The sequence below is a fragment of the Phacochoerus africanus genome, chromosome 1 (assembly GCF_016906955.1).
Source record: "Phacochoerus africanus isolate WHEZ1 chromosome 1, ROS_Pafr_v1, whole genome shotgun sequence".
Classification (NCBI taxonomy): Eukaryota; Metazoa; Chordata; class Mammalia; order Artiodactyla; family Suidae; genus Phacochoerus; species Phacochoerus africanus.
Window position 1 is genome coordinate 92,248,482 of NC_062544.1, and position 288,358 is coordinate 92,536,839.

The following is a 288,358-nucleotide window of genomic DNA, read 5'->3' on the forward strand; positions in this document are numbered from 1 at the left end:
TAACTACCCCATAGATTAGGTTGTTAGAAAGAACTTAAATCTGATGATGCTTTTGGTGGTGTTTTTCTACCCTCTCTTGCCCCCAAGAAAAACATGTTTTCAAAGAGTAGCTCTTTAAATTCCTCAACTTCGGTAAGAGATTAGAAGGTAGTCAGGAAAGTGATCCCATACAGGTAGGTCTTCCTTCTTTCAGGAGAGCTTGACCATGACTATCTGAAGTGACAGCACACATAAGGTAGTTATTCTTTGCTTAACACAGAGGGTTTTCCCCTCAGGTATTTACTTCTACTTACAGGCAGCCCTCCAGGGACACAGCAAATGTATGAAGTCTTTGTTCTTAAGTGAGAGATCACCTATAGTAGTAAATACAGAAATGTAGTTAACACATGTCTCTTAACTCATGGGCAGAGTAAAAAAAAAATACTTTAAGGAAAAATTTACACATTAATTTCTTTCTAGAACAGCAAGGTTGAAATGAAACAAAATACTAAAAATATATAGGAGTTTCCTTATGGCCCAGTGGGTTAAAGATCCAGCTTCGTCACTGCAGTGACTCAGGTTACTGCTGTAGCGTGGGTTCAGTCCCTGGCCTGGAAACTTCTGCATGCCATAGGTGCAGCCAGAAAGAAAGAAAGAAAGAGAGAGAGAGAGAGAGAGAGAAAGAAAGAAAGAAAGAGAAAGAAAGAAAGAAAAGGATGTATTTTTTAAAAAATGTATATATACATATAACTGAGTCACTTTTCTGTACAGCAGAAATAAACATTGTAAATCAAATATATTTCAATTAAAAATAAAAATAAAAGATAAAAAATACTATACTAGAAATATTTACAAAAAGTGACTTTCTACCTATGTCTGTCACACTTAATGGACAGTAATATGCCAGGAATTCCTTACATCAAAATAAGATCACATATTTTAAAGTAAAATGATTCACAGTCTGGGTCTGTTCTGTCATGGAGATTGGTCTTTATTATTTTTTTAATTTTAAAAATTAAAGTATAGTTGATTTACAGTTTTGTGCCAATTTCTGCTTTATAGCAAAGCCACTCAGTTATACACACACACACGCACATATATGTTCTTTTCCACCATGTTCTATCACAAGAGATTGGATATAGTTTACTATGCTATACAATAGGACCTTGTTGTTTATCCATTCTAGATGTAATAGTTTGCATCTACTAACCCCCAAATCCCACTTTATCCTTCTGGCTTCCCTCTGTCCCCCTTGGCAACCACAAGTCTGTCCTCTGTGTCTATGAGTCTTTCCTGTTTTGTAGATTGTTTCATTTGTGCTGTATTTTGGATTCCACATATAAGTGATATCACATAGTATTTGTCTTTCTCTATATGACTTACTTTACTTAGTATGAGAATCTCTAATTGCATCCAGGTTACTGGGAATGGCATTATTTTGTTCTTTTTTATGGCTGAGTACTGTGTGGACATTGGTCTTTATAGTACCATATTTTCAACTTTTTTTGATAAGTATCGAGATGAATTTTAATGATGGGATTAATAGTTATAAGTTTATGAATAAGAAGTAACATAAGAAAATATTGGATGTCTAGCCTAAAACAATACTTAAGCTCTGCCCACTAATATTCTGGGTTTACTATGTCTTGACAACAGAATCATTTATTTTGGAAATAACAAGCTCTATAAAGCTCTTTGGAAAGCCAGCCAGGAGTTCCCATTGTGGCTTAGCAGTAATGAACCCGACTAGTATCCATGAGGATGCAGGTTCAATCCCTGGCCATGCTCAGTGGGTTAAGGATCCCGTGTTGCCATGAGCTGTGATATAGGTCATAGACATGGCTTGGATCCCACATTGCTGTGGCTGTGGTGTGGGCCAGCAGCTGTGGCTCCAATTCAACTCCTATCCTGGGAATTTGTGACACAGTGTGGCCCTAAAAAGAAAAAAAAAAAAAAAGGCAAGCCGGCTAGTCTACTTGTGTGGATATAGGCACTAGTCGGTCAGATATAGAAGGTATCTACAGCCATAGGGAGAAGATGGGCATGGCCAATGCAGTGCCTACCAAACATGGAATTGTGGCCTGCAGGACACTAGTTACTTAGTATGAGAAAGAGAGGGATCAGAGATTCCATCTTCCCAAGTCCTGTACCACTTTGCCCTTTCTTTGCCCCAGCCCACACATTCAGAGGCAGGGAATGTGTGAATGATCTAGCATCCCTTAGTAGCACAGGAAGGATGCATACATGTGCATGTCTCTTGAGCAGTAACATTTTCCAGGGTTTTCCTGCAGCATCTCAATGATGACAGGGTCTTGGATTCCTGGGATATTGCCACTCAGTGAAGTTTCACAGCTTTCCAAAGTGGGAGGTGATGCTGCAGGACTAGTGGAGGCAGGACAGGATGGGTAGTGTGCCTTCTCAGATGAGCCTCACTCTGCTGGTAAAAAGAAGCAAGTAAACCTCTGGATTTGGTACATGTGACATCACATACTGATTGTGTTTATAATTCAGTGGTCAGAAAGATGTGGCCATCTTGGTACTAATAGAGATGCTATTGGCTGCTCTGTTTCTGTGATACTTTAGAATTCTTGTTCTGCCTATGAAAGTGGATATGGATATAGTACCTTGGTTTTGCATGGGAGACCCAGTTACCATGTGTAGCACTAGAGAAATCCACACTGTTTGTCTTTAAAAAGTGGATTTGAAAGAGAGCAGTGTCCGGAGTTCCCATCGTGTCTCAGTGGTTTGCAAATCTGACTAGGAACCATGAGTTTACGAGTTCGATCCTTGGCCTTACTCAGTGGACTAACGATCTGGCATTGCTGTGAGCTGTGGTATAGGTTGCAGATGTGATCCCATGTTGCTGTGGCTCTGGCATAGGCTGGTGGCTTCAGCTCCGATTCGACCCCTAGCCTGGGAACCTCCATGTGCCACGGGAGCAGTCCAGGAAATGGCAAAAAGACAAAAAAATAAAAAATAAAAAAAGAGAGCAGTGTCCATTTACAACTTAGTTGAGGGGGAAAAACTTTCTGTCAAAAACATTTCTGAAGCATTTATTCTGCTGATTTTTTTTTTAGGTGGGAAATGTTAAAGTTGAAGTAAATAAGAACAAACTGTTTTGAAAGGAAGATCTTCCTTTAGAATACTCTAGATCCGTATTTTCTGGTGAAGATAGATGCATGTCAAGTACACTACTTTAAGTTTAAGTTTCCTAATAGTTATGTTAAGAAAAGTAGATACAGGTGGGTGAAATTGTAATCATTAAAATTAAATGATTACAATATAGTAAAATTAAGTATATCTAAAAAGATTTCAGTGTGCAAAACTATTTAAAATAATCAGCCTATTTTACTGTTGTTGTACTGTCTTTAACATCAGTGTGCATTTGTACTTATAGCACATCTTCATAGCACATGTGGCTGGTGATTGTCATGGTAAATAGGACAGCTTTAGACTGAAGTCCATGCTCCTCGATTGCTGGGAAATCACACTGATCCACTGGTGAAATTTCTGACAGAATAAATGCCCAAGTTTTGTTTCATGAAAGAGCTTCTTAAGCCCCTCAGATAGGGAAGAAAAAAAAAAACATTTTCAGGCATTATGCATGTATTTGCCATGCAGCTTTGTCTGTGTGACATGTGACTTTGGATCTGCTCCAGCTGACATGAGATAAGGTGACTTTCTCAGCCACAGTGACTCACCAAACAGTATTCTTCTGGATATGTAATCAGTTGAGCCAGGGTCTGTACAAATGCAGGCAAGGAAGTAAAGCTTTAAAAGGTATGACCAATCTGCAGGGATATCATAAACTAGGAGGAAAGGGGTTTATGAAGTCAGGAGGTGAAGTGCTGATGAAGCTGGAAAAGGAAGCCCTAGTGCCTTGATGAAGACGCTGAAGAAAGCAGGCTCACAAGAGGGGTAAGGAGACGATAGCTTTGTGCTGGGAAGCAGTGTTGCACTCACTGCAGGGGTAGACAGCATTCAGAGCTCGAAGGAGGTTTGTTGGGTAATGGATGTGGAGAAGTGATTAAAAACCAGCCTGTCAATATCCATTTACATCTGTGTAATGAGAGCACAAGTGTTTATGTCTAAGGAATGAGGGTGGGAAGGAGGGAAGGAAGGGAGGGAGGGAGGAAGGGGAAGGGAAGAAGAAAGAACACAAATGAGAACAAGAAGAATGTGAATTCTGGAGAAGCAGTAGGACACAGTGAAGAGAGAGAGCCACCTTCATGATTTGGAGAAAAGTGTAGCCTCCTCCATACAGTCATAAATGTGAAGAAGACAAAAAGGAAAGTTGGAAAGAATCATAGAGACCACCAGCCTTGTTTCTCTTCTACTCCTGATTTCCCTAAGGTAGGAAACCAAGACTAGCATGGTCTCCTGTCCCTTGATCAGTGATGTTTTTACTGCAGAACTTTTTCTGCTCCATCTTAGTGTTCCTTTGAACACCTGAGGTGGTCCTGGTCTCCTCTATTTGCAAAACAAAAGCCTACACTGGTTAAGTTGTTCACTCCTTCTAGAAATATTATAGAACTATTCTTTTACCCTATGTGACACCATGATGTCTGATATTCTAGAGAGTGATATTCTAGAGAGTAATATTCCCTCCTGGAGAGTAGTGTTTCCCAGAAGTTATGTTGGTGGCAATGTAGAGCAATGAATTGGAATTCTCCTTTGTTCCTAGTGGGAGTATAAAATGGTACAACCACTTTGGGAAAAAGTCTTACATTTTCTCATAAAATTAAATACCCATCTATTGTATGACCCACTGGTCTCATTCATAAGTGTCTGCTGTGCAAAAAACAAACAAACAAACAAAAAAACTTATATAAGAAGATACATATCACGATTTTTATACTGCTCCAGAATGAGAGACAGCCCTGGTGTCCATCAACAGGAGAAGCAAATTTCAGGGCACTCAATCAGTGGAACAATCAACAGCAACATGCATGACTCTAAGAAATACTACACTGAGTGAAAAAACATTACACAAAAGAATAGACACTATATAATTCCATTCGAATGAAGTTTTTATGAGATGCAAGAAGAGATAGAACTCATTTATGAGAATAGACAACAATCTTCAGAGCATCTCCACCAGGAGCAGCTTCCATGTCAAAAAACCACTTTCTTTGTTCATCCATAGAAGGATTTCCTCATCCATTCAAGTTTAATCATGAGATGGCAGCAATTAGGTGACATCTCCAGGGTCCACTTCTAATTCTAGTTCTCTTGCTATTTCCACCACATGTGCAGTGACTTCCTCCATTCAAGTCTTAAACCTCTCAAAGTCATTCATGAAGGTTAGAATCAACTTCTTCCAAGCTCCTGTTGATGTTGGTATTTTTATCTCTTCCCATGAATCACAAATGTTTTTAATGGCATCTAGAACAGGGAATCCTTTCCAGAAGGTTTACAGCTTACTTTACTCAGATCCATCGGAGGAATCACTATATATCTATGGCAGTTGTAGCTTTATGAAATGCATTTCTTAAATAAAACTTTAAAGTTGAAATGACTCCTTAATCCTTGGACTGTAGAATGGATGTTGTATCAGCAGTCATGAAAACAACATTCATCTAATTGTACATCTCCCTCAGAGCTCTTGGGTGACCAGGTGCGTTGTCAAGGAGCAGTCACAACTTGAAAGGAGTTTCTTTTTATCTGAGCAGTAGTCCTCAAGAGTGCACTTAATATATTCAGTAAAACATGTTGTCAATGGATGTGCTGTCTTCCAGGTGCTCTTTTTCCATTTCTAGAGCACAGGCAGGGTGGAGTTGCATCATTCTTAAGGGCCCTAGGATTTTCAGATGGTAAATGAGCATTGGCTTCAACTTAAGGTCAGCAGATGCATTAACCCCTAACAAGAGAGTCAGGCTGTCCTTTGAAGCCTTGAAGCCAGGCATTGACTTCTCTCTAACTCTGAAAGTCCTGGATGACATCTTTCTTTTTTTTTAACTTAATGATTTTTAATTTTTCCATTATGATTGGTTGACAGTGTTCTGTCAATTTCTATTGTACAGCAAAGTGACCCAGTCACACACACACACACATATATATATATCCATTCTTTTTCTCACATTATCTATCCTCCATTATGTTCCATCATAAGTGACTAGATATAGTTCCCTGTGCTATACAGCAGGATCTCATTGCTTATCCACTCCAAATGTAATAGTTTGCATCTATTAATCCCAGACTCCCAGTCCATCCAACTCCCCCCCACCCCCCTCAGCAACCACAATTGTGTTCTCCATGTTCATGAGTTTCTTTTCTGTGGAAAGGTTCATTTGCACCACATATTAGATTACAGATATAAGCGATATCACATGGTACTTGTCTTTATCTTTTTGTCTTCACTTAGTATAAGAATCTCTAGTTCCATCCATGTTGCTGCAAATGGCATTATTTCATTCTTTTTATGGCTGAGTAGTATTCCATTGTGTATATATACCTCATCTTCTTAATCCATTCATCTGTCGATGGACATTTAAGTTATGTCCATGTCTTTGCTATTGTGAATAGTGCTGCAATGAACATATCGGTGCATGTATCTTTTTCAAGGAAAGTTTTGTCCAGGTATGTGCCCAAGGGTACGATTGCTAGATCATCTGGTAGTTCTATATTTAGTTTTCTGAGGTACTGCCATACTGTTTTCCATAGTGGTTGTACCAATTTACATCCCTACCAATGGTGTAGGAGGGTACCCTTTTCTCCACACCCTCTCCACATTTGTCATTTGTTGACTTGTTAATGATGGCCATTCTGACTGTGTGAGGTGGTACCTCATAGTAGTTTTGATTTTCATTTCTCTAGTAATTAGTGATGTTGAACATTTTTTCATATGCCTGTTGGCCATCTGTATATCTTCTTTGGAGGATTATCTATTCAGGTCTTTTGCCCATTTATCAATTGGGTTGTTGGTTTTTTTGTGGTTGAGTTGTATAAGTTGTTTGTGTATTTTAGAGATTAAGCCTTTGTCAGTTGCATTGTTTGAAACTATTTTGTCCCATTCCATAGGTCATCTTTTTTTTTAATGGCCTTTTCTGTGCAAAAGCTTATCAGTTTGATTAGATCCCATTGGTTTATTTTTCCTTTTATTTCTGTTGCCTTGGGAGTCTGACCTAAGAAAACATTTGTATGGTTGATGTCACAGAATGTTTTGGCTATGTTCTCTTCAAGGAGTTTTATGGTGTATTGTCTTATGTTTAAGTCTTTAAGCCATTTTGAATTTAAGGCTATTTCCTCTACATGTTTTGTATAACCACCTTAAATGAATTATGTTCGGTATATCATCTGGATAACTTGTACAGCTTCTATATCAGCACTTGATACTTCACCTTATGCTTTTATGTTATAGAGATGACTTTCTTTAAAGTTCATAAAACCACCTCTGCTAGATTCAAACTTTTCTTCTGCAGCTTTCTCACCTCTCTCAGCCTTCACAGAATTGAAATGAGTTAGGCCTTGCTCTGGATTAGGCTTTGGCTTAAGAGAGTGTTGTGGCTGGTTTGATCTATTTAAATTTTCTTCCAGAACTTTACCTTTGCATTCACAATTTGGCTACTTGTTTGATGCAACAGACCTAGCTTTTAGCCCGTTATGGCTTTCATTAAGCCTTCCTCACTAAGCTTAATTATTTCTCACTTTTAAAGTGAGATATGTGTGACTCTTCCTTTTCCTGGAACACTTGGAGGTCATTGTAGAATTATTAATTGACATTTCATTAATGGAAAAGTTTGAAATATTGTGAGAATTACCAAATTGTGACACAAAGACATAAAATGAACAAATGCTGTTGGAAAAATGGTGCAAACAGACTTGCTGGTTGGTCAGTTGCCGCAAAGCCTCAATTTGCTAAGAACATAATGACTGCTAGGTGCAATGAAGTGAAGGAAAATAAAACAAGCTATTGGAGTTCCTGTCTTGGCTCAGTGGTTAACGAACCCGACTAGTATCCATTAGGACGTGGGTTAGATCCCTGGCCTTGCTCAGTGGGTTGAGAATCCGGCGTTGCCATAAGCTGTGGTGTAGGTCACAGACAGGGCTCGGATCCCAAGTTGCTGTGACTGTGGTGTAGGCCGGCAGCTACAGCTCCTATTTGATCTTTAGCCTGGGAACCTCCATATGCTGTGGGTGTGGCCCTAAAAAGGCAAAAAACAAAAAAAATTAAAAAGCTGATTGTAAAGACTTAAAAGGGGATTTCAGAGTGCCTTGATTCATAGCAGCAAAAACTAGAAATAATCCAAAAGTCCAGTTGGTGAAGGGCTAAACAAAATGTGGTACATTCATACAATGGAATGTTTTTTCAGCAATGAAAAGAAACAAACTACTAATGCATGCCATGACCTGGTTGAAGCTTATAAACATTTTACCAAGTGAACGAGGCCAGTTACCCAAAGACCTCATACTCCAGGTTTTCATTCCTACTCAATGTCCAGAAAAAGGTAAATCTATAGAGACAAATAGGCAAAGGATTGCCTAGGAAGAAACAGGGATAAACAAGAGGGGTGCTTTAGGATTGATGGAAATGTGCTTTTCATTTTCTCATTTCAGTGAAAACTTTTTATTGGCCTTTTAGATGGAAACAGGAATTTATTTGCCAGGAAGGATGATCCCATCATATTTCTCCTGGAACCAGCGCATGGTCTCCTCTTTGCTGTTTCTTTTTTTCTTTTTTCTTTTTTTTGTCTTTTTAGCTATTTCTTGGGCCGCTCCCGCGGCATATGGAGGTTCCCAGGCTAGGGGTTGAATTGGAGCTGTAGCTACCGGCCTACACCAGAGCCACAGCAACGCGGGATCCGAGCCGAGTCTGCAACCTTCACCACAGCTCACAGCAACACTGGATCCTTAACCCACTGAGCAAGGGCAGGGACCGAACCTGCAACCTCATGGTTCCTAGTCGGCTTCGTTAACCACTGCGCCACGATGGGAACTCCCTCTTTGCTGTTTCTGTGTTTGGCCCCAGTGCAGCCTTCCCTGCACTTCTTGTCTGCAATGCTGAAACGTGGCATACCCAGCACCACATAGAAGTCCAGGCTGTAGATACCAATGCTTGGGTCATATTTGATCCCCAGATCGCTGTGTTTTCTTGGATCCCAAAACCAAAGTTTCCAGTATCTGAGAAGTTATTTTTTCTTAACCTATACTCTTGCACCTTTAGACCTTTCTTAAGTATTTCTTCTGCCTTGGCCCCACAGACTGTGCAGTGGATGGCAGTCTTTTCATTTCTCCTGGTGCCAAAGGATCTGATGGTGTATCTAGCTTTGGAGAACACAGGGCTCTGGCCTGTCAGCTTGCTCCTGCACCTTGGCTGCCTGGTCAGTCTGTCCCCACTCTCCCCATGCAGATGTTGAGGCAGAGCTGAAACTGACAGTATTAACAGCCTGAACCCAGCCTAAAGCCAGATTGGGACTTGAACCCACATGTCAGGACTCGAACCTGGCCTAAACCCAGATTGGGACTGAAACCCATGGTTTTAAATTAGAATCACTCACCCTGTGTCTGGACTCACTGAGGTTCAGGTTTTTCATGTCTTCTTGCAGAAGGAATTCGGTGAGAGACAAAGTGATAGGCAAGAAATAGATTTATTAAGGTAGGACGCTTGTGAGCGATGCAAGTGGGCAGGCAAAGAAGCTCTGCCCTGAGGATCCTGTGGGCTACAGTTTTATCATCCAAAGGGAGTGGGGTTGGAAAAGACTGCCTCTTCCTTTCTGGGAGTAGTAGCTCCTCCTTGGTATCAGGTAAGGTGTGCATTCAAATCAGCAGAAGGGTGGTCCTCAAACTCCTGCCCTTGGTCTGAATCTGAAGGCAGGCCTCATCCCATCCCCCATCCAATGATCTGAGGCAATTCTCGCACTTACACTAGTCAAGCAAGGCTGCCTTGTTCTGATGGCTTTTTTGAGCAATTTATTTACCTGCAGTGATCTCCCAGTGTGCCCTAAGTTTCCCCCCTTATCCGTGGTCCTTTATCGGGACCTCTAAAACTACCTGTGCCTACCCCATCCCCATCAGGGATTGTGGATGCGAAGTTCCCACGTGGGGTTCTCCTTCTCACCTTGGTCCTGTGCCATGATGGAAAACAGGAAGAGAGCAAAATGTTCTAAAGCTAGATTGTTTCCGTGGTTGCACACTTCTATAAATTCACTGAAAATCACTGAATTTTGCACTTAAAATGGGGAAGAGTATGTAAGTATCTCAAATCTATTAAGAATAGCTATGAAATAGAAAGCCTGGTAGAACTCAAATTGGGTTCTCTCAGAGTTTTGTGGCTATGAGAATGGAATCTGGTACATGATTTCCTTCATCCTTACTGTGTGAATTCTAGAAACTAACCTCTCTATGACTTATTTTACACCTCTATACAACAGGAATAATATAGTATCTACCCCTTACTAATGGTAAGAAAACTAATGAGATAAATAGTACTTTAGCACAGCATGTAGCACACCGAGAGCTTAATGAATGTTGACTCTTATTACCATGATGATGCTGATGTAGGGAAATTGGCCACATTTTCTCTGTTTCTTTTGACTCAAAGATCTTTGTCTTAAATGAAAGTATTTGCTCCCAAGATTGGTATTGGTTTCATGGCTCTCCTTCCTGAAAGAGCCTAAGTGGTATATACTTTTCTAGTTTCTTATCTGACTTCTAATTTTGCTCTATCTCCCTCTTGGCCATGCGGCCTTTAATTTCTTCTCATCAGACTTTTCAGAGTGCTAACTCTAGCAGCTTCTTGTTCCTCCTCATTTGCAGCTTCCTGTGGTGCTGATGAACTCTGATCAGCCTTGATATAAGAAGAGAAGTCCAGCATAGTTCAAGGAAGGTCTGAGGTCTTTGCCTATAAAGTAAAATGTGTGCACTTTAATACATGCATTTTATGAAGATTTTGTTTGACACTAGTAGGCTTATTTTTTATAATGCAAGTTTTGGTAGACATTTTTTAAAATTTATTTTATTGGAGTTAGTTGACTTACAATGTTGTGTTAGTTTCTACTGTACAGCAAAGTTATACATCTATATACATTTTTTTTTTTTTTTTGCTATTTATTGGGCCGCTCCCGCGGCATATGGAGGTTCCCAGGCTAGGGGTCGAATCAGAGCTGTAGCCACCGGCCTACGCCAGAGCCACAGCAACACAGGATCCGAGCCGCGTCTGCGACCTACACCACAGCTCACGGCAATGCCGGATCGTTAACCCACTGAGCAAGGGCAGGGACCGAACCCGCAACCTCATGGTTCCTAGTCGGATTCGTTAACCACTGCTCCACGACGGGAACTCCCATCTATATACATTTTTTTTCATGTTCTTTTCTACTGTGGTTTGTCACAAGATAGTGAATATAGTTCCCTCTGCTATACAGTAGGACCTTGTCATTTATCCATTACATATATATGTCTAATTGTTTACATCTGCTAATCCCCAAATCCCACCCCATCCCTCCATCACCCCTCTTCTCCTTGGCAACCACAAGTCTTTTCTCAATGTCTGTGAGTCTGTTTGTGTTTCATGGGTAAGTCCATTTGTGTGGTAGACACCATTTGAGGGCTAACCCTCAGCTCAGAAAAACAGGATATTGTTAAGGTTTGCTGGGGATTGGTGGGTGTTGGAGAGAGAATAAGAGCTAAATTTGCCCAGAAGTTGGGCAAATGCCAGTCATATAGACTTAAGAGACTGAATTTAAGATTATTTGAAAACAAAAAGCAGTTTTATTACTTTTCAAGAACACTAACAATGTAAAGTAGCTGTTAACCAAGTGTTTCCATGAAGAGGTCCTGCTGGGGTTTCTTTCAATTTGACAATTAGCAGCATCATTTACATACAAATTAACAATGTGCAGAGGTCCTTAAACTATCTCCCCCACCCCAAATTAAGGTCACAGTCCAAAAGAAATCTTATTAATCCTATTAATTTGTGGAGCAAAAATTTTCTACATATACAATAGAAAACTTTATAACCAGTTTTGGAAGGAAAATCAGAAGTTTAAAACTGGAAAACCTGGAGTTTCTGTCATGGCTTAGCGGAAATGAATCTGACCAGCATCCACGAGGATGCAGGTTCGATCTCTGTTCTTGGCCTTGCTTCAGTGGGTTAAGGATCCAGCATTGCTGTGAGTTGTGGTGTAGGTTATAGACATGGCTTGAGCCCCGAGTTGCTGTGGCTGTGGTGTAGGCCAGAAGCTACAGCTCCCATTCGATCCCTAGCCTGAGAACCTCCATGTGCCTTGGGTGTAGCCCTAAAGAGACAAAAAATAAAGAAAAAATAATAATAATACTGGAAAACTTGAAATCAACAAATCTAAATATTGTGTCAAAATCAGCAGTCTCTCCCCTCTACCCACTGTCACTCTGATTTTTCAGGCCTCTCAAATATTTTAGCTTCAGCTGTTTGTTTCCATAACTTTATGAAATTAAGTCAAGAACTAAAGCCTGATGATGCAGCCATGGCCAGGGTTACAGCACTTATTGGCCGCTGCTCTGGACAGGAACTCTTCTTTCCTGACTCCCGATTCCATTTTCTGTCCAATCTATTGTGTTGAATTCTATTTCAGGTTATGCCACAACCTATTTCCATCCTGTCTTCAACTCCAGGGGTCATAAGTTCCTCCTGGGAACCAACCATCTGCCTGTGGCTCAGTGTTTATCAGTGACCATTAGTCTTGCTCACCTTTGCCCAATCATCTGTTAACTGGGTGCTTCATTTGATAACACATGCCCAGCAGGACCAGAGGGAGACAGTCAGTCCTGCTTAGGTAATATGATTTGAGTGGCAAATCAAAGCCCCTTTCACTGCCAGTTCGCTCTCTTAAGCCTTTTAAGGCATCACTTTTTCTCCTGTGGTCTGTAATTCCCACTAGTATAGCTATGCCTTTAGGTCAAAGTTTGCTAGTACAAATACCTACAAAAAACAAGCAGGTGGAAAGAGGTCAAGAGGGCACCTGCCTGTTCTATAGGGAGCAGTTACTTCTCAGCTCCAGCTAAGTGCTACCTGCCCATGTTGCCAGATGGCTGTTTTTAAAAAGAAATGGTAAATCCAGGTTTCTAAATAAAATCTTCCAACTCATAAGTACTGGTAGATAATTCCCAATTTTTAAAATACTAACTAGTCCTAGCAGTTTGTGAATATAGCCCATGAGCCTATCAGTTCTTTAGGTTCATTATTTCCTTCATACAGATAATGAGATTCTGTTGCATGTCCAGCTCTGTGATACATACCTTTATTCTATAGCCAGGGAAAAGCTAATGGAAAAATCCTGGTTTCCCTGGTGTAATGAACTTTCTTACAACCCTCTGCTCTCTAAAGCAGAGAGTCTGTTGAACTCTTTCCTATATTTTTCCGACTTCACTGAAGTTAAGCCCAGCCCCACATTCTGGAGCATATTTTCCCTTTGCTTAGATGAACATGTAACATTCCTGTGACTTGCGTTTAGGTGACTTTGCATCAACACTGCCATTCTCCAGTCCTGTTGACCATGTGCCTGTAGTTTACCAATCACTTCCCTACCTTTGTCTTTAGCTCAACCTTTGTACCTCCTAGCACTCAGTCATTGTGGAGTCCCCTGCAGCTGTCATTCAAATCCCTGACTAGCCTCATCCCCTCCTCTCCCTTTTCCATATAGACTAGCACAGACTGTATCATCTTTTCCCAAAGAAACACACCAGTCTTCTTGTCTTCAGTGATGCCACCCCCCACCCCTAGTTCATCCTCACACCCTACCACTCTGATCTCACTAAGAGGACTACCACGAATATTTGTGAAAGGATTTTAAACATGGGCTACTATGATTTATGAGTTTGGTGTTAACTAACCTTGATTTTTCCTGATGCTGAGACTTACTGAAATATTTCTGAACTTAGACCAAGAAGTAAAAAGAACAGGGACAGAATTAATTTGTGAAGAATAACTCTGCAATTAGTGAGCCAATGCACCAATTCTTAGTGCAACTGGGCTAAGAAATGATACATTTCAGATGCCGTGATTCTGGTATTGATTCATGCATTTGCTGACTTGGTGATTTCAAATCTGATGTAGTCTTCTGTTACCTGCCCAGCATTGCTTCTTTCCTCATAGATCTATTATCATAAGGTATGTATCCCTGGGATCAGGAGATGCAGTTGAATCCCTAGTTCTGCATGCTGTGCTCCTATGAACTAAGGTAAGACAATTTTTGCTAAGGTGGTGTTTCCTCATGTGAAAGGAAGACACAACCATCCTCTTCATTATGGGAAACTGTTTTCTAAAAGAACTTTGGTGTCAAAGATTAGGAATGTAGGTGCTAGAGTTCAATCACTTTGGTTCCAATCCTGCTTTTGCCATTGCTGCCCGTGTAAGCCTAGGACATGAAGCTACACATGGTTAAATGAACAGTTGGCTAAGTGCTTAATATGGTACTTGCTATTAGGGGAGATGACTGCTGATGATGTTGACAATGTTGGGTTTTTGCTGCTAACTGTAGCCTTCATCTGCAGGGAATAGATAGTAATGAAAGCTAACTTGAAGTGTACTGTGCCAAGTGTTATTAAACCTTTCAGTCGTTACAACACTTTATGCTGTAGGTATTTATAGGAGGTATTTATCATTCCCATTTCGCAGATGAGGAAACTGAGTTTGATGGAAGGTAAGTATGTTGCTAAAAATCACACATGGCTTGGGAGAGTGGAGACATACAGGCATGGTGTGTACCTCCAGTCTCCCCTCTTAACCACTGCATTAGGCAGCCTTGTGGTTGGTGGCAAAGGATGTATAGATGGTGGGTCAGATTTGAAATCCAGGGCCTTTCCTTCAGAATAGAAAGGATGAATGCTTATTACTACAGCTGGCTGCTTCCAGCTCCCCTGAGAATCTCCCCCTGAAAGGGGGTGGGGAGGAGGGGTCTCAGGGTATAAACCCTTAGGGTCTCCCCGGTCAGCGTGGCTGGAGTTAACCAAATCCTGGGACAACTGGAAAAGGCTAAATGTATCAGAAACATAATTGAGTAATTATAAATTAAAAATTTAACTGACAAAGAGACTGTATCTTTTCTTTGTTCTTGGATTCTTTATTTATACCCTGCCGCCTTACAAAATGATGACTTGTGGCAGGTTGCAACAAAAGACACACAAACAATAGAAATGTTCAGGCAAGGGTAAAAGGTCAAGAGACTGAGTATTTGAGCTATTCATTTAGCACATTATTTTCCCAGCTGGGAAATCTATTGCAAAACTGAACTAAGATCAGAAGGGTGCTTCATAAATATATAGGTTCATCTAGCGATATAGTTGAAGTGCTTTCGATAGCAAACCTCTCCCTATTTCACTATAATGGCCCAGCTTAATTTGTCATCTTTTTTTTCCTCCTTTTAAAGCATTGCTGAGACTTTAAGATACTCATTGTGAATTAATTTGGGATTTGGCATAATAACATTAATCATGCTAAAAGAATTCATTTGACAGTAATGCAGTATAATTAGTGATGTACTAAATCCATTGAGATCTACCAATAATTATAGAATCGTTATTTTAAAACCTTATATAGGCAGTCATTTTTTCTTTCTTTTTTTTTTTTTTCCTGTTTTGAATCTGTAGCATGTAGAGGCAAAGTCTTAGTTCTGACAATTTTCTGTTTGAAATATTGGGCAAAGGTATCAACCCTGGTAGACTTAGAATTACCTTAAAGGAGACGACTTGATCCTGAAGACAGCTAGCCACAGCACATGGAATTATTGAGAAGGCTTGAGAAAACAAAGAGGACTGAACAGACCCAGAATTCACTAGCTGACAAAGCTTAAAACCTGGTGAAGTGTGAGGGGATAACTAGAAATTCCTATTCCTAGGCTGTGGTGAATGTTTAATCTTTCTTAAGAGACTTGTAGTCCATTTGGAGTGGGAAGGGGTGAGGAGAGTGGTTTCTGTGTTTGTAAATTTTTAAAAATTTCAACAGAATGAGATCTTAGAAATCAACATGCCAAATGGTATCACTTAACATAATAAACACTGAAGCCCATTGAGGTTCTATGGCTTGTTTAAGTGCAAAATGTGGTCCAGGCTCCAGCTGTCAGCACTCCAATAACCGCAGTCTTCTGGTCCTAAGCTTTCCATTTTTGTAGGAGTTTAACAGGAGTCCCTGGAAAGAAGTGAGCCCCAAGGTGCTAAGACAGCTCCTGCATCTAGAATGGTAGTGGCCTTATACCACCTTTGAGAAAATGGTGGAAATAGTGATTCGGATGAATTTCTGCATTCTGTGGCTCAGCTGAGGAACCATGTTGAGAAAGCCTCAGACTCTAGAATGGGATAGTCCAGGAGAACTTTCCGTGGTAACAGAAATGATCTATATATCTGCACTATCCGGTACACTGGCCATTATGTGGCAACTGAACACTAGAAATGTGACCAGTGCGACTGAATTTTTTATTTAATTTTCATTTGAGACGTGTGGGACCGGGGGATATGGTATTGGGCAGCATAGCTCTAAATATTTTTGCTTGGTCAATATATGAAGCTACATAATAACCCTGTGTTGTCAAGATATTGTACTAGTGCATTTGAATGGGTCACTGGTTAGTTCCAGTCCTGTATTTTGGGAAGAGCATAGCCTTGTGCTGTACAGGACATGGTCTGCAGAGCCTGGATTCAGAACCTTGCTTTAGCAGCTGGGTGTGACTTAGGCCAGTGTCTTAACTTCCTGCAGAGTAAGTTCTTTACCCCAGGAGTGGAGGTGAAGAGTAAAGGAGTTAATAGCCTAAACTATTTAGAACAGTGCCTGACACATGCAAAGTGCTGCTGGTGGTGAATACTCCCTATGCAAGATCCATGCTGGGAGAGGCTACTCCTTGTTTCAACCACCTCAGATATGGCTTTTTGAGTATGTAGAAAAGAACTGTGGCCTTTAATTGCATAGACCAATCAAGTACTGAGGAGAGGAGGTAGTGGCAAGGAAGATTTTATTACTGAAATTGTTTTGAACCGCTGAATCACAGAGATAAATAAAATACAGACAAGCCTTTTTTGTAGTCTTTTAAAAACTCTCTACAGACAGTGCAACCCTTTCTCCTCTGTTCTTGGGCCCAATAATAGCACCCTCCCCCACACCTCTGCCCCAATATCCTTTTGGCACAGACAAGTACATAGTAACAAGGGTCTAATCTTGTTATTCTTACCTTTTTTCCCCAACTCTCTGATATACATCAATTAATGAAACAAAAATTATATCCCTACAACCCGAACACTCTACCTGGCATACCTAAATGCATTCAAACACTTGCTAAATACAATAATATATTATTATCAGAGTTCCCTGGTGGCTCAGTGGGCTAAGGATCCAGTGTTGTCACTGCTGTGGTTCTGGTTATTGCTGTGGCATGCTTGGGTTTGATTCCCCACCCCAGGAATTTCCCATGCATAGCCAAAAAAAGAATATATTCTTACTCATTTTTAATCTACTTTTAATTGTAAAATACTAGTACCCATATAAAAACACAGAAAACATGACAGATTCCACTTACCCACATCTAGGTTTACAGATTATTAATATTCTGCCATATTTTGTTTTTGATAACTCCTTGTGGAGGAAATCTCATGATGGTATGTAGTTTTAAAACCCCCTTCACTCTGCTGAGAAGGCAGCAGATTATCAATGAGAACTTGGCATTTCATGTACCAGAGGATCCCAATTATGTTGATTCTTTAAACAAAGAAAATGAGGCAGAAGCAAAAGGACATTAGGATATTAGGAATTAGGGGAAGAGGAGGATAATAGTATTGTTGACCCAGATTTCAGTGAGGAGCATGTTCAACTGAAGCCCATTTAGGGGTATAGTTACCCTAAGTGGTAGGAACCTAAGCATTGTTTCACAGCCACTCCTTGCTCCATTCTGCTATGCTTTGAATGTAAATGTCCCAGTCCTTCCCCCAATACAGGTTCAACTGGAGAAATAACACTGACCCAAAATATATCTGAATTGAGAAAAGGAACAGGATCTGTGGATGGTGCTAAAGTGTCACTGGAAATATAAGCAAGTCACCAGAACAGGAAGGATGAGTTAATGATGGCTTTAAAAAGTGTTTCAGCCTGATTGAGAAAATGGGATTGCCAAGGAAAGAGAGATGAAGAGCTATTCTTGTGGTAAGAATAAGGAGTTTGTTTTTGGATCTATCAGAAAGGAGAAGACGACAGGGCAAGCACACGTAAGTGTAGAGTGTGCTTTTGAAAACCAAAGCCCCTGGGTGCTATATTCTAGGCTGCTGTAAGAACAAATTATACTGTTCAAATAGTTTATGGTAAGATCAGGATAAATTACCCAAATGAGGCTTAATATGATACTCCCGTCACTGCCCTATTCTCAAGCCAAATGTGCTTGGCTTAAGAAATTAAGTGAAAGGGACAGTCTTAATGTTTTCTTGCCATAACTCAGCTGAACTTCCAAATAAGAACCAATAAGGGTTGAGTCCATTAGTTTACAGAGTAACACAAGACCCTTAAAGATGAGAAGAATGCACTCCTGTCTTCCTCTCGTCATGACAGCAATAGGATAGATTGATCCAGTAATGTTCTTACCCTAACTGCCCCCATCTTCCAATTACACTTTTCTTGTAAAGCCATTTTTCTCCTTAAGGTCCCAAATCAAACACTTTATTCAATGACTCTAATATTAACTAGACACTTGTAAACTGGAAATTTCCATGAAGGAGCTTAATTGTCATTAAATCTATATTTATTGTTATGTAGGAATCACTTGTTTTGAGTCTCCCAGTTCTGAGTCCCCAGATAAGTTGTGTACTGCATTGTGCCTAAAAGTTTAATTTTTAACATGTAGACAACGAGGCAGTCTTGCCGTCCCACATAGCGATGGGATACAGTGGCTGTGATCTTTGTCTTTGGTTGGAGATGTATCAGGCTGAAGGCTCTGTATATACTTATTTATATACTTATACTTATTTATCAGGTCTCTAATACTTATTTGAGTGTCTGTGATAGTTCTGATGAATTGAAGATGTATGGCCAGAGCCCACAAAAATGCAGAGGAATCTGGCTTTGAAAGCATTGCTTATACAGTGTTATACATGAAAAGATTAGGAGTTCCCATTGTGGCTCAGCCAGAACTGGCTGAGGGTTCGATCCCTGGCCTCACTCAGTGGGTTAAAGATCCAGCATTACTGCAAGCTGTGGTGTAAGTTGCAGATGGGTCTTGGATCCCATGTTGCTGTGGCTGTGGCACAGGCCAAGAGCTGCAGCTCTGATTCGACTCCTAGCCCAGAAACTGCCATATGCTGCAGGTTTGTGGTGTAAGTTGCAGATGGGGCTTGGATCCCATGTTGCTGTGGCTGTGGCACAGGCCAAGAGCTGCAGCTCTGATTCGACTCCTAGCCCAGAAATTGCCATATGCTGCCGGTGTGGCAATAAATAAATAGATACATAAATATAATTTGTAAAAAAATAAATGAAGGGGTTAATTAATTCCTTACAGAAATATCCCTGGTCTTAGTGGACAGGATTTGAAAGATCAGATGCTTTGTGTACTTAAAGTATGATCCATCTATTTATTACATACCAAGAGTACAACCCATGCTTGTACCAAAGTCTAACCTGTGTATTAAGTAACTACATTTTATTATTATTATTATTTTATATAATGATTTTTATTTTTCCCCATTATAGCTGGTTTACAGTGTTCTGTCAATTTTCTGCTGTATAGCATGGTGACCCAGTTACACATACATATATAAAAACATTCCGTGTACCATTCAATATAAAGATGAAAAGACCTGAGGGCAACAGAGAGTCCTTGACTCTTGAGTTTTTATTCTACTCAAAAGATTTGTTTTTCAATTTGAAAAGATTTTTCTTTCATCAAAGTGTTCCTTCTCTTAGTCTTAATCATTTTTAATTTAGACTCAATCATTGAACGTTCTTGTTTTGTGGCACTGAGTTTTCATTGTTGTTTCTTTCTAAGCAAAAAAAAAAAAAAGTGTTTTCTCATTATCTCACTGTCTGCTGATGCATTCAGTGGTCTTTTTAGACACTAAGGTCTTCCTGTTCCTCCACAAATAGATGCTTGTGGGTTCATTCACTTTCTCAGCCTTCAAATTCCCACCCAGTTTCCCTCCAATCGTAGGAGAATTTTTCTCCCATTTAGAGTTTCTCTTTTTATTTCTTAGACCACATGTAGTGCCTCTAAATACTCTAGTATAACAAATCACCCTTATTTTGCATTAGTAATTCCTAGAAATTGCTTTTTTTTTTTTTAAGCTATGTACTCAGATTCAGAAAACCCCGAAACAGGAAAAGGAATCTCAGTACCCAGAAATGATCACAATTTGTATATTGATCCTGTTCTCTCCTGTTCTTTATTGTACACAGTGAAATGCCTCTTTTGTTTAGAAAATGGGCTTTAAAGAAGACATGGTGTAAAAGCCATGATACGAATGTTTTCCCAACTATTATTATGTCCAATTTACACTATTATTTAAAAATAAGATGTTGAATTTAATTAACACATTTATAAATAGAAAGTATTTTCAAATAGTTCAAGGGAAAACAGAGTGAGGACAACAAGTTATTAATGGAAGCCCTTACGAGATGAAGCTGGGTACCAGCCTTACTTAATACTTTAATAAATGATTTGGAAGTTAAAGTGCATAGTGAAATCTCTGCGTTTGCACATTACACTAGCTATTCTTATGGATAAATTATAGGAAGAGCTCACCATGCTCTGAGAGTAAGCAGAAAAGTGACTGATGAAATTCAATAAAAATGCATTTTAAGGGGAAAAATGTCTTGAGCTGTAGTTGATAATATGATGGTTTGGAACTATCACTTATGAAAGAGCAAAGAAGAGCAGTTTTATTTTGCTGCTTGAAAATATGGTTTTAGGCAACAAAGTCAACAAAACACCGGTCATTATTCATTCATTATACAAATAATTGTTGAATTCCCCTTACATAATTATAAACATCATGCCAGATTCTAAAGATGTAGTTAAAAAAGCACAATCATTTCTGGCTCATTTCTAGCAGCTAGATTGCAAAACTCTCCTTTCTCTCTCTTTCTATTCCATCTCTCATCTCTGTTCCTCAGCACTTCTAGAAGAACCAAAACTTCCACACTCTACCTGATGCCATTATTCATGTAATCAGCATGGCCCACCTAGAATGCCTGGGCAGTGCTGCCACAGGGGCCAGTGCTTCTGCTTAGGGTTCATTCCTTAAAAAATATTTTCTTAATAATTATTAAGATGTAACTATGCAGAGTGCTTCTGAATAATTATGAAGTAAAGTGCATATCTCATTCTACCCCTTTTAATGTGCTGTCCTCATTTTTTTTTGCATTTCTCATTTTTAGTAATAATCTTGCACAGTATGCTATCTTGGTAAGTTACACTTCTAGATATTTTTTGAAGGGATATTGACAGCATTTTGAAATCTATTTTTGATAAATAATATTTTAATTTGAATTAAAAAAAAACTGACAAGTTTTTACATAGGCCCTACTGTCAAAGAACTTTCTAACACACTGAAAACAGAAACAAGTCTATTAAAACACAATTAATGACAGGAAGAAGCATAAAGCAAAATTACAACACAACAGCTGTCTGCATTTAGGCAGAGAGCTCTCCTGTGAGGGCCATGTGCTGAGGGTCTTACCCTTTGATGGTTCTGAATGAAAGGGGAGGTGGGACGCATCCAGGGGCAGAAACTTTACAAACCATTAGCTTTGTGTCTATGAGTCCTGCTGGAATTGCAAAATATGGTTGTACTTACAGTCTTAAAATTCTCAACAAAATTCCCCAAACCAAGGTAATTTTAATTCACAACCATTAAAGAAAACCAATGAAAGCCATTTGATGGGGCCTTGAATGTTGCTTTGCTATAAATTCCATCAGAGAGGGTGGTTCTTTGTCTTTTTTATTCTTACATCCCCAGTGGCTGGTCCATGATAGCAGTTCAGTTAATACTTGTTTATTTCTCATATCCTTACATGCTGCCAACTCTGTGCCAGACATTGTTCTAAATGCCTTTCAGATATTAACTACTTCATCCTGAAAGCGACCCTTTGAGATATGTATTCCCATAAAGGTGAAGACAAATACCAACCACTTAAGTAATTTCTTCAAGATCACATAACTTGTAAATTAGAGGAGATGGGATTCTAACCCAGGCAGCCCAACTCAGTAGTCTGTGCTTTTGTTACTTGATTGTGCTTTATTGAATTGAAAATAATTCAGAGAGAACCACTGATTCATATACACCTCCAGTCTTCATGCCTGTGTTTTTGAGCATATACCCAATTATTTCTCTTTTATCATACCTGAAATCTCCCTCACCTTCTAACCAGATAAGAAAAAACCTTATACTTCTTGGTATGTTATGTAATACTTTTCTTAATTTGGCTTTTTTGATTTTCCACCTTATTTCTTTGGACTTCCCATAGGGGTAGAATACAAGAAAACATAAAGTATTCTAAGGGCCCAAATAGGGGTTTTATATCACAGTGATCTTGACTTCCCTTTGCCCAACCCCAGTTTTACAGATCAATCAAGATCAGTTTAAATGTCATTTGTTCTATGAAGATTGCAGGGAGTTGTCTAGTTTGTGTACATAATCCAGGGCCTAGCAATGTGTCACGTACAGAGGATGGGTATGGTCACAGAAGCATGCACTGAAGAGCCCCTGCAGACTCCTCACTTGCCTTCGCAGGCATCTTCATATACATCTGTCTATGACATTCCCATAGTCTGCTAGGTCAATAGTGGCCCCCGGATTTGAGCAGTGCACACTGGCACAACCGTCCAAGACAGCCCTCTGGTAAATGGCAGGGGCTCAGTAAGGGTTTCTTGACTGAGGTAGGCATTTCCTTCCCATTGTGAAGCCAGAAAATGTTCGGTCTGGCTCTGTCTTTCCATTGCTATTTGGAGAGCTTTGGCTCTTCAGTTGTTGAACCTATATTTCGAAATCTCTATTTCCTTCCACGTAACTACTTGGTATAAGAATTGAGGTGATTCCAACTGAATGCCACACTGTATCTTTGGATAACTTTGATTTCCACAAGAAACAAAAATCCCTAAGTTTCGGAGGCAGCTTGAAAGAAAAAAAAAAAAATTTTTTTTTTTAACGTATTTCATGTACCATATGCTCTGAGAAGAAGCGATGCACCCTAGAGTTTGGTTTTCTCACCCAAGGGGATAAAGGCACTTCTTTTTCTACAAGACACTCAGAGGAAAAGGAAAGAAAGGCAGTAACTCTCAGCAGCCCTCAAAGTCAAGTCTAAAACAGGTCCAGCCTCTCTCTCACTCCCAAAGCCCCAGCACCAAAATGAGGGCACTGAAGCCTTTCCCTGCCCTGTGCATGAGTCTCATTGTATAGTGAGCTCTATATACTGGAATTATTGATGGGTTTTATATAGGTTTTCTTTTATCATTTTAATTGACATTAAGTTCATATTCAATAGCAACTCTAAAGAGCTCATTAAACGTGCACTTTAATGTTCTAAGTATATACACATGCACACATTTTTTATACATATTCATAGATATGTCTATATATTGAATATTTCCGTTGTAATTTTCCAGCAACTTCAAAGTCTTCTATATGTTTATCATGAGCTAAGTTTATTGGATTTATCTACTTTGATATTTATAATAATTAAAAAATAACATGGGGCAAATAGTATTGAACAAGTTAGGATGTTTTCTAGACATTTTGATATGTGGCCAGAAAAATATAATTTACTAATTAAGCAAGAAACATCCAGGAGGATTAAACCATACTTAATTGCTACTTCTGTTGAGAAAAATACCACTGACTGACAGAACTCACAGCATGTTTTTGATCTCTCTTCCACTTTTATTTTTCTCCCTGCTCAGAGAAAGTAATTAACCATTGTGGAAAGAGGAAGCCTATATGATTCATTTAATAATAAAATATCCTTAAATAAGAGAACTAGAAGATTCATTTAAGTAGGGGAAGAAATCAATCTTATTTCATAAAATTTAAATAAAATATAATTCAGACTGGTGACATTTGCATGTGAAGCTATAATGTAATAAATAAGTGAAACATAATTTTTAGGAAGAAAGAAGTTATGTAACTGAACAGATAAACCATTTAAGGTTATTTCCCCTCTGTATAAACTTTTTTTTTGTTTTTTTTTCAAAGCAAGGATAAAACATGTAAATCCTGTCCAAAAAAAGGGGGTAAAATGTGTACTTTTTTTGAGTTTCTTAAAGTAGAACTTTGGACTTTTGATTGAGAAAAAGACCAACAACTACAGTATTTCACTTCAAATTTTCTTTACAAATCTTCAGGAAAATAATGTTTTAAACAGGAGTGTATTGGCGTTCCTGCTGTGGCACAGTGGGTTAAGAATCCGACTGCAGCGGCTCTGGTCGCTGAGAAGGAGCAAGTTTGATCCCAGACCCGGTGCAGCTGGTTAAAATGATCCACCCTTAGCACAGCTGTGGCTCAGAATTCAATGCCTGGCCCAGGAACTTCCATATGCTGCAGGTGCACCATAAAAAATAAATAAAATAAAATATGGGTGTATTAGGAAGGAATATTTTACATTGTTTTTCTCAGCTTAAAAAAAAAAAATTCCCTAAATGTTGTTTTGAACACTGATAAGGAATTTTTCAAGAAGCCCAATCAAATAAAATTGAGTATTCAAACTTGGTAGTTTTGTGAGGTTTTTAGTGATTCTGTCCTGCAACAGCCTTGTCATTGAGCTGGGTTTTACCTGTTTAAAGCATGACCTCTTCCAGTGGAGAGCGGCAGTGTGGACTGGTGGTTAGAGTGTATTAGGACCACAGCCGACATGTGAATCCACAGCTGAGCTTGCCAAGAGCAGAATGGTTTTAGAACACTGAGAGACACAAATGCTCCAGAAGACCAGAAGCCCACTTTTTGTATACAATGTCCAGTTTTACAAATCTTAAAACAATTTATTTGAAAAATAAAACAAAGTATCAATAAATTGGTTTTTTATGATCACTTTTTTCATAAACCCTTTGTGTTGTATATAAAGACATAATCTAGTAAGAAAGCATCAGACAAAACATTACAAAAAATCGGCATTATAAACTCAAGCGCATATAAACATGTATATGCACATTTCTATTTCTTTGTATTTTCAAATAAGGTGATAAGCTACATATATTCTAAAACGAGAATAGAAAACTTTTTTAATATCCTCAGAACCCTCAGAGAACGACATTTTTGTTTTGTTAAGCAGACTTCCCAGCTTCTCTGTGAAGTTCCCTTTGAAGGACATAATGATAAATAATGGAGCGATTTCAATTGTTATTTTGCCAAAAGGTATTGTCTGTGTTTTGTGTTCATCGTGACTTGTGAAATTCAGCTGTGTCCTTGGTGGGTCCTCGTTAGCCAGAGCAGGGAAAAGGCAAAGCCATTCCATTGTGGCTCTCCCTAGAGTGAAAAATCAGATACCATACATTAATGGTTATTAGTTTGATGGCTGCTTGCCTACTGTTCTGACTGAGGGGTGGAAAAGTTACCGTCGCATTTAAGCCTGAATCAATGTGAGCCAGAGATAATTTGGAAGCTCTTTCTGGTAAGAGTAGCTCTTTTTAATGTATCATTTGGGTGAATTTGGATGATTTAAACTGCTTTTGTCTTTCTTACTTACATGTCTGCTGAGGGATCAACCCATACACTCTGAATTTCTTACTTTTATTAATTTGGATTTGGTCTTGGTCTAGAAACTGTAGATGAATAAATAACCCTGAAGTCTCTGTTGATAGAAACTTCTGTCCCTTTAGAGTCTAATGCATGAAACTAATAATTTCACACCTCTTATGCTGGAGCTATACTGAGTTTTATTAAGTGTTTTGCTTGCTTCCACATTCAAAATATGAATAATTTTTCCTGCCATAAGAAATTATATCCATTTCAGTGTTAAAAAAGAAAATGCCTCGCTGTATTCCTGTATTGTTAGGACCAAATATCATTTCATTTCCAAGTTTTTTATTGAGGAATTTGCTGCACTGGAAAAAGTTTTTGAGTGAGCTATCATAAAGCATAAAATGAATTTAGAGCCTGTGAATGACAAATAAGATTTATCAAGCAGCAAAAAGCAAATTGGTACATTTAAAAGTTAATGGTATTTTGGAGTACCAAATTACAGTGGGGAGATGACAGAAATATTTTGCAATTCCAAAAAGCACCCTAAAGACTTGAAGTGTTTAACGAACCATATCATGTGGTATTATAATATTGGTTTACATTCCTTTTGGACTCTGATTGCATTAACTTATGTTTTCCAGAGGTGGGTGTTTTTGAAAGGCGGCTGTTTATTAATGTTTTGTCATTTTCTTCATAAAGCTCAGTAATGGGCTGTAGCTGGCTAATTTAATCCATAAGGCACTTTCATCCTCTGTTGCAGGTTTTAAGCAGAAGTCAAATTGCTTTGTTACATTTAGGTATAGAACAAAGGCATTATGTCATGTCATTCTATATGTATACATCCCACTGAGCTCCAATAGTTACAAAAAGAAAACCGCACTTTATTCCTTTCCCTCTCTGGAAAGCAATAGGTATAGGAACTCCAAAGCAAACAAATACAATTAGCATGTCTTAAAGAAAGAAAAAACAAAAAAACCTATGGCAGCAGGAAAGTTTTGGAATCGACCCTATTCAAGCTCTGTGCCCTCTCTCAGCTTGCTTTATTTTAAGCACTGCAGCCTAAAACTACAGTCTGCTCTGATTTCATGGACGTGAGCTTACTTGTAAATATCTGTTGTTAATGTTCGAAAACATCTACCTCTCTAACTCTATAGGCAGAAATTGCAAAACGAGGTTTGTGCTGATTTTTCATAATCCCCAGGATGTGGACTGCTGCTGTCTTTAGGGTCAGAAGACTGATGATAGGAGATGGGTGGGGTCTTGGCAGGGTGAGGGGTCTTGTTTAGATGCAGAAATTGGATTGTTTTCACTTTTTTATGACACTAACACAGCCCCATCCTAACTGAGCCACGACAGCCTGGCAGTCTGCTGGCTGATTTTTATTGCAAGCCCATTGGCAGAGAGCTCTGTCTGATTGTTCATTGTTTCTACTCAGTGTTCATCTTTTCTTGATTTCACCGCTGATGAATTGGCAGAGAGAGGTGAATTTTGTTCACGACATTTTAGGAGAATATACAAATTGAATAATTATTTGAGAAAATCTGGATGTCTTCTGGAGCTTAACTGTTTGGAAACAGGATAGTTGCTAAAGAGCCAAAAATGTACCATTTTAAAAATTGCTTTTAGAAAGAATTCAAAAAAAAGAATGTGTGTACACATATATACATGTAGGCACAACCGAGTCACTTTGCTGTATGGCAGAAATTTGCACAACATTGTAAATCAACTATACTTTAATAAAAAAATTCTCTTAGGATCTCAGAATTATATTCTGGAATCACTCTTCTAAATCTGTTTCCATTTTGTAATTGTATCACCCTGTCCATGTTTGTACAGGATATAGAATAGTGCAAATGCTTTCTATTTAGCATCATAATTTTGAGGCGAGCGATGGTGGTTAAAGTACAGAATTATTCCTGAGATTCTATTTGTTTTATAGACTAATCTATTGAATGAAGACACTTCTGAATATTATGTGTTGGAACCTCAAGTCACACAAAAAATAAAAATATCTCACGACTATAATCTATAACATTATACTTTCTCAGGATACTCAACTTCAGTTAATCTCACTTAAAAGGTCTGGAAGTACTATAAAGAACTGAGGTCCAGAGAGGCATTTTTCACATCAGCTTAACCAGGACTCTTATCTGAGGCAGCTAACAATCAACCCAAATGACTAATTTGATTTGCTACTTCTCTTCCTTTCCTTAATCAGAATTCTGATAGGGGGATTAATTAGCAATAAAGCAACATGAGGAAGAGGGAAAGAAAATGAGGACATAGATAATCCACAAACTATATATAATCATCCCTGCGTAATCAGAAGTTAACTATCATTAACATGACATTTGCTTTTAAAGCCAGGCAGAAAATTATGATTTTTGGCACTAACCTAATCTTTAATTATAGCACAGTACCATTCTTTCCCTGTGTTAGTTCAGATAGCTATAAATTATATTAGTCTAGGGCTTTTGTGTCATTTCCTTTCCTTTTCCATGATTTATATAGTCAGAATACTGACCTATAATTAAGTGTACTTGAGAATGGTCTCCGGTTAATTAAATGCTGTAGAGTGTGGAGGGTGTTCTTTGCCAAAATTCCAAGGGAAAAGGCCATCGCTGGGTTAAATATCTACAAGGAGTCTGGGTAAATCTTGAGTGCTGGCCTTCTGTGACTGTTGAAGCTGTCATGAGAAGTAAAAATAAATCTTTCTTGACTATTGTCTATAAAAGAATGTAAGATTCATCTTTTAGTATAATTTAAGGATATCACTTCAAAAAGTAATTGTCTCATTTGAGGCCTGCCCTGGTTTTCAATAATGAGTAAAGCAGATACATCATATGGAAATGAAAAATATACTCTTGTCTTCCTCCCTCTCTTTATTTTTGTCCTTTTATCTTTCTCCATAACAATTCTCCATTCTCTGCCAGAAACAATTCGTTGCCATTCAATCTGATTCCATGTGTGGATGCGAATTCGCTTCTGTGTGCAGTGCAGTAAGCTGGAGAGAGCCTAGCTACACAAGCAAGTCACCCAAAGAGCCTACCCAATTGCCATCACTTGGCCTAACTCCCAGAGTGAGTGAAGACTGTGTTCCTCTTTATCTCATTTTCCATCCTTACTACCCATTCCCAGCAATGCCTCCTCACCCGAATGTGGGTATGCTCCTGATGATATGGACTTTGTTTCCATTCCAAGAACCCAAGGCGAATCTTAGGGCTTACATCAACTAAAGGGAGGGAAGGAGGGGTAGTGTGGAAGATGGGAAAGGCTCTCCTTCCTCTGTGGGTTCATGCAGAATGGAAATTCTCAATGTACTCAGGGGCTGGCTGCACCAAAACATTTGTTCAGGCAATTGCTCCCTGCACTTGGGTCATTGGTATACAGCAAAGGAGGTACAGTGGCAGCTGGGTGGAGGGAGGCCTGGATGTTTTATTTGGCATGCACGGTGTTTTAAAATTTGAGCCAATGTTTTAAAAATTAAGAGATTTCAACCCCAATTCAGATTTCTGGCTTCTTTTGGAAAATAAGAAGATTGGCAACTCTCCGTCTATATCCTCCAAATGTAATCTTAGCTGATAGGAGGGGACAGGTTGGCCATACATTTTGATGATCTATGGGATCTGTGACATTACTGCCTGGCTCCATGTAGATGGAGTTGACAACCTCGTCTCTCACCTTCCCTGTACCCACAAGGTACACAGTTGGTGATGTGCAGGTCAGAGGTTAGTTTTTGGAGGGAGAGGTAGAGGGCTTGAGAGGTGATCAGATCAACCTTGGCTGAGCCAATATTAGGATGAGGGTAGGGAGACAAGCAAGGTACCCTTCCAGGTTTAATTTTGACTTTAAGAAATTGACTTTTTTTTTTTTAGTTCAGAAGCATCAAATATTGGCACTTTTCTACCATCTACCCTCCCCCTCCTTTTAAAAATTTCTCCTGTATCCCTAGAGTTTTCATTGTTGTATGGGATTTATTAGAAAATAGAATATTTTCCTTTTAGATCTTTAGGAGTTCAGTGTTCCATGCTTGGATTTTAGGGAACAACTCTCCTCTTCATTACCCCATAGATTTTTTTTTTTTTTAATTTTCAGCCCAGTAGATAACTCTGTTTCTCTCCAATTAAGAAAAGTGATAATTTGTAGACAGAATCACTGTTAAATAGCTTCAATAACTCCAAAACCCAGAAAGACTATTTTATATTATATATACATATATATTGTGATGAAATACATATGGCACATTAATTTTACCATTTTAACCATTTTTAGGTATACTATTTGATAACTTTAAGTATATTCAAAATATTTTGCAACAATCACCACTATCCATTTCCCGAACTTTTCTATCATCCCAAATAAATTCTGTGCTGATTAAATAATAACTCCTCATTCATCTTTCCCCAGTTCAATGTAACCTCCATCCTACTTTCTTTATAAATTTGCCTGCTCTAGGTTCTGCATACATGTGGAATCACACAAATATCTTTCCTTCTGTGTCTGTGTATTTCATTCAACATAGTATTTTCAAGGCTTGCTCTTGTTGTACCATGTGTCAGAATTTCATTCCTTTTTCAAGACTGCATAGTATTCCTGTGTTTGTGCGCGCACATGTGTGTGTGTGTGTGTGTGTGTGCGTGCGCGCGCACCCACACATATGACATTGTTTACCCATTTATCTGTTGATAGCCATTTGGTTTGTTTCCATGTTTTGGCTATTATAAATAATGCTCAGTGGACATCGATGTTCAAGTATATGTTTGAATCCCTGATTTCAATTCTTTTGACTATATTCCTAGACACAAAATTGCCATGTCACATGTTAATTCTATGTTTAACTTTTTGAGAGATGATGAATGCAAATTGCCTTAAATGTTCCATTTAAATCCAGATCCTCACTCCCATTTATATTACAATAAAGCCAGACTTTTTTTTTTTCTTTTGCCATAGAAAATATTTATTGGGTCAGAGAAAAGGCAAATTCTTCATTGATATTCTAATCAAAAATTTTTTCATCAGGGTCCAGTTTTGATGAATACCTTTTCTTTTCAAGCCCATATGCAGCACTTTTTAGTATCAGATTAACTGTTTTGATAATTTTTAACATTTAAATTCTTCTATGAGACCATCACAGCTGATGAGCCTGTTCTCTGCAAGACTAGCAAAACCAGATGACTAACTCTGGGTTCCCATTCTTCTATCCCCTAAAGTGAATTTGTTAACACATTATAAAACATATGACACAAAAATCTTTATGTAATCATATATGAACACATGTGGTTTGAGAATGATACTAACATACATGCCCATACGCACTGAGGAATAAATTCCACACAGCACAATCTATACCCACCAATAGCTTTGTGCCATGCTTTTCCTTATAAGCAAATGTCGCTCATTTTAGATAAATTTTACGATTCTCATCAAAACAATTTTCTCACTCACTTAAGCACACTTTAATTTTATTGTATAAATGAGCTTTAGGTATGGCTTGTAGAGTTAAAATCAGCTCTGAAACCCTTTACCGCTGACTTTGGTATAAAAGAAAACCTTCATTGACAGTAATCTAAACATGTCTCCTTTAAATGGTGGCCATGGTCTGTGTCTGCAGTCAAAGGCATAGTGTGTAGGGTTCATGTTGTCATTGTACGAAGGAATTTCATTTGAAAATTTTATACCAAGTTGTCCTTTCTATTCATTCATGGAAATAATGGGAGCAGTTCTGTGGGTGGAAATTGCTTCATTGCCTCAAAAAACTCTCAGGACTAAGTCCAGGTCTGTGATGTTGACAATGTGGAGAGGAGATTCAGGGTGGAAACGATGGACCTATGTCTTTTGTTTAAAGATCTCAATTAATCCCATTTCCTCTTACATGTTATAGTGGGATAAGGGGATTGGAAGGATTTTATATCACTTTAGTTTTCAATATCGTCATTCAAGTGAAATACCTGGCTAAGTAATGACTCAGATTTCTTCCATATCCAATGCCTTTCCTACTTTTTTTACGCTTGTCTTGCACCTCTCACAGGGCACACTCCTTTAGCTGGACCAAATTGAATTTCTGCCAATGTGCATTCCTAGTTTAACCAGCTAGTCTCACTTACCACATGCTGGGGGAAAGGCATGAACTCCAGGTTTCATTCTGCAACTTGACAGTGGTGGGACTCAGGGAAAGCTGTGTCTGTGACTTGGGGTCTGATTCTCTTCCTTACTGATTTGTCAACTCCACCCAGTCCATTAACCTTTTGGAGCACTACGTTATCTCATCTGATGTTTTCTGTGAGAAATGCAGGAATTTAGGGAGAAAATGAGGATTGGAATGAGGGAGGAAAGAAGGACAGCAAGGAGTTTTTATCTGAGGTATAGTTGCCCAAGAGACTTTTAAGAGTAAAGCTGGGCAACATTAAATTTTAAGTTGCTCATCATCCAATGCTGTCATGCAACCCCCTTCTGTTACTAACACCTTGTAAAATATATACACATACACAATTTTTATTGCTGACACTTTGGAATAGGGATGAGTTCAAAGGCGTTTGACTTCTGAGCTAAGAGTCTGCAGAGAGAAAACAATACTCTTAGGTGAGATATATATAATAGATTGGGAACTCATCATAAATAGAAAAATAATTTAAGTAGTTATTAGGGGAAATGGAGCCCTCCTCAGCATTCCTGCAGATACTGTACTAATTTTGGATTGCCAATTTTTTTTTATCATGTCAAAGGATATTTTCAAAGATATCATTTTCTTCAATGATTTCATAATTATTTTCTTTCAATGATTTTAATCATAAAACAAAATTCCTTTATACTGAGTACAGGTATCCTTATGTAAATTTTACTATATTGTTCTCATCTTTGCCTCATTTCCCCATGGACTGTTGAACATTTCATTCCTAGACAAGCATGTGAGAATGTTGAATCTAGATTCCAACTCCTTTGAAAGCTAAGGAGTCTGGTGTTTAAAGAAAGTAGCTTGCCCAGTTTACCTGGTTAGGAGTAACTTTGTCTTTGTGTCTCATCGAATATTTCCAGGAGGAGGAAGTGTTACTAATCAGGATCCCAGGCTGAATATCATAATTGTTTTCCCAGAGGCAAGACAAGGGTTTCACAGTACAGGAATGATGTGGTCATATTGATGTGGAAACTTTCTTAGAGTTTTTGGTCCTATAACCTAATTTTGCAGATGTTTTCATTTAAGTTTGGAAGCATTAAGTGATTTATTCAAGCTCACACAGCTGTTTTGTAGTAAAAGGGAGATTGAACCCAGGTTTCATGATTCCTGGTTCATCTAGACATTCACCCGTTTTGACACCTCCTGGGTGCCTTTACTGGAAGAGGTGCTGAGAAATAATAAACCACACAGTACTGTAGCCGTATTCACAATTGTTGGGTTTAGAAAGCAATAAATAGATGCATCAAACCTTAGCTTTGAAATGGAACTTAGAGTTTATTTACTCTAATTTGTAATTGAGATAATGAGGCCCTAATCTAATGAGGTAACTTGGGATGAACAGACAGATTTGAGTAATTCTGGTGTTAAGAGTCAACACAACTTGATGGCTAATTGACCATGGAGTCTGAAAGATAGAAAAGTCAAAGATATACAAGGAATTAAGAACTTGGGAGCAGAACAGTGTAGTTATTAAAAACTTGGACTGTGGAGTTCTCTGCCATTACTATTTGAGGGACCTTAGATCAGATGATCTCAGTTCACTCATCTGTGAAATCAAGGTCATTTCAATTTTAGGGGTTTTGTGAGGATCGGGGGGGTATTATATTTGTTGCATTATATTGCCTGGCACATAGTAAGTATTATTATCAAGAACATTAGAGGTATTGATTTATGAGAAGAAGTGAGGTGTGTTGGTTTTGGGGAATTCTTTCTCCATTAACTATGGATTCAATTTTTCGATTTATGAAGCATCTAGCACCTGACTACATCAATTAGCCATGCTTTGTATTGTGTCCTCCATTGTCTCAGAGTTTTTTAACTGTTAAAAACAAATTAAAGGATTGAGAGTAGATTTGGGCTTCCAAGTTTTGGAACAAGAATTCAGTGAAACATGAGTAAGAAGACCATCCAGGGCAATCCAGGGAAAGAGTGATCACTGTCCATGCTACACTGTTGACTATGAACCCTTATTAGACAATGCAAAGCAAGTATCTTGACTCAGTTACCTAAAGTAGACTGTGCAAGGGAGAATTCTGTTGAAGTAATCTTAGTTGGTAGTCTGGTTTATAAAACACTTCTGAGTTTAGGGGGAGACATTGTAACCAAAAGCATCACATAAAACAAACTTCTATTTCCTTTTATTGCACTTGGTGAAGGTTATTAAGAATGTAATTCTTTCTGCTTGCTATGTGATTAGCAGCCAAACCTTTTGGGGGTAAATTTTCATTGCTGTGCTCTTGTTATCGCAAATGGAATTTGCATGCCTAATTCTCTTCCCTCCATATTGAATCCATACCCCTTTAGGTCTAACGGCATGCTAAAAATGATTCCAAATCTCCAATGTTGATTGTGGGCCATATGTTAGCACTAATTATATAAATGAGACTTGGTGGCAATGTGACATGCTAAACATTCTGAGCTTAAGGAATTACCTAAATGAATTCTAGCTTGAGTTAGTGGGAGCAGAGGCAAGGAAATGCGGGCGCAGGTTTTGAGCAGATGTTAACAGGTCTGCAAGGCTCTTCATTGCCTTTATTTGTCTAACTATAAGGACTGCTGATGGAACATTGTGTCAGAATATTTTAAGGTGCAATTTTCCTGAAAATTGCATTTTGCACCTACAGATGGATCCATTTTCTGAATAAGCAGAGTGGAATGACAGAATATCAAAGATTAAAATCTGCAGTCTTGCCATGAGTTTGAAATCAGCATTTATTGGGGCCAGTTGTTATGATCATTATATCATTGAAGCTAGAGACTTTCTAGCAGGACATTTCATTTAAATATCCAATGTTCTTGAATTTTAATTTTCAAAATAAAAATAAGTGAGGAAAAGGATGGTTCTGACTCAAAGCAAAAATGAGTAACTGTGGGAGTTCCCTGGTGGCCTAGTAGTTAAGGACTTGGTCTGGGAACTTCTGCATGCTGCAAGCATGGCCAAAAATAAAAGAAATAAATGTTTTAAAAACAAAACAAAAAACTGAAAAAATTGAATAACAATGTTGTAACTAACATTTTCTCCATGTGTATAATGACTAAGGAAGCTAGTTCCATGGTGTGTGTTGATTGCAGAGGTCTGGGGAGCTTTGGAATCATAAATCATGCTGGGATGGGACTCTAACTTACCCCTGACCCTGGAAATCATGAAGTCTCAAATGTGTCGATGAGAAATTTGTCTGTTTCAGTGCCTGTGGTAAACCTCACTTATATCCTTCTTTCTCTCCCTCACAGACTTTGTGATTGGGTGGCATTGTTTAAAACTGGCTGGAAAGCAGCTGATTGGCACTCAATCCCGTCAATAAACATAATTAGAGCATCTCATTAGCATGGCACTTATGTTCCATTGTCCTGTCTTCTCATGTGTGTTTTTCACAGATCCCCTTAGGGATGTAAGCTCGGCCTTTTCATTCTGGGACTCCAGAATAAAGTTCAGTGCTTGGCACACAACAAATATTTTGGCTGAATGAATGATACTGAAATCATAGAAATAGCTAACATTTGTTGAGGGCTTCCTATATTAAATATTTGACCAGCATCCTCTCATTTAATCCATACTGCAGTGTTCTAGATGGGTGCTGCTGGTGGCTTTGCAGATGAGGAAGGTGAGCCTTAAAGATTAAGCAGCTTGCCTGAAAAGCTCAACAATAAAAGCAATAGAGAAGGAATTTGAATCTAGAAATATCCAAACATGTTGTTGCTCACTCTTATCAGGTATTGATTCCATCTTTTAGAAACCTATGTCCTAAATTCATTATCCTCAAATCTACATTTCTGGGCATATTTTTGAGGGTTGTTGAGTTTTCTTGAGTGAGATGTTTTGTGTTCTGTTTGTTTTTATTGCAGTGGTAATCTAAGTAGGATGGATCTGAGTGTATTTTGTGATCATCTGGATGACCATATTGTGATGGTGTTTACTGTGAAAGCACCAACTAGTATTGCTTTAATTGTAGAACATTATTCAGGGAGAGACAGAGGCAGACTAAATATGGAGATAACAGTGTATTTGTGCCAACAAAGCTTCCATAACATTAAGGGTTATAGAGTGGTTTAGACATTCTTGTGGAGAACAGGGATGGGATTTCAAAAAAACTATTATAGATTATATATACTGAAGAGATGTGATTATTAATTTCTTTTATAATCTTATTATTTGTTTTTCTTTATAACCTTATTTTGGTTTTATGGCTCTAGAGCACCTCAGGCATAAGGAGTTTACAATTTCATGTCTGTGTGTGTTTATGTAATAATAAATTGAATCTGTCCAGATTGGGGTTATGGTTGTTGTTGGTTTTTCTCCCAGTGGCGTTACTTCTCTCTGAAGTCATGAGGCCTCCATGGGTCTTAGGGATGGTGAGCAATGGTACCAGTTCATGGTGGTTAATATTATGCTTTCAAATGGATACTAAATTCATTTCATCTGTGAAAGTTTATTTGCCACTGTTCTCCTTGTAATCTCAGACTGTACTGTCTTGAGCCATCCTGAGAATCTCAAAATGTTTTTTTTAAAACATATTTGTAATTCGGTGGTTGTGTAGGTAGTGGACAGTATTTTTATGAGTTCAGCATTACTAAAAGTCAGCCAGTTCAGAGTAGTAATTGCATAATCAAATCTTTTGCCTTTAGAAGCTAGGAGGGGTGGGAAGTTGGGGACAGGCAGCACATAGTCAAGAGCCCCATGCATTCTTTGCAGAATGTTGTTGCAAATGAGGTTACTGAGCTAACTACAACTCATATATTTCTGCTGTAATACAGCATATACATTCTTAGAAAAACCTGGAATTCTGAGAAATGACACTTAATAACAGCAAGGCTCATAGGAAAGTAGTGGTAGAACAAACAAATGAGAAGATACGCAACTTTGAAATCTCAGCATGGATACACCTAATTAAAAATTATGGGTTCCATTGAAAAGACATACTTAATTCCTCATAAAGGAGTGTTTTATCATATGACAAAAGTTAGAGTAACTTGATGGTAGGGCTCAGGCTCCTTGAGTTATGGAGCTCAGATTAAATGGGGAGAATCATAGTATTAGTCTTTATGAGGCAAGGCATGAGGTCAAATTGAGCCAAGAGTAAGAACATGGTTGAATTGTGTATAACACAGCTTTATTCTACAGCTTTCTGTGCTAGAGTATATGCTGGGGAAAGTCATACAAGCCTATAGAACTTCTTTCTTATGATGACATCATTCCTCTATTTACCAATCCCACAGTGCTAATTTGTGTTATAGATGCACATGTAGCAAAAAATAAAAAGACCGAGTATATTGGTATATTGGAAGGATAATTCATTTGATTGGATCTTGGACATTTTATGTTTGAAGAGGAGTGTTGCTTCATATGAGAAATAGAACACCTGTAAATCATGAAGTCAGTCTAAGGGAGCCTCAGGCTATAGACTGTCATCTCCTCTACTCCATGGAAACATGTACATTTTCTTTATGGTATTTTTATGGCTGCAGGGAAGGCTCTCATATACAGATAACCTTTGGTCCATTTAGGCTGGTGGGGTTAGAGTAGCATGGTTGGTTTCATTACCCTAATAAAGCATGTCCTTAACCATAGCGGTAAGGTGATGTATAATTTTTTCAAAAGGTGGCTCTGTAAGTCACATACATGTAAATCTCTTTCTTCATATAAAACGACAAGGACCTGCTTGCCGATTTGTTTACCATAGTCCAAATAAAACCCTGTGCCTCTTTTAGATCACGGCTCAAAGTTCATCTCTCAGGCCAGCCAGTCTGGGGAGTTTTGCTCAGATTATCAGAGATGGTTGAAAAAGCCTTTGAGAAGGAAACTCTGGCACTCTGGGACTTAAAAATCTTGATGTGCCCAGAGGAGTAGCACCAGTTAAAGAGGCAAACATCTCTGTCTACAGTGAGAGAAAGCCTGGGCTGAAGAAGAGTCAGTGGGAGATGGAGACAGAAAGGCAGCTAATACCAGAATTCTGGGTTCAGCTTCTAGCTCCTCTATGTAGCAGGGCAGCACTGGGTCCTTCACCTGAAAGATGTGCAAAATCAATCACCTGGAGTGTGGATGAGATGAAGCTGAAAGGATATTTCTTATCCCCATCTTTTCCACTGTGTCCCTTTACCTTAGGCTAGGAAAACTCTAGGGCTCTTTTCTATTTGCTTCATCAAGGCTAAAAGAAATTTAAGAGGAAAAAGTTCTCTCATACCGTGACCCAGTGTTATATAATGTTCCATATAAAGTCTTTTGTCTTTTTAGGGCTGCACCTGCAGCATATGGAGGTTCCCAGGCTAGGGGCCTAATTGGAGCTGTTGCCACCGGCCTACGCCACAGCCACAGCAATGCCAGATCCGAGCCGAATCTGCAACCTACACCATAGCTCACGGCAATGCTGGATCCTTAACCCACTGAGTGAGGCCAGGGATCGAACCCACAACCTCATGGTTCCTAGTCAGATTTGTTTCTGCTGCGCCATGACGGGAGCTTCATGTTCCATCCATATAATCTCTATCTATAATCATCGCCTTTACCTGTTCCCAGTTAGAAAACACTCTTAGCTGCCCTCAGTTTGTAGAGCAAGGTCATGAAATATGCCCTGATCATGTTAAGGTTTGGGGGCCTTGCCAGCCCTGGTTACCATGTCATCAGCTTCCTACCAACTTGGGAAGCCTTCCCGCACTTCCCCCACCTTGTCTCAGATCCATCTATAGTTCTCCAGTGTCAAAGCAACAGAGTAACTCCCACTGTAGCTGCTGTTGACCTCAGGGGCTCCCTCTCTGAGAGGGGGCAAGCATCATTCTCTCAAAGCCATGCCACAAGAGGGTACCACAGAAGGGAGGTGTCATAGAGCACACCCAAAGAACTTCCTCTAGGATAGTGGAGAAATCTAATTCTCTTTCTCCCCCAGAACAGATTGTACAAATAGGAGGACCTCTGATTCATGTACTCAGAAGATGGTGTGCAATATAATTAAAGATCAAATTGGATGAAAGGCAAATTCACATATTTTTATGTTATATGAGGACACATTTTACATTAAAAAATTAAAAGCAAAATAGTACCATTAAATTTTAAAATGAGAATATGTGCTTCTCAAATCTTTCCATTTGATGTAAAATTTATTTTGATCTTTGTAAGCATTGCTGGGAATAGGCTATGTCGGATGTTACACTAGAGTCTCTGGGATGCAGTAAAGGACTCTTCAATTCCAAAAGCTGGCTTATAAATTGGATGCATTCTGAATGGATTGGATACAAGATGAATTTGATTTGTGCCTTTAATTTTTCTACCAAGATCCCACAACTGCCTAGGAAATACTAAGATAGATTGGCACAGCCGTAGATGCAAGATTCACCAGCCGGCCATATCCTAGTCCTTTTGGGGAAGCACCCAAGATCAGAGGGTCAAGAGATGAGGCAGATTACAGCAGTGGCAACAGTGTGTAACAAAAGTATTGTGCCATTGAAATGCTAATGTGGGTGAGCTTCACTTCGTAAGACTCACATTGTTAAAAGGCAGCCTCACCACTTGAATCACATAGACTGATTTTTATGGGAGATCTCTTATTTTATTCTTTGTATATTTCATTTTCATCCCATATTTTCTTTGGAATTAATAGAGCCTCTTGAAAATGGCTGTCTATAAATTTTCTCTCCTACATATGTCTCGAAACAGTTTCATTTCTTCATTTAAAACATTACAGCCATTTTGAAATGCCCTATTTTGTGTTTAATTTCACCATTTCCTATAAAATACATGTTCTTCACATAATTATGTAAAAATGGGTTTGCGAATGCCCTAGAGATCCATATGATGGGTACATTATAGGATTCTAAGTAATAGTAATCTCCTGTTTACATGAAACCTGATTTTCATGCTGATTTTTACACTTTAATATATCCAGAACACAGCTTTGCTCAAATATGCCAGTTTATTCTGGTCCATGAAATACATTTGAAATATCACAGATTAGTTGACCTGGAAGAGTGCACAACTACATCTGATGTTTTAGAGATGAACAGAATGGAGCCAGAGATGGGAACCATTGTCCCATTGGCTCCCAGCAGAGCTCAACAAAGCCGGGCAGGGTTACTGGAAAACCTAAAGCATAGGCAGGAGAGGAGAAAGCTGAAAAAGGAAGATCCAAATTGGAAAAAAAGTAGGCAATTAGGCAAAGGGGGGAAAAAAGAAAGAAAGAAAAGGGATTGTATTATATAAACAAGAGCTTGAGCACACCACACTCAACTGATAGAAAGATAGCACAGTGGTTTTCACATGTGGTCCCTGGACAAGCATCATCAGCATCTCTTGGAAACTTGTTAGAAATACAAATACTCGTGTCCTACGATATCCCCACCCTGAGTCAGTCCATGGGGATGGGGCCCAAGAAGCTGAATAAGCCTTCCAGGTGATTCTGATGTACACTTCAGTTTGAGAACTTCCAGTCTCCTGGAAGGTTCCAACAGCTTCAGTACAGTATTTGAGAGGCTATGCATCTGTGTGGAGGGATGACAAGCCCAGGTGCAGAACATGAGGATGAAGAGCAGAGCCCAGCTCATGGAAATAGATAGGGTAGTCCTTCTCTCCACAGCAAATGTTTTGAAAGCACCACCTTTTCAGTGGTGTCTAAGGTGACAGTGTCATGACAGAGTTAAGATAGTTGGAGGAACTATGTGAAAGCCACAGAGAGAAATCTGTACAAGGGTGGGGCTGTGTGCTCACTCTACCCTCCTGAAACAGCTCTGCCCAGGCTCAAGGTCACGGTGTAGGCCACACCTTCAGGAAGGGCAGCAGAAAGGAAGGATCCAGACAGAAGACATAGCCCATGCAGAGCAGAAAAACATTGTGCCCTGGAGGACTGGGTAGGAGTCAGGGCATCTAGAGCATGAACAGGTGGTGGTGGAGGGGAAGGCCAGAGACCAGGCCATGTGTGCCAGGCTTAAGAGTCACTGGGCACCCAAGATAGAAAACACAGTTATTTGCTTGTGAGAAATAAATGAAATAAAACACTTGTGGAAGTTCTGTGACATTAGTGCTCCCAAAGGCAAAGTTTGAGGCCCCATGGTAAATGGGATCACTAGTTTCTTACAGTCACCTGCTAGAGGCCCATCTCGGGTACACTTACTCTGGAACTCTGACTTTGATGTACCCCCAAAGGACTTGCCTCTGAGTATTTGAGAGAATGAAAATTACCCAGTCATTAGGAAACAAATGCCAATGTCCCCTCAAAGAAGCTGAAGATACAAGAGGAGATATCCCATTCCTTAAGAGTATTCCCTCCTCTTTTTCACCTTCACAAAAATTAGTCAGGACAATTTCTCAATTAACCTTAGAGAAAAAGTCAAGAGGGAATTGACTCATGTCTGGTTTCCTATAGAAAATAAATTGTGCAAAATTTGGAATATGGGAAGCATGGTGACATTCATTTGCTTAGGCAGTGTGTTACAATTAACCCTGTATTTAGGAGTTATTATCAAAATATTTTTCCGTCTGTTTAGCTAGACAGAAACAACTAATTCAGGCTTGCCCCTAACCTCCCTTTTCGAAGGTATCATTTTCTTTTCTTGGTAGTTTAAATAATGATTAGGGAAATGCAAGTACTGTTTTCATGATATATTAATTCAGTAAATTCCCCCCAACTTGAGAGAATTAAATGCACACATATTTCTGGAGATTTTAAACTTGTCATTGAACCTCTCTAGAATGCTTTTCTAGGCTTTCCTTTTCCTTTCCTGTATCCTCCACCACCACCCAGTCCTAACCACATACTACCACCATGCCTTTGAGTACAAATGACCTCCACTCCAAGTCCTGTAAGGACAAGATTGTGTGCACTTGGCTTACCCTGGGTCTCTAGTCCAGGGCTTGGCATAGTAGGTGCTCAATAAACATTAATTAAACCAATGAACTGCTATCTAAGATGGCTCTCTATACCTGCTTCTGAAGCTTTTCTCTCTCCCATTATCTCTTCTTGCCCTCTTTCTTCCCCCTCTCCCTGATGGATTCATTACAGAGACATTAAACCCAGTCCTTAATTTCTCTAGATTGTTTATGCAACTCATTAAATTATGTTAAAAGGTAACAAAGGCCCATAGTAAACCTAATTATTATTATTATTATTATTTTGCATCAGAAGCTGTATAATTTAGGGATATAACAGCTCCCAGTGCACATTAATTATGAAAAACACACAATATGGAAACTAAGAATTGTGGCCCTCCAAAATCTTTTTGATTGTTTAGTGTCAAATGGACTCTATTTAGGTATAGCCCCTTCCAGGGAGAGGCTAATAGAAAGGGTAAATGGGGGTTTGAGAGTATAGACAAAAAGGTTCATGGGCAGAGTTTCATGAAATTTGAATGTGAAGTGGTGTTATGCATCTCTTTCATTTAAATACCCTAAAATGAGTAATTCACTCCCCAGAACATTTGATAAAAATCCTTGGAAGTTTGCCAGCAGGCACGGTGGGAGGAAGAAATGCATATTCAAAAGGAGAAGAGAAAAAAGAGAGAAAATGAGGAAGCCAAACCTGAAAAAGCAATCTCTACCTGATTTATTTTCTAAAATTAATTGAAACATCTCAGTAACAATGGCTTCAAAGGGACAGGGCCTCACTTTACAATGCTAAACCATGCATTCTTCAGGAAACACTACTTTTGAAACGCCAGTACATTTAAGAAAAGGACCCCAGAATACTTCCTTTGCCTTGTGTTCACCTCAGGCAACAGATCCCTGCACTGGAAGCTTGGTTCTGGGGTGTCAAAACACCTCAGTGCTGTGGTGATTGTTGCCATAGAGATAACTGGGTGATGGATGGCTAGATGATAGATAGTAGATAAATGATCTCATGTGTCAGAAGAGGCCTTTGTGCCTGGGAAATTACAGATTTTTTTTTTTCAAAAACAATTCTTCTGTCAAAATCAAAAATAGAACTCTCTTTGCTTTACTCCCACTCTCTATGCATTCCACTACTCTTCCAAAGCTTTTTTCTTATTATCACATTTGTGATGTGTTCCGCCCATTCAATTCTTGCTTGACTTCTAGTCAAGGAGATTAACTTTCTTCAGAGGTTAAATGTACTCTCAGTGCTAGGAGGCAAGGGCATAGACAGCTGACCACTCAGTTTTCTTTATTTTACAATAAATTAGTGCTTCATTTTTCTCCTATTGGCCTTCTTTTGCACTCACACCAGTTTTTTCCCCTTTTCCTCTTTACTTCCTCCTTATTTTTCCCTCCATTTCTTTATTTATCCTTAATCCCCATCTTTCGTTTCCCTCTCTGTGTTCCCCCAACTTTCCTGCCTCACTGTTTTCTGTCCCTGCTCTTTTTTTAGGTACCTCTGTGTGTTTTTATTTTATTTGTTTTTTTCTAATTCTGGATATTCTTACACATTGAGTGCACTTGATTCTTAAAATGACAATGGGCAATGCCAGCAGACAGATCTGCACACATTATAGAATGATAATGAGATGGGACTTTGAAAACTTCCCTTAAAATGTGGCATGTGCCCACCAGTCTCGATCCTAGAAAGGACTTTGTAGAATAAACAGGTATGAATGTGGGCTCAGACCTATTATTGCCTCTGCTGGGTAACCTCTGACAGCCTGAAAAATCAGACCCCATTTTATGGGCCATTAAACAGCAACTGAGTCCTAAATTGTGCTAGAAACCACAGGAAATCATGAAGAAATCAGGCGTCAAGATGTGTTCCTTGGGGCAGCTTTACAAAATCATAGAACAAATTCATTTCCTTCATTTTACAGATTAAAAAATGGGGTGGAGAGGTTGTGATTTGTTCCAAGTTTTATAACTAGACAACTCTTAAGAATCTAGAATGTAGGAATGCTGTCAGGTTATCAAGTAACTTTTCTGGCTCACCCAGTTTACAGAAAAGCTGTGTGACTGCTAATGGAGCAGAATTTGGGGCTTTTTTTTTTCCCCCAAATAAGGAGAAAGTAGAGAAAGGAAATAATTTTAAGATAAATAAGAGAGACTTGTTTCTTCTGAAGAAGATGAGGGAAGGGGGGCAATGATGATAATAATCAGAAAAATCTCTGGATCTCAACTTTCTCATTTGTCAAATGGAGGTAATATTTTCATTTTGAGTCTATTGTCATGATTTAATGAGAAAAATATAGAGAGCTTGATATACAGAAGGCACTCTAATAGTTACTTTTGGCATTTTGGATTTGTGACTGAACATTTTTTTTTTTAACCACCCTAGTATGAAGCATAGCACTCATGTCTTAATGGTCTGGAGTTCCTGAGGCTGGATTTAAACAAGTTGAAGTTTGTTGAAATGCACGCTAATTCCCTCTGACTCTGAAACCAGAACCTGAAAACCTGGCCCCAAGCTGTTTGGTTCTTTTTATTGTAATCTCAGCCACAATTGGTTGGTTGCAACCATGCCCAGGGAAGGTGCCATACAGACAGGACAAGTGTTTGTCAACAATTATTAACTGGTGCCACATGCATGAAAATATCCATAACTTGGTCTCGATTCTGATGAAGGCTAATATACTATATCTTCTTGAAGTGTTAATTATAGTGACTGGTCATGGTCATAGGTCCACTTCACTGTGGAAACAGGCTATCAGCTGGAAATTGATTGGAAAGTGTCCTTGGGATCTATACCTGTGAGAGAATGAGAAAATCTGGATCAGGTGGGAAAAGGAATTTAATACATTTGCAACACCTGATATGATTCTCAGCCAAACCCCAAAGGGCCATGGCTTGGGATGGTTCTCTTGAATTATCCAGAATTGAGGCAGAGGTGCTGGATCTTTGTTCTCCACACCAGTAGGCTGCCCTGTGAAGAGAGGTTCCCAGAGAGGCCTCAGATGAGCCAGCAGCAGCCAACATTTCAGGCAGCAGGGGTGTGAGGGTCCCTCCAGAAGTGGGGTCTAGACAGGTCATTACAGAACCCAGCACAGAAGCCATGCATCTCCTACATAGAGTAAAGCCTCAATGGCAGTGTTTGCTTGTATTCTAGGGAAACTTGAGTTACAGGAAGGGGATCCAAGGCCCTGGGAACCCAAATAAATATGTTTTTTTAAGAAGTCTAAAATCAGACCTCCTTCCAATTAAAAAAAAAAAAAAACCATTGTTTCATAAACATTGTAGAGGAATCTTTGGTTGAAAATAGGCCCATCAAAGTTGTCAGTCTATGGAACCAGAAAGAACATTTCAAATGCCCTCCCAGTTTGCTTTAGCAAAAAGGAAGGTGCAAGAAGAAAGAGGCTGGTTCAGAGGAAAGCTATGATTATTCACAGAATGGGAAAAATCAAAATTGTTATCTAGATATTAGGAGGCTAGAAGCTAACCTCATACCTTGATGATTTGGCGGTTTCAAGCAAAGCTCTTTGCTAGCTGTTAGAGTTTTCCAGATAATTTATTCAAATTTGGCCCCATTTTGTACATAGAAGTGTAAGACCATTGCTTTAGTTTTCTAGCGCTAAACGAAGCCATATTCTTCTCACATATTCACCAAGAGTACATATCCTCCTTTGTGTGAAGTCTCCACTTCTTTGTGTGAGCAATTTTCTTGTCAGTTTTATGGTCTTGGCTCAACTCATTCACCCATCCTGCGGGGAAAATGAAATCAAGGTAAAGCCTTTGGTATGGATGAGTTAAAGGATGAGTTAAAGGATGTATAAACGGATGCACTGATCACCAAAGACAGTTTAGATAATTCAACCTTAACCCTGCTCTTTCGACCAAATGTTCTTATTATAAATATTATTAATAATCCACATTTTTTCCCATGGGTGACTGGTTTGCCCAAAGCCACTCTTTTAGGAAAGGAAACTGAACAAGGATGAAACAGAGCTAAGCTCCTCCTTCCTAGCTTCCTGTCTGCTCATCTTCTCCTGCTGATGCCTGTGCCTGTCAATAAACATTTGCTGAAACCATTATTAAACCCCATCTCTCAGAAAATAGCCCCATCTTTCACTCAGTTGCCTAAGATAGAAATGTAGGAATCGTTTTAAACTTAATCTTTTCCTGTACCTTATATGTTTAATATGTCACCAAATACCGCTGGTTCTATCTGCTAAATGCCTCATCTGAGTCTTCATAATTTCTGCTTCCACTGGTTTCCTCTGGATCCTGTTATCTCTTACCTGGTTACAATTATAGGGAAATCCCTAAACTTGGCTTGACCCTTTCCATCTTCCATACCACCAGCCTAAGGATGATCTCAGATAAGTCCTTCATTCTTTCTCTTGTAACACCCTAGGATAAATTTTAGATCCCTGTGAATGTCAGAGAAGGCTCTTCCTGATCTGACCCTTACCTGCTTCATTAGATTTTTCCCTCATGGACTCTGTTCCACTCATCCCAAACTGTTTCTCGTATCCCACAACACTTTTCAGGGCCAAACATGCCCTACATAGCCACAGCTACCTATTGCACAGGGTTTAGCCTCATAATCACCTCCTCTGTGAAGTGTTCCTCTGGGGTTCCCCAGCCCACATCCTCTCCCTGCCAGACTGCAGACCCCCACCCCACGCTTTCATATATCGGTCCAGACATTTGAACTTTTTCAGAACTAGGATAGTCTGTATACATGGCTTTAGGTCCAATTAGAAGGGAAATAACTGAAAGGACAGAATTATCCTTTACCGGGTTTTGCACTTACTAGATGTCCAGAAATTGTTGGAAGTGTAGCTTTTTAGTGGACAAGAATGTTATATGTAATACTTTTAACAACAGAGACAGTTGGCTCTTAATTATAAAGCAATAATATTAATTCTTGAGTCAAATGAAACATAAGATAAAAATTATTTTTCTTGGTCAGATTAAGTGCTCGGAGTTCTCAGAGCTATGGATGCAAGTTATTTTTTCCTTCTGTGCCCCATGGAAAGAATAATCTATCAAAATAATTCCGTATTTGGTTCATTCTAGAAGGTAATATAAAAATGTACTCTCTGGATGATCTGTTAAGTCTGTTTCCCCCCACCCTGAAGTCTTTAAAATCCCCACTTCAATTGTATATGATTGTATGAAAAGGAAGGCCACTCAAGGTCTCTCAGATAAAGGATATTTAATCACAGTAGTGTGTGTGGGGGTAGGGGAACAGGGACCCCAGAATAAGAACCACTGTGCGTTGCAGATGCAGGAAGTATAAGGCAACAGACAATGCTTGGTCAAGGCAGTTCCAGGAATCTGTCACATTGTGCCACTAGCATGACTCAGGGCAGTGGGCCACAATGATTGGCAGTCGTAGGTCACAGGCCCACCTAAAATCCAGTCAGCTATATCAGGGGGAGGGTCCAATCACAAGGAGACAAGCTTTGCTACTTAGGCCACCCACAATGTGCCCTTAGAAAAGTGAGAGCAAGTGGGAAAAAAGGGAGTCATGTCTGCAGCATAACCATGGGAGTTCTTATTCCATCATATAAGTTCACACCATAGAATTAAAATAGATGTAAATAAACCCAAGAATAGTAAAATGCAACCAAAACATTAGCGAAAGAGGAGTTCTGAGAATTTGTTACCTTTGTCTTAATATAATCATATTGTAAGTTTATATAATTGTTGGTGGTGCTTATTGCCAACTAAAAATTGACACTTGCCACCTGCCTCTTCAAAGAGTAAATCACAAGCTGCAACCACTGATCCTCAATACCTTCTGAAAGAGTTCAGAAGTGGTGGAGATGGTGGAGATCAGGAGTGAGGGACCCTGTACTCTGGGAAAACTGGCAAGAATTGGTCATCAGATAGTTATATATTTTCAGAAGAAGATTTTATGAGCCTGAATTTTACATCTCCTTATATCTAGAAAAGCACTAAACTCCTTCATGGTGATGTCTGTCTACTCCTCGTGACTAGCAATGATCTTCACGAGACCAGCAGTGACTGTCTGCCAAATGTGTGCTTGATTGCATAGACCACCATCCCCGCCTCACCAAAAGTCACACTCATTCAGACTTTCCCCCCTACCTCTTTAGAGTGGTTCCTCAGAGCTATCTGAAATGCTCCCTCCTGGGTTATAGTTCTCATTTTGCCCCCAATACAATTTAATGCACAACTCTCATGTTATGCATTTTTTTTTCAGTTGACATTGTGTTTAACAACTGACTCACCAAAATAGCTGAAAATGTCATGCCTGGCCCTCCTGAGCAGGGAAGGCCAGCTTCAGCATGCCACCAGCAGCACCAAGGCAGTTCTGATTCAGTTGCTTTTTTCTTTTTTTTTTTTTCTTTTTCTTTTATTTTTTAATTACTCAATGAATTTTATTACATTTATAGTTGTACAACAATCATCACAACCCAATTTTATAGCATTTCCATCCCAAACCCCCAGTACATCCCCCCACCCCCCCACCTGTCTCATTTGGAAAACATAAGTTTTTGATTTTCAGATTTTTTTACCTCTGTCATTCACAGTAAAGGGTATGGGGTGTTGGACTTGTGAAAAACACAGAATGGGAGGAGAAATTGGCTTTCCCCACCAGTTAGAAAATGTCTGTGGCCCTCAGGAAGTACCCAGTCAACTTGAGAATTAATAATTTACTCAAAATGCATTCTATTTATGTACCCTCTCATAAAGACTCTTTCCAATCTCATAGTTATCTGGTTCCCAGATGTCTGCCAAAATGACCATAAAGGCAATTTAATTAAACAAAAAACAAAGAGTCATTAAAATTTTCTCACACCCCAATTTTTAGAAATGCAGGCTGCTCCCCTTAGGTTTTGCCTTTTTTCTTTTTCATTGGTCGAAAGTTTTTCTGGTGTTTCTTCTAGAATGTCCTAGTCAGGGCTATATGTGTGACACAGTGAGGGGTTAACCTCATGGAGACTGCCAGTCTGCAGAGACACTAAGCATATGTATATGTCAAGGGAATTTCCAGAGATGTGTTCATAAGGTGTTTCTTGATACCTGGTGGGATAAGGTCTTTTAGCCTGATACCCTGCATAGTCACTCCCTTGGATTCATGCAAGGATTTACATTTAAGATTTGACATGTCCGGAGTTCCCGTCGTGGTGCAGTGGTTAACGAATCTGACTAGGAACCATGAGATTGCGGGGTCGATCCCTGCCCTTGCTCAGTGGGTTAACGATCCAGCGTTGCTGTGAGCTGTAGTGTGGGTCACAGACGCAGCTGGGATCCCACATTGCTGTGGCTCTGGCGTAGGCCAGTGGCTACAGCTCCAATTTGACCCCCAGCCTGGGAACCTCCATGTGCCGTGGGAGCGGCCCAAGAAATGGCAAAAAGACAAAAAAAAAAAAAGAAAAGAAAAAAAAAGAAAGAAAGAAAAAAATTTGACATGTCCTTCCTAGGAGTATTTTTAAGACAAAAAAAATGACTGAGATTAAAAAGAAAAACAGAATGATTTGACAGTGAAGTCTTTGGTTTATACCCCTCAGAAAAAGGAAGGCCAGGAGTGCCCGCATGGCTCAGCAGGTTAAGAATCTGGCATTGTCACTGCTGTGGTGTGGTCCAATCCGTGGCCCAGAAACTTTCATGTGCCATGGGTGCAGGCCAAAAAAAAGTAAAAGGGAGGCAAGAAGCAAGGAGCAAGGGGACCAAGGCAGAGAGACTATGTCCCAAACCCTTTATTTACATTTGTCTATTTCGCATCCAAAAAATCCTGTAAAGTCAGCACCATTATCTTTACTTTCATAGTTGAAAAATGGATGTTCAGAGAAGTTAGGAGACATGCAAGATCTGGCAGTGGATCACTGGATTTGGGATTTGAGTCATAGTCTATCCAGAGACCCTAAGACAGTGGCTGAACCTCAAAAGCCGTGGCACCCACACTGAGTGGTGCATGGGTCACAGGAGAGAAACTGGTACCAAGCGCAGGGAGACCATTTTCTCTAATTCATCTTCTGCTGTTTCCCCCTTGCAGGTTCTTCTACACCCGGATACCTCTTGGTAGTTACAATGGCATTAGGGCTTCCTATTTTGAAGGGAAAAAGTCATATAATACTTAAACTGGAATTTTTATTGCACAGATTTTGAATGTCTTCAAAGTTTTATTTAGATGCCTCTTATGAAATTGATCTATTCTAGGAATATATCAGTGTAGTACAATCTACCAAGGTAAGTTATGTGTCACAGTAGCTTTTATAAATATTGAGATGTGTTCCTGGGAAAAATAATTTGATTTTCACACACAAAAATTCCACTGAAAAGGTTTTCTCCCAATCTATGAAGAGTTTCATTCTTTGTATCCAGTTGACCAGACTCCCAGCAGATTGAACCTGTGCTCACGTGTGTGTGTGTGTATGTGTGTGTGTGTGTGTAGGTGATGTGAACTCATATGTTTTTAATACACATTCTTGGGCTCAGGTGCAGAGCAAGTCAGAGGAGGGGGCTTTAGCACAAGATGACACAGGAGAGAGAAAATTGTGGCAGCTTTTCTGGGATGCTAAATTTGAATATACAACCTATTGCTCCTTATTAAAACCCCAAAAAAATGCTGTGGATGAAGTAACCTAATATTTGACGACACAGCTTTAACCAGAGACTGTAGAAAGGAATAGAACATTGCAACTTCCTAATGGGAATCAGGGCTTTGGATTTTTTTTTTCCCATTTTGGCATGTCATGTAACACTTCTCAATTCTACATATTTGTTGGTGAATAGTATAAAATTCTTATTCTGATGCCCCTCTTCTTTTTTTTCTTAAAACTTGAAATAAAATATATGGTTATGGGAAGAGTGTTCGTGCCATAGACATAGAATATGTTGTTGGGATTGGGAACAATGAACAGAAAAGGCAGAATGGGAAAGAGAGTGGGTTCTGGGGATCACAGTAGCCCTGGAGGGGGCAGGAGGCGGGTGAGTCTCAGCTTCTCTCACCTCTGTTTCCTTATTTGTCAAATTTAGTCAGTGCAGTATGTCTTATTAAAACTATTAAATGAGGGGAAAACTGAGAAATCATTTTAGAAAACTGCAGAGCAGTAGTATATGTTTGTAAGCTACTCTGCTATTGTAAGTATTAACGACAAATAGGAACCTAGGTTTGCTCTTCAATAAATAAATATTTATTGAGTATCTACTGTTCCAGCCCTCCCCCCAAGCTGGGATAGTTATATAACAGCTCTAACTTCCTCTTCCTTTTCCAGACCAAAACCGAATATTTTACAACAAATAACTTAAAAATAACACATTCACTGCTCTCATGGAAATCATCCTATCAAGGCTAAAGGCTTCATTGCTCAGCTTTTTGGGTATTAACTGATGATCGAATTGATAAATCACGTTACAATTGGCCATTTTCTGTATCAGAGAGCTTTTCTAAATGCGAAATTAATTTTTTTAGGTCAAGCAGCCCTCCACTAATAAAGGTAATAACTCATAGTTTCTGTGGGATGAATCATCCGAGACTTTTCAGGTCATTTGGAGAGATGGATTTGGTGAAGCGTGCCACACTGTGTGAAGGGGGTGAGGGCACAGAGTTCTGATGATGCTCCAGGTGCCTTGGAGATTTGGAAAGAGGGACCACTGCAGAACATGGGATAATGAGGGTGGTCAGGAAACCGGGACTCCCAGAGGCATTTGACCACCAGCAAAGTACACAACTGACCCCTAAAATTAAAGTTACCTAATCTAGGCCTCAGTCTAATAATGTCTACAAAAACAAAACATTTGGTGTTCTAAAAGTCAAGTGTGTGTGTGGGAGGGAGGAAGAGAGAGAGAGACCTTTAATGGAGTTTGTGTTCCATGTAGAGTCTTTTTACAGTTTTTAAATTTTTTTATTGAAGTATAGTTGATTTGCCCTGTTACCATGTATCAAGTGTACAGCAAAGTGATTCAGTTATACACACACATACACACACACACACACACACACACATATACACACACATAATCTTTTTCAGATTCTTTTCCATTATAGGCTATTACAAGATACTGAATATAGTTCCCTGTGCTGTACAGTAGTCCTTGTTTATCTTATATATGGTAGTGTAGTGTGTATCTGTTAATCCCAAATTCCAAATGTATCCTTTCACCCTCCTTTCCTCTTTAGCAACTATACTTTGTTTTCTATGTCGATAAGTCTATTTCTCTTTTGTAAATAAGTTCATTTGTATCTTTTTTAGATTCCACATGTAAGTGATATTATGTATTTGCCTCTGTCTGACTTCACTTAGTGTGATCATCTCTGGATCCATCCATGTTACTGCAAATGGCATTATTTCATGTGTAGAGTAGTATATACCCTTAGGTCAGGGTTTCCTGGCCTTGGCACCATTTATATTTGGAGCCAGATACCTCTGTATTGTCAGAGGGCTGCCCTGTGCATTGTAGGATATTTAACAACATCCTGGTCTCTACCCACTAGATGCCAGTAGCACCCCCAGTCATGATAACCAAAAATGTCTCTAGACATTGCCAAGTACCTGCTAGGGACAAAATCATTCCTGGCTAAAAACCAGTACCTTAGTTGGTACTAAATGATATAAATGATTACTATCATGTGTCAGGTACCCTTGTGAGCCCTTTTTATCTGCTAACTCATTAATTATCACAGCTGCTTTATAAAGTGCTTGTATTATCATCCCCACTTCCAGATGAGAAACTGATACATAGAAGGTTAAGTAAACTTGCAAAGACCCCCCTCTTCCCCCCCACCCCAGTTCTAAATTACCCCTCAGTCTGACTGCAGAGCTCAACAACCTTAACTATCCTTTCTTGTTCTGCTTAATTCATTTTTTGCCTACTAATGAATCATGCATTTTACACACTTTGTATCTCTTCTAGATACATTAAAGTTTGTATTTTCTGTTGTTCTTATTTTTTGTGTCTTGTTCTATAGGGCCTGGTGGCTCTCTCCATGACCCCTTGGCCCTTTGAAGTAGAGTCAGCTTTAGGCAAGTTCCTTTACAACATTAAGCAAAGAAGCACGTTAATATAAATGCCAGGGAATTAATTAAGAAGGCTCTCACAGGGGCGAAAATGCAGGGAACTCATCTATTTTTGTCTTTGGTCAGCTGTGCTGTAGCCAAAGCATGAGGGCCAAATGGCTTCCCCTCCTCATTGTCACATTCATGGCTTCTTGATCTCGTTTGCCTTCTCGTGCCTGCTTTGGCCTGACTTTAGCCTCCTCTGAGAATGAGATTATTTTCCATTACACTATGACTATTATTTGCTTAATGAACCAAATTCAGGAAGCAGATAACTTTTAGAACTAAACCTTGCAAATCCTGAAAAATGTGGTTAGTTGCCTTGGAGAATTTAAGAAACGTGGTCAAAGCCTACTAGTCACGAGGATGAGAAAAAATTCTTAACACCAAGTGAAGACTGAGCTGGTCCTTGTGGGTGGGGGCCCTACCGGAGTATCATTTGTGTTCTCAATTGCAGAAATGTACCTATCCACATTAAGACCTAGAAGAGACCACTCTTCTCTTCAGAAAACAGCTTACTGAAGTTCAATCAATATTTAATTAATCTTTAAAAGAGATTTTGGAGACAAGTCCAGTTGCAATTCTGGAAAAAAATAATCCTTACTTTCTCCTTATAAAGTCTTTTCCAGAGTTCTAGTGAGTTGCCTTGTGTACAGTCTTGACCAGCAGAGGGCTTCAATACCTGACAAATGATGCCTAAACAGAACAAAAGAGACCAGGAAAATTTCTTATAATATTTTAACATTCTTTTTTTTGTTTTCTTTCTCCCACTTTTAGCACCAAAGTCCTGACAAACTGAGTTTCTATTCAACCACAAAATGGTAATTTTTCCCCTCTGTTTATGTTGTATAGGGTACAATCAGGTTTTGTTTGTTTTGTTTTGTTTTTTACAAACAAAGTAAGCTTAGGATTGTGGGAATGTTTTCTGCTTATTTGGTTAGATAAAGGCCTAGAGTGGGTGATATTTTAAGGAAATTTAAAAATCAGATAGAATCCAAAGAATCTTTTCATTGCTAACTGTCATTAAAAGAAATATCCTCTTTTTTTTTTCTGCATACATCACATGAAATGTGAGCTTTGGAATACCGTCAGTATTTGTCTCTGGCAACTGTTCTTAAACCTTCCTTTTGGTGCCTGGCTGCCAGAGAACCTCTTTTATCAGACCATTGCTCTCTGATCCCCATTGTATGTCCTAGTCATTTTTAACATTTAGAAACTTTAGATTCTGAAAGCACACCCAAGACTCAGAAGGGCTGGTGCATGATTATTCTGAACAGGTGAAAGGGAGCAGACGTGGATGGCATATAGGCGTATTGACGCGAGTGTGTGCTCTCCCCACGACATGGTACCCACAGTCTGGTGAAGCTGGGAAAGATCATTGGCTAATCTGGTGATTCTGCACAAATGCAGAGATGTATAGAAGGGAACCCTAGCAGTCTTCTCTCTGTCAGACATTCTGCACGTCGTCATGCAAATCTTCAAAGATAAAGCCCTCTCCTGGAGTTCAGGAGAGTTCTGTAATAGCGAATCCCTCACCTCGAGTACCTTAGCCTGGTGGGGAAGCTGTGAGCAGCTTCCTTGTGAACAGAGCACAGGAAGGTACCCATTTGTACTGGCCTCACTCCTGAGCTGTTCATAGTAATAGGGAATATTGCAAGGAAAGGTATTGTGAAGGTAAAGACCTGAATCCTAAAGACAGAAGTGAAACTGAGTTCTGGATTTATAGAAACTATGTCTCCTGTGATGCGTTTTTCTCCTTTCCGTGTTGTTTATGGCCACAATGACTAGACTCATCTCTAGTGAAGGGACAGGTCACACAACACCAATTTGTGTGCTCCCTTCATTTTTTCCACTTTCCTCTTTCTTTTATTAAGTGTATTTTTATCAGTTATATTCATCTTTCATAGAGCCCAGGAGAGTATGAAATAAACATAAAAATCCCAGATCCTGAAGTATGCTTTTGGCCATGCCAAAGCATAATAAAATTTTCATATTTGAAGCCAGAAATACTTTCACTTGAGTTATTTTGAAGAAGGCTAATGACCTATCTTCTCTTAATCTATGGAAAAAGTAGTAGGTTATGTCTTTCAGGTTTGTGAGTGAAACAATTGGGGCAGAATTTAAAACATAACAGAGTTGGAATCAGGAGATCAGAGTTTGCCTTGTGGAGAGGCAATATTATATGGCCTGAGGAGTGTGGGCTCTGGGTCAAATGGTTCACGTGAATTCCAGCACCACCCCAAAAGGTCACTGCTTAACCTTGACTAGTTATTTTACTTCTCTGTACCTCAGTTTTGTCAAATGTAAAAAACAGGAAAATTTAGTCCCTGCCTCACTGGGTTGTAAAGATTAATTGAAATAATACTTGTCAAATGCTTAGAAGGTGCCTGCTACATAGTAAAACCTCAATACATTCTTTTGTTACTGTGACAGTTATCTGGTTCTGTCACTTTTACTGGAGTTGTCATTCCTGTTGAGTCCCAGCTTCCTCACTCTCCCCCCACCAATAATAATAATACCACCTTACAATCCTCTTGTGAAGTTTAAGGGAGATAACTATGAAAGCATCTGTAGTTGCAGAGCTTTGAAGAAAAGTACTGTGGTATTAATATTACCTTCTTAGTGCTTGTCTTAGTTTTGTATTAGAAAAAACATGCAGCTTAACATTGAAACACTTAGGGGTGGTTGGCTTCTTCACAGTGGGTAAGTTGGGAGACTTGTTCAGAGGGGTGAGAAAGGCAGCTAAAGTGACACCTATCCTTTGAATACTTTGTTATTTGATGATGTCACTGAAGTATTTTCCTTTGGCATTGATTTATGGCATGTTTCATACTAAACTGCAGAGAATGGATATCCATCTATGATCAAATTGGGGCATGTCATAGGGAGGAGGAGAGATTCTGTTAGGACTGCTGAGAGTGAGAGTGAAGATGACTGAGATGGGGAGGTGGGGCGAGTGGAACCTAACGCTCAGAAGAAGCAGTTTTAGAAAATGACAGAAGTGTGGTGGGTGTTGGTTAAAGACTCAGGGATTTCTATCCTTGCATGTCTCTTACTGTCACTGGTACAGTATCAGCAGGTGGCTTACATTTCTAACCAACCTCGCTCTGTCCTTTCCCTGGTGATATGTTATGGTTTCCACACCTCAGTGTGTGTTTTTCTTAGCACACTCCTTGGTCTGATTAAGTACAGGAATGTCAGGGGTCACTTTACCATCCTCTGGGTCTGACCTTGGTTTACACTCGTCATCTCTTCTCTCTCTGAAGTCCTAACAAAAACCAGAGCAGGAAAGATACCGGGCAGATGTTTAACAGACCAGGGATGTCTAAAGTAATAACGGACTCACTTTAAAGAACAATCACAACAAAATTCAAACTTAGTTTTTACTTTTTTTGGTCATAAATGCTTAAACTATTCCATAGATACCCTTAATGTGTTAATATAGATCAGATGGTTGTTGCACACGTTAATTTATTGGACCCTGCACCCTTCAGTTGTAATGAGCCACCCTCTTGCTTGAATTCACCATACTTTTTCATTCTTTTATGCTTTGCATGAATGCTTTCTATCATAGACTAGACAAACTAGTTGCCTGTCTTCAAGAGTAAACCCACTGAGGTGGTATATTTCCTTTGTATAATTTTAAAAATTAGAGTTAGTTGCAAATACTTCAACAGTAAATTATTTCACCATTGACAAGGTATAAACCCTCAAGGTGGTCATCATGGCTGCCCCCACTCCCATCTGCTTTCCTTGCTCTTGGCTGGATTCATTCCCCTAAAGTAGCTGTTACTCTCCTGTGAAGTCTGAGCATGAGACTTTGGAGCAGAGGTTGGGTCATCCCTCAGTACTTTCTGGGTTGGCTCAAGCCCCAGTGTTTCCTTTTGCAAATTAGAGTAATGTTGGATTTCTTCTTGCTTTGCATTTTGAGTAGTTGCTTTGTAAATTTTCCTCCTCAACTCACATAGTCCCTTCCCATTTAACTCTGACTGCTCCAAATACATTTCCCCCACATATGTGTGCCTTTCGGTGTATTTTTCTGGGTAGAGAATGAACCGGCTGAGTGATAGTAGGAGCCTAGAAATGAGTTATTACCCTTTCACTGGCATTTATGTGCTCCTCTGCAGTCATGTAATTAAGAAGACATTCACAGTTTGCTTTATAGCACTATCAAAGTTTCCAAAATGAATAAAATAGCATCATCATTAATAATTTCAGTTCATCATCTTTGACCCAAAGGCATCCCACACTAGAGACTGCAAATATTATTTTAAGCAGTTTAATGGATTACTGGTCGAGTAACTAATGGATTAACAGGTCAAATAAATTAATGGGTAAATTGATGTGAACATGTGGTTGAACGACTTTCCAATTGTAATTGTAACTGTAAAAGGCAGACACCCTGAGGGGGAATTAAGCAGTAGCAACAAACACTATTATCATTAGAGTTTCCGGAAGCAAGCATAACAGACAGGATGTTTTCTAATGAAACTGTAAAACAATTAGAATAGCTCTTTGGAGCATTGGTGGCTTTTTTTGTTTGGTTTGGTTTTTTTCCTAGTGTCTCCAGAGGAAGAAGCTGGGTTTGTTCAGAGTGTCAGCCAGTCAAAGTATCACGATTATTATAAATAACCATCTATTTGAGAGGCAGAAGATGGACAACAGGATAGACAAACATGTGCTACATAAACATGCATAAATCCAATACCATCTGCCACATTGTCCAATTTGACTAGTTGTCTTTATATACCTACCACATAAATCAGATTAAAAGGGTTCCCTGAAGCAATGTTTCTTGAAATGACTGGGTAAAAGATCTTAATTCTTTTGCTAAGACTATAGTTATCATGTTTCTCATGAAAATGTGTGTGTGTGTGTGTGTGTGTATACACACTTTCCTTTGGTGGATAAAGAATCAGTTAACTTTGCCATATAATAAACCAATTCAAGACTTTTTTTAATCACATCTGTAGTTGTATAATGATCATCACAATCCAATTTCACAGGATTTCCATCCCACAACCCAAGCACATCCCCCCACCCCCCAAACTGTCTCCTCCAGAGACCATAAGTTTTTCAATGTCTGTGAGTCAGCATCTGTTCTGCAAAGAAGTTCAGTCTGTCCTTTTTTCAAATTCTACATGTCAGTGAAAGCATTTGATGTTGGTGTCCCATTGTATGGCTGACTTCACTTAGCATGATAATTTCTAGGTCCATCCATGTTGCTAAAAATTATGGTATTTCATTCCTTTTAATGGCTGAGTAATATTCCATTGTGTATATGTACCACATCTTCTGGATCCACTCCTCTGTCGATGGACATTTAGGTTGTTTCCTTGTCTTGGCTATTGAAAAGAGTGCTGCAATGAACATTGGAGTACATGTGTCTTTGGAGTCATGGTTTTCTCTTGATAGATGCCCAGGAGTGGGATTGCTGGATCAAATGGTAGTTCTATATTTAGTTTTCTGAGGAATCTCCATACTGCTTTCCACAGTGGTTGCACCAATTTACAATCCCACCAACAGTGTACTAGGGTTCCTTTTTCTCCACGACCTCTCCAGCACTTATTGTTTGTAGATTTTTGGATGATGGCCATTCTGGCTGGTGTAAGGTGGTACCTCATCGTGGTTTTGATTTGCATTTCTCTAATAATGAGTGATATTGAACATCTTTTCATGTGTTTCTCGGCCATCTGTATGTCTTCTTTGGAGAATTGTCTGTTTAGATCTTCTGCCCATTTTTGGATGGGGTTGTTTGTTTTTTTGGTATGGAGCTGCAGAAGTTGTTTATAAATTTTGGAGATTAATCCCTTGTCAGTCGATTCATTTGCAAAGATTTTCTCCCACTCTGTGGGTTGCCTTTTCATTTTGTTTAGGGTTTCCTTTGCTGTACAGAAACTTTTCAGTTTGATTAGGTCCCGTTTGTTTATTCTTGTTTTTATTGTCAATATTCTAAGAGGTGGATCTGAGAAGATGTTGCTATCGTTTATGTCGGAGAGTGTTTGGCCGCTGTATTCCTCCAAGAATTTTATAGTGCCTGGTCTTATATCTAGGTCGTTCATCCATTTGGAGTTTATTTTTGTGTATGGTGTTAGGGAGTGTTCTAATTTAACTAACAACATGCATGTAGCCCACGATTCCGCTGGACTGGGTCTTCCGAGCTGCGTTGGAATTTGGCTGACTGTAGATGGGCTGCCCCCTTCTATGGTCAGCTGACAGATGGAGTGTGGTGGATAGAGCTGGCTAATTCCCTCTGCCCTCACTCATATATGCAGCGATTAGCTAGCCGTTGGTTTGAGCATGAGTTGCATATTTTCCATCCACCCTCAGGCTAGGCTGGGCTTATTAATATGGGGTTCTAAGAAAAGCAAGAAAGGGCTGGTGCCAGTGCACAAAACACATTTTAAGTTCTGCCTCACAATGAACAATTGGCCAAAGCAAGTTTGGAGTTATTTGAAATATATTTGGCTATCTTTTTTTTTTAAATCAGATTTCCTATAATCAATAAAGTACTTGTTTAGGCACAAAGAAAGAAAAAGTGATTGTAATGTTGATACAATATTCATTTTGAATGATATATAAAATAATGTATAAATGATAAGACCTTTGAAGTTGTGTAAATCTATGTATTTTTGTGCATATGAATATTATACAAGTATAGGACTATTTGTCACTTTTTTACATGTTTATTTCCCTCTCATCCTCAATTTCTCATTTATAAAAAGAATACGCAGAAAGTACCTATCCCACAGAGCTGCTGTGAAGATTAAATTAAAAGCTTCCTATAGCGCCCAACACATGGTAAGCACTCTCTAAACGTTGTCTTTGAGGGGCAGTATGGAAAAACCACAGGGTCTCTGCTGGGTCATTACTGTTACACAGTAAGAATATTGTTGATTACAACATCTTCCCCAAGAAGTGAGCTTCTCACCATCCAAAAGCCACAAATCTATCTGGACCAGTCATTGTTTTTCTGTAACATCTCCATCTTTCAGACATGACACTCAATCTTTGCATCACTATGCATACGTTTTCTCTGGCTCTCTTATATTATATGCCATTTTATTTCACCACACCAGAGCATAAATACTCATTATGTCTATCTCAATCCATCAAATTCCCAACTAATTTTGTTTAAAGAAGAAGAAGAGAGATAGAAAGTGCGTTGAATTTCAATTACTGTTTTCTCACTAAGCCCTCCGTGTAATTCCTGATGACTATGATGAGGCACAAAGTTCTGCTTCAGAGCTTTGGATAATAGGAGATGTGGAGAAGATGTTTCCTCAGAGAGCGGTGTGTCCATTTAGAGCATTATAGTTTCATCGTTAAATATAGTTTTAGCAATGCATTTTCTTCCCAACCAAACCTTATTCATAGCTGAAGAGCTCTGTCTACCACACAATGTTCAAAGCTTTCAGTAAATCTCACATTGGACAGGACATTATATACTATGACCTAATTTGAAAGGAAGCGATAAAACTGTTACCCAAACAGAAGATAGTAAACTTTTTCTGCAAAGAGTCAGATAGTAAATATTCTAAGCTTTGTAGGGTGTAAGTTCTCTGTTACAACTACTCCAATCTGCTTTTGTAGCAAAAACAGCCACAGACAATAGCTAAGTGGGTGTAGCTATATTTCAATAAAACTTTATTTACCAGACCAACAGTGAGCCACGTTTGGCCTGATCTCATAGTTAGCTGACCTTTGACCTAGGAGGAATTCTAAATCTTTTAAGCGATAAACAGGGAGAAGAAAACATCTGTTATCTTTCTAAGTTTCAGACAATTGTTTGTGGTGGTGAGAACTACAACTACCACCAATATTTCTGCTTCCTTTGGGAGTGCTATGTCATCCATCAGCATTTAAGATAACCAAGTAAGGAGATGTTTTCTTTATAGTGATTCCATTTTGGGAGGTTGTCCATGTATGCCTTTTACATTTGGAGATGGATCTTGATAATGATGTATTTAATTGGAGTTTTGAATTTCACAGGCCAGTAAATAAAAGTGTGGAAGCAACATAGTTTCTGATTAAAATAAATTCTAGTAAAGTCTTTTAAACAGACATCGACAATTTCTTTGTCACCATCTACTTGAACACCATCTACTAGAATACAGAGGCTTAAACGATAGTCCTTTGAGTTAGAAAAGCAGACTGGTATGTAAAACACTATTCGTATTTTCCTCATTGCTTATGACTACTTTGTCAGGGAGCAATTCACATTTACAAGTTTATATTTCAGGTGGTTCCATCAAGACTGCCATTTTACCAACCCTATTTTCAAGTCAGCATAGGAACACTTCTCAGAAGCTTTGTGACTTTAATGTCAACTGAATCATTTTTCAGTGGATACCCAAACCATTTATTCTAATGATCCACCTCTCTGTTTATAGACATTCATGAGAACTGCCCTTCTTTCCCCCAACTGCTAGCTATTTTCTTGAGAATGGTGATTGAATTTTCTTAAAAATCTTGTGAACTAGTCATTCATTAGCCTAACTGATACAGGAGGAAACTGAGGATCAGAGCCTCTGAAGAATTTGCCCAATGTTTTGCTTTATGTGACTCATCAGTCTAAGCTGGGATTTGAACCTACACCTTTGACACAAAGTGGGTTTCTTTGGCTACTGCTGCTTTCATTCCAGTGGCCCACAAGTATGATGTCCCCCTCAAGGTGAGATTCTGCTCAGTGAGACACCTTCTGTTGCCAGTTCTTAACCTCTGCATTCCTGTGCTCAATTCGAATACTTTTTTTTTCTTGTCTGATTACTGTGGCTAGGACTTCCAATATTATGTGGCAGAGAAGTGATGAGAGTGGGCATCTGTGTCTTGTTCCAGATTTTAGCAGGAAGGCTTTCAGCTTTTCACCATTATATTGGCTATGGGTTTGTCATAGATAGCTTTTATTATGTTGAGATATGTTCCTTCTACATCCACTTTGATAAGGATTTTTTTATCATGAATGGATATTGAATTTTATCAAATGCTTAGTTCTAGTGTACACTGGACTCTAGTTTCTGCATGTGCCCAGTGCCAAGGAGACCTGGATATATATTCCAGGATGACAACAGAACCTAACAGATGATATCATACAAATGACAGCACTTCTAGCATCTCTTGAGAACTTGTGATATGCTAGGTACCATGCCAGCCGACTAAATCATGATGTCATTTATTTTCCACAACAAATCTGTAAGGGGGATCAATTATTACTCTAATTCAACAAATGAAGAGACTGAAGTTAGGTCAGTCATTTAATCTTTAACTATTTGAGGTGGGGAGCTTATTGTTTGGACTGTAACTTGCCTTTATTTGAAAACAAAAGGTGAGAAGCTAAATCTTGTTTTAGATGATAATCCTTATTTTTGGAACACATATATGACCCTGATAATAGATTTGGAATAACATTAGTGTTTTAAATCAGAGCTATACCAATTTAGCAATTCCTTATGCATCAGATATTATAGAGTATTTCTTGCAAGTGATATTTATAGATAATTAAAACTTAAGTGCCAAAACTTAAATTTAAAAAAAAAGTGCTGTTTCAGAAAGCTGTCTTTGAAAATTGGTAGCATATACCTATCTAGGGTGGTGTTTATGAAGGAGGTGGATATCAGATTAGTTGCTTTCGTATGTGGGGATGGACAGTAATCTTCTGACTTTCAATGAACTTTCGAAAAATGGCATAAGTTGGGCTTGGTACCTTTGACTATTTGGTGTACAGAATACATTACTTTACCCCACAAATTTTCTAAATCCACAGGATCAAAATTTCTTTTGTGATTTCATTTCAAACATTGATGTATTTCTAAAATCATATAAAAAATACTAACTTTTAGAAGTCCTGCCTTTTAAGAGAAGCCCGCAGGGAGAGTAAGAGTTTAGCACAGTGGCTGTTCCGCGCATTTATTCATCACATTATCTCCTTGTGCCCAGTTTTGTGGATGTCACAATATATGATGGAGTGACCTGACCTAAGAGCACAGCACAGATGAAGAATTACTTTTCTTTTATTCACCATCACTTTAATTATCCCTCTTAAATAGTGTTCCTTCCCAATAAGGCTGTCTATGGAGTCCTTAGGTTCCTGATTTGGGAAAGTTCATATATGCATAAAGAACTGTACAATATTCCAGAGTCTTCATGTAGAAAGAAATTCATAAGAAATTGCAAATGAGCATCAGCAAATGTAAAACTTGAAGCTTTTCTCAGGCATTGGAAGATTAAGAGGAACACTTTTCTCAGTCATCAATATATTGAAGAGGAAGAAGCTTTGGAGAGGTCCTTAGAAAAAGCTAGAACCTATGTTTACACTTTAATCCCATAGAGGTTTTTGCAGTAATGAAATGATCTTTAATGTATGATTATAGCCTGGAGCTCACTGCCTAGTATGGGAGCTACAGGTCATATATGGCTATTGAATGGTTACTTAATGTGTGGCTGGTGTGACTGAGAAAGTGATTTTTATTTCACTTAATATTAATGAATCACTTAAACCGAATAAATTTCTGAAATGAATTAAGGATGCATTGTACTCCATTCATAATGAATTACTTAAGGATTTGGGGTTAGAATCTGATGATCTAATGAATAGCAGGTGAACTATTAAAGTTAAAACCTGGCTTTCTGGATTTCCCATCGTGGAACAGCAGAAACAAATCTGACTAGTATCCATGAGGATGCAGGTTCAATCCCTGGCCTCGCTCAGTGGGTTAAGGATCTGTTGTTGCCATGAACTGTGGTGTAGGTCGCAGAACGCAGCTCACATTTTCTGTTGCTGTGGCTGTGGTATAGGTCAGCAGCTGTTGCTCCAATTTAACCCCTAGCCTGGGAACCTCCAAATACTGCTGGTGCAGCCCTAAAACGACAAAAAATAATAAATGAAAAAATAAAACCTGGCTTTTATGGTGAGAGGTAGCATGGGTTGATTTTTTTCCAATTCAATACCCTTAATGTTAATTGCTCTATAAATGATAGTTGCTATTATTATAATTATTAATATTGTTATTATTAAAGTTAACATTTATTCAATAATTTTTGAGCACCTACTACCTACCATGCTTTGTTCTTGGTATTGGGGATGCAACAGAGAAGTCAGATTAAATCCCTCCCTCCATGGAGATAAAGTTCTAGTAAATATTAAATTAAATTCTAAGTAGATGATTTATTGAGCTGTAAGTTTGTTGATGCTGTGTTGAGATGTATGAAGAGAATGTATATGTTTAATTTTTCTATTGTTTTAACTTATGTTCCCCTGTCTTACAGGATAGGGAAAAGAAAGGATTTAAATACTGAACTTGATTGTAATCACCAGTTTTATCTTAGTCCAATGCCATAGTTGAGGGTTTATGTGAAGGAGAAGATAACTTGAACTGAATGTCTTTAGATAAGAATGTTGAGAGATGTTGTATTTTTGTCCTTTTGCTCCTAAATTCTCTGAGATGGTATCTAACTGTCTGGAGAGTAGTTTGGCTAGTGTGACCTTGAGCTGCTAGGAGTGATAGGGAATCTTGGCTATCTTGGCTGTGCGTTCAGCATCTCCTTCTGTTCTCTGGCCCTACCTGGCCTTTGTGCAGTGGTGTCTCATGTCTGTCTAGTCACTGCATACCCTGTTGGCATGTGTGGCCAGATGACATCTACAGCTGTGGGACTGGTGGCCCAGGCTCTCTCCCAGCCTTGTCAGTGCCCAGCCACTTTGCTAATTTGGCTCCACTTCTGCTCTCCCAGTTTTATAACTTCCTTGAAATGAGCTGAGATTCTTGACTTACCACAACACAGCCACTTTGTCCTCTTTATGGTCACTCCTTCCAGCCTAATTCCTATCCAAATTCTTGGCCAATCTGTACATCCTTCTCAGGCTCCTTCCCAAACCATAGAGGAACCAAGGCTGGTTGGGAAAGCCAAACTCACTCTCCTTTTGCTTGTCCACACTGAAATGCTCATTAGCTTCTGCCCCATCGTTGTCTGGGTGGGGTTGGGAAGGACATGATGGTCTGAGAGCCCATCCACTTTCACAGTCCTCAATCCACTGGGTCCCTCTATCCTTGTCTTTCTTTTCTATTTATGTAATACTTTATCCTCTGGTCAAAAAAGAATAGAAGAGAAATCAGAGCACAAAACATCTTAACCCTCCACCCTTTTCTCTTCTTCCCATAGTTCCCTGGAGTGGCAGTGAGTACTGTTGTTTTAAAACTCTCCCCCTCTACCCAATCCAAGTTTCTTCTTTGCCAGTGGCTTTTAATAATAGTTACACCATCACCTGGGATGAGGGGTGGTTAGAAATATGTCAGGGTATTTTGTGGTTGAAGCATCATTATGGTTGGGGGAACTCTAGGGCATTTAGATCAGGGATGCTGAATATCCTTCAAAGAATGAGATTCCCATCCAGCCGTATATACATCCTGTGTTTGTATGACCTTCAAATGACCTTCCAGAAATTGTCATAAGAAGCCTGTTTCAAATGATCTGAGTCTACGTTATAACTCTTCTTTACACACACACACACACACACACACACACACACACACTATCTATATATATTGAATTTTCCAAGAATGTAACAAGCAAACAGATTGAAAGAGTTTTACTTTGTTTGTAAATCTGCACACATCAGGATGGTAATGCCACTACCGGCATTTAAGTTGCCAATAAACTCACAGGTGCTGGTCAGAATTTGTAGCTGTCACGTTCCTAATGATATTGCATATTGGTGTACACATCTGCCAACCTCATTATGTCTTCTAGTGTAATTATATCTGAACACATATGAAAATATGTATTACATCTTTATCATTTATTCTCCTTTTGTTTATCCTTTTTCTTATGGTTAGAAATCTATTATAGGTTTTTAAATTTATGTCTGTAGATTATATTTTCTATGAATTTCACTTCAGGATGTTTTATAAATGTTAAGAAAAATGTGTACCTTCACTCTCTCCTACTTCTCCACTATGACCTCAGGCTCATGGCTAAAGCATAATGTGTAGAAGAAAGTGATTATCTTATAAATGTGGGAGGGGAAGGTCTTCACCCAAGTCTTAATGTGAGATACTAAAGAACATGAAATATAACTCAAAACAGAATAAATGCAATTACAAAAAAAGATATGTAGACATAGACAATGCAATAAAATAAACCAAATGAAAAGCACAAGTAATTGCCAATTAATTTCTATTTAGTTTTCATTTTTCATGATTCTCACTAACTCCAATTTAGTTTGTGATGGAATTGTACTGCTACAACTCTGTAAGTATCATTATAGATTAATAAAATTATTTGGGAAAGCAATTTGCCTGTATAATCCAGAGTCATTACAGTGTGCATTCCTATTGATCTGGTAATCTTTCCTGAAAATTTAAGCTAAGCCAAGCAAAAGAGAAGAAATAAACCAAACAAATGAAGGTGGTCATTGCAGTGTAAAACTAGCCTAAATAGCAAAGAACAGGTGGAAATGTTAATGAATACAAAGCAATAACAACCTGGAAACAAGAATAACACAATTATATATAGTATAGAAATATGTTTGTGACAATTTTCTCATTTGTTCAGTCAGTATTTATTTAGTACATACTAGTGAGTAACATTGTATGAGGTGATGGGAATATTACAGGGAAAATATAGAAAAAAGGAAAGAAAATACCATGTGTGGTGGGGAGTGATAGATTTTTAAAAATTCACATAGCATCTTCAGCTCGGTAAAATGTAAATTCACAAAGCATAACCTATAACCTGCTCTAACCTGAACTCTTCTGCTAACCCCCTGGGTAGGGTACTTCTCCCATCTCAGGCTATGTTTTCATCTGTGAAGTAGGGAGTTTGACTTTCAGAGTTCACGGAGTCATCTCACTCACTGATCCTGCAAAGTCCGTGAATATATGCTTGATTCTTCCTTCTCCATCATATTATAGATGGTCATATCCAGTTAATCACCAGTACTGCTAGTGTGAAAATGGTGAAGTTTTTTGTTTTCTGTTTTCAAAATATTAGTAGTTAATATGGCTTTTACCTGCTCACAATCTAACACAGTGTTTACCATAGATTATTGCATGTTTATCAGATTTGGCCTCACCTTGGAATTTAATGGGGCATTTAGATTGCATATGAACATCTTGAAACCTTAAAAGCCACAGCTGGGCTACCCTATTTCCTTCACTGCCATCTTATTTTGCTGGTGGTTATTTTTGATGGATATTTCCCAGCTGTATAATACTGTATTTGGGTTAAGCTAAGGAGATAGTTTATGTGACTTCTCTGTTAAATCTCAAAGGATAAATGAACAAACAACAGACTAACCCTTGGTCCAACAGCTTAGTTGGTGGGTAATTTTTACAAAGAGCAATTTTACCTTACAAGTCTTCCTTATGTGAAAAATGTAAATGAGGCTCATGATTCAAAAAATACAATATACACGTCAAGTGTCTGTTGTCTAGACTGGCAAAATATAAAGAGTTAATGCTTGCTTTTTGAAAAACGGAAGATGTGGGGCCTTTTGTTTCCAGAAATTTTGTGCATTTTTTTCCCATTTTACAAGACATGCCTTTCCCAGAGCAGTTCCACCCTTTTGTACTTCGCACAGTGGCTACAACAGCTGTGTTAATTAAATAGATATGTCACAGCACTGAGGCCAGTGCCTGCTGCCACGCTGGCAGCCAGGAGCCTCCACACATGGCAGCCATGCACGGATGGAAAGGAGAGGACAGATGCAAAAAGAACGATAATAAACGAAGAACAGAGACTTAGCGCTCATCTGTATCCTTATTAAATATACCATAAAATATTTATGGGATTAAATATGAGCACACTTTTCTCCCCAGCCTTGGAATATTTGAATATAATTCTTAAAACCATGGGTAGTATCACCTAGAGTGGTGACAAGCTGATTTTTAAGCGCTAAACTATAAATTGTTTGATTTTGAACACTGTGAGGTACAGTTCATTGACTCAGGAAATATTTACTGAGTGTCTGGCTGTTCCTGCCCCATGTTGGGGCTGGAAATACAGAGGTGAATAAGGTAGAACTTTATAATTAGACAGAACCTGTTCAATCCTAATGTGTATTTCCAGTGTAGTAAAAAAGCCATATATATTGTATGTGTGTGTAATGACTCACTATAGCTAACTGTATGTCCAACTTCTACCTCCTCTCCATCAAAAGAAAATATTTATCATGCAGATCAAAATCAAAGATCTAGAATATAAACATTAGTTTTGAAATATTAAAAAAGTTCCTGTCCTGCAGTTAATTTTTTCCTTTTTTTTTGGCCTTGGCATTTGAACCTGGACCGCAGTGATGAAAACGCCAAGTCCTAACCACTAGACCACCAGGGAACTCCCCTGCAGTTAATTCTTGCCAGAGTTTTGCTTTTTTCCAAAATGAGTCTTGGCTATTTGTTGATTACTTTGGAATTAATGTCCAAATGGTTTTTGAGGGTTTAGTTAAAGAAATATTAATAGTAGTTAATGTAGTGTCGCTGAAATTTAATTTGTCTTCTCTGGATTCTGCTTGTATAATGCTATTTTTTGTTCTAATTGATTCATAAAGATCATTAAGCAAGAGAATAATAACAATTTGCAGTTAATTTCTGGAAGATTGCAGCATGTGTGTTTTATGGTTCAGATGACAGATGTTATTTCAGAGAGAGCTAAGCAGTACTGAAACTTCACTGGAAATCAGCATAGTGATTCACATGCCAGCCCTCTCTTGGTATCCTCTGATAGCTGTGCGGTGAACTTCTGCCCCTCTGCCAAACGAGTAGAAAAGCAGACCTCGACAGTTTTACCTCTCTGCGGGGCTTTATGCTTTAGCCTGGCTAAAGAAACCAAAAGTAGCCTATCAAAGCCTCATGACTTAAGAACACTCAGAATTCAACCGGGGGCCATCTTTCCATTTTCAGAAATCTGATACTCATTCAGAAAAATGCGAGTTTGTGTCTCTCTCAAGAAAATTCTAATTTAACCACTCATTGTCTAGCGCTGTAATTCTTACCAGCCTTGAGGAAGTTACTTGACAAAATCTTCAGGCGATGGGTGGAATATATATTCATAGCACAAAATTCAGATATTAAAAGATAACCCTGGCATTCCTATTGTGGCACAGCAGAAATGAATTCGACTAGTAACCATGAGGTTGTGGGTTCGATCCCTGGCCTTGTTCAGTGGGTTAAGGATCCGGCATTGCCATGAGCTGTGATGTAGTTTGTAGCTGTGACTTGGATTGAGCGTTGCTGTAGCTCTGGCATAGGCTGGAGGCTACAGCTCCGATTGGACCCCTAGCCTGGGAACCTCCACATGCCGAGGGTGTGGTCCTAGGAAAAAAGACTAAAACACACACACACACACACACACACACACACACACACAAAGATAACCCTTAGCAATACATTTCTATTTCTGTTGTGCTTCAGCCTGTATCTCAAAATCATTAACTGTTCCTTTTGTTCCCTTCACTTGTTTATGAAACCATTTCAAGGTAAAGGCTCACACCAACTAAAGTGATAGGAAGGTGAACTGGATGGAAGTCTAACAGTAAAGCCACCTAGAGCCTAAGAAAAGGAGACCAGACAAGAAGAAAAGCCCTCAGAAGGAGAAAAGATGAAGTGTGAAAAATGATGATCCCAGAGGGCAGGTGCAATCTTCATCTTAAATTCACTCTGCAGGGGGTCAGAAGAAGGAGGAGAGGGTTTCTCTGATGCAAAACTATTATACTCTTCACTTGCCTTGGGGCCACATGAGAAATATATTCCATTTTTAAGACAAGAGACTTATATCTGTCCTGGGGGAATGTACGGTACAGCTTAAGGCCAGGTTTTGATAGAAAATATATGGAGAGATTATTGACATCTGGTGAAAAATGAGAAAGAATTTTCACATTTGACTTCACATACTTTTAAATGGGTATGTTGAAAGCAAGGTAATAGATTTGAGTTTTAGCCACACAGCTCTCATATACCCCCAGTCTGATCCCTTCTGCCCTCAGAACATATACGGACCCAAAGGTTTCCAGCACACACATGCGCACACACAAAACCAAAGCAAATAACACCACCAAAAGAACATGGCTCTGACTTCTCTCCTTTTGACATGAAGAACTTTTGGGAGGTCCTGTGTTGGCACAGTGGAAACGAGACTGACTAGTATCTGTGAGGACATGGATTCTGTCCCTGGCATCACTCAGTGGGGTAAGGATCTGGCAGTGCCATGAGCTATAGTGTAGGTCACAGATACAACTTGGGTCCCACGTTGCTGTGGCTGTGTTGTAGGCCAGCAGCCGAAGCTCCGATTTGACCCCTAGCTCAGGAACTTCCACATACTGCAAGCGCGGCCCTAAAAAGCAAAAAATTTCCCCTGTAGTTACCACTATTAGTCATGATTGGAACATTTTATAATAAATATTAGAAAACTTGTCTCTATTTTGGAATGAACCTAGTTGAGATGTTGGATGTAATTGTTCCATTGGAAATCTTTAACCAAGACCTTTAAATGGGGTACTAATTTCGGGATCATTCATGCCATGGTATTGTGTGTGGTTACTATGTACTATCTGTCTTTTGCAGTATGTTAAGACAGCATTAAGTAATTAATATGATCCTACTGGATCGCCATTTGGAAAGACTGCATTTGAAGCCAGTCATCTTTGAGCTCAGGAGGTCTGAGTAGGTGTGGACAGTGAGGCCCTGAAGTAGATCTCTTTCATCCAGTGAAAAAATTGCATTGGGTCTTTATCTTTTTTTCCTTTTTTTTTAAGTTTACCATGTTTGTTCAATTATAGAATATTTCAAATATACTGTAAAATATTGATAACATTTATTTTTATGATTTTTAAATTTTTTTTAAAATTTCCCCAATACATTTTTTTTCTACTGTACAGCATGGTGACCCAGTTACACATACATGTATACATTCTATTTCCTCACATTATCATGCTCCATCATAAGTGACCAGACATAGTTCTCAGTGCTACACAGCAGGATCTCATTGCTATACCATTCCAAAGCCAATAATCTGCATCTATTAATCCCAAGATCCCAATCCATCCCACTCTCTCCCCCACTCCCTCCCCCTCACCCTTGGCAACCACAAGTCAATTCTCCAAGTCCATGATTTTCTTTTCTATGGAAAGGTTCATTCGTGCCGTATATTAGATTCCATATATAAGTGATATCATGTGGTATTTCTTTTTCTTTCTGTAGGAGAGCCTCTTGTTCCATCTATGTTGCTGCAAATGGCATTATTTCATTCTTTTTTATGGCTTAGTAGTATTCCATTGTGTATATATACCACATCTTCCTAATCCAGTCATCTGTCAATGGACATTTGGGTTGTTTCCATGTCTTGGCTATGGTGAATACTGCTGCAAAAAACATGCGGGTGCATACGTTTTTTCTAAGGAAAGTTTTGTCTGGATATGTGCCCAAGAGTGGGATTACTAGGTCATATGGTAGTTCTATGTATAGTTTTCTAAGGTACCTCTATACTGTTCTCCATAGTAGTTGTACCATCTTACATTCCCACCAACAGTGTAGGAAGGTTCCCTTTTCTCCACACCCCCTCCAGCATTTGTTATTTGTGGACTTATTAATGATGGCCATTCTGACTGGTGTGAAGTGGTATCTCATGGTAGTTTTGATTTGCATTTCTCTAATAATCAGTGATGTTGAGCATTTTTTCCTGTGTTTGTTGGCCATCTGTATATCTTCCTTGGAAAAATGCCTATTCAGGTCTTTTGCCCATTTTTGCATTGGGTTGTTGGCTTTTTTGCTGTTGAGTTGTATAAATTGTTTGTATATTTTTGAGATTAAGCCCTTGTCAGATGCATAATTTGACACCATTTTCTCCCATTCTGTAAGTTGTCTTTTTGTTTTCTTTTTATTTTCCTTTGCAGTGCAAAAGCTTGTCAGTTTGATTAGGTCCCATTGGTTTATTTTTGCTTTTATTTCTGTTGCTTTGGGAGACTGACCTGAGAAAACATTTGTAAATTGATGTCAGAGAATGTTTTTTCTATGTTCTCTTCCAGGAGTTTTATGGTGTCTTATCTTACATTTAAGTCTTTCAGCCATTTGAGTTTATTTTTGTGCATGGTGTGAAGGTGTGTCCTAGTTTCATTGCTTTGCATGCAGCTGTCCAGGTATCCCAGCAATACTTGCTTAAAAGACTGTCTTTTTCCCATTTTATGTTCTTGCCTCCTTTGTCAAAGATTAATTGACCATGGGTGTCTGGCTTTATTTCTGGGTTCTCTGTTCTGCTCCATTGGTCTGTCTGTCTGTTTTGGTACCAGTACCAGACTGTCTTGATTAATGTGGCTTTGTAATATTGCCTGAAGTCTGGGAGAGTGATGCCTCCTGCTTGGTTTTTGTTTCTCAGGATTGCTTTAGCAATTCTGGGTCTTTTGTGGTTCCATATAAATGTTTGGATTGTTTGTTCTAGTTCTGTGAAAAACGTCATGGGTAATTTGATAGGGATTGCGTTGAATCTGTAGATTGCTTTGGGTAGTATGGCCATTTTTATAATATTAATTTTTCCAACCCAGGAACATGGAATATCTTTCCATTTCTTTACATCTTCTTTAATTTCCTTGATTAATGTTTTATAGTTCTCAGCATGTAAGTCTTTTACCTCCTTTGTCAGTGTATTCCCAGGCATTTGATTTTTGGGGGTAGAATTTTAAAAGGTATCGTATTTTTGTATTCCTTTTCTAGTATTTCATTGTTAGTATACGGAAATGTGACTGAATTCTGTATATTAAACTTATATCCTGCTACTTTGCTGAATTTGTTGATCAGTTCAAGTAGTTTTTGGGTTGAGTCCTTAGGGTTTTCTAGAAAAGCGTTAATTATAAGGGAACTTCCATAAGGTATCAGCTCATTTCTCTACAGAAGCACTACAGGCCAGAAGGGAGTGGCAAGATATATTTAAAGTGCTGAAAGGAGGTGTTCCCCTCTTGGCGCAGTGGTTAACAATTCCACCTAGGAACCATGAGGTTGCAGGTTCAATCCCTGGCCTCACTCAGTGGGTTAATGATCCAGTATTGCCATGAGCTGTGGTGTAGTTTGCATATGTGGCTCACATCCCACACTGCTATGGCTGTGGTGTAGGCTGGTGGATATAGCTCTGATTAGACCCCTAGCCTGGGAATCTCCATGTGCTGCAGGTGCAGCCCTAGAAAAGACAAAAAGACAAAAAAATAAATAAATAAAGAGCTAAAAGGAAAAAATTTGCAACCTAGAATACTCTATCTAGCAAGAATGTCATTTAAAATAGAAGGGGAAATAAAGAATTTCTCCAACAAACAAAAGGTAAAAGAGTACAGAAATACTAAACCCATTCCAAAAGAAATTCTGAAAGGACTTCTCTAAGTTAAAAAAAAAAAAGAAGAAGAAGAAGAAGAATTAGGATGGAGGAAACCACAATTGGAAAGCAACCAGTTAAATAAGTCAGCATACAGATCTAAACATGAAGATGTTTAAAAAAAAAGACATCAAAATCATAAAATATGGGAAGGAAAGTAAGAAAATATATATTCTTTTTTAATTTTAATGATGTGTTTGAGCATATATGACTATCAGGCTAAAGCAAGTGGATATAGAAAGCGGTCAACATATCTAAAAAACAGGGCAACTAGAAATCAAAAATGAAGATTACACTCACAAAAACTGAAAAGAAAAGTACTCAATCATAAAATAAATGGAAACCACCCAACCCAAAAAACAAAAGAAGAAAAGAGAAACATAGAATCAACTGGAAAACAAGGTTTAAAATGGCAATAAATACATATAGATCAATAATCACCTTAAATGTCAATGGACTGAATGTCCAATCAAAAGACACAGTGGCAGATTAGATAAAACAGCAACAACCTTCAATCTTCTGTCTACAAGAAACTCATCTTAGGGCAAAGGACATATACAGATTGAAAGTGAGGGGATGGGAGAAGATATTTCATGCCAATGGACAAGACAGTAAAGCAGGAGTTGCAATACTCATATCAGACAAAATAGACTTTAAAACAAAGGCTATAAAGAAAGACAAAGAAGAACACTATTTAATGGTTAAAGGATCCATTCAATAAGAGGATATTACAATCATCAATATATATGCACCTACTATAGGAGCACCCAGATACCTCCAACAAATACTAACAGATATAAAAGGAGAACTGATGGGAATACAACCATAGTAGGAGACTCTAACACCCCAGTCACATCAATGAACAAATCCTCTAGATATAAAATCAACAAGGCAACAGAGATCCTAAAGGACGCAATAGAAGAGTTAGACTTAATTGACATTTTCAGGACCTTACATCCAAAAAAATCAGAATATACATTCTTCTCAAGTGCAGATGGAACATTCTCAAGAATTTATCACAAAGCTAACCTCAACAAATTTAAGATTATAGAAATTATTTCAAGTATCTTCTCTGACCACAATGGCATGAAACTAGAAATCTACTGCAGGAAAAGAAATGAGAAAAAACTGACTATATGGAGACTAAACAACATGCTACTTAAAAACCAATGGGTCAAGGATGAAATCAAGAAGGAAATTAAAAAATACCTCGAGACAAATGATAATGAAGACACAACCACTCAAAATCTATGGGATGCCACAAAAGCAGTTTTCAGAGGGACATTCATAGCAATACAGGCCTTCCTCAAAAAAGAAGAAAAATCTCAAATCGACAACTTAACCCACCACCTAAATGAATCAGAAAAGGAAGAAAAAACAAAACCTAAATTCAGCCGAAGGAAGGAAATCATAAGGATCAGAGAGGAAATCAATAAAACAGAGATTAAAAAATAATAGGAAAAATAAATAAAACCAAGATCTGGTTCTTTGAAAAGGTATACAGAATTGACAAACCTCTGGCTAGACTCACCAAGGAGAGGAGAGAAAAAAAAAACAAACAAAAATAAGAAATGAAAAAAGAGAAGTCACAATGGATACTACAAAAATACAAAAAACCTGAGAGAATTCTATGAACAATTATATGCTAAAAAATTGGACAACTAGAAGAAATAGACAACTTTCTGGAGACTTACAGCCTGCCAAAACTGAATCAAGAAGAAATAGATCAACTGAACCTACCGATCACTAGAAATTAAATTGGAGATGTCATAAAAACACTCCTTGCAAATAAAAGTCCAGGACCAGATGGCTTCACAGGTGAATTCTACCAAACATACAAAAAGGAACTTATACCCATCCTCCTTGAACTTTTTCAAAAGGTTCAAGAAAAAGGAACACTTCAAAAGACATTCTATGATGCCATCATCACTCTAATTCCAAAACCAGACAAAGACACCACCAAAAAAGAAAACTATTGGCCAGTATCTTTAAGGAATGTAGACTCAAAATTCTCAACAAAATTTCAGTCAACTAAATCCAACAACATGTAAAAAAGATCATATACCACAACCAGGTGGGATTCATCCCAGGTGCACAAAGATGGTTCACCATATGCAAATCAATCAATGTCATATACCACATTAACAAAAGAAAAGTCAAAAACCACATGATCATCTCAATAGATGCAGAAAAAGCATTTGACAAAGTCCAACATCCACTCATGATAAAAACTCTTACCAAAGTCGGTATAGAGGAAACATACCTTAACATAATCAAAGCCATTTATGACAAACCCACAGCAAATATAATACTCAATGGAGAAAAGCTGAAATCCTTCCCACTAAAATCTGGAACAAGACAAGAATGTCCACTCTCACCACTGTTACTCGACATGGTATTGCAAGTCCTAGCCACAGCAATCAGACAAAAGAAATAAAAGGCATCCAAATAGGAAGAGAAGAGTAAAAGTGAGAACAATTTCATATGTTCTTTTCTATCAGACTTTGTTCATTAAAACATTGAAATAGAGACTCTTGCTCTGAGTGAAAAGAGTCAGAAAGACAAAGACAAATAACATATGATATCACTTATAACTGGAGTCTAATATACAGCACAAATGAACATCTCCACAGAAAAGAAAATCATGGACTTGGAGAATAGACTTGTGGCTGCCCTATGGGAGAGGGAGGAAGTGGGAGGGATTGGGAGCTTGGGGTTATCAGATACAACTTGGAATAGATTTACAAGTAGATCTTGCTGAGTAGCATTGAGAACTATGTCTAGATACTCATAATGCAACAGAACAAAGGATGGGGGAAAAAAATGTATACATGTAAGAGTAACTTGACCCCAGGCTGTACAGCGGGAAAACAAACAAACAAACAAACATACATTGAAATTAAATATTTTATGTGTAGTTGAATTTGTATTCAACCTCATTTCCTTCCTTTGTTCCTCGGGCAGATAATCACAACTCCGAAATGAGCAAGGATATTCTAGGTCAAATATACATTTGTTTATACTTTGATAATATATGCTTGTTTCTGTAAATGATATACATTTTTGGTCTTTCTGTTTGGGCAATTACCTTCATATTCTCACACTGTACTTGCTTTGACAACTTGATTTTTTAAAATTTTGTGCTGTGTACTTACTATCAAATTATTATTCGATGTCCATCTTGTCAGCTTAACTGCTCTATAATAGTGATAGAACATGTAATATGTAAAATATGTAACAATATGAACAGCTTGAGTGCCAGTGCATCTGGATGGGGAACTGAAAAACGGGGGTAGATGCTGAGTCAGATGTGCAGCTAAACCATAGCCCTGGGTCTAGAGTTCCTCCCAGGTAAATATTTAAAAGCATGAATGATGGTGTTGGAGGGAAACACTCGCATAATCATTTAGAATTTTCTTTCCAAAGTTGTAGTTTCAATATTCTCCTACTAACAATATATTAGAGTTGCCACTTACCTACAGCCTCAAGCAGTTCTTGATACTGCAAGATATATTAATGGTTCCTTGATGCTGGGTTTGAAATAGCATTTTTCCCTAATGTTTAATAGATATTTTTCTGATGATCAGTGTGGTTGATCATAATTTCATATATCATTAACCATTCAGGTTGTCCCACCAATGAATCACTTATGCATATTATTTGTTCTTTTTCTATTCAAGCATTAGGTTATTTTATTAATAATAATGTTAATAATGTTAGCTCTTTAGGAATTATATGCAAAGCAAATAGAGCTGTGTAATCCACAGTTCAATTACCAACTTTTATTGTGTTGCTTATTGTCATATTATGAGTTTTGTATTTCAGTATAATTGAATTTTTGTACCTTATTTAAAAAAAAGGTCTTACTTAATCCAACATCATAACTGTACTTAGTTACATTTCTAAAATTTTAAACTTGTTTTTATAATTTTGTTAATCTGTTGGAATTTTCAAATATGATCATCAGATAGGGATCTGATTTGCTATGTTTATGCAAATATAAGCTAAATTTAAATACATATATGCAGGGATTCTCTACCCCCTATATTTGGATCTATTTCATCTATTTGTCTTGCTTTATATGAGCACCATCTTGGCTTATTTATCATTGATCTGACATTGCATTTTGGTTTTTGCTCAGTTTAGTGATGCTTCGCCAGTAACTCTTTCTTTTAGTTGAAGTGTAGTTGATTTACAAATTGTGTTAGCAACCTCACTGTTAACTATTATTCAAAATGTTCTTACTTTATCTTTTCTTTCTTTCTTCCTTCCTCTTTCTTGATCCATCCATCCTTCCTTCCTTCTTTCTTGTCTTTTTAGAACCACACTTGTGGCATATGGAAGTTCCCAGACTAGGGGTAGAATCGGAGCTGCAGCTGCCAGCGTATGCCACAGCCACAACACCAGATCCAAACTGTAAATGTGACCTATACCAGAGCTCATGGCAATGCCAGATCCTTAATCTACTGAATGGAGCCAGGGATAGAACCCGCATCCTCATGGATACTAGTGGGATTCATTTCTGCTGAGCCATGATGGTTCTTACTTTTCCTTGATGCTTAATTCTTCTATACAAATTTCAAATTAGATGAGCATGAAAGAAATTGCTGATAGGATTTTAGTTTGGGCCCACACTGAATTATAGACCAATTAACATCTTAAAATATCAAATCCTTTCACCTATAACGTAGTATGTCTTTCCATTTATTAAGGATATTTTTAATGTCATTCAGCAAAGTTTTAAAATTTGCTCTGTATAAGTCTTAACTATTTTGTTAGACTGAGACCTTAATAATTCATGGTTCTTGTTGCTATGGTTATTTTAAAATTTACATTTTCTAATTGGAAGTTTCTACTGTATAGTAATGTTATTTTTTTTTATGTTGGTCTTGTAAATAGCAGTCTTGCTGAATTGTCTTATTTCTAATAGCCTGCCTGCAAATTTTCTTGATTTACCAAATTGACAGTTCTCTTGTTATGGACTAAATGTTTGTGCCTCTTCCAAATTTATGTGGTTGAAACCTTAGCCCTCAACATGAAAGTATTAGGAAGTGGGGCCTTTGAAAGCCAGTCAGTCATGAAGGTGGAACTCTCACAAATGGGATTAGTTCCTTTATGCAAGCAACAGCAGAGAGTGTTGTCTTGCTCACCTTTAATCCTATTTTTCTATTAATTTCTGCTTATGTCTTTATATCTTTGCATTTACTTTCTTTGGTTTATTCTGTTATTTCTTTCCCCTAAATTTGTGAATTGAAAAACAATCTCATTGACTTTCAAGTGTTTCTTATTTCCATTATATACATTTAAAGCTATAAATTTGCCTCTGAATAACCTGTGAATTATTACATGTAGAATTTTCATTCCTACTTAGGCAAAATTTCCAGTATGATGCATTGTTTGTTTTATAAAATTTAACTCTATCTTAACATACTTAAACATGAGAATTTTTTTTTGCTCTTTTTGTTATTTATTTCCAGTGACATTGCATTTGAATTAAATTGAATTGAGAACTAAATTTATTGGACTATATATCCTTCATATATGATTATTGGTATGAACATATTTGTAACCTATTCAGCATAAATTTTTCAGATGGTTTGTGTACAGATGTAAAATGTAGACTTTCTAAGTATTGGAATAGTGTTCTTCATCCATGCATGACATCTAACTTTTTGATTGAGTAGTTAAAATCCTCTTCATTCTCACTCTGAGTTTATGCTAATAAATATATATATATATAAGTCTACATTATTTTAATCCTATCGGTGAATGATTTCTTTCATTATTATGTAATAATCTTTTTATCATCAATACTTTTAACTTCACAGTATATTTTGTCCAACATCGGTAGTTACCTAAACATTCCTTTGGTTTTCATGTACCCTTTAATTCTAGAAATTTTACTTTCTTTTCAAACTGATATATTCTCTTTTCCTAGTTACCTGTTCTTTGAGAATGGTTCTCAATCTTCATTTTCAGACTTTCAAGAATTATAGACATTCTTTTTTTTTTTTTTTAATTTCAAAGTCCGGGTGGATTATTTAATTACCATCAGGTATTTATACACCAGAGGACTACACCAGTATTAAGGTGGGCCATCTACTCAGCTGTGCCTCTTTATTTTTTTTATAATTTTTTTAAATTTTCCCACTGTACAGCAAGGGGGTCAGGTTATCCTTACATGTATACATTACAATTACATTTTTCCCCCACCCTTTCTTCTGTTGCAACATGAGTACCTCGACAAAGTTCTCAATGCTATTCAGCAGGATCTCCTTGTAAATCTATTCTTTTTTTTTTTTTTTTTTTGTCTTTTTGCTATTTCTAGGGCCGCTCCCTCGGCATGTGGAGGTTCCCAGGCTAGGGATCTGATCCCAGCTGTAGCCGCTGGCCCACGCCGGCATGTGGAGGTTCCCAGGCTAGGGGTCTGATCGGAACTGTAGCCGCTGGCCCACGCCAGAGCCACAGCAACGCGGGATCCGAGCCGCGTCTGCAACCTACACCACAGCTCACGGCAACGCCGGATCCTTAACCCACTGAGCAAGGGCAGGGACCGAACCCGCAACCTCATGGTTCCTAGTCGGATTCGTTAACCACTGCGCTACGACGGGAACTCCAGTAAATCTATTCTAAGTTGTGTCTGATAAGCCCAAGCTCCCGATCCCTCCCACTCCCTCCCCTCCCATCAGGCAGCCACAAGTCATTCTTATAGATGCTTGTAGATTACTTTAACTTATTGGGTACTCTTTCTCCTATGGTTGTCCTCTTTCTCATAGGAGTTCATTTTCTTTTTTTGAAGCCCTGTGTACACCAGGGCGCTAGGAATTTGAGTTATAGAAAAGTTCTTATGTTTATTTTGTTAATGTGAGATTTTATATCACAAGCCCCACATTCATGTGGCACCATTAAAGTGTTTTATTTTTCATGGAAGATTTTATTTTTCTGTCTGTCACCACTGAAATCCTAGACTGAAAGTAACTTTACTTGCTGCATTTAAAGATGGAGTTTTTATAGTACTCCTTTTTGTGTTCATGACAACACAAATGTGCTCTTTATCTTCTCCTTGGCTTTTATCCTAAGGAGTTATATCTAGTTCAATATCTGTTGTTTCTATAGTCTTCTGGGGATGACCACTCTATTTTTACATTTCTTCTTGATTTCTGTCTTTGAGGGGATCCCTCTTTTTAAATTTTTTATTATAGTTAGATTACAATGTGCTGTCGATTTCTGCTGTACAGCAAAGTGACACACACACACACACATTATTTTTCTCATATTATCTTCCATCATGTTCTATCCCCAGAGATTGGATATAGCTCCCTCTGCTATACAGTAAGATCTCATTGCTTATCCACTCTAAATACAATAGTTGCATCTACAAACCCAAACTCCCAGGCCATCCCACTCCCTCCTCCTCTGCCTTGGTAACCACAAGTCTGTTCTCTATGTCCCTGAGTTTTTCTCTATTCTATAAATAGGTTCATCTGTGCTGTATTTTAGATTCCACATATAAATGATATCATATGGTACTTGTCTTTCTGTCTTCATTTATTATGAGAATCTCTAGTTCCATCCATGTTGCTGCAAATGGCATTAGTTTATTTTTTATGGCTGACTAGTATTCCATTTTGTATATTTACATCTTCTCAATCCATTCATCTGTCAGTGGACATTTAGGTGTTTCCTTGTTTTGGCTATTTTGAATAGTGCTGCATTGAATATCAGAGTGCATATATCTTTTTGAATGAAAGTTTCTTCAGGCTATATGCCCAGGAGTGGAATTCCTGGATCATATGGTAGGTCCATATTTAGTTTTCTGAGGTACCTCCATACTGGTTTCCATAGTGGTTGTACCAATTTACATTCCCATCAACAATGTAGGAAGCTTCCCTTTTCTCCACACCCTCTCCAGCTTTTGTTATTTGTAGACTTATTGATGATAGCTATTCTGACCGGTGTGAAGTGGTACCTCATTGTAATTTTGATTTGCATTGCTCTAATAGTTAGTAATGTTGAGCATTTTTTCATATGCCTAGTGGCCATCCATAAGTCTTCTTTGGAGAAATGTCTCAGGTAGTCTGCCTGTTTTTTGTTTGGGTTGTTTGTTTGTCTGCTGTTGAGTTGTATGATTTCTTCGTATATTTTAGAGATAAAGCCCCTTTTGTTGCATCATTTGCAACTATTTTCTCCCATTCTGTAGGTTGTCTTTTTGGGGTTTTACAATTTGTTTGTTGTGGAAAAGCTTTTATGTTTGATTAGGTTCCACTGGTTTATTTTTGTTTTTATTTCTATTGCCTTGGGGACTGAGCTAAAAAAAGAAAGTTTGTATGGTTGATGTCAGAGAATGTTTTGCCTATGTTCTCTTCCAGGAGTTTTATGGTGTCCTGTCTTTGTTGAAGTTTTTAAGCCACTTTGAGTTTATCTTAGTGGATGGTGTGAGGGTGTTTATTTAGTGGATGGTGTGAGGGTAATTTCATAGATTACATGCAGCTGTCCAGTTTTTCAAGCACCACTTGCTAAAGAAACTTTTTCCCATTTTATATTCTTGTCTCCTTTGTTGAAGATTAATTGATCATAGACATCTGGTTTTATTTATGGGTTCTCTGTTCTGTTCCATTGGTCTGTATGTCTGTTTTTGTACCAGTACCACACTGTCTTGATTACTGTAGCTTTGTAATATTGTCTGAAGTCTGGGAGAGTTATACCTCCTGCTTGGTTTTTCCCCCTCAGGATTGCTTTGGTAATTCTGGGTCTTTTATGGTTCCATATAACTTCTTAGATTGTTTGTTCTAGTTCTGTGAAAAATGTCATGGGTAATTTGATAGGGATTACATTCAATCTGGGATCCCTCTTTTTATACATCTTAGAAACTCAATTAGTTTTGACATATCCACTTAACTTGCTTAAATCCTAACACTCTTTATAAAAATTCAGATTCCTGCAAATATGGTGACAATTTTTCTAAAAAATTGTTTGGCATCAATTCCACACCATATTCTTGAAAAGCAATGGTTAAACATATCTACTACATGATGGAGAGCCTGCTCAGCACTACCATGTTTCTGATTTTGTTGTATTCTAGAGGTCACCTGTGAAGGATTATCTTTACCCTATAAGTGCAAAACTTAGATTCAAAAAGATTAAACTGTTTGTGTGTAACCTCAGAGCCCTAACAATCCCAGGAGGAATGGGATCTCTCAGATAAACTCAAATGTTCCACGTACTTTCCTACATGACATTTCTCTATATCCTCTTTTTCTATTATATTGATAAATCAACAAGCCCTAAATTGATTGAGAATGTTATACTACATTAGAGATATGTCCTTTTAATTATTGCTGACTATTCATCTCATGATGTCCAATTAGATATATCTTGCGCATTTAACATCCATCAACATACAGATATTGTATGACCTGTAGTATACAGCCAGTATGCTATACAAATTCACCACATGTAACATGCATAAATAAATGTCTCCCAAAGCTTTTATGCCCTATACTTTTGTACAAAAGTCATCTATTCCCATGAGGTATCAGATTCTGCTGGTGTGTGTGTGTCAGGTTGGAGGAGAATTCTTCAAGTGACTTGAGACAGCAGTGAAGGCAGCTTCTTATTGCCTGTAGCCCGCAGCTCCTGAGCATTGTGTTATGAGGCAGATCCAGTTAAGGAATCAAAGCCTACAGATGTGTATTTTTGTGCATAGCTATTTAAACTTGTTTAAAGTCAGTAGTTGATGACATCAAGTGGTCAAACACAGGCAGAGAAGAAAGAGACATGGGTATTTCCTGGATTATAGTGTGCAAATTAAGGACCAATGAGATGACAAGACGAGGTCGCTAGTACTCAAGACTCTTGATTGTAGGAACTCACAATACAGCTTGGATTTGCTTAAGCACAAAGGACTTTCTTAACTCCTAGTTACATTTTATAAGAGGTAGATTGGGCTTGGGTCATGGCACTGTGTTTCTCTCATTCCATCTCTTGCCTCTGTTGTGTGAATTTTAATTTCAGGGAGATTCTCTTGTCAAGTAGCAAAGGCAGCCTTAGAGAGCTCCAGGATTACTTCTCCTTTATAGCCTTTGATGCAAGAAAAAGAGAGGGGAAGGCAAAGGGAGACAGACCTTCTCTTTCCTCCCTCAAGAGCCACTTTAATCCAAGAAAATATTTTGACTAGCTCTGCTCTGCTTGAATCTTGAACTCACTCCTGAGATGTGTAACTATGAAAAAGGGCTCCATTGGCTAGTCAAGGTCCTACACCCAGTTCGGTGGAGATGGAGATCTGGCTTCAAACACTCGAATGATAGATGGACAATTTATACAAGGAAAATGGGGTTATATTTCCTGAGGAAATACAGGATGTTGGGAAGTCAAAACAACAGATGTCAACCACAAAATTTCTACTTTCACATGGGTGTGCTAAGTTAAGGATCCTGGTAGTTTCATAAATTTAAGATACTGGTGCTTTACTTATTTCTAGAATGTAAATTTTAGATTTGTCCCATCTAATCTCAATACAGAGTAATACAATTATTTTATAGATGTTGTAAATTCAGGGGAAAATAAGAAAGAGTCAAGTTCAGTCATACCATGGGCACTATTTTCAGAAAAATTTATGTACTCAATTATGGACCATGATTATTTTGGCTCACTTCTTACTTATTTAAAGAGAGAAATTCACTTTTTTGCTGTTTCTTTTATCTGGATCAGGGTTTATTCCCTTAATGGAAATCTTAAATTTTCTCGTGACCTACAAGGCTTATTTTTAAAATGTTTTCCCCTGGCTTGTTAAAAAAAATCTTCCTTTTTCAATTGGTTAATGTGATTTATTCTGTACCCTCTGAATTTTATTAAAAGCCTCTGCTTTGGGAGAGATATCAAAAGAATGAAAAGACAAGCCACAAACTGGGAGAAAACATTTGTAAAAGACACAACTAATAAAGGATTGTTATTCAAAATATATTAAAAAAACACTCATAACTCAAAAAAAAAGAAAAGAAATAACTTAAAAATTGGCTACATTCACTAAAAAAGATACTGAGATGGCAAGCAAGCATTTGAAAAATGCTACACATCCTGTATCATCAGGAAATGCAAAGTAAAACAATAATGAGATACTATAGACCTATTAGAATGTTGAAAATCCAAAAAACTAACGATGCTAGATGCTAGTGAGGATGTGAGATAACAGGAGCTTTTCCCACTGCTGTTGGGAATCAAAACTCTATTCTCAGAAATACTAGTGTTTGCACCACTTTATAAAACTATACCAAGGCTATATAGTCTATATACAGCTGACTCATGAACAACACAGATTTGAACTGTGTGGGTCCACTTATACACTACTTATTTCAGTAGTAAATGCTCTAGTGCTCCATTGTCTCTGGTTGGTTGAATCTGTGGATATAGAGCCATGGATAAAGAAGTACTGAGGATACTGGGGGCCAACTGTAAATTACATGCAGAATTTCCACTGAGGGGAGGGTCAGCTCCCCTAACCTCTGCCTTGTTCAAGAGTCAAGTTATATGTGTTTGCTAAAAATATTTAGCAGCATTAAATTTTTTTCAGCAGGGAGAAATTATTTCTGTTACATGTTAGTTTTCATGTTGAAGCTGATAGACTTGATTATGAAGTGAGAATTTTGTAGAATAGCTCCCCCGCAAACAAGGTCTTAAGACATTAGTGTAAAAAATAGATGTATGCACACACTTTCCAAATTTTTAATAACAGTGCTATTTAATGTTTTGTCTAATTTAGAAACTTTGTGAGAACAGGGAGGAAAGGAGGTGATTAAAGGGCACTTTAATCATCTTAAGTAAATGACAGTTTTTCTACTAACACTACTAAAAATTAACAAATAAATCCAAGTCTTAAAATTTTTCTAACATAATTCAAAACCATCCATGGTTTTATTTCTAAAGAAAAACACTTGCCAAGCACTAGAACTTTTTAGCAGTGGGCCATGTTTCAAGAATGTGAAGACATCCCCCCTTGGCTTCTCCTTTGTTCAAATGAACAAATGTCTTTCATGAAAGGTTCTGATATGTTCTCAAACCGCTCAGCAGAAGAGTAATGTGGATATTTTGACATTTATTCTCAACTGCCCCCTCTCGCTCTGGTGAAAGAGAAATAAGAGGGGTGGAAGAGATCTCTTTCACATATTGATGACATGATGGCAAATACCTCCATGACTGACAGCAGGCCTGACCTCCTCAGATTTAAGCAGAAAGATCAGCTATTAGCCTCAAGTCTCCACTTATCTAGACTCCAACTCACTTGTTCTACAGATAAAAAAAAAAAATCAATTCAGAAGGTGTTACCTGAGAAACATTTATAAATAAATATTTCTCCATCTCATCTGTTTTAAATGCAGCTAATTTGAACAATTTTTTATGGCCACACCCACAGCATATGGAAATTCCCAAACTAGGGGATTGAGTCTGAGCTATAACTATGACGCCACAGCTGCAACAACGATAGATACTTTAACTCACTGCACCAGGCCAGGGATCAAACCCATGCCTTCTCAGTGACCTGAGCTGCTGAAGTCAGATTTTTAACTCACTGTGCCACAGCTAGAACTCCATAATTTGAATATTTTTTTTTTCCTATTTCAGATTCCCTTTTTACTTGTGGCTCTTTTGATCACAAAGTGTGTTCCTTGAATCCTGTGACTCCCATCCACATGTGAGATTCCAGGGCAGTAAATTTAGGGAGGGAATTTTGGTTTAAGCTCTGACTTCTCAAGTTGAAATGTAGACTCTGCTTTGCACATCACAGTCTTCATTCACCATTTATTGGCTGCCCGCTCCCGCCAGTAATTGTGGCAGGGTGGGATAATCTGGATCTCACTCATGAACCTTGCCATCATGAAATGTTTACACACCTCCTCCCCTGCTCTTAGAGTGGTACCTAATACAAAGGAGGTTCTTGTGAAGAAAGGAAAGAATCAACTAGACAGTCCTGCAATCACACACTGAGCATCACTCAGACCGGGCTGCTGTGTAGACTGTTATTGTCTAGGTCTAGAGTGTGTCCACCACTTTATTTTTAGGTTAAAACTTGTTTTTTAGAGTATAAAGCTTACCACAGAAAATATAATATTTTTTAAATATAAAAAAAGCTAAAGTTCACTTAATACTTTGGCATATTTCCTATCAGTTTTTCTGTGCTACACATATATTTGCAAGTGCATGTAAATATAAACATGTACATTTGTGCACATACAAAGTATCTATGCATATATACAGCATGTACCATATATACACATCAGGGACAAAATTACACTGTGTTGTGTGTGATACATAGATAAATGGAGAAGTCGAGAATGTGTATTCCGCATTTCTGTTTTGCACACTGGCTCCACTCCACAATTTATCAACCTACCATAGGACAAGTAACTCAACTTCTTAATGCTTTAGTTTCATCAGTAATGTGGGGAAAATGAGAATATCTGTTTCAGAGCTGTTGGAAAGCTCGATTGAGCTGATATATATCTAATGTATATAATCATAGGGAGTACATATATAATATTAACCAGTTACCAGGTGATTTCCTAAGCATTTTATATATCATAAATACATAAATATGTTATATTATATATATTATATATAATTAATAAATATATTGGAGTTCCCGTCGTGGCACAGTGGTTAACGAATCCGACTAGGAACCATGAGGTTGCGGGTTCGGTCCCTGCCCTTGCTCAGTTAACGATCCGGCGTTGCCATGAGCTGTGGTGTAGGTCGCAGACGCGGCTCGGATCCTGCGTTGCTGTGGCTCTGGCGTAGGCCGGCGGCTACAGCTCTGATTGGACCCCTAGCCTGGGAACCTCCATATGCCGCAGGAGCGGCCCAAGAAATAGCAAAAAGACAAAATATATATATATTGAATGTAGTATATACAATTATATGTAATTATTTATAGGTTTATAAATATACATTTATAGTATTATAAATATATAATACAATTGTTTATAATACATAAATATATTTAAATATAATTATGATAAATAATATATATTAATATATTAAAAATGATATAATCATGCATATCTCATGCAATATATAATGTATTATATATTATATAATTAAATATACTTGTATATTATATGCACAAATATATATTATATATATTATATGTACATATAGATAATGCTTAGGAAAGCATCTGGTAACTCCCTATGATTACACTGTGATCACTGTAGAGCAGTTAAAGATCCTTGCACGTAAAGTTACTGGCTTTGCAGTAACTCTGAAATGATGTAATGTAATTTAACTATTCACTTGTTAGACATTCAGTCATTTCTGATTTTTCCATATGTATAATGCTGTGGTGGCCATCCTTGATCTCACTCCTCGCAGCTTCTGCTTAGCTTTGTTCCTAATTGTTTTATAACTCTGCTTGAGTTATAAGACTGTAATACAAGAAGAATAAAAACATGCTATTGAAATCATTACAGGGTATTTCATCTAGGAAGGAAGACTGGAACAAACATGAGATATAGTCAGACCAGCATGGCACAGAAAGCTCAGCACATCAGGGCAAACCCAAGACCAAAGGCAAGTTTTTGTTCTGACACTGAAATTACAAAATAAAGTTTATCTTTAAATCAAAAACAACACTGGGAATAATGAGATGGTCTTCCCTCTTGTTTCTACTTTTGTTAGGTATTTATTAGCACTGGTATACTTTTTTTTGGTCAGTTCCATAGATCATATTGTATGACAGAAATAATACAGCTAAATGTTGTAATTGATAAAAATACAAATACTCATTCATATGTCCCACATTTATTGGAACTCTCGGTGTGTTAGGCACTCAAAGAAGCAGAAAATGAAAACAAAACCATACCTTTAGGAAACTCATATTTAGTTACAATAAAATATGATCTTTGCTAGAATAAGAGTATTTTCCAAAGTTTATGGGATAAGGGAACAAGGAAACATTCCTTGTCTGGAGAGAGATACGGAAGGATAGAAGGTAGAAGTCAAAGAAAAGGCTCACGAAAGCTACCTTCCATTTTCATTAATGGGATCTACATTCCTGCAACCATATAGTTTATAGTGTTTAGTTTAGCTGAAGCTTCAGGCTACCTTTCGCCACAAAATTAACCTGAGAAATCTGATTGGCTTCATCAGAGCCTGGCAATCATGTCTGGTCACATAGGATCTATTTTGCTGTCATGACAGATAACCCCCAAATTTCAGTAGCTGAGCCTTTAAAAAGGTCTCTTTCTCACACAGAGTTCATGTTCCTCCTCTTGAAGCTTCAGGGATGCAAGCTTCCTCTGTCTGAAATGCTACCATTTCAGCACATCACAGCAGTAAGGGATGAAGCTCTCATATGATGGTTTTAGGTTCAGGGCCCTGTGGGGACTGCATTCTTCACAATCATGTCTTATTGGCCAGAATGCCGTCCCTTGCCCCAACCTAATAGACCCTGGGAATACACTCTTTCCATATACCCCCAAACCAAAAAATTAAATCAAATTTAGTGAAAACACAGTATTGTCATTCCACAGCATGACATTTAGATCATGGACCAGCCTCCACTGACTCCCAACAGTTAGCCTTTCCCAAATTTTGATGGGTAAGGGATGAGACAACTGAAAAGCTGAAGTTTGTTTAAGTTCCAGTTTTATTATTATATCTATTAGATGTGAAAATCAACTCTTAAGTAGTAATTTTTAATGTTTTATAAAATAGAATTCTATCACTGTGACTCTAAGAACAGTGAGGGGACAATTCTGTATACTTGATTATTTTGAATTCTCATTTTCTACTCCTGTTCTTTTTGGCAGTTTTCCCTGTTCATCCAGTGGGAATTCTACTCTGCTAGTCATGCAAGATCAAAATCTTGGAAGTATCCATGATTCCTTACTTTTTTTTCTCATACCCTGTATCAAATCTCTAAGAAAATTCTGTTGGCCCTACTTTCGTAATCTGTTCAGCATGAACCACTTCTCCCTGCCTCTGCTGCTTACAGTTAGTTCAGAACACTGGGTCTCTTGCCTCATGGAAATAGTTTCCCTTGATTCCCTGATTCCATCCTTGCCCTCACTGTTTCTCCCCTAGCCTGAATCAGTTATCTGCTACTGTGTAACAAATTACCCCTAAATTTAGTGCTTTAAAACAACCATTTATCCTCCCACTACCTCTGTGGGCCAGAAATTGGGGAGCAGCTAAGTTGGTGGCTCTCCCTAGAATATCTCTTGAGGCCACAGTCAAGTTGTGAACCAGGATTGTAGGGCTTAACTGGGGCTGGAGAATCAGCTTGCAAGGCAACTCACTTAAGTTAGTCCTTGCTGAGAAAGTTCCTGCTTACGTAAGCCTCTCTGAAGGGCTACGGATCCTCACCTCATTGTCACTGGTTTCCCCAGAGTGAGTGATCCAAAAGAGAGTAGGATGGAAGACACCATGGTGTCTTTTATGACCCCGACTTGGAAGTCACATGCTGTCATGTCCATAATATCCTATTGTTTACATGGCTCAGCCCACTTCTCTGTCTGAGGGGAGTACAAAGAGCCTGAAATGGTTGTCCCTGAGTATCCACTGGTGGAATTGGTTCCAGGAACCCTTCCCCATAACAAAATCCACAAGTGCTCAAGTCTCTCACATAAAATGGCAGAGTACCCTTGGCTCTCCATTTGTTCTGTGTTGGTTGAATCCCCAGATGTGGAACCCATGGATGTGGAAGGAAGGCTCTGTGTACTTGAGGCAGAAAACATTAGTTCATCTTGGAGGCTGGCCATTATGCTGCCCATGGTCTTCTCCACCTCACAGTCAAAGTAGACTTTTGAAATATGTAAATTAGATTGTGCCATTTCTCTGTTAAAAATTTTTAATGGTTTCCCATTTCTTTCAGCATAAAAGTCAAGGTTCTAGAAGGCCCCATAATATGTGCCCTGTTACCACCTCCCTGACTTCACCTTTCAGTCTTTTCCCTTTTCTCATATACTGTAGCTGTACTGGCTTCCTAGTTCTCGGAGCAGGAAAATGGCAGTCCCACCCTGGGGCTTTTGCCCTCTTTGTCCCCTCACCTGAAATGGTCTTTCTCCAGAAACCTGGAGCGTTCACTCCCTCATTTCCATTTGCTCTCATCTTCACTGTCATTGTCAGAAAAGCCTTTCCTTACTGCTTTATGCCCGGGACTTCCTCTGGCATACACTTTCTCCCCTTACCCTGCTCATTTGTATTCATAGCGCTTAAAAGCACTGATATTTCAGTTGGTCTAGCTACCTAATGTCAACCATGCTTTATAAAAAGAGACATTTTATCCATTCTGTTCCTACCCTATCTCAGTACTTGTAAATATGTCTGGTATATTGTGGTTTGAATCGTAATAAATGGCCATAAATGTTTCATCTTATATTAGTTTATGCACATGAAATCTTGACTTTAGGCTCTCAAATAAGGAAAGCCATACATTTTGTAATAATTGGTTATGGAACTCAAACTTTGTTAATGATGTTTAAAAATCAAAAACAAGTGTCTTTTTTGGATTGTCTTCTGGTCTCTAGTTTGGAAACACTAGAGTTTGTTGGGCACAAGTTTTTGGAATTTGTATATTCGGAGGTAAATTTTATGCTTTGTTTCTGCTTTTAGAGGTACAAGGTTAATATTAAAAAGTCATTGGAGTTTTCTTGTGGTGCAGCAGGTTAATGATTCGGAGTTGTCACTGATGTGGTGCAGGTTTGATCCCTGGCTTGGGAACTTCCACATGCCCTGGGTGCAGGCAAAAAAAGTCATTGCTTTTCTATATACCAATAAACAATGAACAAATGGAAATTAAAATTAAAAGCAGAATACATTTTTATTAGCACTCCCCACAAAAAGGAAATAATTAGGTATAAGTCCAACAAAATATGTGCAAGATCAATATGAGGGGAGCTGCAAAACTCTGAATAAAATCAAATAAAACTAAATAAGTTGAGAGAGATTTAATGTTCATGGATAGGAAGACAGTATTGTCAAGATATCAGCTCTTCCCAAGTTGATCTGCAGATTCAGTGCAATCAAGATCCCACCTATTTTGTGGATATTAACTCAGTGATTCTAAAATGTATATGTAGTGGCAAAAGACCAGAATAGCTAATGCAATACTGAAGGAAAAACAAAGTTAGAGGACTACCCACCTTCAAGATCTACTAATCAAGACAATGTGGTATTGGCAAAAAAAAAAAAAAAAAGATACAGATCAATGGGACAGAATAGAGAGCCAAGAAACAGACCTACATAAATATAGTCAACTGATATATGACACAGGAGCAGAGGTGATACAATGGAGCAAAGACAGTCTCTTCAACAAATAGTACTAGAACAACTGGACATCTACATGCAAAAAGATAAATGAATAAAATAAATCCAAACACAAACTGTGTACACGTCACAAAAATTATTTCAAAATAAATTATAGACCTAAACATAAAACACAAAACTGAAAAACTTCTAGCAGGTACTATCAGAGAAAATACTGATGACTTTGGGTATGGCAATGACTTTTTAAAATACAACACTAAAGGCACAATTCATGGAAGAGCTAAATGACAGGCTGGTCTTCATTCATAATAAAACTTAGGCTCTGCCAAAGACAATGTCGAAAGAAAGAAAAGACAAGCCACAAACCGGGAGAACATATTTGTGAAAGCCACATGTGATTATCCATAATACACAAAGAACTCTTAAAACTTATCAGTAAGAAGAAAATCCATTAAAAATGGGCCAAAGCCCTTAACAGACACCCCACCAAGGAAGACATACAGATGGCAAATGAACATATGAAAAGATGCTCCACATCCTATAGGTTCAGGAAAATGCAAATTGAAACAATTAGGTAGCACCTTGCAGCTATGAGAATGGCCAAATCCCAGAACACTGACAACACCAAATGCTGATGAGGATGTGGAGCAACAGGAACTCTCATTCACTGATGGTGGGATTGCACAGATACTTTTTTCTTATGGCAGCATCCGTGGCATATGCAAGTTCTTAGGCCAGGGATTGAATCCGAAGATGTATCTGTGCCAAAGCGCAATCATTTAACCCATAGTGCTGTGCTGGGGATGAAACCTGCACCTCTGCAAGCCACTGCAGTCAGATTCTTAACCCACTGTGCCATAGTGGGAGCTCCTCGCCCAGCAGTCAGATTCTTAACTGCAGTCAGATTCTTAACCCACTGTGCCACAGTGGGAGCTCCTCGCCCAGCAGTCAGATTCTTAACTGCAGTCAGATTCTTAACCCACTGTGCCATAGTGGGAGCTCCTCACCCAGTTACTTTGGAAGACAGCTTGGCAGGTTCTCATAAAACTAAATATGCTTTTATTATATGATCTGGCAAAAGCGCTCCTTGTCTTCTACCCAAAGAAGTTGAAAACTTACATCTTTTCAAAAACCTGTACAGTGAGATTTATAGCAGCTTTATTCATGATTGCCAAAATTTGGAAGCAATAAAAATGTCTTTCAGTAGATGAATCTATAAATTAACTGTGGCACATCCAGACAATGGAATATTATTCAGCACTTAAAGGAGCTATCAAGCATGGGAAAGCATGGAGGAATCTTAAATACTTATTATGTGAAAGAAGCCAATGTGAAAGTGCTGCATACAAACATACTATATGACATTCTGGAAGAGAAAAAAAAAATCAGTAGTAGTTGGCGGGGGGGCAGTGAGAGTGGAGGAGTGATGAAAAGGAGGAACATGCGAGGATTTTTAGGGCAGTGAAAATACTCAGAATAACACTATAGTGATGAATACATATCCTTATTTGTCCAAACAAGTAGAATGTGCAATACCCAGAGTAAACCCTGCTGTAAACTATACATTCTGGGTGATGATGACATGACAGTGCAATTCATCAGGTGTAACAAATGTGACATCTGGTGGGGGCTGCTGGTAGGGGAAGCTGTGCAAGAGTGGGGCAGGTGGTATGCAGGAGATCCCTGTACATTCTTCTCAATTTTTCTGTGAACTTAAAACTGCTCAAAATATTTTTAAAAATGAGAAAACAGAAACAAGTAATCATTCAACAAGGATTCAATGTTTGGTTACATCTGCTTTAATTAAGGACTGTTATAGAAGGCCTGGCGCAGAAGGCCTACTTTCAAGCAATGGGGTGAAAAAAGGACAGGTTTTGTTTGGTTGGTTGGTTGGTGTTTTTTTTTTTTGGTTGGGGGACATAACCATGGCACATGGAGGTTCCCAGCTAGGGGTCAAATCAAAGCTATATCTGCCTACCTACACCACAGCCCCAGCAATGAGGGACCTGAGCCATGTCTGCAACCTACACCACAGTTCACAGCAATGACAGATCCTCTAACCTACTGAGTAAGGCCAGGGATCAAACCTGAGTCCTCATAGACACTAGTTGGGTTCATTACCACTGAGCCATGACAGCAACTCCCAAAAAAGGATGGGTTTTGAACATAGATTTTTATTCTTCTCTGTGTTCTTCAGTTGAGACCATTCTTACTCAAGAGGCAGGCATCACACCTTGGAGTTATGTTTTGAATTTTCCTGTTTGAAGCACTTACTTGATTTATAAATTCACTAGATAGTCAGAACTTCTTTCCAATAAAACCAAATGTTTTTATGTCCTAGAACTCCTTATGTGGAAGGGAAAGGTCAGTGATTTAATATCCTCCAATGTAATATCTAGCAATAATCCATAGTATTTATAGGTTTTGATTTCCTATGTTTTCCGAATAAGAAAGAGGGTGAATAGTGTTAAAGAATCCTGCAAAGAATGTGACTTTCAATCCAGAGTTTGATTTATATTTTAAAATTTTAGTATCTGCCAAGCTCTAAAGATGTAACACAAATGCAATGATGCTTAAGAAAGCTGCAGTAAAGTGAAAGGGCATGGGACCTGAATCTTCTATTACTGCAAATAGGAAGGCAAAGGAAATTGCACCACTTGCCCTTTGATCTTACCCAACCAGTGCAAGTCACTGAGGGGTTCCAATTAATAAAGGATGCTGCTCTAAATGTGGGACTCTGTGCGAGTTACCAAAACCACACTGGTATTTTTCTGAAAGCAGTGGATGCATTTGTCAGAAAACAAAAACTAGAGGAAAAAATAAGACAACTCTGAAAAGTTCCAGTAAGCATTGCTTTTTTAAGACTTAACATGTCCCCTGTACAATAAATACGACTCTCAAAAGTCACATTTTCTCTTTGGTGGAAGGCTCAAAGGTGATTTATCTTTATTTCTGATTCTGACACTTTAGGCTCTGTGATGCTTTGTTATCTCTGTGGTATCTCTGTGGTGGACCATCGTCTGGATGTGGGGTTAGATGATCAGAGTTTGATTCCATGCCCCGCTATAAACCCAGGGTCAAATCAGGGCACGTTCCAGAACCTGAGCAACCATGCCATGCTGGCCATTCTAGGCCTAACTCAGAAGGTTTTCATGGGTTTGTTCAAATAAGTCTATAAACAATAAGTGCTAGAGACGATATGGAGAAAATGGTGGGAATATAATGTTGATGCAGCCACTATGGAGAATAGTATGGAGGTTCCTCAAAAAAGCAAAAACAGAACTACTATATGATCTAGCAATGTCACTCCTGGGCATCTATCCAGAGAAAACCATAATTCAAAAAGATACATGCATCTCATTGTTCATTGTAACCCTGTTTACAATAGCCAAGACATGGAAGCAATGTAAATGTTCATTGACAGAGGAATGGATGAAGATGTGATACATATATGCAAGGGAATATTACTCAGCCATAAAGAAGGACAAAATGATGCTATTTGCAGCAACATGGATGGACCTAGAGATTATCATACTAAGTGAAGTAAGTCAGACGAAGACAAATATCATATGATATGACTTATATGTGGACTTTCATTAAAAATGATACAAAAGAACTTAAAAATAGAAGAAATAAACACAAATTTTGAAATCAAACTTCTGGTTACCATAGGGGAAACCATGGGGGAGGAGGGATAAATTAGTAGAATGGAAATAATGTATTCAAACTGCTGTATATAAAATAGATTATTAACAAGGACCTGCTATATAGAGCAGGAAAATCTCAATATTCTGTAATAACCTATATGGGAAAAGAGAACGGATATATGTATATGTATAACTGATTCACTTTGCTGTACACCTGAAACTTATACAACATTGTAAGTCAACTCTAATTTTTTTTTTAAAGTACATTGGGGGAAAAAAAAAGATAGTATGTATAAGGCCTTAGCATTGCTTTTTATTTATAAAATGCTCTATATTTTCATTTTCATTGAATCTTGAAACCTCATATGCAGAAAAATATTTGTAGCTCTTATAAAAGGTAATCTATACACAGATACCTTGTCCTACAAGCTGAAATATGACTCATAAAAGTTTTATTTGGCTAGTAGAGAGTATTTGAGAAGTATACATTTGAATGCCTTTGGGCAAGCTGTGTGCCTCGCAGAGCTTGCAAAAAATTTTCTCATCCCCTATGACTGTGTTCCTTTTGGGTAGAAGGCTACCTTGAACCTCCTTGACCCTATTCAGTTCCTCCTACCTACAAATTACTACCATTCTGAGGTGTATCACCCTGGCTTCTTTTTGTTCTTTGTTACAGGGGCTTGGTCTCTCACATTCTGGCTGTCTTAGCAGCTCTGAACTCTGCTTCGGGTTTGTGAGAATGGTGAAAACCCTTCTCAAGTTTTGTCTCTGTGTGGCTGCCTTCTTTTCAGCTCCTCAAGGATACTGCTTAAGAGTCTCTGAATGTGTTAAGGGGGAAATTGGTGTAGAATATTGGGCTTGCCCCAGTTTGGTTCTTTTTGGTTCCTCCAGTCCTGGCTGCCTTGGAATTTCTCCAGTTCCTTAAAACAGAGGATGATCACCATCCCCGTCAACTTCACCACCATCCTCACCATCACCATTGACTTCACCACCATCCTCACCATCACCATTGACTTCACCACCATCCTCACCATCACCATTGACTTCACCACCATCCTCGCCATCACCATCAACTTCACCATCATCCTCACCACCATCACCCTCACCATCACCATTTTCATTGCCATCATCATCACCACCACTATCACCGTCACTCTTTGATCCAGCTTTCTGAGACTTTGTTAGGGAAAAAATATGGTTTGCTCTAAGTACGTCTCCCATTTCCAAAAGCAACCCTCTCTATCTTTTCAACCCTGGTCTGATTCACACATTTATTACCAGCCTGCCCCTTAAGGCGTTTGAAACAGACATTCCCTATTTCATGAAGTAAATTGATTATGTGAACAATGACTTTCCTCCATCACATGCTTTTCAAATTTATTTTTATTTATCAATTTCAGATTTTCATTATATTGAACTTTTAATAGTAAAAGAAAATATTTCTGTTGAATCTGAATTATGACAAGTAGGATCCTACTCTTCACTGGTTTTATCTGATATTTCTGGTAGTCTTGAATTTGTTTCAGAGTTAAAAGCAAGGAAATGAAATCTACTTGCCCAAAGAATCAATGTGACTCTTAAGAAGTCTCTGATGGAGGGATCAGGAGACCACATGTAGGCTTTGCTACAATTGATTAGTGTCCTTGAGCAAATCACTTAACTCTGGTTGTATTTGTCTAACTACAAGATAATATCTCTAACATTCTATAATTCTGAAAAAGGCCATGGCTATGGTGATGAGGGATGGAAAGATTGGCATAAGCCATTTATCTACTTGGATTATATTTTTGTGGCTGAATTAATAGAGCACTTTTCTCTTTTGAAATAATCATGTATTTCATTTGTTCACATTGAAAATGGTCCAGTAATTTACAACATCCACAATCCTACATAAAATAATTGCCACCTTTAGACTCTCTTTTTATCTTGCAATCTTCCTCACAAATAAGAATGAGTAATTATCAGCATGAACATTCAAACTCTGGCTCTAGTAAGCAGCTCTAACTTCAGAGAGAGATTTTCACATCTCCAGTGTCAAGTCATCCCTTAGGAATAGGAGTCTCTTCGTTGGCAGAAGGGACATCTCCACACTTTTCGTGGGGTCCTTGCCACAACACCCTAGAACTGTTAGGCACTCTGCAGATCGAGTCTCCAAAGGGCCCTGGCCCCAGCCCCACTGCCACCGACCTTTCCTCAGGTCTCTCTTGCCAGCTCCTGTCACTGTGAGTTGGTTTAGGACACATTTCAGAAGGTTTGGGAGGGTGGTGGTACATATGCTTACTGGCTGTGTTCTGTCTGGGAAGGTCAGAGTGGCGTGACCGTGGTATCAGGGTTAGGGGAAGCCATGGAAGGGAGACAAGCAGGAAGGAAGGGATAATTTAACTGAACCCAATCTGAACCTTTAAGCAGTTCAGTTCAGGGACAGTGCTGACGTCAAAGCTGTTTCTTATTTTAAAAAAGCTAGGCTGCCTGCTTCAAGTAGCCCCTCTTACATTCTGCCAGTCCCAAATGCCAGGTCATGACCCCTTTGCAGATTGTTTTTTATAACCTTAGCTCAGGTAAAGTCTTTCCTAGGTTACTCACATTTTTCTTCCTTTTGTAAGATAAGCTTCCAATACCGAGGGCCAAAGGGCGGAGGAAACCTTAAGATACATCTAATGAGTTTTACATTCTTAACTCCATCAGATTCTGGATCTTAAGTAACAGCCTCTCCAGCAGTTATTCTGTGCCTTCCTCTAACTTAAACATTCTTTTCTCTGCCCTGCTTAAATTAACACAAATATTATGAATTCTTTAATTAATTAAATCTAATTTTTAAAAAGTGCTGTGACAGTCAACTTTATAGCTGTGATTGCACAGGTTATACAGTGAGGCTAGTATATAAGTTTGTCAGCTTTGGAAAGTATAATGGTTTACTTTGCATGCAGTCTTTGAATTATAGAACATAATATTTCTTTATTTTTAAATCTCTGTCCACCATTGTGTTTGGTGCTTCTGTTTTCAGAGCAACAAATCATTGCAGGGAATCAGGTTCAAGTACCATGGCAGAATCTTCCTGTTGGTTGCGCTGATGTGAGCATTTTTGTTGAACCCTCACAGTATCCCTTTGAGAAAGTTTATGATGTTTTCTTTTTCTAGGAGAGTGAAAGGATACTTAGGAGGTTTTGTGATTTGTCCAAAGTCACAGTTCTTCTAGGGCCTTCACGAACCTTCCCTGATCCTTCACTGGTCAGAATTAAATCACTCCTTTAAACGCACACAAAATGCTGCTTGTGGTTCTGCTTGATATCTTTGCAATCTTACCTTTTTTTATTGTCTAACTATCTCTCGGTCAAAGGCAAAGCTTTGTTTTCACAGCTTCCTCAAGGTCCAACATGTCACATTGTTTAAAATTGTGACTGTGTTTCTTGGGTTGAATCAAGTTAATCTATGTCTATTCTGTTGCAGTTTGTTGAGTCTTTCATTCTAGAAATATCTATTGAATGCCTATAATATGCCTGGTTTGGTGCTAAGGATATAGAAATAAGTCTGTCAGAAATTCCTGCCTTCATAGAACTTACCTCCTAATGAAGTGCAAGAAGCAATAAGCACAGTAAAGAAGTTATGTAATAACAGGTGCTATAGAGAAAAATAAGGAAGGTAAGGAGAAAGTTGACAAGAGATTGCAATTTTAAATGGAGTAGTCAGAAAAGATCTCATATTTGTTTATGTTTGAACAAAAGGTGAAGGAGGTGAAGGAGTGGGCTGTGTGCATATACCACTGACATTTAAAAAAATTACTGTGAGTGTAAAACATATTTAACAGTAAAGTGAAGCATGGGGGATTTCTCATTTCAATTTTAGATTCGTTTTGTTAATATTAGACTAGGAAGGGCCTTAGGAATTATATTCTCCTTCCACTTCTTTGTCCATTTTGTAGATGAGGCAACTGAGGCTCAAAGAGATCAAGTGCACAACTTTCTTTATTTGGCCTTAGACTGAGCAATGAAATCACAGCAGTTTACTGAAAGTCCAATGATATTTTAACAATCAGGTCATTCTTCCACCCGATCATCCATTTACTCAGCAAGCTCTCACTTTACATCTATCCTGATTGTGCTACAAGCCTGAAAACCATGTCAAAGAGGCTGGTGTGTCCTTCGTAGACTTTATAAGCCACATTGACCAGTCCCATAGCTAGGAATCAAGTGTGTTTAAGGCAAAATGTGTGAATTCAAATTAAGAATGTAATCACTAAGGCATCAAGTTGGTCAGTGTTGAGACTTGATTTAGTACCAGAGAGAGAAAGAGAGAGAGAGGAGACCATTCTTTCCAAGCAAAGGACACAGGATGCTGCAATGCTAACAGGGCAGGGAGTGCTCACATCATCCCAGCTGCATGGGAAATCCCCCACTGAGGAAGCGTGACAAATAATTCCAGTATAACATTTAAATTTAATGTTGGTGCAGAAAACAGTAATTAAACTTCCTTTAGTTTCCACTCGGGAAGAGTAAATGTCTGCTTGTCTCCAAGGCTCGGATTCAGTTGGCCCAGTTAAACCCGGGACAGGAAATTGAAGGCACTTCAAAAGTGTCTTGATACATAATGTTAAATATTCCAAGCTGATATTAAAATACCAAAAGATTATTAATATGTAGGAAATATACTTTGATTTTTAAAGAAGTTTGTTTCTTATTGATGAGAAAGTAACTCACAAATCTAGCTGACAACTGAGTCACCTGGGAAATGTTTAAAAAGCTATTTCTTGGTCCCACCCAGATGTTTTGATTCTGAGGGTCTTGAGAAGGGCAGCAGAATGAGTATTTTTAACAAACTCCACATGAATTTAGATAATCAGCCAGCTTTAGAAATGCCCTGTATAGAGGATTCGACATTGCATAGGACTCTTAGCTGCTCTCATCCACATGTTAGAAACTTGAATGATATACTGATTTCAATTTTAACTGTCTTATTACACATAAAAGGCCTGAAGAGGAAAATGTCCTATATCATTGCTTCCCCAGGTTGGCATATTTTGACTTTCTAATGAATGACTTCCTAAATATTTTTTGAAGTGATTTAGATTTCTTTTTCCTTAGGTTGTAGGAAAAATGAGATGCTCTATCATATTTCCAGGGGAAAAGTAATCTATACAAATAAAGTGATATACCGAGATCTGTGCTCATGAAATAGAATAATTTGCTTTTTCCATTTTTGGAATGAACAAAAATGTAATGAATAATATGATGGGCACTCCTGAAAAATGGTAATAATGAGGTCAATTCTTTAGATCAAATGAGAATTACCTGATACAGTTTCTGCTACGTAGTTAGGATTCCAAAGTCCTAAGATCTGAGTGGAGAGAGCACATAAAATAATTGGTGTATATAGTAGAAAGACAGGTGTATTGAATGTGTAAGGGGGTCTCAGTAAACCATTTCATCTGCTCAGACCCTTCTACTATTGCAAACCTGATTAGTTCTGCTCACAGCCTAGTCCACTTGGGTCCACATTGCCTTAGGCAGCATGTTACCAACAGTGTTCCCTTGAGGAGATGACCAAGTGGTTATGCCAGATCTGGAGTCAAGTTAGGGTTTAATAAAAACTTTGACATGAAGACCAGAATTTCATTCAGCTTAAGAATTTCAGAATTATCTCAGATCCTTAGGCCAGTGTGGGAACCACTTTTGTCTTTCTGAAATAGCCCAAATGAAATAGTCATTCCATCCTACGTGGTTGCTTTACCCCACCTGGCACATGCCTGGGTTACAACTGCTGCCATTGCATAGGTCTCTAAAATCTGCATTTGGTTTCACTGAATCCATTGTCCTCGTGTGTCCTATTTTCCTCATTGTTCCTGACTGTCTCATCTTCTGACTTTGTGATTCATTTTCCTGTTTTTGTCCTTACCCTGCCATGAAGACTTTCTTACCTGGGGCTGTGTCGTGAGCCCTGACCTCTGACTTGGGCCCTTAGCCACATTTGCTCTCATCTCATTGACAGTATCTGAATCAGCCCCTTGGTCCACAGATGCTCATCTAGTTCTAGGAGGAGAATCAAACACAATACAACCAAGAATCTGAAGGTAGCCTTGCTGAAGGGTGCTGTTGAAGAAGTAAGGGTTGGAAAAAAAGAGAGACCAAATCCTAGTCTGAGAGGTTTCTCTTACTCAGAGCCCCAGGGTTCAGGGGCTAGGGGGTGGAGGCAGCTAAGTCACTTCATCCTCTCTGAACAGACAGATTCATCTGTGTCACTCACAATTGTTTCCATTACAAGTGACAACACCACTAAAACTGACTTAAAGGTAAAGGAGAATTTTTGATTCAAAAAATGAGAATGTCCAGGATAGAGTTTGTTTCCAGAATGGTCTTGTTTAGGTGCTTAAATAATATTGTTGGAATTTTATTGAACTTTCTCCCTCTCTCAGCTCTGGATTCTCTCAGTTCTCAGGCAGGTTCTCTACTTATGTGGCAAGATGGCAGCTAGCAACTCTAGATGTATTTTATAACCTTATGACTAGAGACGGAAAGCAAACACTTTTTTTCTGGTTGCTATGTAACTTATGAAACTTGTCCTTCTATGGCAGGTTTTCCCCTTACTCTTTTGCAATGTAACATTCTATAACAAAATAACAAAATGTGTCTTCCCTCATCAAAAGATGAGGTCTCTTTCTCTACTCTTGGGAACAGTGCTGGTTATTTTTCTTATCGGACCAATAGAGTGTGCCAGAATTGTGCTATATCAGTTCTAGACCCAGTTGTCAAGAGTCATGGAAATTTCTGTTTTCATTCATTTTCTTCCTTGGACCTACATGTCAGGAAATAAAGGTTATTCTCATAGAAAGAGAGGCCGCCTCGAGGGAGAGGCCCTGGATGATGAAAGAATGTGAACAGGACAGTTTCAAGCAAGGGAACTGAGTTTTCCCCCGCTGACAGCCAACACCAAGGGCCCAGTTATGTGAGTGTGTCAAGTTAAGCCCAGATGCCAGCATGCATGAGCCCAGCCAATGACACACAGAGTGGAGATGGTCCAATCCTAGTGAGCCTGCCCAAATTCCAGATCTGCAGACTTGCAAGCATTAAAGTAGTTATCAGTTTAAGCCACTAAGTTGCAAGCTACTTCGTTATTCAGTAAGAGAAGATTGGGATAGTCTTTTTATTTTTATTTTAAAAATTTATTGAGGTTTAATTGAGATATAACAGGTTAGTTTCAGGTGTGCATCATATAATGATTTTGTATTTGTGTACATTGTGACGTGATCTGCACAATAATTCTAGTTACCATTAATCACCAAACATAGTTGCAAACTATTATTTGTATGATGAGAATTTTTAAGATTGATATTCTTAGCAAATTTCAAATGTTCAGTACAGTTTTATTGACCATAGTTACCATGCTGTATGTTACATCTGTTTAATTTATTTATGTTATAACTAGAAGGTTGTACCTTCGGACTCCCTTCACCCATTTAGGTTACCCCTCCCACCACTAGCTTCTGGCAGCCACCAATCTGTTCTCTGAATCTATGAGCTTGGGATTTTTGTTTGTTTTGTTTTGATTGCTTAAGGTTCCACATACAAGTAAGATTGTATGGTATTTGTCTTTCTCTCTCTGACTTATTTCACTAAAATAATGCTCTCAATTTCCATCCATGTTGTCATAAGGGGCAAGATTGTGTTCTTTTAAAATGCTGATTAATAGGCTATTATGTATATGTCTTCTACATATTCTTTATCTGTTCATTCATTAATGGTCAGTTATTTTGCTTCCATATCTTGGCTATTGTAAGTAATGCTGCAGTGAATATAGGGGTGCATATATTTTTTGAATTAGTGTTTTCATTTTCTTCAAATAAATATCCAGTGCTGGATCATATCATAGTTCCATTTTTAATTTTTTGAGGAAGTTTCATACTGGTTCCCATAATGGCTGCACGTATCAACATTATCACCAGCAGTGCACCAGTTTCCCTTTTCTCCATATCTTTGCCTGAACTTATTTCATATCTTTTTGATAATAGGTCTGAAGTGATATCTCATTGTGGTTTTGATTTGATTTCCTGATGATTAGTGATGTTGAATATCTTTTCATGTGTCTATTGGCCATCTGTATGTTTTCTTTGTAAAAATATCTGTTCAAGTCCCCTGCTCATTTTTTAATTGGATTGTATCCTTGCTACTGATTTGTATGAGTTCTTTATATAGTTTCTTATATCAACCCTTTATTGCATATATGATTTGCAAATATTTCCTCCCATTCAGGAGGTTACTTTTTAACCTTGTTGATGAATTCTCTTGATATGCAGAATCTTTTTAGTTTGATATAATCTCCTGTGTTTAATTTTTGCTTTTGTGTCCATTGCTTTTGGAGTCAGATTCAAAAATCTATTGCCAACACCAGTATCAAGAAATTTAGGGCCTATATCTCTTTCTAGAAGTTTCATGGTATCAAATCTTATATTCAAATCTTTAATCCATTTTGAGTTAATTTTTGTGTATGGTATAAGATAGTAGTCTAGTTTCATTCTTCTGCTCTGAAGAAGAGCACCATATTTTGAAGAGATGGGCCTTTCCACATTGTATATGCTTGCCCCCTTTGTCATAGATTTATTGACCATATATGTGTAGATTAGTTTCTGGTATCTCTATTCAATTCCATTGATCTGTGTAGCTATTACCAATACCTTACTGTTTTGACTACTGTAGCTTTATAATATAGTTTGAAATCAGGGCAAATGATACCTCCAGCTCTGTTTTTTCTCAAGATCACTTTGGCTATTCAGGGTCATTTGTGATTCCATGCAAATTTTAGTGTTGTTTGTTCTCTTTCTGTGGAAATTGCCTTTGGAATTTTGATAGGAATTTCACTAAATCTGCAGATAGCTTTGGGCAGTATAGACATTTTGCTAATTCTTCTAATCTTCTAATTCTATAAACATAAGATATCTTTCCATTGATTTGTGTCTTCTTTAATTTCTTTCATCAATATTTTAAAGTTTTTAGTGGAGTGGTCTTTCAACTCCTTGGAAAAATTTATTCCAATCATTTTATTATTTTTGATGTAGCTATAAATGGGATTTTTTTTTCATAATTTCTCTTTCTTATAGTTGTTAGTTTATTGAATACAACAGATTTTTGTGTATTGATTTTTGTATCCTGCAATCTTACTGAATTTGTTATTGGCTCTAATATTTTGGGTAGCCTTTAGGTTTCCTACATGTAAAATCATGTCATCTTCAAATAGATGGTTTTACCTTTTTCTTTCTGATTTGAATAGGTTTTATTACTTTTTCTTGTCTTATTGCTTTGATCAGGACTTCCAATATTATATTTGTTAAAAGTGACAAGAGAGGCATCCTTGTCTTCTTCCTGATCTTTATGGTGAAAAGTGGAAAGATTTTCCTCTGAATAGGATATTAGCCTTGGGCTTGTCATATATAGCCTTTGTTACATTGAGATATGTTCCCTCGAACCTTGTTGAGAGTTTTTGTATACTGAATTTTATCACATGCTTTTTTTGCATCTGTTGAGATCTTACAATTTGTATCTTGAATTTTGTTAATGTGATGTATACATGTTGATTGATTTGAAGATGTTGAATCATCCTTGCATCTCTGAAATAAATTTCACTTGATCCTGATATATGATCATTTTAATGCATTGCTGAATTCAGTTTGCTAATATTTTGTTGAGGGATTTTGCATCTATGTTCATCAGGGACATGATGTAATTGCCTGTACTTTTCTTGTAGTTTCCTTGTCTGCTTTTGGTATCAGGGTAATGCTGGCGTCAGAAAATGAGTTTGGAAGCATTCTCTTCACTTCATTTTTTGGAAAGAAGATTTATTTTAATTCTTTGAATGCTGGGTAGAATTCATCAGTGAAACCATTTGTTGCTATATTATTGTCCTTTTGTTGGGAAGTTTTTGGTTACTTATTTAATCTTCTAATAGTAACTGGTCTATTCAGGTTTTCTTGTCCTAATGATTCAGTCTTCGAAGTTTGTATGTTTCTAGGACTTTATAGATTTCTTTGAGGAGGTCCAATTTGTCTGTGGATAATTGTTCAATTGATCATAAGGATCTCTTATGATCCTTTGTATTTCTGTGGTGTCAGTTGTAACTTCTCCTTTTTCATTGGTGGTTTTATTTGTTTGAGCCTTTCATTTTCCTTGATGAATCCAGTTAAAGGTTCATCAATTCTGTTTATCTTTTCAAAGAAACAGATATTAGTTCCATAAATCTTCCTGGTCTTTTTAGTATATTTCATTTATTTCTGTTCTGATCTTCTACTAACTTTGGACTTCAATTGTTCTTCTCTTTCTAGTTGCTTTAGGTGCAAAGTTAAATTGTTTACTTGAGATTTTTCTTGTTCCTTGATACAGGTCTATATCGCTATGAACTTCCCTCTTAAAACTGCTTTTTCTGTGTCCCATACTTTTTGGTATATTACATTTCCATTTTTGTTTGTCCTAAAGTATTTATTTATTTATTTATTTATTTACTTATCTTATCTAGGGCCATACCCATGGCATATGGAAATTCCCAGGCTAGGGGTTGAATCAGAGCTGTAAGTGCTGGCCCACACTACAGCCACAGCAATGCAGGATCCAAGCCATGTCTATGACCTACACCACAGCTCCCAGCAATGCTGGATCCTGGCCTTCAGTTCAAGGCCAGGAACTGAACCCATGTCCTCATGGATACTAGTCACGTATGTTACCACTGCACTACCACAGGATCGCCTATTTTTTTTTTATTTCTTCATTGACCCATTGCTTGTTTGCAGCACATTGTTTAATACCCACATATTTGTGTTTTTTCCAGGTTTCATGTTGGAATTATTTCTAGTTTCAGGTCATTTTCTTCAGAAAAGAGTGATATGATTCCAGATTTCTAAAATTTATTTAGGCTTTTTTATGGCCTAACATATGATCTATTTTGGAGAATGTTTTATGTGCACTTGAGGAGAATGTGTATTCTCATGCTTTTGGATGGAAGGTTTTATATATATATATATAAAGTTGATATAATATTTCTTTAAGGCAGAGGTTTATAATTTTCTTCTGAATAACCTTTCCATTGATGTAACCGAGGTATTAATGTTCCCTATTATTATTGTGTTGCTATCTCTCTCTCTCCCTTTAGGTCTTTTAGTGTTTGCTTTATATATTTATGTGCTCCAGTGTTGAGTTTGATTGATTGCTTTATCATTATGTAATGCCCTTCGTTGTATTTAGTGCAGTCTTTGTTTTAAAGTTTATTTTGTCTGATATGAGTATTGCTATCTCAGCTTTCTTTCCATTTCTTTTTGCATGGAACATCTTTTTTATCCCTTCACTTTCAGTCTGTGTATCCCTTATATCTAAAGTGAGTCTCTTGTAGTCAACATATAGACAGTCTTGCTTTTTAATCCATTCACTCTGTGCCTTTTGATTGAGGAAATAAGTTCATTTCCATTTTAAGTGATAACTGGAGTACAATGTGTTTCTCACACCTCTCCATGAAACACACTGTACTTACTGTCATTTTAATTGTTTTCTGGTTATTTTGTACTTCCTCTCTACTCCTTTCTTTTTTTTTTTTTTTTCTCTTGTTCTTTTCCTTTGTGGTTTGATGACTTTACTATTGTGTTTAGATTCTTTACTCTTTTTTTTTTTTTGCATGTGTACCATAGATTTTTGCTTTGTGGTTACTATGAAGCTACATTTAAAAATTTATATTTATAATAGTTTTTATGTTGATAACAATTTAAGCTTGAACACATCCTGAAACTCTACATTTTACTGGGCGATAAGGGCACAACCACATTTTATGTTTTTTGAATCAGGCTAGAATAGTCTTTTACACAGTCATGGAGGTGGAGGATGAGATCTACCCTACTAGAAACATATGGAGTGTGAGGAGGGGCTATGTGGCCCAAAGAGAAATTAGAATATTATTATAGGGATAATTGTACAGACAAAACCCTCAGATACTCACCTCTACATCTGCTTTGGTTATTATATCTTCTGACTTTTTCTATGTATATTTATGGAGTACCTAAAGAGTACAACCATTTCTATTTCTGTTTTACAATTCTCTATGAGTGTAACAAATTCTGGGAAAGAGCTTTGTTTATATACAAACAGATTTGAAGTGCTTATAATCAGGACCTTTCCACATTTTGTGTTCTGTTGTCTTGAAAAATTTCTCTTTGAGAGTGTATATATAAGCAGATGGCTTCCTATACATAGCATGTGGAAGAATTGTAGTTCTGCAGCAAAAGAAAGAAAAAAAAAAGAAAAGAAAAGGAAAGGAAAAAAACCCCATACATATGATGATGAGACTTTTCCACAAAAATACCCATTAATGCTGATCACAGTAACTTACATAAAACCAAAAAGCGCAGGAGGGAATGAAAAATGCTTATAGGTTGGAAACTGTTAAATAAGAGCAATTTAATATTCATCTATTTTTAAGTTTATTTTAAATTTCTTATCATTACAGTGTGTTTCATGGAGAGGTGTGAGAAATACATTGTACTCCAGAAACTGAATCTTTCATGGGGAGAGAATATTATCTTTACAACTTGTTAAAGCAACTGTGAAATAAACTGAATCTTTTTGTCTTCAGAGTGGAAGGGCTGGTTAACACCCTCCCTCACTTATTTAAGAGAATTTTTTTCCTGAACCAGGCATATGGAAAATTTCTTAATAAATATGGAAAATTTCTTAATAAAATGTGTCAATAATTCCACTGTTATGAAGAATTGATATACTATGTTTAGACATTGCCAACAAACTGAGCATGTTTCCCATAGCTTCCCTCTTGATGCAGTCTAAAATTTTTTAAAGCTATCTATTCCTCTAAATGCTATAGTTATTCCAGGGAGGGAGATGTTTTCTCTTTCTGGTCATAAATGAAATAGACTTCATGCTTTTAGACTAAATGCGCATGAGTAAGAACTGCAAGGCATCTCAGGAAGTCAGTGGGCCAGCACATAGAATAATAACAAATAGCAGATTATAACTGTTATAAATGTTGACCAGCCCAAGGCTCTCTGACTCTCCCTAAGTAAACTCAGCCCTAGCTTGTTGGCTCCTCCCACCACAGCATAATGGGCCCACAATGGAGTATTCTTTCAGATTTTGCTTTAAACTCTGTTTATAGAAAGGCATTCTACCAAAACTTGGAATGTATTAATTTCTTCAATGATCGCCTCATAAGACCATCAGGTCTTTGTTAGAAAAATAGATGTATAACACAGGGAACTGTATCTAGTCACTTGTGATGGAACGTGATGGAAGATAATGTGAGAAAAGTTACACACATTTTAATTTGTGTAAGAAGAAAATGATTGGGTCGCTTTGCTTATTATCAACTATAATAAAAATTTTAAAAAGGTCTCTACTTAGTAAAAAAAAAAAAGATATGTGTGTGCTGTTTGTTAAGCAAATAAGTGGAGAAGTGTTTGGAGTTGAACAAGGGCAAATTCAGTCTAGGTGAGAGAGGAGTTGCCTTCTTGAAGTTTGTAACAATTTTTGGAAATGTTGTTATTGTTGAGTAATATAGAGAGCACCTGTACTTAAAAATTTGAATGTGAAAGAAAGGAAGCAGTAGTCTGGGATGAAACTATTTCATGGATGTTTTTATTTGTGCACACAAGTCTCTCTTGCATTAAGTTATGTTCAAGGGGTACTATTGGACCATTAGGTTTAGAGGAGTGTTTCTCAACCTCAGTGCTATTGACATTTTAGACTGGATAATTCTTTTTTGTAGGAGGCTCCCCTGAGGATTATAGGAGGTTTAGCAGCATCCCTGACCCTTGACCCTTTCAATGCCAGTAGCACCATCCCCCCCTCCCATTGTGACAACCAATTATATCTTCGGACATTAACCAATTTATTTGGGACAAGGTTGGAGAGAGGAATCATCCCAAGTTGAAAACCATTGGTTTAGAACATTTGTAGATATCATGCTTGAGATTTTTTTCAGTCTCCTGTCATGAAATGCTCTAATTAGAACATCAGCAAAAAGCATCATTTATTCTACCAAGCTAGGCACAAAAAAAAAAAAAAAGGCTGTACTAGGCACAATCAACTGCCCAAAGAGTTAGGTGTGCTGAAAATATGACTTGATTTATGGGGACTTTTATTTAATTTCTGTTGTGGATACCCCCTCTAATCCCATTCTACTAGGGTGGCAAAAATTTAATCATAGTCAGTATAGTATTTCTTTTCTTCAGAGTATGCCAAGCCTCAATAGTGCCTAAGAATCAAGGCTGGGGTTCCAGCATCATTTGCCTATGCTTACATCCTTAAGATGTTTGCTATTCATTCCATCTGGATCTCAGCCATTGCTCCATGTTGGTCAGTGCTAAATCATTCCTCTCCCCTATCCTCACGTTTCCTCAAGATCTGGTAGCTCTTTCTTTTGCTTCTGTGCTCTTCTTAGACACAAGGAAGTCTTTCTGCTGCTCCTACACCATCAGATGAGAAATTCCACAGGCTGTCTAAACAGTTGGGAAGGTTGGATTAAAGGCCCTTAGAGGGCCACAATCAGAGGCCATTTTTGTCTTACTAGAACACTTTGGTTAAACACGGACTAGCATCATACTCTACATGGTTTTTTTCCCCACTGATTTGTGTGTTGTTTTCACTTTGTAATCAGTTTCCTTAGCAAGTGTGTTCAGAGGTTACAATCTGTACTGTCTTGAATGGTGCCTAGTTTAGTGATCCTTAAGTCTTATCTATATGAATACTTTTACCCCAGTCTTTTCCTCTTCCTCTCTCTTTCTTCTCCCCTTTTTCCTCTCCCCTTTCCTCCATCGACTCCCTCATTCCCTTCCCTCCCACTTCTTCTCCTTCTCTACCTCCTTTTCTGGAACTCTCTCTCCCTTTTGATATTTTGTCTATATTCTAAATTTCCTCATTGCAATTCATATTCTTGCCACCCTTACCTTTCTTGATGGCATTTGCATGTAATAAATACTGGTAATGGCTATCCAAGCACTAGTATATTGTTTATATTAGCTCATTATATCCCCTAACATCTCTGGGTTCTGAGAGTGTCCATTTCAATATTCTTAGGCAGAGGTTGCAAGTTCTCCGACCATTGTAGCCACATGGCATCACTTTCATGGCATTGTGTTGGTGGCAAGTGAGTCATTACTGCAGCCACATTATGGAGAACAGACTTAGACCCCACATCTCACTGGGGAGGTGAAAGGGCCACATTGCAGAAGAGCACGTGGCATGATGGACATTGTTGCTGCCATCACTGGGGAATATGATACACCACATCCACGTTTGGCTGCTGGCCCTGTTGTTTACCAGTTAGCTGATTTTTTTTCCCTTTCAACATCTAAGCTCCCAAATTTCAAAGATGGGAGTTAACTTCAGTAATGATTCATTTCTTTTCTGACTATTAAGGAAAAGTTCTTCTTTCCACATAGACCCCACATAACCTAGGCTATGTCTTCCCAAAGTTTAAACAAGTAATTCATTCATCAGGAAAAAAAAAGGAAAGAAAAATTCTGCCATTTTGATAAATCTGCCATCAACATTAATTCAAATATAAAATTTAAAAGGAATCTGAAGGTCAGGGTTCCCCCAGAGCATTGGCTTATCTGGAGCATTTTTTATATAAGAAAGCAGTGCACCTAATACCTCCCTTGACTTCAGCTATTTGATTGATCAAATACCTTTCTGTTTGAAGATGTACATCTATATGACAGGAGATAAGAGAGAAACAGGGAGACAGCTTGTTAATACTGTGTCAACTGTAATTCTTTTTCTGTTAAGGTAGAATAAAGGCACTTTTTGTAAGTACTACTAAACTTGATGCCTCCAAATCAGAGTCAATCATTTCCTTTTAAAATGAAAGATCACAGAGAATAGTCTCAAACCCTTAGTATGTAGGTAGATTTGAAGATTTGGAAAACCTGTTTTCTAATGCCTAACTGGATGCATGGTATAATTAGTATAAGCATAGATGTATTACAGTAGAACAAACATAGTTGCCCAGAGCATAGCAAACACAGTAAAATCAGATTTCCTGAAACTTGAGGCCATCATAGGTAAGTAAGTGTGTTGTTATCAAAAATAAGTATAGTATTTCTTCTCCTTCTGGTCCCCTACAACATGGCATTTCAGTGGTCAAACTGGTTATCATAGACTGGAAACAAATATGGCAGTTGATGGGAAGAAAGACTAGTCAATTTAGAAAGATTATTTTAGAAAATTGTCAAGATTTTTAGTATCTTGACAATATGATTCAAAATCTTCATAATTGAAGGGTATCCCCTTTATCACACTGTTTCTGCCTTTAAAGGCCATCACTGATGACAGGCAATTGTGAAAACATTTGCTTCTTTATCTTGAAACCTAGGGTACGTGAGCAAATCACATTCATTTAAAAAGTCAAGATGATGTTATTCCATGTAGTTATAAAAACCATTGTAGGTGAAGTCAGAAATTTTGGAAAGCCTGTCTTTAAGTCATGACTCACTCACCTGGGTGAGCACCTGTCCCGTCCAGGCTGAAGTTTGCTAATATGCAAAACTCTAGTATTCTTTCCAGCTCCCCAGTTCTCTCTCTATTAAATTGTCCTAAAATAGCAAGTTTTCTTGGTGATTGATGTTATAAGAAGTTTTCACCACTGCTAGAAGTGGGAGCACCTATTTTTAAATTCTTTCATCTCAGCCACTTCCCCTCCTTACCATCCTAGCTCAGGGGTTGATGTGCAAACCCATGTGAAGACCTAAAGACTTCAAATTAAACATGCTCACATTTATTATTGGCATAAAAGTACAGCCGTTGAAACCATGAAGAGAAGGAAAAACAGAACTTCTTCATATACTGAGCTACTTTGAAAATTAAATGGCTTCTTCCAAGAGATGACTCTTGGGAAATCACCTTTTCATTAGAGCCATGGAGTTCCTGGGTCACACTTCATCTGAACATTTCACTGCAGCATCCACAGAACTGTACAGGGCAGAAAGAATTTTATGCCTGGTAATGTTGAATAATTTTTTATTTTTTAAAATGCCCTAGAAATGTTGAATCCAATTTAGGACTGTATTCGAATGTAATAGAAATTCAGGAAATAAAAGTAAGGCAAAAAAAGCCCCCATGATTGTTAGAGATGCCCAATAGAAAGAAAACAGATTGTGCTGTAGTGCACAAAGGATGGCACAGAGGGAACTAAGCCACATAGCCAGGGATGGGCTGGGTGGGGACTGGCATATGAAATCCAGTCTCTATATAGCAAGGTTCCCATGATGCCAAATTCCCTTCCCTTTTTCTTCATAGGTTTATAAGCTTCTAAAAATAATTCTTTGTAGCTCAAGGTTCAGAAAGCTTAATTTGCATTAATACATAATGTGCAGTGAATGTGACTATCAGAGCTTTTATCTGTGCCTCTAAGAGAGAAGCAGAGACAATAACCAAACCTTGTAACTAGCTACAAAGACAGACAGGTAAGGCATTCATTTCCATTCCCCTTTGCTGCAGGCGGGGCAGGTGGAGGAGGCTGAGGCAGAGCATGGTAGTTACCTAGAAAGGTACTCAAGGAGAATGACAGGAGATTTGGGGGGAGCGGCATTATCCAGCTCAAGCCCTCCCACGCTGAATGGTGTGGGCTGCAGTTTGGCACTGAGTCGTGAAGGCTTCCACAGGAACCTTACTTCAGAGGCAGCAGGGCAGAGCTCAGAATTGGAACTTGGAGTTAAAGAGCCTCCAGGTCACTGTAGATTATGAGAAAGCTGCCCCAAAGAAGCTATCTGCCCCATCTCTCAGCCCAATTCTCACCCTCTAAACCCTAAGAGGGGAACAGAGTACTTCCAACCTCCACAGAGCCTGACTGAATGTAAGATGGACATTTAACTCAAAACAAACCCTCAAAATAAAAGACATGAATACCCCCAAGTCTTTATAAAGCATCGCATGTATAAGATGGTATCACATCACTTTATTTAGAACAACCAAGAATCCTGTTTGGAGAAAGCAGGTTAGTGTAACACATCCTCCATCAATGATGGTTTTGAATACCTATAGGGTCCACATGAAAAGAATCACTCCTTTAAAAAGAGACACGTTTAGGGAATTCCTATAGTGGCTCAGTGGTTAACAAACCCTACTAGTACCCATGTTGTGGGTTCGATCCCTGGCCTCGCTCAGTGGGTTAAGGATCCAGAGTTGCCATGAACTGTGGTGTGGGTTGCAGACATGGCTTGGATCCCACGTTGCTGTGGCTGTGGTGTAGGCTGACGGCTACAGCTCTGATTAGACCCCTAGCCTGGGAACCTCCATATGCTGCAGATGCGGCCCTCAAAAGACCAAAAAAAAAAAAAGACACATTTAACATGGGGTAGGATTTCATTAGTTGAAAGGCTTTTGAAGATCTCTTTCAAAAACACCAGGGCAAGGTCTTATGCTGTGGAAATCACAAACATATATAGGATGAATAATGAATTCTAAGGTTGTACAAATGTGTGCTTAAGGCTTGATTTAAATTTTCCAACGGCATCATTTTACATGGACTCAAAAAGTCAGCATCTCAAATGGAAATTCTTAGAAGATGAAACTTTGATGGTGATGACAGATTTAAAAGATGCATGTGGAGTTTTAGTAACATTGTTTGAAACAATGAGGAGTAGTATTTCTGAAAGTAGTATATTATTAGTGTAATATACTTTTATATCCTAAAGTAAGGAATCAAATATTCCCAATTTGTTTTTAATCATTTAATCTCCTCCCCTAAAAGTTTCTATATTCACATCCATCAAGAATTTTTTCTAGACTGGGAAAGTAGAAGATTGACTTATTTATGATCTTGTCATTTAATGGCCATAGTTTATTACCTATTCCTCCAAAAGTGCCCTAAGATGTCTTCTTGGAAGTGAGTTTGTAACCTACCTTGCAAGCTATAAACTCACCAGAACAACCAGATGCCATGGGATCTGGGAAGGAGAGACAAGGAGAATTAGGAAGTGGTTGTGATCTTAAGAGTTTAGAAATGAGCTTTGGTTATTGCAACCAGAATGAGAGAAGTAAAATGGATTGATTCATCTTGTTGCTTTTGTTCACTTGAGGGTATTGTATGATGGAAAGATACTTAATCCAATTTAATGTACATTTGGTCTTCCATTTGCCCAAAAAAATAAAGTATACACACACACACACACACACACACACACACAATGAGAACCTCTCTTGTTCCAAATATTGTATTAAGTGCCAGAGAAACAGTGGTAAGCCAAAAAGAGACAAGTCACTCCTTCCCTCAGTCAAATATGTGCTAGTCTTACAAATTGAATGCTAGTACCCAGATTCTGGGTACCCAATTCCAAGCTTTGGATTACTGAAGCAAGATTATATAATCAAGTAATCAGAGATTTACATCTATTTATGGGAATGTACATCTCTGCATTTGTCCTTTTAAGTTTATCAAATATTTGATAAATGAGTTGATTGCTAATGATTATTAAAACTTATGGAGGAGTTCCCATTGTGGCTCAGCGGTAAAGAACCTTACTAGGATCTGTGAGGATGCGGGTCAGTCCCTGGCCTTGCTCAGTGTGATAAGGATCCAGTGTTGCTGTGAGCTGTGGTGTAGGTTACAGATGTGGCTCAGATCCTGCGTTGCTGTGGCTGTAACATAAGCTGGCAGCCATAGCTCCGATTCGATTCCATTCGACCCTAACCTGCTTCAGGTTCGGCCTTAAAAAGCAAAACAAAACAAAACAAAACAAAACACACCTCATGGAACATCAGTCAAGACTCAAGAGGACAACAGAGGTATTTATCAAGTAATGACACAAATCAAGGGTAGCAATTTGAGAAACAGGTGCTACAAAGAATAAGTATTTGTTATCTCCAAAACCTGGGTTGAGACTTTTTGATATTTTTTATCGTGTGTTATACTCATGGAAAAGTGAACACATTATAGATGGACAGCTCAATGAATTTTCATTAAGAAACAGATTGTGACCAGCATCTCAAAAGCTTCACTTGTATTCTCTTTTGTCATCACTCACCCCAAGAGTAACCGATAGCCTGACTTATGAAGCATGACATATTTCTTCTATTTGTTAACTTTATGTAAAAGAATCACCATTGCTTATTGTTCTTGTTGGGGTTTTTTTCCTATCAACTTACTTTACTCAGCATCATCTTTGTGATATTCATCTATATTGTTGTGTATAAACTTTATGGTATTCCATTCTATGTCTACACTTCATTTAATTAATCCCTTCTGTTAATAATGGTCAATGGGAATAAGTTATAATTTTTGTCTATTATAAACAGTGCTTCTATGAACATTCTAGTCCATGTCTTTTAATGAAAATATGTACAACAATTTTAGTGGATATATAAAATTGGCAGGAATGGAATTATTGGCTCCAAGTGTGTATGTTTATCACTAGTAGATGTTGTCAAGCTATCTTACAAAGTGGCTCTACCATTTTGCACATCCAACAGCAGTGTACCAGAACTCCAGTTCCTCCACATCCTTCCTAGCCCTTATATTGTCAGTCACCTCATTTTAACCATTCCTTTGAGTATATAGTGGTTTCATATTGTAGTTTAAATTGCATTCCAAAAAAGGGAGGTGGCAGGAATGACTCCCCTAAAGAACTGACCATTGAGCTGAGGCTTGAAATAATATGTGCATGGTCAGGAAGAGCCTGGGGAGGGAGCAGGGGTGGCTGGAGCAGAAGGAGGAGGCAATCAGAAAAGGTGAGGATGGCTGTGTCAGGTATAGGCTAATAGGGCAGAACCTTGGAGGTTTATCTTTATCCTCAGGGAAACGGAAAGTCATCATAAGACTCTAAACAGAGGAGATGATCACATTTGCCCAGGTCAACCTAGCTGCTTCATGGAAAACAAATGAGAGGAGCCAGATGGGTGTGGGGTGTGGGGTGGGTATAGAGGTACTACTGTAGTTTCTCAGGAGGACAGCTCCAGGTCTCCAGTCAAAAGGCTTCTTTCTGTGATTTTGTGCTTTGTCTGGGCCTGGAAGTCCACAGACACAACCTTCACCACAACCTTCAGACCTTTTGGGATATATCACCTGTCTTTCAAAACCATGGGGACTAGATTACACTCCACAGTAATATGAGGAAATTCTGGCCGCAGTCTTAGCATTGATCTGGTTAATCAAGAAACTGATGATTTCCAAGCATTTGAGTAGATTGATCAAGGCAATTAAAACGATGTGTTCTGTTGTCTTTTCTTCGTTTATTGAAGATGATGTGAAAGCTAGCCTTGCACCCCCCCCCTTTTATGGCTGCAGCCACAGCATATGGAAGTTCCCAGGCCAGGGATTGACTCCAAGCTGCAGTTGTGACCTATGCAGCAGCTGCAGCAACACTGGATCCTTTAACCCACTGCACCGGGCCAGGGATGGAACCCTTGCCTCTGCAGCAACCTGAGCAGCTGCAGTCAGATTCTTAACCTACTGCACCACAGCAGGAACTCCTGGCTTTGCCTTTTTTTTTTTTTTTTAATTAAATGAGGACCTGGGACTCAGAGCTCGGTATGTGTTTGTGGGCACTCAGAATATACTGATGCAGCCAAGGTTTCCTCCAACATAAAGGAAAAGTACGTGACACGGCTTTTGGGAAAAGTAAGCTTATGCTTCTTGTGTACCAATCAAATTAGAGTTTGGGTTTGCAGGCTCTGGATCACTCTTAGGGACTTGGGATAAATTTTTACCACTGATTAGTTATGAGAGTATGAAATATATAAATATGATACATGGATGTTTATATACAACTGTGAAAGAAGAGAGTGGAAGTCCTTATGTGAGTTTCTCTAGTGAAACCTCAGTAGATTAGACTAGCTATCTAAACAGCCATTAAGATGACAACATAATGATCTGGAAAAATTAATTTGGTGTAAATTAAAATGTAATATGCAGAAATCTCTCTAGATATAGATAGAGAGATTGAGTAATATAAGTGTGACTCTGTGCATGAATATATGTGAGCATGGTGTTATGGACGGAAATTTACTATAATCTCTTTGTAATCAGTTCACTGCCTCTCTGCAGACAATGGTCTCTAGGTCTGTGAAATGAAGGAATCAGCCTTAGATGATCCTGAAGGACTATCAAGCTCTAATATCTGAGTATTTCATTATTAATCAGCCATAATAACATCTGTCCTGTGAGCCCTCCATATGAGCCTAATCCCTTCCTTACTCTCAAATTAGAAAATTAGGATGATTAAAACATAGAATTATATGTGGTTTTTGTAGATTTTTCATTACAAGTCTGAGAAAACCTAGATAGTTTCATCTTTTTTTAAATTAGTTTTTGAGATGGTTGTGTGATTTAGTGGATACCAAAATGCAATTATTTAATTGATAGTATTTATTAACTATTTGTTATAAAAACTATCAGAGGATACTTTGGAAATATTTCTGAGTGTGCACTGTTCTAACTTTGAGACTATGGAGATACACTGTGCTGTATTTTTTAATCCATATAAACAGACATGATTAAAAGTAATAACATTTGAGAGTAATTAGAGATTGTCATAAACATTAATTAAGCAGCAAATTGTGCTTAGAGATCAATTTTTATTTATCTTCTTTGCAGATAAGAAAATTCTCTTAGGCCTCTTTTCGTATCAATATAGCAACATAAAATAGGTCTTAAATATCAGAAATGACCTAATTAACAGGCTAAAAAGCCATTAGACAGTGCTTTCAGCTGCAGCAAGATAAGAAATTAAATGAAATCTTGAAATTAAAGAAAATAAAAATTGGTTAGAGAAAAGCAGATCTGCCAATAAAAGTTCTAAGCATTCATACAAATAAAGGCTTTGCTATCCCCCCTTGGAGGTTGCCTTCTGAAATGAAATATAGTAATTTCAACATTTTCATTTGCATAGTACTTCCAAGATGAACTTTAAGAGACGTTTAATTGTATTCAGATGATAGCAAATACTCATGGGAGTTTTCCGCTCATTATTTCTTTAATAACTTTGGTACCAGTTGGTTTTGGGTCTCAGAGCCTTTCTCCTTCTGACTTACACACATATATGAAGTCATGTTTGTTTCATATCAAACTTCACCCTATAGGGCTGTGCTGAGTCCTGGAGAGCCTAGGATGATCTATCTGGACCCTAGATGATCCATTGTCTCTATGTATTTGACTTCTTGATGAGATGTAAGTCAGCCAAGGAAGTAGAAAGTTCAATTAGGAACCATATGTTTCAGAGTTATCCACACAGATACGCCTAAGACCAGGCAGATATTGCAAATGAGCAACATGACTTCTGCAAGGATCAGGAACCGTCTGGAGAACATGCTCCATTTTGAGGGACTGGTTGTCAGGAGGGACATAGATGCAGTGTTGCCGGACCCTTCATGTGACAAGACCAGGATCAGATCTTAGACACTTGCTCAGTTTACACATGTCAGGAGTTAATTCAAATTGCAAATAAATGTGTGGTGAAACAAACAATATTTGTCTGTGGAGCCTATGAATCCCAGGTTAAGTATAAGAAATCTGCAGGTAGTTCCCAAGCTCCATAGTCATAGTCTATCAGACTGAATTGTAGGACATTTCTCTTTTTATAGTTCAAGAAACTGTCAAACATCAGCAGTTTCCTGTATTCAGCCTAATAGTTTGCAATTTCAAACTACAGATAATGATAGTGTGTATTGTCAGACTTGTATGCAAGTTATATCCACTTCCCCTTCCCTGATTAATTTTTTAAAATCTGTGGACCATCGTAGATACCTGAACTCTTGCATAAAGTTGTGAGATACTGGGAAAAGTGGTTATAAAGCCTAGAATTCCAAGATTTCAAGTTAAGGTCCCATGTGTGAGCAGGTCCAAATGCAGAAGTGTACTAGTTTTTGCTGGGGCTGACATAGTAAATATCAGACTGTGTATTAAACACACATTTTCTTACAGTCTGAGAAGCTAAAAGTCCAAGTTCAAGATATTGGCAGGTTTGGTTTCTCTCTTTGGCTTGCAGATGGCAGCCTTCTTGCTAGGTCCTCATCTGCCCCTTTTTTCCTGTGTGTATATGCCCCTGGTGTCCTTTTATGTATTCAGATTTTCTCTCATAAGGGCATTAAGCAGATTGGATTAGGGCCCACAAATATGTCTTTAAAAAAATCTGAATAACTTCTTTAAAGGCCTATCTCCAAATACAGTCACATTTGGAGGTCCTGGTGATTAGGGCTTCAGTTTGGGGGATGGAAGGAGCAAAATTCAGCCCATAAGTGGTGCACTCAAAAAATTTTAACAAATATATCTTTAGGGAGAAAAATCCTTACTTATAGCTTTTGCCAATTTCTAGGGTGTAAATATTCCCACCATAGCTAATTTAAGTTTGCCAATACGATGTCATGGAACCCAAACTTGAGCTGATATATACAAAAGCACACCATTCCATGGTAGTTCTACCATCTGCACTCAGTAGACATGAATAGCCTCCAGACCTTCAAGAATAGTCAAAGCAATAAAATAATTAGGAAGAGATGTGGTATTAGCCTTTTATTATCTTTGTTGTTAATATCATTGGTTTCTGTAAGTTTACATAATTTAATGGGTTACTAATGGCCAAGTTTGTTTAATGTTTCGCTAGCCAAATTCCTGAAAATTTCAACAATGGTTCATCAAGAGCCAAAACAAACCAGAACCAGCACATCACTGAGTCATGGAGTGCTTAAGTAGAATTCTATCATCAGGCATGGGAAAGTAGGACAGCCTCCTCTGAAAGTATACAGGGAGAAACTCTTGGACACAATGACTGACAGGATGTGGATGAAGATAAGTAGGAAAACCCAGAATGAGTGAATGAGAGAGTTTGCAAGGAGTCTGAAGGGAGAGCTAGGTCAGGGTGAGGATGATGGAAGAGCCAGCCCAGGGGTCCAGTGACCTGAATTCCTTTCCTTGTCCCACCCAAACAAGCCTGTTGATGTGGGGCTTCCCTGAGCCTCAGTTTCCCACCTCTAAAATACATCACCTCTGGATGACTTCTCAGGAGCCTCTCAATTCTAAAACTGCAGGCTCTATCACTTACTGGTGTAATCAGCAAGTCCTCTTATTTCTATGTCTTTACAAGGGCATTAAAAAAAAAATCCAAAGACCAGGTGTGTGTCTGTCCCTTACATATGATACAGTCACCACAGAAGATACATTTATGGAAAGAAAGAACATAATTCTGTTGTTTCTAATAATTAGCATGATTTTTATCTAAAAGATGTTTTTCAAATACTTCTTTTATTTCCTTAGGACCCTCAGAGGCAATTACAAGTAACCCATTTACAGGTTCCTCTGGTTTAGAAGAGCAGGTGTGTGAACTATATCAGAAACGCAGGCAGCCTCAGAGGGGTTTTCCTTTCAGTTCAATAGTTAAGCCTCAGTTTATGCTTTATGTTTTGACTTCATCACAGCAGGGTGCCTTATTGCTGTGCTCTTGAAATGGTCATTTTAAAGAAAAATGGGGATTTTGTGCACTTAAGACCCTTTCTGGAACAAACAAACAAAACAAAACAGAGGTCTTCATTGGCTCATGGATTTTCCAAACTCTCCTGCAAATATACCTTCATAACCATTTCAAAACTGTCTTGTAAATAACTGCATGCTGACTAGAAATGAAAATAATCACCTGAAAATATATTCATCACCCCATGTACTTCATTTTGTGATGGGATCCTTAACCCAGTGCTTCTCAAAGTGAGGTTCCTGGACCAGCAGTATTAATGTCAGCTGGAAACTAGTTAGAAATGCAAATTCCTAGACCTTGCCTCAGATCTAAAGAATGAGGGTCTAGGAGAAAGGCATCCTGCCTTTGTGCTGAAATAAGCCTTCTGAGGACCTGAGGCAGGCTCATGGATGGGATGCTCTCTATAAAACACTGTAGGGAGTTAGGCTTTCTTCCCTTTGTTCATCATATTTTTCATCTCTTTAGGTCAGTGATTCTTAAAGTGAGGTCCTTGAACTAGCAGTGTCAGCATCACTTGGGAACTTGCTAGAAATACAAATTCCTGGACCACACTGAGCCCTATTCCATTCAGAATTTGGGAAGTAGACTTCAGCAAGGGGAGCTTACTGCCAAAGTGAAATTTAAAATAATGGACATGGGTGGCTCCACTGAGACTGGGAAGAGGAAAACCATTAGCTTGGCTAAAACATCAGTTTGGGAGACAGTAGGTTTAGAAAAGGAAGGAGAAGCAGGGAGTTGCTCAGGTGTGTTGGAATCGCAGGTCTGTGGCAGAGTGGAAAGCTGGTTCTTGCCGGAGGGCTGACCCCTCCCTCACTCCACCAGCCCCCACCCTGTACCTCCACCAGTTCTAGACCCTGCCTGTCATTGGCACAGGGGTCCTAGACATGTTCTCGCCACCATCCCAGGGATGGAGTTATTTCTCATTCCATGAAGTAAAGCACAGATAGGCATGTATTTCCACAGGTCTCCCAGCAAAATTCTGGCTGCTGTGTAACATCATCTACCTTCAACTTCACCTTAGGACGTTTTCAATCGGATGGAGCCAGTTTGCGTGCTGACGGATCCTATTCTTATGAAGAGGGCATTTTACAGAAGAGCAAGTCATCTTGGTAAAGACCTGCTCACAATGTGAAAGCTGCGTCTGCATCCCAGGACTTTTCCCAGGAATATCCTCCCGACCCTCATAAATCCCTAGGTTGGTGCTGAGGAACCCAAGAGTCAAAGGACTATACATTTCCTCATCTTAGACAGTAGGTGCCCCTGGCAAAAAAAAAAAAAAAAAAAAAAAGTAAATTCCAAGGGTAAGAAATTAAATGAATTGCTCTTGTGTTTGGCCCAACTCTGATTAGCATAACTGCTTCAAAACTAGTGACCTGGGAGTAAATTCCAAGTGGAAAGTATTTCCAGGTTCTGTTTATGGATAAATGGCCCATGGGAGCCTTTTCCTTGGTCTTCACTGATGAGCCTTCTTAGCTTTTAAAAATGTGTGGCCAGTGGGGAGTTTCTTTTTCTCTCTGCAATTCTGACCCATTTCTCAACCACCTCTCCAACACCCTGAAGCACTGTTTAGCACTCCAGGATACTTTATGTATTAAAAATAATCCTTAGAGAGATCTGGTTCCATAAACCAGTGTAAGCCCCGTGTGGCATAGCATGCTGCTCTTCATCTCAGGAATGGGCTATAAGGGTCCTGCTACTATTTCATCCAAATGGGAAAAGGAGATTAACATGGGACAGAGTAAAAGGCAGAAATCCTTTAGTTGCATTTAGCTGCTGTAGAACACTAGGTCTGAGAAACCATACTAGAATGAAAATTACCTGCTTGATGATGTATGACACAGGGCTTCTGAATTTGGGGACACATAGAATACGGTGTCAGGCAAGACAAATCACATCCTTCAGTTACAGTGCCGCTAGAAAGCCCTTTATTCCTCTGAGAGACAGATCTCATGCCATCAAATTGAACTTTTCAGCGCTAAGAACGGAGTCATATGGGGTGATCAAGTAGATTGTATTGCTGGTCAATACACTTTCTATTATTATGTTACTGGAAAATAATTATTATCTTCGGCTCGAGCCTGAACAAGATTGAGAAAATCGGAAAGAGGAAAAATATTGCATTGTTCAACTTGTACTTTATATTCAGCCCCTTACACACATTAAAGCCAGCGATGCTAGCCGAAGATTACTTTGTATTATTTTCTCAGTCATCACCCTAGAGTAATTTCTTCTGCCTTTTTCTATGACCATTAAGCTAAGTTGGAAATGTGAGTCTGAAATTTATAATCAGAAAAGAGCATTGGATATATCGATGTTTTATTCCATATTCTTCCATAGATTTGGTTTTTGTTAAAAACTTGATATCAGTGGCCTTTTAACCACAGTATCAAAGATATTTAATAAATTTCTGAAGGAGAAAAACAGTCTTAAGAATTAATTTGGTAAACATTTATAATTTGTATTATCTTATATTTCCTTCTGAGCACTACAAAATAAATATACCGGGGGCTAAAGTTGGGGTGTCTAAGGGGACATTTGGTGTTTATCACATGACTTTGAGGAAGTCCTATAGCTTCCTGGAAAAAGCTGTGGCAGAATCAGGCCCACCAAATACCTATTTTTCACTTGTGTCATGTTCTAGAGTTCCCTTAAATCTATCAAGTGTGTCTGTCTGGTCTCTGTTACCCTAAACATAAGTTTTTTTAGAGCAGGGGCCCTGGGGTGTTTTTATCTAGCTTGTCCTCAGTGCATTTTAGATACTCAATTATATGTTGGTTAACTTCAAACAAACAAACAAAAATACCCTCTTTCCCCCCTTCCACAGGGACATGTAGCAGAAAATCAGTCTCTGAATGATCTCATCCTGAGGTTTTTTTGTTTGTTTGTTTGTTTTTATTCTGGAGGTTTTTCCCAGTCTCCTTTCAATACAGGAGTATGAAACCTCTGTTCTGATGGCCTACAGTAGGGTTTCTTGATTCAGCACTATTGATGTTGGACATGCTTATTTCTGCCATGGGGGCTGTCCTTATGCGTTGGAGATGGTTAGCAGAAATCCTGACCTCTACTCACTGGGTACCAGTCACCCCCACCCACCAAATTGGAACAACCAAAATGTGCCCAGATGTTGCCCAGCATCCCCTGGGGGCTAGAATTGCTTTCCCCTCCCCCACCTCCACTTTGAGAACCACTGGACGCAGGCAGCTCTGTCCTCTACCTGAAACTGTCAGGAAACAGAGGCATGAGAGAAGCTCCTGAGGTAGTTTCCTGGTCCTCTTCCTAGCCTGTAGGCTTTTTCTACAGGTTCCCAAAGGAAGAGAGATTGTTGTTATAATGAAAATATACATAATACAGTCATTTTGCTGATATCTGGAGGAGGGAGTTTGCAGTGGGGATCAGGAGGTGGGGCAACACTATGACAGTATAGAGAACACGGTAGAAACTGAATAGGCTCATCAGTACCCCTGCCCCATGGACCTCTAGCTTTCTCTCCTGTCTGCGCTTATTGGGTTGCAAACACCTGGGGTTGAAATCTGGAAAGAAACCAACGCTGGACAGACTTGTTTTCATCAGCCACACCTAAGAATATCCAGCTTTTCATTTCACTCCCATGAGAAGTAAGAACAACCCCCAAAAGCAGTGGGGGGGGGGAGCAGTTGTAAATAATTCCGTGTCTTTATATACCTGTTCCAAGCTCTTAATTCAGTTTTAGGGGATTAATGTCAGTACTAAAATACTAAAAATAATCCAAGAAACCTAAGGCTGGCATGAACAGAATCCCTATCAAGAAAAATACTATAAGAAATGTAACAAATTTGACTCTTCTTAACACTCTATTGTTACAGTTAATAATTTATGATTCCTGGGAGATTTTTTCCTGATTAAATTCATTAGAAGGATTTTTTTTTCTTAAACATCCACACCCATCTACTAACCCTATAATCAAGGCAGACTATCAATTAAGCCAAAATTATTTTCTTTGCTAAAAAAACGACTAATAGGGCCATAATTCACAAATTCACTAATTGTTTTTCTCTGCTACTAATGCTAGCCAAAGTTAGTAACAATAGCCGCCACTGAAGCTGCATTGTAAAAGACATCTGCAATCAGCGAGCTGCCTTATTTATCTTAATTAACCCAAAGTCTGCACAGTGGAGGCTGCCTGTCCACACCTTCCACTTACCTTATACAAGAATGGTAAAACAAAGACAGTAAAAGCTAGTGTCCCTGTGGGCTATGATAATTAGCTGCACCACTTTTTTTTTTCCCCTCAAAGCCAGTTCTAGTCATTAGTTGAAGTGCTACATAAATGCTAAGGATCCCTTATTGCTTTATAAAGTTAATCCCATCTCAGGGTGAGAATGGCTTATTGATTATGTGGCGCTGAAGAGAAGCCACAGTGAGAACTTCAGGCACTGTTGCATATTCAAAAGGAATGTTCACTTTAAACAACATTGAGATGCTGTTATTGCCCGATCAGATCAGCAAAGGTAGAAAAGTTTGATGATACATTGCACTGGTCAGGATGCATGGGAAACAGGCATGTTTATACACTGTTGGTGGAACTATCAATTGACAGAACCTACATAATAGATACGGGTTGTTCAGTAAGGGACAGGCAGGTGGATGCCACGGACAGGAATTACAACCTAGCCCACCTTTCGTTCTAGCAACTTCTGAGAATTTATCCTACAAAGCCTCTCACAAAAGTTCACAAGGATAAAAGGGCAAGGTTATGTTGTGGTTGGATTGTTTATAGTCACACAAAAGAAGACAACTCAATTGTCAATTACAGGAGAATATATTACCTCAGGCAATGAATACAGCATTTTGCAACCCATAGGCAAACAATGAAACCTAGTAAGTTGAATTAAAAAGTCACTCATCGGATCTCTGCTTAACTCATCTTTCTATTCATACTCAAATAATTATTAAATGTCTTCTGGTTGCTAGGTATTCACTTTGGTGTTTGCTACTAATAAAACCTGTGCTTTTCTTTTTAAAAGAGAGATAGTTTGATGGTATTGATCATATTAATGCCTCTACTTTTTTTTGTCAGTTTTTTTTAAGTGGCTATTACTATGAGACTCTGGAGCTTTGAGAAAAGAGGAAGGGGGTCCTGGACCCCAGGAACCTCCAGGTGGTTGGGCAGAGACAAAAGAGCAATCACTCGTCTGCCATAAAATTCTCAGTCAGGGTCCAGTCAGGGAAGCAGAGCCCACCATGAATCTCAGGATAAGGAACTTATCATAGGAATTGGATCTTACTCAACTATGGGAGGAGCTTGGAAGTAAAATTCTGGAAGGGAGACACAAAGAAATCACCATCCAGTAAATCTGGGACACAGGTACCTCCAGACCCCAAAATGGAACTACAGAGAGAATGGGGGGTGGGGAGGTGCTAAAGAAGGAAGCATCTATGCAGATACCACTTGTGGGTGCACTGCCAGGCATCAACCAGGAGCCTAAGGACACTGTTGGGCAGCCAGATCAGCAATCAAAAAGAGCTAGACATGGGCAGGAGAAAGCCCGATTCAGAACTGCATCTAGACCCAAGAATGTGAGAAAGTAATGATCTAGCTTCCAGGTCTTGGGCAAATCACTCTTGACCAACTATAACTTGAACCCATTCAGAGAAGAGGGTTCTGGGAAACAAACTTCAGCTTAGCCAAGTTGGCTCAGTACAAAATACCACAATCAATGTTTGTTAGCTTACGCCTTCTCTCTCACGTTACTGAAAAACTTAGGTTCACGAAAAGTACATGGAGATCCCTCCAGACCTCATCTCATAAGAAAGTGAAGAGGAGACCATTTAAATGTTGGTCAAAATCTATGTCTCCAGATTATAGATTGTTAAAATCTTCAAGTTGTGCCAAGGCTGTGAGATGGCATCACCTCAGCAGAAGGTGTGTTGCCCTGAGGATGTTTCTGGGCCTCTGCTCACTTGCTCACCTTCGGGCCAAAAATGGATGCTGGGATGTGTCTTAAATCTCTAAGGTGTTTCAGGAGGGCTGGAACCTTGTGGAGAGTCGTTCACATAGTAGGTGTAAAATAACTGTTTGAATGGTGTGTGTCGAAATTATATGGACTGTGGTTTCTCCAGAAAGAGGAAGACAGATGCACCTTTCTGTTTGCTGTCACAAAAGTAGATGTGCAAAGAGCAAACCTTTAGTAAAACAGTTTTTTTGGTGGCAGAACAAAGGTCAGCTCCAACATAAACATGGGCTGTCTTCTATGCCAGGCACAAAGCTTCTTCCCCTTTCTTCCTCCTCCTTTCTCTTTTACCGAGCTACACATCAATAATAAAGACACATACAAGACTATAAGTTTTCTTTTTTTTTTTTTGCTTACAGAGTGGTTTTAAACTTTTCTTTCTGTCTGTCCTTTTTTTTTTTTTTTGGTCTTTTAGGGCTGCATCTATGGCATATCAAAGTTCCCAGGCTAGGTGTTGAATCCAAGCTATAGCTGCCGGCCTGCACCGCAGTCATGGCAACAAAGGATCCGAGCTGTATCTGTGACCTACACCACAGCTCATGGCAATGCCGGATCCTTAGCCCACTGAGTGAGGCTAGGGATTGAACCGGCATCCTCATGGATCTTAGTCGGGTTCATTACCACTGAGCCACGAGGGGAACTCCTTAAAAGTTTTTAATCAGTTAATGGCACTTAAAAATGGGAAAGTTTGCATAAGTGTCTCAATCTCCTCTCTCTCTTGGAAGTCCTGGCCTGACACTCATGTGACATATGTGGCCTGAGGTCAGGGGCTGCTGTCCCTTTGAGACAAAGGGTTCTCTTAGTGCCATGGCCCCCTCCCCTCTGAATTGTCCCCACAAGGTTGCTCTCCTTTTCCATGTATCATCCCACATGTGATATGATATGTTTGTAAGTCACAAAATACTATTAGGCAATAATGATGGAGCTGCAACAGTTGATTTAATTCTCAGGTGCCAGGCCCTGTGCCAAGTACTTCGGCACCCAATTTTTTATCAAATTCTTTCAACCATTCAAAGTAGCTATAATTTCCATTTTATGGATGAAAAACTGAGATTAAGAGAGGGAAGGGCCTTCCCTGAGTTAAATCAACAGAAGTGATGCACCAGCACCTAGGTACCAGAAAACAGAATCCAACTTTAGGGCCCAGGTTCATAAACAGAGTCAGTAGAAAAGAGCCAGAGAATAAAAAGTTTAATTTCAGCCTTGTGAATCCTACACTCTTTGTCGCAACAACTCAGCTCCTCCCTGGAGTGTGGAAGTAGCCAGACACGTAAAGGAGTGTGTGTGGATGCTTTAATAGAACATTTTTGCAGAGACAGGCCTGCAGCCTCTGTGACTGCAGTGGCCAAGGGTGATCATCCTTCAGGAACTGCACAGTGGCTAGTGCCTGCTGCCACGTGGTCCTTCGCATGGCCCTGCATTACAAGTGGAACCATGGGAAGGAAGTTCCATGTCATTCACGTAGTTCTACCCAGGTGCTGTGCCAATCTGGATGAAAGTTGACTAGTGTTCATTTCTTTATGAATTCTTTATTATGTCTGGTTCCCAATTTGAATTGTTTCTGGCTCCTTTTTTTTTTCAAACACTTGAAAGATCAGCCATGTGGACAAAAGATAGGAGTGATCCCCAGAGACCCCTAGCATGGAAGGACAAGAGCATCCTTGCGGGACCACAGAAGATGGACTTCCTGCCCTCTCTGCCCTGTGGAGGGAACTGAGGTCCAGAGATGTAATGAAGCATGTACAAAGTGATGCCACTCTTTAGTCCACAGGGTAGAATTGGAAACTGCAGGTCTATGGCCAGAAAACCCACGCTGTTTTCATCTACTGTGTAAATATCTAGAGTTTATATTCTGAACTCACCTATATTAAGTATATCCCTGAAGGGAAACCATTAGACACATAGTTTACATTTCCTCAACATTGTTTATTGGAGACCTACTGTGCAGCAGGCACTGAGGATGTGATGCCAAATAAAGTAGAAATCCCAGAATCACATTTCATGTGGAGAGAGACAGCAACCATTTCTAAGTGACAGATCCCCCAGCTTCCCCCTGGGCCCACAGTGTTGTGCTCACACTGGTACCTGAGCATAGGGCTGACAGCATGAGTTGTCTTTGTATAGAGGCTGCTTTGGAGAACATTGGGCTTCCAAGGATGTCAAAAAGGCATCACCACAGGCCATGCAGCCAAGTGACTTCCAAGTGTGCTTGTGTGTGTTCAGGGTGAGGTGGGGGCATCTGGCCAGATCTTTGGGTTCTTTGGCATCTTGTCCAAGAGCTACATTTTTCTGTCTTATAAAACAGTATTGTCTTCAAACCCGTGGGACTTTCAAGGTCATTTATGAGAGGTGTCAGGTACACTCCATGAAGACGGGGATTTACAAAAGTTTGTGTGGGGGTTTTATTTCCCCCCTTTCAGAATTACTGCTGGCTCTAAAAGAGTCAAGAACTAGAAACTTGCATGAACTCTTCAACACCTCTCCAAATTCAACAAAACTGACATTTATAGCTTTGTTGAAGCGGAGACATGGCGTTTGGCTTCAGATTGTTTGGACTGTAGAGTGTCAGTATAAATAGCTTTGATTGACTTTTGTATCGTGCACATCTGGAAGCAATTTATGGCATTCCAGCTAGATTAAAGCACGTTTTAAAGGAATTTCACCAGCTCTTTTTTTTTTTTTTTCCTGTTGGCCATGGTGAATAAAGTTTCAAAGAAGGTTTAGCTGCTGTTCTTAATGTAGACTGCGGTGAAGTCAAATTCAGGGCAAATGCTGGGTGGGGGGAGAAAGGAAGAGGGAGGTTTGTTTTGCCAAAAGAGCTAAACACAGAAGTGACTTTTCCTTAGTTGTTTTGTTCACACTGAAATGAGAGATAAAACATCAGACACCAGGAAGCTGCTATCAATACACAGAAACTATGAACTAAGTCATTTTTACAAAGAGGAATGGATTGACCTGGGAAAGATGGCAAAGGCTACATATGTGTCATTTGTCTCAACAACAAGAAGCACTGAGATGAAGCATGAGCATTGACTTTCATTTATGAAATATGTATTTTGATGTTCATTCATCAAATAATAACATAGCACCTACTATGGGCTAGGGGACAGAGAGTGTGAGAGCCACCAGGGATGATGATGAACTCGCTGCCTTCACAGAGCTGATAATCTAGTGAAGCAGAATGACATTGCATAGCATATTCCCTACACATGATTGAATTTCTACTGTGACAAAATTACAATGGAGAGCTAAGTATAGGGTGTCCCGAGTGCCTGTGGACCTAAGGTAAGTGGAAGGATCAGCGAAGGCTTCCCTGGGAGATGTGAAACTTGACATAAGGCAGTAAGGGGAAAGCAGGGCCAAGGAGAGAAGAGGAATAACATTCCAGGATGGGGTTGGGGGGAATTTTCATTACAAACCCCTTGAGATGGGAAGGAACAACTCAGCCAGGTAAGTATATTCCCATTTAGACATGGGAAAAATGAGGCTCGGATTAGTTATAAACCTCTCCAGTTTCACTCAGCTATTAATCATCATCCCCACTTTAAAGCATAATCTACCTTAAAGCCATTGACTCCTGTAGCTCTGATAGTTTGCAAGGCTGAAAGCAAGTCACATCCTATCTCTGGGTACCAGGTTCTCCATTTTTGTAGTGAGGGAATTTGATATATGCTCTGTGAGTAGAACCTCCTGGGAGGTGCAGGTATCCATGTAAAATGGAGCTGTGTATAACATATACATTATCTATACAATGAATGCAATGGATACACTGTGTATGACATATACATCCTCTTATACAATGAATGCAATGGCTACAGTGTGTATAGCATATATGTTATCATATACAATGAATGCAATGGATACACTGTGTATGACATATATATCATCTTATACAATGAATGCAGTAGATACACTGTATATCATACATTATCATACACAATGAATGCAATGGAAATGCTACTGTTCACAGCGCTGAAAGATGAAAATTCTCTGATGGACAAAATGGGAGGAATAGTAAAATCCTTGGGGGTAATGGGGATGTACACTCCTGTTTCTCCAACTTAGAAACAAAAATGAAATATCCATTATTAAATGAGACTCATGTGCTGGGAGAATCTGGCCCTGTGCATTGTTAGAGCTCTAATATATGGGTCATTGTGGCCCTCCTTTTTCTTTTTGTTGCAGAAGGAAAGTGATGAATTGGTGCCAAGAAAGTGGCAAATTGCCCTAAAAATCACATAAAAGCGCAATTTAGTGCACACAGTTCTGCTGAAGAAAACCACCTTTGTTTCATTATTAGCTTCCCAGGGATTTCTTTCCTTGCTTGGCATTTAAGTGTGGAAACTTGTCCTTTTATTCTTAACATAATGAGACAGTTCTTATGTTTTAAGAACAATAGAAGAAAGCATGAAGAGTGATCGATACATTACTTGAGATTTATTAACTACCGACTGGAGCCATATTGCCAACCTCTGGGTATGCTTTGGAAAGACAGGGAGGCATAAACCTCTGTTGTTTTAAGTAAAAATAGAAAGAAATCTAATCTCTGAGTCCATGAGATGAAAAATGTTCTATTAGGGATTTGCTCTGCCTTTTTCTCCTGATTTTAGGTTCAGGATTGGACCTGCAGACAAAGAGCAGCTACTTTGCCTGAAAGATTTAGAACTAATAGGAAGGTAAACTCTGAACTTATCTGCTGACATCATTTCTGGCAGTGTTTCCAAGCTTCTGTTTCAATTCTCCTTCCACTTGTCTGTACAGGCTTGACAAAAATACATCAAAATAAAGCTCATGTGCTTGCCTATCAAATTTCATGCACTCTGCACTTGATTAAAGGGATGCATTTGAGACCAAGTAGGGTGAGACACTGAGAGTGTTGAGTCCTGTTGTCATAGCAGGCATGGTTAGACTTGAGACCAAACATCACTGAAAAATGGGCTATGAATTAAATAAGACATTGGTGAAGAGACCCGCAAAGCCTTTTGATTCTTTTGATGAAAAATTATGTTGTTCTGTAAAAGCTTGGTCAGAAGGATTTTGCAATTCAAATGATGTTTAGTGCAGTTCGGTGCTTGGCATAGAGAATGGTATTATTTGCTGAATTTATTGAATAAATGTTTAAAAATGTAAGTGATGGGCAAAAGGATTATTGGATGGTCTGTATTGCTATTAGATATTTAAAAACCATTTGAAAACAAAAGATATCTGGGAGTATTTAAATCTGAGATTGAGATCTGGCTGTTACTAATTGTCTCTGTTACGTATTTTAATTCAATAAGTATGTACTATGTACCCCTGATGAGGAAGGAATTGTATCAGGCAATAGCAACACAACCCTGAAAAGACAAATATGACATTCCATCCTAGGTGGATATGGATATTCAGTAACTAAGCCTCCAGTGGGTTATGCTGTTGCAATTCCTTTATGCGTTACTGAACATTTTGGAATGCTAAGAGACCAATTGGGGATGAAGGCTGAGATCTAAATGTGAAGAAGCTGATTTCTTAGCTTCTGTCCTTATAGTTAATCTGGAGACAGAACTGCAGGCTATAGATTATTTTAGCTTCTTGAGCCTTGTCCCTGGTAGAGGTTCCCTGGTCTGAAGAAGTGTCAAGTTTGGACATAGGGAAGTCTTTGGAGAAAAGCAGGGCAAGTGGAGAATCATGACAGACTTTTTGCACAAAACTAGATGTGGCCACTGGGCAACTTCATTATACATCATTTTTAGATGGATGGAAGACAAAATTGTCTTGTATGTTGGGATAGAAAGTGAAGTAAAGGCAGAAGGGTTTTCCTTGGCTCAGAAAGGAGAAATATGTTAACTGGAGAAATTCAACATAGTGGTGACTTCTCCTGATGTCCTGAAGGTGAGCCCTGCTGGTCAATCTGGGGGCATTTATAAAAAGGGGCTGCATGTACATTTTTATTTTCTGGTTGGAAATATTGCGGAAGCAGTAAAAAACTTCTGTCAACAGAGACAAAATGCAGTGGGAAAAAAATGCTCTTTAGGCAAGCAAATAATTGGATTTGGATGGTCTGTGGTGATGGAATTGAGACATCATAATCAGTTCTCTGCTTGGCCCTTTGAATATAGTCAGTGCAGTCACCATTCTTTCAACAGACTTGCACCAGGTTTGGGTTAAGGTGAAGCCAATGGAAATATTTTGTGGTGCGTAGGAGGATGGAATCAATTACTATGATTTCTTTCACATCATGACTTGCCCAATGAGCCAAATCAGTCATTGACGTATTAGAATATGCAACACAAGTTTATAGAACCCTCTGATGTTGCATTTTCTCTGGCCATTAGGTAGTTACAGTGGTCATAGATGGTAGCTTGGCTGTGGGCCTAAGGCCTGCCTGGCATGCAATAAGCCTGGATTGGGCTCAAAGACAACTCAAGATTGAAATGTGAGCTTCTGAAGGGCAGAAACACATGGCTGTTTGGTTCATGCTGTATGACCAGCACCCAGAACCATGCTTGGCATGGGGAATTAACTCAATATGTATCTGTTCAGTTTATTTAAAAAAAGAAATTAAAGCATAGGGGTGGTGGGCAATGAGGTTATCAGATGTTCAGTATTGCTATTTGATAATTAAAAACAAAAAATAGAGTTCTTGCTGTGGTGCAGTGGGTTAAGGATTTGACTCCAGCATCTTGGGTCACTGCAGAGGTGCAGGTTTGATCCTCGGTCTGGTGCAGTGGGTTAAAGAATCCAATATTTCCATAGCTGTACCATAGGTCGCAACAGTAGCTTGGATTAGATACCTGGTCTGGGAATTTCCATATGTTGTGGGTGTAGCCTTAAAAAAAATCAGAGATATTTAAATCTGAGATTGAGATTTGGGTGTTACTAATTATCTCCAAGACCTGAGAGATGTTATGTACCCAGTAATAAGTTCCCCACCTGTAAAATAAAATGTCTCTTTTCACCCTAACATTCTATACAGGCTTTATTTTTCTGCAAATACATTAACTCCACAAGGTTTGTTGTTTGTTTGTTTGTTTTTTCAAATTGCCACTTAGCATTTCAGTTTTTAAATTCTTTGACACCATCCTTAAAGAGCCTGCATTTGAGAAGTTTGCAGAACAAGGTCCATGGATCTGGCTCTCAAATGCATAGACTGTTCTTTGCCCTCTGGCTTAACTACCCTGCCCATATTTTTAAAGAGGGGGGAAAAGATAAAGAACATATTTGAGAGCGGGGACATATGACAAGATAAAAGCTCTTGCCTTTGTCCTCCTACAAAATGTAGAAGATCAGAATTTATGATCTTACCCACGGCTCTCCAGCTAAGAATTTTTAAATCCCTACTATTGTCAAGTCTAAACTCCTCCTTCAGATTATGGAGTTCTTGAGAAAACAGCAATTGTGCTAAATACATCTATTTGCCCACCCCAACCTCCAAATGAAATAAAACTATAGGTAAGTTTCTATTGAATTAATTCATATATAAATAGTTGAGTTTGGAATTGGAACTGGCACCAAAATGCAGGCATTAATGAGTCAAGGAGTTGAGTAGAGGTAATAATGTAGCATCCATGAAACAGAGGAGGGCAAAATACTGAAAAGCTTGGACTGTCTCAATTAGTGGTGCAGTTAAAGCTTGAGATTCATAAAGCAGCTGCTTCCAAAGGCGGGGCATCTAAAAGTTGGTGAGGCCCCACCTCCCCCTCCCACCAAGGTCTGATGACATCAAGTATGGAAGAGACTATAGTAAGTGGATGGCACATCCCCTTTTAGAGGGAAGCTAAATGCCACTGTGTTCCTGCTGAGTGATGCTAATACATGAATATTGCCAGACCTTATCATTTTTCAAAAAAAAAAAATCTGGACATGTGGTTGTCTATGTAAAATTTGATCTTTACACTTTGGCAGTGATTTCTAATATTTTTAAAATATCGCATGGCCAAAAAAGCCCTCCCAAGCCATGTCTGTTTACCAACAGATCTACTAATTAAAGAGAGATGATACCATAATATTTAGTCAAGGCAATAGGGATTTGGGTTAAGTTCTGAAACTGTTTTCAGACCAAGATGAAGTACTGTCTCACTTGAATATTCTAGATTGGTATCAGCATTCTGACACCCAGGGGTTTTTGACTGCATTGTTCTTTGCTTTGCAGAAGGCTTTAGTGTCTGCTCTTGACTTACCCCTCTGCCACTTGATCTGAACCTAAATATCTGAAGCTCCTACTCATGCTCAGGCTAGAGAAAAGATGTTAAATTAACATGCAGATTTCTGATTGGAGGAGACAGCCTGATAGGGAAATTTGGAAAACTGGTTTGTGCACCTTGAAGACCACCTCATATGACCTGCCATGATTATAACACCACAGCACACTATGTTGGCTGTCCCTCCCCAACTCCCCAGAATGGGAGCTCCAAGGTTGTGTCTGTCTCCTTCTCTGTCATGTCCTGTTACCTGATGCCATTTTCTCAACTCTGATGTCAAGTTTCGTTGCTCTCTATAGACACAGCTTCGGCCATCCTCATCCAATACCCATCCTCAGAGATGGAAATATTGAAAACATAAGTTCAGATTTGTGAATCGGATGTGTCTTCTTACTATAATGATGTGAAGGTAGAGGAGTGGCCGTCAGAGGCCATTGTGCTAGGCTCAATCCTCCACATTCTCTTCCTATGAATCAGGCATTTTCTTTTGTCCTTTTTTTGTTATGGCCTTAACTCACCATGTTTGGACAAAAACTCACACTAACATTATTCAAATCCATTTCTTTCTTTAATGTTGGATTCACAAGCTGTATTTCTATGGCATAATTATTTAGCAGTCACATAAAACGTGTATCTGGTCATTCTTAACAGGCTCATTTATACATGGGCCACATAAAATTTGCATTCTTCCACCGCGACTCATTTATTAATGGTAATAAATACACCCGGCAACAGGCCAAGCACACTTCAGAGGCTTGTAACTTCAGAATGGTCAAAGTAGATGTAAAATGTAATGTGGTTTTTTTTTGATAATTAAAAAAAAAACTTTTATAGATCTTGGAAGTGAAAAGAGAGAGAGAAACAAGGACGTGAAGGAAGGGAGGGAGGGAGGAAAGAAAGAGGGTGACAGAAAGAAAGAGGGGGGAAAGGAAAATTTCTAGGGGTGTATTAATAGATCCAAAAGGTATGTCTTTCCCCAGAAAGAAAGCTTATTCCTACAGTGAAGTTCAGAGAGAGGGAAGGAAAAGTAGGTGTGGCAGATCTTTCCTTTTTTGAAAAAAAGACTTCTATGGTTACATCAACATGATTTCTATCTACATAGCATGTTAGATTTTATGACTGAGGCAGTCTTCAACCTTTTTATGACCACTCAGCATGCTCCCTAAGATACAGAGGTTTGTTCATGGGTCAGAAAAGTATAAAACCTCAAGACCATGGCAGGGGGGTATACATATGCAATAAAAGGCAATCATTACGTGAATATTGGTGAGAATTAATAGCACTTTATTTTGTGGCTCACTGAAATGTGTGGTTGATACTGTTCAGAAGTACTTCTTGGCGGTTTTAATAGAATCCATGTGTGTGTATGTGTCAGGACTTGGAGCACAAGCCATCCTAACCGGGGGCTGAGGCTCTGCAGACCTCTCAGACTTTCCCATGTCTTTTTTTAAAATTAGAGTTTCAGTCCAGTGAAATCCTAAAGCAAATGAAAATGAATCTACAGAAGGGAAATGAGTTCAGGGAAGAATTTAAAGCAAAAAAACCCTTTAAGTTATTTCTTAATAGGCTTTTCCCTCTTCTTTGACCAAGGTTCTTCTGTTAAATGCCTCACAGCTTCAAGGGCTAATGACAGTTCTTATCTCACACATAGAATCCAAAAAAAGTTGAACACAGAACCAGGGAGTAGAACACTGGTTGCCTGGGGATGAGGATAGAGGAGATGGGAGATATTGGTCAAAGGCTCCAAACTTTCCATTGTGAGTAAGTTCTGGGAGCTAATGTTCGGCATGGTGACTATAGTCAATACTGGACTATACACTTGAAAATTTGCTGAGAGGATATATCTTAAATGTTCTCTATACACACAGATGGATAACTATGTGAAACGATGGAGTACATTGATTATGGTCAACATTCTATAATGTATGTTAACCCATCACTTGAGACACCTTAAAATTGCATTGTGCAACCTAAATATATCCAAGTTTAATTTGCCAATCATACCTCAGTAAAGCTGGGGATAAAAGATATACCAAGGATGAATGACAGTTGCAATTTTAGATGCTTGTGTGACTCTTACATTAATATCTTACTCCCTGATGGGGCAAAACTTGAGAAACTGGACTTGTGTCAATTCTTGGAAGTATCAGGCATGAACCATACCTGTGTCTGCCCACTGTGTATCCCGGGGGCTGAGTGCTCTACCAAATATATACAGACTTTTATTAATATACGGTAGAATAGGAGTTCCCATCATGGCTCAGTGGTTAATGAACCTAACTATTATCCATGAGGACACGGGTTTGATCCCTGGCTTTGTTCAGTGGGGTAAGGATCTGGCATTGCCGTGAGCTGTGATGTAGGTTGCAGATGCAGCTCGGATCCTGTGTTGTTGTGGCTGTGGTGTAGGCCAGTGGCTACAGCTCCAATTCAACCCCTAGCCTGGGAACTTCCATATGCTGTGAGTGCAGCCCTAAAATGACAAAAGATAAAATACATATATTGGAATGATGGGAGGGAAGGAAGGAAGAGGGGAGGAAGGGAAGAAGGCTATTTTTTACAGCGTCTAGGGCTCCGAATAGTCCTTGTGTTCTTACTAATCAGGCTCTACAGTAGTCATCAGAGCCTAGAATTGGTACACAGTCCATGTGCTAGTACCCATGGCATGTGGCCAACACATTCCTGGATTATACTTTAAATATATTTGGAGAAGTGAATGAATTATGTCTTTTTAGTTCCCTGTAAATACTGTCTGGAAAACAGTAAGTAGCCAACTTTTTGTAGACTTAACGAGTAATAAATTGAAGGCAGTTTCTTTCAAATATTACTGAAATAATTCTACAGTTACAAAACTTCTTCCCAGTAATAATGAGATCTGCAGAAGGCAGTCGTCAATCGACTCTGTGTGGCCAGTCCTGGAATCTTTGAACCACTGCTTCCCCCAGGCAGCAGCCCCACCTTTATTCATCTCCATCATTCTCTCAGTGAATTCCCTGTTTGCAGTGCACAGTTAGTAGCTCGATGGGGAGTTATCACTCTTACAACCAAAGTCCTCTAAGCATTGTTTTTCTACTTGAAAAATGGACTATACCTCATGACTTCTAGAAGACAAGTTTCAAAACTCTGTAAACTCTGGTTTGGTGGTATCACGAGAGATGAAAAGAGAGGAAGAAAGAAGTTAGGTCTGTTGCTGGGAAATCACTGGTCTAAAAGCTGGAATCAGTTCAGGTAGGGCCTCCTTGCAAAGGTAACATTCCCAGCTGATCGCTAGAGAAGGGACAGTCTTAAACCTCCAAGCTGAGATGAGAGAATGAGATGTACGTTTATAGATATGGCAGTAAGCCTCCTTTACTTCCCTAATTAACAGAGTTGGGGAAGATTGAGGTCCAAGATGGGGGAGAAGGTGTTGATCAGGAGGCCCTTGGCAAAGAGAAGGTGAGGTAACTGGTATCTGAGAGGTTTAAGTTAATGGACAGCCCGTTGGCTCCCTTCCAGACATTCAAAGCCAGGGCTGCTTCCCTCAGGGAAGTGTACTGTTTCTGTGTGTTCATTGTTTCCGGCCTCTGTTTGTGTTCAACTGTCAAAACGACTTCAGTGTTGCTACTTCTACCACAGTGTGCGATTTGGTTTATGTACCAGAATAATCGGACCTGACTGAACAGTTTCTCAGATTTATTTTTTTCTAACATCTATGAAAATTTTTTTTTTAATGGGAGCCGTGAATATAAAATGCATTGTCATAGACTTGGATCAATAATTACTCCAGGAAATTACAAGCATATTACTAGGTTCAGCTGTATTAGTGAAGCTTCAGAAGTTCCTTAGGTTCAATATTTTTATTAGTCCTAAGATAAAATTTAATGTAGCCTTTTTCTTAAAATGTTTTAATGAATATAAACTATAGAGGACAGTTCTAAATACAATTGAATTATGACTGTATTTTACTATGCATTGGGAAATGGTGTGATCAGAGTTAATATTGATTAGACCTAGCTGTTCAATAGCTAGGATAAATATGCATTTCTTTTTATTAGAAATCTATCATACCCAAGGCAGAGGCCAACATGTTGGCTTTGTAAATCACATAGTTCTGTCCAACAGTTTAGATTATAGACCAGAAAGAGTCTGTCATAAGTCCACCATTCCTGGAGTCAGGTGGGAAATTAGGAGAAGAAGAAGGTCAGAAAAAGCATGGAGAGAAGCTTGGTAGTTTCTGAGCATCTCCTGGGAAGTATCCTGGGACAGGCAGAGGTGCTCACAGACTCACATGAGGTTTTTATTTTGGTACTTTCCTTTATAAATGGGAGAAAAGAATTAATACAGTCAGCCTACCAGTCTATTCCCTAAGTGAATAAAGACTTACCAACTAAGGCCAATCATAAACCAATTCCAGAGCATATCAGAAACTTTGGTATACTGGAAGGCAACTTCTTCCAAAACAGGCTTCCACTGGGATATGAAACAGTGTCATAATTTCCATTATTATTTAGGTTGTATCAAAATATTAAGTAAGCTTTGCCAATATTTAATATATGGATCAACCATAGCAGATACGTATAATTTATTAACACACACACACACACACACACACACACACACATATATATATATAAAATGCTTGCTAATTTCTCTCTCTCAATTTTTTTGGGGGGTGGGGCGTGACCTCAGCCTGTGGACATTCCCAGGCCAGATATCAAACCTGAGCCATATGAGTGACCTAAGTTGCTACAGTGAAAACACCAGATCCTTAACCTCCTGTACAACAAGGGAACTCTGCCAATTTCTATTTTAACTGATGAGATGTGCTCTCAGCCACTGCTGTCTGGCTTAGAAACACTTATTTCCTAAAACCCAGCAGGGAGACTCTGCCTCATTAACTCATCCCATGCCCGGAGTCTTAATTTCTTTCCAGAATTATTTGTGGTACATCATCGGACCACCTTGGTCACCAAGAGCTCCAATGCCTAGTGTAGTGAATGATAGTCCTATTCTAAGTTTCCTTCCATTTTTAAAGACTTCTAGAGGGATTTCAGCCTTGAGCTTTACAGATTACTTACTGAAAAGAGCCCTGGAGTTATTGCTATCCATTGGGTAATTAGGTAGTTCCAAGGAAAATAATAAAACTATTTTGTGCCTGGGAGATTAGAATGGCACACGGTGACTCATATTAGTCAGCTGAGTAATTATGTAATTACAGAAGAAGGGGAAGAAAACCCTTCAGATTGTTTTTCCTAAGAGGCTCTTTTGGAAGCGTTCCAGCCCATCAGGTACTTATGTAATTAGGTCGGGGGCACAATCCATAAGGAAAGGCTGGGGAAGGGTGTTCATTAAAAAAATGTTTATGTAGAAGAACCTGGTGGAAGAAGAAGAAAAAAGTGTTTAAAAGATTCACTCAGCCTCTCCACCTACTAGGTGGGACGTCATAGCACGCTTTAGAGAAAGTGGGATTTCATAGTAACCTAAGGCCACGTCCATGGGGAGACTATGATGATGGGCTGTGGCATGTTTAGAATAATCATGAACATTCATTAAGCCTTTGCTGGGGGCTCTCTTCCAATCACTCAGTCCAGTGACTCTTGTGTTTTTCCTATTTTTCCCTATTATTTCTGCAGAGAAATAAATTGAGAGGCTCAAAGTATTCGAACCGAGGTCCTCTGGGTTCCAACACCTGCTCTTCCCACTGCACCGTGTTGCCGACCAACATTTCTGGATTGAATGACACAGGCTATCCTGCTTGCTTAGATTAACAGGATTATGGCTCATTTTTTCTCTTTCTTTTATATAAATCTTGTCTGCACAATGAAAAACACTGGATTGAAAAATCCTTAACTTGGTGATTTGGGCCATTTCACTTACCAGTCTGTCTTGCCTACATGGTTGGTCTGAATAACTCCACCTTGCAGAACAATTTGTACAAAGCAGCCCCATCCCACAATTTATGATACCCTACTTAAATGCATCCAGCTTTCCTACATTAATGCACATCAGTAGAGGCAGAATATTGATATTTTGAAGGGATGTATTATGATGTCAAAGAGCTTATTTCATTGTCCAAGTTTTGCTTATAAATATTCACTAAGGTTAAAAAATGTTTATAATTTTGGAAGTTCCCACTATGGTGCAGCAGAAAGAAATCCAACCAGTATCCATGAGGAAGCAGTTTCAATCCCTGGCCTTGCTTTGTGGGTCCAGGATCTGGTGTTGCTGTGAGCTGTGGTGTAGTTTGCAGACATGGCTCAGATCCTGCATTTCTGTGGCTGTGGTTGTGGCTGGGGCTGGCAGCTGCAGCTCCAATTTGACCCCTAGCCTGGGAACTTTCATAATGCTGCTGGTGCAGCTCCAAAAAGCAAAAAAAAAAGTTTATAATTGTGTCTACATTGCTGAGACATTCTGAATGTGTTGATTTATCTACATGGTGGCAAAAAAAAAAAAAAAAAACTAGAGGATTCTCTGGCCAGAGACACTTACTCTCAGCTATCTTTACTCTTTATCTGATTGTTGTGCTTCATCCAGCAATGCTTTGATAGTTTTCAGGGATGAAAAAGATTTATCTTCAGAAAGAGAAATTAAGGTCACTTCTCTGTTTAGTTCAGCAATGATATAAATGTCCCTGGTAGAGAAGTAAAACCAGGCATAGTTTTCAGCTGATCTGGAGAAGTCTTACAGCTTAGGCAGGTTGAAGTAGCCCAAAATAAGAAACGGGACTCTTCAGAGATGCCTCTGGAAAGGTTGACATTCCAGGAACTGGGAGAAAGAACCAGGTTTAGAGGCTGAGGCTTGTCAGAAACATGTTTCTCTGCCAGTTCTAGACAATTTTGTCCTCTTCCTCTTCATGAAATTAGACTGAGAATTGACAAAGGGCCACCAAACACTGATTTAGAGTTTTAAGAATTTGAGCATTGACTTTGGAATATATGTGATACAGACTAGAAATTTTTCCTTGCTAATTTCCACCATTCTGGCCCTTCTTTTTCCAACTGAGGTACTTGTTCTGAAAAAGTTGGCAGTCTTTCTGGGATAGGCTATGAGGCTCATAAAGGCACGAGGGCATACTCTGTACATTTAGCCCATGACAGCCATCTTATCTGTTGTTGAGAATTAAAGCATATGATTTTAGCTCAGCATCTTCATCTCGGTTGGACTTTTAGATATAAAAGGATGATGGCTCTGGGTTATTTCCTGTAGAATTAATGAACATTTCAGGTGTTTGATCGGAGCTGCCTAATTTGCTGAACTTATTCATTTGATAAATATTTCTGGTACTGTAAATGAATAAGATAAAGTTCCCTCTCTCAAAGACCTCAAAGCCTAGAAAAAGGAAGATCTGTAGAAAGGTAATTGGTTGTGACTAATAGAATCAAGCAAACAGGAAGAAGACACTGTTAACTCTTTGGGGAGAGAAAGCTTCATGGAAGAAGGAATATTTACTCTGGATTTTTAAAAATAATTAAGAGTTTTCTAGGCAGATGAGGAAGGGAATTTCAGAAAGATGGGAAAGCATGTGCCAAGCTTACATAAATGGGTCAAGTTTCTAGACTCATGGAGTTTCACGTAACAGCATTCAGATGGTATGTTGGGATGCTTTGGAAGAATTAAACCTGAAGAGCTCTGCCCTCACCCACTCCAGGCTGGGCATGGGGAAAGCAGACAGCAGGTTCTCCGTCACAGGGTCAACCTTCCTTGAGTGCATGAGATACCTTTCATTACTTTACAGTCAAGGTTATCATGAGATGGTCAGTATTTTACAAAAGGATTGATCCTGAAGATAAGCCTCTTGAACTAATACTTTTTAAATGATGCTTTACTTCTCAAAAGGCACATGATTTAAGAAATAGTAACATTATGGGAGTTCCTTTCGTAGCTCAGTGGTTAACAAATCCAACTAGGAACCAGTGGGTTTCAGGTTCCATCCCTGGCCTCGCTCAGTGGGTTAAGGATCCGGCGTTGCCATGAGCTTTTGTGTAGGTTGCAGACACAGCTCGGATCTCATGTTGCAGGGGCTGTGGTGTAGGTTGGCAGGTACATCTCCCATTAGACTCCTAGCCTGGGAACCACCGTATACTGTGGGTGTGGCCCTAGAAAAGACAAAAAAAAAAAAAGAAAGAGAGAGAGAGAAAGAAAGGAAGAGATATTAACATTATGTCCTGTCACACTTGAGTGAAAAGTTTTCTTTTTTAGAAGGAAAGTATTACATGAGTTTGGTTCAAGAAGTCAAGTAGTTCTACCTGACTCATAAGAAAACAGCAACACCATGCTCCCCCATTTTCCAACAGTGATTCCTGTTCCCTTGAGGCAACTGTTTTCAACTTTTCAGCAATTTTCTTTTTATTCTATTTTAATATTCCTAATTTATCTGTTCATAGTGGGTTTTTTTTGATTATTCAGTTTTAGAAACATTTACTGGCATGCAATTGTAGAAGATAAAGATTTAACTCTTTCATATGCTTTTCAGTTCCCCACCCTTATTTTCCAGTATAGCAATATCACAATTTTAATTCAACTATATTACACATATGATTGTACAAACATTGCTTTTAGATGAAATTGCCATATTCTATGATTAAATTTCCTCCTGTCATATAAATTGGCTTGTTTCTTGTTGACCATCCATTCCTCTTTGACTCAACCTACACTTTAGTGTTTTAATTCCCTTTGGTCTGCTAAGTTTTCTGTATGTTTTCCAGCAAATTTTGTTGAAGTATTTTATCTGCTGTCATCTCCTCTTTCATTCCCTTTAACCTTGTGGATTTATGCCTTTAGGGAGGAGGTAGAGATAAATGTGTGTCTTTGATATACTGTGTTTAACAAGGGTGGAATAAGGCTTTCTATGTGGGACCACAGAAAAGGCAGAAGTAGGATTTTAAGTGAGAATGTTTAATCATCACAGAGGAAAAGCAGGTGTTGAGATAGAGCAGAGTTTAAACTACTTGTCAGGTATATGAGAAACACAGATAAAATACATGTATGGAGGAGGGATAAAAAGGTATACTTGTCGCTGTGAACATTTCTGTTTGTAAATTAAGGAGAGGGGGAGTTTTTGGAGCAATATGACAGGTTTTGGCCCGCGGGTTTTAAAGAAAGAAAAAAGGAAACTTGCAAATACTTTCAAAAAACTATCTAAAGATGCTTTGTTCCTGAAAACCAAAGTAGAGTCCAATCTCTTTGACTCATATGTATGTAAAAATATGAAACTCATGAGAGGAGGGTAAAGGTATTGGCAAATATCAGGTCATAAATCTCTGAATTAGTATAGGAAGATTTATTATTAATAGAGCTTTATTCTGTCACTTCTCTCTTTAAAAATAAGACCATATATTCAATTCAATTGATATTTTTGAGGGGTACTACAATTAATTCATTAGGAACTCTGTGTTCTCAGACGACAGATACTTCAAAGAAATTATAGTTAAGAAAAGATGATAAGACAAAAATACAAATAAAATAATGCAAGGTGAACTAACCTAAGTGGGAGAGAACATGAGAGCACTGAGATTTTGTGCAGATGAGAAACTGCTTTTATGCTTGAAGGAGATAATGTCTTAAAAGGCCCCTGCAATTTAGGATTTTTCAGGCAAAAAGAAATAGTGGAATTCCCATCGTGGCACAGTGGTTAACGAATCCGACTAGGAACCATGAGGTTGTGGGTTTGATCCCTGCCCTTGCTCAGTGGGTTAACTATCCGGTGTTGCAGTGAGCTGTGGTGTAGGTTGCAGATGTGGCTCGGATCCAGCGTTGCTGTGGCTCTGGCGTAGGCCGGTGGCTGCAGCTCCGATTCAGCCCCTAGCCTGGGAACCTCCATATGCTGCCCAAGAAATGGCAAAAAGACAAAAAAAAAAAAAAAGAAAGAAAAGAAATGGCAAGGAACATGTTCTCTGAAGAGACAGAATACATAGTGACATAAGGGCATGGGATGCTCGCTGCCTCAGAAGGACAGCCAACAGTGAATGTGGGCAGAAACCTTCAGACCAATACTTTGAAAGTGTTCATTAAGAGACTTCCGTGATATAAATTGATGCCAATTACACAGGGCTTTTATGAGGGTATTTGAGGCCTTATCCATCTTCCTTCACCTATGGGTTCTGAACATTTTGACATAAAGAAATAGGAATCAGACACGGATCAAATTACCAGCAGAATTGGTAGCACAGGGAGCAGGGTATAGTTGGATCAGGATCTTCATCAGGCTTCCTAACTTTTGCACGTATTTGTCTCCAGAGCATGTAGACAACTACAAGTCTGTAGGTCTAAGGTGTTGTCGGTGGAAGACAGGGGACCAGGGATTGCTCCTAACAAACGATGTCAAAGAAATCAGCCAAAGCTCAGCTATATTCGTGTACACACCCATCTTTACCCCAGTCTCACCAGACTTGACAGAACTGAATGTCTTCTTTGGTGCTCTGTCTTGAAGGAGGGACTACAAGTGATATTCCCCCTGTGGAACTGCAATGGAGACTTAGTGTTGTATGTCTCCACCATCTACCAACAGCCTTGACTGCAGGTGGAAGAATCCTTTTTTTTTTTAAATTTTATGATTTTTATTTTTTTTCATTACAGTTGATTTATAGTGTTCTGTTAATTTCTACTGTATAACAAAGTGAACCAGTCTCACATGTGTGTGTGTGTGTGTGTGTGTTTCTTTTTTCTCACATTATTCTTCATCATATTCCATCACAAGTGACTGGATATAGTTCCCTGTGCTATGAAGAATCTATTTAGGCTTCAGAGGAGCATGGGGAGCCACTAAAAACCTTGGAATAAGATGCTAGGGTAGAGCTACTCTTGAGGAAGAAAAAGTAGGCAAAATATTTTAGAGCAGGGTGGAAATAAAGGTAGGGCAAGCAAGTGGGATAGTGTGATAACAGGAGCAGAAAAAAGAGGAAGGAAAAATCTAAAGCATTTATTGACCATGGGTGTGGAAAGATGGGACAAAGGTGAGGAAAGGGATGCAAAACACATTCTTGGATAGTTTGAAGAGGGGAGCAGAAGGTCCGTGGTTCAAATCTGGGTGGCGGGATTAATGATCATTCCATTCATGCACTGGAGAAGTTATTAGAAGTGGAAACGGGAGAGGGAATAAGTTGTGTGTTGTACATAATGCGTTTGAGTTATCAAACCACAGGAAAATGTTCAAGAGCGTACTGGAAATGTGGATATAACTTGAGAACATCAGGGCCCAAAGAGAATATCTGGCATGAAAATTAGTAAATCACTAAGCTCCCTGTTTAACTCAACTGACCGCTTCCCCCAGATTTACAACTTCATTAACAACAACAACAAAGAGTCTTATGTTGATTTATGCTATGATTCATACTCTCTGCCTCATCAATGGCTATCCATTTAAGTAGCTCCAAAAATGTTACCTTTCTTTTATAAGGGTGACTGTTGATTAACTCTGGTGAGCCACTTCATGTCCTAGTGCCTGACTCCTGATGGATAAAGTGTGGGTAGTAATAGCACTTATCTCAAAGGGGAGTGGGAATTCGATGAGATTATATCTTTAAAGTGCCTAGAACCGTGTCTGGCACGTGGTGAATCCAGTCAAAATGTTACAGCTCTTACAGTGCTTTTGTTTTGCTCTGGTCATGGATAATGTGAGTGTTATCTTGCTGATTTTTGGATTCCTCACAGTGTTATCAAATTTGGTATCCAGCAAGTACTCAGTAAATGCTCACGGTAGGGTAGTGAACCTTAGGTTGAGAGAATCATCACCACCACTCATCTTCTGAGGCTTGACCTGTGGAGCAATTTGCCAGACATCATAAAGCCAACAAGCAGAAAGTTTTTAAGATTTAAGTGTAGGTCTTTGGATTTCAAATTCAACACCCTTTCCCAGAAAAGCTAGATTATACTACAAACCTTGCTAATTTAGTTTCCAAAAATGTATTTGCACTCATGCTACATGGCCAATGTAAGATACTCAGAGGCTCAAACTAAGGGAGGCGTGATCACCAAGGGAGGATAAAGGGAAGGGGTCTCTCCTGCATTTCATTGGCCAAAGCTGATTAACCACACACTCACCTAAACTGGTCAGAGCAGCTAGAATTGAACCTTACACCCTGCACAGAGCAGCATAGGAATATTTGTAAAAACCCTAGGTAATATCACAATTACATGATGGCAACTATTTTATGCCTGATTCTAGAACCCCATCTCGACTATAACATTCAACTTCTTCCCAAATTCTTTTATAAGCTCATTGAAACTCAGTTTTGAGATAAAAGGAAGTATAATTGCCAGATTTAGCAAATAAAAATATGGAAAAACCAAGGAAAATTTGAATTTCAGGTAAATACTTTTCAGTATAAATGTATATCATGCCATATTTGGAACATACTTATATTCAGTTATTTTTCATTTATCTGGAATTCAAGTTTGATTGAATGTTCATCCCTATTTTGTGGCAACCCTACAGAAGAGCCTTACAGATGTAAAACAGGGCTGGAAATATATGAATTTCCTTGGATGGACAGTTGTACGACAGTAGAGAAAAGTTGGTTTGTATTTTCCTGAAGGTTAGCAGGAAATTCTTTCAGGAAAAATAGTGAAGCTGATGGCAAAGGAACAATTATATTTTCTCTTAGCTTTACCCCAAAGCATCCTTTCCTCACCCAGACGTAGTTTCAAACTCTCCACTTAGAACCATATGTATATATAGACTCTTAGGTATGACAAGAGAAGAGAAGTCAGGAGAATTAAGTGTGGACCACAAGTAAGAAGTGAAACAGTCATACTTTTTTAAAGGCAAAGAAGATTGTGGACTTGAAGATGATGAGGGAGAAGACTAGGCAGAAGTAAGAGATTGTCCTGCCTCTAGCTTGTCTGAACGCACCTTTTATTATCTTGTTTATTGCTTATAGTTTGGTTATAGTGACTATAGTTTATAGTCACTACTCAATTGAGCTGTGACTTCAGAGCAGAACATCAAAAGTAATTAATATTGGGAAGTATCCCTAATAAGTATCCCTAATAAGGAAAGGAAAGAACAGGAGCAGGCTGAGGAGAGATATTAGCATTTTTAAGCAAAGGAAGGCACGTAGAACATAGTAACAGCAGCATCTCGGGGCTTATTACAGGATTTTATGATGATAAACCTATTGGGTAGATATTATGGAAGGACCCCCCCCACACACACACACACTTAAAGACAAGGTCACATAACATACTTTTGTGTCTGGCTCCTGGGCATTCCATTGCTTGTAGGGGAAGAGGCCAGACACCTATTGAACTCTTTTTAGCTCTTTGATTGTATAGTAAATTATGAAATTAAACTTGATATCTTCATGTAGAGCATCTTAAGATAACCCTGCTATAATTTTCCCCTCTGTCTTGTTTCAAACTGAGTCATTTACTTGTCTTTTTTCTTCTCAAGATTATAAGCTTTCTGAGGTGAGGATGGAGTGTTTATGTTTACTTCAGACTTAATCCAAACACAGCTTCCTTTGCTTAGTGGGTCTACACAAGTGATGTCTAAAGCAAACTGAATTGAACCCTTGGTGGCAGTCCCTGTGACCCAGAAGCTGAGCATGGTGCCAGCATTCCTGCTGGGGCTCCTTGAAGAAAAGTCAGATGTTCTTTCCTCTAGGAATCTGTGATCTATAGCGGGAAACAATTACAATGTTCTTGAAGACACCTTGCAAACAGAAACAAAGAAATCCTGTGCAATAAATACAGCCCACATGTTCCATAAATGTTGACAGAGGGCTGATAGGTGAATCTGTTTGGAAGTCACCCTGCTTTGGGTGTAAGGTCAAGAGTTTTCAAACCTTCTGTAGAGTACCTAAATCAAAAAGGCACTGGGTCAAGGTCATGGTCTGTGGGTAGAGCTGCTCTCTCTCTCTCCCTCACTGACTAAAATGTGACCTCTCACACAATTGTCCATGAAGTGCCCTGCCTGGAACAATCTTTTGAAATATAAACTTTGGAAAGGAAAGCTGATGAAATCTTAGGGCACCATGACCCCGTTCATCCCACAGAAACAGTTAATCTCCAAGGCTCGGCCTGAACACCATTGTCCTTTACCATGAGGGGTTCTTAGCTAGTGGGGGCTTGGCTGGGGGTCCACAGAAACACAGCCCATAAAACCTGCTCCAGGCTAGGATCTATGGATAAATGATGGCTCAGAGGAAGTTAGTGAATCTTGTGCTGGAGAAACCAGTTCCATGTAGCTAAATAATAGACAAGCCTCTCTTAACTCACTGCCCCTTCATCAATTCACCCATTGGTTTATTTATCTAGTCAGATTGTTTTTGACAAGGAGCATAGCTAAGTGTTAAAGGGAATATGTATATGACTGGCATGTGCTTTGTAGCCTTGAGAAGCTGGTGTCTGGTAGAGGAGAGGGGCATGTGGAAACCTCTAAGCCAGTGTGAGGAGGTGAAAGAGGATGGGAGGGGTGCTGGGGTGTCCAGGTTGGGAGTTGGGGGGGTCTTCTCTTTACCACCCCCCCCCCACCACCACCCTTGGGCGGGTCTTCAGGGGCCCTGCGGAGATGGTGGTCTTTGACTTGCCCTGCCAGCTCATTTTTTGGTGCATCTGGATAGATAGGCAGAGGCACAGGATGAGCAAAGGCGGTGGGTTGGAGATCCCAGGTGTGTGAATCACCTTCTTCTACCACTTGCCCTTGGCAGGAGGAGCAGGGGTGCCAACAGTGGGAGAAGCTGAGAAGCAGGAGAAGTATGGATGCTGAAGGGGCCACAGAGCAAAGGGCCAGCACGTGGAGAGCAAACTGTGTCTCTTTAACTCTTTTGCCAAAAGCCAGCTCTGCTTGGGAATCTGAAAGGAAAACTGAGGTTATTTATGTGCTACCGCCAGCAATACATTGGAGGCCAGGAGGAGTGAGAGTTATTGAGCTGGCTCAAAGCAATCTTGATTATTGAAAATGAATGAAATTGAATTCTGCTTCCTACAGAGTCATTTATTGAGAGACTAAAGCAATTAATATTGAAAATAAAATAATTGTGAACTTCTGAACTAAATTACCATGCAGATGTAATGTACTGTCTCATCAGTCTTTAAATACTGCATGTATTAGAGACTTGTTACACCAGTCTCTGAACCCAGGTTCTCTGCATCATTATCACTTCTTCATTCTGCTTTGGCCTCAAAGCATTTCTCAAGAGTAGCAAATGAAAAGTCAAAGTTTCAGAAAAATGATTCCAAATTTAAAATTCACAACCATATTGAGGTTTGAGATTTCAGTTGATAAATTAATCCTGTCATTTGGTAAATTTTTAAAAAAGAAGAACTGGTAAGTTTCCCTGCAGTTCCTTGTAGCAAGAGGAATTTTTGCATATTATTGCTAATTTGGCATCATCCTGGAGTACCTGTTGCCAAGTACCAGGCATGCATTTGATGAATGATTCTAGCAGCCTCAAGCATCCTTGGGATAATTGATTTATGTACGAGGGCCCTTGAAAATTGAAAGTGCATTGTATATACAGAGGTAGTACATATATTGTAACTCATACAAGTTCCAACTTGAGTCACTTTGTTTTATGGGAACAGTACAGGGTCTCTAGAAGAGTCATTTTCCATTTGGGAAATGAGGTATCTTAAGTAGGTTTCCCGGAAACAGTGCTTGTGATGAGGACTGGGGGAAAGTAAAAGAGAGAGTTGGGGAGGGGTAGGGAGATAAAGAGGAGACTAACAAAGAGGTAGCATGAAGAAAAATGTGCTGGAGAATGACCTAGGTCCTATCCTGTTGTGGACTTCTGGGATTAATGCAGAACACACTCCAGAGTCATTACAGCTAAGAACAACAAGCTACCATATTTATTCCCCCTGTTTCTGATGATCAGCCCCCAAAGTCACAGGTGATGGCTACTGGGGGTGAAGAGAGTTGGGGAGCTGGTGTGTGGAGAGATAGGAAAGGGATCTAGGGGGACATGGGCAGTGCTATGTCTAATATTCCGTGATTATCGTTAAATGCTATGGGAAGCAAGTTTAATCTTACCAGTCCATGGTGACAGTAAATAACTCACTATCACCATCCTGGGAAACATGCCCAACTCTTTCTTGGCACGCTTCTTAATTCAGAGCCCAGGGTGTACGGAGAGGTTTCAAAAGAGCTAGGAGATTAATTTCCTGCTAGCAACAGAGGATTGACACATGCTAAGCACTCTTCTAAGTTAGGAAACAAACCACTAGAGGCGAGGTAGATAGGGTCAGTATGAGAAAGCTTCCAAAGAGCTGATATAAGGCAGAGGAGAAGAGGGAGCCTCTGAAAAGCCAAAGACACAGACCCATTGAAAAGCACTGAAATTCAACCTTAAAAGTATTGGCTCAAAAATATATTTCTGTGCACAGTTTGACCTGTAGCTCAGCAGTTTGCTGCAACACTGAATGTTTTAAATAAATGACCGTAGTATGTGCAAAAATATGGTTTGGACATTGATGGAAAGAAAACTCCATAATATAGAAAGCAGGTATAAAGAATGTTGAACCCTTGGAGTTCCCATTGTGGCTCAGCAGGTCAAGAACCCGATATAGTATCTACAAAGATGCAAGTTCAATCCCTGGCCTTGCTCAGTGAGTTAAGGATCCAGTGTTGCAACAAACAGCAGAAGTCATGGATGCGTCTTTGATCAGGTGTTGCTGTGGCTGTGGTGGAGGCTGGCAGCTCCGATCAACACCTAGCTCTGGCACATCCATATACTGCACGTACAGCCATTTAAAAAAAAAAAAAAAGAAAAAAAAAAGAAGGAAAGAAAGTTGACTCCACTAGATTCTTAGCACCTGTTAAAAAGTTGGTAATCTTTCTTACAGCAATAGATGTTCTTAGTAGCAGGTTATATTGTAATGAAATTTTCAGTGTATGTCTAACCCCTATGGATTTGTTTGATACTTCTGTGCACCTCAGGAATGATAAATTGAACCTTTATTTTGACTGACTGTTTTGCCATCAGCATTTTGGGAGGATAGAATTCTTTTAATTATTCAATAAAATATAACATTGTCTTTAAATGTAAAATAAAATATTGTCTCAGTGTAATTCTTCCTTTGCCTGTCCTCAGAATCCTTGGGGAAGAATCTTATGACCAATAACCTGCTAAAGTCCATGTAAATTGATTGAATGCAGAACAAATGACTAAGCCTTGGAGTAACCATATTGTTAGTATATGACCCTTCGTTATTAGATCTTCACAAAGCTGTATTTCATGGTGGCACTCCCCAGCATTTATCTCAAATGCCGGGACATCTTTACAGTTTCCACAGTGATTCACCATAGATGATCAGGCAGATCACTGAAATGTTAGCTTTTAACCTTAAAGCTTATGGGCTGAGTCTGAGTGGTCCCACTGCAACCTTTAAGCTTTATAAGACTTCTGATGGAAACTTCCATGCTCGTTGCATTCAACATGCAATCCAGGTCTCCTTGGCAGTTAAAAACCAGTAGGGAAGAGACATTTTAGGAATCTTTTGCAATAAGTACTCTTGTGTGCTGATTATGACTTAAAGTAAGTTGTTCCATTGTTAAGTGATTTGCGGTTATCGCCATAATTTTTCAAATTACATTCGAGAATGGAAATTGGGTTTTGATATCCTAGTTACTTTCCCCACTAAAAATTTAAAACAAAAATGCTTACTCTAGAGACTGAATTTTAAATCCCTAATCTCTTGGAAAAATCATAAGCAAAAATTGGTACTAAAATAAAACCTCAATTAATTTAGGTTGGCTTGCCTCACTGACCGAATTTGCCAGATAATCGAGTAACTTTCCATTTCAGTTTTGAAGGCTTGGCAAAGGAAAGACTTACTCATTCATGGATCCTTTGGGATGAGAGCAGCTTCAAAGGAAAAATGAGAATACTTCTTTGTTTGAATTTCGTGGCCTTCAAATTATATTTGTGCTTGCTTTTATATTTTAAGGAGATGACGAACCCTTTTTCATTCAGACTTGCTGGAAGAAGACTACTCCAAACACTGGAGAAAGTACAGCTATCATTTATTTTAAAAGAAATAGAATACTTTTACTAAAGATAATGTGTTCAGATCTTGACAAATAAAGTCTTGTAGAAAAGCTCTCAGTGAAATTGAATTATTGCTTAAATAAACATGATTTTATAGAGTTGTTTGAAAAACATGTTGCTTATACTGTTAATTTGCTTTGGAAGTCTGTTGATAGGTGATGTAAATACAGGTTGCTGCACAATCAGCCTTATATATACATTGATAATTACTAATATATTACACTTTCCTCTCTGGACCAGTGTCTAATCATGTACTTCCATTCCAGTCAATTTGGAACAATTGTCTGTACCATGTGAATTTCCTATCTTTTGACTTTCACCTAAATGGCACTGGGGTGCCATCTAGTTAATTATATTTGGAGTTCAAAGTTTTGATTATCGCTGATTTATCAAATGTCATCCCTTAAAGGCATAAAATTAAATAATGGGCAATGCAGATAACGAAGATGAACTTTTCCTGGACCATCAAGGTTGATGGTCTCAGTTTCCATAAATCCACTGGAGGTTGATACAGTACACTCTGCTTTTGAGTGCTTGGGTTCTCTAAGTGCCAAGGGGTTAAATTCAGGGAACATTTTGCCAGTTTTGGGTCATTATAGATTATAAGAACTGACCAATCAATTTAAAGACTTCTGATTTTAAGATGTTGCGAAGCTTAAGTGGCTTTGTTCTTTTACATAGTTTCATTGAAATATTTAATGAGATCTGTGCTAAATGAAGCAAAAAGATATGATTCCAGCCCTCATGAAGTTTGTAGTTGAATGGGCAGGCAAATCAACTAAGATTTTTACTTGGTTGGCAAATAAGTAGAATTATTACAGTTTATTTTTTAAAAAGCTTGGAATTGAAAGAGCCACTGTCCTATGAAAGAGAATGAAAGTGACATGAAGGAGTAGTTGATCTAATGATCTTATTACCTTCTTTATTGCTGATTTATATTTTTTCCAGGTAAAATGCTTTATTTGTTGTAGTTGTTATCTATTTCTTTGCTGTTTTTTTTTTTTTTTCCCTTTGGCTGCACCTATGGCATGTGTAAGTTCCCAGGCCAGGGACAGAACCCACGCCACAGCAATAACCCAAGCTGCTACAGTGACAGTGCCATGTCCTTAACCCACTGGGCCAAAAGAGAACCCCTGTTATGTATTTCTTAACCACTTAATATGTGTAAACCTGTACTACCATTTTTATTAGGTTCCTATCTTTTTTTGTGAATCAATAATGAAATTTTTTATTGAAGTATAATCACTATATGCATACATATATATATTCTTTTTCAGATTCTTTTCCATTATAGGTTATTAAAATATATTGAATATAGTCCCATATGCTACACAGTAGATCCTTGATGGTTATCTATTTTATATATAGTATTGTGTATCTATTAATCTCAAATTCCCAATTTATCTCTCTCCCCCCATTCCCTTTGTTAACCATATATTTTCTATGTCTATTTCTGTTTTGTAAATAATTTCATTTGTAATCATTTTTTAGATTCCCCATGTAAGTAATATCACACAATATTTGTCTTTGTCTGACTTACTTCACTTAATATGATAATTTCTAGGTCCATCCATATTGCTGTAAATGGCATTATTTCATTCTTTTATGGCTGAGTAATATTCCATTGTATATATGTACCACATCTTCTTTTCCATTCATCTGTTGATGGACATGTAGGTTATTTCCATGTCTTGGCCATTGTAAATAGTGCTGCTCTGAATATTTGGATGCATGTATCTTTTTGAGTTAAAGTTTTCATCTTTACTGGATATTTACTCAGGAGTGGCATTGCTAAATCATGTGGTAACTCTTTTTTTAGTTTTTTAAGGAATTTCCATACTGTTCTCCATAGAGGCTGCACCAATTTACATTCCTACCAAGAGTGTAGGAGGGATCCCTTTTTTCACACATCCTCTCCAGCATTTATTGTATGTAGATATTTTGATGATGTCCAGTCTGACCTCATAGTTTTGATTTTCATTTCTCTCATAATTAGTGATGTTGAGCATCTTTTCATTTGCCTGGTGGCCATCTGTGTGTCGTCTTTGGAGAAATGTCTATTTAGGTTTTTCTGCCCATTTCTTGATTGCAGTATTTGTTTTTTGGATATTGAGCCATATGAACTATTTTATATTTTGGAAACTAAGCCTTTGTCAGTATCATTTGCATGTGTTTTTCCCATTTCATAGGTTTTCTTTTCATTTTGCTTATGGTTTATTTTGCTGTGTATAAGCTTTTAAGTTTAATTAGGTCCCTTTTTTTTTCTTTTAGCTTTTGTTTCCATTACTCTAAGAGACAGACCCCCCAAAATATATTGCTGCAATTTAGGTCAAAAAATGTCTTGCCTATGTTTTCCTCTAGGAGTTTTATAGTATCCTGTCTTACATTTAGGTCTTTAATTAATTTTGAGTTTATTTTTGTGTATAGTATTAGAGGATATTTTAATTCATTCTTTTACATGTAGCTGTACAGTTTTCTTAGCACCACTTATTGAAGAGATTGTCTTTTTCTCCATTGAATATTCTTGCCTCCTTTTGACCATAAGTGCATGTGCTTATTTCTGGCTTCCTATCCTGTCCCATTGATCTATATTTCTGTTTTTATGCCAGTATCATACTGTTTCAATTACTGTAACTTTGTAGTATAGTCTGAAGTCAGTGACCTTGATTCCTCCAGCTCTGATCTTCTTTTTCAAGATTTTTTTGATGGTCCTGGGTCTTTTGTGTTTACATACAAAATTTTAAAAATTTGCTCCAGCTCTCTGAAAAATGCCATTGGTAATTTGATAGAGATTACATTGAATTTATAGATTGCCTTGGGTAGTGTGCTTATCATTACTAATTTTAATTTTATTCAATGCAGTTTAAAAAATCAAAAATTGTGCAGTAGACCCAAAGTATTCACTTAGATTCTACTGAAATAATGTGCTTCCTGGATCATTGAAATGATTGACCCCACAAAGTTCTGATCCTATGGGTAGGAATAATGTAGAGACTTTAAAGTTTTGTGATTGTTTTTGTTTTTTTGTTGTTGTTTTTGAGGGGTACACCTGCAACATATCCAAGTTCCTGGGCCCGGGGTGGAATCCAAGCAACGGTTGACTGTGGCACAGCTGTGGCAACACCAGATCCTTAACCCACTGCGCTGGGCTGGGGATCGAACCTACACCTCCACAGCAACCCAGGCCACTGCAGTCAGATTCTTAACCCACAGTGCTATAGCAGGAACTCCTAAAATTATAAACTATAATTTACCACTCCTAAATAATTCTTATGGTAATATAACATGTGGTCAATGCAGAAAAATTGCAAATTTACCAAAAGATTTCAAAATTTACTATAATTCTTTCATCAAGTGGTAGGCAGTATGACATTTTGGCAGGTATCCCTCCCAGTTGCTTTCTGACATACATATAAATCTTCATATATGTATTTTTCTAAGAAATAAAATCCTACCATATATATTATTTTATAGCAGTTTTCTACTTTTTAGAATATTTCCCCATGATCTTTTACATTCTTTTTGTTATAATTTTAATGCCTCCACATACCTGATTACATTGTTGCATTTCAGTTGCTGTAAGCAAGCCACTGTTTATGTGCATTTTAAGTTCTTTTCTAGTTTTTCATTTTTATAAATAGTGGGATACCTGTCTTTTCCTTATCTTTAATTATTACTTAGGGCACACCTCTAAAAGTGAAATCTTAGTTAAACTCCTCCTGAGGCTTTGGCTAAATGACTGAAAATATACCCCCATAGACCATACAGATGTATGCCTCCACTCGCTGGCTCCATGTTCACTCTCTCCATAGATCACTTTTACTGGGTACTTGTTTTGACTTTTAACTTTTGTCATTTCAGCAGTCACAAAATGACAGCAAACGTGTTCTGTACGGAGTTCCTGCTGTGGTGCAGTGGGTTAAGGATCTGGCCTTGTCTTTTTGTGGCGTAGATTCCATTCCTGGCCTGGGAATTTCCATATGCTGCAGGTGCAGTTGAAAAAGAAGAAAAAAAGTGTTGTATACTTTATATTTGATGAGAAATTGGGATTTATGTTTAATGATGTTTTAGGACTTGTAATGTTGCTTTTAAAATAAAACTAAAAACAAAATCAAATTTAGAGGAAATAGGAACTTTCAGGAAATGAGCATTCTGAGAACAAAGTTCAGCATTATATTCTTTACAAAAATAAGCCAAATCACAAATGCAAACATAAGTCATAGAATGGGAGCTAAAAGATGTTTGTTTAGAGAAAACAAACTTGAAACCAAGGTAGAGAACCTTTGCCCCCAAGAGTCACAGTTGAGTATGATTTCTAATGGGAAATTAATTTTAGATTAAATTAAGGAAATTATGGAAATATCTTAGAATTCCTATGACTATTCTCATGAAAAAGATTCTAGAGAAACAGTCTGATAAGAGTGAGTGGTCTGTGAAGATTACCTCTAATAAAAATGACAAATGGAAAATTTTACATTGTAGGCACCCTTGCAAACATCTTTCCCTATGATTGGTAGTTATCAAAATGAAATGATACTAAGAAATTAAGTGGCTGTGCAATATACAGTGGCAGGGTATTAGAATTAAAAGGAGTTTGAAAGATTGTCTAACCCAGCTGCTTATTTTACAGATCAAATAGAGCCCTGTGGAGATGAAGGGACTTGCCTGAGGACCCATGCCTGGTGAGTAAAGAAATTAAGGAATAAAGAAATTCAAACCATAAGCAAATATTAACATATTAAATACTGAAGTAATTTAAATATCTAAAACATCATGACAGTTTCCTTATATAATCTGATGCCTCAGATATAATTACAGTTTGGCATATGATCTTTGAAAGTATTTTTGTATGTATATACACAGACGCAAAGGTTAACTTTTTTCCAAAAATAGAGCATTACCTCTTTATATATAAATTATTCTATGAATTGTTCTTTTACATATCTCTTGTATAGATAGTCTTATTTTCTCTAAGCTAACATAAAGATGGAATAGAGCAGAGGCTGGGAAACCTTTTCTGGAAAGGGACAAATACTAAATATTTCAGGCTTTGTGGACACAGTGTCTGTCACAACTACTCAGTTTTGCTGTTCTGGTGAAAAAGCACCCCAAGACAGTACATAAACAATTGGGTGTGACTGTGTTCCAATAAAACTATTTATAAAGACAAGCAGCAGGAAACATTTGTGCTACAGATAATAGTTTTCTAACTCCTGAAAGACAGAAAAAGGAAAAAAGTTAAGCTGTTTTAGCAAACCATGATGGTTGATGAGGAAACATCATGAATATCCTGGCTATAGAGAGAAGAGAACTGAATTCCCATTTCCATTATTAGATGTGACCTTTGAGGAGGCAGATAGGCTCATTGGCCTCACAGGTAAAGTGTGGGCACGAAGACCCAGATTGCAGAGTTATTTTGAAAACTAAGTGAAATGATTTATGTAATTCTTGGTTAGTATATGAGAAAATTCTCCTCCCTCAACGATGCAGAATTTTTTGCTCATGTAGCTGAAGCACTTGGGCAAGGAAGAATTGCCCAAATTTATCTCAAGAAGTCCAGGACTCTTATCATGTAAATCCCCTTAAAAGCCCTGTTCTCAAACTGTTGGCAAAGTCTGGGTAAACATGACTATACCAGAAGGACCCTGAGATTTCCTGAGAAAGGATTAACATGCTTTACATGGAATTTTGCAATAAAGGAAACACTATAGTTTAATTCATAGTGATTTAAGAAGATGGAAGATTTTTGAGAGGGGAAATCTAATTATAGAGAAAATAAAATTTCATTTACCAATCATTTCCTTCATTATTCATTATTTTTATTGGGAAGATAAGTATGTACAAGGAAAAGGAAAGAAAAACATATTAAAGTGTACTAGGGAAAAATAAGGAATTGATGTAATGCTACTTACCTATAAATTTCTCATATTATAATCATATTTAACTTGTCTTTAAGTGAACCTTTTGGGTAAGTTCAAGTGGGTATTTTAAAATAGAATTCCTATTGCAGTTCCAAATAACTTCATTGCTTTTTCTAATTCATTTGGAATTTAATGTATTTTTATGACATGATAAATTTGTTTTGTTCTCTGTTTGATGTAGTTTCATCCAGTTGAATACTTTAAGATCGAATGTAACTTTCTTCTGTCTTGTATTGTTATTTTTCTTGTTTTTTCTTAACTCAGAGCTAGCTTTTGTCCAAATTTCAATGTAAATTGGAATAATTCTAGTAATTTATTGTTCCAGTTTATATTCTGGAGAACAAAGCATTTTATACTAATTAAGTGTTACTAATAATGACAATGGCATACGATATAGGGAAAAAATAGTTAAGTAGTTCAAGTTGATATAATATTCATTTGTGAGAATAAGTATGTGGATATAGTCAGGACATTTTTTGTCTTTTTTATTTTATTTATTTATTTTTTTTCGCCATTTTCTTGGGCCGCTCCCGAGGCATATGGAGGTTCCCAGCCTAGGGGTCGAATTAAAGCTGTAGCCACCGGCCTCCGCCAGAGCCACAGCAACGCCAGATCTGACCCGCGTCTGCAACCAACACCACGGCTCACAGCAACGCTGGATCCTTAACCCACTGAGCAAGGCCAGGGACCGAACCTGCAACCTCATGGTTCTTAGTCAGATTCATTAACCACTGAGCTATGACGGGAACTCCAGTCAGGACATTTTTAAAATTGAAGAATTCACAGTTGAGTTTGAAATGTAACACACCCTTTTGTTAGCCGCAGAAGTTTTCCCAGCAATGGGATCTACACCAGTGGTGGTACCAGTAATGATTTAAGTCATTTTAGCTCCTATAATGAGGACATTATTTTATTTTCCTTCTACTCATCCTCCAAAACTTCTGATTCTCTTGGTAAGAATAGCTATGTAGGACTTCCCTTGTGGCTCACAACAAGAATGGCTATGTAATGGTATTGCATCCTCTGCAGCAATTTTAAAAAAGAGATCAGTCTTGAGACTCAGACCTATTCTTAGGTCACAGAATCTAACCAGGAAGCAATTACACTGGCTTTTTTTTTCCCCCATCCTTTTTATTTTTATAGCTTATATTCTATTTGAGGTAAATGAAGCTGATTTATCACTTATAGTTGTGTTATAATTTGTCCATCTTAATTAAACATATTTATTCAGATAAAAAACAAAACAAAAAAGTATGCTGACCTAAATAAAAATAATACATACAGAATAAAAGTTGCTTACCCAAAGGCAAAATTTGTGCCAGTGAAATCTGAATAGCAGAAGTTTAAGAAACAATAGCAAGACTATAGTAGTCATAAAATATTAGAGCTCATAGACAATTATTCCACAAATGAATAAGCTTAGACCCTGAGAGCTTGGGGCCTTGAACAGGGTCATATTCAGGCTCAGCTTCAAGGAAAGAGGAGTGTGCATAAACCTTTTTACTCCACATCACTAAGAGGTCTCAGAGGGTGTGATTTGGGTGAGCTGAACCAGAATTAACAGTTCCTATGTGACTTTGCAAGACTCAACTAGTGGGTAGTTCCCTTGGTATCCATGATACTAGTGGGTTCTATTCCTGGCCTTGCTCAGTGGATTGAGGATCCTGCACTACAGTGAGCTGTGGTATAGGTCACAGACGTGGCTCAGATCCCATGTTGCTGTGGCTGTAGTGTAGGTTGGCAGCTATAGCTCTGATTCAACCCCTAGCCTGGGAACTTCCATGTTCCCTGGGTGCAGCCATAAAAAGACAAAAAAATTTTAAAGACTCATATTAGTGAAAACTGTGATGATCAAATTTCTGGTTGCAGTTGCGTGTTCTTGAACTTTGGCTGTCAAGGACACCATAGAGCTAGAGGGAAGGGATTATGAAAAGGCAGGAGGGAAGAGAAGACCTATCTTGCCTTTTTGTAAATGCCAAAGCTAATTTCAGTGATTGCCTTAGCGATATAACGATAACCAAGATTAAAGCAAGCAGGCATCCACTTTAGGATATGAGTGCTAGAATTTTAGATTTCATTATAAGATTGCCATTTCAACACAATAGTAATATAATGGCAATGGATTTCCATTTTTTCTCCATTTCTGTTGAAATATTATCTCATAAATATACTTTGATACAAAAGAGATCTCTCAATTTCACGAGAGCTCCAGAGCTCTATTTTATTCTTATGCTGACTTATCCCCAAAATATCTTTTTGATGTACAGCTTCAATATTCTTGCCAATGTCCATGACATCAGCAATCAAAAATGGCATTATTTTTAGTGTTTTTTTTTTTTTCCGCATTCGGTGATAGGCTATTTAAGAAAGGGTTCCTACTTTTACTGTTCACTAAATCATGTCTATAATATTATCAAGGGATATTTATGACCCATGTAGCTAATTGTTCCAAGAAGGGAAATATATAGCATCTACTGAAAGGAAAAAACTTTACCCAGTGCTTATCTAAAAGGTACATAAAGCACATGGAAGAGAACTAACACCTTCATACATTTAGTATTTCTTGCACTAGAAGAAAGTGTTGTTTTCCAAAATTCTATTTAAGAAACTGAGGTTCTAAGGCCACACAGCTAGAAAGAGCTCTGCATCACTCTTCCCCACTACACTTACAGGTCCACAAATTGAACTCCAGACCACTTACATATCAGCCTTCCCAGATCTCAGAAATGAAGTATTTTAGTCACTGAGACTCTGAATTACAAAGGTGGTGGGCAAAGGTCAATCAATAATCAATGAGGTTCATGTAGTTGAAGAACATAGGAAAAGCATAAATTGGTTAAGTACACCTGATTGTAGGCACCATTCTAGAACTTTTTTTTCCAGTTTCTGGAGTCACTCCTACATTATTGTGAAGTCTTTTTTAAAAAATTATTTTAGTTATTACAACCCTTGCAGAGAATCTAAGATTCCCCTGGTTTGCATAAAATTTATTTCTCTATCAAATAGTGCTTTAGTGAACCTTGAGCTCTGTAAAATATTGGCATTGAAGAACCAGTTATTGGGTTAATAACTATTCTTTTCACCTAGATGGTCCATTTAAAAGAAAACAAGATATTTTATGTTAACACTGCTGCAATAAAATAAGCAAATCTTTGCAGTACACAAGCAGCTCTGGCTATAACGAGTACCAATAGTTTTAAACAGACTCAAGCATTAGAAGTATTTTCCGTAGATGTGCTACATATTGAACTAAAGTTTTCCATTATACTCATGAACATTTAACAAACATAACCCAAATATAGACCTGAAACATGACTGTTCCACTCAAAGCATGATCAGAATTCATGGCTGCTTTCCTTGCCACCGTGGACAGAGACTAAAAGTTCTTCAAATAAATGTGCAGTTAGGTCATATTTGGTACTATATCTTAGAATCAAGGATGTGAATCTCTTACACTGATGCAGCTCACATGGGCTAAACACAACGAATAACATCAAAGAGGCTGACTCAGGGCTGGAAGCTGTTGGTGACCTTGGCTCTGTCTCAAGAAGGAGGAAGCCTCCTGCTGCCTGTCACACCTCCTTCCTGGTTTTAACACTTGATGGCCCTTGAGATGGCTTTGTAGCCTCACTATTTTTTTTTTTTAACCAACAAAGGGAGAATTTTTTTAAAAAGAAAGAAATATGTACCCCTTTCTTCTACAATCCATTAGCTAGAACAGAAATGTGCTCTTCTCCACTGCCCACACCTGGTCCTCCAGCAGAATGCAAGAAAGGAAGACAGACAGTGCCAGCATACAGAAGAAACAGGGTTTTTCTGAATGACCCAGCGTTCCCTTATTACTATAATGTTTAAAGAAGCTGCTGCCTTTTCATTTTAATGTGAGACATAATTTTCCTGTTGTTTTCCAAGCCTGTCAGATAACAGACAAATTGCCTTTGATAAAAACATGCTTTCAATTTCTCCAATGTAATATTCAATTTTCATTTTCATAAGGGGTTGCTTATTTTGATGGCTTGAATTGCTTGACTAGGATGTCAGTGTCTAGATCTCATCGGTAAAGATTACAGTCTGAGTTATAATTCAGGAGAGCATATGTTAAGATCAAATTTATTATCTACAAATACTTTTCTGTGTTTAATTCTTGAAAATCAGGAGTGACAGGCCATTTGAGTAAATAATTTCTCTTTGTCCTATTTCTGCCTAAAAGTCACTTAGAAACAAAGGCCATTGGATAACTGCTTCTTGAAGAATTTGGGCAATACTTTTATTGAAGAAAAATGTGTTCTAACTCCCAGGATTCCAGCTCCTAGAATTTCTGCTAGAATCCATATTCCTCTTTTTCATTTCACTACCCTGCCTCTGTATGTGTGTGTCTAATACATACAACCTTTTCTCTCTTTTTTGCCCTATGAATACATAAGGCAGACCTCAAAAGAAATTTAATGTTAAAAATCCCCAATTATAAAAGTAGTATGTATACTTTGTAGAAAACTCTGATAATACAAAAAAAGAAAGAAAAAGAAAAAAATCATCTATGTTAACTCCCATGTATTTTTTTTTTTCGGCCTCTTCTTATTTAAGAGATTATCCTGTAAAAAGTTGTTCTGTCAATCAGCTATCTTAGTTCATCTGTCAAGGCAGAGTGACTTAGCACCTCAGTGTGTGGACTGATGCTGTGCCTTCTGCCTCCAAACCCATCCCTCCCCAGTTCCAGTCAACAGTTGAACACATGGTGAACCCTGACTACATGCCAGATGTTATGCCAAACACTGAAGACACAGAGCTGAGTAATACACGGGTCCTAACTGGCAAACATAGATAGACACCTAATTACTGAGGAAGTGCCCAGAAAGAGTGTAGTTAACCCTGAATGCACATCTGGAAAAGGCAAGCATTCCACAAGATTGTAGAGGGAGAAGTCCACCTGCAGTGACCATCTGAGTGTTCTTGGTACTCTAAAGGTAACTACAGGCAGAGGAGAATGATATTGCCTAAGAGAGCATAAAGAAGAGATGTAAGCACAGGATCAAACTAATCACAGTGTTTTATCATTGGCAAGAGGAGATGGTCTTGAACGAGAGATTAAAAAGAAACAGAGAAGTAGATGGAAAACCAAAGTCTGTGGACCCAAGAAGAGAACGTTTCAATATGGAGAAAGTGGTCCATCAGGTCAAGTATTGTTTGTTAATAATAAGGTCTGAAAGATACTCATTGGTTTAGCAACATAAATGGTCTTGGTCACACTGACTTTTCCTCTTCTTTGTTTTTGTGGTAGTTTTTTTGCTCTTGATGTTTTGTGATGTGATATAAGAAAGAAACCAGAAAGGAATGGATGCAGAGGTGTTGGCAACATTTCTAAGTGCCTTTTATCACATTATAACATTTTAATGTAATTATTTGGTTACAGTTCTGATGTTTTCATTACTTAAAATGTGGGTTCCTTATTGCATTGACTGCCTTAGCTCTGATAGCCCTCGTCACAGTGTCTTTATCTACCCTGTAAACTGTTCAGTAAATATTTGAATGATGAATAAGACTTTCGGCTCAAACCTCCTTCTCCTACTATGCTTGCACTGGTCTTTGATTCCTCCCTTTGCCTTGTTCATAATGCCTGATAGGCTACCAGGTGATCTCTGCTTTTCTAGGACATCTTGAATGTCTTGGCTTTTGGCTAGTGACAAATTAACTCCCCTTCCTCCAGGAAATTAAATCTTCAGTTAAACTTAAATGTTAATATTCCTAATATCCTTGCTCCACTCCTCACTACCCTTCCCTCTCCCATCCCCTCCCCCTCCCTGTGAGTGTGTCTCCTTCCTCCCCCTCCACTCCCCATCTGTGCAAGTGTATTTCCCTGTCTTCCTCCCTTTCCCCTCCCCTTCTGTGGGAGTGCATCTCCCTCTCTCCCTCCCCCTTCCCCCTCTGTCTCTCTCTTCCCCCCTCCTTTTCCCCTCCCCCTCTGTAAATATGTCTCTCCCTTCTCCTCCCCCTCCCTTCCCCACTCTGCATATCTCCCCCTCCCCCTCTGTGTGAGTGAGTCTCCCCTTTCCCTTCCCTCCCTGTCCCCCCTCCCCCATGTGAATACCTCCTCCCTCCTTCCCGCTGTCCTTCCCTCTCTCTCTTTTTTAACTCCTCTTTCTCCCTCATCATCTTCTCTCCCATCTTTACCTTTTTCTGAGAAACCCAGTGTCACTTCGACCCAGAACATACAGGTTGTAGAGGCAGAGAAGAATCACCACTACCACACATATCCCATGAAGAGATATTTGAAAGATAGCTTATGGAGAAAAAGCAGATTGACACAAAAACTGAGAACAGATATTAAAGGGGTAAAATCTGATGAAAACTTAGATTAGATGAAAAGGCTTACATTACCGAATGATGAAGACTCTGAGTCTTCCGTGAGTCTCTTGGCTAATGACACCAAGAGAAAATTAACGCAAGTTAGGAAATGGGGTTTTGGCCTTTGCGTCTTCCTCTGGCTGTGATGATCTGTTAATCCTTGGATGCCCATTAACTAAAGCACTCTTCTGGGCTTCTAGTCCTGTGGTGCAGCCCCTCTGCCAGAGCACCGCCCGGGCCACTGAAGGATGAATCTGATTGAGATAAGAAGTGCCATCCATAACGGAGCCCTCATCCATGAGGCAGCAGCCCTTATGTGATGCTCACGGGAGGAGCAGCTTATCTCCAGGATGGCCAATTCTTTACAGTTAGTATCAGAAATGAGCCTATCAATCAGACACAGGAGACTTTTAAAGGGGCACCAGGGCCATAAACTTTATGAAAAAGGCTAGAGACTTCATTCAGCCCTCAAGCAGATACACAATTACCCTAAACCCAGTTCAGGGCAGGGAGACTAAATCTTTAAAAAAAAAGTGAGGATCCCCACACTCAGCACAGCTTTTAGAAGCTAAGAGGTAAGAGCAGTTGTCAGACAAAGCTTTCCTCCATTAGGTATGCAAAGAAAAGAAGAAGAGTAAGGAAGAAAGAAAGAAATGGCTGAAAGAGAGAAGGGAAGCAAGAAATTAAGCTGAAATCAGAAGGGGAGAAAAAGGAGAAACCAGAAAGATTTTTTTAGAGTCTGTAAATACTTGCCTGCTTATGAGATAAAGTCATTGATATTGAGGAGACTTGAAAATACCATTGATTTATTCACTGTAAGCAGAAGTTAGAGAAAAATCTCATTTTCATGAGCCTTCCTTCCTATCACTCAGTTCCCTGGTGACACAAAAAGTAAACCTTTTCTAAGGGCTTTCTCAGACAGTTTGACATTTTGTTGAATTAACTGGCATATATTGTATTGGATTTATATGCTGTATCTTTCCACTGAAGCAAGGAATGTTTTTATATTGAATACATTTCTGAGGGCACTAAGAGAACCCTGGAAACTTCTTGGGGGTAATCTTGCTTCTAATGCCAGCCTTGGAAAACATTCTCCAGTCTCATCACCCTCTTGCCTGGATATAAAAGGTTAGACCATTCTAAATCTCAGCAGGATTGTTCTGTGACATCCTCAATGTGTCCCCAGAGGCTCCCTGAGAATATACTGTCTGGATGTTTTATCTGGTAGATTTTAAGAACATCTGAAATTTGGGGGGAAAAGTATAAGGAGTGAAAGTTAGATGAATAAGGTATCATTATGCTAGGATAACTGAGTCTATTTTGACCTGTTAGAGGCGAGTATTCCACCTATCGATGTTGAGCCACAAAATGAACAGTATGTTCTGTAGTGGCGAAGCTCTTGCCAGCCAACTACCGGTATGAATGACTCGGGGAGGCCGAGGTGTGACCAGAGATTCTTGGGCGGCTGCAACAAAGTTTCACAAACTGGGTGGCATGGAAATTTATCCTCTCACAGTTCTACAGACTAGACCATGGAAATCAAGGTATCGGCAGGGCCTTGCTGAAACCTAGAGGGGATAGCTTGCCTCTTCTTGTTGTTAGCCAGCAGTTTTTGGTGTTGCTTGGCTTGTGGCTGCCTAACTCCAGTCTCTGCCTTGACCATCCCAGGGTTCTCTCACATGGCCATCTTCTTATAAATCACCAGGCATATGGATTAGAGGCCCATCCTAGTCTACTGTGATCTTAACTAATTGCATCTACAAATTTCCAAATGAAGCCACATTCAGAAATTAAGACATCAATAAATATTCTTTTTGGGGGTGAAGTGGGGTGGGGGCGTAATTTAAGCCATAACAGTTGACTACGAGAGATGTTTGTTTGAAATCTTACATGTCTAATTCAATTCAGTATACACTTAACTGGAAATCCATGGTATTGAAGACTATAGGTGGTGTTGAATTACCTGAGATTATTAGACTAAGACACTCCCTTCACCTCCAGGTACCTCAGTACAGCAGTATTCCATTCTTAAAGATCTTTTAGATAGAGATATAATTATATAAAAATTTTAGGATTTAAAATATACAGGACAAGAGGATGCAGCCATGATGAATAATAATAGTAGCACAAAAATATTTGCCAAGCATAATTCTAAGTGTTGTGCATTCATTTAACTTTCACAGCAGTCCTATGCAGTAAGTACACTATAAGGTACCTCTCACATGATTAAAAGTGTAAAAGAAGACTGTAAGATCAAGTGTAAAGAGGGGCATTGCTTAAATTTTTAGCCTAAGGTGATGAAAAATAAAGTATATGTGGAACATTTTGGTTAAAAAAAAAAAAAAAAACTTCAAACTAAAAAAACAAAGAAAAACACCTCAGAGTGCTTAATGTCTCAAATGCTTTTGGAACCTACTATTTTTAAGGAAATCATGCTGAGTAGCATGCATGACTTGGAAAATACAAGCAGGCCCATATAGAACAAGCTGTCTCTTACCTTTGCTGTGAAGATGCTCTTCTCTTGAAAACGTCTTGTTTTTATGTTGATCTTCCCTGCTGAAAGGCCTTGTGATGATGTGTACCAAAAGCACTTGTGGCTTTCTGATCTTTCCCAATGCCCACCATTGCCTCAAAAGTTTGCAAACTAAAATATCTTAACTTTTAAAATTTAGAAAAAAGCTATTTTCAACAACTGTTATGGATGCAAGTTCATGTGTCTTACGCACAGTGAGGCCAAACCAACATGTTGGAGTTTTGGAGTTTGAAGCAGAGAAATGTTTATTGAAGGGCCCAGCTAGGAGATGGGTGGCTTGTGCCCCCCCAAAATCCTGAACTCCTTGAAGGGTTTCAGCAAAGCACTCTTAAAGTCAAAGTGAGCAGCGTGGTTGGTTGCTGCAAATTGCCTGTGGGAATCCTTTGTTCTTACAGGTCATCCTTTGTCCATGTAGGTCAGTTACCATGTTCCTGTAAACTTCCAACAAGACAGATATTATTTTCAGTTCTGCAACTTTTTATCTCTATATGAATGAACCTTAAAGTTCAGAGTCCTAAGAATAGGCTATATTCTTGCCTGTATATTTCAGGCTATAGGAAACATTCTTATACAAAAGGTACAGAGCCAGCAAGACTAAATACAGGCAACAGAAAAGATCTAATATGGTGTCAGATTTGTTCTTTTCTATTACATAACCAAGACATTTAATCACACACTAGGCAGTTTAGCATATCACTACAAAAGAATAAGGAGGATGTTTTTGAAAATGGGAAATAAGGACCCATTTTGGAGAGTCAATAGCTTCCTTTTGAAAGCAGTCTCCTTGCTGTGTAGACCCTTGTGCTCTTCCTTGGTAAATGTGAGAGTTCAATCTAGAACTCCATGGATCAGTAGACTAGCCAGTCATTGGAGCGAGAGCCTAAAAAGATTTGAAATGAAATAAGGAATGACTCCTTTCAGAAGTAAGACTCTATCTCTGAGGAGCACAAGTGAAACACTTCAGAGTTATGTTTTATAACATCTTAAGAAACTCAGATTTGTAGATGCAAAGAATGGAACAAATGCCATTTGGAGGCCCAAGATGCTGATATAGATAAATTCTCATTGTTTCCTTGAAGTTCAGCAGACACAGACATTACTTCCAGTAGCTTAAAAGGGGATTCAACTTATACTGACTTCTCTCTCTCTATCTCTTTTTAATCATTTGAGTACTGGCCTTCCTTTCTCCAGAGGTAGTAGGGAAAGCTGAATGATTAAGATTCCCCAGGACAAGAGTTTCAAAGTCAAATATCTACAGGAAGCAGGGAAGTGATGTAATGCCTGAAATTAAGTCTGGAAGTAATATGAAGGGAATACCAGAGTCATAATGAATCAGAGAAGCTGAAAAGGGGTAGCAGGACTGGTGCTAGGTGAGAACACAGGCTTGGTGTTGCCAGGTGTGCTGATGTTTCTCTCACCTCTCTCTCAGTGTGTGATTACTCTTTGTAAAACACCATGCAGGTCAGTGGACTGTAATCGCTACCTTAAAATCTTGTCCCAGTGTTGCATCTCAAAACACTAGTTCTGAAAGAGTGAAAGCCATCCAGAATAGGTCCCATGGTCATGGCAGTTAGAAAAACACTGGGTTAGCAGAGTTAATTGGGCTTCTTTATGACAGGGCTTCTCAGAAACTTAAGTATGTTACTTACAAAGTGAACCTCCAAGAGTAAGCTTAGGGTACAAAGCATTTCCCAAACTCATTTGACTCTTGGACCTCCTTTCTGTGGATGCTTCATCAAAGTACTTTGGAAAACCATCAGCAATTTACTCTGCAGTAAATAATGTGAGTGTACTTCCTGGAAGTGAAAATCCAAGATGAAAAGTAGATGCTGAAAACAAACAAAGAGCCTGGCTAGAATAAGGATGCCTGTGAGTGACCGTTAATGCAAGTCTCTGAGCCTGACTCACAGTGAGGCCAAACAAACTGAAACATTGGAGTTTGGAGCAGAGAGAGGTTTATTGCAGGGCCATGCAAAGAAATAGGTGGCTTGTGCCCCCCAAATATCATGAACTCCACAAACCAAAATTGCAAAGCATTTTTAAAGGCCAGGTGAGAGAGGGGCGTGCTTAGTTGTTGCAAACTTCCTGGTGTAGAAATCCTTTGTTCTTGTAGCTGCACATAGAGGTCAGGTCACAATGTCCTACAAACCTCCAACAAGACACATGTTATACTTCAGGGAGGATCTAAAGCAGAGGATATGGGGGAAGGGCCAGGGAAGGCCCCATAGTGTCCTGCTCAGTTATGGCTTTGGCAAATTAGAAACCATGATTTCAGTGTGTGGAGTTGGAAACACTTGCAATTTTTTTTTCATCAACTACATTGTGAATTAAACATTCTTATCATTCATGGAGTGTTTGGATTTTCAAGTTTTGAGAGTGAAACGAGATGATAATATCTAGAGATGTCTTATAAAATATTCTATTTCTCAGTATATGACCACATCTTGACTTGATATTTATTCATTCATTTAACAAATATTTTTCACATACCTACTATGTGCCAGGGAATACATCAAGCAGTGAGTATGGGATTAAATCACTAGTCTTAGCTAATACCAGTTCTAACCTGAACCTGGGGATCAAATAAAAAAGTGAGTATTTTCAATTCACAATTAGTCATTATGGAAAGTTGCTAACATAACCCTCTCCATAAGGGTTCTTCTGACATTTCGAACAGGAATTTGTTAATCTGCAGCCATTTGCAGAGTCATATGACCTGACTTGTTTTGCAGTTGCAGAGGTAGCTAGCTACAGACAGCATATGCTTCCCTGTCACATACTGAAAATCAAAACGATGAGCGTGTGTTCATTTCAACCTGGGCAATAATAGCTGCTGACAATTAAGAATATCATTGCTATTTCCTGTTCATCCTAGCAGTTCTCTCTTTGCACTGTTCTTTGTTCCTCCTAGTGCCATTCTCTAGACTTTCATAAATATTAATGACCCATCTCTAAAAAGTTATCTTTGACCCTTCCAACTAGAAGTGACCATCACCCTTTGAAGCCCACTACTTCCACCTGTAACTTTCTTATGGCTTTTACTATTTCTCTCTTAAATAAATATTTTAATTCAATAATTTATTCAGTAAATATATATTTGAGACCTATTATGTGTACTCAACAACTGACAGTTGCAGATGAAGTAGACACTTGTAATGACTTGTAACCTAGTATGTATTTGAATGTCTTCCCTCTGCTTAATTTAAGCTGCAGGATCATTGTGTTCTGTGTCTCATTTTATGTATACGGAGTCAGTGGCTTGTACATATTTGCCAAATAGTTCACTAAACGTGGGTTGATTTTTCTCAGTATTTCTCAATCTTAGTTCTCAATCCTGTCATTTGATGATGCTTCAACAAAGAAGTTTCATTTTTCTGAAAGTAATAGTCCATTCCATTTGGAAACACTGTTGACTTCCTCTCTTTATTGTTCTAATTTCAGTTCTATTTCCAGATAAAACCTTCCTTCCTCCTTAACCATTGGGCACAGAAACCGTGTAACACAGTCTAAGCTGCAGATGTGGGGTTCTTCCAAGAATTCAGCAAGTGCTTGCCACTTGACAAGAAAATTACAACTCAATTAGAGTGTGTCTCCTCGCGTTTTTATCCTTCAGTCGCTAAGCTTGCTTTCCCATGCAGATCCAGCTCTCCTCTCCTCTACCTCATCTTTCTCTGTTAATGAAAATTGTCCTTCAATCTCTGTTTATCCTTTAGCCAACAAACTAGTTTCAGTGGCAGCATTATGGTTGCAGCCTACGGAAACCTTTTCTGTGTAGTAATTTAGCTGTCAGTCTGAAAGTGGTGAAGCAGCAGGAAGATGGATGCTGAGCCTGGGGCATGCCTGAGCAGGTATCCTGCATGTTTCTACTTGGATGTGCACTTATTAAAGTAGATAGAAAAATGTTTTCCCTGATTTCTCTTGGCGATTTACTGCATAATAGCTAGGGAAAAAAATATTTTTACTGGAACTCTGCTAATTACAAAGAACCCTCCTATTGTCCATAGAGAGGATGGAGATAGAAGGTGACGATCATTTAGTGAGAGAATTGTCCTCAAATAAAAACCATAAAAGCAAATGACTATAACATTTGTTAGAGATCCCCTGATACGACGTTATATCAACATGCTGTTTTGGAATGATTTGGCCGTGGAAAGAGTATGAATGTGGGAGCTTCTTGTTGAAGAGCTGGTATGCAAAATAATAACTATTTCAGGCCCATCTGCTGATAGATAACCAGGAGCAATCAACAAATTAATAAATTAGCTCTCTTGACACTGGTTTGTAGACCAATAAGTTGGTTATTTGATCGTGCCTTTAGATGTCTGAAAGAGGGTGCTGGGAAACTCACAGTCAACATCTGGTCATCAAACACAAGTTTTAAAAATTAATCCTGATACAGCTTATTGCTTTGTATTCTCAACAAACTTTATTAGGATGAAACAGTGTATTCAAGGATTTAAGTCCTCAGTTAAATTAGCAAGCTCATAATTTGGACACTCAGTAGTATCCAAAAAAGTAGTTTTGTTTTTCTTTTTCTTTTTCTTTTTTTTTTATTTTGGAAGCACTATATATGCCTTATACATTATATGTGTGTATATATGTATTAGTTTATATATATATTATACATACCTTATATATTATATGTAATGGCAATTACTAGAGTTCTGTAGCTATTTTAGACATGAATTTGCCCACATGTAGTTTTCTCCTCTTAAGCACTCTAGTGAATACCAGACTTTACTCTGTCCTGAAATGCCCCATGTGTGTTCATTGCTGAAGTTTTTAGTGAATCAATGGCTCCATGCTCAAGTAGATTTAACAGATTATCTTAATGTATTCCTGTTAGGAAGAGTCATCCTGAATATTTACATATTAACGTTTCTGAGGAGGTCTTGAAATAAATGAAAACTTTTAAAAGTTTTTTTTTTAATTAAAAAAGAAGTGTTCCACAAACCTACTTAGCCACTGATGTCTTTATCCAAATCAGTTACATGTAGAAAAACAAGAAGTCCTCAATCTACTTTGACAAACGTGGAATTAACTTAGTTACCTTACAAACAAGTGCTTCCCATAAGACAGAGGTCCAGAGGGGGTAATTTCCAAGAAAAATCTGGTCCAGTGTGATGGCAGCTATAAGTGGAATCTTGGTAACCAAGGGCATCAGATCTCTGCTTTTTGCAGTCTTTTAAATCTATGTATGGAAAAAGAGCAACTTCTGTCAGAGACATCTGCTGTATGTCATCTATGGTAAGCCCACTTGGCCTTGGGCCCAAGGAGAAATAAGTTAGTCCTCTTCATATGCTCAAACTCAATATTGATAATTAATATACTCCTCAAACAGAGCGATTTTTTAGCTTTCTTAAACTATTCCTTATAAACCAAATGCTTTGGAGCAACTTTTTTGTACTTCTATTAATCAAGATAAAATGTGTATAATATATCATATTCTTACAAATAGAATTCAGTGAGTTTTGGCACATAAAAAAATGTATGCAAACAATATCACTATCAAGATATATTTCCATTCCTCTAGAAAATTCTCTCAATTTGATCAGTCTCTTTCCCTCCCCAGTCCAAGTTAACCTGTGTTCTAGTTTCTATTGTCATAGGTTAATTTCGTCTGTTATAAAATTTTATGTAAATGACTCTACCATTATTTATAGTGATACCTACCTTAGTATAGTGTTCTTAGATTCCTCCAAGTCATTGTGTTCCAGTAGTTTTTTCCATTTTACTGGTAAGGAGTATTCCATATTATGAATGTGTATTAGTTTGAACATACATGCATAAGCTCATGGTTCTGTTCCACTGATCTTTGTGTCTGTTTTTATTCCAATAAAATACTGTTTTAATTCCTATAGCCTTTAATATAGTTTGCAAGCAGGACGTATGAAGCCTCCAGTTTTGTTCTTCTTTTTCAAGATTGCTTTGGCTATCTGGAGTCTTCGTGGCTCTATATACATTTTGGGGAGGATTATTTGTTCTGTTTCTATGAAAATTGCCATTTGAATATTGATAGGGATCTCAAATTTGTAGATTTCATAGGGTAATATGGACATTTTAACAATTAATGCTTAAATCCATGAGCATGGAATATATTTTCATTTATTTGTATCTTCTTCAGTTTATTTCATCTATTTCAACATATAATAGTTTTAGTTAAGGGTCTTTTATCTCCCTGGTTAAATTTATTCCTAGGTATTTTATTCATTTTGATGCAGTAGTAAGTGGGATTGTTTTATTAATTTTCCTTACTAACAGTACATTATTAGTGTCTAGAAATGTAACTGATTTTTGTATTTTGATTTTGTATCCTGTCACTTCACTGAATTTGCTTATTCTAGAATTTTTCTGATGGAGTCTTTAGGGTTTTCTATATATAATATCATGTCATCTGCAAATAGAGGAAATTTTACTTCTTTGTTTCCAATTTAGTGTCCTTTTATTTGTTTTTCTTACCTAATTGGATAGGACTTTCATTATTATGTTGAATAAAAGTGACAAGAATGAGCATCCTTGTCTTATTCCTAATCTTAGACGAGAAGCTTTCACTTTTTCACTATTGAGTATGATGTTCACTGTGGGTTTCTCATTATGGCTTTTGTTATACTGAGATAAGTTCCCACTATACACATTTTGTCAAGAGTTTTTCTCATAAATGGATATTGAATTTTGTCAAATAACTTTTTTGCATCTGTTAAGATGATCATGTAATTTTTAATGTAAATTTTTGTTAATGTGGTATATCACATTAATTGGCTTGCAGATATTGAACCATCATTACATCTCTGGAATAAATCCCACTTGATTACGGTGTATGATACTTTTAATTCAGTTTGCTTATATTTTTTTTGAGGATTTTGTACTATGTTCATAAGGAATACTGGCCTGTGATTTTCTTCTCTTGTGTCATTCTTGTCTGGTTTTCGTGTGAGAGTAATACTGGATGTCTAAGATGATTTTTGGAAGCATTCCCTCATCTTCTAATTTTTGGAAGCATTTTATGAATTAGTATTACTTCTTCTTTAAATGATTTTATATTTCACCAGTGATACCATCTACTCCTGGACTTTCCTTGGTTAGGTTTTTCATTACAGATTTAATCTTTTTTACCAGTTAATGTTCTGTTTAGATTTCCTATTTTTTCATGATTCAGTTCTGGCAGTTTGTATGGCTCTAGGAATTAATTCATTTCTTCTGGGTTGTTCAGTTTGTTGGCATGTAAGTGTTCCTTGAATTCTCTTATGATCCTTTGTATTTCTGTGGTTCCAATTGTAACATTTCTTTCATTTCTGATTTTATTTTGGTCCCCTCCATTTTGTGGTGAGTGTAGCTAAAGGTTTGTCTGTTTTATTTATTGTTTCAGAAAACCAGCTCTTAGATTTACTGACATTTTCTATTGTCAACCTAAATAAATGAAATAAATAATTTCATTTATTTCTGTTCTAATATTTGTTTCCTTCTTTAGACTAACTTTGGATTTAGTTTATTCCTCTTTTCTTATTCCTTGAGGTGTAAAGTTAAGTTGTTTGAGATCCTTCTTTTTTTTTTTTTTGTCTTTTTGCTATTTCTTGGGCTGCTCCCACGGCATATATAGGTTCCCAGCCTAGGGGTCAAATCGGAGCTGTAGCCTCTGGCCTACGCCAGAGCCACAGCAACGCAGGATCCGAGCCGTGTCTGCAACCTACACCACAGCTCATGGTAATGCCGGATCATTAACCCACTGAGCAAGGGCCGAGACCGAACCCACAACTTCATGGTTCCTAGTCAGATTCATTAACCACTGCGCCACAACGGGAACTCCCTTCTTGTTTCTTAATGTGGGAATTTATAGCTATGCATTTGTTCCAAAGAACTGATTTTGTTGTATCCCATAAGATTTAGTATGCTGTGTTTCCACTTTCATTTATCTCAAGGTATTTTTTAATTTTTTCCTTTGATCCATTAATTGTTTAGTATCATTTGTTTAATCTTCATGTATTTGTGAATTTTCAAGGTTTTTTTTATTTATAGTGGGTTTCTAGTTTCATATCATTGTGTTTGGAAAGGATGCTTGATATGATTTCAGTCTTTTAAAATTAGTTTAGGTTTATCTTTGGCCTAACATATGATCTATCCTGAACAGTGTCCATGTATGCTTGAGAAGAATGTGCATTCTATTGCTTTTGGGTGGAATGTTCGGTAAAATCTAGTAACACCATCTGGCCTAAAGTGTTAATTATATCTAATATTTCCATGTTTTCTGTCTATACGATCTATCTATTACTAAATGTAGACTATCGAGGTACATATTACTGTCTATTTTTCCCTTCTGATCTGTTAATATTTGCTCTCTTTATTTAGGTATTCCTATATTGTGTGCATAAATATTTACAAATGTTAGAGTCTTTTGTTGGATTGAGCACATTATTATTACTTAATTACCTTCTTTGTCTTATATTAGTCTTTGTCTTAACAACTATTTTGTCTGTTATAAGCATTTCTACCCCAGCTTTCTTTTGGTTTCCATTTGTGTGGAGTATCTTTTTTCTATCCTGTCACTTTCAGTCTGTGTGTTTCCTTAAAGCTGAAGAAAGTCTTTTGTGGGCAGTGTATAGTTAGGTCTTGTTTTTTAATCTATTCAGCTACTCTGTCTTTTGATTGGAGAATTTAATCCATTTAACATGTAAAGTAATTATTGATTGGTATGTACTTACTGCCATTTGATAATTTTTTTTTCTATCTGCTTTGGAATTCTTTTGATCATTTCTTTTGCTTTTTTGTGTGTGATTTAATGACTTTCTGGGTGGTATGTTAAAGTTTCTTTCTCATTCTCATTTATGTATTTGTCATAGGCTTTTGCTTTGCAGTTACCATAAGGCTTACATGAAACATCTTATATTTAAAACAGGCTATTTTATGTTGATAATAACTTAAGCTCAAATATACAACTACATTTTAACTCTACCCTTCCATGTTTTACATTTTTGATGTCACAATTTATGTATTTTGTCTTGTGTATCCATTAAAATATTATCATACTTATAGTTATTTTTATTACTTTTATCTTTTAACTTTATACTAGATTTATAAGTATTACCTATCACCACTAGAACATTAAATTATCCTGAATTCAACTATATATTTATTATTACCCATTAAATTTATATGGTCATATGTTTTTCTTTTACTAATTAGGGCCCTTATGTTTTAGTTTACCAAGTCCCTTTAACATTTCTTGTGAGATCAGTCTAGTGGTGCTGAACTCCTTCAGTTTTTGCTTGTCTGGAAAACTCCTTATCTCTCCTTTAATTCTGAGGGACAACTTTGCTGAGTAGAATATTCTTGGTTGGAAATTTTTTTCTTTCAGCCCTTTTAAAATATTGTGCCACTTCTTTATAGCCTGCACAGTTTCTGCTGTAAAACCTGCTTATAGTCTTACTGAGATTCCCTTATAAATAACAAGTTGCTTTTCTCTTGCTTCTTTTAAGACTCTCTCTTTCTGTTTAACTTATGACTGTTTATATAATGTATACTGTTGTAGGTCTCTGTGGATTATCTAATTTGGAACTTTATGTGCTTCTTGTACCTAGAATTTCCTTCTCAAGGTTAGGAAGGTTTCCAGCCATTATTATTTCATGTAAGTTTTCTACCCCCTTTTCTCTCTTTTCCTTCTGAGACAAATATAATGTAAATATTGGTCTACTATATGTTGTCCCATAAGTTCTTTAAACAATCTTTTTTTTTTATTTCTCTGATTGGATTAATTCCCTGTCCTGTCTTTGAGTTGGCTGACCCTTTCTTTCATATCATCCAGTCTGCTATTGAACCCCTTTATTGAACATTTGAATTCAGGTATTGTATTCTTCAGCTCTATGATTCCTGTTTGGTACTTTCTTATATTTTCTATCTTTGTTGAAAAAATTTTCACTTTCTTCATGCATTGTTCTCCTTTCCTTGGGGAGAATCTTTATAACTTTTCTTTTTTTTTTTTCTCTTATCTAGGGCTGCTCCTGAAGCATATGGAAGTTCCCAGGCTAGGGGTCTAATCAGAGCTGTTCCTGCCGGCCTATGCCAGAGCCACAGCAATGCAGGATCTGAGCCACATCTGTGACCTACATCACAGCTCACAGCAATGCCAGATCCTTAAGCCACTGAGCAAGGCCAGGGATCAAACCTGCAACCTCATGGTTCCTAGTTGGATTTGTTAACCCCTGCACCATGACAGGAACTCTGTTTATAACTTATTTTGAATTCTTGATCAGAAAGATCACTTATCTTCATTTTATTAAGGTCTTTTTCTGAGGTTTTATCTTGTTCTTTTGTTTGGAACATATTTATCTGTTCCTCTATTTTTCTTGACTCTCTGTTTGATTTCTGTGCATTAGATGGAAATGCATGGAGATCAAATACCTCTCCATCCTTTAAGGAATAGTCTTATGTAGGAGACAAGACTTCATATTTCAACCCTGCCCGAACTTTTGATTTCTTCTCAAACCTTCATGATTGTTCAAGGAGTTTTCTTTGTTCTTACTGGCTCCTAATAGTTGAGGGTATACAAAGACCTGTCAATGTCCCAAGGCAGGAGATGTCAGTAGCATCTAGATGCAAGTTAATCAGAAGATGCACTCTTAAGCAGCAGCTATAAAAATGTGTAGATACACCTCTTTCAGGGGAAGATTAGGAGATGGGTTTTTATGTCTGCTTCCTCTGCTCTGAGCCCTGTGGGTATTATTAGTTAAAAATTGGTTATTTCTTTGCTGACATCCCATTGAGCCTGTTACCACAAGCCTCACTGGTCACCAGAGCCAGGCTATCAAGGGATGCATTCTCCGGGCATTAGCCACAAAATCTTGAGGACCAGAAATGTGTACAATCTCCTTTCTCAGACACATTGGTATCCTGGAGTGTGGCAGAGGGTAAATGTGAAGATTGTGCCAGCTGGCATCCCCCATCTCTGAAAAGGGTTTCAGTTGACTCCTGGATGTGTGTTAAATTAGAAGCCTGCCTCTCAGGCCACATCTTTTAAGATAAGCAAATAGGCTTTTTTCAGGGAAAGACAACTGGACCTTTCTATCTGCTGTCTACACTGAGTCCCGGAGAAATAGTGGTTAGGAATTCTTTCTCCATTTATTTACAGTTCTTTAGGACCCACAAACATAAGCCCCACCCATAGAGTCCCAGAAGCATATGATCAAGTTGGGGAGGGAGTTCCCTGGATGGCAGCTGCAAAAACTGGAACACCAGACATGTTCACAAGATCCTTTTTGGGAGATATCAGCAACTTGGAGCAAGGCTGAGGGAGAACATGAAGATGGCATCTGCCACTCTCTGCAGTCTGAAGAAGATTGTAATTGGTCCCTAATGTGTTAAATGAGAAACCTACTCCTCAGACCAAAGCTATTAAGATAAACCAATAGACTTTTATCTTTGAAAGCCTGAGTGTGTTTTAGTTTGCAGCCTCTGCACTAGATCCTGAGGGCTTCACCACAATGAGTCCATGCAAGCCTTTTAGGACCCATCTCTTAGTTTACCTGTAGTCTTGCACGGTTTGTGGATGCAAGTCCCATTGGCTTGCAAAACTAGGTGTTTTCAGAGTCTGTCTCTCAGGTGGAAGTCTTAAAATATGAACACCAGATGTCAGGTCCAAACCCTTCATTCTTCAGAGAGAAGCTAGGAGTTTTGTGTCACTGTACCAGGGGTAGAATTTATGGCAAGACTATGTCTTGGGCTCTTCCCTCTATTTCAGTATGAGTTTTTCCTAATTTTCACAATGCACAGGAATCACTCTGTTTCTGAATTTCTATCAGAGGGAATTGTTTTGCTTGTAGCAGTAGGTTTGATGTGCTTTGGGAGTAGGTGAGTTCAAAAGCCTCCTACATCTCAATCTTGGACTAGAATCTTTTATATTACTCTGTATCATTATGAATTATCCCTTTCTGCCCCGAATAATACTCTTTGTCTTAAAGTTTACTTTGCTGATATTTATGTACTTACTCCAACTTTTTTAAGATACCTGTTTCCATGGTGTATTTTTTCAATTAGTTTTTTCTTTTAATCTCTGTTTTTATATTTAAAATGTATCACTGGTTAAGAACATAGAAGTAAGGATAGCTTTTTTTATGGATCCAGTCAGATAATTTATTCTTTTCAATTATTTAGTCCATTTACATTAAATGTAATTTTGATATGATTGGGTTTTTGTATAGCACCTGCTGTTTGTGTTCTACTTCTCCCATTTTGTCTTTATGACTATTTTTCTTCCTCTGTTACCTTTTTTTAGATAATTTGAGGGTTTTTTAAAAAGCATTCTGTTTTATCTCCTCTATATGTTAGTTAGATATACTTCATATAGCTATATTTTTGTACTCATTTTAGAGACTACGTCTTTAACTTCATGTTATAGTTCTCCAAGTATAATGTTAAAAATATTACAATGATATCTTTCTAGTTACTCCCTCTATCTTCCGTGTTACTTTTCTCATATCTTTTTCTACATGAACCTGAAAGAACATTATTTTTTTTCTTTAAGTAATCATTTGTCTTTTTTTTTTTTTATCTTTTTAGGGCCACATCCATGGCATATTGGGGTTGCCAGGTTAGGGGTAAAATCAGAGCTGTAGTTGCTGGCCTATGCCACAATCACAGTAATGCCAGATCTGAGCTGCACCTGTGACCTACACCGTAGCTTACGGCAATGCCTGATACCTAAACCACTGAGTGAGGCCAGGGATTGAACCTGCATCCTCGTGGATACTAGTTGGGTTAATGGGTAAGCCATGACGGAAACTCCAATAATCATTTGTCTTTAGCAAACTAAGAAGAAAGAAAAAACACTATTTATGTTTATTGCATATTCATATTTTTAAGAGCTTTTTATCTTCTTGTAGACTTGAATTTCTCCCTTCTTGTATTTCACTTCAACCTGAAGAACTTTCTGTGACATTTATTATAATACACATCCTCTAGTACTGAAGTTTTGAAATGTTTGTTAATCTGATAATGTTTTTGTACCACCTTTGTTTTTAGAGACTATTTTTGTCAGATATAGAACTCTAGCTTGTAAGGTGTCTAGTTTTGTTTTTTAATTTCACTGCTTTAGAGATGTTGTTTCATTGCCTTCTGGCCTTCATTGTTTATGATAAACAAAGCTGATACCATATTATTATTTCTCTGTATGTGATATGTCTTTTACCCTGTGCTGCTTTTAAGACTTTTCTCTTTATGTTCTATTTTCAGCATTTTAATATGATATTCTTAGGGTTGGTTTTTCCTTATAATTTTTCTGTGTTGGATTCATTAAGCTCCTAGGATCTTCATAGTTAAAAGGTATTTTGGAATAATAACATTGAATATTATTAACCATTTTTCTTAAAATATATTTCTTTTGTCCCACTTTGTTTCTTTTCTTTTGGGGGGGACTCTATTTACATATATGATAAACTATCTTATGTTGTTGCATAGATCACTAATAGTTTTTTTTTCTACTAATTATCTCTGTGCTTCACTTTTTGACAGTTTTTATTGATCTTTCTTGACGTTCACTGATCTTTTCTTTTGCCACTTCCAATTTGCTATTGGTCTCATCCAGTGAAAATATTTTTTTTCCCTTTAGACACTGCGTTTTTCAATTCTGGAATTCCTATTTAGTACTTTTATAATTTGCATTGCTCTGTTGTGATTTTCCTCTTGTTCATTCATTACATCCATCTTTTATTTAAATCACTGCAGATATAATAAATTTTAAAATAACGATTTGCTAATTCTAATATCTGTGTTATATCTGGGTTTATATATTTTATCTCTCATAGTTATTTTTTCCTGCTTCTTTTATTGTCTGTTCATTACTGAGTATATGCTAGTCATGATAAATTCTGTGTTACTGGGAGTCGGGTGTAAATTATCATCCTTTAAAGATGTCTGAGTTTTATTCTAGTGGCTTTGAGGTAACTGGAATTAGGCTTAGGTTTTGTGGGGAAAAAAAAATCTAAGGTAGCTCTTACTATAGGCCTAGGGTTGCCATACTTCTAAGGCACAATGTTAATAAAGTTTCATTGGATACTCTGGATAGTCAACAAAGTCTATCCACTTTGAACAGAACTGAAGTTTCTTCCAGTACTTCTCAACCTTTGGAAGGTTCATTTATCTCCCCACTGTCAGTAGCTATTCTCTACCAGACCTCAGTGAGTTATACCCTCTGGATGAGAATAGCATTTGGCTAATGACGCATTAATTAATCTTCCTATATAAAACAAACTACTTTCAGATTTTTTTTATAACTAGAAAATTATTGGCATTTGGGGAGGGGTTTATGAAATACTATTTTAAATGGGATGCATAGACTATTCTTTTAGAATTCATCTGAAAATGCAAAGGGAACATTTTTGCTATTATTTCTCTGGCTTTAATTATATTGCTCTTATGTTTTCCCTCTTTTTATATTCCATCTGTTTGGGGTTTTTAAACATTAGTTTCCAGATCTTTGGATTTTATTTCTATTTTTAACATGTATATTTATTTTAATCTTAAATTTTAATTAGATTTTAAAGTCAATTTTGAGTACTTTTTTTTTAAAAAAAGCATTTGCTAACTTTAATATTAGACCCGATCATAAATCAGTGTAATCTCCTAAATATTAACATTTTTTCCACCACTTCACAGAATGCTAAAGGACATTTTTATGCAAGAATCATGAGAAACAAGAAGTCATTCGTGTACTATCCTTTAAATATAAAATTACAGAGCTCACAGTGTTTTTAGTTGAATAAGTTACAGATTAATAGGAGCCATTATTTTGAAGATGTCATAAGGAATGCATCATTCCAAAAGCAGAATACCAAAAGGTGATGACTTTATATAGATATGCCACCTAAAGTTCAGACATACTGGATATTTTATCAACTGGAATTTATTCTTTGGCAAGCAACAGAGTCACCTACTTGTAGTTTTAGAGTAAAGCCAAATTTTTTTTTGTCTTTTTGTTTTTTGCTATTTCTTTGGGCCGCTCCCGCGGCATATGGAGGTTACCAGGCTAGGGGTCCAATCGGGGCTGTAGCCGCTGGCCTACGCCAGAGCCACAGCAACGCTGGATCCGAGCCGCGTCTGCAACCTACACCACAGCTCACGGCAACGCCGGATCGTCAACCCACTGAGCAAGGGCAGGGACCGAACCCGCAACCTCATGGTTCCTAGTCGGATTCGTTAACCACTGCGCCACGACGGGAACTCCCAAATTTATTTTTTAAATGTGGCAAAAGTTATAGAAAACAGAATGATAAGGCAGCGTGCCGAAAAGCATGAAATAATCATTCTCAGGTTAACTTGTTTTCAAGGTTTGTTATTTTTTAATAATTAATCTTTTATCCACAATGTCACAAGATGGGAAAAACAATCTCAATAAGAATAAGAATGTTCTAAATTTTGGTAAAAAGTAAGTTGGGGCAGATTATTGGATTTTTTGTTTGTTCATTTTACCACCCTTAAAATTTTGTCTTCTTTCCTTTTCATCTTGTTTCCTATAGATCTTCTTTGATTTAGCCTCTTTTCAGCCCCATGCCAAATTTTCTTTACCTCTCTACTTGTTTAGGTAATATCCTTTATTCTTTCCTGAACACAAAACTGAAGATAAACATTCTCAACTTTAAAAAAATCTAATTTCTTGGTCTTGATCAGGGCCCACTTCCTCCCAAATGATGAAATTAGAAATTCTTGGTTTCATCATCATCTCTCTGTTTTACTTGTTCCTGACTCAGCCCGTCCATAATTGTCCAGATTTGTTCCAACTTCCTTCCCATGATACTCACTTTGGCTAGTCTAATGAAATAATCTAAACTTAAAGTGTAGCTGAATTTGCATTTTTAGTGCATTAATCGGTATAAACTAAACTGCTATAAGAAATAGACTAAAAGATATAATGCTTATACATAATAGAAGTTTATTTCTTGTTTATGTAACAACTTCCTTTGGGTATTTAGGTTGGAGGTAGCTCTCCTCCATGTAATGATTCAGAGTCTCAGGCTCTATCCGTCCCCTGCACCCTCAATGAAGCAGCATGGCCATGACAGATTTATCATCCCCAAGTCTCTTGGTGGAAAAGAAGAGAATTTAACAGAGTTACCCACCTGTTCCTGGTCTGGACACAGAAATGCCTCACATCATACCCTCTCACATTACACTCTTCCTGGATGGGTTCTACATATGCCCATCCCTTGTCCAGCTTCTACCAGAAGAATGTGGAATGGGCTATTTGCAAGAAAAAGTTCTATTATTAAGAAAAGTAACCATGAGCAACATAACTTTAGATGTTTCATTCATCTTTTAAAAGTTCCTTTGCATTTTTGGATATTGTGTCATTTCTTACAACTTGCTAAGGTTAGAAGATGAGTTGGGCAAATAAGACCTCTTTCCTCAGGAAAATGGTTTACTGTATGAAGATTTTGAATTAATTTTGAGTGACTTAAAGAAGATATATTTTTGTTCTTCTCCCAAATGTGAGTTTAAGTGTAGTGGTTAAGATCATGCACTCAAGAAGTCATACTTCCTGGATTCAAAGCCAGGACCACCACATCTTTCCTGTGTTAATAACTTCCTAACTATGCAACCTCAGACCACCTGGCTTCTTGATGCATCAGATTATTCTTCCATAAAATGGCAAGATAATAGTAAATACTTCATAGGTTTGCTCTGGAGAATAAATAAGAAAATACACATAAATTGCTTCGAAGAATACCTGGCATATAGTAAATTCTCAATAAGTGGTAATTATAGTAATAATGGCCATTGTTATTAAAATTATTACTCATCTCTCACCCAAGCACATACATACTTTACAGATGCAAGCAATTTCTGGCTCTAAAAGAGAAAGCTCTTGATAAATGGTAGACCTCAAGAATAAAAAAAAAAAAAAAAAGCACCTAGAAATCCAGAGCATTATTTATTTAATTTCATGCCTTCTGAGCTAGCTTTGCCTCCCGATGGTATGTTTGTTTTCACAAAAGTCAATATTTTCCTGTTTCTCCATCTAAAATAGATTTTTATGAGGGGCATGTAAACAGTATAGGAAACAGTTGAAATTAAATTCTTTTCAAGTGTAGGATCAAAATAGAAAGGAAGGTATGAGCATGCAAACACGGAAAGATTGTAAAGGCCCATGATTTTGCTTCCACAGACACCAAAAATAAGCATGGAAGGAGAAAGTATTGGATAATTAGAGATTTCACAGTAGGGCTCTTAGGCTCTTAGGGGTCAAATTCATATGGACAGACACATCATTTGGCTGAACTTTTTGTGATCAAGCAAGAGCTTCATTTGGTTTTATATCAGTATATGGTGTACAGAAGTATATTCACACTTCTTCTTGCCATTTTTTCAGTCTTTCCTCCAGTGACTTGATACAGCGTGTCTAATTCTTCATAAATCAGCTCAACTTTAGAGTGATATAGACAGTGGCTTTGCCGACTCCATTGTTTTCTGTCAAGAGTTTTATTCGGCTTCAAAACAATTTGCCATGAACGCCCTTGTTTGCTTGCCACACAAGTCTTTGTTTGGGCTGAAAACTTTGATTTATAACTGCATGTAATTGATGGCTGTGGGGTAGAGGGACCATAGCTCATGCTCCTCCTCTTTTAATCTAACTTTGCCTAGAAATCCATGTAGTGGAGCATTCTCAAGGGAACAGGGCTGGGAAATTTTCCATATACCCAATGGGAGACCATTAATCACGGGGAGGAGCGTGTTGGTGAAAGTAAAGAAAACAAAAGTCAGACCACCTCAAGATGGCTTATCAAAAGAAAAGATGTTAAAGCTGATGTATTCATTGGGGGCCACTGATAAAGAAAAACCGAGCTATTGGGTGAACTAGATAGACTTGCTACTCCAGATGTGGATTTGACATTAGTACTTTAAATTCTTAATATTGAAAAGCTTCTTCAAAGTCCCTGACCAGCAGCTCCGTCGTTGACTGGGGAGCAGCTGAAGCTCTTTAAATAACGCAAGTCTTTTTTCTAAAAATGAAAAAGGAAAAAAGTTCAGGTTGTTTGTTTGTTTGTTTGTTTTTGGCAGTCTCATCACATCGTAGCTTGTGGTACCTGTCATTCTAGGACTTGCCAAATTTTAGGCCAGGTTCCCTCCCCACTAGGGTTTTACTAATTCAAAAAGAGTCAGTGACACTTTGTAAGCTGCACATTTCTTTAGGGTGCAAAAATTAATACCAAGTTTCTGAAGTGATTTGAGATTCTTCCAAGAGTTGGAAAGAGGAGAGTGAGCCAGATTTTTTTTCTTTCATATTCATTATGAAGATATCAGACTTTATAATTTATTTTCAGCTTGTTCTTTTATCCATAAAAATTACCTTGCCAGTGAAGGATATTTCAATAACTTACTCAGAAAAAAGTTTACATGCATATTTTTGCAAGTGAATTATAACACCAATGTTAGAGTAATACATCACTAGACACAGTTAATTTTAGATAGTTTATTTACATAAAGTATTTTAGTGATTAAGAATGTTGACCCATCAGGGAAAAATAAAGGAAGTAGCAAAAAAAAAAATGAAAGAGAATTGTCAGCACTGATGGGAACTGGATCATATCCCACAAAAATATCCCAAATTATAACATGATCTATGTTGAAATACTGCTTAATTCACTCTATTGACTAAGTAAACAGCTCTTACCATTGAAGTGGCACTTAAAATGATCTGAGGCAAGTACGTTGTAGTTCATTTCTTCATGTGCCTATTGATATAGGCATTGTTTGAGGTTATTTGTTTTATTTTGTATTATTTTATCTCAGTGAAATTCAGCAATAGCAATCTTCTGCTTGGAAGAGAAGCCAAGAACATTTTCCATCCCTTTCCTCCTACTTAGAGGAGTCTGAAGTGATAAATAGTTCCCTTGTGAATGATGGTAAAGTCAAAATGGAAATAGGCTTTTCATAGATTGTATTCGTTGTTAAATCAGAATCCTTTGAAATTAAGAAAAAGACAGTTCCCAGATGTTGGTACATTAACACTCAGAGTCCCCACTCCATGACGCAAGAATCAATGGGTCTTGGAGAACAATCCTGCAACATTGGCCAGTTGTGGGATGTAACTTCAATCCATGTCTATGGGTGTGACTTATCAGAAAAATATTCATTAACCAAATGACAGAGAGCAGTATTTAAAATTCATAGTTAATCTGAATGAAAGCACCAAGTAATGCAGACACAGGACAACCTTGAAGAACTGAAAAATCCATTTCCTTGAAAGGGGTGAGCAACAATTTCTGAACCAGTTTATCATCAGAAAGAACTTGGCATCTTTGTTTATCATCAGAAAGAACTTCACTCAAGATAACCCCCTATAGAATTGAGAAGCATGCACTATAGTGTTTTTTAGTTCTTTCTTGGGAAAAATAAGTATTTGAGGAAAGCTTATAATAGAGGATATTTTTCAGCCTCACTAAACTCCTGAGCTTTCCAATTCAAGACCAGCATTTGCTTGTTTTGTACAAGTGTTCTAATCTTAAAAACTTTTTCACTATTTATGTTCAACGTGTAACTTCTCTCCATTTAAAAAGAAAATAAAAAAATCCTCTGTCACTTTACTCAAAATCCGCTGTGACCTTAAGAAGTTAAAGCTTCAGAACAAAATATCATTCTGGACATTTTCCATTGAACCACCTCCCTGTTGTCTGATGCTATCATATAATGTAGATTTTTTTGCTTTGGGGGACAAGATTTTTAGACTGTGAGGACATAGCCTCTTAACATAGAGCTGATGAATCTCCTCTAACTTCCTATATAAATAGTTTAATTAGGCAAAAATAAAATATTCATGATATTAAAGAGACAGAACTGCCCCCCCCTAAAGTGTAATGTTTTAACCATAAGCAGAGAAGAATTTTAGAAACAGCCAATATGCACTTAAATGAATTATTGCTCTATGGTATATCATAACAAGCATCTCTTGTTCAAACTCACACTCCATTTTTCATGTGGGGAAAAGAGATGATTTCCTTCAAGAAATGTCTAGAATAATCCATGATCTCAAAAATACAACACGCATATTGTTAACGTATGAAGCCTATTGGCTGTGTTCCAGAAAAGCTGAACAGGGTTAAAGGACATAATGAACAGTCATAGCTTTGCATGCACTTATTTAATTGGGGAATAGATTTTTCTACTACTGTCCCTGGCAGTAGCAGCCATTTGATCCTGAGGCTTGGATTAAATGTTTCATCAGTAGTGCCTATTTAAGGATCTTTATGGAACAACCAGTGGGTCCCCTGGGCAAGCCCATGTCAACTGCAATAAAGAGATCCATACAAGTGAGTGAGAGTAGTTTGTTGCAAGATGTACAGAGCGTTGAGCACACAGTGGTGCTTTCTGGATGTTTTCTAAGTTTTAAGGGCACACAGTCTCCTGATGGCAAAGGTTGGAAGCTAAACTCAGTGTGTCCATGGATTTTATGGTTTCCTTAGGAAAATGAATTCTCAAGCTCCTGCCCTCTTTCCAAACCCAGGTAAGTCTTTGGAGAGTGGGGAAAGGCACAGAAACTATGACATGTCTTTCTTTTCTAGGAAATAGCTGCTACAGAACCAAACCTTAAACTGGACAGCTCGTGGCTTTATGCCTGCTGCAAAATCTACCATCTGCTTCATGTGGGGTAGATATAAATTTTATAGATGTCACAATTATCTTTCAGTTTGTTTCACTTTGGTTAGGTTTGTCGCCATGTACTCTCTGAGCGGTCATAGATGTAATGCCCGTAGCTAAGAATAATTAGGATATTTGGGAAGTGAGCACTAAAAGGCAAGTGTCACATTAAAACAGTTGCATACATTTACAAGCATTCTGGAAATTGAAATCTGAACATCTGTACAAAAAAGGCAACAGATAGAATCTGTTGTTACTACCATCAATAGCCATGTAAAAAGGTTTAATGTGGGCTTTATTTTTCCCTCTGTGATACTGTGATCAGACTGGTGGTGTCTGCATATTCTGCAAGTTATGTCAAAATTGATAAAAATGTGTCCTGCAATGTGGTTGAATCAAAAGATGTTGTGCGGAGATTTATTTTCAGAATCTGGGCATGTGTTTGGGCACACTGTTTCACTCAAATTAAGAAACCAATTGCAGCACCATGTTCTTTTATAGACTTCTAGTATTTGGATAACTGAATGGCCATGCTCTGCCTCACGATAGCTCAAGAGGCATCTCTTTGAGAAGGGAGAAAAGTGGAAACAAGTGCTTTTACAGCTAGGCTCCTAGGAATCTGCTGACTAGGCATTTAGGAGAGAGGAGGCGGTCTTGTCGGTGGCTTAAAGAAGTTCACAAAATCTTTCCCATCTGTTAAGTGGCAGAAAAAAAGTGCCCAACCAAAAAGGTTGTAAACCAAGGTGGTGTTTGAGATCTTTTGAGAACAAGATGACAAAGCAAATACTCCAAATGCTTTTTTCTCTTAGTTTCCTGTAGGATTTTTTGTTGGTTTGTCCAGTTGTTTGCCTAACATCTTTAAAAAAATGAGGCTCCATTCCCAAATAAAGTGTCTCTATTCAGCTAATTTGTAGGCAGGCATTCCTCCAGAATTTAGAGAAAATTAAAGTAAAAACTAGTTGTCCCATCCTGTGCCACTAAAAGCAGGTTGTTTTCTGGAAATCACAATCTTTGACTCAGATAACAGACTTACTCCTTTTTTTTCCCAGAAAAGAATACAAGACAACATTTACAATTGTGCAATAGTTTTGTGAATGTCTTATTTCTGATTAAACACATCTCTGAGAAGTATGTTGTCCTGCTGTGTAATTACTCTTTGTTATCGGGGCATTTTTTTCACGGGATGGATTCCCAGACAATAATGTCACCTGAACATGAGTTCTAGGTTTGGGAGAAGTTGTTTGATACAAAGGTCATTTTTCCTTGTGCCTTTTCTCAGTCTTTAATACTCACTTGCAGAGCAGAAACAGACACACACTTTGGAAAACTTACAGTTACCAAAGGGGACAGGTGAGGAGGAAGGGGGTGGACTGGGGATTTGGGACTGGCATGTGCACAATGAGTTATATGGAATGATTGGCCAACAGAGACCTGCTGTACAGCACAGGGAACTCTACCCAATATTCAGTGTTAATCTATGTGGGAAAAGAATCTAAAAGAGAATGTATGTGTGTACATGTCTAACTGAATCACTTTGTTGTACAGGAGAAATTTACAACCTTGTAAATCAACTCTATTTCAATAAAACTTTTTTTAAATTTTTAAAGAAAGAGGTTAGGGAGAGAAGACTGAGCCTACAGCCCAGAACAACTAAGACATTCCTCAGAGTGTTGCAGAAATAAGGCAGAAAGGGGACTTTAAATGACAGTGTGCAGTTGCTATGTTTGGCTAAATGGCATCCACCTTCAGGGAAGCACAAATGTTGTGCTTAGTGGCAGTGTGTCAGGATCAGTGTCACTTGCAGTTGCCCCTTGCTCTGATGTAAGTGGTGAGGGAGAATCCTCTTTCCTGTTCATAGTGGACATGCTGTTTTTCATAACTTTGGCCTTCTCCACAAGAGGATTGGCTTTGCGTTGTTTCATTTTTTGTTATATGATCCGGCACTACTTACAGCTCTGATTTTTATCCTTCAATAGAAGCATCTGGGTTGGAATTGTTTTTGTTGTTATCGTGTTGTACTTTAATTGTGATTGGTGAATGAAGGAATAATACTTCTCAGGACCTCCTGTGAACATGGAGCTTGTCGGTCATCCCCACAGCATTGCATCTGGGACTCTTCCTCTGCCCAGCATCGTACAGGGATTGACATATCTTCAGGGTACCTTCCTCCTGCTTGCTAACGTGTGAGGAATCATTCCTCCTGCTCACTATCATCCAGTGTCTTCTGTGTGCCTCTGGTGGGGTTGAGTATGTTTAGGGCAACTCTTCTCAAACTCCAGTGTGATTTCAGGTCACCTGAGGGTTTTGTTAAAATTCAGGCTGTGATGCTGCAGGTCTAGGTGTCCCTGCAGTTCTTCAGTCCTGAAAATGTCACTGCCCCTGGTCTGTGGGTGGCAAGGGTTCAGAACATCCTCTGTGAACTATCATAGAGCAGGCCATATGTGAACCTCCATAGGTAACAGGAGACAAGCCATGAGATCAGCATTTAGCTGACCACGTGCTGTGCTAAGTAATTGTGGAGGGCTCCTGATCCTTACACCTTTTACCTGGTTTGAGGAACAGGAATAAAGCCATTAATTACACTAGAGTGTGTTAAATAGAACTCTGGACCAAGATGGCAGTAGCACCACAGGGAGGGAGTGGCTTTGCAAGGGTGGGTCACGGAGGCATCACAGAAGTGACCTTGTTCAGCTGGGTTCTTGAAGGGCGAGAGGTTTCAAGTGGATGAGGTGGGAAGGTTCCTGTTCAAATGTAAAGAGGCTCGATATAGCATCCAGCATTTGAGGGAGCTCATGGTTCCTGGGGCAGGGGCTGCATATGAGAGGAGATCAGGAAATGCAGCTCATATTTAGAAAAGAAATGTCCACCATATGCCAGGCAGTTCACATGTATTAATTCTAGTCTTACAACCAACCTGAAAGGAGTTAGTATTTTTCCCATTTTGCAGGTAAAGAAACTGATGGTCAGGGAAATGAAACTCTTTGGCAGGTGCATAGTTTGTTGGAGGCAGGGCTAGATTTCAAGCCTAAATCTCCATGATACCAAAGCACTGGCTATTTCCCTCTGCCAAACTCGGGAAGTCAGCCAAGCCAGGTCACAAAGAACCTTATATACAGGACTAAGGAGGGTAAGCTGGACCCTTCGAGCTGTCACAAAACTTAGAAGACATTTAATTAGAGAGATGGCATTTGGATTTTCGAAAGATTATTTTGGAAGTCGTGTGGAGGGTCATTTAAAAGGGGAGTTTCTATTGTAGCTCGGTGGTAATGAACCTGACTGGTATCCATGAGGATACTGTTTTGTTTTGTTTTTTGTCTCTTTGCTATTTTTTTGGGCCGCTCCTGCGGCATGTGGAGGTTCCCAGGCTAGGGGTCGAATCGGAGCTGTAGCCACCAGCCTACGCCAGAGCCACAGCAATGCAGGATCCGAGCCGCATCTGCAACCTACACCACAGCTCATGGCAACGCCGGATCATTAACCCACTGAGCAAGGGCAGGGACCGAACCCGCAACCTCATGGTTCCTAGTCGGATTCGTTAACCACTGCGCCACGACGGGAACTTCAGGGTACTGTTTTGATCCCTGGCCTCGCTCAGTGGGTTAAGGATCTGGCATTGCTGTGAGCTATGGTATAGGTCACAGATGAGGCTCAGATTCTATGTTGCTATGGTGTAGGCCAGCATCTGCAGCTCCATTTCAACCCCCAGCCTGGGAACTTCCGTATGCCAAAGTGCAGCCCTTAAAAAAAAAAAAAAAAAAAAAAAGCTAGATCTGGGAGTACCCCCCCAAGTTCAGACTAACAACCAGTACATGGAGAATCTGAGGAGAAAATCTGCTTGTGAATGAGTCTTATCCAGAAGCAGGAGGAAAGCATGGTAGAACTCTGTAATTTTAAGGACCCTGATATGCCTTAAGACCCAGCTGTTGAGTTATGTAAGCAAGCTGAATCTTCACACACCCACAGGTGTCTATTATCTGGTTATAGATGGTCTATCTGATGCTCTTTTACAGCCTTTCCACCATTAATTTCACTTACCTCTTTTGAAATTCTTCCCAAGAGGATACCTTTTCCATATCAAGGGATAACAGCATGTGTAGTATGCCATACCCATCAAATATGCCATAATAGTCATTTCTTTTTTAAAAACTGAAGTATAGTTGATTTACAACGTGTTCATTTCATATATGCAGCAAATGATTCAGTTATAAACACACACACACACATTCTTTGTCAGACTCTTTTTCCCTATATATTTTTACAAAATATTGAGTATAGTTCCCTGTGCTTTACAGTAGGTCCTTGTTGTTTGTCTATTTTATACATAGTGGTATGTATCTGCTGATCCAAAGATCCTAATTTATCCCTCCCCACCCTTTTCTCTAAGGTAACCATAGTAATTTTCCATGTCTGTGGGTCAATTTGTTTTGTAAATAAATTTACTTGTATTATTTTAAGATTCCACTTATAAGTGATATCATATGATATTTCTCTTTCTCTATCTGACTTAATCCACTTAGTATGATAATCTCCAGGTGCATCAATGTTGCTATAGATGGCATTTCATTGATTTTTATGGCTGAGTAATATTCCATTGTGTATATGCACCACATCTTTGTCCATTCATCTGTTAATGCACACAGGTTGCTTTTATGTCTTGGCTCTTGTAAATAGTGCTGTATGAACACTGGGATGCATGTATATTTTCAAATCATAGTTTTGTCCAGATATGTGCCCAGGCATGGGATTCCTGGATCATGTGGTAGTTCTTTTTTTTTTTAATTATTTTTATTTTTTCCATTATAGTTGGTTTACAGTGTTCTGTTCATTTTCTACTATACAGCAAAGTGACCCAGTCACACATACATATATACATTCTTTTTCTCATATTATCATCCATCATGCTCCATCACAAGTGACTAGATATAGTTCCCTGTGCTATACAGCCGGATCTCATTGCTTATCCATTCCAAAGGCAATAGTTTGCATCTATTAACCCCAGATTCATAGTCCATCCCTCTCCCTCCCCCCTGACAACCACCTTTTGGTAGTTCTATTTTTAGTTTTTCAAGGAACTTCCATACTGTTCATCAATGTAACCATCATTTCTTGAGCACCTACTATCTCCTGGGCAAATAGCAAAATTGCTCTGGAGGAAACCCATAAGCAAAGTTACATTGTTTTCTTTTCTTTTCTTTTTCTTCTTCTTTTTTTTTTTTTGTCTTTTTGCCATTTCTTGGGTTGCTCTCGAGGCATATGGAGGTTCTCAGGCTAGGGGTCTAATTGGAGCTATAGCTACCGGCCTACACCAGAGCCACAGCAACTCAGGACCTGTGCTGCATCTGCAACCTACATCACAGCTCACAGCAATGCCAGAACCTTAACCTGCTGAGCAAGGCCAGGGATCGAACCTGCAACCTCATGCTTCCTAGTTAGATTCATTAACCACTGAGCCACAATGGGAACTCCCCCATTGTTTTCTTTACAGAGGAGGAAAGTGGGATCTAGAACAGTCAAATTAACTTGCTCAGGTCACAAAGCTGGTAAGAATCAGTGTGTGGCCCCATCTTCCCAGTGGCAGTGCCCCTGTATCTTATCCTCAGCAGCACTGCCTCCCTTACTATACCCTAGGTCTCTAGGCTTCTTCATTTTCAAGACCATTTAAATTGTTTGATGTATTTTTCTTACTACTGATGCTTAAGAGGAAAGTAAAGGGCCAGTCATGTCTTTTGACAGATGAGAAAAGACAGACTAGGGAAATGGAAGGATTGTCCCAAAATCAAGGGCTGCTCTTCTTCCCTCTTTTGGCCTCTTGTCTAATGCTCCTCTTTGTCTCCAGGCCTCATCACAAGATTCAGTGGCTCCCAAACTTGATTGTATATTGCAGTCACCCAGAGATCTCTGAAACATACCCATGCCTGGCTTTGAAAAATGTGGACACCTTTATAGACATTCTGAGTTACTTGGTATAAAATACGTTGGAATTTTCAAAGTTCTCAAGGTGATTCTTAGATGCAGTAGAGTTTGGGAACCACTCTCATAACTTTTGAGATAGTAGTTTTGGGATTGGTTTAGAATGGTGCTCCCTGGACCAGCAGCATCAGTACCACTTGGGAATGTATTAGAAATGCAAATTTTTGGATTCCATACCAGACCCATATATCAGAAACACTGAGGGTGGAGTCCAAAAATCTGTGTTTTAACAAGCTTTCCAAGTGGTTTTGATGCAAGCCAAGCCCCTTGGCCATACTTCCTCCCAACAGGTTTATGGTGTATAGCATGGTGACCAGCTGTCTGCTATTTTTAACTGAGGCCAAGGCTCGGGGGAAATATATTTAAACCCAAATGACAGTACAAGGCATTCAGATTTGAATTAAAGATGGATTTCCTGGTAGTGTAGGTTGCCAACTGCAGGAATAAAAAAACTGAGGGTGGATTTTGGAATCTTTCTGGGGGTGGCCAGAGTACTGCACCATCAGAAAACAAAAAAGGGAAAAGGAAGAAATCATCCTCTGGAGAAAAATGAAAGCAGTAAATACTGTCATCTGACTTCACCTCAGTCATTTGTGCTCCTTCCTTCCTGTGCTTTGAAGTCAGTGGTGATGTCTTCTTAATGAGCACCTTTTATTTTCTCCTAAAAATCTCAGTACAGTTGGCTCAACATCTTCTCAAGAGTCCATGCTTATGGCAGAAAGCAGACACTCATTTCTGGAGAAGGGCAGGGCTGGGCCAAGGGCAGCAAAGTGACTTTTCCCCTGCCTCTTTCCCATTACTGGGCTACTTAATTGGCATCATTTCCCTGCTGCTGCAATTATTTTTTTCAACATTGTAATTTTAAGTAACTCAGTATATTAGCCAATTTCCCTCATGCCCTTTGTTGTATGTTCATTCAGCGTGGCTGGTTTTTGTCATAATTTTCAAGTATTTCCCTCTGGACTTCACTCAGTAGCTGCATGGGTTAGGTTTTATTGGTTCCTATGATGGTTGTTTCTGAAAGAATTAAGAGTCCAGCATATTGGGGTGAGAGAGGTGTTAATGAGGATATAATTGTTTAAACTGAGGACTTGTTTGAAGCCCCAGGAGGGAAGGAAGGGATGGCAATTCTCATGCAAGGCTGGATACCCTTGGAAGAATGGGGGGAGATCATATCTCAACTTATTGTAGAGTCAAAAAAAACCAGCTGTTTGACATTAGCCGTCAACCGCCAGTTCTAAGATGCTTTGTAATACATGCAAAATATTCCCCTATGTATTAGTGAATTATTTATTTTTAGTTGTACCATTTTCAAGCAATAACTGACTTTGAGTTTTGATTTGGACTTCATTTTCCTTTTTCTGTTTCCATCACTTCGAGAGGAAGCGATGTCTAAAAATGCTGAGGAAAGGAGGCTGGGGGAGAGGGGGGAAGAGGGCAACAACCCTGCTTTTCCCTGGGCTGGGTGGGTGTTTCACCTCCTAGTATCTCAGGAAGATTAATCTGGGGGTGGGCCCTGCATCTTAATCATCTGACAGCTGAGGATCCTGGGAAGACCAATCTATTCATAGACAAAATGTTGTAAAAAGAAAATAGGCCCCTGACTAGGAAAATGGCTTGATTACTACTTCATCAGCTAAGAAGTGATATGAGATAAAAATGATGCTTTATTTCAAGTGACCAGAAGCCTCCCAAATAAAGTCTTCCCCAGCCTCTGAGATTGAATAAAGAGACCCAGACAAGCCTTCTGTTAGCAGCGGCCAAGAATAAGAGCGGTAACTCGGCACATTTCAGTAACCTTGCTTTATGAGTTGTTTCCTCCAGTTCTTTGTAGTGATTTAAAAGGGTGCAAGTGATCTGAAAGGCAGAGGAAGAGCAAACAATTAGTGACAGTGTGGTAGAGATTCTGTCTCTCTCATTTCCATATTGGTACACAAGTCAAAGACCACCTAGAGCAAGACAGCACGAGGCTTGGAGTTTGTGGTGGCACAGTGGTTAACGAACCCGACTAGGAACCATGAGGTTGCCAGTTTGATCCTGGTCTCACTCAGTGGGTCAGGGATCTGGCGTTGCCTTGAGCTGTGGTGTAGTTTGCAGATGCGGCTCAGATCCAGTGTTGCTGTGGCTCTGGCGTAGGCTGGTGGCTCCAGCTCCGATTAGACCCCTAGCCTGGGAACCTCCATATGCCGCAGGTGTGGCCCTAGAAAAAGACCAAAAAAAAAAAAAAGACAACATGAGGCTTGAGAAATAAGGTACTGAGACTTCATGGAGATCCACCAAAGACCATCCTCAACAACTTAAAGCAGAGAGACCGAAAGAGAAGCTAAAAATGAAAGAACAAGAGGTATATGGGTTAAATTAAAAAATCTAGGAGTTCCTTGGTGACACAGCAGTTTAAAGATCTAGCATTGAAACTGCTGTGGCTCGTCACTGCTGTGATGCAGGTTTGATCCCTGGCCTGGGAACTTCTGCATGCAGGAGTGCAGCCAAGAGAAGAAGAAGAAGAAAGAAAGAAGTCTAGAAATCTGGCCAAAGCATACCGCCAGGTACTAAAAAAGTGTAACATGAAAACATTTAGGGTATTACATGAGTGTGTTTTTAAGACAGTAATATGGTTTCAACAGGGAAAGGGAGGGAAATTGATTTCACTAAAATATATGTGAAAATATCTGTAGTCAAAAGTACTTTCCAACTCTGCATGAAAAACAAGTTACTTAATGGAGGGCACAGCCACCAGTGAAGTGACAACCCACTCCTGGGCACCCTGCAGCCAAGCCCCACTCCTATTTCCCTCACCTCCTCAGGGCTCCCCGTTTCAGGCTCAGCTTCATGTCCAAGCTCAGATCATAGGTGATGCTGCTTCTAGGGAGTGTATTTCCTCCCTTTCTGCCCCTCCAAATCTTAACCCCTATGGCACTCAGGAATTCTGGGTATGCTCTGTGTGCCAAACTTAGGCTGCCTCCAGATGAGGAGGCAAAACAACAGTCCCCACTGTAGTGTCACTTGAAGCCATTGTGAGATTCAGACATGGAAATAACCAGTCCGTGGTACCATAGAAGGATGGTCACTTCTGTTTGTTGGTTTTACTTTTAATGAAGTATAATATACATGCAGGAAAGTGCATGCGTGGTGCTCTGGGCTTTCACCAGGGGTGGTGGGAGCACTGCAGAGGGGGACCCTGAATGTCCCTGGGACTGTGGGGAGGCTTCTCACAGGAAGTGAAGCTGGAATGGAGACCTGAAAAATGAGTAGTTACTTACAGGCAGGGAAGCTAGGTAGGGAAGACAGGGTAGGGATTCCAGGGCAAAAATTCTCCCAGCCCACCTTTTCAGGTAAGGTTTCCAGAACTACTCCAACTCTTACTGATGAACTCTGATGAAGTTTTAATCACAACTAGTTACCCAAATCATAGCACTTAGAAATCAGCAGAGATCTCCAACATGCAGTCTCTCCCAGGCTGGTTTTTCTCCATGTTTATCTCTAGTCACCAACTAGATGAATGAGGGAGGCAGGACGGGTTAGAGCACCCTACCCATGTAATTTGGGGTAAAGAATTCCACCCAGTAGAGGATCAGTTTCTTCATCCTGAAGGATTGCTAGAAAAAGATGAACTGGGTCAGGACTGGCAAACTATGCTGGTGGGCCAAATCCAGCCTGCCAACTGGTCTCATGAATAAATTTTACTGGAATACAGCCATGGCCACTGTATGTATACAACATCTATGGCTGCTTTGGTGCCACATGGAAAACTTGCAACAGAGGCTATCTGGCCCAGAAAGCTGAAAATATTTACTGCCTTGTCCTTTATGCAAAAAATTTGCTGAGCACTGAGCTATTCATTGAACACGCATTTATTATTGTGGTTGTTAGTCTAGATAAATCTAATTTGAATGATTCCATTAATGCATCCTTTGTTGATTTTTAATTTTTATCCTCCTCCTCAACACCAACAACCTACCTCTGCATCCAACTTAAATTATAAATGCTTTTTTTTTTTTTTTTTGCTTTTTAGGGCCACACCCATGGCATATGGAAGTTCCCAGGCTAGGAGTCGAATCAGAGCTGTAGCCACTGGCCTACACCACAGCCACAGCAATGCAGGATCTGAGCCGCGTCTACTACCTACACCACAGGTCACAGCAATGCCAGATCCTTAACCCACTGAGCAAGGTCAGGGATCTAACTTGCATCCTCATGGATTCTACTCAGATTTATTAACCACTGAGCCATGACGGGAACTCCATAAATAGTCTTCCTTTTTTTGGGCTTACTGTTTGAGGAATTTTTTTTTTAAGGGCCACAGGTGCAGAATATGGAAGTTCCCAGGCTAGGGGTCAGATTGTAGCTGCAGCTGCCAGCCTACGCCACAGCCACAGCAATGCCAGATAGAAGCTGCGTCTGCAACCTCCACCATAGCTCAAGGCAAAACTGGATCCTTAACCCACTGAGTGGGGCCAGGGATCGAAACTTCATCCTCATGGATACTAGTCAGGTTCATTTCTGCTGAGCCACAACGGGAACTCCTGAGGAACATTTAAAAATGTTTTCCTCTAAGATATTTCAGATGCTACAGCCTTGGGGCATCCCTACTCTGAGTGGCTGGAATGTCAGCTCCCTGTAAGCAGCAGCTGCAGTCCATTAAATGCTGCAACCTTAGTGCTGGGCTGTATGTCCAGCTCAGAGGAAGCATGAAAGAATGACTCTGTGCAAGTGAAGTGGTTAAGTAGCTATTGTGACTGGAATCAGTGGGCATATAAAGAAAAATGGTAGCAAATTTGTGGGTACTCCCAAAACTCCTTTGCTTTAAAAAAATCAGCTTAGTTGTCCAGAACCCAAGGAAAATTGCCCCTACCCTGCTGACCTTTTCTGCACCCTCAGCCAAGCTCATTGTTTCCTGTCCAGCTTGTTGCAGGGAAGATGGGACCTACTGCAGATAATACTTTTCTCATGTGGCTTTGGGAGGGGGGCATATAGATTGCCAGGATAAGCTTTCAAAGGAAAAATATTAATCTAACAGAATGTGAATGGGCTGAGTGAAGCATTCATTTACAATGTCTTAGAAAGAAAAGAAAAACTTAGCAGGGGAAAAGTTCATCTGAAAAATACCAAGATTAATATGCATCTATGTATCATTGAATCAAATTATATCTCCTTAGATATCATTATATTATTAACATTTTTCCATTACTATCAATTTTCCTCTTTCTCATGAGTATTTTCAGAATTAAAAGGGGAAAAAAAGCTTTCAGTATGCAGTAGATGAAGTTTAAACATTCATGGAAAGATTTATTTGTGTAAGCCCATCGGAGTCCTACATTTTGGTATTTGCTGTCTTGATTTCAATTCACCCATGTTCAGTCCTCATGGACATAGCTGAACATGGCGCAGGTGCAGCTCAGAACATCTAGAGAGCTTGGCATACCTCTGTCCTACCTTGACTTTCCTCTGTTTGCATGCCCTGACTCCAAGATGTAGGAAAGCTGTTGGAAGACACTGGAGGCTATTCAGAAACACTTTTCCTTATGGACTACCTTGGCTCTTTAGCCATCAGTCTTTATTTAGTTTAAAATATAATTTCCTGTTTTCAGTGGCCTTTTCCTACTACACAAAAGGAATGTTTTATTTGTATTTTATGTTTTTCTATTATATTCAATATGGCATATCTTTGACATACTCTTTGGACTCTTTCCACAGTATACATTGCAATAAGATTGCTGGGTCAAAGCGTATATGCATTTTAAACTCTCTAGGAAAATTGTAAATTAACCTCTCAAAAATTTTGTACCAATGTACGTTTCTACCAATAGTGTATAGAAATCACTGTTTCCCCATATGTTCTTCCACTCTGGGTACTTTCAAATTTTTATGTTTGGCTGCTTTGGTAGGTGAAAGCCTACATCTCTTTGTTTTGATTTGCATCTCTTTAAAGTAATTTAGGGTAAACATTCAGAGGACAGGAGTTTGAGAGCAAGAACTTTTTAAAGCCTGGTCCATTTCCCTTATCCAATACTCTTGAGGGCAGAGTTACTTCAAAATTCCATTTTTTTAAAAGATTTTGAAAGATTGCATGCGTAGATGCTTTGAATTAGTACCACCCTCAAACTGGTTTGAACCAGCAATTCCTAAGCAAACAAATCATTGCTTCTGCAGCAATATCCCCACAAAGTGGGCTAACTAAAGATGATCCAGATCCCCTCATTGGTTCAGGAAAGGTTTTTTCCTTGAAAGACCTTTGGATCAGATAAGGTATTGCCTTGAAATGAGCTATAAAAGAGAAATCTTGGTATTCAGAACAATTTGGATTTCAGAATTGCAGTTAACCTATTGTGAGCTCCTGTAAAGCACTGCTTTGTGAATAAAGAAGGAAGTTCAGCTGGGCAGAGCAGACCAGCTGAGGACATTGGAACCATGCAAAGCAAGCTAAAAAGGAACTTCCAGGGGAGTCTGACTATTTCCCTGTTTCCGCAGTTTTCTTTGGGCAGGAGCACCTTTGCCCCCTCTTGGCCACTGGTTGACCTCATTGTTGGACATGAAACATTTTGAGGAGATCTGCTAAAGTTGGCGTGAGCAAATGAATTTTTCCCAAAACACCAGAGGTGATGTGCACCATCACAAATATCGAGAAAATGGTCTAGCTCCTTATATTTCCATCACCAAAAACCCCCTATTCCTTTTTTCATGATTTTAGATTATGACTTAAAAGATCCAAATATAAGTATCTTGCTTTGTACAAAAGTTGAGAAAGTCTTTGTTCCCTTCATGACTCATAGTTGGCCCCAAATCCTGCCATCTTAGGCAGTCTTTTAAGAAGCATCCTAATTCAAGAGCAAGTAAGTTATCGGAAATAGTGAAAGATTTGTCCCCAGGAGAAAGCTGTCCTTAAACAAAGGGAAGGAGAATCAAACTGCAAATAATACAAATTGTTGCTAATTAATCTTCACAATAACACTTTCTAGAGATGAATTAACCAAACTGAACATTGCTGCTATACAAATATTCCTTCTATGCAAACATTGCTACTATAGAGCCCATCAAGCTACTCAGTAAAGTTCGTATCATGAACCTTCTTTTCTGCCACGGTGAATGGCAGACCTGAAACTTAAACCAGACCAGCAACCTTTTCCACTATTCCTACCTTTCTGCTTTTGATAAATTTCATTTGGTCAATGAAATTCATCTTGTGAATTTTTTGTTTGCTTGGAAGTAGCTGCGTACTGAATTGTTTTGGGAAAGATTCTGAGGCTGAATCCAGATCCAGTGATCAATTTGCAGTGTATTCTTCCAAAGGGACAGGCAGGGCTGGTGTAGAGGGCTAGTATGGGCACATGTGCCACACACTTGCTAACCCTGGACTAGGCCATCTTTTGATCCTTTACTGTTTCACAATTCTGTAAAATACTCCTTCATTTTAAAATATATCAAAAAATTCTCATTCTGTTTAACATCATTAGTTAGTCAGCAGGAAAATGCACATAAAATCATAGTATGATACCACTCAACTACCTGGATAGATGACTCAAAATGAAAAACACAGATATTATCACATTTTAGTGATTATTCCAGCAACCAGAACTCCCGTACATTGTTGATAGAAGTATAAATTGGTGCAACCACTTTGGAAAACTGTTAGTATCTGCTAAACCTGAACATGCACATATCTTATGACCCGTTGGTTCTATGCTTTGGTGTAAACCTGATAAAAAGCACTAGGATATGTTCTTCAAAACACATGTGCAACAAGTTGATACTAATACTACAGCCAGTAGTTCTCAGCTGGAAAATACCGAAAGGGCCATCAAGATCACAATGGAGACACAAGAATGTCATACATCAACAAGAATGAACATAGTATAACTGTTGGATTCTAGTGTGTGGATACACAGATGCAAAATTTATCTCCAATGCTGGAAGTCTACAGAATAATTTCCTTGGGGGATGGAGGGAAAGTCTGTGAGGAAACTTCTGTTTGTGGGTCATGTTCTATTTCTTAATCTGAATATGGTGACATTTGTGTTTGATAAAAAACTCATTGAGTTGCACACTTAGAATTTGTGTACTTTTCCATAAGTATGTATAGTTTGAAAAGTTAAACTGTTTTGAAAATTCTTGTTGACAGAAAATTATTCTAATTCGAGCATTTTAATATTAAAAATATTTCATAATTGCATTATTTTTAGTGTTAGAGAAATTTGATTTTGCTTCCCTACAGTTTACACCACATACAAATATCCTGAGTCCCCACAGAGAATCTATGTGCAGCTGGACGTTATTCCTCCCCTACCTAATGAGCTTTAGGACGTGCACCCAGGCTTCTCTGAGACCTACTGTAAAAGAAAAAAAACAGAAAAGGACAGTAAAAAGATAGTAAAACAAGTGCTTTGATAGCACTTTTTAAAAATTCATAACAGGTATAAAAAGAAATGACAGCTGTTTAGTGTATACATGTGCAAAACAAAACAAAACAAAACAAAAGATTTGTGGTGCCATAAAGGATATCAGTCATATGTTTTGCCAAGTAAGACTGCATTGCTTCTGATATAATGGTCTTGGTTCCTGGCTTAGCCTTTATCTAGTGAATAATGGATTCGGCTGTTTATAGGCCTCTATGCACTTGAAGGGAAAGATTGAAAGTACGGGATCGCCAAATTTGCGCCCTCCTGAAATTTCCCTCATAGGTAGGGAAAGCAGCTTCTGTTATCTGCTCTGCAATTGGGGTTGTTTCCCATTCCCAGCCTTTTTACTTCTCAGTCTCTTTTTTTCTGTAGGCTGGATGCTCTAATTCATAAACTCACATTCATGGTACAACATTTCTATTATAAAGCACAGCATATCCACTGTAGAAGTCAGTATCAGTATCATGAATAGATATCTGCTTTTCCATGCATTATGAATTTTAACATAAGAGGAGAATTAAAGCATGCATTTCCCAAGTATAGAAATCCAATGTAATCTAAAAATAAACCCTGGGTCAATTACCCACAGTAATCTTTGGTAGTATAGCTATTACTAATCCTAGCAGGAAAGCAGCACAGCTCAGTTACATGCTTCCCAGTAGATGCCCCAGAAAGACAGCAGTGGAAAGACAACCAGCAATGTGTGGCGTGACCCACATCAGAAGAGGGGGAAGGCATAAAAAAGGGACTGTGGGTGATAATCTGCATTTTATCAAATCTGTACCCCATCTGAGTTTCCTGCAGGATTTATAGTTGTGATATTTCAAAGGATGATTTCTCAGATAAACAAATGCATAGTAATGTACCACCATTTAGAAATTTGCTGTTCCACGTAAGTACATTTTCCAGCTAACTAAAGCACATCCCATAGATAGCAGGATTTTTCTTACTGTGGACCATGTCAGTTGGAAAATGGTCACAGGCATATTTTAACACTCTTCTGCTTTCTTAAATAGAACTTAAGGAACTTGACAACTTTTTGATAACTTAGTCGTCATTATAAACGTCAGCTATTAAAAGAACTATACTGTCCTTTGGTTTCTTCAAAGGCTTTATAGATTGGAGGAGCTATGGCCCTCTACTAAATGGCCCCAGACTACATTATTTTTAATATGGTTTCTCTGTTCTTTCTCCCTCTTCTTTTGCCATCAAGCTGTCAGCTGTCAGTTCTTGCTTCCATAAATGATCTTATTTACAGATAAATATTTTTCCCTTAGTTTTCTCCTTCCAGCCTAATCTGAACTATAAGAACATCTAACTGTGTTCATTTACACCATCTACCAAGTATGAAGAGGTTCTGAGTGAAGGCCTGGCAAGGTCTTTCATAAATAAATGCACGTAATATACTGAGATCAGTTCCTAGCACTTCTCTAGGAGCTTAAGCATTATTTTTAGTATTGTTATTAATAAATTATTAAAAATTATGTGTATTAAGAATAAATTAAGCAGTGGAAATAAATGTACTCAAACATAAAATGGTTCAGTCAGAGCAGAGGTTTACTCTAAAATACAGAAAAGCCCGGAATAGGAGTACACCATGAGATAGTTTACCTATTCAGATGTCCTTGGACTGGAATTTCTCTCATTTTCTAGAGTCCCAATGTCATCTGCATCCACACAGAGAGAAAAGAAGAGATGAAGGCATGATAGTGGGAGGTTTTATGGGCCAGATCAGAAAGTACTACTCCGCATCCCCACTCGCAATCCTATTGGCTATCACTTAGTCATATGGCCACACCTAGCTGCAAGGGAGCCTGGATATGTAGCCTAGTGTCTAGGAAGACAGAGAGAATGAGTTTCAATGGATGAATGCCAGTGTCTGCTACAATATATATATTTTTTTTGCATAGGGATTTTGTGACATTAATTTTGAAAATTCTGAAGCCATTTTTTTCTTCTCTGTGTTTTTCACAATGTTCAAATTATACATGGTTTTAATTTTAAAAGACAGAAGCGTGCTACTGTGTCATCACTCAGGAGGTGCCAGGCTCCTTTAAAGGTCTTTTGAAACACTTTTCTGAAAAGCAAAATATATTTGAAAGCTGAATATGCTAGTTATTAAGATATTGTTTCTCAGGATCAAGTGCACCCTTCTACTCTCTGCTGTGTGATGCTGCCCTGAGCCAGGCTACCATGTTTCATCACATGCAGCTGGATCCCTGTTTGCCTCCCATAGAGATGCTAGAGGGAGACTGGGAGGTAGGGCAAGGAAGAAAAAGCAGGTTTGCTTCCCCTTCTTGTGAGCACTTTTCCATCCACACTTCTTCACCCAGGCAGTGATGATTTCTTTCAATGGCATACATTGATTCCAGGTTGTAGTTTTTGCAACATGCCCAAAACTAGTTTCAGAGCCACTAACACTGTCAGATGGAGTCCTCTCAGAGGTCTGGTCCCTCCTTTGAGCCTTAAGCTGTGACAGTTACAACCTCTTCTCTTTGTTTCCTCGGCCTGTGACTGAGAGCTGCTTCTTGCAATTTATTGTCTTATAATGCTGTTGATTGTCTTCCTGCATTTTTTTTTCTTTTTAGGGCCACACCAGTGGCATATAGAAGTTCCCAGGCTAGGGATCAAATCAGAGCTACAGCTGGCAGCCTACACCACAGCCATAGTAATACCAGATCCCCAACCCACTGAGCAAGGCCAGGATCAAACCCACATCCTTATGAATATTAGTCGGATTCTTCATTTCTGCTGCACCACAAAGGGAACTCGAACAATTCTTGATGTTAAATCCTATCCGATATTGTCTCCTGACTGATGCAGAAATTCATCCCGGGAGTGGTCCCAGAAAAAAAAACCCTAAAAATGAGATATGGGGATGTCTGTGCTCATAAATTGACAGCTTACCATGTCTAGGCTACGTATATGTCAACGTGTTTTACTTTATGGTTGTTTTCATGATTGCTGCTGCCACTACCTAAATAACCATAAAATCAGCATAGCAGTCTAGAGTTTTCAAAGGGTATGCATATGCGTTGTCTTACCTAGTCCTTGCTTCATGTCTCTGAGAAGATTTACAAAAGAAGAAACTCAACCTCTGAGATGCTTGAAATCAGAGTTAGTAAATGGAAGAGCCAAGGACTCAAATTCAGATATTTTAATTCTCTATACAAAAACTACCTTGTAAAAATGTTTTCAAAGCACCAATTGCTTCATTTAGACCAAATTTTGTTTTAAATATTAAGATTTCTTCCAATAAGAGAATCAAGTGCCATTTGACATCGTAAAAGGGAACGATAATCCAATAAATTGGCTTAGTCATGTAGCTACAGCCTTGGTAGGCTATAATTAAATCTTATTCTAGAAGAGAAATAATTTTTGTCTCTTCCCATTTTAAAAGATATTAGATTTCAAAATCTCAGGAAGGAGTATTTTGTGTATTGTAACAGTTTAAACTGATCAAGCATTAGTAGTAAGAATCTGTTCTTAATTTCCCCCAACTCAAATAGAATAATCTCAACGTTGCCCCAGATATCAAAATATATCATCGTTATTTCTCAGAGAAACAATGGGCTGCATTGTGTGAAAGGCACAGAAAGCTCCACATTCAAGTTTACTTTGACATAAATACAGTGCACTTTCACAAATGTGCATGGATTATGTACATTTTTAAGAATTTGACAGAAAGGAGAACAGTGGGAACGGGGAGATATTTCCAACATTTTGGCTCTTTCTAGCCTCTTGAGTCTTGCTAAAGCTTGGCAGGATATTTTCATACCAGTTAAACACTTGTAGGGCCACAGCAGCAAGGAAGTCTAGAATTCCTAACAAATCTGTCTTGCTTTCTCAGATGCAAGTTATAAATGCTAATACTTTTCTTGCTTTCATTTACTGAGAAATTTTTATAAAACTTTTTTGGAGAAAAAGTTAGTTGCACAATTTTAGAAAGTACTTCACTATATCCGAGTCAAAACTATGTTTAATTTTAGTTGTTCATTACCAACAACTATTCTTGAGTTCTCTATCACCCTTGTTTTTTCTTTTTTTTTTTTTCTTTTTACTTTGTAGGGCCACACCCATGGCATACGGAGCTTCGCAGGCTAGGGGTCTAATTGGAGCTACAGCTGCTGGTCGACACCACAGCCATAGCAACTCCAGATCGAGCCATGTCTGCAACCTACACCACAGCTCACAGTAATGCCAGATCCTTAACCCACTGAGCAAGGCCAGGGATCCAACTGGCAACCTCATGGTTCCTAGTTGGATTTGTTTCTGCTGCATTATGACAGGAACTCCTTGTTATACACATATGGAGTGAAGTGGGTATGACAGTCAAGACCATTCTCATCTCCTAACATATCTATGTTTGTGTGTGCTGTGACCACCTGAAATCTATTCTTATCCATCTTCTAGTATTCAATACTGTATTACTAACTATAATCACTGTGCCATCCCTTAGGTCTCTGGGCTCATTCATCCTACAGAACTATGACTTTTTGCCCTATGACCAACTTCTCTACATTTCCCCCTCTCCCTGCCCCTGATAACCACCACTCCTCTCTCTGCCTGTATTATTTCAACCTTTTTTTTTCTTTTTTTCTTTTTAGGGCTGCACCCACCACATATGGATGTTCCCAGGCTAGAGATTGAATCGGAGCTGTACCTGCCGTCCTACACCACAGTCACAGCAACTTGAGATCCAAGCCATATCTACGACCTGCACCACAGCTCCCAGCAACACTGGATCCTTAACTCACTGAGCAAGGCCAGGGATCCAACCCGGATCCTCATGGATGCTAGTCATGTTCGTTAATCACTGAGCCACGATGAGAACTCCCATTTCAACCTTTTTTTAGGTTTCACACATAAGCAATACCATGCAATGTCTGTCCTTCTATGTGTGGCTAATTTCACTTAGCATAATATCTTCTAGGTTCATCCATGATGTTGCAAAAGGCAAGAACTTCTTTTTAAAGGCTGAATAATATTCCATTATATATACAGCATAATTTCTTTACCTATTCATCATTCAGTGGACACTTAAGTTGTTTCCATATCTTAACTATTGTGAGTAATGCCAATGAAGATAAAAGTACAGATACCTGTTCAAGGCATTGATATCATCTCCTTTGAATATTTACTCAGAAGAATTGTTGGACCATGTGGTAGTTCCATTTTCAGATTTTTTTTTTTTGGAGGAAACTGTACTGTTTTACACCATTCTTATACCAACTCATACCCCCACCAATAGTATACATGTGTTCCCTTTGCTCCACATCATTGCCAAGACTTTTGTTTTTTGATGATTGTTTTTTGATCCTAAAAGGTGTGAGATATCTCCTTGTAGTTTTCACTGCATTCCCCTGACCATTCTTCATCAGCAACTGTTTTAACCAAGGATTCTCTTGATATTGCAGCCTTATTTATTTTGTTATAGATTTCCTCTTTCCCTTGCATCCTGGAAAACTGCTTTTTTCATCATTTCTGACTGTCATGCCCTTTGATAGGAATTGTCCAAGAGGAAACTGACAGCTCTCTAATATATGTCACAGTTTAAATTTTCCAAGCTAAATCATCTTGGTTTCCAACAGATTTTATATTTATTTTTCTTTCACTTCACAAACAAATCAAACCTTTGCTTTAGATGTGATTTGAAGATATGCGTCTACTTTGGAGCTGCTGTTCTTTGGATTGTCCCCTTCACATCAACACCATTTTTCTGTGTTATATTTTATATTCCTGGAGGGGTGAGGTAGGGGTCTATATTTTCATTTGGAACCCACTACATCTATGTAGATACTAGGCAGCTCTTCAGTTGTTTGTTTGTTTGTTTGTTTTCATTATAGTAGTGTGCCTTTTTTTTTTTTTTTTGGCCCCACCTGCAGCATGAAGAAGTTCCCGGGCCAGGGATCAAACCCTCGTCTCAGCAGTGACAACACCACTGCAAGGCCACCAGACTGCTCCATGATAGTGACTTTAAATAGGAGAACACAAACTTTTACAGACATTAACAGTTATTTGGACGTAGGTAATCTTAAACCAAATCCATAATCGAGACCGGACATGGTTCCGAGCTAAAGGCTGATCAGTGTTCCAGTCCTCATATCACCAGTGAAAGACCCCACCAGACACAGAGGCCATGAGGGGAGCCTTGCTGCTCAAATCATGGTTTCCCAGGACAGCAGCCTTAGCAGCACTTAGAAGCTCGTGAAAATGCAGATTCTCAGGTCTTGATTTTGACCTATTGAGTCCAACCCTGCATTTACATGATCTTCAGGTGATTCTTATGCATGGAAACATTTAAGAAGCACTGATGTAGACCTAAAAACATCTTAATGATATTCATAGTTTCCTAGCATCAACATCAAGTAAATAGTCTCTTCTGTTACCACCCTAAAAAAATTTCTCAAAGTGTTATAACTTGAACCCTCATTTAAAATTTCATATAAAAATTTTAAGAGACATTTCTTTGCATTATATACTAGCTTTCATACCTATATCATGGAATATTAAAAATAATATTTTCTTATAAAAATAATGGTTTTTCTAACCCTGGTGTACAGGAAATTAATATTCAATACACTGTTTTTTATAGAGTCATATCAAACTAATGGTATAAAATTTATAGGGACCATAAAGTCTTCTGTTTTCTTTTTTAGATACAGTCTCAACTTTTTTCTGAATATTGGGGTATTTTTCCTTGTATCTAGTAAATATCTGTATTTTGTTGCTATTCCTGATAGATACTCAACATCACTGATAGCTATTTTTTCCCCCCGTGGTTTTGTCCTGACTTGCCATTTATTTTAAGACACATCACATCATGAAGTGATCTGCCAATTGGTTTTTGTTCTGATCTTTTTCTTCTTGTTTCTATTTCTTGCCTGGAATTCCCTTGCTTTTGCCCCTCTGTGTTTCTATTATCTGAACCTGTCTGAACTGGCACCGTCTGGTACCCACAGTTGCAATTAACAGTTAGCTTCTTTCCTGCAGTCTCTTCAGGATTTCTTCTTGAACTTGGTAACATTCTGTTCCCTGTTTCTCTTGGGAAAGACCCATACGGAAATTAAATTACCACTGTATATTTCACATCACTAAATTTCCTAAATATCTAAATTTTCATATTCTGTTTATTTTCACAATTCTAAGACCAAGCCTATCTTAATTTAACAATAAACACACAGTGGAAATATTTTTGACTTGTTTGTTTTCTTCTTTGAAGAATAAAGTCCTCTTCCGAAGACAAGGGCTCAGAAAAATAATTGCTTTATTTAGTTGAAAGAGAATATTCTTATTTATTATTATTCTTTTCTGTACAACTTCCTGCTAGTAATTGAGCTGCCACGTAATTCTGCAACGTATTAGCTTCATCAAGTCCTGATAATTTCCACCAAGTGCTAATTTCAAGTCTTTGGCAACTTCTCAGCTAGAGGCTGATTCAGAGTTTCACAGACTTGCCACCCAGCTGGGATGCAGACAGTGGTTTTAGGAAAAAATCTTGAATTGATAAGTGGAACAGTAGCCAAAAACCTCTCCAGCACTAAGGCAGGAAGAAAGCACCCTGAGTGGAGAACAGAGAAGTTTGGTTGCCTTCACCACACCTTTTCTCACGTGGAAGGTAGAGAACCCATTAGGATAGAAAGGTCTGTCCTGTTCCCCTGGAAATTTTCAGTATAATTCCCTGACCATATGCATGAAGATGCTTGTGGATTAACCCAAAAAGTTTGAGAGATTTAAGGACGGTATGTTAAAAATATTCAGCTGACACACCTACTTTTCATTTCTTGGTTATTTCTAATGAATGCAACTTGTATCATTGTTAGTTGTAAGGAAGGCCGGGGATGAGGCAAAGCAATGCTATGTTTGAGCCACTTGTGTTTCAGATCTACTCTAGTCCGCCCACTCCATCCCTATATAGTAGGAAAAATGGAAAATATTACCCTTCATGAAACTTCTGCCTCTTCTGCATCAGGGTAGCTTGCAGTGAAATTTATTTTACTAAAGAAGAATCTTGTGCCCAAACCAGCTATTGCTTTAGCTTGATTAGTCTACCACTAAACCACTCTGTTTGCAAGTAATAGAGAATTTTAGCTAGTTTGAAAATGATCTGAAGTATATTTCTTGAGTTAAAATACTTGTTTTTGCAGAAGTAAAAATGATCTGGCCTGTCTTACAGGGATTTTACTTTATATTTTGAGGTGAGTATCGTACCAATGTATTTCATTGATTCTAAGGTATACTTCCCTCTGACACACACATTTTGCTATCTCTAAAATCAGGATAAGCTTATGGTTTATGGCATCTTGCAACCATTGTTGGCAGCAGCCATAACATCATTGCCATTCTTTGTATGCATGGACATGGTGGTTATTTTCAGTTGCACAGGTAGACAACTGTAATTTCTTGACACTTAAAACAGCCATTTAAGGACCATTTGAGGAAGGAGGATTAGGTTATCATTTGACCATGTTCTATTGACACTATCTAGTAAGATCAAGAAAGCTCTAGCATGATACCTTTCCAAATGGTGGTTGGCAACTTAGAGAAAATGGTGGAGCACTCTTTAAGAAATATTTCTCTTAAGAAAATAATTTAAAAATGTAGTTATAAAAACAGAATTGAAAAGTGATTTGAAAGATTGGACTCTGAAGGGAAAGATGTTTTAGGAATACCTTAATATATTTAGTTCAGATTTCCTTTTTTGTGCATAAAAATAATGTGTTAAAAATTTGTTTGCCTATGTCTAAAAGAAGCCATTTCAGGGAGTATAAAATTAAAACTAAATGGTAAGAAAGACTTGTACCCGATTTAATTGGCAGTATTTTTTTGTTTTTGTTTTTTAGTACGTAAATTGTGCTTTACTGTTAAGGGCATGTTAAGTCTATAAAATTCATTAGTTAGAAAGGGGCAGTGTATGCATTGGGGAGTGCATATGCATGTGCATGTGTAAAAGAGGATTACTTGAGCTGAACCTATTTGAAAAACTTAGCATTACTAATTATGCATACATTCATCAATTTTTCACTTTGGAAGATAGTTTTCATTTCTTTTTAAGGAGAGACTTGATTCTCTCCCACAGAGATCATTTCAAGAAAAGTTCTCTTTCCTTTTCTCCTTAATGGCCCACTCTTGAGACCATCTATGTTTGTGATACTTAACTGAGTGGATTTGCTCTATGTGTTCAGATTCCCTTGGTTGCAAGTAACACAAGTCACTATATAAGAGCACAGAGGCACCTCACAGAACCCAAGACTGGATGTAGCTGAGTCTGAGAAATTGAGTAGTATAGTAATGCAGAGGGCCCTTGGCCATTTGTAAGTACAGAGGACTTTTGAAAAACAATATGAGTCCATTTATAGGTGGAATTTTTTCAATTGCGAATACCCCAGTCCTACATGTTCCAGTTGGTTGAATCTGCACATGTCAAACCAAAGATAAGGTGGAACCTAATGTATAGGGGGGCGACTATCAATTGTATGAGGGTTTTCAACTGGGTGGAGGGTCAGTGCCTCTAACCCCACCTTGGTCAAGTTAACTGCAGCTCTTTTAGCTCTTTTAACTAGTTTGTAAATGCTCAATAGTCATCTTTGAGTGAAAAAGTTTGTTTTTTGCGGAAGTAAGAGTAATTTTTTCTGAATTTTATGAAAGCCATAACCTACATTATCCTTATGTGCGTTAAATAGAAACATCTCATTAGAATTATTAATGAGCAGGAGTCAAGAGGACAGGAAATAAGGGAAGCGAAACTGAATATCTACTGGTCCATCGTAGATCTCAGTCACCTTGACACTTTCAGCCTGGGAGTAGAAGTCTGTGACGTTGTCTTGCCTTGTAGTATATGTAAAAAAGGTAACAGCACAACTTATTTTTACCAAAAGGGTAGAAACCAGTGATTTCATAAGTTGGTTGCATTGCACTAGCTATGCAAGGGGAGTCTGAGATCACCAGTGATTTGGGCAGGTACACGATATCTCTAAAGTACATGGTAATTATCTCTCTTCTCTGTTTTCTCTCACGAAGCCTCCCTGTAAGTCTAACAGAGCATCCCTTGACAACTGGAAAGATCTCTGAAGATTAAATGTCTTTTATTGCTGCATTACCTAGGTGATTTACGGCAACTGAATAAGGAATTAACCCAAGAATGATATGCTTGTGTGAATGTTCCTCTATTTTAAGGTGACAATATTAGAAGATAGAAAAGGAGTAAGAAAATGTAATGAAGTGTTTTCATAAAAATAAGAGCCAGTTTGCATGTTGTTTCATTAAATTCGTGGGTCTACGAAGGATGTACTAGCCAGGAATCTTGTAGCAGTTGTTCCTAATTTCTGGTGCTTTATTGAATGATTATGTAATGGTGATTTATCTCATTCAGTCATTCAACTGATGTTTAATACATTTCTATCCCTATCCTGTTTTGTAGCAGGGGGAACAGACAATCCAATCAGTAACTCTTATCAAATACAATCATCTGTATTTCCCAAATAACTGCTTCTGGAGGCATGTAACAGGAATGTATAACCCATTCTAAGATGCCAGGAAATCCTGCCCCCTGAAAAGGAACATTTAAATTGAGGGGTGAATAAAAGAGCCAGGAGTATAGAATAGGAGTGTCCCAGCCAGAGGGACTAGCACATACAAATGTCCAAAAGAGGGAGGGAGGGAAAATTGTACTTTTGAGAAATTAGGAGATATTCCATGGGTTAGATGAAAAATTGCTCATTCCAGATTTTCCAGGGACTTGAAAAGTCATTCTAGGAAGTTTGGACCATATACTAAAACCAAAGGGAAGCCAAGCCAGGGTTCGCAGTGCGGCTGATGCTCAGAGAATAGATTGAATAGGAGAGTGGATTAGGAATGAGGAAGGAAGACCGGTGAATTATTGCAGTGGCCCAGGAGAGAGATGCTGTGGGCCTTGATGGAGGTAGTGTCGATGGAGGTAGTGTCAATGGAGTTATAAATGGATGAATCTGAAGCAGAATCAAGTGTGGGCATGAGGAAGAAAGAAGAGTTAAGGATGACTTTCAGGGTTTTAGTTTTCACAACAGGCTCATCAGCAGAATCAGTCATGGGGGAAAAAACACAAGGAAAATAACTGCTTATTTCTGCCCTTCTTGTCAAAAACTCTCACTAACATACCAATATGTGTTACTAAACTCTATTCAGAATAACAAGAGAAAACAAAATAAATAGATGAAGGAAAGCACAACAGATCATGGACCATTGAGACAGAGACAGGAACAGGACCAGAACATCCTTGATATCTGACCACACATTTGACCCTGAGTTTTTCTGCAGCCAAGAGATGAGGCAAACATGATTCATGGAGTTCATCAGTGAAATGAAACCAGTTGCTTGGGGAAGCTCTATCCTTCCTGATATTGAGACCAAAGAGAAGTTCCTCCAATAAGTTCAGAAAGACACCATATAATGTCATGGACAATAGCCTTGTTGGAAACATGGGGTGATCACCTTCCTCAGATTTTTCCTACACCATCCCTCAGTATGGACCAGGGTATCTGCCACTGTGAAATTAATTGAAAATCAACTCTGTGAAACAAGGGAGTGTTTCCATCATGATGTGGTTGATTGTCACGTTCTCATCATCTGCTTTCAACCCTTGGATGGAATGTGGGCAAGATTTTTCTTACCTTGTGTTTGTGAGATACCTGAATTTTTATCTAAAATAAGTGGATATGTACACTCTGCATATTTTCTGGATGTCAAAATAGGAAAGCACTGAATTTCTTCACTGTTTCCTAGATACAGACATAACTTTGAGGAAATCCTCCATAAGTACATCTTCTCTCAGCCAAGTTTTAAAAATATATTGCTGGATTAATAATAAGTTTAAAGTTATCTTCCTGGGGAAGTACATGGAGGACAGCTGCTCTGTATTATCAGCAAGTGCTAAGCCATGTGCTTTTTCAGCCAAGCTTGGTGTAGAATAATACCCTCCTGTGTTGGGGTATTTAAGAATGAGCTATGTATCAGTAGAAGGGTACCTGGTTTTACTTAGCAATGAGCCATAGGAACAGTCTCAGGCAACCCAAGATCCTCCCTGGAAAGTCATTCTGAGTCCATTACAACACAGACAGATGGGAAATGGAGGTCCCAGAGTTCCCTGTTTTAAGGTGCAACTTTAATCTTTATCTCAGAAAAATTTTAAAGCAGCTGTAAGCAAATGCCCACCTTAGTCATAAAAAATAAAAATTTCAGCAAATAGAGTATCTAGAGAATAGCAAGCTTGAAAAGTGTCATTCCCAGTGTAGGCTGAAAAAATATAATGCAACTTTTTAAAGTTTCCATTAAAAATTTTAGCAATATCCCAAGTTCTCTAAGCCTAGGAATAGTAAGTCTGCCTTATTTTCCCATCACTAAAAAAGAATATGGCTATAGAATGCAGTATTACTATGGTTAGATTTTAGTAAGATAGCTGAATTACTAGACTGCCAGCAGTGCCTTGCATTTGAACTTGTTTGGACAGGAGGCTTGGTTCTGCTGTATGGTTATCTACCAGGAGTGAAGGAGGGGGTCTGTGAGGGTCAATAGTCAGGAGAATATGCTTTGAAAATGTATTGCCTGGGTTCAAATTCGTCATCCTGCATTTGACCTTGGCAAACAACTTATATCACATTTTCCTCAGCTATAAAGTAAATATAATAATAGCATATATTCCATGGGTATCTTGTGAAGATTAAACATAATATACATAAGAGATCTTAGGTTAGTTTGAGGAACAGACAATGCTCAATAAACTGGTCTTAGCTGAACAAGATACACTGACCCAATCTATATGTATCACAAGTGCAAGCTGCAGGACATGGAGCAGACCAGACAAATAGTTATAATTCAGCCCACCTCTACAAGTGAGGCACTCATCCCAAAGATATGTGCCAACAGCAAGGGAGTATCTTCATATCTAAAGACCTGCTTATTCACTCAGGTATAACAAGTGGCTACCATGAACATTTAGATAGACTCTCTGCTAGCACTCAAGATGCTTATTAGCTCTGCCTGTATTTTGTTATTGACAAGTAAATGAGCATTTGCATTTTTAAAAGGAGGATTTAAGTAGATAAATTAAATGAGATAACCTGTGAGACTGGACACTCAAAAGGTAGAATCAAAGCTGAAAGGAAGGAGAAGTGGTGGTTTCCTTAGTAGAGAGTTAGTAGAGAAATTCCAGTCCCTCCCTTTCAACTTTAAGGCATGCAATTACAAAATGGATTAATTATAGAAGTTGATATGCCTACCTTGGGTGTGCAGAAAAGGAATAAAACATGATGGGTGCAAGAAGTGAAAACCCATGGTTTCAAATCATTTAGGAATTCCTAATACCTATATTAAGACCTGCAAACTCGAATGATGACAGGAACCAAACAGGTTATGTAAAGAAAGAGGCTAGGCAGATGGAAGATAATAAATGGTAACAATACCCAGATTCAATGTTGTAGACAATAGCGAGTGGTAGTAACTGGAAAACTAGAGAATTGTTGTTCTTTTAAAGGAAGCTGCTACTTACCTCCAGCAGACTGTTACCATCAAGGAAGATGAATGGAGTAGGACCATGTCTTCCAATTTGTCAGAAAAAATAGGAGACACAGTGTTTTAAAATTTTTAAGTTTTCTGTTTTAAAAGATTACCAACCAATTGAAATATAAAGCATTGTATTAGTCAAGAAAACACATCTGTGTGCCCAGTTGAGTGTGATGTCTTGAACATGTGATTTACTCACATTATATTTGATGTGAACTATACATTGTGAATAAAAGCTCTGGTCAATTTTTTTTCAATCAAAAATAGATCCTATTGTTCAAGTATCCCCATGGAATTTTGGGAAATGGCCAAAGAGCATATCCTATGTGTATTCTTTAAAGACAAATAGCCTAAGAAACTTCATAAGCAATATGGGGCTTCCTGTCTTAAAGACTTGGACCAGAGATCATCAGACTCTTTCTCTTTGACCAAATCCAGCTGAGAGCAGACTTTTACTGAAAGCTAGCTACATTCATCATCTGCATATTTTCTCTGGCCACTTTCCCTTGTCAATGACAGAATTAAGTGGTTGCAACAGAGACCTCATAGACCACAAAGGCTAAAACTTTTATAATCGGTCCCTTTCCAGAAAAAAAAAAAAAAGCTGACCAAATTCTAATCCAAATAAACACATGAACCAAAACTGATTATGTAATTTAAAAAGTATTATAACAGAATTGTGTGTATGTATATTCATTTGCTTGGGTATTAAGGGCTTGGAGAGCTTAAAGGGGGAAGGGTTATTACTACTCGAAGCAGCAGAAGGCTACTCAGAAGGCTTTTCAGCAAAGTTAATATTTGACTTAGATCTGAAAGGACAAGGCAGAGTTCCCTGAGTGCAGAAGGGAGAACTTCCAGGCATGACATACTGGGATCACAGCTAATGATTTCAGCTCATGGAAGGCAGGAGGCAAAAGTGGGCAGAAAACTAACATGAGTGAGTTAGGGAGGCAGGAAAGAATTTGACTTGCCTTCCTTTCAGCTCCAAGAAACTCTAGGTCCATATTTAATTTTATTGCAATAATAGCTCCTTTGACTCAGCTTTATACTGAACACAGCTGGTTGATGTATAAACTACCCAGTAAAGATGGATGATGAACATGGTCCATAAGAAAAATATCTGATCATATTAGAGACAAGGCAGCAGAGTAGAAGGACTCAAGTTTGCCTCCTCTCATGAAAACACCAAAATCACAACCAACTACTGAACAACCATCAACAAAATACACTGGAAACTACCAAAAAGACATCCTACACCCAAAAGACAAAGTAGACGCCACAATGAGATGGTAGGAGGGGCACTTTCACAATATAAGCAAATCCCATACCTGCTGGGTAGGCAACCCACAAACTGGAAAATAACAATGTCACAGAGGCTCTCCCTTAGGAGTGAAATTTCTCAACACCACACAAGGTTAGCTAGCCTGGGGATTTGGCATTGGGAGGAGGAGCTCCCATAGCATTTGCATTGAAGGCTAGCAAAGCTTGAGCACAGGAGACCCACAGAACTGGGGGAAAACAGAGACTCCACTCAGAAGACAGACAAGGTTTCCCAGGGCAAAGCAGGGACTCTATATAACAATCTGGGCCAGACCTACCTGTTGGTCTTGGAGGGTCTCCTTTGAAAGTAGGGGTTGGCTGTGGCTCACTGGGGATGGGGAGGGTGGGCAGGATACTGGAGGCAAAGATCTCAGAGAATAACCATTATGGTGAGTTCCCTGAGAGGCCTCCATTTTGAAACAATCTGTCCCCACCCAACAACAGCATGCAGATACAAGGGCTGGGAAGCTCCAGGACAAATAACCAACAAGGTGGGAGCAGCCCTACTCATCAGCAGATAGGCTGCCTAAAGTCTTCCTACTTATACATCCCTCTAATCATATCCCACCAGAGGGATGAAACCCAGTTCCACCCAATATTGGCCAGGCAGCAGTCCCTCCCTTCAGGAAGTCAGCACAAGCTTCTCCATCCAATTTCATCCACTAAGGGGCAGACACCAGAAGCAAGAGGGGCTTACAAGCCTACAGCCGTTAGAAAGGAGACCGCAAACACAGATAGACAAAGTGAAATGACAGGGAAATACACTCAAGATGAAGGAGGAAGACAAAGCCCTAGAAGATCAACTAAGTTAAGTGGAGATAGGAAACCTACATGAAAAAGACTTCAGAATAACGATGGTAAACATGATCCAGTATCTTGGGGTAAAAAAAGTGGAGGCAAAGATCAAGAAGTTACAAGACATATTTAACAAAGAAGTAAAAGATTTAAATAACAAACAAACAGAAATGAGTAAGCAAATAACTGAAAAAATAACACTAGAAGGAATCAGTGGTAGAACACATGAGGCGGAAGAACAAATAAATGAGATGGAAGATGAATTTGTGGTAATTACTGGTGCAGAACAGAATAAGGAAAAAAGACTAGCAAGAAATGAGGAGAGTCTAAGAGACTTCTAGGATTACCTTATACATAACAATATTTGCATTATAGAGATCACAGAAGGAAAAGAGAGAGAACCAAAGAAAATATTTGCAAAGGTAATAGCTGAAAACTTCCCTAACATGGGAAAAGAAATACTCAAGTACAGGAAGCACAGTGTATACCATAGGATAAACCAAAGAAGAAACACACTGAGACACATATTAATCAAATTTAAAGACAAAGAGACAAATATTCAAAGCAACTACAGAAAAGCAATGACATACAAGGGAACTCCTATAAGGTTATCAGCTGTCTTTTCAGCAGAAACTCTGGAGGCCAGAAGAGAGTAACACCCTATATTTAAAGTAATAAAAAGAAAAAAATCTATCATCGAGAATACTCTACCCATCAAGGCTCTTGTTCAGATTCAATAGAAAAATCAAAAGCTAAGAGTTAAGCACTACCAAACCAGCTTTACATCAAATGCTACAGGAACTTCTCTAGGTTGAAAAGAAAAGGCCACAAGTGGAAACAATAAAATTATAAATGAGAAGGCTCAGTGGTAAAAGCAAATATATAGCAAAGGTAGAAAATCATCCACACACAAATATATTAAAACCAGCAATTGTGAGAGGAGAGTATGATTGCAGGGTATTAGAAAAGCATTTGAAATGAGAAGACCAAGAACTTAAAATGGTTTGTGTATATGTAAATTGCTATATCAAATCCTCATGGTCTGCACAAACCAAAAGTCTACAATAGATACACACAGAAATAAGAAAATGCAACCCAAAGATGACACTAAAAAATAGTTATCAAACCACAAAAGAGGAAGGTAAGAAAAAAGACTAAAAACAGATCCAAAACAACTAACAAAATTGCAATAAGAGCATGTATATTAATAATTATCTTAAATGTTAAATACTCTAACCTAGAGTATTTAGACTGGCTGAATGAATGCACAAACAAGACCTGTATATATGCTGTCTGCAAGAGACCCATTTCAGATCTGGGCATACATAAAGACTGAAAATGAGAGGATGGAAAAAGCTATTCCAGCCAAATGGAAATCAAAAGAAAGCTAGATTAGCAATACTCATATCAGACAAAATAGACTTTAAAATAAAGTTGGTTATAAGATATAAAGAAGGATGCTACATAACGATCAAAGGATCAATCCAAGAAGAACATAAAAGAATAGTAAATATACATGTATACAACATAGGTACACCTCATTATATACGGCAACTGCTAATAGCCATAACAGGAGAAATTGGCAATAACACAATAATAATTGGGGATTTTAACACCTCACTTTTAGCAATGGACAGGTCATCTAGACAGAAAATCAGTAAGGAAGGGCAGGCCTTAAATGACACATTAGAACAGATGGACTTAGTTGATTTTTTAGAACATTCCACCCAAGGGCACATAGAACATTCTCCAGGATAGATCACATGCTGGACCACAAATCAAACCTTGGTAAATTTAAGAATATTGAAATTATATCAAGCATCTTTTCTACCCACAATACTATAAGCCTAGAATTCAACTATAAGTAAAACACTACAAAAAAACTAAACACGTGGAGACTAAAGAACACACTAGTAAACAACAAATGGATCAATGAAGAAATCAAAGAGGAAATAAAAAAATACCAAGAAACAAATGAAAATGAAAACAAAATTATCCAAAACCTATGGGATGCATCAAAAACTGTTCTAAGAGGGAAGTTTATAGCAATACAAGCTTACCTCAGGAAATAAGAAAAATCTCAAATAAACAATCCGATATTATACCTAAAGCAACTGGAGAAAGAAGCGCAAACAGAAGAAAATATCTGAGCACACCAATCTAACACTATTCTCAGAGTGATATTGAAAACAGTGGACATTTTATTTTTGGCTTAGTGAGGCATCAGAATCCGGTCTGTCAAGGAATAAGGAATACAGGTTTGTTTCTCCTAGGAGTAGTTTGCAAAAAAAAATATTCTATTTAGGAGTGGCACTGTATATGGTTTTTTTATTTTAAAATCCAGCAGTAATGTATATATAGTAAGTACTTAGTAAATACTTTCTCAATCAATAAGCTATTCAAAACAATTTATATTTGTTTAATTACTACTCATTCTTCAAGATTGATCGACTGAATCTTACAGAATTATCATTTGGTAAGAGGACTGGGAATGATACCATTAGTGGCCATTTGGGCATTTTCATGCCCTGTGGAGGGTTACATCCCAAGAGTATGGTTGTATTCTTCCATGTTCCTCCTTGTATATTTCAGTTCAGCTCCAAACAATGCAGTAGTGAGCCAGGGAAACCCATGCCTCATTCTAATTCACCCTGACAGTTACTAATGTTTCTTTGAAGACCATCCAAATGTCTAGTTACTATGCTAGTTAGGATAATGCTGATTGTTACAACAAAGTAACCCAAAATGTAAATAAAATAGATCACTTTCAACCTCAGATCTTATACTGTGTTCCTTTAGATGACATCATATCTTTAAGAAGCTGGTTTTTCAGCACTTGTGGTTTTTAAAAGAAAATTTTATGCCAAAATCCACATTGCATAGGAAGTAAGGTTGCTAGTGTTTAAGAAGTTGTGCAAAGCTCAACAGATGCACGAATCTCATTACTAAGCAATTATGGTTATGTAAGAATAAGAATCTCTCTCTTTCAACTTTATATGTATTGTATTCTCAAATGACTACTAGCCTACTATTAGGGCATCCTTATTTAACTTTTTTGAACCTAACTACTTTGAAAAAGAAACATTAGATATTTCTTTTGGCTGAGGCTCACGGTGAAAAGATGACTTATATATAAGGGTGCCATGAACTGAGCAAGTTTGGGAAGCTCTCCCTTGGGGCATTCTTGTGTACAGACGCGTGGTTAAAGGTAAAGTTGCCTTTAATTGCTTTCTTTAACCTGCAAATGCAGGTGTGAACATGCTCTAGCTAAGGCAGGAGGAAAGAGAAAATAAGAGAAGCAAGCCTTACTCTCCAAGGTCCCTACCTGGTACTCTTAAATCACTTGACTCATGTTCCATCAGAAAGATCTTAGTTAAACGGTCATAAACACTGGCAACTGTGGCTAGGAAAAATAATGCAGCTAGCTGATCATGGCCCAGGCAGCTACAGAGGAGAAGAGAATGAAGTCGGTGAACAGCTAAATCTCTGTACTATCCACACTCTAGACACTTAGAGAACACTCTCCCCTTTCCCAAAGGGAGGAAAAAAAAACCACAAAAGTATCCAACCAGGGACTGCTTCAAGCTCAAATCCAGGACCTCTGCTGATGCTTAGTTATGTCTATTAGGTCTGGGGTTGGCTAATCCTGGTCTGGTCATCTATGTAATAAAAGACAAGTTATCTATACCCAACCCACCCCACCCAACACACAGCACATTCATACAAACAGACTGTTAACTCAAGGACAGTATAATTGCATTTAAAAACTGCCTTTTAGTGAAAGGAAAAATTGGTCCATAGCAATAATGGAATTCTGACTGGCAGTGGGGGGCTGGCAGAGGGACTTCCTTGATTATCTTGTTTCTGCTTTCTGAGTAAAACTCTCTTGCTCACTATTGTCTGTGACTTGCAGCTCCATCCATTGACAGGTTATTTCTTGCCCACTGTCCTTGGTTGTGATGTGTGAGGTTGACACTGGGGCATCTGTTTCATAATCTAGTTTTTGCTGGCATCATTTTGGGAAAGTGTGAGTCCATTTGGGGCTTGAATCCTTACAGGCTTTTTTGCAGGCTAGTTCTGTGGTTTCTTTGAGAGTATAATTTCCTTGAAATCATGGTAGGCTTCGCATCTCAGTCCAGTCACTTCTCATGTTACAGATTGTATCCAGACATGCTTCCTCTACTTCCTTGTGTCTTTGTTTCCTTGCTCTACCACATCTCTGTCACATTAATGGTGGCACTATTCAGGCCACTTGAAATGTCACGGTCCAGAAGGATATCCACATCTATGTCCCCTTCCTGGTCATGTGAACCCAGCCAGCATCCAGCTGCTGGACTACCTTCATCTTCCTATCGCTGCTTGCAAACCAAGAACTCCTCTCTGCTCATCTCTTTCTTGTAATAGCTCATGAAAAGTAGCAAAGGGCAAGCCAACAACCACTACTCTTCTGGCTTTTTTTAACCTGCTCCTCTTACAGTTACAGGCCCAGTGCTGTAAATCTATCTATGCAATCATGTCATCCAGGATTAGTTGTTTCAGCTCTCTCCTCTGTCATCTATGATGTTGATTTAGTTTTAAGTTTGCTTCCTTACGTGACTATGTGCAAGGTGTGCTTCCTGTGGCTTTCTTCAGAACTTTCCAAATAGGTGATGGCAAATATCTTTTTATACCTTATTGCCCAGACATCTCATTCCTGAGCCAATCAGTACCAAGGATAACTTTCAAATAATCCAAATGCACATCCCCTTTAGTGGAGATAAATTCTGAAACTATATAAACAGCACTCATTCAGGGAGGAGTAGGATGAAGGTTAAGAACCAAAGTCCATTACAGTGTCCACTAAAAATGAGCTGAAAAAGCCCCCAGCCCCAGACTTCTATTTAGCAGTGAAATTTGTGAAAAGCTAAGAAATATAAATAGCTGTGGCTAAGCTTTCCTTTTTATCTTGAATGCATTTGGTACCTCCCTTTAAATGAATACACTCAGCTCCCTCCTGTAATCTTGATGGGCAAGCATATGAAACTGATGAATAGAAGACAAACTATTTTTCTGCCCATTCGTACCATTATCTGGTAATCTATGGCCTCTGGTGGTATTTGCAATTTGGAGTGGTTTCTCTACTTTATTACTTTTATTAAGTACATTTAGCAAATTAATAGATGTTTGATCCTATACTGAGAATGAAATGCACATTTGTGTCCCCCTTCAAAACCTTTGCAGGCATAAAGGATCTGGGGATTCAAATCAACTATTGTAGACCCCCCACATACTACTCCCTCCTCCACCCAACTTGGAAGCAAAATTGACTTTTCAGAAATTTTTCTAATTATTTCTCCCAACTGCTCTGTCTTGTTCCCTGTGAACCCAATAAGATTATCCACTGACAAGCAGCTTTAACGTTTTGACCTGGCGGTAAGTTTAGATTAAGGTACCCTATTTCTCTTTCTGCTTGATGCATATTCCTTATTTGTGGCCCTACAGGGTTTTTGCCTCCTGTTTGTGGTCAACCCAGCTGCAGTGGTCCTGTCATCCATGTAGAAACTGGAAATAGTCCACTGAGTCATCTGTGTCTGCGTACCTCATGTATTTTCTAAACAGATTGATCTATTGGATTTGCTCTTTGAAATCTGTCATTCATTTGGATAATATAGCAAAGAGCAAATGATTTTAATGGGAATTTTGGTGACTTGTATGTTGGACTTGATCATTTAACTTTTAGTGGCAGATAAAAATCCTTGAATGAGTAGGATCATGCTGCTTATAACTAGCTTCCATGTGTAGATTTAAGTGAGGAAAATTGGAAATTAAATAAAGGAATGAAAGAATCCTGATAGTCCATAATTGTTAGATGATTAGGACAGCTGAGATTTAGAATCAAAGTCCTCAAAGGAAATGTTTATTCTCTTCTAGATGAATATACTTTACCCAGAAAACATAGTTTTAAGTAAATAGGCAGATGAATTAGAAACTTCAAGAAAGATGAGTTTTAATCAGGGCATCTGAAGTGAGCAGGAGGTGATCAGTGGAGCAGAGAAGAGATTTTGACAATTAACACTTCCATGTATTCATTAAATACACATGTGTTGTTTTACTGAAGGTGTCCTCCACTGGCAGCTTATATTCATTGGAGAGCAAGTCAGACCAGCTCCTATTCTCATGAGGAGTGATCTAATGAGAAGACAGAGTGAAGATAAATAAAGCTACACACCAAAAATTAGAGCTTGTATTAGTGTTATGAAAGGAAAGTACTATATGAGAGGAATAATCCATGTTCAACTGGATGGACAGGAAAGGTCCTTCTGAGGGGGCTTATTTAGGGAGTATCACTAGATTCAGATATTTAAAAAGAGAGGGGAAAGAAGACACAATAAATTTAATACTCAAAAAGAGGGACTAATCTCCATAATTGTAGCATTTTCAGTTTTACGGAAGTTTGCTCCTTTTGTCTTTGAAATTGTCAATGTTGAAACTTCTCAATCAGCAACTTTCAGTAGCACTATATGCATGTAATTCAAAAAAAAATCTAAGTGTTATAGGTGTTCAATAAATATTTGACTTAAATTGAACTTTGATTCTCTCCAAACTTTGATGAATAACTTTTGAGAAAGCCAGTACAAAGAAATCAGCACTACTGCTCTGGGCAACATCTTGATTTCGTTTTTAAACAGATGGCTTTTGCATTCAGTTTTTAGGTGACACCGTCAGGAAGGAAACCCACATTTTGAGGGAAGTGCATTTCAGTGAGGTTCCCCTGAACTCAAGGAAGAAATAAGCTATATATAAAAGGTTCCATTCTCAGTAGATTCACTGCCAGTTGAAAATGTAGTTGAGTCCATGGATTTTTATTATAATGTTTTGCTGCTCTTATGTGTATGATATATTGAAGCATTGGCTTCTTTGCCGTTTTTTCATTAAAAACATCATAAAACATTTAGGGGTCTGCACAGAAATTTCTGTGACCTCTATTTATAATTGAAGAAAGCAATGTTTCCTTTAAAATATTACTGGAGAGCAGTGTTTCTAACCACAAGGCCCTGAAGTCTGCTAACCAGATTTGTGCAGATTTCCATTCTCATGTGGGCAATCACTAAAGTGGCAAAACAGTAAGAGTAAGACCATTGCAAAGGGAAAGAAATCTGATAAGGAGTGTGATTTGAAGCAAGTTTATAGGAGCTAGTTTTCTGTTTGTTTGTTTGTTTGTTTTTTCGTTTATTATAGGGAAAAAAATAGCTCCCAGGACAGGCTGAGAGGGGGAAGAAGAGTCCCCTCTCTATTGTCTTTAGGGGATTTTATCCCTTAAAGATGGGGATTACCAATGTGGAGTCCAGAAAGATGTGGTTTTCTCCCATTGGCCATGCCTAGTTACCTATATCAGTCCTTGTCCAATAGAGGTCCTAGGGGTAGAAATGTCCCATAAGGCTTCTCATGGTTTCTTTGCCCTTCTCTTCCCATAGACGGGATCACAGGGGATTAGAGATTAATGTCCATCTGAGTGTAGGTACATTCCCTACAGTAAACAAGGCCTGTGGGGATGTTACTCCCTGGAACTCTTTTTGCAGTTGTTGTACCAATGAAAGCAATTTCTATTTTTAAAAGCTGTTAATACTAAAAAAGCATGGAGCCTTTGTTTATTTCTTAAAATAAAGGAGTGACCTTATTACTGAACCAAACTTGGGTCCGTTCACCCAGGCTTGGTAAAGCCAATCTACTGACATCAGATTGTGGTGAAGGAAAGTACGGCATTTATTGTAAGGCACAAAAGCAAGGCATCCAGGCAGTTAGTGGTCAAAAGCTTGAACTCCCAGGTGGGTTTCAAGCAAAGCATTTTTAAAGTCCAGGTGAGGGAGAAGAGTAACAGGTTGTATAATAATAATATATTATTACCTCACTTGGCTGATGGTGAGGTAAAAGGGTGGTGTCATGGGAGTTAATATCAATCCTCAGCCTCTGGAAGGCCTGGGGGCCCCGTGCTTATGGTCATTTAGTAGTTCATGTCTTCCATTTGGCGGAGGGCAGGGGGGGTTAGCATCTGTACAACAGCTCAGGAAATGCACATTAGATACTAATATCTGGGTACTTCTGAGAGAAGCAGAAGAAGAGGATTTGGAGGAATAATCTGTCCTGGGAAGGTCACATGGGGTCCTGCTGAGTTACAGCTTCCAATTTCTGCATCTTAAGCTTTGATATGGGGACCATTCCCCTGGGGACCTTGTTCCAGAGAAGATTTTGATTCAGTGTGTCTGGAGTGGAAAGGGAGACTGCCTTTTTTTTTTTCTTTTGGTCTTTTTTTTCTTTTAGGGCTGCACTCGTGGCATATGGAGGTTCCCAGGCTAGGGGTGCAATCAGAACTGTAGCCACCGGCCTACACCACAGCCACAGCAATGTGGCATCTGAGCCGTGTCTGCGACCTACACCACAGCTCACAGTAACACCAGATCCTTAACCCCCTGAGCGAGGCCAGGGATCAAACCGCATCCTCGTGGATGCTAGTCAGGTTCACTAACCACTGAGCCATGATGGGAACTCTGGGAGACTGCATTTCTGATCAGGTAATTCAGTGCTGCTACCCTAGACCACACTTTAAGTAGTAGAGCATCTCCTGAAAGATAAGCTCCATCCTTGGTCCACTCTATCACTCAAACACAGCTTTGTATTTACTCTCTGACTAGTTTCCTCCATGTCCTGGGACTAGGACTGGTGGATAACCTGTTGTGATCTCTCAGTGGAGTTACTCAGCAGTTGCTTCCTTCATCTAAGAATCAGTCCTAAAGGCAACTTAGAAGGCGAGTGAAACTGGGAGCCCTGGGTAGCGCCCGGTCCATTGCTTGCACATTCAGTGCCCTGTCAGCTGTTCCTTCTGTGCTGTACATCTCCATCCCACTTGCCATCACATCCTTCCATGCCTCTCACCCAGGCCCTTAAGAGTCCCCTAACTTACCACTCTGCTTTTACTCTTGTGGGACAAGAGTGATTGTCCGAGAGTGGAAATCAAACTATGTCCTTCTCTGCTTCAAATGTGCCAAAAGCTTTCTGTGTACTCAGAATAAAACCAGCCCATGACCACATCATACATGGGCTACCTGATCTGACCCCGCAGACCTCCCTCACCTCTCCCTGGTCCCTCTCTCCAGAAAGCCAGCTCTAGCCCCCCACCTTCTATTTGCTCTTTGCAGACAGCCAATCAGCTCCTTCCTACCTGTGAGCTTTGCACTGGTGTGTCTCTTTGTCTGAAAAGCTATTCCTGGGGTACTGGACTGGTGTTGGTGCCTGCTTATCCTTTTGGTCATCTCCTAGGAGTGGTAGTCCCTGAAGGCCCTATTTAAATCAGCCATGCCTCATTCGTCTGTATGTTATCTGCCTGCTTTATTTCATGTTCAGCCCTTATTACCATTTGAAAGTATCTTTTTTTTTAATGTCTGTTCACTTGTTTGTTTTTTGGCTTCCTACACCACACTAGGATATAAGCTCCATGAGGGCCTGACAGGTGATTGGGGTGCTGGTGAGGGGAATGGAGGAAGGGGAGGGAGGGAGAGAAAAGAGGAAGGAAAGAAGGAGGAAATAAGGAAGGAGGGGAGGAAGACAGTCCCAATGCCTTTGATTAAAATGTTCCTGATATTGAGTACTAGTAGAAATTAGCTTTTTCTCATGTTCTGGGAGAAACAGAAGTTACCACATATAATTTAAAGTCTTAAAAATATTTTTTAATAAATTGTAGTTTATTTCCAGGCTGAATTGTAGTAACATCATTGGCTTTTATTTCCAGAAATTCAAATGAGTTTGAAAACAAACACAATTTGGGAAAATTTCAATAAGAATGACAGTCCTACTGAAGTTTCCCCACTCTGGGTCTTATTTGTGTGGACAGCTCTGGGCCTGCTGTTTGGGAACACAGAGGAGATAATTGGTAGATGGTCAACCAAGGCTGGGGTGGCCTGAGGTCCTGGGGTGGGATAAATTGTTCTGGCTCACTTTGGTATCCAATCCCTCCACTTGAATCTAAGTCAGGTGGTGCAGAGAATGTGTAATTTGGAGTCCACTGAGTTAGCTTTCAAATCTCGGCTTGATTTCTTTTTAGTATATGACCCCAAGAAAGTGTCCCAACCTTCCTGAGCCTCCTTATTCTCACAAGTTACATGAAAATAAGAATCTAATGTGGTGAGGTTTTCAAATCATTTATGTAAAGTACATAGTTTTGTATTTATGGAGACACTAGGGACTCTGCAATTCCAAGAACCAACCTTTACTTTGCAAAACATGTAAATGGTATGACTGGTTACATTTTATCTATGTAAATGGTTTCCAAGAACACCAATTCAGGAATCTTACATGGAATGGGCTATAAATGGTGATCTGGGTGTATACGGGGAGTCAAGCCATGGTGAACTAGACTCCAGGAACCATCCTTTCAATAAAGCAACTAAATGTGCTCAGAGAATTACAGGTCAATCACTGAAAACAGAATAAGAGACTTGAGGAAATTTTTTAAAAGAGATTTAAGAAAAAACATCAAATTAAAGATTACAATAATTAAAAATAAAAACTCAGTGGATCCAAAATATACAAACATCTCACACAGCTTTATATCAAAAAAACAAACAACATAATAAAAAAATGGTCAGAAGATCTAAGTAGACATTTCTCCTAAGAGGACAGACAGATGGCTAGAAAACACATGAAAAGATGCTCAACATCACCAGTTATTACAGAAAATCACATCAATACTACAATGAGGTACCACTTCACCACAGTCAGAATGGCCATCATGAAAAAATCTACAAACAACAAATGCTACAGAGTGTATGGAGAAAAGCAAATCCTCCTGTACTGTTGGTGGGAATGTAAATTGGTGTACCTGCTATGGAAAACAGTTTGGAGGTTCTTTCAAAAACTAAAAATAGAAGTACCATATGATCCAGCAATCCCACCCCTGGGCATGTATCTGGATAAAACTCTAATTCAAAAATATATATGTACCCCTATGGTTATTGAAGTACTAGTCACAATAGCCCAGACATGGAAGCAACCTAAATGACCATCAACAGATGAATGGATTAAGAAGATGTGGTACATATATACAATGGAATAGTATTCAGCCACAAAAAAGAACGAAATAATACCATTTGCAGCAACAGGGATGGACCTAGAGATTATCATATTAAGTGAAGTAAGGTCAGAGAAAGACAAATATTATATGATATAACTTATAGGTAAAATCAAAAATTAAAAAAAACTGTTACAAAAGAACCTACTTATAAAACTCAATGGATGAGATATCCTGATGAAAAAGTTTGTAAAAGAACCTGCACATTAGAACCTGCCAAAAGGATTAGTTAATGAGAAGTAAGACATTAAGAAATTACATAATTAGCTGAGAAAGGCTAAATTATCAAAGGTAAAACAAATTAAAAGGCATGGAAGTAGGAGTTCCCGCTGTGGCTCAGTATCCATGAAGATGTGGGTTTGATCCCTGGCCTCTCTCAGTGGGTTAAGGGTCCAACATTGCTGGGAGCTGTGGTGTAGGTTACAGACGCAGCTTTCTGGTGTTGCTGTGGCTGTGGCATAGGCCAGTAGCTGTAGCTCTGATTTGACCCCTGGGAACATGCGTATGTCCATATGGGGCGGGTGTGGTCCTAAAAACCAAAAAAAAAAAAAAAAAAAAAGACATGGAGGAGAGGATTAAAAGGTCCAACATAAGTTCTAATCAGGGAGAGGCAATATTTGCAAAAGATAGTATTTAACTCATAATATAAATCCAGTGACCTTCCTGTAAATTTTTTTTTCTTTTTCCTTTTAATAGTATGCTTGGTATATTTATTGCTATTTTATTGAGTGTAGGTAATAAACTATTAAAATAGCAGGCAAGTTTAGTGAAAAAGGATTATGCCAATTATTCTACATTTTAAATCATTTTTTTCCTTTGTGTAAATATTAGAACCTCTGATTTCCATTTTTGAATATTTGTATGAAGAAGGATTTTTAAAAATCATTCTCCATGTATATTTCAAAGCACTGGTAGAGTGTATCTTTTTATGGAGAAACAGTTTTAAGGATTCTTAATCTTTCATTTGTTTAAAACAAAGTCTGAAGTATAAATAATGTAACAGGCACATTTAGAATCAGATTATGTTACGTTCTATTCATATTAAAACAGCTGATCTCAAGCCCCAAATAAAATGTCTTTGCATTTAAATGTACTTTCGCCTTAACCCTTCAGTTTGTCCACATTATAGGCCAGAAAATATTTAATTGTAAATAAAAGACCAGAGTTAAGACTAACCCTTGTAGTTGGTATTTATTAAATACTTGTTAGATAACTGAATTAATGACTATTATAAGTTAATTTCAAATTTTAGGAGTTTGTTTAAAAGAAACAATTTTTTAAATGAAAGTATGTTTTTAATTTGCTTTTTTTAAAAAAGTTGTAGTCATTATTTGTCATTATTTTTGGTGTTAATTATACACTCTTTTGGTGGAGAATGATAGAGGAAAAAAATGATTAGAAACTGCCTAGCAATATTTCCTCCCCGTTAAAAAATGATCTTTACATGGTTTTATCCTCCTTTTGTGGCCTTGAACCTCCCCCAGTCCCCAGAAACAAATCTTTGGATTGGAAAACCTAGATGAGAACATCTGCAGGGAGACCCTGATAAAGGCTTTGCCTATAGTTTCCTCCTACGGGAAACTGTAGGGAAAAATGTGCTTTGTGCCCACGATACGACCATAGCATAGGATGACTGGATTCAAGGCAGGCCCACTGCACATCCAATCCATTCTGTCCTCATGTAGGGAGCACAATGAAGCAGCTCTCTCCCCCAGCAACTCCAGTTTTTGTGAAACATTTGCACTGCCTTATAACTGTGCTGCCCTCCCTCCAGCAGAACCTGCAGAAGTCCTGCAAACCTATGGCTCAGCTCAAACACCCATTATAAGAGGTGGCCTTCCCAGAACACTTTCAGCTGAACAACTCTTAGAGAATGTGCTGCATTTGATAAAATAGCCTCTGGACTAACCTTGACAATCAGAGACAAAAGAATTGTTCTAAGGCTTTCTGTGTTCCTGCATGACTTTTCCAGCAAAATTGAGTGTGTGCTTATATTTTTTTAATAGAAATGTGGCCACATTAGTAACATACTGCCTTGTATTTATGTTCCTGCCTGCCTGCCTCACTATATTTTTTTCTCTTTTATTCTTGCTACCCTGGGATTATGTCTCCTATTAAGCCTTGGTATATTAACACAACAACAACAACAAAGTAAGCAGGGAATTTGCTTTTTCTAAAATCAACACTGAACATTGTCACCTATTATAATGCCTGTTATCAATGGCATGGCTTTCTTGCAGTAATTCTAAAATTTCTGAGTCCCATCTCACTCCTCTCATCTTGGAATGTAGAGACTGCTCGATCTGGAAATTTTGAATGAAAAAATTGTCCATCCCTGCTTCTACCTCATATACCATATTAATGTATCCCAGCAGACTTGGAGATATTTAGCATTAATTCTTTCTGACCTATTCATTGACTTATGTGAATGCAATGCCATTGTCTTCTAAAAAGCAAGCGTGAAGAGAAAGTCAGTTGAGGTCTTAGGTCATGCACAGAAATTAGACTCCAAAGTTATACAAGGTGAGGTGCCTACAGAAACAGCCAAGTTTCAAGCAGAGTTCACAAGCTTAGTGCCAAGGACAACAAGAACCATGCCTTCCCTCTGGGCTGCTAATCATTTTGTGTTTAGCTTGAGTCCTTCAGTTTTGAACGTAAGCTCTTCGGTGACTTGGCTCCCGCGGCAGATATCACACTCAAAATAATGGACCTTGGACAAAAATCTTGGCACAGACTTGCTTCTTTTTAAACATTTTTGATCAGATGTAGGGTTTTATAGTCATATTGTTTGTGAAATGCCTTTTCTGTACATTTTTATCATGGCAGTGTTTATGTTGCATGTCTAATTAGCTTCAACATACCAGATGAATTGTTTAAACCCGTCTGGCATGCTATAACTTTTCAAAGTTCCTCATCTGCTAAGAAAAAATATATTTGTAAAGGCTTTGGACTGCAGGAACCAAAAATCTGTGATGGATCCTATTCACCATAAGAAACATTTCAAGGGGGCCTAGGTAGAGCCATTTGCCAGAATAGCCAGTGGGAAAGGGGAGGAGGCCCCAAAACATTTACAATTCTAATTTGAGAATTGGTGCCAAAATCAGCACTCCTTCCCCCTTCCACTCCCACACCCTCCCCGAAATTAAAGGAAATAAATATCAAGCTGAGAAATTTCTCACCATTACCAGTACACAGATATATTCGGGACAAAGAAAACCAGAGGAAATTGTGGGCTCATGGGAGAAGGGATGGGAAATGTGATTTGGGAGGGAAAGATGATGAGGTTGGAGAAGAGGAAGGATTGAAGCCAAGAAAGTGAAAAGCAGGGGGCCTAAAGCCCGGGGCTCCACCAAAAGTCAAGTACAGTCAGCATCTCAAATTCTGCATCTGCGGGGTCCACCAACCGCAGATTAAAGTTATTCAGGAGAAAAAATTCCAGAAAGTTCCGAAAAGCAAAACTTGAATTTGCCATGCACCAGCAACTACTTACATAGCTTTTACACTATGTTCACAACTATTTACATAGCACTTACATTGTATTAGGCACTATAAGTAATCTAGAGATGATTTAAAGTATACAAAGGATGAGTAGGTTGTATGCAAATACTATATCATTTCATATAAGGCACTTGAGCATCAGGGCTTGGATGTCCCCAGGGGTCCTGGAATCCATTCCCTGGGGACACCAAAGGATGGTAGTACTTGTTACATATTCCTGCTTGACACAATTCTCCATCTGACACATTTCAAAGGAACCTGGGAGATGGCCTAACCTAGATTCTCCTCTTCCACCCTCCAGAAAGATTTCTTCTTTCAACTTATTTCTCTTTTCAACCTCTTCTTGAACCCAGGGGGTAAGTCCTTTCTGTACCAAGGTGCTCTTAATTGTGGAAGACAGTATCCTTGTTATTTAACAGCACCACTTGCAACTGTAATTATCAACAATAATAGCATATTTGTATGGCAGTTTACTATTTTGTGCTTTCATAATATTACTGCATTTGAACATCACAGTAGCCATAAGAGATCAGACAGGAAATGTTAGACTCAACTTGGCAATTAAGAAAACTCATCATCCAAGAATTTTGTGACTTTTTATGCCCATATTAACACATATAACAATAGCTGGACCTAGCACTTACGGAGTCCTTATTATGTGCTAGGCATTGTGCTAAAGTGCATTCACTGCATTTTTTCATATAATCCTTGCAAAAATACTATGATAAGAAATTTTATTGCCTCATTCAAAAGATGATGAAACTAACAATCAAGGATGTAAATTCATTCATCCAAGGACTCACAGGTAATAAGAAGTAGAAGACTGAGCACATACTCCAGGTTTGTCTGACTCCAGCCACTATGTTAGGCTATTTTGTCAAATGTAAGATGTTATCACTGTAAGACACATGATTATTTTATGCTCCACTAACAAAGAAAAAAATACTGGCAATTAAACTATGCTTCGCTTTCTTATCACTTAGAATTTTCATTTCTAACTTACTGAAAGAGTCATTTTAGATTTAATTTAGACATAGATTATTATCATATATCACTCTTAACCATGTGTGAAATGGAAAAGATCCGTGAAATAAATTGGCTAAAATGTTCCTGAACATCTCCACACTTAAGACAGATTCTTCTCAATTACTTCTCAACTCAGTATCACCAATTATCTCCCCAAAAGCATCAGAACAAGGGTGAAATTAATCCCTTATGAGTCATAATTATTTGTAAATATTTTCTCCTTATTCAGTATGTTGTCTTTTCATTTTGTCAGTTGTTTCCTTTGCTGTGCAAAAGCTTTTAAATTTAATTAGGTCACATTTGTTTATTTTTGCTTACAATTTCTTTGCCTTAGGAGACATCCAAAAAAAATAATACTTTTGCAATTTATGTCAGAGTGTCCTGCCTCTGTTTTCCTCTAGGTGTTTTGTACTATCCAGTCTTAAATTTAGGTCTTCAATCCATTTTGAGTTTATTTTTGTATGTGGTATTATTTTGTATGTGATTCTAGTTTCATTCTTCTACATGCAGCTCTCCAGTTGCCCAGCACCACTTACTGAAGAGAATGTATTTTCTCCACTATATTTTCTTACCTCCTTTTTTGTAGATTAATTGACCATAAGTGTGAGGGTTTATTTCTGGGCTCTCTTTCCTCTTCCATTGATCTCTATGTCTGGTTTTGTGCCAGTGCCATGCTGTTTTGATTACCATAGCTTTGTAGTATAGTCTGAAGTCAGGGAGCCTGATTCTTCCAGCTCCATTTTTTTCTTTCTCAAGATTGCTTTGACTATTCAGGGTCTTTTGTGTTTCCATATGGATTTTAAAATTATTTGTTATATTTCTGTGGAAAATGCCACAGGATTACACTGACTCTGTAGATTGCCTTGGGTAGTACAGTCATTTTTACAATACTGATTCTTCTATTCCAAGAAGACAATATGTCTTTCCATATGCTTAAGTCATCTTCAGTTTCTTCCATCTTATAGTTTTTGGAGTATAGGTCTTTTGCCTCCTTGGGTAGGTTTATTCCTAGGTGTTTTATTTTTTTTTTAGGTAATGGTAAATGAGATTTTTCCTTAATTTCTCTTTATGATACTTCATTGTTAGTGTATAGAAATGCAACAAATATCGCTTATTAACTTTGTATCCTACAAATTTACCAAATTCATTGATGAGGTCTGGTAGTTTTCTGGTAGCATCTTTAGGATTTTCTATCTATAGTATCATGTCATCTGCAAACAGCAAAAATTTTACTTCTTATTTTCCAGTTTAGATTCTTTTTATTTCTTTTTATTCTCTGATTGCAGTGGCTAGGAGTTCCAAAACTGTGTTGAATAAAAGTGATGACAGTGGACATCCTTGTCTTGTACCTGATCTTAAAGGAAATGCTTTCAGCTTTTCACCACTAAGTTTGTTAGCTGTGGGTTTCTAGTATATGATCTTTATTATGTTGAGGTATGTTCCCTCTATGCCCACTTTCTGGAAAGTTTTTGTCATAAATGGATGTTGAATTTTATCAAAAGCTTTTTCTGCATTTGTGAGATGATATGTTATTTTTATTCTTCAATTTGTTACAGTGGTATATCACACTTGATTGATTTGAGGATACTGAAAAATTCTTGCATCCCTGGGATAAGTCCCACTTGGCATGTTGGATATTCCTTTAAATGTATAGTTGGAATCAGTTTGCATGGTATTTTGTTAGATAATTTTACATCTGTATTCATCAGTGATATAGGCCTATAATTTTAAAGAAGTATAACAGTGTATACCTTGAAGAAGACTTCTGCCAATAAGTACCAAGGCTCCTAGCTTTGCCCACTATGAGATTTAAAAACAACAACGATGATGATAGGGTGCATCTTGATAGGGCATATCTTAAAGGGTGCTGCATCTTTTGTCAGGATTCTTCCAAGCTTCTAGTACTCACTCTGCAAGTTTTGAGGTGCATTCCTAGGCTACTGTGGCCACATCATAACAGCACCTTGAGTGAATGAATTGTAAATAAAAATAATAAAAAGGGGGAAAATATGGTTTAGGATCAATGACATCTGGTTTACTGCCCCAGTTTAAGGCAAAGGTGGGAATAAATCCAAGGAAGCCATTCTAGCCCTTAAATTATCAAAAAAACTCACTCTTATTGTAAAAGTCAGCCTTTCTTTTTAAAATTATACTCATTTTTTAAGGTCTTGTTTTCTGTAACTACATATAATCTTTAGTTTGTTTTTTTCTTCAAAGCAGCCTTTTAAGTATTCATACATATTTCCAAATACAAATTTGATCAGCATGATAAAAAAAAAGTGGAGTGTGTGTGTGTGTGAGAGAGAGAGAATTGGAAGGAATGGGGGAGGGGCTGGTGGAGAGATTATTTTCACTGAAACATTTAAGAAAAATGAATATAAAATGTCATCAATATGTTGATCCAGCTGTGAAGTTAATTAAATATTACAGTCCTGGTTTAACAAAAACAAAAACTGAGATTTCCTGGGGAGTACTGTTTTTGTTACATTAAAAAAAAAGACATTTTGCCATTATTTAAAAGAGCATTCCTTTTTCCCAGCAATTCCTATCAATCCTGTTTTTACTCTTTTCATATTTTCTCTATTTGCAGAGGTAGAAGAGTAAACCAGTTGCCTAACATTTGATTTACCCAACCACTTTGGTCACTAACATTGTACACATCATTAGCTAAGTGAAAACTGTTGCTTGTAATGAAAATCAGATCTGGTAACATCTGAACATTTTTTCTGAGCCAATGAAGGATTATCAAATAACAGTACAGTTTTACAACTGCATATTATGAAGTCTTTTAACTGGTCAAAGATGGAAAAGTTCATCAGTGACTCATGGGCTATCATAGGTCACTGGTGAAGACACAGGTTCTAGAGTCAATCTGCCTAGTTTAGTTTTTAATTTTGGCTACGTATGAACTGTCACGTGGGTTACTTCCTGGCTAACTTTTTCTGTGCCTCTCTTCTTTAAGGATAATCCAAGTACCTTGCTAACAGGTTGGTTTAAGAATTAAATGTAAAGTGCAGGCAGGAGTTCTATTGTGGCTAAACGCTAACAATCCTGACTGGTATACATGAGGACACAGGTTCGATCCCTGGTTTTGCTCAGTGGGTTGGGGATCTGGTGTTGCTGTGAGCTGTGGTGTAGGTTGCAGATGCACCTTGGATCCAGCATTGCTGTGGCTGTGGCGCAGGCTGGCAGCTACAGCTCTGATTCAACCTCTAGCCTGGGAACTTCCATATGCCATAGGTGTGGCCCTTAAAAAAAAAAAAAAGCAAAAACAAAACAAAACAATAAAGTGCAGGCACCTAATAATCACTTAAAGGTATTACCTCATATGATAATGTGACCATGTATGTGGTTACTCTTTGTCAACTAAAATATTTTACTTCCTTGAAAACTTGATCCTCTGTTCTGCCCAATAATAGAATATTCTACTTTAGTGTTGGGGGGGAACATAGATCCATGTTGGATTAAAATTGAGTGATTTCTTTTTACTGGATTTATGCTTTTGTCTAGTCATCATATCTATCGTAGAAGAATCTGAGTGTAGCCAGGGGAGGATTTAGCTTTAATCATCACTGCTGCTCCCTGAGTCTGAATCATAATACTACCATCACATCTGAAGCTTTTTTGCTCTTATGCATTTTTCCCCATAAGTGGATTTTCACCCTATGAACTTTAAAGTTACTGTCTGAAGATTACACTCTACTTTAGGATTCCATGGCTTAAAAATAAGGTAGTGAAAATTTGGCGTGATAAATGTCTTGCAGAGCCCATCATTTTTTCCTATTAATAGTCTAAGTTTTATAGGTCTGGAAACATGATTCTCCTAGTCCTCTAAAGCAGCATTGTCTAGAAAAACTGTCATGATGTGAATGACTTTTACACCATCTGATATAGCAGCCACTAAGCTACATATAGCTATTCAGCACTCAAAATGTAGCTATTGCAACTGGCGCACTGAGTTTTTAATTTTATTTAATTTTAATTTAAATACCTACCTGTGGTTAGTGACTACCATATTGGATCGCACTGTCCTAAAGCATCCTTCTTCATGTCATTTCTATTTTCTTGGGAGTGATAGAAATAATCCCACTTATCCAGACATCTGAGTTTTAGGAAAAGTAAATATGTATCCACTAGCTGAAAAACCAGAGGTAAAAGACAACTATACTTCAATATTAAAAAAAAAAAAAAAGAGGTAAGCAAGAAAGCCTGGAATGACAAATATTACCCTGTGCTACAAATGATTCTTGTTGATATCAATACTTTAAGGATAGGCTGAGCCATGCTGTGACTCTCACCTAAACAACTGCATAAAAAAGACCAGGAAAGGCTATTTTGGGGTGGCACAGTGGGTTAAGGATCCAGCATTGTCACTATGGTGGCTTGGGTTGCCTCTCTGGCACTGGTTCAATCCCTGGCCTGGAAACTTCTGAATGCCACAGGCATGGACAAAAGCAAAAACAAAAAACAAAGACAATAGGAAAGCCAGAAATATATTGATGTCAGTGAGATAATATAGAAAAAAGACAGCAAAGACTTTTTTCAAAGCAAGTACTGCATTGTCCTTTTTTTTTCTTCTTTTTTTTTTGAGGCGGGGACTGTGTGAAGCACAAATTAAAAAATTAAATAAAATAGAAAAAATAGACAAAAAAACTGTAAGAATATATTGGTCTTGGGCCATTTAACCAAAGGAAAAAAGCTCAATTTAGGGCAAACTCTAGAGAATATCACAGTATCACGGAATGAATTCATAATGTTAAAACTAATTCGTCAAGAAAAAGCTTATGTTATTTTTGAAATTTTTCTTTTATAAAGACAGAGGAGTATACAGTTTTAAATGTTGTGTAAAAAATGTTTAAGAAAATGGACCTCGAGAGCTTGTTCGGAGGTTTTAGCAGGAAGTCATGGCATTTGCAAGAATAAGCAGCATTTTTATCTGGAACCACATCTTAGGGGACCCAAACTCCTTGGATTCAGCAGTCTTCAGTTTTGACTCTTCTTAGATTTTGAGAGTAATATGCAGTCTGAAAACCCCAGAATACAAAGTATTTTGAGCCCACCATTCCATCAGCATTCCAGAAGAATAGACTGAACCCTTGACAGGCATATGTCATGACAGGAAGCTTTATCTTCAATAGAGCTTTATCAGGCTCTATTGAAGATAGTTGGGGCTAGTTTGAACTTCATGATTAATAATTAATAATTACCAAAAGCTAGGATCAGGACACATGTGGAAAAGCTGTCTTTATTCATGCTTTTATTTAAAAAAGAAATTTCCTTAGTTTTGAATTAAGAAATGGTAGTATAAAAATTCATATGTGGTTCCTCTTTGAGTGGGTTTATGGCTTATTATGAAAACTTTGCTTGGTGTTTAACCTTAATTAGGGAATCTTTTATATATTGGTAAACATAAGCCATAGAGCATGTTGGATTGGTTTGTTTCATAAACAGCTGGATTTCTAGATTATTAGATTACTGTATGAAAAATATAATGCATGACTAGTTAAATGACAATGATTGAAATGGCCATGGAATACCACAATAGAGGAACCAGCACAAAACTGAATATATATGTGCCTCACAACTCCAAATAATAATACATATAATGGGCAGCGAGTGGAAGTGGGAAGAGACCATAGTTTAATAGATGTGGTAGGACTGGATTTCAGGACTGTATGGGGCATCTGGGATGAAGGGAGAAGGCCTTAGAATTTGGGTTCAGGGAATATTGGGGGATGGATTGGTGATATCTTAAGGAGATAGTTCAGTAAGGAAGTAGAGAGATGTATATTAGGTAGTTGGGTTGGGCTGACATTATTAATGGTATTGAATACCAAGCATTTTTTAAAAAATTTATTGGAGTATTATTGACTTACAGTGTTGTATTAGTTTCAGGTGTACAGCAAAGTGAATCAATTATACATATACATATATCCATTATTTTTCCTGATATGGGTTATTACAAACTGTTGAGCAGATTTCCCAGTGATATACAGTAGGTTGTTGTTAATTAGCTATTTTATACAGTAGATTATTTGTTTTTCCCATCCTCCCAATTCATACCCCCCCACCAATGTTTCTTGTGTGGTAACCATAAGTTTGATTTTGAAATTTGAGTGTTTCTGTTTTATAAATAAGTTCTTTTGTATCATTTTTATTAGATGTCACATATAAGTGATAGTATATGATATTTGTCTTTCTCTTTCTGACTTACTTTACTTAGTATGATAATCTCTAGGTCCATCCATGTTGCCACACATGGCATTATTTCATTCTTTTTATGGCTGAGTACTATTCCATTATATATATGTACCACATTGTCCTTATCCATTCCTCTGTTGATGGACATTTAAATTGCTTCCATGTCTCGGCTACTATACATAGTGCTGCAGGGAAGCAGATGTGTTGGGAGCACAAAAGAGCCAGCAATTCCATTGTACCTAAACTGTACAGGAAAAACAGGAAGCAAGGGACAGTGGATGGATTTCAAATTTTGTAATCGCTGAGGTGCTCAAACATTGCTTTCAGATGAAGGTCCTTTATTCTAAGACCCTTTTAATATGGACTAAAAGCCGTGTTATTTTCTCCAGACACTAAATACTTCTACTATTTAAAAGAATTTTTCACTGTGACTAAGTAGTATTTAGAAGAATGGGCTTATACAGCCAAAGAAAACAGGCTTTAAGAACCTAAAATTCAAGGAATTTGGAAAACAGCTAGATAGCTTATAATTTCTCATTTCTCACATAGCATATAGTTTGATATTTTAAGATATCTTTTCTGTTTCAACAGTGAAATGAGATTTTAATACAGAATATAATTTCTCCCCCTCTTCTGTACCTTTAAAAAGCTTGGTAATGTTGAAATTCAGGAATACTGGATCATACATAAAGTGAGGTTTGGTTTTTGATTTTGTTTGTTTACCACTATTTTGCAGTGACTTAACAGAAGAAAACCCAGTGAAATCAGTTTGGTCAGATATGAAGAAAACAAAGTTTTAGTTTCAGTAGAAAATTTTCTTCTTTTCCATGTGTGTGGACATTGAAGTTTGAAGAGCTTTATAAATCATAAGCACATTCTTGTTGAGTTTTACTGTGATGCTCTATTTCCAAAAGAAAGTAATGACTTAGAGCAAGATTTCCAGACCTGTGGGTACCTCTTGGCTGCAGTTTTGTTTATTGCCATTTAAATGGCTGTGTAATAAGAAGCCATATACTCATGTTAAGGTCCCACTGGCATTTTTTTTTTTAAGAAAGAATGTTAGTCAAAGAATCCTCCCTTCTAATCCCCAACTACCCGGTCTTTTCAGTTTTAAGCCAAAACCAAGAAGCAGAACCCTATTGTTAAGACCCAAAAGCAAGGGTTAGATGGGTTTAAAAGAAGCTTCTGCTTTTGAAAGACTAGTGTTCTCATTGTTTACATAGGAGTAAAGGTACTCAAAACATCCTTTTCCCTTAAGATCCAACTTAAGATCTCATTCAGGAGAGGCAGTGGCAGGCAACTAAGAGATGAAAGACCAGCAGAACAAGTCAAGAAGGCTTTGACTTCAGATACTATACCTTAGGGTTAGAAGGAATTCCAGTCTTCAGGGAGATACAAGCCTGCCTTTCAAGCAATTCCCCAACATCTGGCATGGCCAAGAATCAGAAGGTGACTGGAGACTATTGGGGAATGCTTGAATTACAGTTGCGCAGAGATGAAAGCAGACACCAGACACCTCCGTGAAGAAATTGTTAAAAGTTTGTGGCTCTTATATTGCCCCCAGGCTATGATACATTCTTTCAAAAGCAGAACGGTAATTGAGCATTTTCTTTAAAAAAGGAAATTTCTTCTAATTTCTAGGCTGGTCATTGGTTCAAATAGGGCCACTTAGTCCCACCCATCACTTGTTATACCAAGGTGCACAGGAAAATGGAAAACAGATAAATATTCAACATGCCTTACTTCATATTCTTTCTATTGAAGCCCAGTGTTCTAATTAGCAATGTGAGTCCTCTTTTTTTTTTTATCTTTTTGCCTTTTCTAGGGCCACTCCCATGGCATATGGAGGTTCCCAGGCTAGGGATCTAATCGGAGCTGTAGCTGCTGGCCTACACCAGAACCACAGCAATGCCAGATCCGAGCCGCATCTGCGACTACACTAACCCACTGAGCAAGGCCAGGGATCGAACCCGCAACCTCATGGTTCCTAGTCGGATTCATTAACCACTGAGCCATGACGGGAACTCCGTGAGTCCTCATTTTTGATAGACTTGAGCATGAAGGGACATTGAAAAACAATATTAGTTTCAGAGAAAAGAAAACTGAGATCGATATTTAAGATCATGTTGTATTATTATAGTTATTATCAATTATCTGTTGAAAAATGGTCAACACAAGTAATGATTCTACCTAAATTACTATTTTTAACTGAGGCTGCATATAAGCAAAATCAAGAAACTAACTTGACTAAATTAGTAGTAGAATTACTAATTAGAATTACTCTAAGGACTCTATACACAAAAAAATTATCTTTTATCCTATTATCCCCTATAAAATATGGTTAAGATAGGGTTCAAAAAACACTGTGAAATAAAATCCTTAGTACCAGGAAATTGATAAATGTTCTCAAAAGATATTTGCCTCTCCCTGGATAACTTTTGACATTGACAAATACACATTCTGCCAGTAACTGAATTTAATATACTAGATGTGTAAGAATGGTACAAATAAAATCAACTCTAGGATTCTCTCACTTCTTTTTAGCTTAACATTTTATCTCCAGTGGTTTTCTAAGAGATACCTGACCTAGTCGTACTAACCCAATTCATTGCTTCCCCAGTGGCCCCTCATCGGTGGGATGATCTGCCAATATCAGAGTCTCTTTGGAGGGTCCATATCCACTGAAGCCCCTTGTCTGGGAGTAGCTAAAAGCCTCAGGACTGTCACAGATGTAGCCATTCAAATGGAAAGTCCAAGGGCTTTGATTTTAGTCCCATGGTGTTATCATCTTTCCATCCTATCCCAATTTAGATGTCAACCAGCTTAATCATGAGTGGTTTCCTACACTTCTGTATTCAAAGTACAACTTTTAAAAATAAATAAATCATTATTTTGCTAGTCGGGGAACTTTCTACTTCTAGGAATGCTCATGTTCTTTTTTAAGAGGTATAAAATCAGTAGGATGAGTCCAGATTTTTATCAAATGAAGTTCCTTTTACAGGAATTGAAGCGCCTTCCTCACCTTCTGTAAAATATAGTGACATGAAAATCAGGCGAGTGGGGTGGACATGTGTGACAGATATGTGGGTCGGAAGAGAGGGCACTGGAAATACTAATAACAGGGATAACGTCCAAATAGAGAATTCTTTTAGCCTTGTTACCTCAAGAGTAGTCTCAGTATCAACCTCACCTGGGAGAGTGGGAGAAAAGCAGAAACACGAGCATCAGAATGCCTGGGTTCGGAGTTCCCTTCATGGCTGAGTGGTTAACCAACCCAACTAGGATCCATGAGGTTGCGGGCTCTATCCCTGGCCTCGCTCAGTGGGTTAAGGATCTGTCTGGTGTTGGCATGAGCTATGATGTAGGTCGCAGATGCGGCTTGGATCCCACATTGTTGTGACTATGGTATAGGCCAGCAGCTGTAGCTCCGATTCAACCCCTAACCTGGGAAACTTCATGTGCTGCAAGCATGGCCCTAAAATAGCAAAAACAAAAAAATAGTAATAATAATAAGAATGCCTGGATCAGAATCTGAATTTTCGAAAGATCCCTGAGTTTGAGCAGCCCTGCCCTACGGCATTATAAACTATGCCCAATACCAGCTCAGTTCTCCTTCATAGAAATACTTGAGGAAAAGCTATGATCTCCCCTCATTTCCTTCTCTCACTAGAATTTTCTTCTAATGCAGAAAATTGCTGCCAGTATTTTTTAAAGCCCATCAATGGCATCTCTGAGTACATGGCCATTTGCCGTCATCGGCAACTTTGGGGAAAGGTAATTTGGGGTTAACAGACAGATGCTTGCTAGATCTGCCTTCTGATGAAGTAATGGTGCCTCACAGAATGCCTATAGGATGACAAGCAGGGCATGGCAGTCATCGAAGAGGCTACAGTCCATGGCCAGCTGCTTTGTGCTTTAACTTGGAACTGGTGATCAGGACAAGGGAGAAAATGGGGCCACTGTAGAACTGTAGACACTTAGTAAACAAAACAAGAACTATCTCCAAGTCTAGGTCTTTGCTGCAGACACCTGAATATACCTTTTGTTGCATAGCTGAATACGCCTCAGACATAATTTTACTTACATGAAATATACATGACTTTTTAAAAAAATGTCATGCCAGTGATATGAATCTTCCAGACAATTTCTGAAAGAGGAGTTGAATGCTGGGGCAGGCAGAGAAGTTGCACTTTTAGCTGATGGGCATTTATTCTGAGTAGAAGTTAGCCTGGAGTATCCCCTGATATTAGGTAAATCATCGTTTGCCAAAGAATTCCGTCCTCACCCCGCCATTCTGAAATCTGCACTTAGGCACACTCTCCCCACTCACCTAGCTGCGTCTTCCATATTATGATTTAGCTGGCAGCTGCTGAAGCACTGAGGCAAAGCGAAAGAGGCAGGTACTAAGCTTCCCTGACAGTGGCGGATGATGTGGAAAGGGGAGTTTCTGGGACACTTAATAATTGGATTTCCTGTGTAAATCCCAACTGGATTTACCACTTGTGTGCCTTTTTTTCTTTAACAGTGATAAAAACCCCTCTAGTTTGCAACTTAGTTAAGCTGTGTGATTTTAGTTTGGACTAGTCTTTCTTTTTTTATTTTTTTAAGAAATTGTTCTATTTTTATTTATTTATTTATTTATTTATTTATTTATTTATTTATTTAAATAGTGCAGATAGGAGTTCCCATTGTGGCTCAGTGGGTTAAGAACCCGACTAGTATCCATAAAGATGCAGGTTCGATCCCTGGCCTCAATCAGTGGGTTAAGGATCCAGCATTGCCGAAGCTGTGGTGTAGATGGCAGATGCGACTTGGATCTGGCATTGCTATGGCTGTGGCATCGGCCGGCAGCTGCAGCTCCAATTCAGCTCTTAGCCTGGGAACTTCCATATGCCATAGGTGTGGCCATAAAAAGAAAAAAAAAAATGGTGCCAATAATACAGCATAGATTTAGAACTGGCGAAAGAAGCTTCTTGAAGAAAGTGCTTGCTATTTGAACTGGAAATTGAGTGGTGTATTAGATTTCGCCCAGCAGAGATTGGGAAGGATTTTCAGAGGAAAGAATGAGGCAAGCCAGAGTCACCTGGCAAGAAGGAAAAGGAAGCTGTCTGGAAAGCATCTAGTAGCCCCGTTTTGGTTTTTCCATTTAACTTGGAAAGGCAGTCTGCTAAATATAGAGCAAGATTTGAATATATCCTCAGAAGAGGGTGTGTCCTCTGTTTGCTTCTTTGCTTTTCTGAGGCTCTGTGGTGTTAAGAGAAATGTCAGCTCAAGCTACGGGGTGTAAACCTCCCTTTCGCCCCAGCCTCTGTGGTCCAAATCTGCACTTTCGAGATTGCATCAGCAGCTCTGAAATTTTTAGTCCTTGCTTATAATCTGCGCGTGTGACGACCTCTCCCTGGGAATGTCAAGGTGAATAGTGGCCTATGGGAATGCTGAGAGAGAAGAGCACTGTGGAAGAGGTTCTAGAGTGGGACTAGGGGTGGGTATTCTAAGGAAAGTTGTTCTGAAAGTGTAGAGTGGTGAGCGAGAAGGAATAGGTCAGCACAACCCAGAGATCAAATTTCCCTGGTTAAAGAGTCCAGATCAAATTAGCATTAAATATTTAAAAATAAAAAGCAGCAATGTGATATAGCAAGACCAAAAAAAAAAAATTTTCATTGACTAGACTGAACACTCTTCAAATCATCTGGCATAGTGCCAGATGCTAAATAGTCTGTCTTCACTAATGGGAACATTAGTAGACCTAGTTTGGCTCTCCCATTGGTGATTAACATCATTGTCTGCCTTGTATTTTCAATGTCTGGTAAGCACTGGTCACAATAATGCTAGAACAGGATTCCTGGCCAATCTGAGCACATGGCCAGACGTCTCAAGGCGACACAGGTCAATGAACAATAAATTAAACCAGTGGAGGAGTCTGGGAGGGTAGGATGACCGAGGACTCTTCTCACCCTTCATTTAACTTGTCTGATTAGCATTTTGGCATATAGTGGGCCTCACTTTAGGGCTATAAAATTTGGGACTACAGCGTGATTAGAGAAACACTGAGACTGTTGGTAGCTTTTGTCCTTGCACCTGAGCATATGAGCTCTGCTGTTAATGCAGGCGATCCAGAAGCCACCTCCCAAGGTCTCTGTGTGGGCTGTTGTGATCTCAGCCTATAATTTATATGTTTCAATTGCTTTACTGGCTTCCTGTAAAGCAAAATATTGACAATAAAACAGCTATTTTTGTCACACTAGTCACTGCATGGTCTTTGTTCCTCCATGTTTAATGGCTACATGTTCTTCTCTTCCAACCGCTCTGCTGATCCTCTGACAAACAGCCCCAAACGGGAATTCCAGAATAATGTCCAGTCTTTACCAGAAAACTGTCTATCCTGCTGACCCTGTGGAAAACTAGGAACATATTGAATAGATCACAGAACAAATTAAGGGTGTGAGGCTTAATGCAGCCAAGGAAGTGATCCTAATGCTGTATGTCTGGGAGCCGTGAGTGATGCTCACAACTCCAGCTTATACAGTTAGTCATATTGAACATGGTACATTTCAAAAAGTAAAAGAAATTATACAGTTCAGCACTCACCATTTTTCAAGCTTGATAGAAGAATGAATCCTTTCCAGTTCGACTGCTCCAGTGGACATGAGGCTCGAGAGAGCAGTTGGGGGTGGCTTAGATTGCTCAGATGTCTGTCTGTCCTCTCGCCTCACCATTGCTCTTCTCCAACCTGTCCTAGAGGCCATACCTAAGAGAGGTACTAATTAAATTGAAGGGGGCCAAACTGAGGTCCTGAAGTCAGACAGCCCACATTGAAATCCTGGCCTCATCCTTTGCTGGAGCTGTGACCTTAGATACATTTCTCAGACTCTCAGATCTTCAGTTTCCTTACTGATAAAATGAGAATAGAGGTAATAGATGTCAGATATTCAGAACCATGTCTTATTTATAATCTGGGCTTATTGTTATGGCAATAATTTGTTAACTACCCTTGATCCAGGTGTCTAGTTTATTCAGGGATTGGTAAACTCTATCTGTAAGGAGGCAGAGAATGAATGTTTGGTGCTCATGGGTCATAGTGATCTCTGCTGCAGCTGTTCAGCTCTGCTGTAGTAGGGTGAACAGAAGACAGCCACAGAAAGATGAGTAAAGAACTGACATGGCTGCATTCCAATAAAACTTTATTTACAAAGCAGGCAGAACACAGGACTTGACTCAAAGGATATAGTTTAAGCGCTGAAGTAATGCCTTTGGCTGAATCAATTCTTTCTCTAAGCTCACACTCACACACAGGCTTCCATGCCAGAGCTCCTGCCTTCATCCGATCTGCACAGCAGAGTTGCCAAAATGTTTTTTTTAAAAAAATGAATGCTGGGCTGCATGCTCAGCTATTCTCGTTGAAGATGAGGCTCCAGCCGTTGGTGTTTTATACAAGCTCTCCAGATGGTTCTACTGAGAAGCCAGGGTGAGGGCCGCTGATGACAAAATTGATTGGGGCACTTGTTAGAAAAAGAAAACAGATTTCCAGACCTCTGCCTGCAAATTCTGATTGAACTCTGGATTGGAGTCCAGGAATCTGTATTGTTAACAAGCTCACCAAGTAATTCCTCTCTTTAGTCAAGTTTGGGAAAATCGCCCTTCCTTTTCTATTTCTTCTGTTAAATATAACTCGATCTGCAGATTCTTCTCAACACCTAGACTAGGAAATCAGAATGCAGGCAGCCCATTGCACTAATGGCCTTGGCCATGTCTCTGGGGAAGCCACATACCAGCCAAAGGAGTTGCTTCCAGAGTAGAATTTTGAGGTTTTGTCCAGTCTGGAGAGCATGGAGAGCACGTTTTGTCATGGATTTTCCTGGGTCATTGAGTAGAAGTGATATGCCTCATTTCTAGAATAAGAGTCTCAGTTTTAAATTAAAGACAAATAGTTTTGAACCAAGGGAGGGAGGTCGTTTTGGGCCAAAATCTTTCCATTTTTTCTAGGATGTAGACAATAAATAGAAATATAGGACTGACATTTGTTTATATAAGTGATAGTAACTGTAAACTGGTAGGAGAAATATCCAGGCATCTTGTGAGGGTAAAGGAAACCATTGAAAAGTAGTGTTGGAGTTCCCGTCATGGCTCAGTGGTTAACGAATCTAAGAACCTTGAGGTTGCAGGTTCGATTCCTGGCCTTGCTCAGTGGGTTAAGGATCTGGCGTTGCCATGAGCTGTGGTGTAGGTTGCAGACGCGGCTTGGATCCCTCATTGCTATGGCTCTGGCGTAGGCCGGTGGCTACAGCTCCGATTCAACCCCTAGCCTGGGAACCTCCATATGTCATGGGAGTGGCCCTAGAAGTGGCAAAAAGACAAAAAAAAAAAAAGTAGTGTTAGTATCAAATCAGCATTGTTTAGTAATTTCTTGCCTCTCATCCCAAGTTTAAAACAAATAGTAAAGGGAGGTGTATAGGAGAGACTCATATCAGGCTTTGACAATTCTTGTACAATAGAAATAAAGCAGAGAATATGTCTGTTGATATCTGGTACCACAGTAATGTTGGGACATTAAGAGTCTGAAACAAAATCCTCTTTCCCAGTCAGTACATCAGTGAGGCAGGTGCTGCCAAATGCCAACAGCCATGGCAACACCTCTACTCTCACAATGGCTTCCAACAAGAGGCTAGAAAAGCCACTCACTTTCCCAGCTCGCTGTAGCATGGGTTGGTCATGTGACCGTTCTGGCCATTGAGACTTGAGCAGACGTCAGAAGACTCCTTTTGAGCAAGCTCCAGTTGTCCTGGAAAAATGGTATACAACACCCTCTTGCCCTTCTTCCTGCACGGACCCAGGAGACCATCTGTTACTATGAGGCAGAAAGCCAACATGCTAATGAAGGTAGAAAGATCAGGGGATCAGGGGTCTTTGATGATTTCTTTGAACTGCACTCCTTTTCTGGTTTGCTTTGTGTCCAGACTGCTGTTTACGAGACACACTCAAATACCTTTACTGCTTAAATCACTCAGAAATTCTGTTGCATGCAGCCAAAAGAATTCCTCACTGGGGTATGTAAGCTACATTTTTCTCTGTAACAGAGTATGTGATGGTTTGGAGGCATTAACGCCCTAATATACTGATGTAAACCTTCTGAAGGAGCCAACCAGGGCAGCCCTTTTCTGACACCTTTAAAAATACAAACCTTTCTATGCTCTGGTCAGAGGCTGGGTTGCTTCTGTTAATCGTGGGCAGAAATTTTAAAAAGAAAATATACTTGACTAACATGGCAGCTACTTTACAAAAATAGTTCTCAAATGCTCTTACAAATGATAGCTGTGATGTGTTACAAAATCACTGTGTCAGTAGATCTCACTGAACCAATGAGGCTGGTCAGAGAGAGATGGTTCCTCAAAGATTTTCATGGCTGTCTCTACTGGATCATGTGCATGGTTCCCAAAAGGGAAAGGAGGGAAGGGATAAATTAGGAGTTTGGGATTAACATATACACACTATTAATGTGTAAAATGGATCACTAACAAGGCCCCACTGTATAACACAGGGAATGTATTCAATATCTTTTAATAGCCTTAATGGAAAAGCATCTGAAAAAGAATAGATACATAGATATAAACATACATCTATAGCTCTCTCTGTGTCTTTTCTCTGTAATATATATATTCATATATATTATATATATATTCATTATACACAAATATATATTTATGTATTCATGTATAGCTTAGTCACTTTGCTGTACACAGGAAACTATATATATATATATATATATATATTTTTTTTTTTTTGCTTTTTAGGGCTGTACCTGCAGCATATGGAAGTTCCCAGTCTAGGGGTCAAATTGGAGCTACAGCTGCCAGCCCATGACACAGCCACAGCAGCGCAGGATCTGAGCTGCATCTGTAACATACAACACAGCTCACAGCAGTGCTGGATCACTGACCCACTGAGCAAGGCCAGGGATGGAACCCATATCCTCATGGATACTAGTCAGATTCATTTCCACTGTGCCATGATGGGAACTCCCTGTAAACCAACTATGCTTTAATAAACAGATAGGTATATAAAAAAGAATGCCGTTTGTAAACTTAATGAAATTTTAACCACATTGCCCATATTCATGAACATCAGAACCATTTGCAAAGAATCTTAAAATTTTATGTGAAAGGTCAAATGCATAGCATGATAAAATGGAGGCTGATTCATCGAACAGACAGAAGAGGAAGTTGGGAGCAGGTTTCAGGAGGAGAAGGGCCACCCCGGGGGCTGGGGGGAGAACAGCCCGTGCCTGCAGCACTGCCTTCTAGCATAGACTCCTGGGGCCCCTTCACAAGGGCTCAAGCCTGGGGGGTTCTGTTCCACCTATGCTCTAGATGCTCATGACAGTGGAGGACCAGTGCTTTGGATTATCTTGCTTTAGGTAGGGAGGAGCTCATGTGCAAATTCCTGAACACTCAGAAAATTAAATGCAAAGAAAGCATGCCTATCCTGAATTGTGGTACACTCGAGGCAAGTAAGAAGTTTCCTCCTTTACCCTCTGAAGAAATCAAGCCCAGTTTTCTTACCTATGTGGAGAAGTACAGTCATGGGAGAGAACGGTCACAGGTTGTACATTCGTGCACTAGCTGTGCATTCAAAATGATCTTTCTAAACAGAATTTCACAAGACAGGAACAAACTTCTCTGACTTACAAGAGAGTAGAGCAATATGCTGCAAAAGTAGCCAGAAATGCTTAAAGAATCAAGCCTTCTAGTAGTTTCAGAGTCACTCCAGAAGCAGGACCCCAGTGGTGGCTCTCTCTAAGAAAGATATCCATACAGCTGTTTACATGGGAATAGGATTGTACAGATTCAACATCCACTACTCAACAGGATTTTCCCTCTTTAAAAAAAAGGCAAGTGTGTGGTAGGTATTGGGTAGGAGACTGATTTACATAATATTTTTCCATTTACAGGCAGTGGCTGTTGGCTCAGAGGCTTGGTGAATATACTCAGATCTCTTTTGACTAGATTGGCCTGGAAAACCCATTTTATTTTCTCTTTTATGGCCATACAGCTGGTCACATCACCCATTTTACCCCACTGCTTCCAATTTGGCAGTGAGAAAATGCAGGTGCGGCATCTCTGAGGCACTGATTTGGTGGGAGGGGGAGGGGGGACAACCTCCTGGAAATATTCAAAGTTACAGTTTGAGGCAGTGTTTTTGTCCTGCACAGTTGTTTTATTTTGACCAGCTTTCCTTATGTTTTCCTAAGGCAAAGAACAAGAATACCTTTAACAGCTAGCCAGCTTTGGAAAATGTTTTCTCCCTTTTCTTTAATCATTCAAAAAGGAGAAAGCCCCCTTCTGCCAGGCAGAGGCAGGAAAGAAATGGTTTCACCTCACCAAAAAGGAATCCTCCAACATCTTGGAATACTTTTCCTTTAAGAGCCTCATTTCTTTTTCTGCAGCTGCCTTCATCTCTTTGATACATAAGGGTACACTAAGTTGAATCTATAAACAGAACCCACTAATTAAGAGTAATTGCTTCGGAGATTGGTCCAGACGATTCAGCATTATATGTGCGTTCTTCTCGGATATCCATTAGCTGCTAATAAGATACTACAGATGTGCCAGTCTGTTTCCTGTTTCCGTCTATTGTGCCTTTATTGCCATATATGGACCAATCGGATGGGCGGAACAGTAAGTGGATGTCCTTTTGCTCCCTGAGCATGTCTCAAAGGAATGTTTGTTATTAGATTGCTTTTTCTGTTTAGTTTCACATCAATATGTTAATAAAGAAAACATAACAGTGAGAAAGTTTTTGGTTGCTCTTCTTTTCTTCACTTCTGTAACCTAACTGGTTTATTCTTTCATTAAATCCCTTGGTATAGATTTTTCAAAGTACATAATGCAAATATGCCTGGGCAACATGAGCAGGGGGAAAGTGACATTCTCCCTCCTGCTCTCTTGAAAAGAAGTTTCCATCGAAATGTTTTTAAGTACTTAGAAATTCAGCATGAATATCATGTTGCTATATTTGACTGATTTACACTTGAGACTTGGTAAAAAGCCTATGAATTATTCATTCCCAAGTGATTCTATAAGCCAGAACACTAGAAATCACATTCCCCATTGAATTTTATAAAGTGAAATAGTTTAAATACTCTCTAGACATGTGGATATCTGTTGAGTTGGTTTTTCCTCTGATTTTTGAATTGCTGTTTTCAACTCACCTGGCTTTTTGTTTTAGCATAATTCAGCTAAAGATCTTATCCTTTTCTGCAGTAAACCTGGTTAACATATTTTTTAAGTTAGTCCAAAATATTACGCTATGAAGTAGATTAGTAATTGGTACATTTTGTTTCTCTTAAAATATCCAGAGATATTTCATTTTGTTGCAAAGATAAAGCAACTGAGGGGGGAAATAATTACTGGCTTTTTCTTTTATTTATATGGAACTAAAAATGAGAAGGAGTAAACTATTGTTTATTAGACAGAATAAACTACTATACCTAGGGAAGGAGGCAAATACATTTTTCCATGAAACTATGTGTGTATTTTTCATTTTATAATTATATATATATATATATATATATATACGCACACATACACATGCACACACAGTAATACCAACCAGCCTGGTACATTAAAACTACTTGTAATATTAAAAGATTCTACATCATTCCTATGTTCTAGAGTCCTCAGAGTTGAGTCTTGGCAGCTAATTTTTTATGAGAGTATATTAAAATCATTTAAAATGTCACTTAGGGCAGTAACACTTTGACCTGTGTGCTCATCAGAATTCATAAGCTAAACAAGGTCAGATGGGTTCACTAGCTGGATGACATTTCCCAGGAATATCCAAAGCCTCTGAAAATATGTGGACAAACCATTTGAGGCAAGAGGAGGAGTCAAATTCCTCAGGGGAAAAGTACAGAAGAAGTTTTAATCTTTTGATGGGTACCATTCATTACTGCTTTTGTGGAATTCTTCATTGCTTGTTCTGCACTCGTAATCCAGACCATCCAAATAATAGACATGAGTGGGTATATATGTGAGTGGTCAGCAGAGGACAGGTATCCTGCCTTATCCTTCACCAGGAAATGTGCCCCGCAGTTCTGCACACAGAGGCACACACAGTGAGTGGTTTTTTTTGTTTGTTTGTTTTTTGTTTTTGTTTTTTGTACACATCATTCCCAGACTCTTAATAAGAAATTTCCAAATCAGGTTAGTCATCAAAATATCACTAATAAACAGTCTGTCTGCCAACATGTAGCTCAAAATTTCATTCTCTACTAAGAACATGCAGAGATTAATTCTTCATCAAATTATTGGTATGAAGGACCCTAACTCAAATCCACTTGCACAACTCCAGCCATTACCAAAGGACTAGTCAGAAGGTGACAAGTCAATCAGGTTAGGGTTGGAAAGTCATGCGTCATGCCTTGAATTTCTGTGGGCACTTCATGGCTATAAAATAGTAATGAGGAGATATATATATATATATATATGTATGTATATATATAGCTGTGATTAAGCTATGTGAATGTCTTCTAACTTGATAAATGTAGTTGTTAAGCATCTTCGAATTTTCAACACTCAGGTAAGCATATATTAAGTGCCCACCATGGTGTGGGGACAGTCCTGGGCACGCAGAAGATAGCAGAGCACCTACTGGAAAGAATTCCTCTTCCCAGGGAGTGTGGAGTCCAGTGAAGTCAACAAACTCCAATTTTCTTTGCTCAAAATATTTTTGTTGGGTTCTGAAATGCATGGACCCATTGGCCATTGGAGGGAAGAAATAGTTTTACTGGAAATCAAGATATATACTTATGTTAAATTGGAAACTACCCTTAGAAGAAGCAAAATGTAAAACTCTGAGTGGAGTTCCCATTGTGGCTCAAAGGGTTAAGAACCTGACATAGTGTCAATGAGGATTCACCCCTGGCCTTGCTCAATAGGTTGAGGATCCAGTGTTGCTGCAAGCTATGGCATAGGTCACAGATGCAGCTTGGATCTGGTTCTGCTGTGGCTGTGGTGCAGGCCTGCAGCTGCAGCTCTGATACTACCCCTAGCCTGGGAACTTCCATATGACACAGTTGCGGCCCTAAACAAACAAACAAATCTGAAATAATCAGTAATACCTTTCTTCTGGTGCTCTACCATAGAGAATTTGCCCAAAAGGAAGGCTCTAATCATAGCTGTTGGTTAAACCGTTTTGAGGAGGCAGCTCTGCTCATGAGAAGGATGAAGAATAATTCAGGTACTAGAGTAATTTAGGAAGGGGAAGTCATGGTTTGGCCTTGATGACTCCTGCTTGTTTGTCTGCTGTGTCTGAATTCTAGATAAATTTTCCTGAGCCAGGATTGGGAAAGGGCCCCTAGCATACTCTCCTCAGGCACTCAGTCTAAGGGGACACTAACAAATTCAGCAATCAATCTAATATCTTAATGCAATTTTTTTCTTTAAGAAAATAGGAATTAGGGAGTTCCCGTTGTGGCTCAGCAGGTTAAGAATAAGATAGTATCCACAAGGCAGGTTCACTCCCTGGTCTTGCTCAGTGGGTTAAAGGATCTGGTGATGCTGTGAGGTATGGTATAGTTCGCAGACTCAGCTCAGATCTGGGGTTGCTGGGGCTGTGGCTATGGCTGGAAGCTGCAGCTCTGATTGGATCCCTAGCCTGGAAACTTCCATATGCTGCAGGTACAGCTGTAAAAAAGAAAAAAAGAAAAAGAAAGTCAAAATTAAATGCAAAATATCCACAATGAAAAAAATACCAAAATTGAATAGAACCAGCTCAGTATTGTCATCCACTGTCCCCCTTGATTTTGTCTCATGCCCACCTTGCTCTAGACTTCCAAAGCACTTTGTTCATTGTTTTCCACCAAGGTCTTATTGTGTGTTCTGTTCATTTGCTACTGTGTCACATCAGCTGCGTGGATAACGTCTTGCTGTTGGGACAGGGCTGTGTCAGTTTTAATATTCCTCATTTAACTCAGGGTTGAACATGGTACCTAGCAGTTACTCACTAAGTGCTTATACATCAGAACCAGCAAAAAAAGAGCTTAGAACCTATTCACATTCACTGAGGCTTCTGAAGACTGTGCCTCCCAAGAGATATGTGACAGAATGTAGAGAATCCTTCACTACCTGAAAGCCTTTTATACATATACTCCAGTGCAAAAGGCTTTCAGGTAGAGAAGGATTGTTATACCTTTCATTGGTATAGCTTTCATTTTTATTATATTCCTTCTAAATTATTCTGTTCTGTGACCATACTGATTTTTAAGGAGCCAGCCATGGGTACACAATTAGAGACGTCTTGTTGTATTCCATTTCTCTAGGATTTTGACTTGTTTTAGGATCAGTTTGTGCCCAAGAACATCTCGGCTAGAATGCACCACAAGCATTTCAAATTAACTTGTCCAAAACTGCAATCCTCTTCCTTGAAAACTGTTGCTCCTTCTTTGTGCCCATTTTGATGAAGGGTACTATCATTTGCTTGTTTCTAAAATCAGAATTCTGGCATTAACCTTGATCTTGACTCTTTTTTAATGCCCTGTGTCCAATCCATGTCTTTTTCTATACATGATGCCCCATTAATACTTTCAGGGTTTATCACAGCCATGGACCATATCTCAGCCCCTATCAGGGCAGCCACTGCCATCATTTCTTGTCTAGTTGTCCAGCCTCAGTCTCTGCCACCAATCCATCCTCATTGTCCTCACAGCTGCAAGGTGATCTTTGTACAAGGCATATCTGGTGTTGTCACACCCCTTCTTCACACCCACTGATGACTCACTGGCCATTGCCAGTAGGAGAACAGTCCAGTCTCCATAACAAAGCATCCAGAGCCTTCTTGGATTTTTCCCCATTCTGTGCAGAAGGCCCTTTGTCCACCTCAGTTGTCACCCTTCCCCCACAAGCCCTTGGTCTTTAGGTGCCTACCTCATGTTCTCACAACATGAGGCACATACCTCTGTCAGAGCAGAGAGCAAACCCTAATGGGTGATGTCTTTTCCCCCACTAGGCTGTGAACTACTTGAGGGGCATGTGTGGCCAGAGTGTGTCTTTTCTTTTCCTATCCCAGCATCCACTGTGGGATGCATCACATAACAATCATTTTTGAAACTTGCTCAGTTCTTCAAATCACTTGTTGAATTATATCATGCTCCCCTCCCTTCTACCCATTCTTGTTGCTACCTTCTACTTTAGATTTACATCACTCTGCACTCTCTGTATCTCTTTTGTATTCCATATAAACTGTATGGAATATTCTGTATTTCTGTAATCCCTCATCCCTATCTCCTGAATCCCTTGTACTATGTTTCAGTATTCCTTTCTTGGGCTCTACTCCATCCTGTCTTTCCTGCTTTCCTACACAGGAAAGTAACTCCTCCCTTCTTTGACTGGTTTCTTCCCTCCTGCCCCTACCCCCAGCCCCCACGTGTATGCCTGATTTGCATTCCACTGCTATAATTCACTTAGCAGTCACCATTCCCTTGTTAGATTGTGGGCAGCAATTGTTCCTCCCTCACTCTGTTCCCCCACGGGTCTAGCTCAGTGCTTTGGTCATAGAAGGGGCTCAGAATTGAATTGGAACTGAACTGAATTGAATAAACAATCCATTTATGAAATAATTTGCTTTAGAGTTGCCAGAATTAAATGGCCGCTCCAGTGGCAATATTACTCTAACTCACTAATAGCATTTGATCTACTGAGGAGCTAGTTAATTAAGTAGGTGGATTAAAAATATAATCTGCTAGAGGAAGACTGTTTTGGCCGGGACCCATATGCTTTTTTCTTTTTTTTTTTTTTGGAAAAACATAATGAGCTTTCAGCTATTAATTTCTCTTGCTTTCCACCCCAAATAGCAATAGGACTCTTTGCACATGACTGTTAACCGCTGGCCTAAGAATACAAGGCCATACACCTGTGTGCCAGATGTGCTCTGCAGGCTGCGTGCTCCCCCAGTCCATCTGCAGGGCATGCCCCATGCTGGCTCCTTTCTATAGGAAAGGGGGCATGGGTCCCCAGCCTTTTTCACAGGGTAGGTTCCCTGGAGTTTGCCTGTTTTCCTTAACTTAAAACCCCCTTCATTGAATTTCAATGTCTTGGGTGACCTTTGCCAATACAGGAGGCCTTTTTAGTCCACTTGCTTATCAGTGAGTCTGCTTTTTCTCCGCATGTTTGATTTCTGCCTGGTGCCTTTTTTGACTTGTGTGACCACTTGTGAGAGTGCCGATTGGCCTTCTGCAGCCAAACCAGCCACATCAGCATCAATAGCAGTTAATAACTGATCAGATCCTCAGGATTTCCATGCGGTGCCTGAAGAGCGTCATGTGATAGTGAATGTAGCTTTGGCTCGAATGAATGGGATTTGATAACAAATGGGTCTGCATTGATGGGCACTGGAGACAGGATAGCTTTGTGATCTTCTTTGTTTCTGTAAGAATGCCTCTGCAACTGAATCTGGCCCATTTCTATGCCAATGTGTTAATAGTTGTGGAATCTCATTCATCTCAACAGAGGCCAGTTAGCCCTGGGAGCCCATCTGTTTGAGTGGATGCAGTAAAATGTCATGGAAAGGCAGCCACTCATTCACATCGCCAGTGAGAGCTTTCTCACTGTTAATTTTCCTTCATTTTAAGTGACTCCCTCCAATTACACAGATTCTTGCACCAACTGGGGGGCGGGGGGCATTTGGAGTTTTCATTTAATTTTTCATTTTGCTTTTTAAGTGCTTATCCATAAAGAGAGAATTAAACAGTTATAAAAATACACACAGAGTCTAAATGGAGATGCTCTCATCTTTACAACAGATTCAGAAAATGCCTCAGCCAGATTTTTTTTGAGTCCCTCTTAGCATAAGATGCCCAAGGCTGTGTTTTGGCCTGGAGGAATTTTTAGGCTGATTTTTTTTTTTTCCTCCTGAAAATAGAGTTTAAGCCATAGAAAAACAGGATGAGTCTTAACGAGAACAGGGGTAAAAGAGGTACTGTCTCTCCCAGATTGCTGGTGTGACACAATAGTTAAGAATGTGGCAGGTTTTCCAGTTAAAGCCCTGGCTAGCTGGCCAGCAGAAATGCTGGAGCCAGTCTGTCTATAGACTGAGGCAGACCCTTGTAAAATCAGTCAGTAGGAAATAATGACCATTTTCATATATTTGCCATTTCCTTAAGAAATTTCCCCAAATGACTTTTAAGTAAGAAATTTGACTTTTAAGAAAGAATGTGTGTGTGTGTGTGTGTGTGTGTGTGTATTTAAACATACATCTGATATAAGTAGGTGGACAGATAAACAATATGAAAGAAAAAAGATTATTTGCTAAAAATAAGTGGGAGGAAAAAGTGGTTTGTTCTGGTCTGGCTTAATCAATAGACCATCTATGCTTAAAGTTATCCAGTATTTTCGGAGTTCCCATAGTGGCGCAGTGAGGTTGCGGGTTTGATCCCTGCCCTTGCTCAGTGGGTTAACGATCCGGCGTTGCGGTGAGCTGTGGTGTAGGTCGCAGACGCGGCTCGGATCCCGTGTCGCTGTGGCTCTGGCGTAGGCTGGTGGCTACAGCTCCAATTGACCCCTAACCTGGGAACCTCCATATGCCGTGGGAGCAGCCTAAGAAATGGCAAAAAGACCAAAAAAAAAAAAAAGTTATCCAGTATTTTCATGGACTCCACAATATTAAAAATAATTAGTACTTCCTAGGTGCCAGGCACAGTTTTAAGAACTTTACATAGATTCATTCATTTATTCCTTGTCACAAGTTTGTGAGCTAAGTATTGTTAAGATCATCATTTTATAAATCAGGAGACTGAGACTCAGTGAAATGGAGACCTCACCCTTTGCCTCTAATATTAACTTTATTATCACTTGTTTCGCAGGGTAAGTTTCACCTGTTTATTTGCAAGATGTGAATTCATAAAGCAGTGGGCCTACCACTTTTAATCAAACATGCCAGAACAAATACAGCAGACTCTTGTTTATCCAGCATGTCTGTAATTTGACATATTTTAAATTTAAAGTGTTTCCAAAATGTAGATAGCTTGACTTCGACAGAGTGTAATGGTTGACAATAGTGTTTTACCCCTAATGTTACCCCATAATGTGATATTTGTAAACTGAAGTTACTTTAAACATAATTTCTTCCCCGAACACATAAACAACTAAGAAACATTACAGCTCATGCATTACCAACCAAACTCACAAAATAATGCTTCTGTATTTTCTTACAAACTTTCTTTCTCCTAAGTTTATCCTAGGGACTAGGCTGACATAATTTTCTCTGGGATATCACACTATCACTTTATACCAGACAAAATCAAATCATGCTTCCATTATTAGAATTCCGTGATTATTAAAATGGCAATCATTTAAAAATATCCCTTTATAATAACCCCATGCCTCCAGCACTTACTATGTTACAGTCCCTTTTAACAGCCCCTCTGTTATGCATTCAAGTGAGTGCTATTTGATTCAGAGATGATCCTTGGGGAAGCTATAGACCTATTCCCACAGTGCAAGTGATGATCAAAGTATCTTTGAAATTCCTCTTTTTAATTGCCTTTGTACCAAGCATTAGTTTACCTAGGAAGATAGCTACTCTTCATCCTTGGGATAGATTTGCTTTAAAGATATAATTTCAGAAGAAAGTCTAGTCAACAGGGGCATGGAAGATTAGATAGCTTTATGTAATTGATGACTTTTTTTAGTTGGTCTAGCCATCACATACACTTCCAAATGTCAGTGCCTTAATACAATACAACTTAATCTCTTACTAATGTCACCATCCAGGACAGATTAATGGATCTGCTCCACACATCCATTCAGGGACCCAGGTTTCTGCCATATGGTGGCTCTGCTATCTCGTAGGTTGTCAGAGCTCTTACTAGACCCTCTGTGTCCAGCCAGCAATTGAGAGAGAAAGGAGACCATGAAGAAGGTTTGGGGACCAAGCCCAGAGGTGGCGCAGGTCACATCCACCCCTGTTGCACCAGTCACAGCTCAGTCTCATGCCCCCACATAATTATAGGAAATGTTAGGAAATATTGTCTAGTTGTATGACCAGAAGGAAAAGGAAATGGGATTCGGCAAGAACATAGGAATGTCTGCCATGTTACCTCTAGTGGTTTTCTCTCCTGAAAAGGTATTCCAAAAGTATCTTGAATGATAGCAGCATAATCTGAATAAGCTGCTGAATCACTTACTATGACTGCCTCAAAGCAAAAGTGCCACATGGAAGTACATCCTGGTAGATTTCTTATACTGGTTTGACATTTTATCCATGTTGCAGAAGTGGTTCCGTTCAGATGATGTAAGCAAAGCAATTCTGAGAATAGTTTTTTAATCTGCCAATCATCTTTTATGCGTTTTTCTGACAAATGGATGAAGAAACAGAGAGGAGGTCCTGTGGGCCATACAACAAAACTGCCAACCTTAGGGAAAATAAAGCATTGGGATAACTTAAAAAGGAAACAGGCTGTTCCCTACTGTGGGACACCAAATTTAATGTTCAAGTGTAAACTGTTTTGTTTTTCATCAAAAAGAAAAAAAGGAGAAATTTCAGACATGCCTCTATTTGTGAGAAAGATGTTGCCACCTTTTCTTTCTTCTACTCCCAAGTTCCTAGAGAACCATAAATAGGGTAATTAAGATATTGATGAAAGTTCTTAGTAAGTTAGTAAATACAGATGATTACACATTATTGAGCAGATTCCCCTGTGCTATATGTGTGCCCTTGCTAATTCCTCTATTTTATGCATAGCAGTGTGTATATGTCAACCTCAACTCCCTCATTTGTCTAACCTCCTGCTCCACATTTCCCCTTTGGCAACCATGGATTTGGTTTCAAATCTCTGAGTCTGTTTCTGTTTTGTAAGTTCTTTTGTATCATTTTTTGTTAGATTTCAGCTATTAGTGATCTCATATGATATTCATCTCTATCTGAATTACTTTACTTAGTATGACAATTTCTAGGTCCATCCATGTTGCTGCAAATGGCATTATTTTATTATTTTTTACAACTGAGTAATATACCATAGTATATATGTACTACCTCTTCTTTATCCATTCCTCTGTCAGTGGACATTTAGGTTGTTTTCATATCTTGGTTATTGTAAATAGTATGTAAGTAGTTTTTAAGTAACATTATTGACAAATTCCCTTCCAGGGGGAATAAAAATAGATAAGAACACATAGATAACAATATTAAAAATACTGAATTTAGAATTTAAGAAAATGCATAAGAAGCAAAGAAGGAGGGAAGGAAGTTCCTTAATATGAGTAGAAGACGAGAGTTCAAGGCCTGCCTGGTCAAGACCAAGGCTTGACCCTGATAGAACCCTCCCCCCCCAGAGGTGAGAGTGTTTCCAAAAGAAATGGCCCTACAGAGGCTAGACCCTGTGTACAGGAACAGAGACCAAGAGAACCAGACACACTGATCAGCCTGGTCTCAGACCTTGGGTATAGATCAGCAGAAAGTATGTAGACTGAGTCTACCCTCATTGTCTGGTTGGTTGGTTAGTTGGATGGTTGCTTTATGTGCCAAATTCTGTTTTTTAATTATCAAGGTGTAGTTAACAAAACATATGTTAACCCTTTAAGCTGTACAATTCAATGATTCTTGATATATTCACAAAGTTGCTTCACCATCGTCACCATCTAATTCTAGAATATCTTCGTCATTCTAAAAAGAAACACCATACCCATTTAAGAGTTATTCCCAAGCCCTTGGCTACCACTAATCTACGCTCTGTCTAAGGATTTGCATATTCTGGACTTTGCATATAAATGGAATCATGTAATATGTAGCCTTTTACATCTAACTTCTTTCCCTTAGCACAATGTTTTCAAGATTCTTCCATGATGTAGCATGTGTCAGTACTTCATTCCTTTTGGTGACCAAAAAGATATTCCATTGTATGGATAAGCCACTTACTGTTTATCCATCCATAAGTTGCTGGACCCTTAGGTTGTTTCCACTTTGAGGCTGGTATTTATAATGCTGCTATGAATATTTGTGTACAAGTTTTTACTTAGACATATGTTTTCTTTTCTCTTGTGTAGATACCCAGGAGTGAAATTCCCAGGTCATATATTCACTCTGTTTAGCATTTTGAGGAACTATTTTCTAAAGTGACTACACCAGTTGATATTCTCACCAGCAATGCTGAGGGTTCAGGTTACTCATTGTAGTTTCCCTTTGGTTTAGTTGAGCATAATTTTATCAGTAATATTTATGCTGAAGACAGTGGGTATAAGAAAGGCTGCAAAACTACCAGGCATGTAAAACTGACTTCTTTACAGCCATGTTTCTTGTCTATCAAAAACAGTAGCAAAAGCAACTCACAGGATTTGTGCTGAGTTTAGTATTTTTGCTGAAAACAGGTACTTGGGCAAATGCATTTAAGAAATTTTAAGTATTACCTGGAATCAGTGTTTTAAATAAATAGGAAGGTTTGAGCTAAAATATACTGGAAAAAGAAGCAATATGCATGTGGTATCTGTCAAAGCAAATATTTCCCCCACAAGAAATTTTCAATCAGCTAAAGAGATATAGGAGAGTTTTCTGTTCTTCATCACAGGAAATTTAAAAATCTATCTTTCATTCACTTCTGCAGGTATTTATGGGGCCATTAAATTTCAGTAGGAGGAAATGGATACAATGTTTTCTCTAAAAATTTTGTCTGTTTTGTTGTGTGGATTACTTTTGAAGACAGTACTATGTAAAATTAATTCTTCTCCCCCTTCTATGTCTCAAGGCAGAAGAGTTCTTTCTCCCACTTGGAATCATCAAAAAGGCACATATTAAGTCATCAATGAATTAACTAGCAGGTCTAATTTCCAATGTGCCTGTAGGTACATGGCTAAGGTGGGTCCAATCCCATCTTTGTTTTATTTATTTATTAGTAAAAAGCATTTCATACAGTCCAATAACATGTCCATGATGGCAGGTCAAATCTCACTTTCTTTGGTTCAAGTTCAGATTGAAACCATTACTGACTTTCTCTTGCCATACAGGCATAACAATTGAGACATTAAATTAACTTTATTTTGGCTGGTGTCTTGAGTAAACCCTTTCATCTTAAATTGTTCTTTAACTCCCCTTTCATAGAAGGAATTTCAAGCTGAAAAGCATATAAAATCATCCACTCTAACTTTCCCAAACTTTTTGAACACAGGTTAACTTTTTTAAAAATTTAGTCAATTTATAGTAAAATATAGTGGGTTAACAATGTGCTTTTTGGAGTTCCTATTGTGGCTCAACAGTAACAAACCTGACTACTATCCATGAGGATAGTAGTTCAATCCCTAGCCCCGCTCAGTGTGTTAAGGATTAGGCATTGCCATGAGCTGTGGTGAAATTCACAGACTCAGCTTGGATCCCATGTTGCTGTGGCTATGGCATAGGCTGGCAGCTGCAGCTTCAATTTGACCCCTAGCCTGGGAACTTCCATATGCCATGGGTGTGGTCCTAAACAAACAAACAAAACAATGTGACTTTTTCGCTATTCTCTCCCAAATCTTTACTAAAATGATGGTAAGATGTATAAACCATTAAAGTTAGCAAGAATATGGATGATGCTAATTGCCAACAAGAAGTGGCAGCAAATTTTTTAAGATGGAAAATAGTATCAGTAATGAATAAATTAGCAAAGTGCAGAAAACACACTGCTAAGTGCTTAAAGAAGGAGTTGCAGAGGAGGCACAAGGAGATACAAGGTACAGGATTTTGGACAGTCCCAGAATGTACAGGCACTAAATATCTAGAAAGATAAAAGTGATGACTGAGATATAAAGATTGGTTGAACTGAAAAAGGAATGTTTAAATCTGCTCCTCTTCCATCTACATCCTAGTAATGACTTTAGCCAAATCTGGGTAGGAAAGGTAAGTCTATTCTTTGAACAAATTGAACAAGACAAGTTACAGAGCTCTGGATACCAGGCATAAATGTAGAGTAGGGAGGTGGTTTTAGATTGAAAACAGAAAAAAGAAGTAAAAGGCTATGTATTTATTAGGAAGCTTACGAGCAACCTCTGCCACACTTCCCCATTCAACTACCAGAAGGCTTTTTAGTAAGGCTTTTTCATTCTTTCCCATCCTGGGCAGAATCCTAGAGGAGTTCTTGATCAAGTTACCAAAGAACCTCTAGGGGAGGAAAAGTAGTTTTTTCTCTACCTTCCTGTGTTCTTGGCTGAGAATCCTATAATAAAAGATAGATTAACGAGAGAAAAACAATAAAAGTTTATTACATGTATACCTCAAGTATACATGGGAGATACCCAGAGGAAAACAAGTAACTCTCCAAAGTGACTTGCATTTCAGGACTAAATACCATCTTAATAGGGAAAGAAAAGGGTTATATAGCCTCTTACAGGATAGTAAATGATTTTTTTTAAGAGTGATGAATGAGCCCCCAGTGGATAATGGCAGGTATGATAGTTTGTGATGACAAGCATCTGGGTATGGTCTGTCCTCTCCTGTAAAAAGAGTGAATATTTGCTGAAGGATGAGACTCCCAAGAGGAGACTTATATTTGTGTTCCTTTTGAAGGATCTATCTTTAGGCAGATAAGGAGAGTTCAGAGAAAGCTTCTTCTGATTTTACTCTTTTACAAATGCCTACAACTCAAAATAATCAATATACCAGTGAAGCGTATTTTGGAGTGGCATGCCCTGAACTCCTACAGTCATATTTTTGGAGTGGCATATTATGCTGCCTTTCAAACCCTAAATAAGAAACCTATAAATGTAAAATCTGGGGAGTCCCACAAAGAAATGTCCTGGTGTGATCACTTTTTCATGAAACTCACCCATTTGACAAGGTTTGCTCATGAAAACAGACCTTGAAATAAGTTTTCCCTTTTAGATATAAATGGACAGTGCTAGAATTGTGCAGACAGTACAACTGAGAAATGCATGTAATATTAAAAAAAAACAGGGAGAAAAGTGAAAATAAACACAGTTGATGTACGAAGCAGAATAAGATGTTAAAAAGAACTATTCTTAATACCGTAGAAGGTATTCAGAAATTATAAAGCATTCATGACCAAAAAAAAAAAAAAACTCAGAACACATAAAGAATAAAAATTCTTAGATATTAAAAATATGGCAGTATAAGTATGAAATTTAATAGAACAATCGAAAGTCTTCAGTGAGGATATCTTACAGATAGAATGAATGGAAGAAGAAGTAGAAAGAAAAGAAAATTAATTCAGAAGTCCCACTACCTCAATAATGTATGTATATGTCAAGGAAGAATATGTTATTAAAAGAAGTATAAAATAAATTTTCCCCTAGCAGAAGGATATGAGTCATGAGAATGAAAACCTCTACTAGGTGCCTAGTACAATGTAGGAAAATATATGCTTGGGGATAATGAGATTATAAAGGCTTCTGGAAAAGGAAATATGTCACAAATAAAAGATCCTGAATCAGGGTAGTATTGGAAATTTCCCAAGCAATGTAAAAAGCTTGAAAAATGGAGCAACGTAGTTAAAGTTCTGATTTTAAAAGTTATTTCCAGAGTTCCCATCGTGGCGCAGTGGTTAACGAATCCGACTGGGAACCATGAGGTTGCGGGTTCGGTCCCTGCCCTTTCTCAGTGGGTTAATGATCCGGCGTTGCCGTGAGCTGTGGTGTAGATTGCAGACGCGGCTCGGATCCCGCATTGCTGTGGCTCTGGCGTAGGCCGGTGGCTACAGCTCCGATTCGACCCCTAGCCTGGGAACCTCCACATGCCGCAGAAGCGGCCAAAAGAAATAGCAAAAAGACCAAAAAAAAAAAAAGTTATTTCCAACACACAATTTTATACCTAGCCAAACCATCAAGCAAGTATGAATTATAGCATTAAAATATTTTAATACAGGTAAAAACTCAAAATATTTACCTCCCATGCACCATTTCTCAGAAATACCTTGGGAAAAAGCCACCCAGATGAAGAAGTTAATCATGAAAGAGGAAGACATGAACTCTAAGAAATAGGGGTTCCAAAAAAAAAATAAGAAAATGGAAATAGAAAGTCCTAGTTACAGCAACATCTGAAATTAGGAAAGCAGCCGGTCAGCCCTGGAACAAGAGAAATGTCTCCAATTGTGGAACTCACAGGTCAGACAAAATTTTCAGAGTTGAAAAAGAATTCAGAGATACAGAGAAAACTAATCAAATTATATAAACAAAGCAATTACTAACTCCAGGGAAAACAGAAAATTTTAAGAAAAGTACTGTAAATACACTACATTATATAGCTTAGCTGTAACAATATAATCTAGTCATAATAATGTAAATATTTTTATGTTTAGAATTGTGATAAAATTATATAAAGAAAGGAGGAGGAGTTTGGTATGCATGGACAAGAGCCTAAGAGAGCTAAATCATATTTATAGTAGAAACCAAAAGATAGTAAAGAACATTTTACAAACTTACAAAAAAGTAGTTTAAGACCATTATCTAAAAATGTAAATAACAGAAAAATGTCCAGCCACATTAGTTTCAAGCAGTTGCTGGTAGGGAAGGGTACTTAAGTCTGGAGAAGGAAAGCTGCTCTTTCTCTGTGTTAATCTAAAGCAGGGGTCAGCCGTGGCCCTTGGAACGTTTTGTTGGAACAACACCACCCACTTGTTTATGGACTGTCTGTGGCTGCTTTTGTGCCACAAGAAATTAGTACAAAAGCAGAGTTGAGTGGTTGTGACAGAGACTGTATGGCTTGCAATCTAAAATATTTACTTTCTTTATATAAGCAGTTGGCCAACCTCATGTCTAGAACAGTGGTTCTCAAATTCTAGCTGCATCAGAATCATCCAGAGGGCTTGTTTGGACATCGATTTCCAGGCCCTCCTCAGACTCTCTGACTCTGTAGATGTTGGGTGGAGCCTGGAAAATCTGCATTTCTGACTCTAATTAAGTGACTCATATACTGGTTCAAGGACTTGGCTTTGAGAACCACTGATCTAAAGGAACCATGTGACTTTAGAAAATCATATGTAAGATCATGTTTATATATAATACAATAACTTTTAAATGTTTAGAAATACAATTTTGGAAGCTTGCATGCAAATTTAGGCTAACATACATACAAAAATAATCTCTAGTAAATTGTGTGTGACAAGACAAATGTAATTTATTTTTTAAGGCCTAATGTGTGGCATATGGAAGTTCCTGGGCTAGGGGTCAAATCGAAGCTGCAGCGAACAGCCTACAAACACAGCTGCAGCAATGCAGGATCTGTGTCTGCAACCTACACCACAGCTCACGGCAACACAGGGTGCTTAACCCACTGAGCTGGGCCAGAGATCGAACCCAAATCTTCATGGTTACTAGTCGGGTTCATTATTGCTGAGCCACAATAGGAACTCCTTAAATGTAATCTTTTAAAAACTTTTTAATTGAGCAAAAATGTTAACAAATTAAACTGAAGAAAATATATATCTTGTATTAATAATAATATCTCACAGTTGCCAGCATAGATGTTTATATTTTCCAAGACCCCAGCCACTGCTTGGCGTAAACTCCAGTGGCTGGTGGGGAGACCTTTCATGCTACCTCCCACCATTCCACTATTTATCAATGGGTGATTATTGCACAACAGCATTAATGATGCCAATAGGTATTTTAAACTCCTTTCTTTTTTATTTCCTCTCTTAAAATACTATGTTTACCTATTTCCTCTCCTAAAATACTATGTTTACCTTTTTCATTTCATTTAATATCTTCCTGTAAAACCTTGTTTTCAGGACAACACAGTTTAAGAAATGTGATTTAAAACACATTCTCTTCTCTTGACCCCTTTCACAGATGATGAAACTGATACACCCAGGGAATTTCATGGCTTGTGGATCCAAGACCCCCTGGCCAGTCCTCATTTCCTCTGCTCTGCCACCCCAGGTCCTGTTTGCTTTGCCTCAGGTGGTGAGAGAAAAACCCCCAAGGAGCCTAAACTCAAATCAGGCATGAAGAAAAAAAGCACTGCTAATACCAGTGACCATCTTTTTTCCTAAAAGCCTGAAACAAAGGAAATTCTCTGTTTCTAGGAATAGCTTTAATCAGTCACATATGTGAACATAGAACCAGGGACTGTTGAGACAATTTTCTAACAACATAACAGGATTTTCCTGGCACATTGATTTTTTTTTTCCTCTCTTTGGCCTAGTATCAGTATAAGTAACTTTTTTGTTCTTTATTTATTTATTATTTTTAAGATCCTAGGCATAATACCAGACCTTTCAACCAGGCAGGCAGAATGTCGAAAATCTGCAACATTTGAAAGCAAAGAGAAATGAAGGATTATTAAGGATAGAAATAGTCCCTTGTTGGTAAAAAACAAACAAACAGCTTTAAAAAATCTAAGAATTGTGCCCTGCGGGGGAGGGTTTGCTGAACTGTCAGCTTCACCAGTTAATGAGGTAGTTTGTCTAATGGAGATAGAAAAGACCATGTATAACAATGCTGGGCTTTATGTATGTGATTTAAAAATCAAATTGAGTGGAAATGCAGCAAATACTAAATGGCATTGTTAATTTTCTAATTAATTCACTACAGACTACAAAATAAGGTGTTAAATGTATTAGATGGTCTGTGATTTTTAGAAGAGAAGGAACCGAACACATTCACCTCTCATAGTCCATTTACTTTCTTTTCATCAAAGAAACTAGTTGCATTTTGAGCTTGAAAAGGACATTGAAATTTGGGGGACATCACTTTTGGAGTTAAGTGTGCTGCATACCTCAGCTGGGAAAGTAGTTGCCTTTGCAAGGCTCAGTGGAGCCCTGGGGAGCCTAAGACCACATGGTCTCCCTTTGACATGGTTCATGTTTAATATTAACAGTCCAGGGTTTCAAGGCCCTGAGAAGATCATCTCAGTGAGGACAGCTGCTCCTATCACATCTGCTCAGGGACACTTTGCTCTGTAGGGACAATTAGAACAATGCAGGCACTCAGGATATATAAGCACAGCATGGCCAAGGGGAAAGAGCAGAGATGGTAAAACAGCCAGATCTAGGTGCAGATTCTGTCTTAGCCACGGGCTGATTCGGTGACGTTAGGGGTAGGTCCTCTCAATTCACTGAGACTTAGTTTCTTATCTGGAAAACAAAGACCATAACAGCTGCCTTCTATATCTGTTCTATGGCCTAGAACTTAAGGCTCATAAGTGAAGTGTCTGACATATAGTAAACAGATAAATGGAAGTTACTATTTAATCAGAACATTTCAGGGTTTGCAGAAACCAATCTGAGAAGTCAGTAAGGCTTAAAGCCTCTGTTCTTGGCTTTATACACATCCTAGCCATACGTCCACAATGAAGATTTTAGTCCTAATGTTATTTTCCAGGACTACTGTCTGTTGTAACCAAATGCAGATTCATGTACTCAATGCACATTAAGGCCAAACAAACCCAAATGCTGGCGTTTAGAACAGAGAAAGGTTTATTCAGTGCCACGCAAGGAGTTGCATGGCTTTTTTCCCCTCAAACCCCAAACTACTCCAAGGGTTTCAGCAAAACATTTTTAAAGTCCAGGTGAGTGAGGGACGTCTCAGGGTATGTGATCAGTTCCTGCTCAATTCTCTGATTGGTTGAGGGTGATCAATCCTTAGGCACCAGAAGGTCTGGGGGCTATGTGCTCATGGTCTTCAAATAGTTAATTTCTTCATTTTGGTGGTGATTTTTAGCATCCAAAAAACTCAGGAATATGCATGAGATACTATTATCTGGGTAAATTTTCAGAGAGGAACCCCAGGAGAGGATATGGGAGAAGGGCCCCATAGGGTCCTGTTCAGTTACTCTGTGATGTGGGCTCCTCCCTGCCCCAACCCCAAAGCCATGTGGTCATTATTGCAAGCTTATTCTCAGAAACATATCATTTGATGGGATGATGCACACAGTAATGGAAAACTTCCACCTAAGGTTTACTGTTTACCTGGGGTTTACTCTGCACCGGGTACTGTTCTTCTCCTGGTATCACCTCATTATCTCATTTAATCCACCTCTGAATTCAATTCTGTTATCATCCCCATTTTAGTTTTACAATAAAAACTGACCTATTGAAGGGGAATGGTCCAAGGGGGCAGAGCTATGATTTGCACCTTAGTAGTCTAGAATTTTGCTCTGAGCAACCACTCTTTACTGGCCTTGAGTGCTTCTTCTTGTCTCATGCCAGATGTATTGACATTCAGGGCTTGCCATTCACTAGGGCACCAGGGTTTAGAACTTTTAAAGAATCTTGGTCATTAGGGCCAAAGTAAGCCTATGAAGTCCACTGCCAAATAATGAAAGTTGGCCTAGGGTGGCCTAGAAACTATTTCAGGGAAGGACTGTGGATGCTAAGCATCCCTGGAATGTCATTATGGAAGACAAGACATTTGAAGCCTCCTTAGCAACATGACCTCAGGATGTTAAAACTAGAAACTTCATGAGGGCAGGAACCACATTAGCATTGTTCCACACTGCATACCTCTAGTGCCTGCATCAGCACTTGGCACACAATGACAAGTTAGGATTTGATGGGCAGATAGATGATTGCATGGAGATGGTTGGATGGACCAGTGGATGGATGGTCCTCTCACCAGTGTTGGAAGTATTATATGGTGTTGGTGTATACTGTTAGACAATAAGGAACTGATATAAAATATTTCACTGATCTTTAACTGCTGTGTTTTTTCCTTACCTTTCATTAGATTACAGCTTTCTCTCCCAGTTATATTTATCTTGTTGGGTATGTTATTCCAAATGAATGCATAACATGAAAAGTTGTAAAGTCCAAAGTCTTGGAAGTACGTAGGTTAGGACAACAATTAAACAATACATTTCTCTAAAAGAAGTAGGGAAAAAAATGCATTCATTCAGCAAATATTTATTGACCATCTGTTGCCTGTTAAATACTCTTATAGGAGCTTAAAACATAGCTGTTAACAAAACAGAAAAACTCTGCCCCCCCCAAACAAGTACATTCTAGTGGAGGAGGCAGAAATAAACAAACACCCTTATGTGTAAAGGATGGAGTTCTTTAAGTGCCATGGAGAAAAGTGAAGCATGGAGAGGAGTGTGGGGAATGATTGGGTTAGGGAAGGGGTGCTATTTAGTATCAGACAGTCAGGGTTATTTTGAAATTGTATGGAAGTTTTATTCTATATTAGAATGTGAGAATTTAAGAAAAATTAGGTAGCAAGTGTAGGGGAACAACTGAGAATTTGGGAGTTCCAGGTTAATATTAGACATTTTTTTCTTATAATAAATTTTATGATAAGGAAGAAAATATTTTTTACTTTTGAGATATCTGTATATATTTTTTCCTACAGGATTAATAGCTCTGGACTTTTAAAGTGATAACATTTCCCACCCCAAAACTGAGAAGCTGAACAAAAAAGCCACTCTTCCTGTCATCAGGGTAGCAACATGAGAGGTGGAAAAAACACGCTGGAAAGAAGTAAGATCTTCTGTTGAACCTTCTTACCTTTGGCCCAGGACACAGCTCAGACTCTCTTGCTCTGAATTTACCTACCCCACTTTGGCACAGGCCTGGAGTGATGCATTCCTGCCCCAAAGCCCCTTCCAAGCTGTGAGGCTGAAACATGACCACCAGTAGCCACGCATGTCACGTGCCAGCAGTGAATGGACACATGACTCACTATCCAGCCGCACCCTACCCATTACTCTTTCCACCTGTCATTGGAGGACTTTCCCTGCCTCCCTTGCATGGCCTTCACAGCCACCCTCCTCCAAGTGGATGCAGCACCCCATCACCTGCAAGTAAGTACCACTGGAATTTCTCTTTTCTCTTAGTTGATTGGTTTAAAGGACCTGAGAAAACAGGATGGTTCATTTCCGGGGTGAGTGCTTATTTTGTTGGATGTTGGTTGCTCTTGGTGTAGAATGGCAACATTGATTCTATCAGAAGAAATGTAATTTGATGACATTATTGTAACTGGATATATGGTGAATTTTACAATTTGGTCCATTCTACACCACATTGGTATTTTGCTCTATTGGATAAAATGTAAACACAAATGTTAATGAGCCTATGTGACCAGTACACCTGAAGAAATTGACCACTTGATCAATAATATGAACAATGAATAGCAAGATGATATCATAAAATCACTAATGATAATCCTGAATTTGACATCTATTCTGGTTGTGAGGTCTTCTTTGAATCTCTTGCTCATTTCCTGGTACAGATAAAATCTACAATTGTATTCAAATTCCCAGAGAACTTTGCTACCAGTTCATACGTCATAAGCTTTTTAAATGTCCTTCATCATTTTTTGGCTCTTGAAGCCATTTCTTACCTCCAATTGTCTCTAAAATATTGGGTATACAGTACTATAAGATAAAAGCAGTTTGAGTTAGAATTCTCCAAGACTGATATGACTCATTCACAGAAAGCATCCATATTGTGTGATTTTAAAAAAGTAGTTCTGCCTATTTAAGGACAAGCTGTGGGAGCCAGCAAGCTCTTCCACCTTTTAGAAATGTGTTTCCTGGTTTGGTGTGGGGAGGTGAAAGGGCTATGGAGTCCCTTGCATTGCCTCAGATATCCACACCACCTTCCCTAAGTTCTCTCAGGTTCATAACTTGACACAACCTCTTGAGACTTCTTTCTGCAGATTATTTCACATTTTGCAGCTTTTTAATGTGTTCCTCCAAATACTGGCTTGGTGTTAGAAGTTTTCCCTTTAAATGACTCCCTTGATTTTTCTGTATCATGGTCTTGACTCATTATCTTCTCCCCGCTAGTACCTCCTTCACTCACTGGGAGAGGACTTACTCCACTAACTGGGATCTCTAAGCTCTTGGTATAGTGCCTTCAAGATTAGGAGATGGATTTCTGGATGCCTGGGTGTTTGGATAGATGGATGGATAGATAAACAAATGGACAGACTCTCACCGCAGGGTTGCTGATTGCAATCACAGTATTATCATGCTTGATATTTACTGATTTGTTTTCCTTCTTGGAATGACCTGATTCTAATTCTTCTCTTCTGTGTTTTGGATTTCTAGCCTGATCATGCGACAAATAGAGTCTTTTAAATTCCTTAATAACATTCTCCCATGCTTCTCAAGTTGAAATTAAATGTCAGTGTAGCCCAGGTAGCTTCTTGGCTATCAGGAGAGGTGGAAAGAAATACTGGATTTAAAGTATCATCATAACACAGGTGCCAAATTAAACCCCATTCACCCAACATGCAAATGATATAATAAGTTACTCTCAACTATCACTTGAAGAGGCCTGACTAAATGACTATTAAAACATTAAAATTTTACCTGGGAACTTCTGTAGCTCAGCCAACCTGATGGACAGCACATCCTAGCACATTTCTTTCCTCGGATCAGAAGTATATTTTGTAGATAATAGCCAAGAAGTTAAGACATGAGTGTTGGTCCCAGCCTGGGTGATCTAATCTTTCAAGTTGAAAACTCTTAGGTGGCTATAGCCCTTAGATGTCCACCAGCAAATCCCATCAACGCTGGGCTTCTTTGGCTACTGATTTTAAGGAAAATGCAGAGCATTGTAAACAAAGAGCGGGTGAGATCTTTGTGCTGGGTGAGCTTCCCTGAGCACTTAAACAGGCTCTCAATATACAAATCCACCCCCATCTGTTTGCACATATTTTTACGTCTAAGGATTCTATAGAACAGTGCTTGGCAAACTACAGCCTACAGGGCAAAGCCAGCCCACCATCTATTTTGTAAATAAAATTTTATTAGAACACAGCCACATTCATTTGTTTACATATTGTATATGGCTGCTTTCATGCTACAATGATAGAGGCTATTTATAGCCTAAAATATCTGCTATCTTGCTTTTTATAGAAGTTTGCTCATACCTGTTAAAGAGTTAAGAGCATTGGGACAGGAATCAGTTCACCCTGAATCTAATCAGGCTCTGTATCTAACAGGTGATGTTATTAGCTCCTCTAATTCCTTAGACCCTGAATGAGTTGGGCTAGATCGTACCTAAGGCTCTTTCACTTATAAATAGAGGGCTATTCTGTTCATTTTACAGTTCCTAATAAAGCACAAGATGCCATCACTACTAAGTTGACCCATAATGCAATTGCTATTTTTCAAGATCAAAGCAGCCAAGTATTGGAAATTTCATATAATTCAGCCTTTAGAAGGAGAATGTTTGCAGTTCAATAAAAGAGAGTAAATAATTACTTACAATTTTTCCTGAGGGCCTTGGTCAGGAGGTGTTGAGTAACTGAAGATGTTGTTGGAAGGTGTCTGGAGATGGGGCAGAAATAGGACAAAGTACAGAAAGTTCAAGCTGGAAACTCCAAAATGGGCTTACTTCATACTCTGGCTAATTACCTTGTTTAATTATTTCTTACTATGGACAAAGCACATGAAAGCCATTCAGAAGATCATTAAAATATGCTGCTGTTACTGTTCTGTCTGTTAGGTGGCCCTTTGATAAGGAGTTGTTTTTGTTAAAACTTGTGGTTCAGAAGGACCTGGAAACAAGGGTCAGGTCTAAAAATTTACACACAGATTTTTCTCTTGCTAAAATTAAACTTGAAGTTTTATTCATGTATTGAGGTAAGGGGTTTTCACCAAATTTCATAAGGTCTTGATAACTAGCAAAATATGTGCTTGGTTGGAAAGCTGGCCAAGGGAGGGATGCAAAAGGAACAAACGGGGTGATGACTCCGTACATGGGGTCTTGTTGCTGAACGATGGGATCTGCCAATGTTTCTCCCATAATCTGCACGCATCTTGGTTCATGCAGCTCAACCAGAAGGTAAATTCTCCTGTGCATGTTATATATAGGCTCCAGAACCTTCTAACTCAAAAGCGAGTGAGGACAATTTCCATAGCAGCTACTGGTGGTACACACACTCCTTCCTCTTCCCTCCCTGCACTTCTGCCTCCCTGTGCAGCCAGTTCCTAGACCTGAACCGGAACTCTGTCTTCCTAGAGCTCATGTGCCCCCATTCCCAGGTATGAGAATGTCCTTGACCCAACATCTCGTTGACAGCGTCTCTTTCATTCAACCTCCATGAATTTCTCTTCTATAAACTATAAAATATTTTTATTCAAAGAATAACAATCAGGAGATCCCATCGTGGCTCAGTGGAAACAAATCTGACTAGTATCCATGAGGACACAGGTTTGATCCCTGGCCTCGCTCAGTGGGTCAAGGATCTAGTGTTGTCATGAGCTGCGGTGTAAGTCACAGATGTGGCTTGGATCTTCCATTGCTGTGGCTGTGGCATAGGTCAGCAGCTGCAGTTCTGTTTGTTTCGACCCCTAGCCTGGGAACTTCTATATGCCTCTGTGGGTGTGGCCCTAAAAAAAAAAAAAAAAAAAAACAGGAAGAAGAAGAGCAATCATGTTCAAATGTTTTCAGGATAAAGATGGGGTATAAGTAAAAAGAAGAAATTTTTACTAAAAAGTGGTAAAACCAGATAATCTCTGAGGCCCTTTCAACTCCGACAGGTGTTACACCTCGGATTTTCTTCTGGTCTCCACACCATTTGCAGACAAACAGACCATCTTTCCTTGGTTTGGGCTGGATGTGGACCCTGTCCTTCTGCAATATGGAGTACTTGGCTATTGGTATGACCATCTCTGACCACACACAACTCAGAGGGAAATCTGTGGCTCCTTTTCAGAAATTCTGCTCTCTAGAACCTTCTGACCCAAGAGAAAAAAGTATTTTTAGAAGAGAAGTGAATTTAAAGCATTTTCCTTGTGTGCTCATCCTTGTCTTTGCATTATTATGACTTAATTCTAACATCATAGAGTCTCTTTAATCTTAGAAATGAGCAAATACATGAAAAGAGAATAAAATAATTAGAAAAACTGCTGTATATTGAGCACCTCCTGGACAATCCACTGAGCATTTATTTAATGTCTGTCATTCTTAATCTTTTTAAGTAGACTCCTAAAATTGCTGCCAGGCCATGAGCAATAGTCCCATTTTACAGAGGAAGACCATGAAGCTGGGATAAAGTAAAGAGCTTCTATGGCTAGTTACTGTTGGTCCCACTTTCTGAGCCCAAATCTTAGGTCCCCAAAGTGCATGTCCTTCCCAGTGAGCTGGGTGATGAGACCAGCTTACCCCTTCGGATAATACCCCTGCTGTGCTGTGGGTGTCTCCTCCCCGCGACGGCCCATGCAGTCCATGGAGATGAAGGGCAAATATAGAACCTCACGACTTCTCGAGTTTCCCCAACTGTGGGAGCAGCTATTCTTTTTCATCAAAGTGGGGTGTTAGGGTAGATCTCAGAGGTGGGGAGCTGCTGCAGTGTCTCTGATCAGCTCTCTGTGGGCAGCAAGCTCATCACCTCTGCAAGCAGGACTTCCAGCAGGAGTACAGCCTGAGACACTGTGCCAGGGACCACTCAAAATTTAATGATCCAGGGCTCGCCGTGAAAGTTGGACAACTGTCTGTCTGTCTCTCCTTATGTTCTTTTCATGGCTGCTTATTCTGCTTTATGCCTGCACATGTGTTTTTTTATAGGTTGTTGTAAGCTGGAAAATATTAAGAGTTTTGGCTGTGGAGCCCCTCTCAAAATGATCTCTGTTTAATGCCAGCATCTTAAAATGAGAGTTCTTTCCCCTTCTTCTTGAATGACCTGTCCCGTCAAAAATCACAAGAAAAAGGGTCTTCACTTAAGGGAAAAAAAAAAAAAACCCAACCTCCTGGAGAGACAGACTGTGAATCTCACAATAATCAATGACAGGACGTAAAATGAGTCTTATTTCCATATCTTGTCCTAAACGAAGAAGAGCCTTGTTTACCCAGCTTGTCTAAAGTAGGGTGTGAGGCCAGATTGGAATTCCTTATTGCACATTAAGGACAGTTGCCCAGAGGTGTTGATCCTGTTTCACATACATGCAGATTGATGATAACTAAAACCAGCTCATTAACTGAGTTATCCATCACCCTTTCCTCTCTAGTCTTATCTTCTTTCTACTGTGAGATATATTTGTCCTTAAACATACACAATGACCTCAGTGGACAGAAATCACATCTAATTTTAAGATGTCTGGTTCTTGATATATTGCTGGTATTTAGTGAATGTCAAACCGAACAGTATGGTCCATATGTATGTATCCTTCATGATTTTTAAGCCAAATACAAATAAGGCATAATAGAGTAAAAGAAACTTGTTTGGAATTTGAGTAAACTCAGTCACATCAGTTTTGTCCATTTCATCTGCTTTTGGTCATTTGGGTCCCTGATGTTCTGAGCCTTAGAGATGTCAGAGGCTTTTATTGTAGTGCCTTAGAAATAGAGTTTCAGCTTTTGGCAAGATTAAACAGTTTTAGCATCTTGCACAGGCACCTAGGGCCAAGTGTATAGTATGTAAGAAGCCATTCCTTGAAGGGAAGCAAGTACTGATTACTTCAGTGAGGTGCCTCTTTTCCCCAAGAATAAAGGAATCTTTGTATCAACTCCTTGATGTCTTTACAATTTCCCAAGACTCTGAGTACAACATGCAAGCCTCTGAATAGTTCCAGTGAGGAGCTGGGTTCGTTCCGTTTGTTGAACTTTACCCCCAGGGTGTCAGGAATATGTGAACATGAATTAGAATCAAAAAGATTATTGTTCAACTTCATCAAATTATCTATGATGCCCAAAGGAGAATATCAACTCTAAAAGTGTGTTTTTGAATAGAAATGGGCTTTCTGTCTGCTGAGGTGATTGTAAAAACAGGAATGAATTTTCCTCTAAGTTTATTCCTATGATTATTGCTAGGGAGAGCATGTTTGGAAGAAGAGACACGCAAAATGAAAAAGACCAAGAATGGAGAAAAGAAAGGGATGCTTTAGAGTTTATATGAGAATTCCTTTGGATTCATCAAATAAATTAAACAGAGACGTATAAACAGAGCATTTTTGACCTTATAAAAATTGAAGCTTTAAAAACCAGAATCACAACAGATCTGAGTTGGCACATTTGGCTGTGAGATATGATACGTGCCATAGGTTCCAAATTTCTGTCTTAATGAATTCCTCAGTCTATAATTCCTACACATTTCAGATGGGCTATTTTGCTTCTAATGGTTAAAAAAAAAAATTCAGATGACCTTGAATGGTGGGAGATTATCCTTCATACATGTCCATGTAGTGGGACATGAGGACAGGTAGAATTGCTACCAGGTGGCTGCCCCCTGGATTGTCTTCAGAATAGAGTTCAAGGTGTTCCACAGAAGCTCTGGTGATTTATGCTGTGTCATTAAAGTGATACAACTCTCTATTCTGTCTTTGCTTCCGTTTTTCTGCTTTGATTCCCTCTGATGTTTCAGTGATTCTTGGTAATTTAAATGAGAAAAGGGGAAGAGGATGGGAAGAGGAAGAGGGAGGGGTGGAGGCAAGGGGAGAGGGAAAGAAGGAGAGGTAAGAGAAAGACATTGACTCGAATTAACCCTGTCCTTGAGCTGCAGGTTATCTCCACGAACTTGAGACCTCCAGACCAGCCAATGGCCAGGTGGTACCATCACTTGTTTTTTCACTTTGCCATGAGAGTAAGTGTTAAAATAGCTGCCCTTTATTTAGTGTACTCCATGCTCTCTATCTGCCAACTGGAAAAGAAAAGTAAACAATGACTGAGGTAACCAACCTTCCTAAGGTTGCTCAGATAAAACCGGTGGAACTGGGTTTAAACTCTTCTTGCTCTGACCAAAGTCAATCTTATTTTCACAGCTGCATGTTAGCTATGGATATTGAAGCAGTGCAGAGATTTTTAAAACATTGTATCTTGCACTCCTTTTGGGAAGTCATAATCACCAACTATCATTTAGATCTAAAACTTGATGCTGTAAAGCTCATAACATCCCCTCCCACCCCTGCACATACTATGCATAATTTTCTTATGATACATGTCTTATTCTGCTGCCTTCAGCTATTTTCATAGGTTTACCTTCTCTGCACATCTGTTAACCTGAATGACTGGCGCATAGTGGAAATTAATTTAAGTTTTGTGGAATGACCAAATCTATGGTTCTTGCTGGTAGAGGAGTTGGAAATTTGTGGATTTGCTTTTGGATGTGACAGTGATTGGCAGCACTATAAGCATTTAATCAGCAAGGGCTAGGAGTCTGTGCTATGCACAATAGCTGCAAATAATAAAGACTTCCCAGGTAGCCTCATGACTTCCCAGTGTCCCACCAGTCATGTCAAGAACCCCCCTAAAATAAATTATGATTAACTTTATTATTATTATTATTATTCCATTTTAAATATAAATATGAAGTATTATATTATTTCATTTTATCTTGAATTATTTAGGACTACACTTCCTGTGTAAATCAAGAGAAGGCTGTCTTTGTTTTGTTTGGAATGTTTCTTAGAGTCGTTCACCATCTCAGGAAATTGTGTCACTGATGACAGTGATATTCTTGGTATGTGGGTCACCAAGACCACACATTTTTATCAGCCTGCATGTGTAGCTAAAACATTCATTGCAAATGTGCATAGAGGGACAAGCATCTTACCACTTCATTATGCCTGAGCATTTACACATTGAAGTAACTATTGTTTTATTAGAAATGATTTTCTTTGAATTCACTGTTGATATTGCAATCAGGGCATTATATTATCTTCTTTGAAATTACATGTGTAGGTGGGCTGTATCATCTATGATTTTCATTTTTGTACAGTAAAGCAGGTGTTATAACATTACTACTAAAAGAAGCATCGCATCTAAAATGTGGAAGATTATTGGAATGAATGGATAGATGGATGAATACATGAATGAATAAATAATGAATAGAGTGAAAAAAAACTAAGTGTCAAATAAACTGCTTAGAATGTAAATATTCTAGCTGTTGAGAGGAAGGAACTTTCTAAGTGGAATGGACAGGAATGGATTTGCAAAACCAAATCCAACGATTGTACTAGGCGTGGAACCATGGGCACGGCATTAGAAAAGCCATGTGCAGGAGACCCATGGAAAGAAGGGGCGTGTTTGAATTTCCTGTCTTGGAGGGCATGGGAGGCTGGCAAGGAACCATCCAACATTTGCCTCCATTTCTTGATATGTAACCATAGTCCCCAAGGTGTACAAAAGGTAATCAAATGTACTGTTATTCATGAATTCACTTTTTCTGTATTTACTTAACCCACTTGTGTTAGGTATTACAGTTGGCACCTCTGAGTCTTTCTGATGATTTGCTGGATAAACCCATCAGAGCAATCAGTTCTCATTTGTGTGTTCTGTCAGATCATACCTCCAATGAGACATCGTTTTAGAATTTACTGGGAAAAGCTTATGGGACCATTATGGGTTGAATTGTGTCTCTCTAAAAGATAGTGAATGTCTATGAATTGATTGAAACTTTATTTAGAAATAGGGTCTTCTCCCACAGACAGAGAAAACAAACTTATGGCCACAAAAGGGGAAATGTGGTGGGGAGGGGATAAATTAAGAGTCTGTGATTAACATATAAACATTCCTACATTTAAAATAGATAACCAGTAAGGTCCTACTGCATAGCACACACATCCTTATTACTCAATATCTTGAAGGGAAAAGAGTCTTAAAATTTTTTTTTTTTTTCGGAAACGTATTTATTACATAAGGCCAAATGTTCTTGTAAAAACTATGTAAACAGACTAGGGTGGGTCAATGGATATGTGCATCACAAAATCCAAAGGAAAATCTTTAATCCCCATTTGTCTTAGTCTAGGTTATGCATCCAAATTTCCATCTTGCCTTCCCCATTTTTATCTTTATTCTGCAAAATTTTCCTTATTTCAGCCCCACACACTCTTCTCTCTTCTCTGTACACCTCACACTAACACAGCATGGTACATCAACTATACTGCAATTTAAAAAATGCAATCCTTGAAAAAAGAAAAGAAACAGGGTTTTCTCAGATGATCAAGTTGAAATGAAGTCATCAGGGTGGTCCCTAATCCAGTATGACAGTGTCCTTCTAATGAGGGGAAGTGTTGTCACAGAGACAGAGACGCAAGGAGAAGGCATGTGAAGAGTAACCAGAGTCAGGAACACAGGTCAGGAACACCTATGGCTGCCAGCAAACCCTGGAAGCTGGGGGAGGGGCAAGGAACAGATTCTCCCTCAGGCCCTGAGAAGGCAGCAGCCCTACTGGCGCCTGCTTGGGGACTTGCAGCCTCCAGAACTGTTTATGACACTTTGTTATAGCAGCCATAGGAAACTAATACAGGCCATAACTAGGGCCAAAACCTTCCAACCACAGAAGAAGAAAAAGCTATGCTGTTGCTCTTCTCCTCCTCTAAAAATACCTAGTAACTCAGGTATTTTCTCACAATTTTGTCCTCGCAGTGACGTTCTTTTCCTGCATTATGCGGCTCCTTTGGCTTGAAAAATGAATATTTTAGGAAAGTGTTTTTTGTTTGCTTGTTTTTGCTATTTTTTTTTTTTTAGCTTCATAGCCAATCTCTCTTGATTTTGGCAGCTACAAGTCTGTGGTCATGAGTTACAATATTTACAATTTAAAAAAAATTTATATCATGAGTTCCCTTTGTGGCTTAGCAGTTAACTAACCCGATTAGGATCCCTGAGAATGCGGGTTCCATCCCTGGCCTCACTTAGTGGGTTAAGGATCCAGCGTTGCCATGAGCTGTGGTGTGGGTCGTAGACTCAGCTCAGATCCCGAATTTCTGTAGCTCTGATTTGACCCCTAGCCTAGGAACTTCCATATGCCACAAATGTGGCACCAAACAGCAAAAAAAAAAAAAAATATATATATATATATATATAATATAGTTTTAGTTTTAATTACACTTTTATATAGTATAGTTGATTTAGAATGTGTATGGCAACATGATTCAGTTTTTTTAATATATATAGAGAATATATATACACTATATGTATTTTTCACATTCTTTTCCATTATGGTTTATCTTAGGATATTGATATAGTTCCCTGTGCTATACAGTAGGACCTTGCTCTTTATCCATTCCCTGTACAATAATTTGCATCTCCTAATCCCAAACACTCCATCCCTCCTCCACCCACTCCATTTTTAAAATGCCTCTGGCTGTCTTTTGGGCCTCTCCTCGGATGCTAAACTCCCACCCTTTTTCATGCCCCTACATGTCTTCTTTGATATCCATTTTGCTTTTAATTTTAGAGCCTTTCCCTAAAAACCCTTCAGGGTTACCCGTCACTCTCACGTTGGAGCCTGTGAGATTCTCCAGGAGGAACATCCTTACTGCACGTCCATATTTCAAGTTACAGCCCCCAAGAGGATACTGGTGGCCATGACCTTATCACTATAATTATTGGTTCTTTACTATCTCAAACATCACTTCATTGGCTCTATAGCAGTCTCTCTTCGGGATCTGTGAGCTATAAATTTAGCCGACTTTGTCCAACCTTCTGGAATTTGTGGTGGCTTCTCCTTCTTTGAACAGAAAATTTGAGTGGCTCTCTTGTCCAGGCCTTGGCACTCTTCCTGCAATAATACACTCTTTCTTTTATGCTTAGAGCTCGTTTTGTCATACAAATATGTCTGTGCTCTATTTGTGTCCTGGTCTTTACATCTACCTCGATTCATTCTCCACATCTGGGATTTTTTAGTTTCTTATGGCTGAAAACCTTTTAAAATTTTTTTAAGACCACCTAAAGTTACATCACATGTAAGCTCTCCTTAAAGATTCTGGGCCTCGTTAAACTTCCCTGGTTAACTTTGCCTTCAGTGATGTGGGTACTTCGGCTCCTATCTTTTTATGTCCTAAGATGAATCAAATTTAATAGACTTAAAATCTGTATACACAGAGGGTTTTTCCCAATTTGTTGCCAAAATCTTAAAAAAAAAAAAAGCTATTGTACCATTTAATGGAAATGAGCACGTTCCAATAAGAGCGCATCCAGTTAATTTAGCGTTAACATATTTTGCCAAACGCCCATAAGTTTTACAAATGTTTAGACAAAATAAAAATTTCTGGGCATTTTGGGAACAAAGGCTGTGGTTTTATCTGTACCCTGTGGGAGCTGATGACAGCGGTAAGTATGTAGGCATTATTTTTTGGTGAATTACATGTGACCCTGAAAATAGCACTGTCTAGAGACTGGCCCTCAGCTCCACCCGCAGCAAAGAAAAAAGAATGCATAAAGAAAGGTCCATCTCATTGAACCAAAAATGGTGTTAATGCAGATAATTGGCCGGGGCGGGGGGAGGTGTTGTTGAAGGGTATTCCAGACTCCATCTGTGTCCTTAAACGGATTTTTTTTAACTTGTATTTCAGCTTCCTGATCTGTAAAGTCAGGATAATAATGGTACTTTCAAATGTGTGATGAGATTGTCATTAATTGGTACATGTAACCTCCTTATAACAGTAAAAACTCAGTACACAGTAACAGTCATTATTCTTACCTGTGCTTTGTGGTCAGAATCTATCTCCTTGCAAGCACAGTCCTTTACTGTCATTCCATCAGTTGTTCGTTCTAAGGATCACTTCCCAAATGTAAAAGTTGTTCTCACCTGCACATGTACCTTTCTGTATTCTAAGTCTGTACTAGGTCTACCGAAGTTTTCACTTCACAGAGTTTTTGCCTCGCCAAGATTACCTTTTAAATTTCAGAATTCTCACAGCGGAGGTCTTGAGTTTGGGTATTGGAAAGGACTCTTTTTTTTTTTTTTTTTTTGATGAGTAACCATGGCCTGTGGAGTAACTTGTACTGACTACAGAGTTGACATCTGAATACCACGTGTGTATCTGAGGTTGTGTTCACAGGCACACTCCCTTCAGAGCCAGCGAACCCAGACAAAGGTTGAGCCCTCCTCTCCTGGGGCTGCAGACTCTGCAGGTCACTCTGTCTCCATAAACAATCTCTAATAATGCTTGATTTAATTTCTGGGATCTTTGTAATAACATACATTTCTCAACCATGATGGTTTTCGCTTTCTGTTAATACCAAGGTTCTTAACATGAATTGCTTAATGGTTATGAAGTTGGCCAATCCAAAATAAGATACCTACAGAAAAAAAATCAATCGACGTTTTACACATAAACAGCTCGAATGATGACCACGTGGCTAAAAAGAAAGCTACCCTTCCCATACTTAATAAACTCCTTTTATCAGAGTGGCTTGATGGAATAAGTAACAAAACAGGGGTTTCTGTGGTTTCTGATGGTCATCTGTGAGACTCGAAGGGGCCTCACAGCATCCATGACTCATGCCCTCATCTCCTTGAGGAAGCTTCAAGATTTGTCTTTCATTTCTTCTTCAAAAGAAATCTTATTCCAGAACCAAAGCCAAATAACAACTCAAAGTATGCTTGTGCCACTATTAATATTGCCTAGTTTGAATCTGAATCCCCCTAATCAATTTAAGCATATATACATTAAATAAATATTGCTGCAAATGTGAGCATCTCTTTCGTATTCATCACAATTTTTCAATCCCCACTTTGAGAATGGAAAACACAGATGTGTATCCAGAAGTGGATGAACCGAGTTCTGTGGAGAAATGGAAACGACAGGGCTTAATGCTGGGGACCAGCACTCCAGTTGCAAACACAACCAGCAGAAACAGAATACACAAAGGTTACAGCAAGACCTTGTACATCAGAAGAAAAGACAATCCAAACCAGACATAGTCAGTAGTCTTCGTTTTGCTTAAAAAATTCCATGTCCCATATCAACCTCAAATTAATAATTAGGGAAATGCAAATCAAGACCACCTTGAAATGTCAGTTTATATTCACTAAGTTGCAAAAATGAAGAAATGTGGTGACAATACCAAGTGTTGGACAGGATGTCGACCAACAGATAAGATACTCTGGGATATATTGCTGGCGAGAGTCTAAATTAGTGTAGTTAGCCTACAAATGTCTTTGTGTTATCCTATAAATGTGACATTCAGATTTCTAATGACCAAGCAGTTTGTCTCTAGGTACTATCCTGGAGAAACTCTTTAACAGGGATTCCAGGATTCATGTTTAAGAATGGCCACAGTGGCACTCTTTATAAATAGTAGAAATCAGATACCATCCAACTATCTGTGAGCAGATGAATACATATTCACCAAATTCAGTAGTTTTCACTGATGAAAATGAAGTTATAGGCAACAACATGGATAGATCATAGAAACATAATATTGACTAAAATAAAAGTCAATTTTTTAAGGCTATGTACAGGATGCTAACATTATTATAAATCTCAAAGCAACATTGTTTAGGAAAAAAATGCATGTTTGTAATAAAACTACACATTAAAAAAATTAAGGGAATAATAAAGACCAAATTCAAGATAACAGATATCTCCTAGTGTTAAATGGGATAGGTAAGTGGGTGGGGTGAGGGAGGAGCACATGGATGCAACAGAAGAGATGAGTTCTGATTCCTTAATATTCATTTTGCTACTATGCTGTACCATTTATATACATGTTACATTGATCTTTATAGTTATAAGTGTACATTAAAAAGATAAAAGCTGTGACTATACTCTTGGTGTGTTAGAAACAGAGAGGAGAAAGGAAAAGTGAAGAAAAATGACAGTAGCCTTGAGCAGAAAATTTACATGTTACAAAAAGAGGCAGATTGCCAATAATAATATTTAAAAATTTTTCAGTCTTAAAAGTAATTGTACAAATGCAAATTTTCAAAGAAATGCAAATTAAGATTTTATTTCCTGCTACAAGAAGGCAAAGGTTTAAAAAAAAGATTCCCATTGTTACTCAGGTTATAGAGAAATGAACACTCCTATACAGCCTTGATGGTGAGAATGAAAATTGATATATCCTTTCTATGGAATAATTTTGCAGTAAATGACAAGGGATTTAAAATATTCATACCAATGGCTTTGCGTCTTTGCTGCTATGAATTTATTCATAAGAAATAAATGTTTTAGCGTGCTTGGGAGAACACAGATATTAGCACAGACTTGTTTATAATTAAAAAAACTAGTGAATATCTTCATGGCTAATACAAAAATGATGTATTAAAATATAGAGAGAGTGAAAATAATAAGCAACCCTTTTAAATGTTGATGGAGAAATTAATATATTGACATGAAAATGTAAAATGGGGAAAACAGGTAACAGACAATAGAATTGTTTTAAATATTAAGAATATTTAATATTCTTCTACTTTTTAACTGGTATAGATTATATATGTTTGGAGTGTCTATGTGGGTTCAGGACAATCTCTGGGAAGTGTACTTACAGTATTTATTACTAGTCATGGGATTATCTTTGGCATTTTCTTTAACTTTATTCAGGGTTGTGATTGTCTCTCTACTCTCCATCATTTCCTCACTGCTTAGTCCTTGGCACAAAGTAAGTGCTTACTACATGTTGGCTGTATGAATGAATGCATTAAATGCAAACTTGTGGAATTAATTAAAAGAAAGTAGACTTTCTATTGAGCTAATTCAGTTGTACTCATCTGAAACAAATATTCTACCTAAATTAGCATCATGTTCCTCCCAGAGCTAAGTGTCACATTAGTTTTCACATCTGATTCTGTTTCCAAGGAATTAACCCTTAACAGGTATATTTGTATTTTGAAAGGGTGACTTTTCATTTAAGGTCCCATGTCAACCTCAAATTAATAATTAGGGAAATGCAAATCAAGACCACCTTGAAATGTCAGTTTATATTCACTAAGTTGCAAAAATGAAGAAATGTGGTGACAATACCAAGTGTTGGACAGGATGTCGACCAACAGATAAGATACTCTGGGATATATTGCTGGCGAGAGTCTAAATTAGTGTAGTTAGCCTACAAATGTCTTTGTGTTATCCTATAAATGTGACATTCAGATTTCTAATGACCAAGCAGTTTGTCTCTAGGTACTATCCTGGAGAAACTCTTTAACAGGGATTCCAGGATTCATGTTTAAGAATGGCCACAGTGGCACTCTTTATAAATAGTAGAAATCAGATACCATCCAACTATCTGTGAGCAGATGAATACATATTCACCAAATTCAGTAGTTTTCACTGATGAAAATGAAGTTATAGGCAACAACATGGATAGATCATAGAAACATAATATTGACTAAAATAAAAGTCAATTTTTTAAGGCTATGTACAGGATGCTAACATTATTATAAATCTCAAAGCAACATTGTTTAGAAACAATGGTAGAATTTCCAAGGAGATACTGTGGAGTAGAAAGGGATGCTATCACATTCTTCAAAGCTGTGTCTTATGATGTCCATGCATTCCATCCACGCCTAAGACCGCTTCTGTTTCAGTAGACTCAGATAGGTTAAAATTGTTATCAGCATCACTGTCTATAAAAGTCATGATTACCACCTACATGAGAAACTATACATGTTGTCTAATTTTTCCACAACAAACATGAGATTTTTTTATTTTTTTAATTAATCTATTTCCACATATCCTGTTTCATTGAGGAAAATAAACTTTATAACTTAACCAAAAATCATACCCACAACTTCTTAGAACTGCAAAGGAATACATTTGGGGAAAGAGAATGGGGAGAATAGATTGAAACAAATTTGAGGCCCATGCATTAAAATACATCCCCTATAAGACAGTAAAAATGTTGCTCAGAGGACCTAAAAGTCTGTCCCAAGAAGAGTGTCCACACAGTCACGTGGCTGACAGGGTTCGTAAAACAAAGTCACCTGTCCACTCAGAGATCACAGACAACTGTACCATCAAGTGTAGTCCAACAACACAGTAAATCTGACTCTGTTTATGTGTATTTGTGTTTTCAATAACATCCCTCAATGCAGGCCAGATTAATCATTCCAAAGTTCAGTCAGTGAAATCGAGTCCCTGCGGGGGTCCCAAGCAAAGTCTCCAGGTACATATAGCTCTCTCACAATCTGAACTTAATCCAAAAATAAATATTAGTATGTCAAGATTTAAAAAAAAATGGTCTTCATAGCCTTCAGGCAATTCTCTATAAAAGCTATTTTCTTCAGCCAAGGATTTTTGTAAGCCTTGAGAAGCCATGAATTTGAAGTGATACTCCCCTGACAAGGACCCAAGGAGCCAAAGGAACAGGGTTTCCCCTCACAGAATGATTTTGAGACACCAGGTTATGGACAAATGTAGAGAAGCCTATTTAAACATGTAAAGTTGGAGCCAAAAAAGCCTCCCTTGCAACCTAGCTATGGGTCCCTTGGTTAAACCACCTCCCCTCTCACTGATGTCTCATGTGGCTCTGCCTATTTCCTCTGCCTGGAAGTAGTGCTAGCATGAAAGCTTGTACTTGGCATGGAGCTGCAGTCAGGCTCAATTTCCTCCCTCAGCAGGTCCATTTATTGATAGGGAGGCAAGGAGTTGGGGGAAGAGGAAGAATCTGAAGAACTTGAAAAAAAAGTGCAAATGGAAAATAATAGTGTCTAGAACTGAGACTCTTTTTCATGGAAGGAAAACTAACAGAAGCAAATCAATTCAGGACCATGTTAACCTCAGTGGAATTAATTTTCTTTGGATAAAAGAAGGGATCATCAATACATATTCTCCCATACCCCCTTTGCCCTCTCCTCCCAATATCATCCCCAGACCCACATGTTCAACAAAAGCACGAGAGAGGGCATGATCTGTGCTTCCAAATATTAATTAGTACCTTGATGACCAACCACATGTCAGTATACTCAAAGGATTTTACACATAACACGGAGGTGTTTTCACCAGGAACAAAAGAGTGGTTCAGTATATAAGAAGGATCCAATGTAATGCATCACATCAGTAGAAGAAGGAAAAGGAACATGATCATCTAAATTAATGAAGAATAAGCATTTAAGAAATCAAATGCTCTTTCATGATAAAAACATTCAACTACCCAGGAAGAGAAGGAAACTTCCT

The 288,358-nt window shown here is 38.5% G+C and overlaps 1 pseudogene; it reads right to left on the bottom strand.

The window, feature by feature from the left end:
- Positions 1-8,574: 8,574 nt before the first annotated feature.
- Positions 8,575-10,052, bottom strand: LOC125112014 (60S ribosomal protein L11-like; annotated as a pseudogene).
- Between the last annotated feature and the right edge of the window lie 278,306 nt (positions 10,053-288,358).